The sequence below is a fragment of the Colossoma macropomum genome, unplaced genomic scaffold, assembly GCF_904425465.1.
Source record: "Colossoma macropomum unplaced genomic scaffold, Colossoma_macropomum, whole genome shotgun sequence".
Classification (NCBI taxonomy): Eukaryota; Metazoa; Chordata; class Actinopteri; order Characiformes; family Serrasalmidae; genus Colossoma; species Colossoma macropomum.
The window spans coordinates 14,027,494-14,315,851 of NW_023494801.1; the positions used below are offsets into that span (position 1 = coordinate 14,027,494).

General features: G+C 38.6%; 11 protein-coding genes across 22 annotated transcripts in view; 2 read left to right on the forward strand and 9 right to left on the reverse strand.

Annotated features, from left to right (window-relative positions):
• Positions 1–209, reverse strand: part of cacng4b (calcium channel, voltage-dependent, gamma subunit 4b) — an 11,720-nt gene extending 11,511 nt beyond the window's left edge. Inside the window, exon 1 of the mRNA XM_036589829.1 lies at positions 1–209. This exon is cut by the window's left edge and continues 14 nt beyond it. Coding sequence (XP_036445722.1) covers positions 1–209 — 209 coding nt within the window.
• A 13,456-nt stretch (positions 210–13,665) lies between these two features.
• On the reverse strand, positions 13,666–20,797 carry aimp2 (aminoacyl tRNA synthetase complex interacting multifunctional protein 2). 2 transcript variants are annotated; one of them, XM_036590304.1, is made up of 4 exons: positions 20,666–20,797; positions 18,987–19,193; positions 17,372–17,606; positions 13,666–14,683 (listed from the first exon to the last, which is right to left on the reverse strand). In XM_036590304.1, exons 1-4 carry the CDS (start codon positions 20,678–20,680, stop codon positions 14,295–14,297), a joined length of 846 nt encoding a protein of 281 aa, XP_036446197.1. In that variant the 5' UTR covers positions 20,681–20,797; the 3' UTR covers positions 13,666–14,294. The 2 variants fall into 2 exon arrangements, with proteins under 2 accessions (XP_036446197.1, XP_036446196.1); XM_036590303.1 differs by having other exon boundaries at positions 20,555–20,797.
• Positions 20,798–43,579: 22,782 nt separating this feature from the next.
• Positions 43,580–47,299, reverse strand: pvalb8 (parvalbumin 8). Its single transcript, XM_036589958.1, has 5 exons — positions 47,046–47,299; positions 45,995–46,059; positions 45,546–45,678; positions 44,654–44,763; positions 43,580–43,834 (listed from the first exon to the last, which is right to left on the reverse strand). The coding sequence occupies exons 2-5, from the start codon at positions 46,053–46,055 to the stop codon at positions 43,809–43,811; spliced, it is 330 nt and encodes a 109-aa protein (XP_036445851.1). The 5' UTR covers positions 46,056–46,059; positions 47,046–47,299; the 3' UTR covers positions 43,580–43,808.
• Positions 47,300–52,132: 4,833 nt separating this feature from the next.
• On the reverse strand, positions 52,133–54,567 carry LOC118821588 (parvalbumin beta-like). The gene is made up of 5 exons (XM_036590278.1): positions 54,420–54,567; positions 53,693–53,759; positions 53,376–53,508; positions 52,521–52,630; positions 52,133–52,414 (listed from the first exon to the last, which is right to left on the reverse strand). Exons 2-5 carry the CDS (start codon positions 53,751–53,753, stop codon positions 52,389–52,391), a joined length of 330 nt encoding a protein of 109 aa, XP_036446171.1. The 5' UTR covers positions 53,754–53,759; positions 54,420–54,567; the 3' UTR covers positions 52,133–52,388.
• Positions 54,568–55,891: 1,324 nt separating this feature from the next.
• On the reverse strand, positions 55,892–58,698 carry LOC118821587 (parvalbumin beta 2). The gene is made up of 5 exons (XM_036590277.1): positions 58,567–58,698; positions 57,702–57,782; positions 56,723–56,855; positions 56,490–56,599; positions 55,892–56,195 (listed from the first exon to the last, which is right to left on the reverse strand). Exons 2-5 carry the CDS (start codon positions 57,760–57,762, stop codon positions 56,170–56,172), a joined length of 330 nt encoding a protein of 109 aa, XP_036446170.1. The 5' UTR covers positions 57,763–57,782; positions 58,567–58,698; the 3' UTR covers positions 55,892–56,169.
• Positions 58,699–63,620: 4,922 nt separating this feature from the next.
• LOC118821585 (parvalbumin beta-like) lies at positions 63,621–73,967 on the reverse strand. 8 transcript variants are annotated; one of them, XM_036590274.1, is made up of 7 exons: positions 73,328–73,967; positions 70,019–70,065; positions 69,204–69,283; positions 68,011–68,090; positions 66,175–66,307; positions 64,785–64,894; positions 63,621–63,780 (listed from the first exon to the last, which is right to left on the reverse strand). In XM_036590274.1, the coding sequence occupies exons 4-7, from the start codon at positions 68,069–68,071 to the stop codon at positions 63,758–63,760; spliced, it is 327 nt and encodes a 108-aa protein (XP_036446167.1). In that variant the 5' UTR covers positions 68,072–68,090; positions 69,204–69,283; positions 70,019–70,065; positions 73,328–73,967; the 3' UTR covers positions 63,621–63,757. The 8 variants fall into 8 exon arrangements, with proteins under 8 accessions (XP_036446167.1, XP_036446164.1, XP_036446162.1 ...); XM_036590271.1 differs by having other exon boundaries at positions 69,204–69,326; XM_036590269.1 differs by having other exon boundaries at positions 69,204–69,383.
• On the forward strand, positions 72,256–111,321 carry lmtk2 (lemur tyrosine kinase 2). Its single transcript, XM_036590260.1, has 14 exons — positions 72,256–72,826; positions 85,040–85,173; positions 85,256–85,406; positions 88,133–88,209; positions 89,820–89,938; positions 91,266–91,353; positions 97,867–97,997; positions 102,125–102,209; positions 102,615–102,736; positions 103,156–103,305; positions 103,919–106,865; positions 107,683–107,815; positions 107,965–108,210; positions 109,044–111,321. The coding sequence occupies exons 1-14, from the start codon at positions 72,733–72,735 to the stop codon at positions 109,070–109,072; spliced, it is 4,506 nt and encodes a 1,501-aa protein (XP_036446153.1). The 5' UTR covers positions 72,256–72,732; the 3' UTR covers positions 109,073–111,321.
• tecpr1b (tectonin beta-propeller repeat containing 1b) lies at positions 110,256–140,011 on the reverse strand. Of its 4 annotated transcripts, XM_036590263.1 has the most exons (27): positions 139,993–140,011; positions 138,340–138,446; positions 136,923–137,165; positions 135,234–135,419; positions 134,946–135,089; positions 133,012–133,134; positions 131,225–131,399; positions 129,297–129,394; positions 128,954–129,055; positions 125,021–125,151; positions 123,906–124,108; positions 123,206–123,478; positions 122,678–122,784; positions 121,527–121,682; positions 121,014–121,163; positions 119,530–119,687; positions 119,144–119,271; positions 117,989–118,079; positions 117,805–117,901; positions 116,579–116,658; positions 116,435–116,491; positions 116,098–116,272; positions 115,005–115,140; positions 114,718–114,810; positions 113,774–113,880; positions 112,561–112,680; positions 110,256–112,416 (listed from the first exon to the last, which is right to left on the reverse strand). In XM_036590263.1, the coding sequence occupies exons 3-27, from the start codon at positions 137,145–137,147 to the stop codon at positions 112,297–112,299; spliced, it is 3,435 nt and encodes a 1,144-aa protein (XP_036446156.1). In that variant the 5' UTR covers positions 137,148–137,165; positions 138,340–138,446; positions 139,993–140,011; the 3' UTR covers positions 110,256–112,296. The 4 variants fall into 4 exon arrangements, with proteins under 4 accessions (XP_036446156.1, XP_036446158.1, XP_036446157.1 ...); XM_036590265.1 differs by lacking the exon at positions 139,993–140,011 and having other exon boundaries at positions 134,967–135,089; positions 138,340–138,487; XM_036590264.1 differs by lacking the exon at positions 139,993–140,011 and having other exon boundaries at positions 122,678–122,781; positions 138,340–138,487.
• Positions 140,012–140,101: 90 nt separating this feature from the next.
• bri3 (brain protein I3) lies at positions 140,102–148,324 on the forward strand. Its single transcript, XM_036590276.1, has 3 exons — positions 140,102–140,616; positions 142,280–142,394; positions 146,253–148,324. Exons 1-3 carry the CDS (start codon positions 140,484–140,486, stop codon positions 146,383–146,385), a joined length of 381 nt encoding a protein of 126 aa, XP_036446169.1. The 5' UTR covers positions 140,102–140,483; the 3' UTR covers positions 146,386–148,324.
• A 252-nt stretch (positions 148,325–148,576) lies between these two features.
• Positions 148,577–200,794, reverse strand: baiap2l1b (BAR/IMD domain containing adaptor protein 2 like 1b). The gene is made up of 14 exons (XM_036590266.1): positions 200,467–200,794; positions 195,928–196,003; positions 194,937–195,023; positions 177,405–177,466; positions 171,485–171,556; positions 170,530–170,664; positions 163,327–163,479; positions 162,755–162,910; positions 162,456–162,564; positions 161,958–162,171; positions 158,572–158,631; positions 157,117–157,285; positions 151,437–151,480; positions 148,577–149,939 (listed from the first exon to the last, which is right to left on the reverse strand). The coding sequence occupies exons 1-14, from the start codon at positions 200,515–200,517 to the stop codon at positions 149,867–149,869; spliced, it is 1,461 nt and encodes a 486-aa protein (XP_036446159.1). The 5' UTR covers positions 200,518–200,794; the 3' UTR covers positions 148,577–149,866.
• Positions 200,795–229,446: 28,652 nt separating this feature from the next.
• On the reverse strand, positions 229,447–236,815 carry nptx2a (neuronal pentraxin 2a). Its single transcript, XM_036589887.1, has 5 exons — positions 236,291–236,815; positions 235,430–235,649; positions 234,334–234,578; positions 230,982–231,161; positions 229,447–230,211 (listed from the first exon to the last, which is right to left on the reverse strand). Exons 1-5 carry the CDS (start codon positions 236,744–236,746, stop codon positions 229,984–229,986), a joined length of 1,329 nt encoding a protein of 442 aa, XP_036445780.1. The 5' UTR covers positions 236,747–236,815; the 3' UTR covers positions 229,447–229,983.
• Positions 236,816–288,358: the final 51,543 nt, after the last annotated feature.

Consider the following 288,358-nt stretch of genomic DNA (forward strand, 5'->3'; position numbering starts at 1 on the left):
ATCCTCCAGAGTCCGGAGTGCGTCAGGTCGCCGCGGCTCTTCTTGGCCTGCGTCTGAGTCTCGTCCGTCGTGATGTTGGTCGCGTTGCAGATGTGCGCGCGCGAGTACAGCCAGTAGTCCGTGCCCACGGCGATGCTCATGAGGCTAAACGCCACGAACGCGCCCGCCGTGGCCAGCAGCGTCTGGAGCGCGCGGTCGCACCGGGCCATCGCGCCTCATAACGGTGCGCGTGGCGCGTCTTGGGGGGCACGCGAGAGCGGCGCGCGCATTCCTCTCCCGCTTGTTGCTGCCGCTGGTGCTGCCTCCTCGCGCTCCTCTTTTGTTCCCGTCGCTCTCACGGCTTCAGGTAGCGCGGCGCGCGCGCTCACACGCTCAACCGCTCGCGGCCACGGTGAGGGGGTGGGCGGGGCGCGCGCACTCTCTCAACTCGGCTTCAGACATGGCCGGTGTGGTTTTTGATTTTCTTCTTCTTCGTTAAAGCAGCAGCTGGTCGGGGTTCTCCCAGTTTGGGCCGTTTTGTCGTTGTCCAAACTCAGGCTCGCCAGCTCGTCGCTATCTGCTTCTTGACGGCGCGGACCCAAACCCCACCTTCAGCCCACTGAGCCAATGGGAGGAGAGCAGCTTTGATAAGCCCCTGAAAGCTTTAGTGATGGGGAGAGGTGGGGTGTTAATGGCAAAGCTGAATCGAGGTTGATCTCCCAGAAATGACTTCATCTGCCGTGACTGGCAGCATCGAGTGGCCAAACAATTAACAAGAACACTTCTGTTCATACAACTCAGACAACCACACACAGGAGCTCAACACAGCAGGACGCCGAAACCCACCCTGAGTCATATTTCATAAAGTAGGATTTCTCAGTAAGCTGAATAACATAGGACAGAATTTGAGGATTGTGCAGTAGGAATGATCCTTGGCTCTTCTCCTGCTGCATGGGCTTGGCTTCCATCTGGTTAAGAATAAGACATTTTGAGAAATCTTGCTTTGTTATGTGGTTCACTGAGAGGATGCGCTTTGTGTGGTTAACTGAAAAATCATACTTTGTTATCCGGTTAACTAAGGAATTGTGCTTTGTTATTTGGTTAACTGAGGAATCGTGCTTTGTTATCTGGTTAACTGAGGAATTGTGCTTTGTTATCTGGTTAACTGAGGAATTGTGCTTTGTTATCTAGTTAACTAAGGAATCGTGCTTTGTTATCTGGTTTACTAAGGAATCGTGCTTTGTTATCCGGTTAACTGAGGAATCTTGCTTTATTATCCGGTTAACTGAGGAATTGTGCTTTGTTATCTGGTTAACTGAGAAATCGTGCTTTGTTATCTGGTTAACTGAGGAATCGTGCTTTGTTATCTGGTTGAGTCATATTTCATAAAGTAGGATTTCTCAGTAAGCTGAATAACATAGGACAGAATTTCTGGTTATCTGGTTAACTGAGAAATCGTGCTTTGTTATCTAGTTAACTGAAGAATTGTGCTTTGTTATCTGGTTAACTGAGGAATCATGCTTTGTTATCTGGTTAACTGAGGAATCATGCTTTGTTATCTGGTTAACTGAGGAATCGTGCTTTGTTATCTGTTTAACTGAGGAATTGTGCTTTGTTATCTGGTTGAGTCATATTTTATAAAGTAGGATTTCTCAGTAAGCTGAATAACATAGGATTGTGCAGTAGGAATGATCCTTGGCTCTTCTCCTGCTGCATGGGCTTGGCTTCCATCTGGTTAAGAATAAGACATTTTGAGAAATCTTGCTTTGTTATGTGGTTAACTGAGAGGATGCGCTTTGTGTGGTTAACTGAGGAATCGTGCTTTGTTATTTGGTTAACTAAGGAATCGTGCTTTGTTATTTGGTTAACTGAGCAATCGTGCTTTGTTATCTAGTTAACTGAGGAATTGTGCTTTGTTATCCGGTTAACTAAGGAATCGTGCTTTGTTATCTGGTTTACTAAGGAATTGTGCTTTGTTATCTGGTTAACTGAGGAATCTTGCTTTATTATGCGGTTAACTGAGGAATTGTGCTTTGTTATCTGGTTAACTGAGGAATTGTGCTTTGTTATCTGGTTAACTGAGAAATCGTGCTTTGTTATCTGGTTAATTGAGGAATCGTGCTTTGTTATCTGGTTGAGTCATATTTCATAAAGTAGGATTTCTCAGTAAGCTGAATAACATAGGACAGAATTTCTGGTTATCTGGTTAACTGAGGAATCGTGCTTTGTTATCTAGTTAACTGAAGAATTGTGCTTTGTTATCTGGTTAACTGAGGAATCGTGCTTTGTTGTCTGGTTAACTGAGGAATCGTGCTTTGTTATCTAGTTAACTGAAGAATTGTGCTTTGTTATCTGGTTAACTGAGGAATCGTGCTTTGTTATCTGGTTAACTGAGGAATCGTGCTTTGTTATCTAGTTAACTGAGGAATCGTGCTTTGTTATCTGGTTAACTGAGGAATCGTGCTTTGTTATCTGGTTAACTGAGGAATCGTGCTTTGTTATCTAGTTAACTGAGGAAGTGTGCTTTGTTATCTGGTTAACTGAGGAATCGTGCTTTGTTATCTGGTTAACTGAGGAATCGCGCTTTGTTATCTGGTTAACTGAGGAATCGCGCTTTGTTATCTGGTTGAGTCATATTTCATAAAGTAGGATTTCTCAGTAAGCTGAATGGACAGAAGGACAGAATTTGAGGATTGTGCAGTAGGAATGATCCTTGGCTCTTCTCCTGCTGCATGGGCTTGGCTTCCATCTGGTTAAGAATAAGACATTTTGAGAAATCTTGCTTTGTTATGTGGTTCACTGAGAGGATGCGCTTTGTGTGGTTAACTGAGAAATCATGCTTTGTTATCCGGTTAACTGAGGAATTGTGTTTTGTTATCTGGTTAACTAAGGAATCTTGCTTTATTATCTGGTTAACTGAGAAATCGTGCTTTGTTATCTAGCTAACTGAGGAATTATGTTTTGTTATCTGGTTAACTGAGGAATCGAGCTTTGTTGTCTAGTTAACTGAGGAATCGTGCTTTGTTATCCGATTAACTGAGGAATCGTGCTTTGTTATCTGGTTAACTGAGGAATCGTGCTTGGTTATCTAGTTAACTGAGGAATCGTGCTTTGTTATCTAGTTAACTGAGGAATCGTGCTTTGTTATCTGGTTAACTGAGGAATCGTGCTTTGTTATCTGGTTAACTGAGGAATCGTGCTTTGTTATCTGGTTAACTGAGGAATCGTGCTTGGTTATCTAGTTAACTGAGGAATCGTGCTTTGTTATCTGGTTGACTGAGGAATCGTGCTTTGTTATCTAGTTAACTGAGGAATCGTGCTTTGTTATCTAGTTAACTGAGGAATCGTGCTTTGTTATCTGGTTAACTAAGAAAGCCTGTTTTGTTTTTTGTGTAAAACGCTCACAAGAACAATAATTGTCACATTTGTTATCCAAAAAATTCTGAACATCATTCACTAGAGAGGCATGTCGGGAAAGTCCCGCAAGCCCATAGCCTTACAGACGATACAGTAGGCAATTACTTAGTTAGTTTTGGGTTTAAATGCAGAATCTGTTTGCTTATTGTGTAACAGATAACAACATAATAACCACTAATAACCAAACAGGGAAGGGGCATGTAGCTGATGTACAGTATCTTTGGTTAAAGTATCTCTGACCTTTCATGTGGACATGAATCCACGTATGATATCAATGATGGTTTGTGAAATCTGCATTGAATTAAAACACTGATCTAAAACAAAGACTTAAATGCTGTATTAACTGATTACAGTGATTGTTTGCTTCTTGACTGCTTCTGATTGAATGCATCTCTTCAGATTATTTGATGCCTTGGCACTGATCTCTGGAGAATAATTAAGCAGATCCCTCATTGGGAAGCATTAAAATTCCATTGTTTACTGAATCCACACCTGCATCAAGCTAATGAATCAGCCTATTAATCTGTTCCTGCCAGGCCCATGGAGAGGCTACTCACTCACACTCTCCTGGGAGCAAAACGTTATTCAGAGGTGGATTATTTTACTAATCAGCCTGAATTGGCGGCATCACAGTCCCAACCTGTTGTTTGTTTGCTTCCATTTTCACTGAAACAGAGAAACAGCAAGCAGCGAAGACATCATTTGTTAACCGTAACTCATTATTTCTACCACAACTGCACATAAAGAGTGTGTTAAGGGGAGGAGTGTTCATTAACCAGGCAATGAGGATGATGTATAGGGCTAATGTGAGCAGATATTCCATCGGGAGGATAGTAGGGGTGGGAATCTCTAGGCACTTCATGACTCGATTTGATTCTGATTCAGAGGGCTGCGATGCGATTATAAAACAGTTATTGATGCATCTTGATGCATCTTTTTTCTATACAGGATTTCTTTTTTTCTCATTGTGTGACAACTTGGAACTTTTAAAGTACAGTATTTGTAATGATCCATAATGAATTTACTTCCAAAATCCCTTATTAATAAATGAAATGGAAGTGATGTGGCATGTGAACTGGAAGGCTCTCATTCACTGCTCTTGTTTGGAGACGCAGACTGTCACTCCTCTGTGATAAAATGCACAGTTATGGTGAAATAAGATCCTGGGGCAATGGGAGTCCACGCAGCAGATTACAGCTGTTCTACCCGTTTTCTTCAGTGATTCCATAACTTCAGTTTTGGTCTCGTTGTAGAGTGTGTGTGTGTGTGTGGGGGGGATCGCTGTGTCAAAAAATATCTTCGAGATGGGACGCTGTATCTCGGCTCCAAATTGGGCAACATAGCACAAAAGCCCTGGTTCTCAAAGACTGAGTACGGACGCAAATCCTTGGCAATAAATGTTGCGATAGAGTTTGTAGTTCGCTTCGTCCTTTCCGAGTTGGGTGGAAGCTCCGACATTGCTTGATCTATGGTCCTCTTGTTTGCATCTACAACCGGACGGAAAACGGGTGGAAACGTGTAATATGGTTTTCCCCCTCAACTCCATAGAAGCCAAAGTGCTTCCATTCGCTAGCTCAAGGTTTCGGCAACCTGCAGCTCTTTTACTGGCCTGTTGCGGCTCCACATCAGAATTAGATTTCTAGGTAAAAAATAAAATAATCCTCCTTTGCAGTAAAATAAACCTCTGCTGATCAGTCAAACACAGTTTTAACAATAAATAAAATCTTAAACGCTGGAATTAATGTAGTCTATAACTGCTAGTTCACCAACGAAAAGGCAAGGAGAAAGATTTAAGATAAACATCGATAGTTTGAAAACGACTAGATTTATTTGCATTTATAATCACTCCAGCTGGTTTCCTGATACATGCAATGAGTGACTGTCAAACACTAAAAACACGTGAAACTGAAGTCAGTTTATCGTTCTCCAGCTTCTTGTTTGAATTTTCTCGTTCCACCTTAAATGGTGCAGCAGTTACATTCTGGCACCTCAGGCACCATTTAAGGTGGAACAGAAAAAATCGAACGAGAAGCTGGCGAATGAGAAACTGACTTCAGCATCGTAAAAAGTAGAACATTGAGAGACATTTTACAAGAAACTGTTCTTCTTTTGTGGAAAAGTTTCCAGATGGTGATGCAAGAAAAGCGGTCACAGCTGAGCTAAAGCTTAAAGCAGACTGCGTTTTTGTTTGTATTATATTTTTACCCGACACTCGGACATTAGAACGTACTGAGACACATGTCCAGCCAAGACGATAAAATGGACTCCCAAGGTGGTTGCAGAAAAATGTCAGTAAATGTTTCTCTACTTAGTAAGTTTTAATTTGGTAAGCCTATTATATTTGATTTGGCCACATCCAACACTGTGGTTCTAGTATAAATGTAGTGGATATTAAAATAAAATATCAGTGGCACTTACCATCCACAAAGGGGGCCTTTAGAAACATCTAAAACTGCTGTTCTGTGGCATCGCTGTCTTTACACTAGGCAAATTAGGTATAGTGTATGAGTTATTGTTCAATAACCTATTCTGAAATACATACACATTTTAAAAATAGCTGAAATTATCTGCCAGTATAGTCAACATAATGTCACTAAATACAATTCCTTAAAACAAGTAAAAATGTAGAAATCAGGGTATATGTCATGGAAAAACATTTTTCCCTTTTTGGAAATAAAAGAGATTAATGTAGTTTGTAAACATTGTTAAAATTTGTTAAAACATACTATTTACTCCCTATACAGTCCATATATGGAAACTCAGCTGCGAAAATAGCCTATTTTGAATTCATTCTTTTGATGTCATAAAAAACCAAAGTGTTTACATTGACATATTTCCACCCATTCAGCCTACAACAGTTTAGCTCCACTCACTCACACTGACATTCTAAGCACCTATGAGTGCTTTTTAGCCACTATGCAGCCAATTAGAGCAGGGCTCATGCATGTATATCAGCTCTAAATGTAATAAAAAACAGCCTGCTGAATTCTAAGGGAAAGGGAGAGGTTGGAAAATGATAATGTAAAAATGAATTATAACTTTTTTTTAATTTTTGCTACATGAAAATAAATAAATGTGATAAGCCAACCTCAGAAAAAAAAAAACTATGTGCCCTTTAAGTAAAATTTTTACAACAATCTACAAATGAGAAATGTTACATGTATCGTCTATTCAGATGTAAGATTTCACTTGTCGACGTATCATTTTTGCAGAATCAGTAAATCCACTCCTGAACGAACACCTTTATTTTGACAGGTATAAGACACAGATTTATATGGTAGTAAATGTGGTAGATGCATAAACAGGTAATTATGGAGCTCCTGAAGAAGGGGACAGATCTGCGGGTGAGTGCAGACCTTTCCTTTCACATCAGTGAATAGAGGGTTAATTGTACAGTATCTCAGCAACAGTCAGAAAATGCTTTTCATAAGTCCTTCAAAATATCTGGACTCATATGCATGCTGGCAAGTATCTGGAGAACATACAGTGACCTAACATAGTGGACGGTTTATACATCCAACACGGTTTTTGTAGCTGTGTTTGAACAAATATTAAGTGCTTCATCTAACAAATCTGTCTCTAACGCAGTATAATGGGCATAGTGCTGACCTTTGGCTTGTTCATACAGCTTGTCATGCAATGCAGATTCTTCTCTCTCAGCCGTGTGCAATGCTAATTGGTGTTAACGGTTGTAAGGTTTCAAATGAGACTGTTTTCTACAGCTGCCTCTTCTTCGCCACCACAGCTGGAGTCTTTAACATGATCTTGTGTGCTTTAATTCACGCACCATAAATTAATGTAGTCACAGGGCCATTTGCCTTTTTTTACATGAAGGTATTGATGACGTTGATGATGATGATGATGATGATGGTGGTGGTGTTGGTTGATAATGCTGGCTAAATGATCACTGAACAGTTTATTAAGTACAGTCAGTTATAATATTGCAAACCTCAATTCCAAAAAAGTTGGGACAATATGTGAAATGCTAATAATAAAAAAAAAGTAATTAATAATTCTGTGACCTGTTTTAAATTGAAAACAGTACAAGATGATATTTCATGATTTTCTTTATGAACTTGTTCACATCAGAGATTCATTGAGGAAGTCCAGTCAATTACTAAACATTTCCAAAGCTGTTGGTTGTCTAATTAAAACCTTCATTCAAAGAACAAAAATCATCCATGCAAGATCTCATGAAATATTTTCTTTTCAAACTTCAAACTAGTCTAGTGTGAAATTAGTCTTTAAAAGACAAGCAGAAAGCTCTTGGCACATCTGTGCAAAGCAGCTCAGTAAAAGCAAACGAACAAGTGTTACATAACGTTTAGCAAAGCTGAACTCCACAGTAAAAATCCTAATACTTGGGTATGTCTTAGAAAAAAACATCTCAATGACACTTAAAATAAAGCTGCTTTCTAAAATGGAGAACAGAGGCAGCTGGAAAATGCCTGCTGAACACTTGTTCCTATCTATCAGACAGAGAGAGAGAGCGACAGAGAGAGAGTGTTCTCCTCTAAATGCTCAGTGAGTTGAATGCTTCTCCATGCTCCCAGTCACACATCCTCCATTGATCCACCAAGCTGATCAAGGCAACCTTTCAGATTCCACAAAAAGCAGCAGGTAGAGGCCCAGCTGGGGGTTCGAGCCACCCCCCACTCCAGTGTTACACTCTACTCACTCAGAAGTATGGGTTGTTGGCTGGTGCTGTTCATTCGATGTTCAAACAATACAATTGCATTATATGTCATACTTAGTATGTCCATTCTCTGTGATGTACATTATCACAGTTTTGTACTGCGATATCACTGTGTCACGATGCATTGTTACACCACAACTTAGTTTGTTGATACAGTGGCCTCCACAAATATTGGTACCCCTGGTAATCATTAGCAAAATGAACTGTAAAAAATATTCCTTCCTTATCCTTTTGATCTTTCATTCAAAATATTAGCAAAAACCTAACCTTTATTTAAGGTATGATGATTGAAAGAAAAAACTAAATGATGTCATGAAATATTTTTCTTAAAGCTGTGCGTGCCACAATTGTTGGCACCCCTAGAAAGTCTTAAAAGTGAAATCTAACTGTATATTCCCATTTATATTTCATGTTTTTGAGTTCACATGAGCGATTGGGAACGCATAAATTGTCAGCCATGACTCCCTGATTCACTGTGTAATATGCATGAGATGAAACACAGGCCACATTTCCACTATTAGAGCAATAATTAAGAAGCTTAAAATAATAGTAATATAATAATATAATATAATAATAATAAAAATAAGTGTTTAGATGAGGGCAAACGCTGATCTCTGCAGCACTTTGGTCCGGGAGGTCCCCAGTTTGACATGCCTAATTTAGATCTTCCAGCAGAACAGTGATCCAAAGCATGCCTCAAAATCAACACAAAAATGGTTCACTGACCACAGAATTAAGTTTTTGCCATGGCCATCCCAGTCCCCTGATCTGAAGCCCCATAGAAAACGTGTGGGATAAGCTGAATAGGAGAGTACACAGTGTGGACCTTGGAATCTGATGAATCTGGAGAGATTCTGTGTGTCTCTGATCCTTTGCCCTGTGTTCTCTAGTCTCATTAAGCATTATAGGAGGCCTGTTATCTTTGCAAAGAGAGGCTGCATGAAAAAAGTAAATGAAGGGGTGCCAACAAATGTGGCACACATAGATTTGAGAAAAATATTTATTTCCTGATAAGATCTAGGTTTTTTTAATCATTGTACTTCAAATAAATGTTTGATTTTTCGTTAATATTTTGAATGAAAGATCAAAAGGATAGGTAATTAGGGTGCCAGTATTTGTGGAGGGCACTGTACTTGAAGTCAACTTGAAACCAAATCTAACCCTTTTTTGTTACCTTGTTTACATTGTTAGTTTTTGTCTTGTTAAGCACAGTTTGCAATTATCATAAATCAGATCATCATAAATCAGATCACTGGAGGTAATTGCATCTGTTTTGACAAAAATGTGTCCTAATCATGACAGGGACCCCCTGTTGCCATCCCACTTGCGGTTTTAAGTACTTGTTAGCAAGGGTCTAAAATGCTTGAGTAATTGTACTTAAAGGGGACTTTTTTTCAGAATTCAATTGTTGAGATGTGAAAGTCATGTTTATATGTAAAGTTGTTCATTGTAGAGAAACTTAACAACTGAAATGTCTTTACAGTGATGGTGAAAGGAACCAGGGGTGGCGATGTCTATAGGGCAGATATAGCCATTTTATTTGCTATCCTAAACAACCAAACTGTACATGTCTTCTGATTTATTATGTGTAATGTTGTTGGTGATAAAATAGAGAAGTTTTCTGTGCATGCACAGCTCCACGCTGGGTTTAAAAATACATTTTAGGCTGAGACATTATCTCAAACCTATTGTAAAGCAATGTCTCAGGCGTCAGGCGGCGTATTCTTAACTATTTCATGTAATAGCTTTCTGTGATGTAGCTTTTAGAGACATTCAACTCTTCAACAACATGGTTTCTATCACCACCACTGTGAACAATTCTGATTAAGATTTTCTAGAACTGAGTATTTCACAAGTAACTTTGTTTACATTTTAACAATTTAATTATGCAGACGTTTTGAACAAGTTGTGGAATTCCGCTTTAAGTATTATTATGGAAGATTTGTACTACTGAAATTTAAAACATGCACTTTTACTCAGTTCCATTAACTTTTTACTCCTTGTATTTTCATTTAGACATTCATAGTGCTTCTTACAAACCTCAAAGTCCTGGAGATTTTTCTGTTGTTCTGTTGCCAGTTGTGCTCTAGTTCATTTGAATTTATTGAATGAATTCAAGTGTGTCCCATTTTTCAAACGTGCAGAAGCGCAGAATGTTAACCTCACAACATCAATGACTAGCTGTCCCAGAAAGATACTGCATTGTGTTAAAAAAAATGTAATTGTTTTGGCATGTTTGTTTTGGAATATGTGTTCTCTGGTATTTATTGCACTTGGTTTGTTGTGCAGTGGACTCTTATTATAGAGGGCGGGGCTAGGAACAGCCCCAGGGGTGTGTGTATACGTGTGTGAGCTGAGAAAGAGAGAGAGAGAATGAGAGTGAGAGGTGAGCTGGTTAGAGAGTGAGCTGTGTCTCTTTAAATAGCAGTGAGCGCTACAATATAGTGAATATCCACACACTTACAGTCTAAACGATCTAGCCTACCCCACTTACTGCAGCTAGGTTTGCTAAGTTAAGTAGGCCAAAATTTTCATGTCACTTGAAGCCCAGGTACAGTTTACAAACAGATTTAACCCAGTTACTGCTGCATTTAGCATTTTGGCATGAAAACCAATTTACAAACACAATTTTTCCCCTCATTGTTATGATATCTGGAATAATTGTAATATTCTGTATAAAAATAAGAGTTTTTTTCTTAAATAATTGGTTTAATCCTGCAAAACCTTTTTAGGCTAAACTGAAAGATGTTATTAATATGAATTGTTCTGTTTGCACAACACTAGAAACTGTGCTCTGTCTTTTCTGGCATTGTCATTATAAAAAAAATTGTGGTAAGATGTCATCAAGCGCATTATTGAGAGAATTTATTCTGGCTTTATTTTGGTGTATGAAAATGTGCTGTTCGGTTATTTTCAATATGACCGACGCATGGAAAAGCAGATATATGTGATAAACAATACTTATTCTAGCTAATGTACCTTAATGTAAGTTTTACTATCCACAGAACTATGTCTGTTAGGAGACACATCAGCAGTCAATATGACAAAGGAAACCTCCACTGCCCTACTCACAGCCCTGACCATTGCCAAGAAAACCATCCTCATGAACTGGAAGTCAGAAACGCCCTGACTGTCACGCACTGGAAAAAATCACTAATGGATCATATATCAAACACAAAACACTCAATATGACTTGACCTGGACACTGGTCAGTAACATTTTACAACAGTAATGGTCCCTCTAAATCAACTTTACTGGAGAAGCTGGTTTACTGAGATCAAACACCCAGTTCCAAACTACTCTATACATAAAAACATCTTAATAATCATAAACTCTTTCCCCTTCTTTCTCTCTCTCTCTCTCTCTCTCTCTCTCTCTCTCTCTCACACACACACACACACAGAATTCTGTCTCTGTACAACAATGGTAATTATCATGTCACAGACATTATTAGTGCTGTTAACATTTGCTTTTCAGTAAGTTCTTTGCTTATTTTCTCATTATTACTATTATTTTTCATTATCATTATTATGATCATCTTCTTTCCCTCTGCATAGTTACATCTGCAAAGGATAAATGAGAGAGAGAGAGAGAGAGAGAGAGAGAGAGAGAGAGAGAGAGAGAGAGAGAGAACGAACGAACCTGTTCCTCCTGTTTGTAGGACTGAATTATGTTGCTGGACAGATCCTGATGTCCATTCGATTTTTAATAATCTAAGGTATAGCTCAGTTTACTGGGCTCCGGATATGATCCACAGTGTATTCTCCTGTATTTCCTTCTTCTTAAGATTCCATATTAACTGTTGATATTATATTAACACTGATTTGTGTGAATATTTAAATGAACTCTCATTCTACCAGCGCTTTTCCTCGTTTCTACCGCCCGAACCTACAGCTGATCTGCGCAGATTCGCTTTTTTCAGATAAATGTGAAGTTAATTATTAATAGATCGGAGTCTGAGCTGCGTGTTTTTTCAGCTGGCCAATGTCCGCGATGCCGACATGCGCTTTTATTCTCATGCATTCAACAGAAACAACCGTGTTCATATTATTTAATTCACCATTTAGCCTCGGTCAACAAAGAGCTCATCAGACCAGAACGTTTTCTTGGCTTCATCGTGCCACATCAGCTCCTACCCTGGCGTGTTTGTGATTTTGCTGGATGCAAGGCCACATTAAAGACGAAAAAGCTCGGACACGACTCGTTTTTACGTCAGAAAACAGCACTGCAATTTCAAGCATGATGACGTTTTATATCTGCTGTATAGAGAACTATTTAGATTGAAAAGCCAACGTGAAAAAAGCACAGTTTTTTTTAAGTCGAGCACAAAACGTCGTGAAGTGTACAGGATTTGTTTTAGACCAAAAACAAAGCATTTAACAGAACACAAACCTGTTCAGATTGAAGTCCTTCCTATCTGGAGTTGGTCCAGCCTGCAGGAATCCATACTTGGCCTTAAGTTGCCATGGCAATGTAACCCAGTAAAAAAGTGATTCATCATCAACCAAGTCAACTAAGTGTTTTATATCTGAGACACGTAAAGTCTATGCATAAAGATGCACCCATCAGCCATAATATCTCCACTTACTGTCCATTTTATCAGCTCCACTTACCACATAGGTGCTCTTTGTAGTTCTACAACTACAGTCTGTAGTCCATCTGTTTCTTTGCATACTTTGTCAACCCCCTTTTACCCCATTCTTCAATGGTCAGGACCCCCACAGAGCAGGTATTATTTTAGCACTGCACTGAAACTAACGTGGTGGTGGTGTGTTAGTGAGTGGATCAGACACAGCGGTGCTGCTTGAGTTTTTAAACACCTCAGTGTCACTGCTGGACTGTGATTAGTCCACAAACCAAAAATTTCCAGCCAACTGCATCTATAAGGTGGACCAACAAGGTAGGTGTGTCTAATAGAGTGGACAGTGAGCGGATAGCGTTTAAAAACTCCAGCAGCACTGCTGTGTCTGATCCACTCATACCAGCACAACACACCACCACAATGGTGTCACTGAATGATCCACCACCCATATAATACCTGTTCTGTGGGGGTCCTGGCCACTGAAGAACAGGGTGAAAAGGGGGCTAACAAAACATGCAGAGCAACAGATGGACTACAGTCTGTAATTGAAGAAATGGAGCTGATAAAATGGGCAGTGAGTGTAGAAAGAAGGAGCTGGCTTTAATGTCATAACTGATCTATGTATATTGTTTTGGAGCTTTGCTTTTCAGTAACTGATTACATAATTCTCAGTGAGATTTGAAATACGAACGTGGAACATTATTCTGACAGGAGCTTCAGTCAGCAGAATAAGCAGTCCTGTAGTCTCGGACACATTGCTAAGATCTTAAATCAGTGACTAAAGGGCCACCTACTGTTTAAAAATGTATATTGCAGGGCTAATAAGGAGGGCAGCTCTGACACTGGTGCATTTACATATAGCTGACTAGCATATAGTCAGAAGTACTTCCATATTTCATCAGCAGTCATTTTTCCATCAAGTCCAATGAACCGATTTTAACATGGTATTATTTAACATAATATTAATAAAAAAAACATGAATGCACAGATACGAAGTTTGACCCAACGTGAAAATTTTAATAGTCTTTATGAAAAAGACGCTACAAAGTATCTCTCACACTTCTCATAACAATACCAGTAGGTCCACTGCTTCACATTTGAACTGCTTCACTTAGCAACCCAAGTAATGTTCAGTGTTGACATATTACACACAGCACAGTATCATGTTAGGCACAAGGTGGAGGGGAGACATGTTTGCAGCATCCGTACCCAGCATCAACTATAGTCTAAAGGTCCGCTCTTTGCTCCGAGTGCATTACAAATATCACTGTGGTCTGGGGTCCGGTTCAAAACCTGTCTGCTTTTAAATCCTCATCAATACAACATAATTTAAGCATTATTCTGATCAGAGCATCTGCATATTCATCTGCATATTCAACTAAGGTCTGTCATGACCTTCTGCATTGGCTTTTTTCGTTTGGGTCTAACTGCACTGAAATGACATCCCTGCAGATTTGAACCCCATCACTAGGGCCCTCTGTAGCTCATCTGCAACTCTGTGCACAATTATATCTTAACGCGCTTCCCTGTAATTCATTTAACTTACTGGCATGGATAAATGTCTTCTCATTTTCTGTTACTAAGCCCAAAACCCCTTTTTTTAGCCTCCCGCTGCTCTCCTCACTGCAGCAGAGGGTACACACAGTCGAAGTGGCCCAGGTTACGGCAGGACTGCAGCCAGCGCTGGACGTTGGCCGGGGCGGACGCGGCCTGGCCGGCCCGGAGGAGACAGCACGCGCAGACAATGTCAGCCAGTGTGAGCTCCTGACCCAGCAGCCAGGGCGAGCAGCCCAGGGCGCTGTTAAGCGAGCGCAGTACGGCGGCCCGCTCCTTACTGCCCCCTTCGGCCAGCTGGAACATGGCCGTGTCCACCCAGGAGTCCACCTGTGTGGCAGTGACCGCGTCCTGGGGATCGGCAGCCAGCAGGCGGAACAGGAAGCGGGCCACGTTGGCCTCACCCTCGATGGGGCACATGCTCTGGGTGTTGAACTTCATCTGAAGTTTTGGCACTGCACAAACAGAAACAAGGTGGGGGGAGAGGGAAGGAGAAAAATGTCAAATTTGCAGGTAGGTAGCTACTTTATTAGAAACCACTATGCACAAGGCAGTTTGCATAGCCATCCCATAGTTCTTAAAGGGAGATTTTTCCATTTTTTTAATTCTGAATGGTAAATCATTACGATGAAAAATGAAAAGGAAAAAAATGCTAAGTCAGAACTGTTCACAGTAGTGGGGACAGGAAACAGATGTCTGAAGTGTTTACTGCCTCTAAAAGCTACATCACAGATCATTTTTAAATGAAATGTTGAGGAATATGCTGAGACAATAAATGCGTTTACATGCACTTAATAATGCGAGCATAATCAGATTTCTGCAGTGATTATTTAAATGTTCATGTAAACTGCATACTTAGATTTTGTAGATTAGAGTAAGGTGTACAAATCTAATTAAGAAATCTGATAAAGAGAGCTGGATTTTAGCTCAGTAATCAGATTTCTCAGCACATGTGAACTGTTACTCTGATTTCTTTCGGATTTCTCAGTCTGCACATGTGCATAAACAGGCCGTGGTACCAAAAATAAGCAAGCAGCATCTTCCACAGCACCTGCGAGATGGCAACAACACCTTTTTGGAACAATGCTAAAACCAACTACATGCTTGATGAAATAAAGGATTTAAATATTCTTCATCTTCTAGATGATGTATGTTCATATTTTCAGGTAAAGTGGTGCAATAAAATCTATGGCATGAAGTTTGAGCTTTACATTATGTTTACATCATGTCTTCTTCTGGGAGTTTATTGGCCAGTTGCAAAGCAGAAATCAAATTATTGCCTGACTCATGTACACCCGGAGTTTGATTACATGTAAACACGTTGATCGAATAACTGACAAAATCTGCTTTTCTGCCATTATTGGATTATTAAGTGCATGTGAACACCAACACTGTTTGACAGTGGTCTGACAAAGTTTTGGCCTAAGATGTATGTTTTTTAAATCCATTCCTGGTGGAGAGGTACATGCAACGTATTCTTAGATAAAACAGTCCCCAAAGAAAACTTGTTTAGCATTGAAACTCGTGACAGTTGATACTTGTACTAACGCTTGACCTCTGGTTCCTATCGCCACCGCTGTAAAGAAAATCAAAGTCAGTATGTTTCTCTACAGGGCACCATGTAGGAATAAACCATGCATGACTTTGTTTACATTTTAACGACTGAATTGAAAAATGTTGAAAAATTGGTCGAATTCCCTTTTAATCAGCGGTTTTAATCAGTTTCTGACCGTTCTTGGCTGGATATGTTTGGGTGGCTGAGCACCAGTGTTGCTAGACGGGGCAGTTTCATGCCAAATTGGGCGGATTTTGGTTGGATTGGGCTGAGAAAACTGTTATTTTGTGTGAGGACAAAATTAGGCTGGTTTGACAATTGTCAGGTTTTACAAAATGTATAAAATGAACAAGTGCACTGCTTAATAATGCATCTGAAATTAAAATAAGCCTGACATTTCCCCACAATCCATCCATTATCAAAACTTTAAACAGACATACATTTTATTTTATTCACTTCAGTTGAGAAGAAGCCAGGCATCATTCTCATTCTCAAAGCCAAAACATGGCATGGTTAGTTTATTATTGATGCCATGTTGGTTTAAATGTTGTATTTATTATTTAGCACTATGGTCGAAATGTACTTGTTACTTTTTACTTGTAGTTCATACTTGTACTGACACTAAACAAAAATTACACTTGGTGGTTAAAAAATTACTTTTCAAGCAAGCTGGCTTCATAGTTTGATTAGAAAGCTACTTCAAACATTACACACATTTAATACGACTGACGCCACAAAGAATGATCTAGCTAGCTATTAACTGTAATCACACTGACCATGTCATGAAATTACTGAATGGATTCTCACCGAATGCAAATATTAAATTCATTCACTTTTTGTACTTATGATGTCACAAATGTTAAGAGTTTTTTAATTGATATAATTTTTAAAAATGTAATTTGACTTTCATCAAGTCTCAAGGACCCCTGCAATGCTACTGCTTTAATGAAGTGCTTCAAGGTAGAGATTTAAGGAACATGATTAGATGAAACATCTCACCAGTCACATTGTTTATTAAAAGGCAGCACTAACAAGTGGATATGTGAAGTATGTGGGTTTGATTAGTCAGCTGTTATATGACTATGCAAAACATGGATCTGCAGAATCACTGGTCTTTGAACACTTATGAACAGGCTAAAATAGTCTATATAAAATCTGCAGTGTAGAGCAGAAGGATTTTTCTTGATCCTATTTTGGACCTCTTGGACATTCTTAATATCCTGATAGGAAATTGGGTGTTTTAAATTTAATGCAATAAAAAGCAACTTCAGTATCTGAAACACTGCAAATGATTAATCTTTTGAACCGCAGGTGGTGAGTAAATGATGTCAATGATCTGATCTTGCTTTCAGCACGTAGGAGAACAACCTTTAAATGTCTGTTTATCAAAATATGCCCTTAAATCAGGATATCAGGAGTCATTTTCACAGTATTAATCACAGACTCTGAGGACAAGTAACATGGATCGATTACCACTAAGTGTTGTACTGCTGCCAAGATGAAAACTGAAGACATGATTACCCTCCAGGAATAGAACTATGTTACGTAAAAACCTTAACAACATCCTCACTCTCTGTTTCTCTCGTACCATCTTTCCAAATGAGTGTGAAGCCCAGCTGGAAGCAATGGCGAGTGTAGCTCTCGGTGTGGCGGGGCCCCAGGCATGAGAGCAGTTGCGGGGGCACGCTAGAGACGGACGAGTGCACGTGCACGGAGGAGAGCACGCGGTAGCGCTGGCACAGGAGCCCATGCAGCACTAGCAGCGAGAGTGGCGGACTAGCCGGGTTGGCATTGATCACGATGTCCCTCAGAGCACCCAGATCCTGCAATAACACAACAGCAAAGCTTTCACACTCAGACAGATGGAATTAAGTTAGGAAGGTAAGTGAAGGTGCGGCTGGGAGATATGACAATATGTTATTGTTATAAATTGACTATTGTTATAAATTATGTTACCATATGTTTTCCTGAATATATCATGGGTGTCATCTAGAGATGCACCAAAATGAAAACTGCAGACCGAAACCAAAATTCAGGACACACACAGAAGAAAACCAAAAAATGAAAGTGTGAGTTCTTTTATATATTATTTGCCATTTTATTAATGCTATTAAAGTAACATAATAATTCTAAAAATGCTGAGTGACGCGCTGAGAAACGGAACAGAGTTGCCAAGTGCCGGGATCTGTCGACATGAAATGTTGGCGCCAGTGTGCACACCTTTTATTTTAAACAATGGTTTTGAATTTTTGGATGCTGAGCGATGCATCCAGTGTGCGGTGGCGTTTAGTGAAGCTGAGCAGTGACCTACATGTGGATGTGTCAGTGTTGGAAACCCTTCAAGATGCTACTCACCAACATCAGTATGTGTCTGTGTCAGAGGTGGCAGGCAGACATTTTATGAAATTGTGCCCTAAATACTTTATCATTAACAACAAACCATGGACTGGGTACATGGACACAGCTCAGCCAGGCAGATTCTGAGCTGTAGCAGAGTTCAACTGGGCAGCTACAGATGTTGATGTTGCAGGAATACAAACAGCCAGATCAGACCACTTGTAGGTGATTTTTTTAATCAAACGTAAATTATGATTATGCTGTGCAACTGCGTTATCGATCAATTAAGAGAAACAATTGCACATAAGAAGCCAAAGACTGTTGTGTTGGCCTGCGTTATCTTGTACATCCTAACAGAGTCTTTGGTTCGCCAATTTTCTTGAATTTCACATTCATTTGGTTCGCCAATTTTCTTGAATTTCACATTCATTCTATCGGCCTGCTGTTTAGTAGGGTTGCCACATGATATCCTCCATAAAATTCAGCAAATAAAAACTGCATTAAAATGTGCAGAGGTGTGTTCTCTGTAGAGGATGTGTTCACTTATTTTTACTTACAAAATCAACACAAGATATCATTTGATTTGAACAAATTAGCTTTGTATTCCTGAAAACAGTGACTGCAAAAGAATGGCAGTAATTAAGATGCCACGCTAGCTTAACAGCACAAGATCAACCAGGTTAACCCGTTTTCGTAAAGAGCACCTGTTCAATCTATGCACCTCTTGACTAGGCTTGCAGCCTCTGCTTTCTCTATTATATAAAAAGAATAACAGAGGGCAGATGAATTTTGCTTAATAAATGAATTATTTCTGTCAAATATGTATATAAATATATTAAAGAGGGAACAGACAACTCTTCACTCACCTTGCCGAGAAGGGTGTCCAGATCAGCTGTGCCCGTGAAGGCAGCAGCTGCAGGACTCTGTGACAGGGTGGTGGCGTCCAGGTCAGCATCCGGAGTAGTTACTGTCTTGGCCAGGCCGTCCACTGCTGCTTTCAGCTCATACAGCTTGCGCATTATCTCATCCTGACGAGCTTCCAGCACTTTAAGAGCAGGATCCATCTCCCCATTCTGAGAGAAAGAGAAACAAACAGAGAGAGACACACACCCAGTGAGAAACCATACAGACAGACAAGAAGAAAAGAATGCAGGTGCAGGTCAACTAACACAGAAAGACAAACACAGCCAACAGAGCTTTTAATGCTTAACCAACAGTAAAACAGTTCTAGACCACTTTCTTATTATAAGTCAGACAAATTGATTAATTTGCCACAGAACTGTGCCCATTTAATCCAATTTTCTGTATTGTTGATACAGATGCAAAATTTCCTTCGGGATCAATAAAGTATCTATCTATCTATCTATCTATCAGTAATCTGGACGATCTATAAACAAGTCTGAACCAAGTCCTACAGAACTGTGCATAATCACTGAAATTTCTATGCTGGATCGTAAATAGTTCTACTGACTCAGTTACATGTACTTGACTCAAATTTTTATTGACTCTTTTATTGATCTACTTTTTACTCAGTTACATTTTAGTCATTAAAGGGGAACAAAGTGCTGAAATACACTGGATGTCTCCTTTTAAAAGCCATTCCTTATATTTGGGTAACATTTTCTTCAAAATTTGGGACAACAAGAAAATGGTTAAATCCTGAGCGATATAATACATCATATCTACATAATGGAAAAGCTCTCCTTCTCTCTTAACATACATGAGAAATCTTTAACCAGATTTAGGCAAACTGGACTGAGTATGTTAAACCCCTAAGGTCAGATTTTTTGTAGGACTGCAGAATGTATGAAGCTGTATGGTACATGGTGTAATGTATGTATATGTGAAATCTAAGCTCCCATTGCTCTGTTGTAAATAGTTCAGTTTTAAAGGAAGCTACTTCTAAAATACTGGAAAAGCTTTGTCATAGACTTAGTGTTACGCTCTGAGGATTTCCATTGTATATCACTTTTATATGTCAAGGTAGCACTGATGCATTATGTCAGTGTACTGTTGTGAAACCTGAGAGCCATTTCCAAATAAATATACAAACTAAAATAAAAGAAAGATGCTGGATGGAAGATGTATCATCACTGTTACTTGTTACTTCTATTTGTTACCCTGAGAAGTAACCCCCAGTCTCAGTGCTGACATGCCGTTTGTTTCCATAAAACTAAGCACGCATTCACCACAGCCTGCATTAACGAGCCTGCGTAGACAGCTGCGCAGAGATGAACATCACGAACACAAACTAATCGCCGTCTGCTTCCATCAGTTGCATCAGCCGGTGCTCCGCTGATGCTCACTGCTAAAGCTAAAGCTCGCGTTAGCACGTGGACAGCTGCTCTGCGGACCTGGCTACTCTTACGGTACAGACCCTGAAAGAATAGTCGCTCTAAGGAGAGCAGAGACAGGTCCGTAGCTACGGAGTTACCTGGAGCGCGTGGTCGCCGCAGCCGCCCCCTTGCTGCGCGTGGATATTCGGTATTCTGTACATGCACGTCGGCAAATCGACCGTCATGTCTCCCGCACAGACGGGCTTTACCTGATACATGGACATGGTGTCTGACACGCTCCTGGAAAAACAAATAAGAGTGAATGGACGGGTTTGGGTCGATTTTTCGACAGCCCGTCTATAGCAGCGAGCTAACGAGCTCCAGAGGAAAGAGGCCGTGGCGGTGACGTCACTTTCCGGTGAAAGCAAAAGTCCCCCTTAGTGTCCAAACACGGGAATGAGAGCAAGACAAGGACGATGGCACTTTTACTTTTCAGTCCAGTAACAGCGTTAATATCTCGATACCAGCACAGCGACGCTTTTGGAGGTCTTGTCTCATTTTGCTTAATTTGCTGAGGAAAAATTCTGTGCAGTTTTAAAGGCCACATATAATAGAAAACTGCATTGAGTTTGATGCAGGATGTTAGTCGACCTGCTATTAAAATACACATTTTTTTTACTTTGTTCATGTTCTTGATCACATTGAGCACAATGTATTGCGTCACATTAAGCACAATTCATCTTTCAAAAGATAAAATGCAAAATCTGTTTTTTTCAAAATCTTTGATTGAAGTCTAGTGAACTCTGATGTTTGGTCGAGTCATCATGTTCCAGCAGGCAGGAAAACTTATGCTTAATAATATCTTAACATGTGAGGGTTGTGGAGTGATGGAGTGATGTGCACAGACCCACACTCACATTAGGCAGTCGCATTCCTACACAGGTATGTTTTAACGATATATGATAACGGACTAATCTTTTCCTGAAGTTTTTTACTGTGAAAGTGTAAGAAAAGCAAAGCAACATTGTGTTTCTACGTTTTTTCTTGAGAAAGGTCCTAAAAAAAGTCTACATCAGATTCATGATGTGTTCTTAAACCACAGAACTGTTTGCACCTTTGTGCTCTTGAGTGTGTGTAGATTCTGTTCTTACCTAAGAACAAATCCTGAATAAGAAAACATTGGTGATTGTGGGTAGCACTGTCACCTCATAGCAAGAAAGGCCTGGGTTCAGTTCCCTGGCTGGGTGACCAGGGTCCTTTCTGTGTGGAGTTTGCCTGTTCTCTGTGTGAGTTTCCTCCCACAGTCCAAAGACATGCATTCAGGCCAATTGGACATGCAAAATTGCCCCTGGGTGTGTGTGAGAATACATATATCTGTGTGTCTGCCCTGTGATGGACTGGTGACCTGTCCAGGATGTATCCTGCTTTCTGCCCAATGACTGCTTGGATAGGCTCCAGCTCCCCCTGTGACCCAAAAGGGACTGAGTTCTGCTAAAGCCTGAGTAGACTGATAAATCAATGTGATGATCAGTTATTAATCTCAGTGTTACTGAGCTCTGCTAAAGCCTGAGTAGACTGATAAATCAATGTGATGATCAGTTATTAATCTCAGTGTTACTGAGCTCTGCTAAAGCCTGAGTAGACTGATAATTCAATGTGATGAGGCAACTATTTATCTCAGTGTTACTAAACTGAGGGATGATTAAACTGACCAGTGGACGTAATCACAAGTCATAGGCTTAACATTGCTGTTGTACTGGACTCCTGCTCAGGGGGTTGTTTGAGCAAGAGTTGAATAAAGCAGGCAATGAGAAATAGAAAAACGTTGGGATTTTAGAACTTTTCATCATCATGCAAATAAGAGAATTTTTAATAAAAAATATTAGTAGAAGAATTACATGAAGAAAACTGCCAAACAGTAACAGCAAGTAACAGTGTGAATTAAATAAAAATTACAACAGTTTTTCTCATGTGCCATTTCAATATGTATTCTAAAAGTATTCTAAATGTATTCTGAATATGGCTCTTTTTGTACTGTAATGGAATATGTTACTGAATACATTCAAGGCAGTCTATTTACTATTCATCCGTCACTAATTCAAGCTAGTTCAAGCTATTTCGCCCAGCTCTGAACATTCACTACCGCTTAAGTGGCTGTCTGACCTGTATGTGTGGAGGAAAAGCAGATGGAGATGGCTGAAGGATAAGTATACACATTCAGTTTCATATAAAGATAGAAATTTAGTTAACTGCATAAAGAAATCACTTAGGATCAATAATTTTGCATACAGAATTTTGTTAAATGTAAGGATCAGAGGTGTCAGTACTGCCATGGTGGCTACAGTGTGGTTTTATGATTCCCAAAATTTTTATTTTCTTAGCAATTTTAAGAATGTCACTGTTTCAGCAGAAATTTTATTGAATATTTTATATTCTAAAGCTAATCACTAATTATGACTTGAATTTGATTAACTTTTGTTGTGATACTGTAGCTTATATTTACACATGCAAACCACTCCAAAGAGTACATTATGTATAGTGTTGATATCCAAAGTAAAACAATTATCTCCATTTTCTTCATCATTTGACTTTTGCCTTCCTTTACATGGTGTGAAAATTTCATGAAGAATAGACCAAAATAAAAGCTCCAAAATTGCATGAAATACAATCCTTTTACATTAACTTACATTGAAAGTAAAGAGTGTTTTTACCCTCTCCAGTAAACTTGCCATTTTGGAGATGCTTTTTTTCTTTGGACACCGACAATATCATTAAATCATTTAACACAATGAAACTACAAGGCTTGTTCCCTTTGTGGCCACAACAAGCCATTGCCAACCTGTTAAATTTTCTCCCTTGCACTCTGATTGGCTAGTTAGATTTTCAGTCCTATAATCTAATAGGATAGTTTTTCCACCTGCGCTTTGATTACCTGTGTTTTATTCTGCAGTCTGATTGAATTTTCCGTTAAGAGTTCTGATTGGCTAGTTGGAGTTTCAGTCTTGTGATATAATTGGTTAGTTGTATTGTCCCTTTCTGCAATCTGATTGGCTAATTTTGCCTGCAGTCTGATTGGTTGATAGAGTTTCCCTGTGTGATCTGTTTGGCCAATGGAATTTCCTTTCTGCTACCCAGTTGGCTAGTTGAATTTTACCTCCTGAACTCTATTCAGGGAAAAAAAAAACTTTTTTATAGGCTACTTCTTTCTGTTCTAACTTGGTGTGGGCTTGTCTTCTATTTTTTTGTACTGAAATGTAAATGAATCAATCCAGTGGTCAGCCATGACGATCATATAGGCAATTGTGCATCTGTTTTTCCTAACCTGTCAAAAATACCCAGAAGGAATAACGTAGTTTAAGGAAAGAGCTTTGATAGATATGTGCACTGTGATTAAATTGCCACAGTCTTTTCTCTTGTTTCTGTTTTCAGGAGCTATTGCAGCTGCGGACTGCTCCATTTTATTAATTTTAACACATCATTCATTTCATTGATCTACTCAGCCAATAAATCAGTGGTCACCAACACTCCGTCTAGAGATCAGTCTTCCTGGATGTTTCTCCTCCAACCCATATCTAACATCCCTCTTTCAGCTAACCAAGGAGGCCTCTGAAAGCAGTCATTAGATTGATCACGTGGAGTCTATTAGGGTTGGAGCTGAAGTCTGCAGGAGGGTAGATTTTCAGGAGCAAGCAGGGTTGGTCTTGCTTTAGTCTTATGTCCACTAGAGGGCAGGCAGTAATCATTTAAATCCAAGTGTCAGCTTGAATAGAGATTGAAGAGACATTTTCACCATGAGTCATTGATCATATTCTTGCTGAGAGCCTAATTAACCCCAAATTAATTCTAAGGGCCTGTAATTCCTCATTCCCACAACTACATAACTTACTTAATAGTTTCATCATAGTTACTGAATAAAAAGTCTTAGGTTATATACAGTTGTATGCAAAAGCTTGAGTGCCACGTTTTACGTCTTGTTCATTTTCTAAGTGCAAATAAGTGGCGCGTCCTGCACAGGTAACAGTTGTTTATGTTGTATGTTTTATTTTTAATTTCTAATATGTTAAACAGCAAAGAAACAGTAATTGTGTGTTAAAATGTGCAGACGTGTGTTCTCTGTAGAGGATGAGTTAGCTTGGTTGCACTTGGAAAACTTAGAACTTAGAAAAGTTACTTCTTTTGACTGAGAAAATCAAACAGAACATGTCATTTGACCGGTGGCCCAAACTTCAGCATATGACTGTAAGATTCTAATAATCTTTAATAACATGCCTGCGGTGTAAAGGGGTTAAATTATTCCAGTATAAAAGTTTCATGCAGTTTTTTAGTTGAAATTAGCTGACAAATAAGAGCGCTTAGCTTGGAAGCACTTTTAATAGTCCACTGTTCATGCTTTGTAGATGTTGACCTTATCTAACTATGTATCACTTTAATGCAACACAATGTGAAGTTGACCATAATAGATTGTTGAAATCTAACCCTAAACCTAACCTTAACTTCAACACAAAACCTACATCTATTCCTAAACCCTAACTTGGCTCTAACACTGTTGATAATCAACTAAGCTGCACCAGATAGTTCATTAACAGTTTAAGAAATGTAGATCATTTATGCAAGACTATCAAAAACTGAACATGTGACCCTTGATGTGGCAATGTTCATGCCTATTTTAGCTGTTACAAACTTATTATTAGCAGGTTAGATCACTTTTGGCCTTGACACATTAGTTATAACAGTCATGCCAAATTCAGCTTTCAGGTATGAAATTTATTGTGTTTGATCTGAACCTTATTTGGAAATTGGTATTGATTTCTATAGACATACTCAGGCATATTGAGCCTAGATGCCCATTCGAATGCGTGTGCATGTGGTATCAGCAATCTGTAAGGGACAGTGGCTGTTCTGTCAGCACACCTGTGATCTGTTCTGCAGCCGAAGCCTGATGTCTGCTCTTTTACTGCTGAGCCTTGAGATCTGTGTGTGTGGAAGTGTGTGTTTTGTGATCTAATGAGCTGAAGCTTAGATGAGCATCCGGGGGTGACTGATTGATCGTGGCCTTTTAAAATAGGCCAGTGTTTATAACCTGAGGGATTTGAGAAGCATTGTAATGTGCAGTACTGTGCAAACCACCCTTCCCTCAAAATCCCAGGCTTATTACATATTAAGACTTATTCAGTAACTACAGGGACTTCAAAGCGGACCGGTTGAGCTATTGTTAGGCTATAGAAATGTGTAATAAAACTTTGGGCTAACTGGCAGGCCCTGTCAATTAAGGGGTTAATTTAAAATTTCCAGTCAAATCAGTTATTCATTTTTCAGTGCCATGAAAATAGATATAATTTTTTTACAGTATTTAATACATCCACACTTTGCTGTTTTTACAGCGTCTATTCTTATCAGTCCATGGAATATGTCCAGTTTTGGTGTCCTAGTGCAAATTGTCTTCTTTTTTGTCCTTTTCTTTTTCTCGGTATTTAATGTGGTGTTTCTGTTATTTTTAACATATGCTGTATTTTTGAAACTGTAAATTTGAAACTGAAAAGTGAAAACAGGACAGGAACGTAATCACACAGGCATTGTCCAGGTATATAGTGATAGTACAAAGATTAGGTTATTTCAATCACTTAACACCCATCATTTTTACAGTACTGTAATAAACACCTGTTCTTCACGAGCAGAGTTTTGCAGCTGACTGGACAGATTAGTTGGCTGACTACACAAGACTTTTAAGTCCAATACTGTGCATTCAGAGACCACCATTGATTTATTTCATTTACAGTCAAAACATCCATTAAGTAAACATTTATGAAAACATGTATTTAACAGAGAATTACACTAAAGTCTAAACAACTGAATATGACATATGAATATGACCAAAATGACATCTGTACATCTGGACATCACCAGATGGAGTTCACCAAAACCAAATAGACAACATTCTTTGTATCAAGAGGGCGAACTCCATTTTAATTGCACAGACGTGATCTGGAGCTGAACATGGAATGGATAACGAACTTCTAATGTGCATCCATTACATCTATAACATCCTTCTAATGTCCATAAAACATCCAAAATATGACTTGGAGAACACCTTTCTTCAGAAATCGATTTCAAATGCTTGATGTAATTGACAGAGAACCAGAGGAGCTATGGACATCAAAGGGGTCATCAAAGAAGAGTCAGAGAAAAACCTGGAAAAAATGAAAATGAGAAAGAAATCAAACTGGATGACTAATGATACATTGGACATTGCAAAAGCCAAAATCAAGAAGACAGAGATCTTTAAGAGAACCAAACCATCAATTCCAGAGAGCTGCCAGGAAGGACAAGGACCAATACAACAACCACATCTATAAAGATATCGAAAAGGGGAGCAAAGATGAAAAAAAAAAATGATTATTTTTCAGAAGATCAAAAATAAATTTCAGCCATGAGTCTGTACTCTAAAAGATGTCAATGGGCAAATCATTACAGATGAAACAACAATTAAAGATGGAGGGAATACACAGAAGACCTCTACAAAAAAGATGGCAGTTGCCAAGACACTTTTGATTTTGGGCATATTCTGAGAAGAACCAATTCATTGGAAAAGACCTTTATGCTTGGCACAGTTGAAGGTAAAAGACAAAGAGGACAACCAAGCAAGATGAAAGGATACAATCAGAGGAATCATGAACGAGCCATTCAGAAGACCCAGACAGAAAGCAGGATATTCTGAAGGAGCACTTTTCTCATGACCTTATGGAAATGCCTTGATGGCACTTAATAATAATAATAAATCTCCTCAAAAATATCTGCTGAGATATTTTTGCACAGTCCTGATGCATTTTTGTAGAAATTCCAAAGATTTCCCCTTTATGTGCACACAAAGTATGTGCATCAGCTAATATTTCTTGGTATTGGATTGAAAATAAAATGATTGGTGTTGCCCGTTCCCAGCAGCAGTGAGAAAGACCAATTGAGAGAAAGAAATTTAATTAAAACACACAGTTCAGTTTGGTGTTCCGACAGCTTGTTAGGCTTTAATAATTCACCATTTGGTGAGGGCCTGGAGATGTGACGGCCATGGGCAGCAGAAGCCTGTGAGGTAATGGGCAGATCTGATGGCTGCAGTCAGAGCGTGAGGACGAAACTGAGCTGTGGGTGAAATGTAACAGTGAGCAGTGGGTCTAGTATAGGGAAATGGAGCTGTGCACGGCTGCCACAACCACATGGTCATGTGCCAGCACTTTGGATGAGTTTGACAAGAGCCTGTGCTCTACCAAGAGCACCTCCGCGGCAGAGTTCCTAGAAATGACGAGATGGGGTTAAACCAAGGTTAGAGAAAATTGGACAAGTCAGCCAAACCGTATAGATTCAGAGACAGGACTGTTGCATAAATAGGTCAATATTCTGCATAATGCATTGATAAAGTGGCTGCCTGGTGTCGTACCTCATTCAAAAGGTAGTCCAGGCTGAAACTCAATTCAAAACAGGCTGCCTTTTCACTTTATTAGCTCAGGTGTGTTTCATTGAGCTCAAGCCAACATAAGTGTCAACGTCAGCATCAGAACTTGCCCAGAAATCACTGCGACGTGAGGAATTTCCCTTTTTAAACCTGAAAAATAGCAGACAAAGCTGTTTACGAGCCATTACAATAAAATACTTTTAAATGCATAATATTTCAAAACCATAACATTCAATTTACTATGTTTAGAATGGGCTTTAGGTAGCAAACTACTCCTTGAACACCCTTGGTCAAATTGCACATTTTGTTTTTCTAAGTGAAAATAAGTTAACACATCCCTTACAGAGAACACATTTAAATGCATTGAATGTTTTTTTTTCTGCAAATTTTAGTGCACAGTTTCTGTTTTCTGAGTTTAATATAATGGAAAAAAAGTAAATGTAATACAAAATGTAAAACACACTTTTGCACAGGCCATATTTTTTATGGTTCTTTTTCTACCCCTATATGTTTAATTCAGCAAATACACAGTAATTGCGCATTAAAATGTGCAGACGTGTTCTCAGTAGAGGATGCGTTAACTTAGTTTCACTTAGAAAATCAGCAATCAAGTGTGTTGTTTGACCAGGGGTGCCAAAACTTTTACATACGCCTGTATAAAACAAATGAAGTTTTATACAAAACAAATGAAGTATTAAGTCTATTCATTATTGCATAGAGAAATAATGTGATTGTGGTCATTGGCCCCAAAAGTAGGATTTTGCTTAAGTCTCCTTTAAATGTTCTGAAATAGGCTTTTGATATGACAGCGACAATTTATGACTTGTGTACTTTGTGTTAGACAGTATCTGCCACTGTTTATGTTAAATATCACATTGTCTTCTGGAGGAAATGTATTTCATTCTTCACTCAACACTGTGATCAGAAGGAATGACAGTAAAGTTTGACTTGACTCGATAGCGGTCGAGATTTGTTATTACCTAATGCAAGAGGATCAGTATGTAACCTTACACAGAAATTAAACAATAGCAGCTGGCTAACTGGCTAACTGCATAATACATGAGTTCCTGCCGCGCAGATCTCAGTGTACCACCGTTCCCCTGTAACAGTTAAAACTTTGATGACTTTCGTCCCCTCATAGCAGATCAGGTGGCTCCGAACTGAATCAGATCAGAATAGTCACGCCACGGCCGTAAAGGAACAGTGCTCCTCGTGCGCCTTCGACGCAACGCTCACACTTCAAATCTCAAAAGTGGCCACAATGGATCAGTGGAGGATGGGATGCCCATTAAACTTTCAGGCCGACTTAATAAGAAAGGTGAGCCTGACACTCCTTTCTTGGTATGAGTTTTTGGTGACAATGAAGCGAGGGGGCCATCAATTATTGAGCAGCAGAGAAGCAGACAGGTAAAAGACACTGTGTTGAGTGTTTGTATCTGCAGCTCACTGCCACAGCAGGAATGACACCTGCCCTCGTCAACAGACCTGCTAATTGCCACCTTGGACACAAAAGAAATTTGGCCAACATGGCTTCTCTAGGTCATTCTGCTTTGGGGCCTTGGCTATGGGTGCTTTTCAGCTCGTCTTGAAAGCTGGGTTTCAATTACAGGCCGATAATCCGCAGCAGAGCATTGCTGTGTCCCAGCCTGAGGGTCGGATTCAGCCCCCTGTGCTTCAGCCTTCCTTATGGCTCTTCTGCTTCCTTGCAAGAATCTTAATCGCTGATGCGATCTTGATACTGTTTACAGTCAACAGTATCAAAGTTAAGGCCACTGACACAGGCCTGGAGGAGCACAGCAGGGTTTACAGTCACCATAAATATTTATCGCGAACAGTAAATGAGGTAAAAGGCTCTGTACTCTGACACTCAGACTAGTGTCAGTTGCAAGCAGTGCATTCTGCTACAACCCTTTTGCTATTATCTTGCTTGCAGCTTAACGTTATCTGATATGAATCAAATGTGACATCAAATTGAGTTCATGTGTACCTAACGAACCAAACGACTACACAAAAGCTCTTTCAACAGCAGGAACCTGCACAATTTTCAACAAGCTGACTTTCCTCTGTCTTATCATCTGATCATCAGCAATTCTGACGGATCACAGAGATTTTAAAGACAATGGTTCAGCCAGAAATCAACTTCTGAGACCACAGGGAAAATCTCAAATTTTCCCCTTTAACCCTGGAAATAAACAACAGAACATTTTTGAATTTTGACAGATTTAAAACAAAGAAACATTATGATAAGTAAAATTAGGAAGAGTTATTGAAGATCCTGCACTATTCCTAAGTCACTATTCAAATTTAAGCAAATTTATGTCATTGAGTCAAATTTGCGTTGTCCTTTGTACAAAAGGTTAGATTTTTTAGTGTAATGTTTTCCATTAATGCTCGTGTTCAGATGGTAGACTTGATCTACTCATCTGAGGCTTTTGCATAAACTTGTGCCAGCTCAAATGCATGCTGTCCTTAAAGCAAAAGAGGGACAAAGAAACGCTGAAATTCATGTTCAAATCAGCAAACACAATTGCTGCCGAAAATAAACTGAATTATAAATAAAAAATAATTGAGAGAATTGAGTTGATGTATTTTATTTGTATATGAGGAAATTATGTAAACACTTGAATCACGTATATTAAAGGGGACCTATTATGCTCATTTTTAGTGTTCATAATTGTATTTTTGGGGTCTATTAGAATAGATTTACATGCTTTAATTTTCCAAAAACACATTATTTTTTTCATACTTTACATCTCTATTCACCTTCTGTCTGAAACGCTATTAGAGCTCCTGTGTCTTTAAGCCCCCCACCTGATGAGTTCAATGTGTTCTGATTGGTCAGTTTGAGCCCAGTCAGTCAGGTCAGCATCTTCTCGACATGGCTACAAAACTGAACATACTTTTTCCGGCCTCCGATATTGTATGAGGGCATGCCAAGCTTGCTAGTAAGCAGACAAGAAGCACTGAATTACGAGATTGCGTCATCTTGTAACAAACGTAAAAGGCTGGAATTCCTACGAGGCGTTTCAGGTAGCTGAGAAAAGTGGCTTCTGTGGGAGAGAGTTACTCGCTCTGGCATGTATTTTGAGCTGTTTGTGTGAACGTTTTACATGCACAAAAAGCTGGAAAACTAAAGAAAAGGGAAAAAATGCAAAAGCATAATGGGTCCCCTTTAAATGCATCACTTTTTTTCAGTGTATTAAGGTTAGTATCTCAGATCATAGAAGTTAGGCAGTTCTCACTACAGGTTACTCTAATAATACAACAAACATACAGCAAATTGTAAGGTAACATTATGAGTGAACAGTCTGGCTGGGTGACATGCCCACCTATGTTTAGTACAAATATACTCTATACTGGATTCACCTTAGATAAATTTAGGCCGAACACACGCGTACTCTGCTCCTATAAAACACATATATAAGTGCCCTCTGCAAAGGATCTGAGACCACTCACACAGAATCTCTCCACATCCTTCAGATTCTGAGATCAACACCGTGGACTCCCATAGTTTCTCTATGGGGTTTAGGTCAGGGGACTGGAATGGCAGTGGCAAAAACTTAATTCTGTGCTCAGTGAATCATTTTTGTGTTTTGGGGTGTGCTTTGGATCATTGTTCTGTTGGAAGATCCAAACTATGGCCCAGTTTAGGCACTTGGTGGAGTTTAAGTGCTTGATACAGTCTGTGATACCATGTATCCTAATAAATTGTCCAGAGCCTTTGGAAGAAAACATCAGATCCACCACCATACTTCACAATGGTACTTCACTTTTTTTTACTCTCTTTGTGTCCCTGTCAAACGTACCTTGGGTGTTTGTTGCCAGAAACCTCTATTTTGTTCTTATCCAACTGTAGAACATGGTCTCTCTTAAAGTTCCAATAGCAATTGGTAAACTATAGGAGCTTGTATTTGTTGGTCCTTGACAGCAGAGGCCTCCTTCTGGCAACCCCCCCAAACAACTTGTGGTTATATGGGTGGTATTTAATTGTAGTTTGGGAGATGTTCTGACCCCGAGACCTAACTAATGTCTGCAGTTCCCCATCTGTGATCCTTGGAGATTCTTTGTCCACTTGAACCATCCTCCTCACTGTGTGTGGGGTCAGTATAGACATATGTCCTCTTCCTGGCAGATTCTTGATATCTCCAGTTGTTTTAAGCTTCTTAATTATTGCTCCGAGAGTTGAAATGGGCATTTTTAACTGTTTAACTGTCTTTCTCATACTGATGGATGACTGAGGGAATTTAGCCTGTGTTTCATCTCATATACAGGGAGATTCACTTGAAAGAGGCCCCGAATATTATGTAGTAACTCCCGTTAGGATGAAGCAATCTGAAAAAAAAAAAAAGCTTGACGTATGTGTAATCAATTGCATTACATGCTATGCTGGAAGTGATCTACGTTTTCTGCCAGACACATGAAGGGGTACAGGGGTTTGCACCCAGAAGTTGCAAACGGAGGTTAAATGTTGCGACAGCTGTCCGGCGCCTACCTCATCGCTCCAACGCAGGGGCATCCCGGCTTGTTCAGAGCTCCATATACTGAGGAGCACATTGCACGTTGTTTCGTTCAGATTCCTTCATCCTAGCAAGAGTTACTACAGAATATTCAGGGTCTCTTTCGAGTGAATCTCACTGTATATTCCCCAGTGAATCAGGAAGTCGTGACTGATTATTTAAGTGTTCCTAATCACTCAGGTAAACCTAAAAACATTAAATATAAATGGGAATATACTTCTCGATTTTGCTCTTAAAATTTTCCATGTTCATGGGTACCATGGGTGCCAATTTTTGTGGAGGGCACTGTTTTGCTTCACACTACTTCATGTACTGTAGGTCACAAAGCAGAACTGCTGAAGAGACGCAGTACACAATGGAAATAAGAGGACTGGGCAAGTCATTAATTCTGTGGGGATTAACAAAATAAAGTTATTGTCTGGTTAACCACATTTTTAGATGTATTTATTATAAGCCAAAATTGATTTTGAAGCTGTTTTAATAGGGTTCTGTGAAATACTGCTCATTGATGAACAGCACATATTATATTGGTTGTATTAGTTAGGACAGCTTTTCTCTGGTAACTGCTTTATTATTGATGGCTGACTGTCTCACTTTGTATAACTGGGGTGGCTTCGCACTGTGGAAACACTGACCACCACCTGGCTACGCCCCTGTGAAAAACTAAAGAAGAAAACTTTGGACACTGAACTTGGCTGATCCGCCGCAGTTGTGCTAAGTGGGAAGTTGTGTAAATTTACGTTTTTCACAGAATCCTTTCCGGCGTTGAGACCTTGGCTCTATTTAGAGATTCTCTCACCTTTTGCGACAGTAAAACCGATATCTATTTTTCCCCACATTTTCTTGTGTTCCCCCTCCATCTGTTTCTGCTGCGTGGGGCAGACTGTCTCCACAGTGAGAAATAATATCGCACAGTCACGGCTGTCCTGCTCGCTTGCCCTTGTCACATGACACCCGCTCTACTGTCCGAGGAGTCAGCTCAGACCTGTCGTCTCTCCTTTCTTTCCTGTTTACAAGGCACGGATCCTGACCCCTCAAGGGTCACCGCTCTATTGACTCCTCGCACTAGGGTTACATCAGGAGCTTCCCTGGCCTCACACACCACCACGCCATTATAGCAAGACAAAGGTCAAACGCACCCACTCAAAATCTCCTTATTGGTTTACTTCATTGTTTATGTACAGTCCAGCATTATTACATGTGTTTACATGCTGCCACTTTAACTCCTCCATAACGAGTTACAGTGTCCTCCAAACAACAATGACATTTACACAAGCAACTACCCAAACACACCTAGAGAAAAATGTATTTTTCATGTGCATCTAAAACAGCTAAAGGAGGTATTTCTGAGGAGGTTAGATATTAGATAATCCACTTGCATAAGGAAGAAGAAAGTCACAGGCAAATAAGTGCAAAAACAGAAGTTTCCAAAACTGGAGTTCAAATGATTATTTAAAGATATAGAGAAAATGGCACTCCTAACAATCATGCAAGACCTGGTAGACCACCAAAATTTAGGTAAACAATGCATAAAGCTTTCATCTTTGAGAGATACCCAGATAGCAAGAAGTAGAAACAAAGCTGGTGGCCCACTGGCTTTTTGTTCAGCGTTTTCTGGGTGGGCCATGGTGGTTAAGCAGAGTATTAGACAAAATGCTCCTTTTCATTGCTCATTTTCCACGCAGTCCAATTTGCTTATTTTTCCTTTACTTCTTTCTTTCATTATACTTTGTAAATTACTTTAGTAAATAAATGTAATCCTGCACAATGTCAGCTACAATGTCAACATTTTTAAAAATTATATCAATTTGTATTATAAAAGGCTGTGCATTTAAAATCAGTTTGAGGAGATAAAAAAATTCCTTAGACCTTGTATGCACGACAATAATCTGGGTGGTCTGGTGGTGGACCAGCAGTGGCAAACAGTCAGTGGGGTGCCGTCCTTATTGAGCCGCGGACCGATATATGTTTGCTATCTGGGTAGGAGAAAGTCAAGCTCCATTTTTGGTTCATATCTGAAAAATCTACAGGTGTTTCTGTCCATCCTTCCGCTGTGAGAAGACAACTCAGCGATAAGAGTCTGAAAGGCTGTGTAGCTGTAATAAAGCCCTTACTGGGAAAACAAATAGACAAAAATAAAGAAAGTTTGCAGTAGAACACCAAAATTGGACCTATGAAATGTGGAGTAAGTTTTGGACTGGTGAGTCTAAATCTGTAATTTTCTTCAGAAGAAAAACACTTCTAAGATTGAACTTTGGAATTGTGAAAAAATATCCCTGCAGATTTCTTAGAAACTTAGAAGCTTACTCAAAAACTTTCTTAAAACTGAAGGCAAGTCTCCTGAAAGAATTGAAACTGTAATAAATGCTAATTGTATACCTACTAAATGCTGAGAAAAAAATATGATTGTTGAGGCTTCTGTGTAATTTTTGTTTAAATATTTTTGGCGTGCTCTGTGATGGACTGGCGACCTGTCCAGGGTGTTTCCTGCCATTCGCCGAATGACTGCTGGAATGGGCTCCAGCTCCCCCCGCAATCCACAAGGATGAACGGCTTAGAAAATATATGTGTGTGTATTTATTTAATTTTTTTTTTTTGCTTTTTTGACACTGAAAAATGAATAACTTGTACTTAATGGCCATATATGGATCATTCTACCAAATTATTTCAAAGTAAGTAAGTAAGTGTTGAAAACAATTTGCAGTTTTATTGTTGGATTTTGAACAAAAATACTTTTGCTTTGGGACCTTATGCCTTAATTACGTTTATTTTTTTAAATGATTGAACATTACATTTTGTCACTACAAAAACAGTCATAACACTACAATTTAGCTGATTTTGAGCCTAATCAAATACAGCTTTGAACAGTTGTACACACATAAAATATTTTTTTTATTAAAATACTAAAAAAGTTTACCTAACTGCAGAAAATATGTATTTCAGTAGTGACAGTTCTTAATATGACACTGATTCTTCTTCTTATTTTTTTTTACTGTGGGACGGCAGTTTGAACTAATTCCAAATGATCCAAATATTTGTTCTCCCTGACTGAAGTTTGGAGGCATTTTGAAAACTAAATGGGGACACTTGGTGAAACACACAAAATGTTTTGAAAAAGTAAGAATATGTTAAACGATGGAACATTATTTGACATTCAACCATTTACTGCATATATTGATTAATTTATTATATTTATAACACATTATTTTGTGGACACTTTGGTCCTGTTCTTTTCTGTAGATTCTCTGTAACTGTTGACTTTATGTGCCTGTTATTTCCTCATCCTATATTCCATACATAAAATGAGATTGTTTTTGTTTTATGGTGTTCTATATGCTTTATTGGTAGCAATAAAGTTTTGCACCAAATGGACTTTGTTACAATGCCAGTGATGTAAAATGAGATACAGGTTTGCAAGATCACTTCACTGACATCCAGCATTTACCTCTTACACTTACTCACAGGTTATATTTAGCTGAAGAGCATCACTACCGTTTAGTGGGTATAGGGGCGGAGCATGGGTCTTGTGGCAGGTGTTGCCAGGTATATTTGGTACACCAAAACACACATGCGGTATAATAACCGCACAGCAAATGACAGTACACATTGTAATGACTATTATTACATGATGCTATGACCTGAAAGAGGTGATGACTGTTTGGGTGTGACTCTAAGATCAGGTGCCTTGTAATATGATATGTCTTAGATCCAGTGCCGCTTAACTTTTACATGCTTTAACAATTCCATTCAAGTCATCAGTAGTTATTTCAGTACCATATGGTTCTGTCCTGACAGAAAAGTCTTCCACATGTGTCTGAAATACACATCATCACATGTAAATCCATGTAACATCCTGTGAATTATATGTGATCAGATGAGACGTCATGCCCCGAAATGGCATGAGTGATCACACACTGTTCACATGTGGGAAAAATAACATGTAAAGTGTCTATAAACAAGATGTGATGATTCTCATGTGAAATTCACGTGTCAGGGTTGAATTGAAAAAGCGCTCTTTTTAAAAAAATGTTAATCTCTTTGGTTAGCGAAAGTCTAGCTAGCTAGTTCAAGCCAGATGGCTCTTCAAAGCAACAGTAAAATAAGGAACCTGCTGTATTTTTAATGTTAATGACAATAATAAAATGCACATTAGCTTAGCTGCAAAAAAGAGGGCCATGTGGTGCAACAGCCATGGTAGTGATGGTGATCTGGTAAAATAGGTTTTCCCACAAATGTTAGAAAACATCACTTCTTGAAGCATCACTCTGCACCAGTGACCTAAAATACAACCCCATTTCCAAAAAACTTGGGACGGAGCAACAAAAGACTGGTAAAGTTGTGTAATGCTAAAAAAAAAACCTGAAGGTTGCTTGGCAACAGATGAATAACATCACTGGGTAGAAAAAGAGCATCCCAGAGAGGCTGAGTCTTTCAGAAGTAAAGATGGGGAGGGGTTCACCACTCTGTCAAAGACTGCGTGGGCAAATAGTGCAGGCGGCACTGCATTAAAAACAGCCATGATTCTACAGTGGAAATCACGGACTCAGAAGCACTTCTGTAAACCACTGTCTGTGAACACAGTTCATCACTGCATCCTTAAATGCAAGTTAAAACTCTAACACTCATATACCACATATAAACAGGACCCAGAAACACAACTTTTTCAGGGAAGACAATGTCAAACCACATTCTACAAATAATACAACAGCATGGCTCTATAGTAAAAAAAGTTAGGGTGCTAAACTGGCCTGTCTGTAGTTCAGGCCTGTCACCACTGAAAACATGTGGCCCATTATGAAATGAGAAATACGACAAAAGAGACCCTGAACTGTTGAGCAGCTGGAATCCTATATCAAACAAGAATGGGAAAACATTTCACTTTCAGAACTACAGCAGTGTCTCTTCAGTCTCCAAACACTTACAGAGTGTTGTTAAAAGAAGAGGTGATGCAACACAGTGGTAAAGATGCCCCTGTCCTAACTTTTCTGGAACGTGTTGCTCCCATCAAATTAAAAATGGGCAAATATTTTTCAAAAACAGTAAAATTTCTCAGTTTTAGCATTTGATACATTGTCTTTGTACTATTTTCAATGAAATAGAGGGTTTAAATGATTTGCACATCATTGCAGTTTGTTTTCATTTACATTTTGCACAGCATCCCAACTTTTTTGGAAAAAGGGTTATACATGAATCAACTGGTGTAGCAATTCCATTTACTTACAAGACTAAGCTAGCTAGCTAATCTAGTTTTACATGCTTCTGCTTCTTCATTACAATGAATGAATATGTAATGAGAAAGTTAAGCCTGAGGCAGCGTCAACAGTTGGGAGGTAGTACAGTTGCATTACATGTCCTCCTGACACAGCTGGGAAAACATATTGTCGTTGTCTTAAAAAAAAAACGTAAGATGTACTAGTTTTACTTACTTTTATTTTCATTTTTCTACATTGTTTGAGCACACCAGGTACCCTTTACCCTTTTCACAATGAATGGACCAATAGAAATGATCCAAAGTTGCTTAGAATAAAATCTCTTTATATTTACTTACATTAAGTCTATTTTGGTTTTCATTTGAAAAGTTGCCATTTTGGAGATATTTGTTATTCAAGACCCCCAACCACCTCCCTGCAAATTGCACCTTGAGGCCAAACTTATCAGTTGTTACTGGCAGATTTCTCTGGCTGACTCAAAAATATACAAGAACAATAGACAGAGCAGTATGTTTGACTGAGCATGTTTTTTCTGATGCTCAGTCACAGTGAGCCCAAGACAGACAACTATGACCTACATTCAGCTCAATTTGAACAGCTCTGGAAATTCACTGCAGTTAACAGAGAGAGCTGCTAACATCATATATGATGAAAATGGTTGGTTCCAAAATCTTACAGAAAAAAATCGTCCTCCCAGTGGACCCTGCCTTACTGCCAGTGTATGGCTTATCATGACAATAAGTGTTGTTACAGTAAATGAAAATGGTGGACCTAAATTCCACACCAAGTTTAGCTCAGATTGTTGACATTGTTCAGTGCTTTTTATTCTTTCATTGTGAATAAGGGAATACGAATCCTAGCTGATATGAGAAAGCTTTGATCCACGTTGGCTTCTCCTAATACCTGGGTGTGGTGTCTGCTGTCTTGCTGCGTCCTCTAATTGTAGGCCCAGTTTTGGAGTGAGTGGGGATGAAAACCTACAGTGAAGTGGAAGTTAGGAGATCCTGCATTTATGTCTGTTTGCCTGTTCACTCTCTGGTACTTACTCCTTTCTGCGACCAACTTCCCCTACTCCAAGTTCCCACTATAAGAGGAACAGCAAAGTTGATTTCAGATCAGTATAAAAAGCGTACTTCTACTAGACCTCACAAATGTATAATTGTACTTAATACCCATATATGGAGCATTCTAGTGGTTCAAAGTAAAAGTTGAAAACATTTTGCACTTCTAACTGACTTAAACTTTAGACTAAAATCATTTTGCTTTGAGTGACCTTACGCCTTGATTGAGCATCCTGTTTTGTCACTACCAAAGCAATCATAACACAACCAAACCTTTACCAAATGTTTCAGTAATGACTGTTTTGGTTGTGACAATTTTAGCTAATTTTGAGGAAAACTCAACAATGCTAGCCAGTTCATGACTAAACACTGTTTTACTTTCTATTGGGAAGTGGCTGCCTCAAACCCCAAACCCTGAAATTCAATTATAATAGTAATGCTTATTTTAAGCAATTTATTGTCCAATGTTGTTTTTAAAAGATCTTTTTGATTTCATTTAAAGTGAAGTTGAAAGATTTAGATTAATCATGAGTTTAATTTTTAAAAATACTTAAAAATGCTGTTTCACTTTTTTATGCCACTACCCTACATTTAAGCAGGAAATGTGATTGCATCTCTGTTACTCATGGTCATATGATCAGCAGTTAGATCTCATTGTTTTGATGTAAATTTGTCCCAAAGTCTGAAAAATAAAGTTTGAAAGATTAAAGTCCTGAAACATTTCAGCATTTTGGAGGCAATATTATTGTATTAGTATTGACAAAAGGGAATGTTCAGTCATTTGTTTTTGGGGTCACACTTCATTTGGATGGTCCCCTATAGATGATCTACAGATACTTATATTATTAATAAACTTTCTGGTGACAGTTGATTATTAACAACATTAAGGTTAAGATTAGGTTCAGAGTCAGCGTAGGTTTTGCCTTGAGGTTAGAGTTAGTGTTAGGTTTAGGGTTAGGGACAGATTTAATAGAATTCTTCACACGCAACTTCAAGGTCAGTTGCATTTAACACAGATTTAATTGAAAGTTAGTTAAAAATAGACTGAGCATCTTCAAAGCATCTACAGTGGACGATCCAAATAAAGTGTTACCATTTTTATTTAATATAAGGTCATTCAAAGCAGAAGGATTTTAGTCTGAAGTCTAACTTTGAACCGGTTTGGTAGAATAAAATGCTCCATAAAAAATAAATCCATAAAAGATATAGGACATTTATCACTACATAAATGTAGTATTTAGTAACATGTTTGTAGTTTTTGTTGCATCTTAGAAAATTGTGATGAAGGAGGAAATATGGGCTGCTCTTGTAATCTGAAGCTGTAAACACAGCACTGTACTGTGTGGAGAACATCACTTTATTACACTGATAAGAATCAAAGACGTACAGTAACAGTACGTCTTTGATTCTTATCATCTACAGTAACAGGCTTACAGGCTTACTGTCATCTACAGTAACAGTAGATGATAGTAAGCCTTTTTCAAAATTGGTTGAATATTTGGCTCATGACTGAACTTCCTTCTGGAATGTTTTGCTCGATGGAAATGACACTTAAACCCTGTGAACAGCGGCTGCCTCCATTCTTGCAAATGGCATCCATTCCAGGCCCAGCATACTAATTAACTGTTGAAGCTATCAGCAGTAACTACTACAGAACTAGAGATAATATATAGCAAATTAGGAATGCCAGGAAATACACATTTTCCTATTGATTTGGTGTTTGATAATTGGGCTGTTGCTACTTTAATATGATTTATTGTAGAGTTTCCAGCTGTTGACTGAATATACATAATCTATAGTGGAGTTTCAAAAGCTAGACCACAGCCAAGAAAGGTGGGTTCTTGGTAACACCGTCCCATGAAGGCCCATTGTTTGTATTATGTAGTAGCTGCTTTGTCACATCAGTCGGCACATGAAATTGAAAGAGAAAAATTGTTGATGTGAATGATAATAAGCTGGCATAAAGGATAAATGATGTAATGAGGAAGCAAAACATGTTTGTTTGTAACTGAATCCTGCAATGTAGAAAAATGACTGTAAGCAGAAGCATTTCATATCCTCCGTTCAATTTACATCCTCTTAAGCAGATACACAACTAAAGAAATAACATACTCTATATTTTACTGCACATTTTACTGGCCTTTTTACTGTTGCTTTCAGCATCCATCATTAGTGTCTTCAAAGACTGTCAGAACATAGACCGCATTTGGCCGTATCCTTCTGATTAGTCCAGCCTTTGATGACATAGCGGTCTAGAAATGCAGTCCAGCTAGACCACAGCCTGGCTTTTGGAACGCAGCTTGTATCAGTGGCCACCATCACTGCTCTTAAAGATCTGTCTTCCTGCAGACTTTAGCTCCAGCCCTAATCGACCTCACCTGATCCATCTAATTATTACCTTTATAAGTCCTTGATTAACTGAATGGGGTGTGTCAGATTTGGGTTGGAGGTGAAACTTGCAGGAAAGTAGATCTCCAGTATGAGATTTGGTGACCTCTATGTCTATGTACATGCAAATTGTTCTCTAAAAATGTATTGTTCTTGCACTAATATATATTTTTTTGTAAACGGCAGATGCCCTTTACACTGTTTGGACATTTCATGGGGACCAATATGATGCAAAATTCCTTACTCGAATGTATGGAAAAGTCATTTTGTTCCCTCCTCTGATAAAGTTCAGATAACAGCAACAGTGATATGTAAGCTAATGTTTTCCACTGTCAGTGGTTTCCAGCTCTGCCTGTTATCTAGATCTCTTTATCAATAGAAAATCTCTTTCAATCTCTTATAGTATGATCAGTTGTGCCCTTGTGGACTTCCAACCACAGATGACGGTGGCATTGCTGGCAACTACAATTAGGTACAATCAAATAGGACGCAACTTTCATTAATAAATGGTCATTAAATCATTAATGATCACGCTGCTGTTATTGCTTTCTTGACTGAGCTTATCCACCATCTGGGGTGCTGGAGAATGTCTCTGGCTATGATTCTCTGTACCCAGCTCTTGCACTTGTGCCTGCGTGGTATTTCAGTGTAAGAAAAGGATACCGAAAGGGATGCAGAAGCCGGCGCTCTTCTCCTTGTAGCTTGAAGATATAGTACCTTTATTAAGAAAACAGTAACGCTTTATTTGGATGGTCCACTCTAGATGCTTTGTAGTTACTCTGTTTGTCTTTAACTAACATTCAACTAAATACCACTGAAATGCAACTTGAAGTTGTGTGTGAAAGATTATATTAAATGTATCACCAGAGTCTCACCAGAAAGTTTGTTAATAATTATAGATTATAGATTATAATAATAATCTTTGGATCCTGTATTGGGGACCATCCAAATGAAGTGTGACCCAGAAAACATACATTTACCAGAAAATTACACAGAAGCCTCAACAACTAAAAATAATATAATTTTTGTCTGTATTTAGTGTGCCCACAGCTTCCATTCTTTTTAGGAAACCTTTCATAGAAATCTATGGAAGTTAGAAGTTGGGTGCATTTTCTGTGATGGCTTCTTGACAGCTACACATCCTTTCAGACTCATAGTGCTGAGTTGTCTTCTCACTGTGGAAGGATGGATCCTTATCTGTCCTATCTCTCAAAGATGAAAACTTTTTTTATCTGATGGTTTTGGTGGTTTTGGTGGTCTACCAGGTCTTGGATAGCTGCATAGTCGGTCAAGTTTTGGAAACTTTTTTTTCACTTAGTTTCCTTTGACTTTCTATGTCTTTATACAGTCTCTAATCTCGTCAGAAATAACTCGTACTTAAAGGGAGGCTCTACTAGGGTTTCAGGATTTCTATATAATTGGATGGTTAAGATGTAAACATGTCATTCAGAGTGGTTTGATGTGAAATGCTTTGTTCTAGAGAAACTAGATGAACTTACTGAGTCAGAATTGTTCGCAGTGGTGGTGATAGGAACCAAATGTCTGCAGAGTTGAATGCTTCTAAAAGCTCCCTCATAAAATGGTGCAAGGATACACTCAGGCTCACTAGTGGTTTGGGATAATATATAAAATGGCTATATTTGTGTTCCAGACATCAAGACCCCTGGTTCCTATCACCACTACTGTAAAGAAATCTGTCTGTTACTTTCTTTCCAATGAGCCATTTTACATCAGGCCACTCTGAATGAGTTTGTTTACATCAGTACGATGAAATAATGCAAACATTCTGAAAAATCGGTGGAATGCCCTTTTAATGGTCATCTTAGCTGGAAGATAAATAAATGAAGGTGCTCTCTGACTTGTGCACAGTATTCTGTATTTATTGCTGTAGGCTACTACTGTAGTATTTCTCCAGTAATATATTTCAAATGAAGAATTCTCTAAAGATAGCGGCCCCTTTTATTCTGCAGCAGTACAGTATTGACCTTTCTGTACTTTGATATGGATTACAGGACATTACAAGCAAATACTACAGCTGCCAACTGCCTAGAAATGCAGCTTTACAGCTTTATAATATGGGAATTGATTCAAACACTTCTGCATGACTTGTGTGATATTTTACAAATGGTGCCAAGCTGCAATTCAGCGCCATCCTTACACTGTAAATACCACTTAAACAAGCGCCCGCCAGTACAATTGCAGGTTTCGATTCATCCTGTGGGCAAACGTCACTTGAACTTACTATAACACTTATCCGTCAAGCTGAGTCTCTCAGGTTTCCACACCACTTAGCCTATAATACTGTGTTTCCTGACCACGTCACTTTACACTTTAACATGTCCAATGCTTCAAGTGTTCTTAGTTACTGTTGCGCACACTATCAGATTAAGTCTGTTCAGAATGACCAAGTGAAGATACCATTGCTTTTCCTTACACATGTTTATTGCTCTCTGTTGCTTGACTGTTAGATCCAACTGTATTCATTGAAATTGACAAACTTCAACACAACTTCAGTTTGACATTCTATAGTGTAATGTGTTCATCCAAACACCAAAAGACAACATTTAGAATATTTAACCATTTATTTTATTATTTACTTAAAATCATGTATTTTATGTAAGTGGTACATTTAGGAGATGCTTTTGCAGCCCTCTCTTTACAGGTCCTCAAAAATCAAATATAAATGGTGCTCACTGATTTGTGACAAGGGGCTTCCAGAAAAGAACAATGAGGTCTTGAGCTGTGCTGAAACATCTGAGTGAGAGGGGAGGAGGCAGCAGCAGTCTGATGATTCAGGAGAGAACCATGGCCTGGAATTCTGTTAGAAAGGAAAAACAAATTCAGTTCCATCATATGAATTGATCATGCTCCATCTACAAATGTATTCTTTCGTAAGAACTGATGTGAGGTTGCATATATATATATATATGTCAATTGCCTGTACTAAATATATATATAAATATATATTTATATATATAATATATATAAATGGTTCTTTGTACGGTTAAATGGTTCTTCTCTATGATGGAAAACTTGTATATGGTTCTTTGAAGAACTATTATTTAACTTCTTATTCTATTTAGCATAAAAAATGGTCTGCAAAAGTCAAAGGACCTTATTTTGGTACTACATAAATGCCTTTTTGATCAGAGTGTAGGCAGGTTGGAAATAACGATTTTACTATAAATATTACATCCAATCTATCCTGACAATGTCAATTTTCACAGGCATACAAAAATAAATATCATTTGAAATTAATAACATGCTCTAAATGACCATATCTTGACAAAAACTGGATTAAAGCTTAAGCATATGTAGGTGGAGCATGGACAAGTTCACTTCAGAATACACTGATAAGACATGAGGTTATATTATTATATAATTGCAGTGAAGCCTAATTTAGCTTCGCAAAAATATGTCATGCCTTTATATTGTTATTATCTTTTTCCATTGACTTAACAGGCTTAGCCATTAACCCTTATAAAAAGCACAGAAGTGATTCCGTACTGCAATAAACTGAGTTATTTCCATAAGACTTAAGCTATTGCTCTTGTCTTAGTACACCATGCTTGGTGCACTGGGACACATAAAACAAAGATTTTCCATCATGCTCATAGTGGATGGTAGTTATACTTACCCTCTGCTCCGATTTTGCCATCGTTGTCATCATCGGCAGCTGATAGGAAGGCCTTGGTCTCTTTGTCGGTCAGAACACGGGCTCCAGGTGAAAACCTCTGCAGGAAGAATCTACAAACACAAACAGAATCATGTGAACTCTTGTGGCTCTTGATGACATAACCATGTATATATAAGGAGTCCTTACACAACCATAATGTCTAGATTAAGTGTTATGTGAGCTGTGGTGGTAGATTACCTCACACCAAAACCATGAAAATATGTTCAGATCTCTTAGTGACACACAGACGAAGTAGGTTTAACAAGAGGAAAACTGCAGGGTTTATTATCCTTATCTTTTTCCTACACGAGGGCTGTTGAAGGTTTGGCCCCCGGCCAAAGTAGGCCTGTGAGGACGTTTGATTTGGTCCTATGGGAAGTTACCCTAAGCCCTCACCATTGCTCAATTTTTACCTGGTTTTAACCATAGATCACTTATTTAACTCTCAATTTCCTCCATGAATGACACACCTAAGACAAAAAAGTAAGACCCTGTCTTATACATTTTTAAGGCCTCGGAAAAGGGTGATCAGAGAACATCTCCTGGGTGAACGGTCCAGGTGTCATTGTGTTCGTGGTTCTTTGCCGAAACTCTTTGAAAGGGTTCAATTTGATGCAAAATAGTCAGGTACAAGTTGAAGGACCTCAAAATAGTTTTTTATCTTTTAATAGTGCAAATCTATATAATCTTTATAAAGTGCAGGTGCTCAGTGTTTCTCATAGTGAGTTTGTTCATTAACTCCTAACCCAAAATCTAGTAGGCCTATAAACTATATTCAAGTGCCATTAAACTGTGAAATTAATAGAACTCTGTACACTGTATGGAAATGTATAAATTTGCTAGAGTTTCATACTTGAGCTCTTCCTCCTCAATGTAGCCACTGCCATCGTTGTCGAGAATGCCGAAAACGGTCTTCACCTCTTGGGGACTTTTCTTGGTCAGACCACACAGCTGGAAGAACTTCTTGTGATTAAAGGAATCTGGTGCTTTTTGGGCGAGAAAACAGTGGTAAGTGATATAAAAGTAAAGCAGGCAGAAAAAGATCATCAGCACATCTTTATATGTTATTCTATATGAAGCCCCGCCTGGTGCTAAACATCAGCTTATCTAAAGATGGTGGTGAGATAATCTAAGGTAATCAGCAATGCAGCATATATCACGCTATGATAAGAGCTGAACTGGTACATTTTAGTCAACTGGAGGCCCAAGTTCATGCCTTTACCCACTGTACCCATCACAATTTACTTATCTAGCTAATGAAAGAGCTCTAGCCAGGTGATATCGCCTGTGGTAAATCGATACCTTGGCAGTCCTTGATAGCACTCTCGATGGCATCAGCGGAAAGGACAGATGAGAGCGACATAGTCCTGAGGAACAACCGTTTTGAATTATTAACACATTTTCAACAGGATACCTTTTTGAAGAAGCATCACCATAAAGCCAGGTCTAAATATACAGATCTCAATAAAAATAGTAGTTAAACATGTGCAGAGGTTCCACTGTTAACATTTATTATTAAGGCACTTCTTTAAGCTAACAGTAGCCACACAAGCAGGAGGCACAATGAATGAGACAGATAGAGGGCGCTCTAAGCGACAGGGTGAGCAGCCTGAAGAGAGAATTCAGCTGTCACTGAATATCAGGACAGGACAGGTCCTGAATAATATTATTATATTACAACAGGTAGATAAATGAAAAAAAAGGCAATATCCTACAGTAAATTAATGGGGAAAAATAGTATTACACAGAAACTCTACATAATAAACAGTGCAGCACTTCAGCATCAGAGACAGAATCTGCTACTGTTAACAAAGTGCAGCGGCTAATTTAAAATAAGGCAGCAAGCATCGTTTCTTAAAGTGTGACGTTATCTGATGTTTCGTAATGCCTGATTCCACACTGCATATAAAAGTAGCAAGCATCGTTAAAAAATACAGACAGAAAAACAGAAGCAAAATGTGACGAAATGAAGCAATCAAATAAAAAAAAGAAAGAGAATGGAACTGAAGCAAAAGAGAAGGAAAATGCGATGATATAAAAAAGGAAAAAAGAAAGCAAAAGGCAACGAAACAAAGCAATCAAACAAAGAAAGAAGGGAAATGAAGCAAAGAAAGAGAAAAATAAAAAAAGGAAAAAGTGACGAAACAAAGCAATGAAACAAAAAAAGAGAAAAGAGAAATGAAGCAAAGAAGGAAAGAAAGAAAAAGGAAAACGTGACGAAACAAAGCAATCAAATAAAAAAGAAAGACGAGGAAAGAAAAAAAAAAGAAAGAAAGAGAGGCAGGGTCTGCAGAGTGAGAGAGTAAAGCCCCTCCGGCTGTGTCCGCGTCCTGCCCGGTGAGTCCACACTTACCCTGTGCAGTAGGTGCGAGCAGGTGATCCGGCGGAGAGGGAAGGCTGTGTGGTGAGCGCTGTCCGTCAAACGGGGGATTTATATACGTCTGATTGCGGTGACAATGGGCAATTCTTAAGTTACCTGTCTGTGGATCAAATTCGAACTGCCAGGCCCGGATCAAATTTCCTGCCTAACTAATTAACCTTTACTATTTATATCCAGCCAGGAGCTGAGTGTGGACAGCCTAGTCCCGATACTCTCTTTTAAACGAGAAATTAAATAATAGGAGCTGTGATGTCTATTGTGTTTTTTCGCCTTTTCTATGTCCCGCCCACCTCAGTTCATCATCAGAAAAAAAGCTCACTCCATCCATTCCTACATCGCTACCTCTTTGAACCCAATGGCTCCCACACACACACACCCGGGTTCTCCAGCTCTGTTATTCTACGCGCGGTTGTATTCACTATTATGTAATTAGTCAGTTGGAAAAACAGTGTCTGAACCATGTGTCTGAGATGATAAAGGCATGAATGAAGAAAATCTTTACATTTAGTAATCTTTGTTTTGTTTTTTAAGCCTCTGTGGAGCACTTTGAAAAAACAAACTGATATATACAAATTACAAATAGTGTTTAATACATGTCAGCTTGTATTGTAATTACGAAAAGGTACATGCAGGGCGTTGTGCAGCAAAATAGTGCCCAAAGGATTTTTTTTTGGATTTTTTAGGATTTACCACGATTTTACTATGATCTACTTCACATATCATTGCTGTTTAGGACAAAACCTTGTATATCCATTTTTGCTGTTATTAATTTTTTGTCATAATCTGAAAAGGCCATTTGCCCTTTATGACGTGTCAAAATTTCATGATGAACAGACCAACAGAAATGCTCCAAAATTTCTTGGGAAAAAGTATTTGTCCATTCACTTCCATTAAAAGTTATGACTGTTTTTCCATGTCCTGTAAAGTTACTTTTTTGGAGATGTTTTTGCTCCAACGGCAACGATATGTAGGTTTTGGATAGCATATAAAATGGCTATATTTACATTTTCGACATTGGACCCCTGGTTGCCATCAGCACCACTGTAAAGACATCTGTAAAGAGTCAGTAGGTTTCTTCACAATAAACCATTTCACACCGGCCACTCTGAGAGGCTTTTTTTCATCTCAACCACTGAATTATGATGTTTTGAAAAATCACTGGAGTTGCCCTTTAAAGCCTCATACTGTCTCTATGAATCTCACTCTTTTAAATCCCCCAAAATCTGCCCACCAGATTTATTATTTATTTCTGCTGTTTTTGTCCCTAATCATTCCTAAATTTCTTCTGTTCCATGCTGTCAGACTGCACTCTCTCAACAGATGGAGGTCTGTCTCTCTCTCTCTCTCTCTCTCTCTCTCTGTCTCTCTCTCACTGTCTCTCTCTCTCATGCATACATGTTTCCACACAGTACTGTATTTGTTAATCAAAGAATGTTCTGGTCACAGTAAACACTTGGCTGTTGTTTTTTCCTCACTGCCTTACTGATTCAGGTATGTAAGGTCATGTTTTTGCTGGCACCCAGCGGCACCATATATTTTGGCATACTGTAATCAGTGTCCACTATGCACCTGCCAAGAACATTTATTATGGAAGAGGAGCAGGTCATGTTGCCTGTCAGCTCACCAATGAGAAATGAACTCCTACAGAGTTAAATTAGACTCAGTTTACTTCCAGTTGGATTTGATTCAAATGCTGGTGTTTTTATTGTGTTATTATGCCTTTCAGATTGGCCTTATTTACTCACAGGCCTACAAAATCATCCTTTGTAGTAGTCTGAGGTCATTTAACGTCGTTTAAGGTCATTTAAGGTGTAAGCGGATTCTTTATTCCAGCGGTGTTACCTGTGATACCCCTGATACCTGACCAGTGACACGGTACCTGCATTCTCAGTTGGGTAGTTCTTGTTACACCCATTTACACAAAGTCTTCTTTTTTCTTCTGAGTTGTTCTTTAGGGTTACTTTAGTGTGAATAAGAACCCTGTCAACATACAGTAGTGTGCAGAAGTCAGAGGCTACCATTTTGTTTACTGAATTTCTAGTGAAACAAGGTATAATTTTTTGTGTGTCAGAAAAAAAGCAGGAAACATATATTTAACAGAAAAATGACAAAAAAGCCTCCAACCCTGAGCGAATTATCAAATCTATTAGAATTGAATTTCTCTGCTGTTTACTTTTGAGCACTCTACTGCCACTTTAACACTTTAATCCCTCTTAAAAAGATACTAGAACATTTGCGCCAGCAACCACCTAAACGCACTTCAGATGCCTTACAAAGTTCTTTCTCATGTGTGTCTAAAATAGCTAAAGGAGATATTTCTAAGGAAATAGAGAAAAAATAAGGTAATTTACTCACATATGGAAGGTAAAAGTCACAGAAAAAACAGGAGTTTCCAAAACTGGAGTTAAAAATTAATAAAAGATACAAAGAAAATGGAACAGTGCTCTTAAAAAAGATGGTTCTTTAAGGGTTCTAGAGAAAAGGGAATGGTTCTGTTTAGAACTTTGAGTAATATGTAGAACCATTTCATGCTTAAGTAGTTCTTTGCATGGTGAAATGTTCTTCAGACTGATGGAGAATGTGTTGTACGTGGTTCCATACAGCACCAAAAATGGTTCCTCTATTATTAGAATGTTAAGCTTGTAACAATAGAAGAACATGTTTTGGTGCTATACAGAACCTTTTTTCAAAAGGTTTCTATATAGAACCATATACAACACATTCTCCATCAATCTGAAGAACACACTTCACCATGCAATGAACCATTTAAGTATATATAGAACTTATTTTGTATACAGAATCATTGCCTTTACTAAAGAACTCTTGAAGAACCACCTTTTTTAAGTGTGAGTACAAAACCTTCTAGACTACCTAAAATATCACCACACAAAAACTCTTAAAAAGCATCTACAGCACATTCTCCATCAATCTGAAGAACCCTTTCATGATGCAAAGAACGCTTTAATCATGCAAAGCGTTAACTGAATGTTCATGGTTCTATATACAACCATTTTCTTCCATAAAGAACCCTTGAAGAACTGTCTTTTTAGTAAGTGTAGACTGTTTTTCATAAAATCAAGCTCCACTCTTGCTTCAGATCTGATAAATCCACAGGTGTCCATCGGGCCGATGTGAGAAGAGAACTCAACACTATGTGTCTGAAAGAATGTGTGGCTAAAGAAAAAAGAAACTGGAGAAATGGGATTGCTTATTATCGTGAGGAACAGAAAATGCAACCAACCTCTAAGACTGAACTTTGGAGGTGTTTAAAAATATCCCTGCAGATTTCTTCTAAAGAATAAAAAACAAGTCTGTGGAAAAGAACGGAAGCTGTAATAAAGGCAAAGAGTAGCCTGGATGAATACTGTTTTTTTTAGTTTAGTTGTTGAGGTTTCTGTGCAATTTTCTGATAAAAATCTGTTTTCCTTTTTTCCCTGATACTCAAAAAACTTGTATGTAATGGCTGTTTTGTCTGGAAATTAAATACATTAAAGGGTTGTCTCTGACTTTTGTATCATAGTGTATCAAGAGTCTCAAAACTCTGATGCAGTGAGAACCTTAATTAAAGTTAAGTTACCACAGGGCTGCATCTTCTTCATGATATCGCAGATAAATACGCTAGTAAGCTCTCACTTCTGAGATTTCCCACTGAAATATGGCCTACAGTCGCATTTAACGTTTGTCCAAATTGTAAGGAAACCAGAGCAGAAGAACAGAAGATTTCTTTCATACAATTCTTTCTCCATGTCAGAGACTGGATGTGGAGAATCCTTTAGTGTCAGGTAGAACCATTTATTTTTTGCTTTTTACATTTTGCAAAAGTTCCACTTTGTGCCAGAAAAGTTCTCCTACATTGAAAAAACTGTAGAATTACTAAAGGAGCTTTCATTCGAGACTTTAGGTCTATATATTGGTTGTTTCAATTAATATGTTCATCATCATTAGTCAGTGTATTTGTTACCTGCTTTTTTTCAGCAGGTAAATGAAGCCTATAATTTGTGGTTATGGAAAGAAGGTGTAGGCTCCTCTGTGAAACCACAGAGAAGCTGGTGGAACAGTAATTGCCACGTGTGAAGTTTTGAGGATTTATCTTCACATATTCTATCATTTAGCTATTAATATAGCTTTGTGCTGGATATGTAAGGGTATGTACTACTTGATACCTGGTTTTATTTCATGGTTTACCTTTATACTTTAACTTTGGCAATGCATCTATATCTAATAGTGATCTGTCTCACCTGAAGTTTGTCCTCACATTCTGAGCGTAAGGTGACCTACTACAATGAAGATAGAAACCCAAGAGTTTGGCACGCTCACATGAGGATGAGACTGATGAGGACACCGGATCCAGTTGTACTTCTTATTACCCATAGGCCATGATGTCATGCACTAAGTCAATAACACATGTCCACTGGCTTAGTGTATCTCAGCTAAAGCCCTGGAGGACCCCTGCACTGTGTGATTTTGGTTTTTCACTGATTCAGCTCATGCACACCTGAATGCCTGATGAGTTTGATCAGATGAGTCATTAGGGTTTGGTGTAAAGATCTCCAGGAGCAATGGCCACATAGAAAGGCCTGTTAGGTAATTGGCCATGTCCGCTCATTCACAAGAAAGCACTGCCATCTACTGGACAACTCAAGCACAAGCAGTTTTACAGACTTAATGACATCACTTGACACCTGCCAGAAGGTAGACCACTGCTCCTGCTGTGATGTTGCAGTAGTAGGTTATTAAATAACCATTGTGATATTGATGATGATGGATGAGTACAAGCTTATAATGAGGGTGATGGAGGTGTGTGAATATGAGAATGATGATGGGCCTGATGATATCCCTATAGCCCACACTAATTTGTATGCAATATATCATTTTCATAGCACATTCCTTTGGCTGTTTGGTTTAAGTGTTCCTATCAAGCTCCTCTACTATCTGATAACAGACTTATGATTGGGATGTCATATGCTGTTTCATTCTGCTTGTGTTCTAAATTTTTAGGCCTGTTAAAACCACAAGAAACACATACATCATAAGTTTTGGAATGAATGGAGAGAAAGTCGATATTGCAAAAGAATATTTATTCTTTTCTTATCGTCCGTTCCCGTAAAAGTGCATTAGATTTTACAGTAAGCAAAATTCATATTTAAGACAGGATACACAGCCGTGCTACATTCACAATCATCATTTTGGACAGTGTGCTGCATGGGAGGAAACTTCTCATAAGCATAGGTATAAAAATTATTTATAGTCAGATGAAAATGGGAGGTCTTGGGCAAAGTTGTTCCTTCAGAGCAAGAGGTGTTGGTCAGAAGCAATTTATGCCTTAACCAGGCTAGCGAACTCTGTGAGGAGAAAAGAAAAAAGGGGTCAACAGTGAAGCCAAGCAAGACCCAAGAACCTTTTTTTTTATCATTGTGTGTTTAAGAGAAGAAAAAAATAAACACCCACCATCAGCTCCGATCTTGCCGTCACCGTCGGTGTCTCCAGCCTTCAGGAAAGTCTTGGTCTCGGCGTCAGTCAGTGCCCTTGCACCGGCCTGGAAGTTCTGCAGGAACAGCCTGAGGAGAGAGCATGAGCATGCAGGTTAGCATTAGCACTTAGCCAGTGTGCGAAGTACCCCCCATTATTTGGGGGGGTCCCTTGTTGGCTGACTACTAACAAAGCCCTTATAAGAAAGCCTGTTCACTTGGCAGCCATCTTGGCAACGCTGCTGGGCAGTTATTTCCAGCCATGCAAGACCAGAATCTCTTTAAATGGAAAGAGACCAAAATACTCGAAAGTGAAGGTCAGATTACTGTATAGAACAATATTTGAAACCACTGATAAAATCTGACAAAAACCTAATAGTTTGTCATGTTTGGTTCAGTGACACACAGTAAACCGGGTTGTTCTGGCTACTGTACTTGCGCAGATCTTGACAACAGGAGGGGGCTTTTGCCGCTTGGGGCTTAAGCAGCAAGCTGGTTGGCTCTTTTTATTGAAGGGCGGGAGTTTCTCTGCAGATGCATGACATGTTGAATGTTACGAGCTTTCCCATTCATATTTTAACCGGTTACCATCTCCTCCTTTATAACGTCTCTAGTGTTGACTCAACTTCAATGGCAACACAAATGTTTGGTTTAACAGTTCTTCGTTTGGAAATGCTCTTTTGGTCATGTGACAGACAGCAAATAAGTTTATTTTCAGGGACCCCCCCAAGAAATTTGAATTTTCCCTAGGACCTCCTGTATTTAACACCTTGCAGCCCACACTTTCTTTCTTTATGACTGAATGAATCGGTCAGTGTATGAAGTGATCTCTTACTTAAGCTCGTCCTCCTCAATGAAGCCACTCTTGTCCTGATCAATGATGGCGAAAGCCTTCTTGACATCATCAGCAGATTTGCCAGTCAGACCAACCTTCTGGAAGAAGGCCCTGTGGTCGAATGAGCCGTCGGCTGAGAGACAAATGAAACATATTATAATAATGCTGATACAATAATGTAAGTAATGTCAAATGTAAATCAAAGTGTGTAAAATGTAAATAATACTACTACTGCCACACTTTTCTAATCTGTTTATTGTTATTGAGACACCCTAACAAGTCCTGCCATGTGAACAAACTACTTGAAATCATAATACCTTTGCATGCATCCAGGGCTGCAGCGACATCAGCGGCGTTCAGGATTCCGGCGAATGCCATCTTTAGCTGAATGAGAAAACAAAGACATATATAAATGATATAGCCAACAATAATAAAATATCAATACATACATGATATGTGTGACATGCAGCACTAAGACACCCCCATCTTCAAATCCTCTATCAAATGCTCTCAAAGCTGCCTTTAAACAATGCATATGCAGTTTGGCTTCAGGTCTTACTGAAGTCCACATTACATTTCTTAATTGCTTTTAGAATTTAGTCTCTCTCACGATTTAATATCCAGCCTTTTGCCAGTATGCAATCAGGCTGTCCCAGGAAAACCGCCAAGAAGCGGGCAGCAATCTGATCCACGTCACATTGGCTCATTATAACGACGTTATATCCCAAAGGTCCAACATGTGACGATGTGGTCCTTTAAAAAAAAACCCAAAACAACAATGAAGGAGGAGGTAGGGAAGCTCCCCCTCACATCCAAAGTGAAGTCCAGAACGGATTCAGAGGAGGTGAATTTCTTTACTTTTTTCTTTTCTTTTTTGGACCATCAGTAAATAACGGTTTGGAGGCTTAGTGCAGATGCATTGTTACAGAACTGCAGATCCCATTCAGGGCGACAGTTTGCTTCTTCCTCTAAAAATCTCAGCAGGTGTCCCTGCAGTGGTGGTCCCCGCGGAAGGGCTCCTGTTTGTATGGGCTGGAAACTCACCTCTTGGGTCTTTCCTGTGGGTGGGAAGATTCAGAAGACTCGAGCAAACTGCAGTGAAGCCGGGCCCGCCGATCTCCACCTTATATACTCCCACGCCGCCGAAATATGAGGCATAATGTAACGGACACCCAATGGAAGGGGGCTGCCTGAAACGCGGCCAAGCAGAAGGAGCGTACTATATTTATCTGCATTAAATGAAGATGCTTAAAAGGTGAGTTTGAAAAAAAAAAAGTTCCTGATATCGCGCATTGCTAATAATACACGCTGCTGAGGCGGTTGAAACGGCGGCTGCTGGCGAAAGTGGCTAATGTGGAGAAGTGCATGTATGGATATCACGGTGGGCAGTTGGAGTCCAGCGCTGGCACGACAGAGGACACAGCTCGGCTCGCCCTTACGACGCGCCAGAGTGCCTTTTTACTACAAGATATCAGAGTTTGCTTTTTATCTTGAAGCTAATGTTAAGGAATGTTATGTTAGCTTCGCATTTGCAGCCAAAGAACTTCGCAAGCTTGATTAGATTTTATCAGCCTAGCTTTTTAAGCACGAAATGTACAAGTACAACGTACTGTTAACGTTATTCGGCTAGAGATACAAGGATGAAGTCCATTTAAGCGTATTTACTCACTTTCAAAGCGATAAATGCCTTTTTTTTGCTAAATATGTAGCATGTTGAACGCTATTTTGCTACGTTTGCTAAGTTTGAATAAAAACAAACAGAGCACCTTCAGTCTGGCACATTTTTTCATGTATTTCTCACATTTTCTCATCTGTACTCGATTCTTTCGTATGTTTCGACTTTTATTATTAATTTTTTGAGCGATATTTTTATTTTTAACTTGTATAATTTGTCTCACAGTGCTCTTAGCAAAATACTCTTTTTTAGTTTAATTTTGAGCCCTATTATATTTATTTATCAACCTGACGGCTGCATCCTCTTGTAGACAGAAGGGGGCAGCACTATCCCACCTGACCAATAAGGTAATAAATATTTCCGTCAGCTGGACTGTAAGTTACTGCTGCACGCACTTGTTTGTGTCAGTTTCACTGAATATTAATCTGTTTTTTTTTATTTTTTTTTATTTTCCCTTCATGTCTTCATGACCAAAGATAAAGCATGTTACTGAAATACCTTCAGGCTGTTAACTAATTTGGTGTTATCCAGCTATTAAGCAATTAAAATTATTAAGTTTATTCTTTTTGGAAGACCTGACCAGCCCCTCTGTCTAAGTGCTATTCTGAGCATCCAGGAAGCCACTATGGACTGTAACTGGACATGTGAAAAGTATCCTTTGCAAATCCTTTCCAATGCATCCCAGTAAATCTCTGGGCCTTCCCTCAGCAGCTAGAGTGCCAAAACTGTGCTGTTCCTTTTCAGAGCCCCCCAACCCCCCCACCCTGAGGGTGTTATTCTAATAGGTGCCCCTTGGCAGCAGGTGACAAAAGAAGTGAAAAAACCACCCTAAGCGCAAAGACATTTTACACCAAAACTACATTTATTCCTTGTTTTTCACTCTTCCCCGGAAGTGCATAAGAGACATTTGCACAAGCCAACAGGCTTGAAATAAAACACGTCCAAATAACATTAATAATACACTATAAGGACACTGTGTTCAATGTCAAGTAGATTGTCCAAAGTCAGTTCATAAATACGATATAAAAAATATGATCTTAGGTCAGCTGCGAGAGAGTTGTGAGCAGAAGCTTGAGTTCTGGTTCCATGAACTGAGATGGGTCTTGGTCAGAAGGAAATTTATGCCTTTACAAGAGCAGCGAACTCTGTGAGATAGAATAGAGATGAAACTACAATTAGTAAATTCTGTAAAAAACACCTACTTAGCTATTCCCTAGCTTAGATGATTACTGGCCATTCATATTATTATTGCCGGTCACTGATACTGTTGGCTTATCGCTTAGTCTTAAGCTACCTAGTGTCTTCATATTCAAGAATCATTCATTCAAACATTTACTAAGTAGGGCCTAACTAATGATTTCTATACTACTTAATCTGCATCTGCATTGCTGAAGTTGACTTATGTCATGTGAGCAGTGGGTCAGTGCATATTGAATTACCATCAACTCCGATCTTGCCGTCACCATCACTGTCACCAGCAGCAAGGAAAGCCTTGGTCTCTTTGTCAGTCAGTGCCCTGGCACCGCTCTTGAAGTTCTGCAGGAAAAGCCTGTAAAGACAGCGCAGATGTTTTTAGTTGGCTTCATTCATAGCTCCGCTGGCTCAGACACTTGCCAGTGGTTTGGGTAGAATTACGATGGATGATTGACTGATGCCAAGAATGAGCTCTTACTTCAGCTCCTCCTCCTCAATGAAGCCGCTGTTGTCCTGGTCAATGACGGCGAAAGCCTTCTTGACCTCATCGGCAGACTTGGAAGCCAGGCCAACCTTGGCAAAGAAGCTCTTGTAGTTGAAGGAGTCAGCAGCTGAGGGTTGAGAATATTGTGAAATTACTGACACAATGTACATGATCATCTGTGATGTGCTGAGGAACCTATGTTGTCCATCCATTCGAGTCAGAAATCTCATCTGTATTCCTTTTGGGTTTTTCTCTTAGTAAGAGAAAGATTTGTAGTAATTCTACACATAAAAAGATAGTTCTTCAAGGGTTCTTTAGTAAAGCTGATAGTTCTATTTAGGATCATGAGTTCTGTACAGAACATTTCATGCCTAAATGGTTTTTTGCAGGGTGAAATGGTTTAGATTGATGGAGAACGTGTTGAATATGGTTCTATGTAGAAAAGGGTTATAAGTTTGATATTATAACAAATGAAAAACGCTTTTCGTCCTATACTGAAATATTTTCAAAAAGGTTCTATAAAGGCAGTGGTTCTGTTTTGTCCATATACAACATACTCCATCAACCTAAATAACGATATCACCACCCGAAGAACCCTTTAAACATGTAATGGCTCTATACAGAACCCATGGTTTAAACTTTACTAAAGAAACCTTGAAGGACCATCTTTTTACAGCAACTTCTACAAGAATCTTATAGTAAATTCAGCCAATTGCTATAGTTTACTACGGGATACTACACAAGAACTGCAGATGACTATAAAACAGTACTATGAGGCAAAAGATCTTATAGATTATTATAAAAGTATTGTTTACCACTATAGAAATATCACAGTTTCTTATGACTATAAGATTCTATAGAAACATCATCACTGTATATCTTTGTAAGGATCCCTCTGAATGCTATTTTAAATACAACTGATACTTAAAAATTGAGATTTAATCAGATATGTAGTGAGGAAGGACCACCTTACCCTCACAGGCAGCAATAGCTGCGTTCACATCAGCATCAGCCAGGATTCCAGCGAAGGCCATTTTTTCTAAATCTGATCAAGCTGCAAAAACAACAGGCAGTAAGTTCTTGGTATATTTTGCATAAGAATGATTCAGAATGAAATGAAATGCCAGTTCTAATGTCTTATAGCCTCCTTTATTTGTAGCTACGCTAATTATTTTGTTTTTATCGTATCTGTGGTACAGTTAGCTGAATATGCTAACGCGTAGTAACGAAACAAGAGTCGTTGTGTGCGCATGCGTGATGAGAACGATTGTGCAGAAAAGTAGCAGCGTCACACGTTCTATTCTATTCTATTCAGACTGGTGTCAATACAGATTTATCAATCTCCAGTTCACATAAACCATGACGGCCCGATGTTTCTCTTGTGATGGGACTCCACAGCAAATCTCCAGCACTGAATTCACACCGGAGGTGTTGCGTTAACACCAGCAGCTGGACACTAATGGACCTTGGAGTTCAACGCTGGAGATGTTTGCTGTGTGGAAGAGCTAGAAGGCATGCTAACAGGCCCTGATGTTCTCCCCCCCTTCAGTTTCGATGAATCATCCTCAGTGATCCAATCACAAACGCCTCCGTTTCACCAACTAAGCGCTGAATTCAGCACTGCACATTCAGTAAGTCCAATTTGTTCTGCTTGGCCAGCGCTAATGTAGATGGACTCCTCAATCACTAAGACCATATTCCAAAGACGAGCGTCCGCTGCTTTTCTTTAACACGACTGCTGTGTTCGCAACAGCCTCCTAAACTCTCTGCAGGCCTGAAGACTCTCTGTGTTTTTTTCCTCAGCGAAAGGAAAGCATCGTGCATCATCTCTCACTCACCTTGCGCTCCTCCAAGGCGAGTGAAAAAGCAAAGGAGTAAGTCGAGGTGTGCCCTTGGGACCCTTGCTGGCCTCCTTATATACCCCTCGACTTCTCACCATACAGCAGTTTGGGCCTCAGTAATAGATACGGCACATGGACCTTGCGAATAGTTTCGAGTGAAAAAATGTGTCCAGTAGTCAAGTTGGGCTATTTTTATCCCCTCAAATGATGCTCAAAAACATGTGTGCGACGTATAGACTCGCCCTGCTCCTCCTATATCGGCTGCTATCCATTCTCACCTTATCAGCCACTTACACTGCAGACTAATTCCTTTAGGTTGGTGTCATGTCTCCAGCAAAGCCACTGCTAAACTGTTTGTAGGTATGAGTTAATTAACCAATACTGTTGGCCTACATGCAGGCCTAGTACCTGAAAGTGTTAAACAGACGCAACATATCATTTTACTAAGAAACACATTAAATTACAGTTAAAGCAAGAGGAAATATCAATTTTACTGTAAATTTTATGACTGTATATTAATAACTCTGGAAGCCTGATAGACTACTGTTTGACTTTTAGGCACATTTGTTTGGGCCTAGGCTGTGTCTCCACTGGTGAAGATACCAAAAGAATAAAATAAAAAAAAAAAATTAAATGTGCACCTGCGTTTGAGCACACGTTTATTTAACCACAGTGTTGATTAAATTTAAGTTACACATAAGTGTTTAAAGTTCTGTACATTAGCCTCTCCTAATATACAGTACTGTGCAAAAGTCAGAGATCACCCTTCATGTATTTAAGTTCTAGTCAAAATGGCCATTAAGTACAAGTTACTCATTTTTCAGCATAAGGAAAACTTGAAAAAAAAATTTAACAGAAAATTACACAGAAGACTCAACAATTATTATAATACTTTTAGCATTTTCTCTTTGCTTTTATTACAGCTTTCATTCTTTTTGGCAACAAAAAAAAATGCAGGGATATTTTTTTCAGTGTTACCAAGAAATACATTGAAACATAGATAAAGCAGACCAAACATCAATTATAGTCATTATTATGCAGGGCTCCAGACTGCGACTGAAATGGTCGCAATTGCGACCACAATTATTAATTTGCGAGTAATAAAATGAATTAACTCGCCAGTGGCGACAGGTAGCAACTTTGGATTATTATTATTAATTATATGGGTAACTATTTATCACTATTGTTCTGTATTTATTACTTTTTTGTTTTTATTTTACATTTTCTTTTAGCACCTGTCCAGGGTGTATCCTGCCTTCCGGCCAGTGACAGCTGGGATAGGCTCCAGCACCCCACCGCGACCCAGAAGGATAAGCGGTTTAAATGATGGATGGATTTTCTTTTAGCATTTTTTTTTTATCTTAAAATGTAACCGCCGACTTTAGCGTCACATCAATCACAAAATCTACGTCTCTGTCAGACCTTAAGAGGTGATCTGCTCAACCCCAGTCTGACCCAGGACCAGTGAACCAGTGAAAGACGTACACTAAGATGTACTTTAACAGCCGTCACTTCATGCAGAAGAACAACCACAGGAAGATTTCAGAACTTCTTGGCTACAGGAATTAGCGTGACTCAGATATGGTAACATAAAGCAGACTATACTGCGAATTATGTCCGAAAGAAGCCAAGATACAGCTGGAAAATGGATTTCTTAACAGGAACGAATCATTTCAAAAGAGGCGGTGAAAAAACACGGTCGAACGCATAAAACACACGAGATTTCATTATTGCAAGAGTGCTCCTTAAGGAAACTTCCTTAGCTCGTGCAGTGTCTCGTGCAAGCGAAAAAACAGCCGAGAAAGAGCTCAAAGAGCTGAAAATTGAATTCAACACAGCCTAGGTGACAGAACGTGAAGAACAACCATTGACCAAAGTCACTTCCCAAATCTCATTAACGAAAAGCAGCGGACTGGATGTGTCGAGAATCAGCCACGGTGGAAGGCAGAGATACTTAAAGGGGAATCCATCGATTTTTCAAAATTTCTGTACAATTCAGCAGTTGAGATTTAAACAGTCATTGTTTTAATGTGAAATGGTTTATTAGCAGAGAACTTACAGACTCATGTCTTTACAGTGATGGTGATAGAAACCAGCACCCCTGATGTCTACAATGCAAATGTAGCCATTTTATTTACTATCCAATACCATCAGTGAACTTGAGTTTTTATGTAACGTTGATGATGGTAAAATAGTGGTAAATCTGAAAATTCTTTGGGGACTATTTTGCCTTAGAACACCCTTCATATCCCTCCACCATGAATGGATTAAAATTAATTGATTAAAATATGTTTAAACCAAAACTTTATCACAAAGTTACTGTAAAACAATGTCTCAGACATCAGGTTGTGTATTCATAACCATTAAACAACCACATAATACCTTTCTGTGAGGGAGCATTTAGAGACGTTTAACTCCTCAGACGTCTGGTTCCTATCATCATCATTGTAAACAATTACAGACTCTGTAAGTCTCTCTAGAACAAAGCGTTTCATACCAGACCACTCTGCATGATTTTTTTAAAATGTAAACCATTTAATTATGCAGGAATTTTGAAAAATCAATGAAGTTCCCCTTTAAATCACATAGCTGACCTGAGGTGTGTTGAAAAGCTTTTTTGCGTATTACTATTTGGCACTTAAAAAAACCTATTGACTCCTAATTTTTTAGGAGCCAATGGCTCCTTAAGCTGTTTTTTGTCTGGAACCCTGAATTATAGCAACATTACGGTAAAAATAACACTGTAGTAATACTCTGGAACCTTTATAGATTACTGTTTTGTTTAGACCTAGATTGTGTTTTTATAGGAGAAGATACCAAGAGAAAGAAATTTATGAAGAAAAAATGTATATATTTGAAGGTTTTCTTACAATCTGATTGGCTCAGCCGCGTTCAAAGCCGTTGTAAAATCTGCCATATACACACACCTATGACCACCTATAAACTGAGCTCTGTATCTGTCTAGGATAAAATACTTCACAATGGGTTTCATAGCATTGCTGTCAAAAAACTACAATCATCATACTGAAGGATAAAATATTTATACCTGAACAATCCTAAAATGAAATTGAAATTAAAAAAGTAAGTACATTTGCCAAACAGGCACAACAATAAATTTGCAGTTTTTTTCTGCAGTTTTTCTTTTTTGGTATTCAATATTCTGGCAACTCAAATATTGTGAGGTAGGTGTTGAATTTGCAATGCAAACAGACTTGTTAGCAATAGTGCTGACTAAAACTGCACTGTAGGATTTGGAACACTTCTTGAAATATTAGTGACTTATTAAACTTTAAGTAGCTCTAAAGTAATACACTCCAGAAGTCACATGACTATCTAGAACCTACAGGAATCAACTGCTGCTAATTCAAAGGAATTTAGGTCATAATTCATCCTCAAAAATTTGCATAACAAAGTCTTAACAGAGTGTTTGTTTTGCATTACAACTAATAGTGTATGTGTAATTTGGGCTTTACTGAAAGTCATATGAGCTGTTTAATTCTCTTCATGCTTATTAAGAAGGTTGAGTCTTAAGCTATTTCCAGCTCATAGTCTTCTGATGTCCGTGTGAGAGTAAACCTACCAGTACTTTTTAAAATATCCCTGATGTGGTGTCATATGACTTTGAGTGCAATAAATTTCGGACACCTGCCACAGCTCTCATCTGATTGTGAATTATCTGAAAATGAAGCCGTGTTTATATCAGATGTGATTTTCTGAAAAGGGTAGTGTTGTGGAATGGTCATTGATACTCATGGCCATTAGGTATTAGGTCCTACAGCCAGGGAGGGGCTGACTTTTATAGTTACACTACTGTTGTTATTCTGCCATCATCTCAACTTGGACAATATGTGCATGTGTATAATGTACATATGAACTTCTTAAATCTCATTAAAGACTACTTCAGGTTGTACTGTTTGTAAATATGCATCTGCATCTGAGCAGATATTTGTTAAACCACAGTGTTGATTAAATTGAATTGAAAGTGAATTGAAAGTCTTATAAATACTGTAAATTAGTTTTTCCTAATATACAGTACAGTGCAAAAGTCAGAGATCACCCTTTATGCATGCAGTTTCTTGTCAAAGTGGCCATTAAGTACAAATCACTTATTTTTTAGCATCAGGAAAACATAGGCAGAAAATTACACAGAAGACTCAACAACTATTAGTACTATTAGTACTTGTAGTATTTTATGTGTCTACTCTTTGCTTTATTACAGCTTCTGTTTTTGTCAGGAAACAATTGCATGGATATTTTTTCACACGTCCAAAGTTCAGTCTTAGAAGTTGGTTGCATAATCTGAAGCAGAAATGGAGCTTGATTGTCCCCTCTCTCTCAAAGATAAAAGCTTTAAGTAGTGCTTATCTAAACAGGTTTGGTAGTCAAAACGCACATACATCCATCCACCCACCCATCCATCTATCCAGCTCTGCCTCACTAGTTTGCCAAAGTTGTAGTACTAGACCTTACCTTCAAGGTGATATAAAATATGTAGACATTAGACAATTGATGGAAGTAATAAGTCAAATATTTTTACCAATAATCCTTATCAATTCAGGAAAAATGACTCAAAATATATCTTACTGAGCATATTGCTTCTCTCATATTACAACCTTGTTATTTCCATTTTTTTGGCATCATTTGAAAGCGGCAGCTGTCCTTTACATTTCACGACAAAGGGACCAACAAAAAAGGTCTAAAATGACTTGGAATAAAAATCTCATTACATTACTGTACATTAAAGTTAAGGATGCAGTTCCTCTTCCTATAAAGTTACCATTTTGGGGCTACATGGTTTTGTTACAACAGCGACAATATGCTCAAAAGGAAATCTAGCAAAGATGGTGCACCAATTGGCCAACACCTTCAAATATGATCAATATCTAGCACAATATCAATCAGGTGATCTCCTGCAGTGTAAACAAGCTGGCCCATTTCTGTTCTGGGTGACCGACAAGTAGTGATGACAGCTTATTGTGGATTAAAACACCCAACGCTGGACAGTTTAGACACATCTTAAAACTAGTAGGCCTTTACAACTTTGCCACATAATTAAACTTTATTTCACAAATTCACTGAGTCATTTAATCAGTACAAACATTTTTAGTCAGCTATGAGACTGCTGGAAAAAAGAAAACAGAAAATTCTAGTTTGTCACCGTCAGGCTAGGAGAAGACGCATCAGTACATCAGTTCAGCAGCGTGCAGAATTCTGGGGAAGAGCAAAAACAGAGATCAGAGTATTAATCACAAATACTTAGATAGATAACACAAAAGATTTCTGGTGCTGAATTGCAAAAGTTACTTGTAAAAGTTTAACTAAGCAACACTAAAACGTCTTTTTCTAAGCCACCGTAATCTGAACTGAGACACTACAATATGACACTCAGTCTGCCTTAAAGGGAGAGTCAGGGGAGGGAGTCTATCTCCCTCTAGGCAGTTTGTCAGTAGGTTTTAGTGTTAGTAAATAGTTCTAATCCTCTGGGTGAAAGGAGGAGTAGTGCTGGGAGTAGAGCTTCAAATTTCCAAGGGACTGCAGGCTCAGTCTGTTGCTCATTAGAGGCTTTATCTCTAATGATGTTTTACTATTGTGATAAATAATGTAAATATCTGACCCTGCAGCAGTTTTATTTGAACGAAACGATTCAATGCATCAAATCTCAAATTTCACCAAAGTTTGTTTAGCTTCAGTTATTTTGGTGAGTTTTAGAATTATTGTAAAAAACACAAATTTATTGAATATTACACTCAGATATAAAGGTATGAAACTGTCACTGGGGCAGTACCTCTCTTTTCACTGGGGTGGGACCCTAAAGGGTACATCTCAGTACCTTTAGTCAGGGAACATAATTGTACCATAATCCATTGAAATTATGTTTTCTAAGTTGTATTGGCTCCACACACCCCGTCTCGTCTCCAGGCTTTTTATTTTATTGTTCTGTTTTAAAACATTTGGTTATAAAAAAGATAATTTTCACCTGGAAAAACTTATTTAAGATACACAATTGGACCTTAAAACCACTGTTGTACCTTTGAGGGTACATTTACAATGTTTGTACCTTAATAAATGAAAAATTTAGCTGCACGGTGACTTTATTTTTGAGAGTGTATTATTATCAATTCTAACATTCTAAAATCAATGAAATTGAATTGCCACCTTCAGATCGATACATTACAGTGCACTGATGTATTTCTATTGTGTATTTTATTATTTACCCTGCATGCCAATTTTGCCATCTCCATCACAGTCTCCCACTGCCAGAAACGCTTTGGTCTCGGAGTCTGTCAGCTCTCGGGCACCTGCGATGAAGTTCTGGAGGAAGAGTCTGAAGAGGAAAAAGTGGAAAATGGAAATGTTTTGCTCAGCGTCTGGCGTGACTACAATGCGAGAGTGAACTTGCTAACTCCGAAAGCATTAAAGGAATACTCCTACACTACTTCTAATCTGTAGCACAGAATCAGTTACAATAGAAATCATAGTTTCAACACATTTGCCTGTACTTAGAAAGGAAAAGACAACCTGTTGACTCAAAAAATGTTTATAACAGAAGTCATCATGTGGCTTTTATTATGTGTGTCTTGGATCAATAGGTTCTGTTTTATTTTCCTGCAGTTTTATAGCTTTGATTTCCTCATAACGTGTTACATTTTGTCAATGAGCAGTAAGTGCATTGTGCAAAAGAGAAATCTGGGTTGAAAAACTGCAAAGTGATATCCACACTGCTGCCACAACAAAACCTTGTATCTCTGAAACAGTAACTTTGCCAGAAAAGTCAACAAAACAACATTAAATATTTGTCTGTGAAGTCACTTCATATTGTTCAGTAGCGTTTGTATGAATGTGGAGAATCTTCAGCCTGCTGAATGTGAGCGAATGACTGAGAGAGTGATTAGTGTGAGTGTCTGAGTACGTGGCTGACTAAGTGAGAGAGTAAGTGAGTGAGTGATTAGAGTGAATGGGTGAGTAACTGACTGAATGAGTGATTAGAATGAATGAGTGAGTGATGAGAATGAATGAGTGAGTGATGAGAGTGAACAAATAAATGAGTAATTAGAGTGAATGAGTGAGTAGAGTGAAAGAGCGAGTGAGTGAGTGAATGAACGAGTGGGTGAGTGATTAGAGTGAGTGAGTGAGTGAGTGACTAAGTGACTGAGTGAGTGATTTGAGTGAGTGAATGAAAAGACTAAGTGACTGAGTGATTAGTCAATGAGGGAGTGACTGAGTGAGTGATTAGAGTGAGTGATTTGAGTGAGTGAGTGAAAAGATTGAGCGATTAGAGTCAATGAGTGAGTGAGTAACTGAGTGGGTGATTAGAGTGAATTAGTGAATGATGAGAGTAAATGGATGGTTGATTAGAGTGAATGAGTGAGTGATTAGAGTGAGCGAGCGAGTGACGAGTGAGTGAGTGATTTGAGTGAGTGAGTGAGTGAGTGAGTGAATGAGTGAGTGATGAGAGTAAATTAATGAGTGAGTGATTGAGTGAGTGACTGACTGACAGAGTTATAAGCCAGGTCCATGAGGTGCTTCACAACTAAAAAATAGAGTTACAAGCTTTTCTTATGACAGCGAGTGTATTTAAAAGTGCCAGTCAGAGTTGTGCATTACTTGAGCTCCTCTTCTTCAATAAATCCACTCTTGTCTCGGTCAAGGACTTTGAACACTTCCTGGCCCTCAGTGTTCGACTTGCCAGACAGCCCCACTTGTTTAAAGAAAGCCTCGATTGCAAAAGTGCCCGGAGCTGTGGAGAGACAACAGTGGTGAGAGACAGAGAGTGAGTAAGACAGCAAAGCAAAGAAGAGAAAAGCTGAGTTATGGGGCCATTCTGGCCTACTGACCAACGATTCACCCGCATTTATATAAGACTTTTCAGAATAACAGTCAAGGAATACTCCAGCATTTTTCATCCTACTCTCAGTCTGCTGTATTTGCAGCATACAGCCAGTTACTATAAACAATGATTTTGATACTTGTCTCTATTCATAGTAAAAGTACAGAAACTCACTGACTTATAAAAGAAAGCAGTAGGCATGAGCTGAAGCAGCTTCCCTTTTGCTTCTATTATGAGTGTGTTCTGAGTCAACAGGTTTTATAAGTTTCTGTTTTGTAAGTCTCTTTTGTAAGAAATGTGTCAAAATGACTCTCTGTGGTAAATGACAATGTAAAACAGTGATGGCTGGGGTATTCCTTTAAAGATGATATATAGCTCTATAGATTATTAGGTATTTTAATACATTAAATTTGCACTTAACATAGTGATGCATTGAATTGACCTGATTGTAATGAGTACATGATTTGCACATTAAAGGGGAATTCCTTTGATTTTTCATTGATTGTATTAATTAAATAATGTAAACAAAGTCATTCAGAGTGGTTTCATGTGAAATGCTCCGTTCTAGAGAAACTTACTGAGTCAGAAATGTTTACTGTGGTGGTGATAGGAACAAGACGTCTGAAGAGTTTAATGCTTCTAAAAGCTCCCTCACAGATAGTTATTACAATCATAAAAGAAATGGTTATGAATATGATGCCTGATGTCTCAGACCTTGTTTGTATGATAGTTTTATGATAAAACTTTGATCTAAAATATAGATTTTTAAAAACATTTGCGGTGTTGTAAGACAAAATAATACCTAAACAAAACTTTTTTTTTTAGTTTACCACTGTTTATCATTATCAACATTACATATAAAAGCTTAGATGACACATGCAGGTTCACTGGTTTTAGTTAGGAAATAAATGGGCTATATTTGTTTTATACGCACTGCACCCCTTGGTTCCTATCGCCACCCCTGAAAAGAAGTCAGAGTCTGTAAGTTTCTCTACAATGAACTATTTCAGATCAAACCACTCTGAATGACTTGGTTTACATCTCAATGGTTGAATCATGCAGAAATTTTGAAAAATTGTTGGAATTCTTCTTACATGACCTGTACATTAATAAATGCGGTCTTTCAGTTTCTTTCCTTTTGCCAACAATTATGCTGATGTGATATATTTTATTCATGCGAAAGTGATGTACATTTGAATCAAGTAAATTTAAGTTCAGACAGGACTGGTGATGCTATGGCTCAAGATATCCTCCTACGCTGAAGCCATGACACTGACATTTTCATCTTCTCCAAATGGCGTGCTTTTGTCCGCTTTTTGAAGCAGATAGAATTGTCAGATGAATAATTAAAAGCAGGTGGGATTTGAAGTCTGCATGCTTGGTGGTTCAAATTGTTCTTGAACACTCAGCGCAAACACACTGGTATCTGGGTGGTAACGGCTCCCTAGCCCCCTGGCTGCTTGGTTACCTTGGCCTAGCAATCCCCCATGCATGTGCCCACGGGAGTCTATGTGTGTGAATACATGTATGTAAACAGTGGCTGTACATGTAAATGTGTGGCTGTGGTTAATCTGGGTGTGGTGTTTGCATGTACATAACGTCCTTAAGATGACCTTGGCATGCCTGGACAGCCGCAACAATGTCCTCTTCTTTCAGTATCCCTGCAAACGCCATGCCTGTGTCCACCTGAGCGCTGGTCACATGGAGACAGAAGTGACAGTTTTAGGCATAACTGTATATCTCTGGGCTCTGGGCACATCATATATATTTTTGTATGTATGAAGAGCTTCAATCCAAAATGCTGTACATCCATTTATAATAACTTTTGATATAAAGAATTTGAAAAGAGTGATAACTGACATGTAACAAACTTTGTCCAAGAATGTGTTTTTATTTCTCTAATAAAGGTGGTTACCATCATCATACAGCATGAATGTTTCTTGAAACAAAAACACAGTTCATGAATATAGTGTTTAATGTATTTGTCAAATGACATATTGTTGATTTTCTAAGTGAAAATAAGTTAACACATCCTCTACAGAAAACACACTTCTGCACGTTTTAATGCACAATTACTGTTTATTTGCTGAATTAGCATATTGGGAAAAAATATAAAACTTAAAATGTGGTCTGTGCAAAAATTATGGCATATTTATATTTTATGTTAAACTCAGCAGATAAATATTGTGCACTAAAATGACAGAAACTGTTCTCTGTGGAGGATGTGTTAACTTATTTTCACTTAGAAAATCAACAAAAGATGCAAGTTGACCTGAGGTGTTCAACATTTTGCATTCCACTGTATATAAACAAACAAAAAATTAATGTCGAAACAAAAATTTTATCATCAGAATTCTACCAATATGTGAATGTATTGCTATACTAAGGAAATAAATGTTTTTAATCCATGTTTTAATCCCCACATCCCCCACTAACTGCTGTGTGAATATCTCAGTTGATGTTTTCTGCATTGTGCACTGATGTCTTTGCACTTTTTGTATATGTAAATATGTGCAAAATGTGTAATTTCTATATTGATGTTTGTGTTCTTTTGCTACTGTAGCATCTTGTCTCTATCTATCTATATAAACTCTGAACATATATGGCTTGTATATGTATACATAATTCAGTCTTTGAATTATACATTGTAAAATGAAGAATTAATTGTGCAAATGCAATATAATATTTCTTAGCAAGTTTAAACAATCAAAGCATTATAAAGTATTTTAACACTGGCCTTAACCAACCTCAAAGTTTTATCAGACACAAAAAAACATCAACAGACAACAAAGAATTGAGCACTAACCTTCAGCTGGGTGATGAACCTGTGCAGCTTCCACTGAAGCATCCACCTGAATGCAGCTGAAGAGAGTACAGCGTCCGTGCCTATAAACCCACGGAGACCAACTTACCACAAAACACCTCCCTCCTCATTAGCAAATCAGAGTATATCATTTCTGATGACTGTTGGTTGAAAACTATTCCCCTGGAAAAAAAATACTATGTAATGCACAGACAAACCAAAACATAACCATGCTTCATAGTGTAAACACAGCCATAAATATTAAACTCATACATTTGTATATTGTATATTGTACACCACTGTGCAAAACGCAGAGATCGCCCTTCATTTAGTTCCCAAATTTTCTTCTATTTAGTATATCAATAAGGGCTACTTGACAGCTCCACATCTGTTCAGACTTATAGTGTTGAGATGTCTTCTCACAGTGGAAGGAATGGACAGAAACACCTGTGGATTTTTTCAGAGCTGAATCAAGAGTGGAGCTTGATTTTCTCCTCTCTCTCAAAGATGAAAGCTTTAAGTGCTGTTCCTCTGATGGGGACAGTTTTGGTGGTCTGCCAGGTCTCAAACAGTTGTTAACAGTCCCATTTTCTTTACATCTTTTAATAAATAATCTCCTTAGAAATATCTCCTGAAAATGAAAAAAAACCTTTTCCTGTTTTCACTGGAAATTAAATAAATGAAAAATGATCTCTGACTTTTGCATTGTACTGTATATTGTGTATATCTGTGTACATCATTTCTTTGTACATTCACAGGTATCTCTTGTTTTCATGTAAATCATTTATTATTAACTAGCGCTTATTCATTTTTCCTACCTTCAAAGTTCCCCTCTCAGATTACTTATCAACTGTCCAAGATGAACCTGCAGAACGTAAAAGTTTCTTAATAAAAACTGTATGCAAAGGCCTTTAGAATAGTGAACAGTGTTAAAATGACTATTTATGAACTGTTCTTTATATATTATGCTGTTATTACCACCATTTTTGTAAAATCTGCCCATGTACTAGTGAATTTATATCAACAAATAACAATACATCTTTAGGCTCTAAGCATAATACATTCCTTCCCTTGCATGACTTAAGCTAAAGGCCTACACGGCTGACCCACACATGAGACTCTGCACATGGTGGGTAAAACAGGTTTATCACCAAAAAGTACTGTGATCATAAAAGAATTATGATGTTTTATTGTAAATCTCAGGCTTTTCATTAACACACACTATGTGCAGATCTTGTGATCTACAGCCTGTGAAGTTAACACTGTCAAAAATCTGTGCATTAAAATGAAATACAGTGCATATTATATTTCTCACATAAAAAACAACAAACTCAGTGAAAAAAGCAGTGCCTCCAGGAAAGTTCCTATTTCCTATTCAGCCACAGTAGAGCAAAAAATATACAGAAATCTGATATATGGCCATTTATGGACAGATATCATAAAGAGTCATATATGCATATCATATATTATAATGATCATATATGCATAATATATGAATCATACATATATGTCTGATACATGGTTGAATCCATCCCAGCACAGTTAAAATTTTTACTGTTACTATTGTCTGTTTGCTTTCGAATATCAATTTATTTAAATGAGTCAGGAAACAATATGTTCCATGTACGAAAGAGATGGTTCGGCAAGGGTTCCATGAGCCATAGAACCATGAACACTCAAAGAATAATTTCATACTTAAATGTTTCTTTGCATGGAGAAGTTCTTCCGATTGAGGCAGAATGTGTTGTATATGGTTCTACATAGGACCTTTTTGGAAATGGTTCTGCACAGCACCAGAAAGGTTCTAGAACCATTTTCAAAAAGGTTATATGTAGAACCATATACAACACATTCTCCATCAATCTAAAGAACCATTTCACATGCAAAGAACCATTTAAGCATGCAAATGGTTCTCTGAGTGTTCATGGTTGCCTACAGAAACAATGGGCCTCATCCACCAATATCTTCGCACGTTTGTTCTCAAATGTGTTCTTGAGAAAGATCCTAAGAAAACGTCTACGTCAGATTCATGACGTGTTCTCACAGAACTGTTCACACCATTGTGCTCTCAAGTGTGTGTAGATTCTGTTCTCACTTAAGAACAAATCCCAAATAAGAAAACATTGGTGAATGTCAGAAACTTCATGAAAACTGCTTAAGTGGGTTTTAAGAAGAAATTTGCTCTTAATAACGGTTGGTGAATGAGGCTCATTGTCTTTACTAAATAACCCTTCCAGAACCTTTAAGGGAAATCCATATATGGTAATATATGTCATATATTTGAAATCTATTTATTGATGTATATTAGACTCCTGTGTGGCGATGCTTAGATTGTGTCTATGCTTAAGTCACATCCACTGTGCAGATCCTACAGCTGTGTTAGTAATAAATGGATCATTAAGAGAAAAAGTCTGAAAAATGACTGAATTTGTCTAGAAAAAGGATTAAAACTCAAATGCCTATCCTAATAGCCTAGATGTTGGATGTACTAAGACGTTCCACAGCAGTAACAATACTCAGTACACTCTTAAAAAAGATTATTCTTCAAGGGTTCTTTAGAAAAGGGAATGGTTCTCTTTAGACCCATGAGTTCTACATAGAACAATTTCATGCTTAAATGATCCTTTGCTTGGTGAAACTGTTCTTCAGATTGATGGAGAATGTGTTGTATGTGATTCTACATAGAACCTTTTGGAAATGGTTCTATACATCAGGCTTGTGACAATAGAAGAACCCTTTTTTGGTGCTATATCATTCTCCATCCATCTGAAGAACCATTTCACCATGAAATGGTTCAGTACAGAGCTCATGGTTGTAAATGGAACCAGAACCCTTGAAGAACCGCCTTTTAAGAGTGTAGGTTTCCGACCCGCTACTTTTATACCTTTTTTAGAGCAAATGTCAATATTTACAGTTTTATACCGGAGAAGCTGTGAAATGTCCCTGTGTATAACAGCAGTCTGTCGTTCTCCTGAGGAGAGATTTGAAGAAGTGCGCGGTACCTGCTTTTCCTGAACACTCCCTCTGATTTGTTGTGCCGCGCGACTGCATGTGACGCAGCTGAGGGCGAACATGGCGCTGGAACAGGGAGGTGATGCTGGACCGTGTCAACTAACCTCACCGCTGTAAACGGACCGCTGTAACGTTAAACGTCGGAAAATACCCGCGTATAGATATGATTCTTCAGGAGAGATAATGAACAGTCGCGTCGTTTCAAGCAACAAAAGACGACAGCGAGTAAGAAGCTGCTATCTACCTGCCGGGAGCTTGCAAGTGTTAGCTAGGTTAGCTAGCTAGCTAGCCTGGTCAACACCGCCGGACTGTGGATGGTCACGCTGCTAACGCTCAGCTAGCTGGATGTTTTCGGTTATGATACCACCAGCTGAATGTCGATAGAGTTGATGTGTCAGTTGTATTAGGTAGTTTTATCCACAAATGTCTCTTTTATGCCTTTCCTTTAACGCTAGTGATTAGTAGTAGGATAGAGGTGACTAGCCGGGTTAGCTAGCTAGTCGGGCTGAGAGCTGAGACGATGGACACCGTTCGTGTGTGTGTATGTGTGTTGTCACTGGGAGCGGGGATCCTGCAGCTTTCTGAAGGTGCACCTCTTCTGAATCAACAAACAGGTAAGCTAACGTTATTTGATAACACATTTCACTAAATAATGAGCTGACAGTGCGGTTGAACCCGTATATTCAGTGTTAGTCTTTGGCTAAATAGCTAAGCTGTCCGGCCTGACTGACGACTGGTTTGCTACCAGCTTGTGATATGTGAGCTAGAACAGATAGGTTAGCTGGCTAGGCTAGCATCACAAACGAGCTTGTCGGGCAGCTAACCTAGCTAACGTAATTAGCTGATAGTTGACCTGTGTTTGTTTACAGGGAAGTTCATGTTGACCCCAATTGTATCCGTTCTTTCCTTTGCAACGTTGTTATAGTCTCCCACACCTAGTGAACGTTAGCTACCTCCTTTAGAGAAGGAATGTAGTGGTTCCCTGTTCTTGATGTTTTTAGCCTGATAGTTAGCTACCTCACTGGCTCTGGCTCTATTGGACACCAGTTTATAACAGCAGTTATGCCTAGTTATAAAAGTAAACATTGTCAGCACAGTGCTGTCAAAGAAATTACCTGTAGCCTTCAGCTTTGCACTAAACCTGATGTAGGTGCTCCATTATGTTATTGTAATGATACACATTCCTGTCAAACAAGTTGCTGTTTGGACACAACTAACATTTTAAAGCAGAGAGTTCACACTTAACACATGTCTTGCCAAGATTATACATTAAAGTTTTTAGAGCATTTGCTTGGTGGTTGGCTAAGTTATAACCTCATTCTTGTGACCCACAGTGGTACTTACAGTAATGTGTAACGTAATAATACATTCCACTCTTATCAACAGTGAATGATTGACTAAGTAAGGGATGTCTGTTCCTTAAAAGTCTCTATTAAAGTGCACACATTGTTCATGACTAGCCTGTGTCTGATTTGATTTTGCCCAGAAGCAAAAGGCCATGGTTGTTTGCTGTTTAGTCACAATAGTCTTGTGTTTTGGCTTTGCTGGCCACTTGTCATGCTAATGAAACAAGGTGTAGGCCAAGATGCATATTCCAGATTAGATTTAAATGAAAGGCCTTTCCTGCTTAGCATATAGTCTACCAGAGTTTTATGTTGTGTTTTATGTTGTGTCATTGTTAATTGGGATTCACAAAGATATCAGAATCATATCTGCCAATAAAATACAAATGTTACAATTTGACAGATATCAAGATATTTCAAACGGATTTTGACGGCTTATTACAGAGGAGCAGAACATTTAGCCAAACATTTTCTACAAGAACCAGCAGGACAGTTCCTTTTTTGTAAAAGAAAACAAATTGTCTGCATAATTACACAGATGATTATGGTAATTTAACAAGAGCAACGGTCCACAATGCTCATCACATCATGGTGGTGTGACGCACTCCTAGCTGACTAATAGTTGTGACTCAAACAGAGTCATTTTGCTGTTTATCTTGTCTGGCCTGAGACTTCACTGAGCTGTGAGAATCTTCATGGTCCAGTGACATTAACCTTGGCCCACAGTGTGCTGCTATCACCAGTGATCCTTCTTAATAACAAGCTAGACAAATGTTAGTCATTAATTGTCAGGCCTTCATAATGTCAGTTTCACTTGACTTTTACTGTGTCAGAGTGTTTACATTGGTCAGCTGTTTGTGGTCTTCAGTAGAAGTTCTCACATCTATGCTTTGGCTCCTTAAAGAGTATGTGTTTGAGTTGATAAGTGGGTCCTGGCTGGGCTGCGTATAAAGTTTACTTAATGTGGGTATATTTTGAGTAGAGAAACATTAAGCTGCTCTAAAACCATACTTTTCTCATTATCTGACGTATGACAACACTGACGGTGACTGTCGCAGTAACTGCCCACGAGTCAAACACAGAGACAGAATGCTGTAGGCGTTGCTAACATGACGCGTGACTGTTTAATAAGAAAATACACCTACATTACTGTTTATATGAAGGTCCCAAAAACATCCTTTACATGTAGTGAGAGTAATTGGAATGTCAGTCTCATATTTCAAAGTCAGGTGCAGGATTAAACTCTCTTGTATGAACCCTTTGACTTTGAAGAGTTTGCCAAACTGTTTACCTTGCAATGCAACAAAATAATACAGTAGGTCAAAATAATGCTTTTTTGCAATTCAGTACTTTATTGCAGTAGGTCTTGTAGACGTGAATGTTCTTTTCAGCTTCTCACATGCATAGTATGGACAAAATGTCACACTGTGATTATATTGCTGCATGTTACACTGGCAGTATGCCTTGCAATATATTAAGAACGCATTAATGAATCGTTGCTACATCAGGATTAAAGGTTAGCATGCATTATTTTGACAAATATATTTGTTGTTTCACATAAATGCCTTGATTCAGCAAAATACCCACAGAAACCAGTAAGACTGAACAGAATAATTTGAATACTTGAATATTGAGTTTGAATGCTTGTCTGTTATATTAAAGTTAGTTTTTTTCTGTGTAGTAATCAGGAGCTTTGTCTTTTTTTTCCAAATCACAAAAATTTCAGCTGAGGCTACAACTTCTATCAGCAGCAAAGGCCTTTAAATTGAACAGTTATTGTCAGTGTATGGAAAATTATCATATATTTAAAAAAATAAAAATATATAATTGCTGGTTTAGTTGAATAAGTCATGTGCAAAAATGGTCAGTGCAATGTTTGCGATAAGAAGATGGTGTACCATGGAGGCATGACAAATTTGCTAAATCATCTCCTATATGTCCATGTCTATTATCCAGTAGGCATGTCACACATGTTAATGTTTGTTGGTTAGTGGGGTTGGGAGATGAAACAGGGTTGCTGAAGCACCAGAATGTATGTGCCGCACCATTTAAGGTTCCATGGAAAATTAGAATAAGAAGCAAACTTCAGCTTCTTGTACCTTGGATGGTTGATTAGCCAAGCTGTTTGAAATGGCAAGCGGGGAACTTACAATTTGTACCACTACTTGAAGAGAGCCCTGGATTCCACAGTTGGCTAGAAGTGATTTAGCCACATTACAGAATCCCCTCTCACACTCATTTCAGCCTGAAGGCAAGAATGACATTTTATATAGAAGCACAAGATCTGATTGTAAATTAATTATGCGACATGTAATAGGTGTCTTGCACTTTTTGTTTGATGTCTAATAAGAAAATGACTTGTGCTGTTTATCCCTTCAGGAAGCTCTGTTGTCTTTTTTGGGGCAACAGTAAGAATTACCCAAAAACAAATTGAGAATTTCGAATAGATAACTAAATGCGTAAGCTACAAAAACAACAATATGTATTGTATCATGAAATCTGTGTATCGTTGTACCCCTGTTATCCAAGTACCACTTGGTAGGCTACATGCCTTTCTTATAACATGGCTGATTTAAGTTCTGATTTCACTGACATTATTGTTTTTAAGGCTGATTTTGAGAACGAGTATCCGGGTACTCATTTAGAAATGCCATCGAGTGTTTGAAGCCGGTAAAATGCTTTTCAGATCAGCCCTAGAACCCAGTCTTTGACTGCTTAACATCATCACCTCCACACCGGTTGCACTTATAGACCTTTTTTATTACTGCTGCTGAGCAAAGTTCACTCCAATATGCAGGTATAACAGGAGCTATTTGCAGCTTGTTCGGTTGAGCTGAGAAGCAGCAGAATGATTTGTTAGGATTGCCAAGTCATGATAAAGATGTATTCCAGTCTACACTCATGATTCTGATGGGAAGTTACCACCTCTGCTTATATAAGACAGGCTAATGCAGTGTCAGGATTTTACATGCTTTTCTCTGCTGTTCAAATGGAAATGTCCCATGGCCTTTATTTTCCTCCTTCTCATTACCTCCCCTGATCCAAACTCTTTGGCAGCACTTTGGCCTTTGCCTGCTATTTTGTGATTATGCAAGTCTATAATTGATTTACAATCAAGTACAGGAAATAATTGACATTATGTTGGTCAACCTTGCACTTCTGTTTTACCTGTTAGTTTGGAAATGCTGTTAAATATTCAGTGGGCTAGTTAGTGTTAGTGTTGTCTAAGATTCATGTTCAAGAGTGGTGTTAGTAGTTGAGACTACTTAAATCAAAATGGTTCATCAGTCAACATCTTGTAAATTCTATAATCTGCAAAGATTGTTATGCGATCAACTATTGTTGTTGGTGATATTAAAAATATTATATATTAACCCTAATGAACTGTTGGGTTATTTATACCTGTTTGGATTTGAACTTAGACGCTAATTTGCAGGTCCCTAATTTTAGGAGAGCATTTAGAACCATACAATTTTGATTGAAAACATACAATTATCATTTTGCACAAGCTTGTCTTATCTCACCCCATCTTGCTATATTCTATGCTACAAAAAATACAACAAAATTAATTTTGACTCTTGAAACTCAATCACAATGAGTGTCTTGGACACTTGGAATTTAGCGAAACACTGTCAGGCCACAGGCTGCCTCTGAATCTTTAATTTCTGCTCATTAAATTTTCACAACAGATCCTGCTTCCTTATGGCTTCTGTTTTACCCAGAATGTGTGTAGTACTTGTGAAGCCAGCGCAGACTGTTGTGATTTCAGGCAGATCTTATGGTGTCTTTTCTCATATGTTCAGTTGCACTGTTTAGGGGTACCGTCTTTCTTAACAGACAGCAAGTTGTTGATGAGCTCTGAAAAGTTCAGAACTAAGGCCCAACTGCTTTGAGAATTTTGTGGCTGGTACTAATTTTAGGGGGCTGTAAATTCTGTGATCTTTTTAATAAGTTTGCCAGTGTTATATTATTTTTATATTTACATTTTTACTCCAGTAGTTTATTAAACAGTGCTTTTTTGACATATGTTTGTAATTTTTGTTATGTTTTCTCTCTTTGTTATTCTTATTTTGGTAGATAAGTTTGTATATGTTTTGCAAACTTTGTATTGCTGTTATATAGTTTTTCAAATTGGGTTCCTCAATGAAGGTTTTGCCCTGTCTTAAGGTGATTGAGAATTCACATCCTGGCAGTAAACAAAAAATAGTTTGCAGATATCAGTAAAAAGTGTGCGTCATCACTGCGGACTGTCATTATTGGGCAAACGATATATCGGTTGGGCCTTATTCAGAACAGTAGTGTTGCACTGAAAAAGCTTTGTCACAGTAATAGTCTAGACCTGTGCGGTTCTCTTTGCCCAGTATATCTCATTTATAAAATACAAAAACGGTTGTGTTTGCTAATTTTAGGTCGGCCATGAAGATTATGTGAGTCATTTAAAAACTAAATGTACTGATGTGATTCTGTAATGAGTGTGTGTGTTGTCCATATCTGTTTTGAGTCTATTTTAGTTTATTTCTAATACCTGAAATCTGCTGTTTTTCACAGTGAATGATTCTCAAAGCATCCTCAGTGGAAACGAAACTTGAAAGTGCACTTGAGAACTCTGTGGAACATAATTTCTTAAAGGTTTAAATCAAAGCAGATATCCCAGCAGCAGAGCACATTTAACTGACAGATGGGCATATCCAGCTGCCCGTGCTTTGCATTTGCTCGTTTTGCTTATAGTATACATACATTGTGGTTGTGAATTTTTCTTTTTTTTGTGTGTGGTCTGTTACCAAAAGCAGGCCTGCACGACACAGACAAAATATCTGATTTCAGTGCTACATATTGTGGTTGTGATATACATTGTCATATGTTAAACACACAGTAGTGAAGCCTTGATGTGACACAGTAAAGACTGGCCTGCATTATAACTTGTAGCGTCACTAGCGTTGACGAATATAATGGTTAGTATATTACATATGTTGGTGAATACATGTATAATATTATACAACACAGGCTTTATAGTCTCAAACCTGTTTTAGATGTTGACAAAACTTAATGTTGTTTACAAATTCAAGAAAAATATCCTCAAACCTTCCATCTGTTTGTAATGTGTATTTTGTCCGACACCAGTGTATCTCTCCGTCATCAGTCACTTGACTTGCACTGTAGATATGAGTCTTTATTTTCTTTACGTGTAATCCCTTAGCTGGACCTTTAAAGGGAAATGTGATTGAAAATCTGTCTATGTCTTGGTTTGGTATTAGATAGTTCTTTGACATTTACGCCTCATATTATGCATTTGAAAAGTGATGTTGAAGATGAAATGGGATTTTATTTTAGAAATAAGTTGTTTTAAATCCTTTTAAGCTAAAAATAAGCTTGATTCTTCTACTTTTTTATCAGTACTTCATTGTGGAGATATCATTTATGTGCATGCACCTTTGAACATTAGATGCCGTTTATCATGGTGCTTTAAGATTTATTACTAATTGCCGGTTGATTACTCACCACAGTGTTCTTTACAAAAGAGCAGCTTTGTCCTCATTGACTACACATAGGCTGTTTTATTGGTATGCTTTATTTTATAAATCTGTACTTGGTTTATTTCCTTCTTATCTGTGTAATTTCATATATCAAAAAGGAACTGGGAGTTGGGGTCTGAGCTCTCAAGATCCCCACCTCACGTACTGAATCAGGAAAACAAGCTTTTAGTTATGGTACACCATCTGGTTGGAATTCGTTAGAGAAAGACTTAAAATGTCAGGAACTTGTATCGTTCTGTAGTTTTAAAAACATTCTTCAAACAGTGGAAGTGGTTAAAACTGTTTGTCAGAGTTTTAAATGATTAATTATGGGTTGTTGATTTATTATTTTTTCTGTCATATGTTTGTAATGTGTATTTTGTCCAACACCTGTCACTCGACTTGCACTGTCAGATGAGTCTTTATTTTCTATATGTGTAATCCCTTAGCTGGAACCAAGCCTATGTTGTGGGGTGTGACTTGCTTTTGGCCTGTTAACTAAGCTATATTAGCTTAATGTTAGCTCACACACTACAGCACCAAACACCACAGAATAGGCTTAGTGTTGGCTGTCACTCCCAACGCTGGTCACTTGAAAGTGCTCTTTTAGACATGAGTTTTTATTGTCTGCAGTTGTGTCAGCAGTGTCCCAGTTATTTAGAATCGAACCTGTACTGTGGTGTGTGGCACTGCCTGGATCTGTAGCCTACCATTCTCTCCCTCCAACACTGCTCGCTCAACTTCACTCCTTCAGATTTGAGTCTTTACCTACGCTTGTGTCAGGGGTGCTGCAGTTGACCAGAACTGAGCCTGTTCTGTGGTGAGCAGAACTGTTATCATGCTAGCTGGACCAGTTTGACCACCATGGAGCTTGCAGCTGTCTAGTGCTGTGCAGAAAGCCTCACTTTCATGCCCACTCACCGGTGCCTGATACTGGTGCCTGACAGACTCAAATTAGAACTATTTAATCATAGACGTTGTTTCACCTACCTCAAAGTACACCGAGCTCTTCACATATTCATATTATCGTGATAGGCTTCTAACAGTAGACATTAATGTTTATGGATTTCACTGTCATATTCACTTTGATAAATTCCTAATAGTAGTCCCTAATTTTCATCAGTAACAGTGACTGGTTTGCATAGATCTTTTTTTTTTTGTTATTTCTCTGAAAGGCCTTTAACAGTAGTCCTTGGTTATATTTGGTTAACCTGAGTATTTCTGTCCAATGACAAGTCGGTTTCTGTTTCTCTATGTTCAGTATTGGACATTAATTGTAAAATCCTGTCTTCTTTCGTGTTGCTCTTGTTTTGTTATTATTTTGCTATCTGTTGTCGACCAGAGGAGGAAGGGTTCCCCTTTTGAGTCTTGGTTTCTCTCTAGGTTTTTTGTTCATAGGGAGTTTTTTTTGTCTCTGTCATCCTTGGCTCGCTCATTGGGGCTTGGACCCAGATTTTTTGTAAACCTGTGTTGTGACAGCGCCTGTTGTAAAAAGTGCTATATAAATAAATTGTGATTTGAAAAACTAAGCTTATGCTTACCAGCTCCTCTCTTCTGGTTATCAGTACTGTTTAACGTTTAGCAATTGTTATTAGAAGTTTTGACATTAATTGAATGATTGGAAATTATGCACTGTGTTCACTTCCTTGGTAACTGCAGTGAGCTCAACTTTGAAATAATGCAGGATGAGACGACACAAAAGGAACATAAATGCTTTTACATTGTGGTGCTTTTATGCATTTTAATATTTTGTAAACACATTCTACTTTTTTGTAATAATTGACTTGATTGTAATACTGTGCATTTTAATGTCATCATGTGTGTAGGCAAAAAAGTTGATGTTGAGGTGGGAATTCTTTTGGTGGTGTAACTTAAATAGGATTTCCTCATACGTTCACCCTAAAGGCTGCAGCATGACACATGATCACATCACATTTATGGTACATTTTGTTATCTCCTCCATCCTGCTCATCTGATATCTGCTGTTCATGTGCTGCAGACTTCAATACAGTGATTATTCCAATCCTAATCTAACATGCCTGATCCAGTTAATCTCCGTCTTAAGGAGCATCTGGATATTATAATAAGGTGTGTTGGATTAGGTTGGAGGAAAACTCTGAAGGAGGTCAGTGAGCAGCTCTGCCTTGATGTGTTTTTGCACTAGGACACTTCACAGGCCCAGTTTATAGTACATATCTCTTAGTAATCTGTTTTTTTCATGGCACAAAAGATCCATAGCTGCTTCAGATTTTGATTGCTAATGACACATTAAATGTTGTTCACAAAAATAATTTTTGGGTTTATGCTCTTTTCAAAGTAAAATAGTGCTTTTATTCTCTGTTGTGCAACAGTTTCAACCACACATTCTGATTGGATCCTTTGCTTTACTTTTTATTTGACAATAAGCTCCAACTCACCCACTATTATTGTGTTTGCTCCTGCATCCCGTTCAGTGTTAGGAGTCATCTCCACAGTAGGTGTTGCTATTATAAGTATCTCTGTAAGTACATCTGCTGATGCTTTCAGAAGCATTACTGATTATGTGTCCAGAAGCATTAGCAGATGTGTTTACAGACTACTACTACTACTACTACTAATACTAATAGTAATATCAATAGTAAATTACTAGTAATAGTATTTTTTTTAGATGGCGTCTAGCTCTGAAACTAAAGCTGAAGCAAACACAGTGATTGTGCGTGACTTGAAGCTTAATCTTTGTCAGATAAAAGAGCGTAATAATAGCACAGTATAGTAAAAGGTGTGATTGTAGCTTTTGTATCTTTAATTTGGCGATGAAAATGTAATTAGTGTAGTAATAAAGAGAATTGTCACACAAGGTTTACCGTCTAATGCCATGATCTCTGTAGATGCTTTGCTTAGCCTGCTTGAATGGGAGCTGAGACCTGACAGTTTTTTTCCAGAGACCTAAAGCCATTTTGTTCAGTCTGTGAAAACTGACACTGTGGTTTTTGAATGTGCTAAAGCATACACTGTACCACAGACAGCTTTTAGGCATATCTTCTTGCAGCACTCAATGTGTTTGACCAGCATAGCTCAACAGCTGCATTTCTACAACAATTTCATCTATTGTAGGTACAATGAATGTGTTATCTCACAGAAATGTGGTACGTTCAAGAACAGAAAGATAGGCGCATTAGGAAGATTAAATTTGTTTTGCAGCAGTGGTACTCCTGAAATTTTTCATAGGGGTGGCCAGATAGGGACACTGAAAATCATGGGGTAGCATGGCAAAGCCGAAAGCCATAACTGAATTTCAGGAATATTGTAGAATGTTGTGGTTTATAGACTAGTTGAAAACTATGTTGAGTTGAGGAATTGCATATTGAAATACTTAGTTTCTTATTTTACAGTTAATGTTACTAAGTATCTGATGTGCATTAGGGCTTTCAAAATTGGCCAGAAATGATGTTTGATTGTTTCTTCCAAAAAAACGCATAGGTTTAAACCACTCGAATTATTCATTTTTGTGCATTATGTCCATAAGAGGGCAAACCAATACAACAAGTGTGTTGTATCAGATTCAGTTCCTCTTCACGAATCAAGTTCCCAGGAGTGAGCATTCACTGAGCAGAAATCAGCACCAAACAACACTGCAACTACAGAAAATAAAAAAGTAAAAAAATCTTCACTTTGGCGCTGTTTGGATTAATAATGTGAGACATAAAACTAATAAATTTATAATTTTTTTTACTGATTTCGCTTTCCATTGTTTCAGTGCTGCATGAATGCACATGCCTGCGACCATAATTTATCAGGAGGGGGCATGAATTTGAGGTGGGACTGAATCGGATGCGTTTTGGTGCATATTTTCAAGATGTGCCCTCAGGTTGCTGGTGCTGGAATGGAAGGTTAACTGTAGCTTGCATAGCTTGCATGCAATCTTTTCTTGAGGTTCCACAATTTTGCTGTCTACTAACCTTTAAGTATTGCTCCATATTATTTCCAAATGGGTCTGTTTAGATTGCTTGGAGTGCAAATCACTGTCTCTGTGGCCGAGTTGGCTTGTGAACTCTGTGCCGTAATTACCACACATCGATTTATTTGCTTGTTTCGGCTGCGCCGACGTTTATGTCGTGAAAGCAGAGTTACGTGACTCTCCATTTTGCAGTGCATTCAGTGCAGTGGCCCAGTCCCACAGGGGAACTCGTGGGGCAGACAGCTAATTTTCACAATTATTATTATTATTTTTTTTTTTTACAATTCAATTAAACAGTCGAATTTAGAATATTCATTGACAGCCCTAGTACCTAGAGCAGGGATGCACAACTCCAGTCCTGAAGGGCCAGTGTCCAACAAAGTTTGGAGGTTTCCCTACCTAAACACTCTGTCTAAACCTGACAATTAATAGGCAGATGAAATCAGGTGTGTTTAAGTAGGTAAATCACTAAACTGTGCTGACCGCCGGCTCTCCAGGACCAGAGTTGTGCACCCCTGACGTAGAGTAATATATCAGATAGAAGCATGTTATGCAGCATGTTATTCATAAGCGATTCACCTTGCTGGCCCCATTGACATGAAGCGCATCCAGGACCCTTTGGCTGACATGCACAATAACCAAAGCGTTGTTTTAGCATGATGTATTAGTCGTTATTGTAGTCATTTACATCACGGTATGCATTTCTGAGCATGTTGTGGATATTGTCATTACTAAATGAACACTGAAAAACTGCATGTTTTATTAGAAAGAGAACATAATTAGGCCTGCCTCCTAGCATGATGTGTAGAAGCAGTTCTCGAAAAGTGGCTACAAAAACCGAAAACGTCCTTGTGCAACGGAATTTGCTGACAATAGACATCCCAATCTAAATCAAAATTGCCAGACATTCTATGTCAGTCTCTTTGCGCCTACAGTTTGTGACATTCACTGACATGCTCAGTGTCTTTGTGTTGGGTCTGCAAGCATGCATGGATTCAAGTGTATAAAAAAATGTTAATGAGAGGACACTTCATGATTCACAATGATCCAAAAATCTGCATTTGCATATGAATTGTATATTTTTTACTTTGGAAGTAATTCTTTGCCTAAGATTTTAAGCTTTTCTTTATTTTCTTTCTAGTTCAAGCTTTTATATTATATATTATTTTGTTTGGCATCACATACATTTTGCTGTGACCTCTGTGAGGAAAGTCAGCAGAAGTCTGCATCTCAAGCAAGCTCTTTGGAAGTTCACAGAAAGTCCACATTGAGGACAGTCCACAGTGACACAGTTAGGCAGCCCTACAACCCTGTGGACTTTCTCATTAAGCGCATTTGTTGGCAAGTCTGGAGGAGACGAGAGATTTGGATTAGGTACAAGAATATCTTAGCTATTAAATGCTTCAAAGAAAACTTTTGAATAACTTTGAAAGACATGATGCTTTTAACTTCACAAATGGTTTTTGCAATCCAACAGCTATGTCTTGCTTGAAAAGGCTCATTTTTTAATGTGATGTGCAGAGCAGGTTAACTGCTTGGAAAAGTGTGTGTGCACTGTTGAACTGAGAAAAAATAACAGTGCATACACATGGACCTGCGGTTGCCAATTAGATCGGAACTGATAATGCTGGTAGTTGGCCAGCTGACAGTAGTTGTGGCTGCCGTACAACAGATATCAGGCGAAGCATCTGAGGCTGATATTACCCTTAAGCCAACTTTTGTGGTGATGGAACTACTTTTTTTGAAAGAAACCGAAAGAATGCATATTTAAACAGTGTTGCGGCTTCCTTGCTTTACCTTAGTCTTATTTTGTAATACTATATAGCCATAGAATGCTTGAGGTTGTGTCTTATGGTGAATAACATCACTGCTTTTACAAACTGCAGTGATGTTAATCACCATTCCACTCACTTATGTGTTGTCTCTTAATTGTAATATCTGAAATGGTTTTAATCCTAGAATGGGAGCAGCGCGATGACGATAACTTTCGCAGAGGCTGTCCTGTTCATGCTGTGTTGTTTTGTTGTACTTCAGCAGGGGAATCTGCAGGAGAGGTGCATTTTTCCTTGAACCTCCTGCTGCTGCTGTCTCTGTCTGTGCTGGTGGCCATTGTGGTGTTGCTGCTCAACTGTGTGAACTGCTGCAAAGAACGAGAGATCAACTTTAAGGTGAGCTGCATCATAACTAGCACTGAGCTTGTACAGCCCTAGTCAGTGTCTTATTATCTAATTTGAACCTTTTTCTCATAAGGAGTTTGAGGACAATTTTGAGGATGAGATTGACTTCACCCCTCCAGCGGAGGACACCCCCTCCATGCAGTCTCCTGCTGAAGTGTACACCCTAGCTGTACCACCTGTGCCCCTTCCTGGACCTCCACACCTCCAGCTGTCCCGGATAGCAGGTCAGAACCTCCTCCTAACGCTTCCAGTAGCTTTTCTACACGGACACGGTTCCTCATGGAATGCTTAAAAACAGTTTTTTCGGCATGGCTAGCTTACCATACTTGGGGCCACATCACCGTTCGGTGGGATAATGTAATGACAGAGCTGTTTGCTGATTGGTTCTACGTTTATGTCAGTGTTGTGCCACCACATTCTGCTGCAATATTTAAAACTCAAAAACTCAAATAAGTTCCCTCACACCGACGCCAAATAACTGAAAGAAGTACACAATTTTAAATCCACCATTCAACACACATCAAAGCTTCAATCTAACACCAGATTCCTTTTTTCTTCTTTTTTTTAACCCAATTATCTCCCCAATTTAGTTGTCTCCAATTCCACCCGTTAGTTAGGACTCCCCCAGTCACACAATACTATCAACGCTAGGAGGCCGAAGGTTAACACAGGCTTCCTCCGAGACCTGTGAAACCAACCACCAGCTTCTTTTCGAACTGCCGCTCACGCAACATCATTGGACAGCTGAACTCAGCTCGGAGGAAAGCGCCAACTGCCAGATCTGTTACGTCAGCTAACAGACACCTGTGCTGACTAGCATCGCGTTAAGTGATGGGGGGAGAAGGAGGGGCCATTCTACCCACCCAGAGAGAGCGAGGCCAGTTGTGCTCTCTTGGACTCCCGGCTATGGATGGCTGTAGCATCACAAGGGATCGAACACGTGATCTCCTGATGATAGGGCCAACGCTTAGATGGTTGCACCACTCGGGAGCCCCCGAACACCAGATTCTAATTATTAAACGGTGCTGATAAGCAGAGTAATGTTAGCTGCTTAGCATTAGCTTAGCTAGCATGCTGCCAGCTCTGCTCACCAAACAAACTGTTCGATTCTGACAAACAAAAGCTTTACTGATGCAAATGTAGATGATAGTAACTCTGAGGAAGCAAAGTCGAGTGGCTGGTGTTAAACGGAAAGAAAGCTGAAATTAAACCTCTGTTTTTTTTTTTTTGTTTTTTTTTTGTTTTTTTGGTAACATTAGCTTCCGAGCTAAGCTAGAGCTAGCTGGCTCCTCTTTCCAAGCTAACTTAGCTTAGCTAAAGAAATCCAAATACCGCAGTACAGGTTCGATTCGACTAACTGGTGCTCTGATATCACAAGTGTAGATGATACAACTTACAACAGCAAGAGCAAAGGTGACTGATTGGTGCTGTAGTGACAGAAAAGAGAATTTGAACCTGTTCTGTAGTGTGTTAAGCTGTAGCGTGCTAGGCTAAACTAACACAAGTGTACATTGCCTCCCACTGCAGTACAGACTCGGTTTCAGCTAACCAATGCTTAAAAACGCTCGTTTAGAGGATAAAGGTTCATATCTGAGAGTGCAAATTCGAACGTATGGTGTTGAACTGACAGAAATATAAAACATAAAATTCAACCCACTGCAGTACAGGCTGTTTTAGTAACAGATGCTCAAATACCACCCATTTAGAGGATAAAGAATTCAAGAGCACGTGAAAGACTTTGGAGTGATAGATGGAATAGATGGAAGATTTTGGAGTGATAGATGGAATCATACTTGTTTTGCAGTGGGTTCTGTGTATGTAGTTGTTAGATGTTAGCCACTTGTTTCTGAAGTTTTTTATTCAGTATTTTCTGGTTCTAATTTAGCGGAACAACAGATGGAAAACAGTGACCGGTCTCATGGGTCCACACCAGCATGGAACGGCACAATATGGCCCTGAGAGCCAATTGTCTCGACAGTGGAAAAGAGGCCTATATCAGTTTCATGTTCATATTAACTTTGCATTCAATATGATGTAGATCATTTGAAAGTAATAAATACTCTGATGAAACTTATTTTGTCCACTCAAATAGCTGTAACAAATGCACAGCTTTTTAAATAGAAAAAAAAAAACTTTCTTTAGAGCCCAATTTGAGCAAATAAAATGAATGCAATTAATTGCAATTAAGGGCACAAACTAATGTGTAGGAGCGAGTGGGTACCAGTCACTCAAACCACTGTCGCTTTGCACAGCGTCTTGGCTTCATCTCGTCTTTGTTTACAAATTTATGTGATCTGAACATTTGTAATAGGTTTTACATGTTAACAAATCAGGGCTTGCGGGACATTTTTTTTCTAACAACAAACATAGAGAGGGACTTAAATAGTAAATATGTGTGGTACCCTTCCTTCAGTCATGAAATCCAATCACCGGTGACACATTTGAAACCATTGGATATGCTGGTATAAATGGCTGTAATGTCTCGCAGTTTGCTTGAGATCAGGGTTGAGTTTCCCAAAAATTCCTTAGCACAAAGATGATTCTTAAATGGTAAAGTAAGCATCACAGTCAACAATCTCTCTTTGAGAAAAGATGATCTTTCATACTAAGATGTTTTTGGGAAACTACACCCTTATCATTCAAGATAGATCTTAATATTGAGTAAAATTGGTGCTCTTTGAACAGTGTCCTTTAACAGTACTGAAGTATTTCTGCGAATGGCATTGGTGGGGGGGAGAAAAGGCACAGAACTGGTTTCTTTACATTAGGTTTAAGTAGGTTTAAGTAGCTTTGCATCTTTGCAAAGCCATGCATTTCTGAGGCATGTACAAAGAATGTACAAAGATTTTTTTTCTATAATCCGCAATACACTGCTTATATATAGTATTTTATGGGTTTCTGTGTTAGGTAAATTGTCACCTGTTTTTTTTGTCTTGTGTTTAATTTTCAGAAGTCTCGACAGGCCCACATGTGGCACGCCACACACTCAGTTACATTCAGGAGATTGGGAATGGCTGGTTTGGCAAGGTGAGGGACTCGTTCTGTTTACAGTCTACAGTGTGTGGGTGTGTGCCTAGAGTGTGCTTACCTCTGCATTAACTTAACACAGGCTTTTCCAAGACGTCTCTGGGGCATACCCCCCCCCCCCCCCCCACCACAGTGAAGAACAGTTCCAATGAAGAAATGTCAAGAACAAGGCGCTGACAATTAGTTTATTTTGTGCAACAGAGAATAGATGATTTGCATTACCTCGTTGTGAATAAGTAGTTGGTTTGTTGCAGCTTAACTGAATGAGGCATAAGTGGGTCTACATACTTTTCATTTAGTTGCTCTGAGAAAAGATGCCATAATTACTGTCAATTTGACTTGTATTGCTTGACTGATAAAAAGGATATTGGCAAAAATCCCACTGATAAAACACCACAAGTGACAGTGTAATATACAAACAGATTTATTGTAAACTGAATCATGCCAGTGCAAGGACAGCGCTTTTAGGAGGGGAAATATGACAATGTTCATTATGACTTAATTGGCACAGTATGCTTTTCTAAGCCTATCATTGATAGTGTCAGTACTGAAAGAACACTGATGCATATCATGTCTTGAAGTAGGGGTTGATGACATGGAAAAAATATCGTATCATGATAGCTAAAGACATTGTCTCAATACCCCATACATATTGCAATGTTTTGACTCAGACTCGTAGTGCTGCATGTGAAAACTGCCATCAAAAACTTAGTGATAGTGATTTTTAATTCAACATTTCACATATCTAACTGAACAGATTAATTATGCTCTCTTTGAAATTAAGTGCTCTTCTATGTTTTTCATATGCTGATACATTCATGATATGCTCAGAAAATCTAAGTATCACATTAACAAAATTGATCACGATAACGATTAAATATATCATTATATTGCCCATCTCTAACTTGAAGCAAGAATGCTAAGATTGATGGGAAGCCCAAGTTTAAGAATTTTGATGATGGAGAACTGATGTGATCAGTGATTTGATACTTTACAATTCCCATATATGAGCATATAAAATTGTTTTAGCTGATATTATTGGTTATCTGAATTAGTAACTCCTTAAAATTGGTGAATTTTCATATTAACCAGCCATTTTTTTTTTTATATTTCCAATCCTGAAAGCTAAGATTAAACTGACACTGTCAGCCTGTGTGGCAGAGAGGGCAAGCTCTAACGTTGTTGTTTTGTTGTTGGTGCTGATGCTCTGTTCTTGTCTCTCTGCTGTCAATGTGCCCTGGCCCGTAGGGACCGGAGTGTGACGTGTGGGCGAGCGTGACATTATGCACATGCTGTTCATCTCTAGCGTGTGTGTGTGTATTTACTGACAGCAGAACTAATGGGAAAGCTGTTTTCTCGGTTCCGCAGTTTTTTTTTTTTCCTGTTTGGGTAGACTGAGCCTGGCTGAGCCATAAGAACATCCTCATCCTTGTCAGCTGCCAGGGCCTGCTCTGCTGGATGGGCCTTTTTTTCAGGAAGTGCTCTTTTCCTCTGGGCAGAGCCTATTACAGCTTCTTTTGTTATTTCTTGTTTCTCCCAGTAGTGAAAGCCAGCGACCGTCTATTGAGAAAGTGTGTGTTGATTAAGCCGTTGTGGTTCATCTTGAACAGGTTTTGCTCAGTGAGATCTACTCAGACCCTGGTGCAGCCAGAGTGGTGGTCAAAGAGCTGAAGGCCAACGCCAACTCTAAAGAGCAGAATGACTTCCTTCAGCAGGGTGACCCATACAGGTAAGATACTTCTGGCAGAATCTGTACTAGTATTATTTTCTTTAAAAATTGCAAATTTTTTGAAAAATTTATTTTCTTATGAATAAAATAGCAAAACACAATGTTTTTCACAAATCAGCAGAAGAGTAGGGCTGTTACTATTATTTTGATTAATCATGTGATCTTTTTTTACACCAAACAATGAAATGGGCTTAACTGAACAATAACATACTACATACATAACTTACAGAGCCTTTCCTAAATTCTTTATGGAGAAAGTGGAAAAAAACGATGTGGTAAAAATGACAAGCTAATGGTTCGCTTCCCACACAGGCTTTAGTTCTGTTTAGGCCAGCTCTACTTAAACACAGACATTTGATTAATTTGGAGCTTGTAACATACATTTCCAGTGGCACAGTCTTTTCTTTGTAGGCTGCAGTTTTACAGTGAATCCTGTACAACCTAGCTCAACGATATTGGAGGTGCCTGTTAGCAGTCTGCTGAGCTGTTCTATGTAGACATTTTAACCCATTTACTTATGCAATTTGTAACTACAAGCATGCATGCATTAGTGAGATCCTGCTGCTCTGAGTTTTCTCTTTTTAGTGAAGCACACAAGAGAGATGCAACAGATGCACACAAAAGCCCTGTAGAAGTGTTCTGTACTAGATCATTTAGTTCATCTAGTGATTTATCTTTGTGATTCAGGCATATGTGATTGAATATTCTGTCACTTTAGTACAGAACGACCAATTAAACTGCATAAATTAGTTATTTTTGTTTGAAATATTTTCATATTTTTTTCATATATGCTCTGCATAGATGTTGCTGTTTCGTTTAATGTGAAGAGCAATATCAGCTGCTTGTGTCCAGACATCCTCTGTTTTAAAGACATCCTCTTGTTTAAAAGTATAACAGTTTTTTTTTATTCTGTTTTCCAAACCACACGTCTTATACAAATACATGATTAAGTAAATGTATGCTAAGTTTAGATATGCACATTTTCTTATAGCCACACCTGTCCCTGCTGTCGATTATGAATAGTTTTGAGGTAGTTATTGAGGATGGGATATTTTTTGCACAAAATACACAGAGAGAAAGCAGAGATTAGCAGAGACTAGCAGGTTTACAGTTGTTCATGATAAGGCTTTTGTTTGAGTTGTCTGTGATCCTCTTGGCACTGTAGCTTAATTCTCCTTCTGTGTTAGCACCATCTGTCTTCTTCTAATGACATTGCATTGCTTTGCTGATGATGTGTATCAGTCTATAGTAATAAAAGTAATAAAAGTAAAATAAATAAAAAGGCAAGTAAGTGCATCTCAGTGGACTCTTTTGTGTGATTCTATAGGGTCCTTCAGCACCCAAATATACTGCAGTGTCTTGGTCAGTGCGTTGAAGCCATTCCTTTCCTGCTGGTGTTTGAGTACTGTGAACTGGTAAGTTGTGCTGTCCATTTTTTCCCCGCTTATGGTGCCAGTATACATTTTATGTTTTTTATGCACATTATAAATTCACTGTATTCCTTTAATTGGTCGACATATAAGCTTGTTGTTTTATGCTTTTGGTTAGTATGGCCACTGTATGCCACATTTATTTTCCTCCTTACCCTCAACACTGCTTTATTTCTGAGTCTGAACCAGACAAGCACAAGTTCTAAGGATGCTCCATGTGAATGGAGCGCCTTCCTTCTGGGTGATTTATTTTCTGTTTTTCTTGATCTATTTTGGTCCTGCTGCCTGTGCCCGACAGGGATCTGAAATGCATAACTGCACAAGGCGCTCTCCAGTTTCCTCATAGCCCAATAAAGCAACAGGCTCCGTTTACCGCCACTGTCACTCTGCCTTCTTGCTGTGTTGGTTCATTTTATCGCCTCGCCTGCAAGTTACTGTGAAACGCAGCCTGTAATGCGCGCATGTGTCATTTCTAGGCCAAGATTACAGTTCCTTGTAAAGTAAAGGTCTCATGGGATAGATAGAGCCAAATTGAAATGGATTTGACTTTAGTCATGGCCAGCCGGAGTCTTATCTAGGTCTGCATTTTATGAAAAGCTGCAGTTTTATATTTATTTCTTTGAGGGATCAATGTATGTAAAGGGCTATGAGCCTAGCCTAATTAGTTACTCTCCTATAACTCTCCTATAAATCTGTCGCAGATCTGATCAACCTTAAGTGCTTCTGACTCTTGGCAGTTCTGCTGTCCTAATGCACATAAACCATAAACATTTTTACAGTGATTTTTTTAGTGCAGTAGCATTTTGGTAGTTGATACTGACTGTCTTAATAATGTGTATTGTTAGACAGAAGCATCATGAGTATAAATAATTAAATCTTCTACAAAATACTGAATCTAATATTATGTACGTATACAATCTCCTTAGGTTGTTTTGTGAAAAGTAGTTATATATTCTCCTTTTGCAGTCAGATAAATTGTGATGAATAAATGAATAATAGCCTGATATTCAGTATAGTTTGTAAAAATGCCATGTGGTAAACCATTCTGCACGATATGTTGAATAATATAAATGGGCATCCCCTGCTTTTCTCCATTTGATTTTAACACAAAGTCTCCAAATGCAATCACATGAAAGAAACAATATTCCCTTGGATCAGATTCCCTGTGTGGGTGCTAAAATGATGCCAAAGTGGAGCTTGTTAAGGCTGTGTAAGCACTTAGCTGGCTGCAAAGCCCTCGTGGTTAGCAGCCAGGACGCACTGAAAGCACCTGCCCAGCCCTGAGACGCTGCAGCTTTGGGCCGAAGTCCTCCAGAGCTGGAGCAGGTGGATGGCACTCAGCCATCGCCTCTGTCCCTCAGGGCCAGGATGAGCTCACTGTGGCCCAGAATTGCATAATGCAGTCTGCACCCTTTGCGGAGCTGTTCGTCGCTGAGCTGCCATTGTAACAAAGGTTCTGACCTGCTCTAGCAAACTAGAAGCTACAGAGACAGAGCATTGTGGGAAGTCTGCTGTCTACTGCCTTCATCTGTTGTGATGAACGCCTGGAGGTGCCAGCATTATAGGATGAAGATGCAGTGTTGTTTAACTTGTTTTTCTTTTTGTTTTACTTTTTGTTTTGCTTTTTTGTTTGGGACTCAGTACAGTTATGCCGCGGCTGCACAGGACTTTGAATTCGCTGTTTTCTTTGATGGGCTGGAGCAAAAATATGATAATCCTGATGTGTTGTTGTTTTGTAAGGAATGTAGTACTTCAGTAAACAGCAACGTTAGGTTGACTTTTTTCCCCCAGGAAAAACAAAGCCTGCCTTCTTGTTTTCGATTGGCCAAGGTTTACGTATTTATGATGTTGCATTGTAATTCGATGCAAAGTGAAACAGCTAGTGGAAATACCTTTTTTGCACTTTGGCATTCCGTCCCATTCAAGTGAATTGTTTTGCCAGGCAAATTGTATTCATGTTCAGTCTGACCACTTTGCACTTTTTTGTGCATTATTTTATCTTGTAGTTAACTTGGTACATAACAGTAAAGATCGTCTCAGAAATTGTGTTTGATTTTTTTTTTTGCAGAAGATAATTACCGTTTTAGACATTATGGCTATAGTAGCATGTGTGTACTGTGGACTTTTTTCTTGGTGAAGAAATGTTAAATAAACTTGTTCGTCACTTTGATTCCTTAGCGGTTTTTCCAGCAAATACTTTTAAAAAATTTTAAAGAGTTTTGCTATTTTCTTCAATTTGTTAAAACTCTTTCAGATTCATTAAAACAATTTGTTAGGAAACATGTTTGTACTCAGAATCCCCCTTTGGTCTCCACACAAAACCCAAAAACCCTGCTTGCTTGTATTGTTGAGCAGTGTATTTTCAGTGTCAAAGTAATGTAAAAATGTAAGAGTCAGTGCCTGTTTTTTGACAATGCTATTTATTACGTTTTCATTACATTAATTCGGCAGACATTTTTTTTTAAATGGTTGGTACTGTTATTATGGTAAAATGCTTTATCAGGATAACTAGTGTAACTGTTGAATTGCAGTAAAGGCAGTATTTCTAAGAAATTAAATGACTCATTTTACAGGTTTTTACCATCATTGAGAGAAAACGTTTTCTACAAATGGGTTTGTCTAGAACCCCTGCTGCCAGACTTTTTTACCATTGTTCTTTTATAGATTTATATATATATATATATATATATATATATATATATATATATATATATATATTTATTTATTTATTTATTTATTTTTTAGTGTAGTTTCCAAGGCAGAATTGGTCTAGGTGGTCTGCTCTGTTGACTGATGATTGTTGTCCATGTGTATCACTAGTAACCAGTGGTTACCCTGACTCATTGCATTTTGGACAGAAATATAGCTGCAATTGGAGTAGCCTTGCAGAATGCCAGTTGCTGCTGGGCTGAGTGACAGTCTCTCCTGTAAAGGCTGTCTTCAGGACGCTGCTCTTTGCGTGTGTACTGATGTAGCTCTGAGTGTGGCAGTGTAGAACAGGACATAGTATGGGGCATCGTTTATAGCTTGTACTGTTTTATCACAACTGTTTATTTACAAAGTATTTAATATCCATAATAAGGAAGTACGATGTTACTTTTTTACAAGCTGTCGGCTTAATTTATTTTCCACCCAGTGAATGAAGGGGTCATTTGAGTTTCTGTGCTTCGTGTTGAAAGGTTATGATCCAATCCCTTTTAACATCAAATAGAACTTTTTCAGCAGTCCAAGTTAAGGAATGTTCATGACCATTTTGTTTAGAATATAGATTAAATACTGCCTTGTAGTATATAAAACAGGAATATTTATTTGTGTAGCACTTCAGTTGCAAAATGTCATGATTCTGAAATGCTACAAGATCATGGTTTATATGGAAAAGACAGCACAGTTACAAATTAATGAATATAAACTAAAAGAAACTTAAACAAGTAGGCATATACTAGCGTGAACAAATGTGTTGTAATCTGGATTTAAAAACACCTGTTGTGATTGCGTTTCTAATATTCTCTGGCACTCTACTGCAGAGTTTATCTGGGATTGTATGTGTTGAATTCCTATTCAGAGAGTACTTGAGTTCAGGAGCAAGTTTAATTTGTATCTGGAACACTGGCCCTTAAACATAAAACCCACTGGCAGTAAATGTGGTTGAGGTTGAACCACATCCGAACAATGTTTACTCGTTTCCCTCTCTGTTGTTGACAAGGGCGTGTTATGTGAGATGTTCCAGCCTTGACACCGAAACAGGATTTCACTCAGTAAAGCATGTTGCATTCATTATGCAGTCACTCAAGCTATGGGCCATAGTTGTTTTAACCCACAGCAGGCCATCAGGGACATTCTTAGTGCTTTGGCTGGTTATTTACCAACTGGAGTCTCTTTCATAGTTGACGTATTAATAATCATGCACTCAACATGATGACAAATGTATTTTTAACTTTGGTGTAGCAACAATTTTTTTGGCTGAATTATGATATTTTGGAAGAATGGAGAGGCCTGTTGTGAAGCAGTCTTGGAAGACAGCTGAGCTTGACTGCATGTAAACATAGCTCCCCATCACCCTGGCAGTCACAGGCTTAACACTTTTATCGAAAGCTGCTCATACATTTTATGGGTGTGAGCAGTGTCTCTGTCACTGCATTTCACGGATGGCACTTTGGACTTAGATGTTAGGACATGAGGACTCGCAGATCTCAGCCACTGTTACACTGTGATCTCCTTTAGGAGTGAAACGTTTTTATATCAAAATTGCAGTTTGAACAAGTGCAATTTTCGAATCGCAAGAGCTGCAATTTCGAGAGTAGCCAGTAGCAGAGCCGTATATGTAAATAATTTGAGCATGAGACACTGGTGCTTTAAAATGGTCAAGTGTCGTAATGCAAATGAATGGCACAGAGATCAATACAACATAAATTGGGTACATAAAAAAAGTATAAATTTCAGAAAGTGGAACAAATTGGCCTTTTACATGTGTAAAAACAGAAGCACTGTGTAAAAAGGTTTGTATTTTAATTTTAAAGTAGTGAAAAGTACAGAATTCATTTTCTCCACGTTAATTCAGATTCTCACAAGGGGGCACTATTAGCATTCTTTTTCTACATCTGTAAGCCCAAGGAAATCCACACCAGCAGTAATGCATGTATGTTTGGAATAATGATTGTTGTTATTATTATTATTATTATTATTAATAATAATAATAATAAGAAGAAGAATAATCATATTCATAAAATTGTTGCTGGCTTTACATCTGATATTACAGCCCCACACTAAACAACTTTTGAGCATTTTGTACATCAAGTGGCCCTTTCTCTACAAACACAGGATTTGTTCTCTGTCGTTTGTATTACCCAGTGGACTATAATTACCATAAACACTAGCTAGCAGTAACTTAACCTGTGTCACAGCTTGCGCGACTACCCTTGGACAGATGACTTGGGCAGTGGGGAAATGTTTGATATTGCACATACCACATAGAACAGCTTAGGAATATTTGACTATGAATAATTAAGTACAGTTTCCATCAGCACTTGGACTCGACAGAGTATTATTGAATAAAGATGTACACACGCACACACATGAAAGTCGGTCATACAAGTGCAACTGTGATCTTTTTTTTCTATTTGCACAGATTTGTTTTTCCTAGCAATGCAACAGTAGTATCACATTGTACTGCCCTGTAAATTATCAACACCATTGTCTTAAGTTCTAAGTGGGAAAACTTGACCTACCAACATGGAGCTTGTGAACTGCCTGTAGATGATTTAGACCAGGGTTGGGGATCAGAGTGCCAGCGCAGTTTGGTGATTTTCCAGCTCAATCACCACAATAAATCTGGCATTAACTGGCGAGTTGAATCAGGTGTTTCCTACTTCTGAGTTAGACCAGTCAAAAGCATCCGAACACCCATGTGCAGTGTAGAGGCCAACACAACCGGCACACTGTTCAGCAGTTAAGCCTCAGTGGGTTAAGCCTCAAAAAATGGATATTCTCATTTATATGCTAAGGTCTAGGCCTAGACCTTAATACAATAACAATTTATATCTCAGCAACATTAATGGTCCAAAAATTAAAATGTGATATTTTTCCCAAACTGTTCAGCCTTAGGCTCGTTTAGTTTCTCCTAGTTGTTCTCTTGATGACTAGGTTTGTGTAAGATCTTTACTTGAAAGACTTTTTGAAATATCATATAATGCAAGTGACCATTTATTTGTTTTTGTTTTATTCATTTTTTTTCTGCTGCCCTTATAAGTGTGACATGCCCACTGTCTCATTTGCAAATGAAAGATTCTTTATGTAATGCAACATGATATTAATATTCCGAAATCTAAGCAGAGTATTTTTCAGTATTGCCGTATTGTGGAGTAAAATTTTATTTAAAATTTAATTTTAAATTTTAATTTAAAATGTGCAAATTTAAATTTTTTAAACATTCTGCACAATTGTGAGAGGAGAAGATTTAAATATTGGTTATATGGTGGCTTGCACTTAACAGTAAGAGTTATTTGGGCTAATTAGATGATTTGACCCTGGCCTATTTCCCTCCTGGCACCAGAAGACGTCTCACCCAGGGCTCTTGTCTCCTAAACTGGTCTTTGGCCCACATGCCCAGAAACCAGACCCAGGGGAACAGCCCAGTGCCTCCAAGCCAGTCTGACTGCTGCTCTTTTATTTTTAAATTGCTGTGACACAGCATGTAGTACACTCCATTAAATGGCCTTTCCCTTATTTGGTGCAGTCCCTGGGTGGCAGTAAAAGTAGCTGTGCAGAGAGAGATTGCTGCCCCTCAGTGGTTGATTCTATGAAAAGCATAGCATGAATTTCACAGTGTTATCTTGTACATTATGAGCATATGGACAATGTGGAAGTGTATTGTCCTGTGCCAGTAAATGTTTTTCATTTGTTTAGTTTTTATTAACAGATTCAATGTTATATTGTGTATCTGTTTTAGCAGGTGCAACATTGCTCTTGTGTGTGGTGTCTTATTTGTGCTGTATTGCGCAGGGGGACCTGAGGAGCTATGCAGCTCAGCATGACTGGCTGTATAGGAATGGAGAGCTGCTGCAGCTTCAGAAGATGGCCTGTGAGATCGCTGCTGGGGTTACTCACCTGCACAAGCACAACTTCCTGCACAGGTTCGCTTTTCCTCCTGGCCCAAAAATACTTCCGATAGGCACAGCGCGCAAAGGACACCTGACTCTGTAGTTTTATATTAACATACAGGTTTAGCTCTTTGAACAGGACGTATTAGTTATGAATTCAGTTATTAATCTTAATACTTAACTATTATAAGTTATTTGTGAACTGCTACATTTGTACTGTGCATGTGAGATTTCTCCATTTATTTGTTTAATTTCCAGTGAAAATCACCAGTAAGAACAAGTTATTCATTTTTCAGCAGATATTTCTGAGGAGATGTGTGATTTTTCAGCCGTGCATCTGATAGACCACCTGAATTGTCACCATCAGATAAACAGAGGTTCTTTAAGAGACAGGAGAAAATCAATCTCCACTCCTGCTAATATCCAGAGTTGTTTCTGTCCTTTCTCCCACCGTGAGAAGGCAACTAACACTCTGGGTCTGAAAGGATGTGTAGCTGTCAAGAAGCCTTTGCTTATTAGGAAATTTCAGAAATCAGAGAAGCTTTCAGAACAAAGTACTGGCCACCCCAGAGTCCAGATCTCGAAGCCATTTAATGTGTTTGGGATTACTTAGATCCTCAAAAGCAGAAATTGCAACCAGCCTATACAACTGAACTTTGGAGATGTGGAAAAAATTCCATGCAGATTTCTTTAAAAAAACTCAAAGCGAGTCTCCAAAAAGGAATGGAGGCAGTAATACAGAGTGGACACAGTAAATACTGAAAAAAATGAAATTATATTTAACTGATGAGGCATTTATGTAGTTTATTAAATGTATGTTTTCTGTTTCGTTTAGTTTTTTCCTGATGCTGAAAAATTAAGAACTTAATGGCTGTTTTAATGGCCATTTTGACCGACTCTGACTTTTGTGCGCTATTGAATTTGTTTATTCTGAATTATTTGCTACTGCTTCTAAAATTATCCAGTAACAATTATTAATTTTTTGTAGTGTAAGTACTGAAGTATGAATAACATCCATGGGTACACATGGGTCCTAAGGGGTTAAACTAGTTTAAAATAAAAGTCACAGGTGTGTATTCAGTCACTTCTAGGGTCTTAACGTATTTTGTAAACACCAACATTAACCCCTTTACTTGCTCTGACATTGCTTAACCTTCATGCATTGGACACATGATCAAGGAGGCACCTCAGGCTGCCAAGTCATAAAACCATGCAAACAAGTGACGGTGCTGTTCCTTTGTTTCCATGGCAACCCATATGTGTTTCTGGTCCTGTGGAGCCTCATCTCTTCTGTCTTGATTTTCTCCAAAAAAGGCAGTCTCTTAAAGGCACCGGTTCGTTTTCATTTTAACCCAGCCAGCATGCAGTGTCTGGTGGAAGCAAGGACGGGGCCGTTTAGGGTGTTGTGCAGTGTTCAGCTTGGTGCGCTCTGTTTTGCATGCTCAGAATACACGGAAAGGAGTCCAATTACACAGCTTCCATGGATTGCAGGGTGTCGACTGTCCTTTGGTGCAGAGATATGATGATTCTGCGGTTCGAGTGTAAAAGGATCCTTTTCACATTTGAGGGGGTGTATGCATGTCCGGGGTTGGGGGCAGAGTTGTAATTGTGCTATAACTCAGAAGGAGTCACGGAGGTTCCGTGCTGTGTCGTAACAGTCATCATGAAAATGCTGTGGCTGCTTTGCTTTTGGGTCACAAAGTTGATTTACTACAAGGCACTGCTTGCCACTCCCACAGGGGATGCAGCTTTAGTCTTGTGAAATGGAAGTGGCGTGCAACAAACCCTGCTATAAAGATTGCACCCTGACCCTGTCATTGCAGTGGGCTGTTTAGAAAAGACTGTTCAGGCATTACCAGTTTGTATTAGAGGCTTGAGGAAAACAGTATAGAGCAGTAAATTCATTCATTCATTTATAGAACAGCAGAAGAGCTTTTTTTTAAACATGTCCAAATAGTTTGGACTGTAATGATGCCAACAATTGTTTTGTTTTTTTGTGTGTTTTTTTTAAGTCTTTCTATCTTGGAAAGAATAAGGGCTTAGTTGTATATAGCTGTTTGTCTGCGTCTTTGTTTCCGGTGACGTGAAACCTAGCCGTACCTTTGATGTGCTGCTTATGCTTTGCGCTTCCTGAATTTGCCATGTACGGCCAAAAGCCCTGCTCTGATTCTCAGTGACTGAATGTCAGTACTGTATGAGCTGCGTTTGCCAAGGGCAGGATACAGTGTCTAAAATATCTGTACATTTATCTTGCAGTGGTTTCAGTGAGCCTGACAGTAGCCTAGAGCTGTAAGAGCAAAGACCACTAGTGTCAGCGATGTCCCGGGAGCAGGGGGTAAAAGAGCCGCCTGGAACTTGTGCTTAGAGAAGGTGGCAGGGCCAAGCTGAAATCAGAGCCCCACTGGCCATAAGTACTCAGCCTAAATGAGTCCCCATATGTGCTGCAATGCCTTTTGAGCCCAGTGTTCCTCCCTGGGAACAATATCCTGATGCTGTGTGAGTTAGTCGGGAAAAGCTCCAGCATCAGTGATTTTGTTGCTAGGGGGAGAGCAGAAACAACAGGATGAGTCCCTGTAATTTATCCTTAGAAACTAAGGGTGTGACACCTTTGTCTTTTCTACAATTGAGTATCCAATACTATTTATACATTTTTTGAAATGTAGGCTGTAACAATCACTTTGACAGTGCAACAAAGGGGTTTGTTTTGTATTTTGTAGTTATCTTCAACAGATAAAATCAGAAGCCAGAGCGGCTCTGCGGAAAAAGTGATACACTGAATTGACATAGAATTTACTCATTACATAGATTGCCGTACAGTTCACTAAAGCTTCAGTCTTTTTATTCACCCTTACTTGAAACTGGAGATTAGAGCTGGCATCCAGCTCTCACTTGTTCCCTCACACTCATGCTCTTTGGGCTGTCATGACACATTGAAAACTTGAACACAGTGCTCATGTGAAAGTGATAAAAAATTATCATTTGTATTTTTCTTTTGCAAATGTTGAAACCGTGAATCTTTAAGGCTGTTGTAACTAAAAATTAATGGACGGCTGTGTCACCCAAAACATTTTTTGGCTAACTTAAGCCCTTTCTGGATTGGATTAGTTTATCAGGTGACATCAGTAATAACATTTTTACATGCCTCTTCAGTGATAACACTAAAATTGCATTTGGATGGCAATAAAATAATCGCAGGATGAGCGAGTTTCTAGTGGGTTGTATTTTCTACACACCCGGTTGTTTGCGGCACACATGGACATATGATTATGTTTATTGTTTCTGGGGAACTAAAGGTTGATGATATTGTGCATGTGTAAGTATAAAGTAGTGCTTAATACCTGTAGCTGGCCCCTTTTTTGTTCTCCTGCTAATGCTCTCCCATTGTAGAGAGGATGGCGGAAAATTTTATCACCCAGACCGTTTACTTGGTCAAGATGGTAGAACTTTGTCTCTTCCAGTGCATCCACTGTTTTGCTATTAAATAAGGAATGGGCACAGCAAGAGCCTAAATACAGCTAGTAGTAGTGGTCAAAAACCTTTTTTTCCTAACCTGGTGATTTTAACCTGCATGGAAAATCACAGATATGCATTTCAGAGAGAGACTAAAATTAACAGACCATCAATGTGTTTAGTGGAAAAGTAGGTAATTCTGCCTGTAATTTTTTTAGGGGTAGAGAGAAAAACACAGGCATAGACAATCTGGACAGAAATAAAATCACTGAGTAGAACTTGTAGAAGAGGAATTTATCCCAGGGCCCCTTGAAAATTTAATCCCAAATAGAGCTGTAGACTTCTGTTACATTAGCCTCAAAGCTGCAGTGCAAAACTAAAGAAATACGCTTTGGACACAAAACATGTCTCGGCTGACTGTGTTACTTGTAAGAAGATATTGTGTGAATTTCATCAAAAAGTTGCAGGAGCAGTATAATAAAGCATTTGGGTGTGATGAGAGTTTTGCATAATCTTTAACTATGATAACCCAGTTCACTGCAAGCATTTTAACATTTAGACTGTTAAGGAGTTTAACTGGCCTTTAATTTTACGAGTCATCTGAATGGATACTGTGCTGCTCTCATGTTTACAAATTAAGCTAAATGGTCATTGTACAAATCACTCATTTACATGTGTATTTATATTTTACTTTCCCCTTCCACTTACAGTGATTTGGCATTGAGGAACTGTTATCTTACAACAGACCTGACTGTCAAAATAGGAGACTATGGCATTGGCTCCTCGAGATTTAAAGTGAGTTTACAATTTCTTTCAAAGATGTGAAAATGCTCACTTAAACTTGACACTTTTTTATTGATAATTTTTACTTACAAGTTGATTGTTTTCCACTTTTCAGCTATAGCTTAGAACGCCCCAAGAATGTAATATCTAGTACTGTTCATACTTAACTGTTGAGCTTTAATTTAATTTTTAACTGCACATGTGGTTCTTTTGTGCATTCTTAGACTAATGTTGAGATCTCAGTTTTGTTCACAGGAGAATTTTTTGGCTACATGTCTTTATTAGCACGTTATTACATTCCAGGATGTCCCAGTTAACTACACTTTCTGTATTACATAGTCAGTTGACTGCACTAGTGGTCTAAAAAGCTGAGAATAAGAAATGCTAATGCATGATGTCATTTCTGTTATGTTGCAGGAGGATTACATCACTACGGAGGAGGATCAGTGTGTAGCATTGCGTTGGCTTGCCCCGGAGCTGGTTGGTGAGCTGCATGGAGGTGTGATAACGTCAGAACAAACTAAACCCAGCAATGTTTGGTAGGTGTCTCCAAACATATGCATTTCTCAAGGATGCCGGTATTTGATAATGTAGAAGGGAGTTTATTTATAAACTTGTACAAAGCTGTGCTGCATTCAAAATCATACTTAACAGCTAAATGAAACAAAAGCATTTTGCTTTGAACTTGCTTGTAATAAGTTTCAAGATTATAACCATGGTGGACATATTTACCCTTTTGGCAAATATGTAAATGTATTTGAAATACAGTTGCATGACTTATGTATTTTCTTAGATGAATAGACCATGTCTAATAGTGATTTAAATTACAGTATTATTGACCTGAGAAATAAAGGAACTTAACATTTGTATTAGTTTCATTCTTCAGTAATGTCAGTGTAACATTAGAGTTGAGAGTGGCCAATGGAATTTTAGTAAAGGTTGATCTGTGTGTTTTCAGGGCATTGGGTGTGACCTTGTGGGAACTGTTTGAGAGAGGCAAGCAACCTTACACTCACCTGTCAGATAGAGAGGTCCTGCACCATGTCATCAGAGATCAACAAATCAAACTCCTCAAGCCTCAGCTGGATCTACCTTACTCAGAAAGATGGTGAGTCTATCAGAGTGGTCTGAGAATACATTCCAGTTTCCATTTCCAGTTTATTATTTATTTATTTTTTTAGGGATACACCGAAATTCCTCCCTCGAAAGAGAAATTTTTTTTTACTGAAATTAAATAGGCTTACAGTGGAGTGTCAAGAGAAGTAGCACCCAAGGATTTGTTCATTAGGAAGGACAACATCCAACTCGATATATAGAAATGAGCAAAACGACAGAAGAGTAAAGTCCCTGCTAGTACGCTAGTGCCACCTGTAGCATCAGTTTTTTTTTTTTGATAAATAAAAATTTGTGATAAATGGTGATGCTAATGCGCAAAAAAAGACAATTATTGTCTTGGATGACTAACCGTTCTATGTTGTCAAGGATGTTGGATTTCATGGCACATACTGTAGCCTACATATTTCATGAAGTTTAGTAAGTTATTTTATGTAAACTGTTTCTATTTATTGCCCTGCATGTCCTGAATTTCAGTTTCTGTTTCACCCAAGGATTATCATTTCTGTGCATCAGTCCAGCCCCCCCCACCTCTTTTTTTTTCAATTTGTCCAGCATTTTGTAACATTATTATATCTTAAAAAATCTGCCTAAATTTGTATTTGCAGGTATGAAGTACTGCAGTTTTGCTGGCTCCCGGCAGACAAAAGGGCCACAGCTGAGGAAGTTCACCGCCTGCTTACGTATCTTCGCATGCAGGGCCAAAAAGAAATTGAAGATGACTTTGAGCAGCGTTGGAGCTCTCTCAAACCAAATCCCACCACCCGGCAGGCCACTGTCAGCCATTCCTCTTTTCCTATCTTAGAGCAGTTTGATGATGGACGAGAACCGGATGAGATGCTTACGGTGACTGAGACGAGTCGTGGACTCAGCTTTGAATATGTATGGGAAGCAGCCAAGCATGACCACTATGATGGCCACAATCGTTCTTCCATGGACACCACGCTGAATTACCACAGCATGTTCTTTCCGGTGCCACGGCAGGACATTCAGGCCCACTTCCCTGAGGCTGGGGCTAAAGCGGAGGCTGAAAGAGTCCCAGGGACTTTGCCAGTGTTTGATGCTCGAGAGGCTACCTCTGGAAATGAGTACTACATTCAGTTGGAGGAGCAGGACCAAAGTGATTTAGGCATAGGCAGCCAAGGTGCTGAGGGAGCCACTGCATCAAACAAGGATCAGTATGTTGTTTTGCAGGACATTCGATTAGACGAATCTAGCACAGATGCAGATTTCTTTCATCAGAGCATAGATTCTAAAGACTCTTTCCTTCAGGACAGCCATATATGGTCGTCGAGTGATCATGAGAGTCCTTGCCATGCAAACATTTTCAGTGAGAATGATTCAAAACTGGAAGACTCTCATTCTTTTAGAAGTGGCTTCATGGAGCTTCCAGAAATGAATTTGCAAATGAGTGGTTCTTTCCACAGTGACACAAAGGGTACAGTGGAGAATGAAGGTCTGAGCACTACTTTTTTAGGAATTGAACAAGAAGCTGTTCATCTAGGAGAGTTTGATTCAGATAATACAGACGTAATGAAGTTTCTTAACACAGAGAAACTGGCTGACAATTTCTTGTTCCTCAAAGAAAACAGCCTAATGAAAGAGAGCCCTAGTTTGCCAAAGGCAAGAGACATTCAGGAGACAGATTTATCAGTGAGCCCTTTCGATGATGTAGTTGCCCCAGATAGACTGAACGTCACTGATAACCCCTCAAAATCTATAGTAAGTTCTGCACAGCTAAGGGATGAATTCTTGGACTTGGTGAGTCCTATTTTAGGAGATTTCTTATCGCCTTTAAAAGGAAATGAAACACTGGTGCCTTCGGATATATTCTCAACAGAAGAAACCTGTAGCAACCAGCTGCCAGACAAAAATGGCTCTTCCACTGAGGAAAATGCTCAATTAGATTCCTCAAAAGGTTGGATTTATTCTGCTTCTGAGTCTACCTCTGAGAGCGCTGAGGTCGCTATTGTGAATCCAGCCTACAGTCATGAGCTCATTGTTGAAAGTGCCACAGCAGACATTTTGTGCACAGTTGCCAAAACCCCCAGCCTTGAAGAAAGCCTCAGAGCCCCTGAGGAGAATGGGCAGTACACAGGAATTGCTGAGTCTTCTGAGCAGAAAAGCCAGACTTTTTCCCCTGTAGAAAAATTTACAGTAGATAGTAGCCCAACTGAAGACTTAACAAAAAGTGACTCCTTGAGCGACATGCTTTTTGATGGGAATCAGAATAGGACAGTTGAAGATGCAGAGTTACCAGAAGCTGTGAATCAGAAAGAGTCCTTATTGGGCAACCATGTATCTCAGGATATGTCTTCACTGTTGATCTCAGACTCTTGTTTGGATCAGATCAGTCAGGATAGCCTTCTAGAGGACAGCATCTCATCCCCTTTACCAACTGTTGAGAATTCAGCTGAGACACCTGATTCATTAGATTCTCTAGACATACACAGAGAGGTGGGACAGATAGAGTCACTGGACACTCCTGTGGTTCATAAGCTCCAGCCACCATACAAAACTGCTGATAGTGGTTATGAAACAGAGAACCTTGAGTCACCTGAGTGGAATTCTCAGTTAAGCATGAAAGATGTCTCAGAAGAGAAGGACAGCAGTACTGCAGAGGAACCTGCTGTGACAATGCTGGCTCCCCCAGAAATTGTTGTGTCTGAAGTGGACAGTGTACCTGATGTTCAGGAAAACGGAGACCAAGAAATTGGTAATGCACCTATTGGGGGAAACTACAGAGATTCTGCTTACTTCTCCGACAATGAAGAACCGGAAAAGAAGAATGACGAGATGAATGGTGGAACTGCAGATGTATCTCCTTGGCCTGTGAGCTCTCCCGCAAATGATGAGAATGGATCAATAGCAGGGATTACAAATCTCCCTGATGCTAAAGAGGAATTGGTAGCAGCTAAGGCTGGTGGTCACCAAGAACACTTTGGTCCTGCTGTTGAATCATCTGATGCTGATGTGTCTTACCTGCCTGAGCTAGTCTTCACTACAGAGGAGGACTTGGATAAAGAAAAGCCAGTGTCTGTTGATGAAAGGTTAGAGACATTATCTGATCTCTTAATAGATCAAACTAATTCCAGTTTGATCCCCGAAGCTCCCGAAGAAACATCCCCTACCTCAATAAAGCCTTCAGCAGACAGTGTGGTCCATGCAAAGCTAACAAGGACTTACGCTGGGGAAGGCCCAAAGAAAAAGGAGCCTGACATGGAAGGGAGATATCTTGGCAAGCTTGATGGGGCTGCGGTGGCAGGTGGATCAGAGGATGGCATGGAAGCTGATGAGGAGGATGAGAACAGTGATGACTCGGATGATGACATGCGTGCTTACAGACTGCATAGCTCAGGATCTGAAAGTGAGGATGATGTCGTTCATCCGGTACCTGTTATAGTGTCTGATAACAGTGACGCCTGCAACCTGAAAAGCTTGCTCAAACTTCAGTCGCTCCAGACCACCAGATCCACAACTGCAGGGGACAGTAATGGAGACAACAAGAGAGCAGTGTCCTTCTTTGATGATGTGACTGTTTACCTCTTTGATCAGGTATAACACTCGCCACACTTATAACATGCAGTTTATCTGAAGAAGAAAAGGCGTAGTTTGGCAAAAAAATTACATTTATTTTTCTTATTTCTGTTAAATTGTATGACGTATTGTTATTTAGAAAGATGAAGAAAAGGTGGCTGCTGCTACTGTTTTTTAGTTGTCATGTACTTTTTTAGATTTTTAGATGTGTCTCAAAGCAGAGAAGCAAATAATTACAAAAAATAAAAATAACAAAGGCAGTTACCTTTGTTGTTGCTTTGAGGCGAGTGGGTCATTAGTAGGGTAAAAGCCTCCAAAACTTGTTGGTTACATTAGCTTCATGGTTCCAGCGCAAACCCCAAGAAGCAAACTTCAGACACCAGTCACGTCTGATCAACTGCATTTGAAATAAGGGGAAGCCTATATAAACCTGACAGGATTAATTAATGTTACGTATTATATCTTATAAGGCCTAATAAGTCCTTTTAAGTTGCACTTTTTAAAGAAAAATTGATAGTTAAAAAAATAACATTACTAAGTCAGGAGGGAAAAAAATACTAAAATATGGTTTCCATGTGTGGCTGCAAGTCACCCTGTAAAGCCTGAAATAAGCATTTAAGTCAGAGGTGTCTGGTTAAATTTCACATTTTTTCTGCCTTTCATGCTTGGGTTCAAAAAGAATGCCCAGCTTGAATTTTTTTAGGTCTCAAATGCAAAATCAGCTTTATGCTGATGAAGATATGATGACAATAGTAGATAATTCACATTCTCAAAAGATACCACACAGTACATAGTGAAGCTTTAATAAGTGCTAAATGAACCTCTCTCCATACAGGAAACCCCTACCAAGGAACTTGGAGATCATACATTAGGCCCCAACAGCCAAGCATCTGAGTTTAGCAGCCCGCCGGCCTCTTCCAGCTACTTGAACAGGTTTACCAACTCAGAAAGCTCCACAGATGAAGAAGGTAATGTTAACAATGTACTACTGAAAAATAGAAGTACAGTAACATGAGAATTACAGATGTGCTCATCATGTTCTTTGCACATCAGTGCTTCTGTCAAAATGTACCACTGAAGAAAAGTAAGTGAACTTACTAATTTATTTACTGTACAGGTGGTGCATTTGAGTGGGATGACGACTTCTCCGCGGAGCCGTCTTTCCTCTCCAAAGCAGGCAGTGACAGCTCTGCAAGCAGAGCCACAGCAGCTTCCAAGTACTTCTCCCCACCCCCCGCAAACCGCTCCTCAGAGCAGAGCTGGACCAGCCCCTCCTCCACATACTCCCGCTTCTCCATCTCGCCAGCAAGCATCGCCAGCTTCTCTCTCACCCACCTCACAGACTCTGATATCGAACAAGGAGGTGAGTCTCTCATACATAACATCTAGCTGAGTGCAAGGAACAGTACTCACTCACGATGTATTATAATGCATCAAACAGAGGGTTCAGTTCAACTATATCGATTTTTGAAATCTTCAAGTAAATTTGAATTGATTATAATATTCAATAGAGTATGTGCTTATTTTTGGCCAAATTAAAATTCTTGGGTTAAGCTCCAGACTAACACTGCACAGGTGCCCCAAAGACGATAAAAGTAGTCTATTAGTGGACGATGTTTAATATGTTTTAGGAAAATATGTAAAATGAACAGTCATAAAATCTTGAGTGTGTGATCTGTTTATACCTGCCCTAAATATAGCAATGTGTCATGTAGAAAAAGCTGTTTTTTTTTTTTGTTTTTTTTTAATTCTTTTCATAAGTAGAATTTACTCATCAGATGTTTTGTTAGCATCAGGCTAACTACTGTGTATATTCACATTTTGTAGCATGCACTGGCTTAAACTTGGACAGTGAAAGCTTGAAATGGACATTAAAGTAGCATTTTCTTTAATCGTATTAAACACTAATGTAAACAAATGCAATTAAATATTTGGGACAGTCAGTTTTCACCTTGGGACGCTAACAGTATTGTGGGCTGGTTCTGAAGAATATTATTTTTAAACATAAACATCCGAAAGAAAAGGAAAGAGGGTTTCTAAATTTCATGATGCATTCAATTGTTTCTTAAACTATTGTAATCTTGTCATTGTAAGTTCAAATATTTACTACACTAGCCTACATGTGTAGTCCAAAATCTTGAACATTTTCTTTTTAGTTGTCTGAGTTAATTTTATTTTCTCTGTTGTCTTACTCAGGAAGCAGTGAAGATGGAGAGAAAGACTAAAGACTGAAAGGTCTTAGTATTTTGGGCTTATGGACAAATTTTGTAAATGTTGGAGAGACTTCAAACGCTTGTTTTGAACGCTATGATCGCTTCTCAGGCAGCATTGCTATTTCTTTTTGGAGATGGCAAGGAAGAAGACAGTATCAGTACAGAGTGAACCATTGGTGTCCACATCCTCTCCTTGTGTTCTCTTCCTACACTTTCTTCAGCAAATGAAACACATTTCAGTTTTTCTGACCTCTACGCGATCTCTACGAACCCAACCGTTCAGTGCAGTGTTTTTCATCTGTACAGTTTGAAGGAACCTGTCTTGCTTCACATGCTTTAGGTCTTCAAAGCGCTTCCTAAGTGTCCTGCTTCTCATTTGTCTTTCTACATGCAGAGGAATTTCTGGTCTCTTTCTGTTGACATTTATCCCTGGACGACTCCGCTGAAAGCTGTCTAATTCAGCAGAGGACTTTGCATAGAACACTGATCAGCCAGTAGGCTCATATAGAGTTGTGCAATTCGTATCGTACGGTACTCGCCTTTTACTTTAAAACACTGGATTTTACTTCCTGGGTGTGAAATCTGGTGTGAAATGCTTATTTGTTGTTAGGGACTAGCTTTAAAATAGAGCAACATTCATGTCATTATGCCTCTTTGCAGATGTTTTTGCACACAGTGTTTTGGCAATACACTCATCATAGACTCATAATAGGGAAGAACAGTTTATTGCACCTAAGAAAAACAAGTCCTGTTGCATTAATAGGCTTTCTGTAATAGGTTTATATATAAACCATAGAGAAGCCTTATTCAAAAGGGTAAGGAGGTTAAATGCAGGTCGCTGGGGGATTCTTCTAGGCTTTTCCTGTTGTGAAGCGAATACGTCACAGTGCCTGTAACATCCCATGTCCGTTCATATGTGAAGGCAAGAAGTTTTACCCCATTCCCCTGCAAAGCTCATGATTCGGTTGTCATTTTTATTAGCAGTGAGCAGTGTATCACATCGTTACTCTGAGATGGAATTCACTCCATTGCAGATTTACCAAATTGTGATAAGTGTGAGCTGTGGTTTATGAGGTGGGAAATTTAGTTAAGTAAAAAAGAATCCGTTTGCGTATTTATATTTAATGAAGAAATCAAATTTTTTATTGTTTCCAAATTAACCAAAAGGTTATTGTAAGTCATTGAGCAGCTATGATCTTTTATGTATTTCCTAATACTGTTAAAGTCATGACATCATATCTGGTCTTATCACGTCTGGATGTTCATCCATATCATATCGCCTTCACCTAGAATGTAGCATGAATTGTCATAGTGATCATGAACTGTGATTCATGTGTTCCATGATCAGTTTGAGTGGTTGTTAGCGGGGCTAAATGTTTTCAAGATGTTAAGAACACATTCGTGATGGATGTTAAAAGCCTTTGGTCAGTTACGTAACTTTTTTCGTTAATGCACCCCACTCTAATTCTAAAGAGCAGCTTATGAACAGACACTAATATTTCAGCATAGTTCCTTCATTTTTGATTAGGACATTCATAATCGTTTCATTAAGTCAATCATAACATGATAAGGAATTTCCCTTTGCAAATAATGTATGAAAATTTGTTTAGTATGTACATATTTGAAATGATTTGAGTAAGCTGAAAAATTGACAGGATAAGCTTTTTGAACATTTTCAACCAAGGTTTTTTTGGTGGTTTAGCTTCTTCACAGTCTTAATTGTGAAAACTGAGGTTGGTGTTTACCTCCAGATTGGGGTAAGTAATCAGGTGCATAGGTGATAATTCTTGTAATTCAGTACAGTAAGCTGTGTTTTAGAACAGTTCATTATTTGTATTACCAGCACTCTTTTAGTTGATCTTGACATTTTATTTAAGGAAACTCTTTGGTTTTATTCTACAGTATATACATTTGCTTAATCTTGCACATCTTGGGAAAAAAGTGTAACTTAATGGTGAACTGTACCGATGTATATAAATGTTAAATTTTGTCTGTAAATTGGGAATGATGTAAGTTCTAGGGGTAAGGTATCATTTTGTAATTTAAAGTTAAAGAGCGACATATCACGGTTTAAAAATGATCAAAAATGAAAAAGCCTGAAGTAAAATAACTAAGAAAATGCAGGTCATGTCCTTATAACTTGTAAATTTTAAAAATGGTGATATTTTTACTTCATATTGATGATCATGCTTAGTGTAATTGAATGAATTGTTTATAATTACACTGTTTATTATTGAAATAAAAGAAAAATGACCTCTGTTTCCCTGATCTCATGAATGTTTCACTCATCACTTGATACTATATGCTGCTGTTTAAAAGTTTGGAATCAGTGTTTTCAATAAAATAAAACAAATTTGGTTGCAGACACCTGAATAAAGCAATTCGAATGTTTTCAACTTGACAGGTTTCAAATAATTATCTGTACATTGTTAAGAAATTGACATTCTACATGTGTCCAGAATGATGTACCGTATCACAGTCTGCATCCTAGTCAAAGCTGATACCTGGACAAACACGTAAATGGATAATTACTGTGTTATCATTTCATTCAGTTCTTTACTGAATATTTGAAATATTAAATATCAAAACATACCTTTGGTGAATAGTTTGTGTTACCGGGTATAATATTGGAAGTGATTCCACACTTTTGAATAATGGAGAATTACAGTATGATGTTCTGTTAAATGCTGATGGCTTCAATAAAATCCTGTCCTTGTGTACATGTATTTATTGAGGAACAGAGCATACACATTCAAAGAATATATTTGAAAATTTTATACCCTGTCAGTAAATACTGTTGTACAAAGCATATTATTCTGTTGCATGTATTTTTTTTTTTTTTTAATGATGTCAAAATGGAGTCTGTCATTTTTCACAGAGTATCAGGATGTAAAATGTGATTTGTTAGATTTGTAAGACTGACAGAGGACCTTACTACAGAAAAATAGCATATTAGGAAGTAAAAGTAACAGCAGTAGCTTATGAATACAATTAAATAAAGAAAAGAATAAATTAATTTATTAAAAAAAAAAAGAAGCCATGGTCAGTACATTCAAGAGCAATTCATGCAAATGGTCAAAATGAAGAAAAGCACTCAAGCACGCACACACAAATAAAAGAAAGAAAAGTCACATATGGTTGAAACGAGGCTGGGATGGGGTGTCCGGAGCAGTGGGCTGAGGCATGCAGGGCAGGCAGTTATGACAGTGAGGAGGATAATGGAGGGTGTGTGGTCTCTAACATCCCGCAGCATTCCCATTCACCTGCGCCTGATTCCGGCCGGGCAGAGGGCTGCGAGGAGCCGCACGCTGGGCCTCTGTGGAATTCCCTCTCACTGACAGGTGCTCCCATCCGCCCTGTGTGATACATAGTGCTCCGTGCTAATTAATTTGGGTTAATCAGCCTGTTTCACTTGATAACATACTTTTTGTACTTAATAATTTCTTGATTGTTAATGTCACAACTGAGAAACTGAGGGAACAGCGTGAATGGAGACTCACCCCGATTCCGAAATCCCAGGACAAGCCTTTAGGCTGCATGGGCCGCACGCCGAGCCTGTGGCATACAGTGCCTGAGCTTTCAGAAGGAAAACTCGGGACCTTATCAGCTATAATCCAAACCTGGAGAAAGGTATGAGAGAGCATGAACTCCGGCACCTGTTTCCTGGTTCTAACACATCGAGCTGATGGTAAGTCAAATGTGTCTGGAGTAGGGAAACTGTGCAGTGGACAGTGCAGGGGTTACTCTTTGCTAGATCAACATTTTTTCTTGTGTATTTCTATGGCTTTATTGCCATGAACGATGACATGTTAAATAGCTTATTCAGTTAGAACTCCTAAATTCAGTCTAACGCCCAAGTGTTTTTACTTTTACACATAGATTTGTACACAAACATTTGAACGCCCCCAGTCAAATTACATTTCGTTGATTCTCTTCTAAACAGGTAATGTGACATTTTCTGTATATTTTAGTCCACAGTTTCAATTTATTTGCTAAGTTTAACATGTGGAAAAACTAACAATATTTAATGTGCTATTACTTTTGCACAGGCCACTTTTTGTTTCAGCTTTCCTCCAATATGTTAAACTCAGCAAATAACCACTAAATGAGCATTAAAACATTCAGTACTGTGTTCTCTTTAAAGGATGTGTTAACTTCTTTTCACTTGGGGGCACAAATGTTTGCATATGACTGTACATTACCACTCAAAAGTTTTGAATCACTTAATATATTGATAGTTTGTTTTTCTGTATAATAATTTAGAGGATGTAGATCTGAATCTTATAAACAATAATTTGTAAATAGTTCATTATCTATTTAGTCATTTTTGTCAAGTTATCCACCTCAGGATTTAATAACCACTTTTTTAGGCATTCTGGATGTTGAATTTATAGTTATACATTTCAGTTTCAATGTACTATAAATGAAGTTCTAGTTAAATTTCAATTCAGTTAAATTTAACTTCATTCTTGATCCAGCTCTCTGTCACTTTAGAATCTTCTACAGCTCTGTTCATCATTATGGACGTATTTGATATTTCTACAGCTTCCTAAATTCCCACTAATTATTTAAAAGCTGTGAAATTGTGCAGGACTAGCATACTTTTATACATCAATCTGAAACCCAACTCGTTTTGGTACTAAAAACGCTGATTCCGAACGTTTGAACAGTAGCGTATTCAGCCTAAAGGCTAGTGTGTGTGACAGCTGAGACCTGGTCCAACGGTCCAACAGAAACCCTGCAAACGTTGCTGGAGATGAGCTCCCACGTAGATCCCTGAGGATAACTAGGCGTCAGACCCTGCCTGTACCACAGATTACCTGCAGGAAACCGTACATACATCACTGTATAGACAACCACTACTCCATGTGCTTGATACTTCTTTTTTAAGAACATATTATGAACACAGTGCTGTGGCAAGAGATCTTCCTTCATTTATTTAATTTTCAGTCAAAACAGCATATAAGTCTATAGCATATATAATCTATAGTTATTTATCTTTCAGATTTTTAATTATAAAATATTCTACTTCCATAAGGAAAGAGAACATCAAAGGAAAAGAAGTAAAAAAACAGAAGTTTCTGAAACTGGACATATTAAGAGCTATAAAGAAAATAGGTCTCATAACAACCATACAAGACCTGGTAGAGCACCAAAACTGTCACCATCAGATAAACGGTCCTTAAAGCTTTCATCTTTGAGAGAGAGGAGAAAATCAAGCTCCACTTTTGCTTCAGATCTGAATAAATCCACAGGTGTTTTTGTCCATCCTTCCACTGTGAGAAGACAACTCAGCACCATGAGTCTGAAAGGATGTGTAGCTGTGAAGAAGCTGGTACTGTGTTTAGGATTTCTTGCAACCATCTTTTAAGACTAAACTTGGCAGTTGTGGAAAAATATCCCTGCAGATTTCTTCAGTCTCCCAAATAATTGAAGCTTTAAAATTACATGTAGTTGTTGAGGCTTCTGTGTACTTTACTCTTATGTTTTCTGCTTTCCTCCTGCTGAAAACTTGTGCTTAATGGCTGTTTTGACTGTAAATTAAATAATTGAAGGGTGGTCTCTGACTTTTGCACAGTAGATTGTATTAATACTTCTCTCACAGTATTTAAAGCCTATTAAGTTCTGAGATCGAAAGAACTGGTTTTAACTCTTACTGTTTTCATCCACAGCATAAACAGAGGTTCTGCCCACAGACACCTGTCTGAGTGTCTGCCTGGGGGGAGAGGGAATGTGGTACCAGCACTCGCCTAGAAACAATGCAAAGAAATCCCATTCACATGTGTGTCATATTCACTGTACATGAACTCAGACTTACTTGACACTTCATCATAAAACAGTGGCACAGCTTTATCTGTTTACATTCAGTAAATACATATTATAAATAATTTGATACAGAGAGCTGCACAATTCCTCCCCGTCCTGCCTTTTTTTCTCATCTCACCCGCAGGGTTTTGGGATGAGACTGAGCCTCGGTAGAAGACTGCTCCATCCCGGGCGATGGCCCACACCTGGTGGCCTCCTCCAATGCAGATGGACTTAAAGGGCTGGTCAGTCCCCACATGGAGCCAGGAGCTGCCCTGTGTGGAAGAGCTTTCATTTACACTAAGTCAATCAGTACAGAAAGCTGACCAAGAGGATGTTGTAGACAGATTTTAACTAGGGTTGTGGAGAAACAAGTGGGGCTCAAGTAGGCCGTATTGAAGTTTATTGTAAAAGGCCTTGTGGGCTATATTTCATTTCTATAGCCAAACTGTAATGTTTGTGGTAGATCAAGGGACAAAAAGACAAAACATTTTACAAATAAAAAGGCAGGTTCAATGTTTTAAAAAAAGGATTTTACACTTTTGTTTGGTTACAACAACACTTAAAAAAAGAGAATTTAATAAGTTATGTATAGTATGAAAACATGTTTGTTATTTCATTGGGATAATGGGGTGGGGTTAGGGTAACTAGCAGGCTAAATTAAATGCTAATATGGGCCAACTGTGGCCTGATGGTCACAGTCTCAGTTCAAAAACTGTCTAACCGTTCTCCATCAGGTAGAGTGATATCGCATGTATGGTTATGAATCTATGATCATGTTTTGTCGTAATTTCCACAGAATATCTGCTGCATTTGGTTCATCTTCTTGTCGGGGTACCAAGTGTACAGAGCTGGGAAAAATGAGTGGAGACCACTGAATGGTCAAACTCAGAGTCGTGATTCGAGTCAGACGAGTGTCATTTCTAATTACTAACTAGTCAGAATATCTCTGTGACTTTTTACATAAAACCAAATTCCAAAAAGTTAAATGATATCAGAGCTGCTAGTTTGTTCATTGTTCCTACTGTTACATGGGAAATCATGTGACCTTCACACAAAATCCAGACCCACCTTCTTTCACAGTTCTGCTGTGCTATTGAAATAGACAGCGATACTCGACTACTGTACGCATAGTTCTGGGTTGGGATTCATAATCGTGCTGCACTGACCAGTGGAAAAGTGCCTTATGTTGCATGCAGTGTGTAAGGATTGCAGATAAGGTGTGTCCTCACAGCTGGGTTATGAGCGTTTACTCCCAGACGGCACAGCACGTCCCCCTTCTCACTGATGGCCCACACAGGCACCTGCTCCAGACTGCTCTGAGCCAGACATGGCAGGATGGTGACGTCAATCAGCGGGATAGGCGGGACTTTCTGCCAGTGCCCCATTAATGTAATCTTACACTTCCTGTGGAAAAAAAAAAGAACAAGCCAAGGTAAGCACAAGTTTCAGTGTGTCCAAATGCTAATTTATTTACTAATAAGTTTAAGCTAAGTCTGTATTAAATGCCCACTGTTCCCAAAATCTACAGAAAAAAAGCTACAGAAAAAGAAAATGTATCACTACTACCTGACCCATCGCCTTCGTCTCACAAAGTCCTTCATGGTCTTATAGCCATGAAAAGTCCTGAAATGTACACACAAAATTACAGTTAAAGATAAGTCAGCCATTTACAGCTCACTGTAACTGTGTGCTTACTGTGAGAAGACCTACACTGGGAAGTCTGCAGCATACTGCCAGCCTTCTTTGTCTGTTCCTCCTGGGGTGCTAAAGTCAATGGCCCAGTCTGACACCTGCAGTCAGAATCACAGAGCAGTGAGAATTTGTAGGTATTCACAGAAAATCCTATTACACTCCAAACCTGTTTCTGTTGGTATGTTTTACTACAGTATTAAATCATTTTATAGTAGGTGTGTAAAAGGTGGCAATTCAACCGCATTGATTTTGCATTGTTAGAAATGATTATAATCAACTGTCATCATTATAAGTTTGAGGGTTTTTTGGCTAAAATAAAAATATTAGGCTACTTTCAAATGTACAAATCTCTTTTTATTGTCTATTTCACCACTGGGTAAATAGATCCTCCAGTCACATTTCTATAATCAGTGTAGTTTAGAAAATGAAATCTGAATCATATCAAAATAATCAAATGTAATCAAATTGTGGTGAAATTTGAGATTTCATATAATTGGCTTGTCTAATTAATTTAGTCATAGTCAGTTCCCACCCAATAGCTAAACCTCCATCCCACAATGCTACCATGCTGGGAGGGTGAAAGCTAGCACATACTCCCTCAGAGTCACGCAAAGCACCAGTGCATCTTTTTAAAGTGTTGATGATGCAACAGGTGACATTAGTGTTATCGAGTAACACTTTACTTGAAGGGTGTCTACATAACACATTCATAACATCTTACATAAACACTTCACAACATGTTAATAAAAGTCAAATTTATAAAGTAGACATAAACGATAAAGTAGTTAAATGATATTAATATGAACAATCCTATTTTTTTATTTTGAAAAAGTATATTATTTTCAGTAAAACAGCTCAAACAACCATACCTCTGTATATATATATATATATATATATATATATATATATATATATATATATATATATATATAGTATAATGTTGATTTAAACGTTCATGAACATATTTCAGACATATTTGGAGAAGGAGGGTCATCCTACCCAACCAGAGAGAGTGACGCCAATTATGTTATCTTGGATTTCTGTTCACGGGTGGCTGTTGCATCACCAGGGATCGAATATGCAATCTCTAGACTATTACACCCCAACTTATGCCACAGATTATCAAAGTAAATGTTTAAGCTTCACTGTATGCAAGTAGACACAATCCTACCCAGCACTGTAGTGTACTGCTCTATGATACACCACCACTGTTCTGCTCTGTGTCTAGAGTCTACTACACTTACCCATGTCCACTGAGGTGAGGGTGGTCTGGTGTTCTCTTTGGTGCACTCCTTCAGTCCAACGGCATCGCTCCACATGTACCGGTCTGTGGGGAGACCCCTGTGGGGAGCAGAGAGTGTAGAACAGAGTTCCTTAGGGCTTAAGGCTTGACAAAAACACATCAGGAGATGCTGAGATGAGACGTACTTATCTGTGTATCCTGTCACTGGGTTCCACCGCTGGTTCTCGTAGATGTAGACATTTCTAACATCAGTCAGTGAATGCTGATTAATTTCACCTGATGGAAGGTGACAGTTAAACGTATCATGAGGAACTGCCAAGATCGCTACTACAGGTGGTCTTAACATGCCATTCTCGGATATCAACACACAAAACGCACAGTGTTAGCAAGCATAAGCGAGACATTTGCAAGACATTAAGTTTAATGTTAAGTCTACTTAAGTCTTTACTCCTCAAGGACAGAGGCTCTGATGATTAGTTAAAGCAATAGTCCAACGTTTTTCAACCTAGTTTCTATCTGCAGCATCTGTATCATACTGTCAGTGGACTATAATTTCAGCATGATGCTTTGTACTGAGAAAAAGAACAGAAAACATACTCATAACCAGGAGCCACAGGGCAGCTGCAGAATGCAGTCAATAAAAGTTTGAAATATGTGACTGTATAATACAAATTCAAAACGTAAACTGTTACATTCTAATACAGGTCTTTAGTGTTTTATGAAGCTTTCCTTATGAAGTTAGTTTCAACTTTTCAAACAATGGAGCAACGACTCTTTTACATGGACATCAGGAAGAGCTGTTTATTTGTTTATCTAGGTTTTGTTACTAAGTATCTATAGCTGAAAATCACAGAACCCCTCACCCACCTCCTTCTGGATCTCCTCGGAACATTCCAGCTCTTCCCTTTCATTATCCCCAAACCTGCTTCTTGTTCTGGCATTGGTTTCTGGTTTTGTTTTTGGAGGTTTTCAAGTGGTTCTTAGCTATATTTCAAACTGTACCTCATTGGTTCTTAAGATGCTTGACTTCTGCCTGCCTCTGTTCATTGATGACCGGTTGACAGATACCCTTTGACTGAAGAATTCTACAAAAATACATGTTTTGCATAAACTTTAACTGATGGAATTCAGCAACTGTCCAGTGGCTTATATTATAAGTGTGTTTTAAATCAATTGTTTTTTGGTTCTGTTCTAAGTACAGAGAAATGTAATGATTTTTTTTCCAAGGTAACTGACTGTATGCTATAGATGGGGCAGTTGAAGTTGAAAAAAACTATAGAATATTCCTTTAAGCTAACTCCAACTCTCATTAGAGTAGGCCAGTTCATCTTAGGCTTTACCCTGAGCTTGGTTTCCCCTGCAGCCCCCCGTGTAGACCCAGGCAGTGTGGTCATAGCCGATGCCCCACACCACACCCAGACTGTTAGACTCCACACAAAGCAGGTGACCCGGGACCTGACGCCAGAACCTGAGCTCACACACATACACATACACAGCCACTAGCATGCATGGCAAGCCAAATTCAAGAAAGACAACTATCTAGAACACATGATGGACCAAAGATGTGATCGTGCAAAAATGACAGACGTATTTGGAGTGAGTGAACCAATAGCAGATGATGTAGCTGATGTGAAAAAGCAACAAGACGCAAATACTCAGGACCCTTGCCAGAGAGAAAGACAGGGGACAGCAAGAATAAGAGGAAGAGTCTGGCAAAAGATCTTACATCTGGTCACAGGGTAAGTACTGGGCAGGTGCCTCCAGGCTGGGTGATGGGTCATGCACCATGATGTCCCCTTTAGAGGTGACGGCCCACATGGCTTGTTTGGAGGGGGGATCTCGGAGAGCCCTGGACTCACAACATGACTCACTCAACAGAGACAGCTGCAGGGAACGAACACACACACACACACACAGATACACACTTAATAATGTCATTACACATCCTCTGGGCTCAAAGCCACCTTGCCAAGAATCAGAGTCAGACGATAAAAATTTTATAACTAGCTATTCAATCCTGCCATGACCACAAGTTAAGCCTTGGGTTTCCCATAGGAAAATGAAACATACTGCCCCATCTGATATACTGAAGTATAATTTTAATGTGTTACATTTGAGAAAAACAGAACCATCTGACTCGACAACTTTGCATCAGTCAGCTTCTGATCTGCTTGATCCAGCCTGTTGACTGCCACATGCAGTGGTTTATAACTCCTATAGTTTGTACAAACTGGTAGTGGGTGGTAGAACCTTTCGTAGGTTTACGGTGGCTTAAATTTACATAATGTATAATGTATATAATGATAATACTTTTGAAGAGAACCATATGTAACAACTAATGTGACCAGTACTTCTGGACACCATACCTCTGCGCCTTCTGATGCAACTGACCAAGTGATGTGGTGCTGCAGGCAGTGTGTAAAGAAACAGAAGTCTTGTAAGCACGCTGGGTGAAAAGCTAACTCCAAAAGACTGGCTTTTCTGTGATTTATCTCTCTAATGTCCCCTTGTTTTTTCATTTATTAAATATTCAGACATTTGTCTGAAATATGACGGAGTTTTAATCATGTTTATAATCGAAATTTGACTTTACTTTTACATTAAACATTATGCAGAGGCATCATGTACTGCGCTCAGTTATTGTAAACTGGGTGTCATTTCAACTGTAAATATTAAAAACACCTCAATAACTCTTAAGATATGACTTCATAATCATTAACTAAAGTCAGATAATATAAAGATGAAAAAATATTAACTCCATAATTCATGGAATGAAAAGCCAGAAAACCTGAGCTTTTCAACTGTATTGATGTTTCAGAGATGAAGGCTGTGGCAATGTAAACAACCCAACAGCTGTCCTTTTTTTTAAGCTTTAATTTTCTAGCGCAGGTGAAATTTGTAACACGGCACCATCACATTGTTAGAAAATCTCTCTTCAGCCTCAGGGCATGCTCACAATGTTCTTCTTGAGGTGTAAGACCACATTTCATGTGGTATTATAACTGCCTACTGGGCTGGCATGCTCAAGCAAGGTTTCTGAATCATTCTCGGAGGGGAAAAACTACGTTATCTGATTCTACTGATTTCGGCCTGATATAATACCTGCTACTGGATCGGTGTCTTTACTAGTTGTCATTCCAACCAAGCAGGAACAGGACCTCTTACTGATGGCTTTACCTGTGTGAGCATTTGGTAGTGTGGTATATTTACCCAGTTCTCAAAGTCTTGATGGGACTCTGTAGCCAGCAGAATAGGCCATCTCTGCCTGGTCCTCTCAGCTGTATAAACAGCCAGTGCGTATAGTGACTCCCAAAATACTGGAACAAGGGCTGTCACTTCCCTTATCACAGCATACAGATACTGAGACAGGAGAGTTAGAGAACCAAACAAAAGCCTGAGTTAATTTGGAATTTTATTCTAGACCAAAAGGATCTCAAAAAGAGAAAAATAGCATCTAACAAATTTCAGTTTCTAAGTTAATACATGCTGGAAGTTCTAAGAAGTTCCACAACAGTTCTACTTGAGTATGTTTTTAGCTCTTATAATTGTAACACTTCCTTTAGTGGTACTTTTATTTAAAAATAATAATAGTAATAATACTTTTATTTTAGTGTAGTTGTTGTAGCAAGTGTCGGTTACTTCTATATCTCTGTTGAAATGCATGGTGAAGTTATTGTGTTGGTAGTGGAATGTAATAGTTGGTATTCGGTGCACTAAATTCACCTTTCTTTCCTCATTGTGTGTATAGAAGATGTAAAGGATGTCGTCCCGGGACGCTCCAACACCCCTGACCTGCTCCAGAGTCACGCCCACCTCCTCCCACTGCTGCGGCTGCCAGTCCCTCCACCAGCTCATCACACCTTTTCTCACACTCACAGACTAACACACACACACACACACACACACACAATGAGAACAACATTGGCTTATTAATACTCCTTAAATTTAATATGCATTATGAGAATGCAACAGCAGGCAGTTCCATGAAATCTCTCTTTTCTGTCCAATCCAGCCACATCAGCCATGCTTGAGTGGATAATTACAGCATAACTACTAGAAACCTTGTCTATTATAGCTAGTGCTTTAGTTGATAAAAAGAACCTCCAAAGCAGGCTCAAATTGCGTTTTATGGCTAGTATGAAATTAACTACAAAATTACAGACATGCATGCATTTTTGTTTGTTTCCAGAAATCATTAGATCTTCTCTTAAGGCCTAGAAGGCCCTGAGGGGTCCCCACTCAGGACAGCTAATTAAGGATAAACATTTGAACAATTTAAATATCTACATATTTATTATTTGTATACTGTATTGTATAGCATGAGCTAGCATATTATCGCTTAGGTTGATTGAGTGATTTATGTTTGTGTGTTTGGTGTATGTTTTTTAAATACCATTTAAACTACAGAACAATAACTCACAGTTGCACAATTTGTACAGTTTTGACAGCTTTTTGTTTGAAATATTTCCATATTTATGTATATTACATATGTATATTTCCATATATACAGCTGTTGCCATTTCACTTGAAACAAATTATCAGCTGCTTGTGTCCCCACATTTCTGTGGTTCTGTCACACATATTACAAGATAATACACAATTAATTTGTTCCAAACTACACATGACTCAAATTTCCCATGTAGTCAACTCCTTCAATGTCTAAAGTTTTATTACACACTTCCTTATCTTAGGAATAACGCAACCAGTTTACACTATAGTTCATGTACTTACTAAATAAAAAATATTTAGATTGTAGTAGGCTTTTGGGATTTGAATAATTTTGAACTCTGCATATTTGAATAGTCATGCTCAATTCTAGAACTAATTAAAAAGAGTATGTTTAAACATGATTGTAAGCTGAATCTTGTGTGTACCTTCTCCATAGTTTTCTCTTTTTCTCGTAGCGCTCTCTCTGCCAGAGGACCCTGAGCACCTGCTGCACTAAGAGCAGGAGCGATGGAGGGAGACAGCAGGCCTTCTTCTGGGAGAGAGGAGCCAGAAAGAAAAGAGAGACAAGGACAAAATCAGAGAAGAAAGAGAAACCATTTATATGTAAAGATACAACTAAGATCTGTGGTTATCACTGCTTGTTCTGACTACCCCTGTCCTGTACATGTTGGCATTTTCTATTCTAATACATACACCAACTAAGGGAAACTATAGGACCAAAAAAGATAGGACCAAAAAAATATCTGACCTTTTTGTTCAAAGACATTCAGGGGGTTAATTTCCTCTTCATTTTAATTTTCATAACTTTTTTGTTTTAAATTTTTCTAAATTTGAAAACTTTCTCATTTGCTTTCAAATTTAAATGACAAGAAATCCCAGATTTTCAATGTCTTAGATTTTGGATCCCATTGTATACAACCAGAGTGACTGACTGTGCTACCCAAATGCTGTACCTGTAGTTTCCAGCCAGCTGATACTGGAACTAGAGTCTATCTCACATCCTCCTCCTGTGATCGAGGCCCATGGTGGACCCTCCTCTTGCTCCACAATGGCTTCCAGCTCCATGGGGTATGTGGCCACTGAGCTCTGCGCAGTACTTGCTGGGGTGGCTTTCATCTCCTCCAGATCCACGTTACTCCAAGGGAGTTCACCACCATTTAGCTGGCTGGATGGGAGCACTGGGGCCTGGCTAGGAGCATCGTCCTCCCCCGCAGCCTCCTTTAGTACTGGGTGGAATTGATTTATCACAACATTTTTCAAATATAACGTGATATCAGATGCCATTTAAGCTTGCATTAATAAAGTTATTGATCCCATGTTCCTGAGTACAGTTACTCTGTGGTAAAAGAATATCTGACATAGCTCGTTTTGACTGAACTTCACATAACATTGTAAACATTAACCAGTCAGAAAGCAGGATGGAAACTTACTGATTGTTTTGTTGGTATATATTTTAATCTAATTTAAAGTAAATTACAGTTAGTTAATCAGGTTTTATATATATATATGTATATATATATATATATATATATATATATATATATATATATATATATATATATGTGTGTGTGTGTGTGTGTGTTATATATCAATAGAATTAAAATGATAAATCAGTATTATTGTGTAATTAGACGGCATATCGGCTAACACTACCTTCCTGGTCCACTTCAAGTGAGGTGGGGTTTGGCGTTGTGGTTGACCCCTCTGGAGGAGCGCTGCAGTCAGCCACCAGGGCGGAGATGAAACTATCACTGGTGATCTTAGGGATGTGCTGCCTGGGGACATCCGAGTCATCACAACTGAGCACGGAACCCTGAGAAGGGCCAGTGAGCTGACCACCGAAGAGGCAGCCATCACTGCTCAGCAGACCAGAGTGAGAGGAAAAAGGGGGAGCTGTTCAAAAACACTAGCACTGCACAATACATCATTTGTTAAATTGTTATTACTATATTCATTTTTGCAGCACTGATATCTCAGAGACTCACACCAGTCCCTGAATATTTCATTGTGTGCTGTGAGCATCCTGACCAATCACAGATGTTTCTATTAGAGTTTGGATGAATCAAGGCATTTACATGAACTAACATAAGTAATATTAATAATAAATCAATAGATAATATACTTGCTTAAAGAACAGAAACATCAAAAGAAAAGAGGTAAAAAAATACAGGAGTTTCCAAAACAGGAGTTTAAAAATTTATTAAAAGATATAAAGAAAATGGGACTGACAACCGTGCAAGACCTGGTAGACCAGAGAGAAAAAGAAACAGACAAAAAAAGGAGTAAACTTGCTAATCAAACAAAGAAGTCGCTGGTGTTCTTAGCACAATGGACGGTCCAGACCTCAAAATTATTGAATGTGTTTGGGATTAAAATACAACCAATGTCTAAGACTGAACTTTTGAGGTGAGGAAAAATATCCCTGAAAGCATGTCTCCTGAAAAGAATGGAAGCTGCAATAAAGCCAAAGGATGGATATACTAAAAAAGAATGGACTCACTAAAAACTCAAATAAATGAAAAGAGACATGTCTCAAAACAATGCAAGCCGGCCACATCAAACAGCTCTTATTTATTAAAGATTGCAAGATATATCTTAATCACAATAGGCGACAATGTAATTGCAATACTAGCATTTTCTCCATATTGTGCAGTCCTAAAACAAATATCATCAAATATCATCAAACATATATAAATGGTGACACCTGCTGGAGAAATTCTGTACTGCAAGGTGAAATGGAACAGTATGCTGTGGTCACAGTAACTGACCTGGGCCTGTTTGTGGCATGACCTCTGTCCAGTTGGGCACACACAGGGACCCATGCCTTCCCAGTTACCTCAGTAGGGGTGACTCCATGGCGGAAGTAAACAGTCCTGTCCTCGCTGCCAACCCCCCACACCTGCAGCATATTAAACCAATACTGTTACATGACACAATAACAAACAGAAAACAATGTTAAGACCACAATATATTGATGCCATTGATCAGATTTTCAGATTTCAGTTAGAATGCAGAAGGATTATGAACTTTCCTTCTAATGCATGTTATAATTGATCCAACATCCCTTATTAACCAGCTTTATATAATATTTGTTGTTTCTATGTTTGCTCAAATTTATTCTAAACTTTTTGTCACTCACTTATTGATCCCTTCATGAGTTAAATTAGACATGCTATGGCCAGGACTGTAGCCCTCCTAGAATGGCTTTACGCTTTGAATAGTTTCTCTTAGCAGTGGCAGGGATCCAAGAAACCTTAAACTTTATGGTCATAGACCACCCTGCACTGGCCAGGGCAAGACAAGACATTCAGGTCAGGATAGTGTAAGATCAAATATAGTCCAGACTGGCAGGATCCTCCTGACAGACCTTTCAAAGGCCCTTGGCAGAGCAAAATGACAGTACATGAGCCCACAACAGTCACAGCTGTGGACTACATTTCCATTTTTTATAATGTCTACAACATATTTTTCAATCTAATAAAAATCAGTAATACTGATAAAATGTATCTGCTGTCCCATCATGACTAACACTGCAATAAATAACATCTTGGCACATCACAGGACTGCAGTTAAATTATTATAAGGATATTATAAAATTATTCCATCTACAGTACTGTGAAAAAACACCTTTCAATTATTTAATAACCAGTAAAATGACCATTAAGTACAAGTTATTAATTTATCAGCACAAGAAAAAAATGATATACTTAACAGAAAATTACACAGAAACCTCAACAAATAAGTATTATTTTTCAGTTTTTAGTGTGTCCACTAAATTACAGCTGCCATTACTTTTGGGAGACTTGCTTTCTATCTGCAAATATGTTTTTTCCACATCTCCAAGTTGGTTTCATTTTCCACAAATCATCTCAAACATATTCAGTGATGCTGAGGTCTGGACGCTGGTGTAGACAGTGAACTGTTCTGAGAACTCCAGCACCATCTTTGTTTGACTTATAGCGTTGAGTTGTAAAGGGCAGAGCATGATTTTCTCAATGTGAATCTCTCAAACATGAAAGCTTATGTACTGTTGTAACAGTTTTGGTGGTCTATGAGGTAGATGTTAGGAATCCAATTTTCTCTGTATCTTTTAGTAATTTTTCACTTATTTTCCTTTCACTTTCCCTTTTCTACAATAGTCTTACCAATTCTTATATTTCTCATAATGAGATATTTTAGATATATTACCTGCATTGGTGTAGACTTGGTTATACTGACAGTTAGCTGGTTATAGTCATTATAACAGAGTAGCTATACTATAGTTAATTTATTATGTGTTGAAATATCAAGTCATTATCATCCTCAAGCCTCCTCCAGCAGCACAACAGCATGTGATCGAAAAGTCAGGGCATTGTTAGGAAACATTCGGGAAAGGCAGGACATATCATACCTTCAGCATGTCCTGGGCTGATGCTCTAGCACTTTCTTTTTATGTGCTGACACACTTCTCACAGATGGGATATTGTTTCCGATTAACCCAAATTAAGGGAGGAGAGAAAAATATTTGCGGCGCATCTGAGCCCTGCGCACAGCCGGGGCTGCTGGGAATGAAATGTGAAATATGGGCACACAGTGCAGAGGCCAAACTCAAATTAGATATGCTCCTGTATGGCCGTCCCAGGCCGAGAGTATAGGAAGAGTATATATATGGCTGGGACATGCGGGCAGAAGGAGCAAGTCTGGTGCTTAGGTTACAGAGGGAGAGAGAGAGTGAGAGAGAGAGAGTGAGAGAGAGATGAGGGGGAGGGTGCATCGCTAGCAAGCTCCACACTGACACTCAGCAGCTCTAGCCGCTCCTTCCAAAAGTGACACCCAGGGAAATGTGAGAGGCCAGAGGGTGTGAGCTGAGGACTAGACTGTGTGCGCAGACAGTGCACAATTCTATCGCTCTAGATGAACATACTGGACGTCAGAGGACACAGTGCAATGATGCTTAATCCTCAAAGCTGCATGTGAGAATGATGGTGTCATTACAACTGAAGAGCACCCACACCCTCGCTTCTCCATTGACAGGCCCAGCAGATGGGTTTCCCCAAGTACAGGCTGTTCACTCACAAGCCAGGCTGTCTCACAGTCGAGCAACACCACTAAATATCATCACTGGACAATTATAATGTAACTGCCAAAGTGAAAGACATCACACACAGTACAATAAAACAGTGACAAACTGGTGGTACAATCTGTTTTCTCCAAAAACTGGTGTTTCCTTATAATAAATGAATTTGTCTCTAGTGAAATGTGGGCTAGTGTGTAAAGTGTCTTCGATGTATGAAAAATGAAATTTCAGAGATATTTTGTTAAATTTGATATTCATGCTAACATGGAAGGTGAATTGATCTAAAAAAAAAAAAGATCAAAATGGATTACAGTTCTGTTCATTAAACAGATAGTTCTGATTGGCTGAACCACATTCAAGCCCTTGTAAAATAGTCAATATATACACACAAATTTGGTATTTAGGCACACATCAACTGTTATTAAAAAAACATTGTGCTATTCATAGTCGTTGACTCGTATGTTGCTTGGCAACCATATCCTACTGCTAGCAAACTATATTGCTTGGTGGACGAAATGCAATTATTATCTATAATGCAGTGGGCCCAAAACATATTTGGACATTTGTGCCATATTTAATAATGCATTCAATTCATTGTGTTAGGACACAAAATGTCAAACCAAGTGGCAACAGACCATCCCAAGACTGTAAATATCTTTCTTTGAAAGTATTCTCTCAAAAAGTGGCTGGCGTGTTTTCATTTGAACCGCTTCTTTATGGTCTGCAATCCAAAATGCCTTTGCACTCATCTAAATACATGATCCCAACAATGAACACAAGCTCGTAAGAAAACCAGCCCCAGAGTTTGACTTTTCCACCTTTGTGCTTTACTGTACTCTTAGTTTAGACTGGAAGGAATTCTTCTCCAGGCTTTCTCCACATGAGGAGTCTACCATCAGTTGTATGTCATGCTAAAAGTGTTTCTCTCTGAAACAAAAATAATTTTATGAAGTAACCTAAAGAACTTCATTAAAGTTTACCAGTGCTTAAGTGGTTTAAGTGTCCAAAACCTTTTTGGGGCCATCATATGACTGCACACATCCATCGACATTCTGAGTTACTGTGGAAAGTTTTTAAAAACCATTGTGCTATTCATGAGGTAATCTTTATCCATTGCTTGGCAACCATAGCCTGTTAATGATAGGCTATGATAGGCTGTTAATAATAACTGTTAATGAACTACATTGCTTGTCAGAAGAGTTATAATTCTTTTTTCTGATAAATTATTTATTTAAAATACTGCATCATATTCTATATTGTCACAGCTTCACATGGTAAAATCACTGTAACGTATGGCCTTTCCTGGTTTTATAGAATCATATTTGAAAGCTTCTGAACAAAAACATTTCCAGAAACTGAATGAAGCTGCATATGAATGTATATGTTCATGTAAAGACCCAAAGGTCAATCGTAAAACAAACTAAATAAATTACACTAGACCCTCATAAAGTATATCAGTACAGTACACTTTCTATCTTTACTGTTTTACAATGTGAAAGTCTTACAGTCATATAAGCTGCGGTTTGGTGTCCTTGAACGTATCCTTGTGTGCCTTTAAAGGAGCTGATGTATGGTAAAAGAAATGTAACAGCTGGGCCATAAAATCTTCTCATCTCCTCTATTTGTAGCCTGTGCTGGGCCTCACCTGGTCATTGGGCCCCACGCTGATCATCACCATCTCTCCACCAATACTGATCCAGCCTAAGCCACTGGAGTTATGAGAGTTCACTCCTCTTCTGAACCACACCTGTCATGCACACACGCATACATACATACACATATGTACATGTCCAGTGGGTCACATTCTGTTCTTACATGAAATTTATGAGTGTAAATAGAAACTGCCAGTTGTCCACTGTCCCTGAAGAGTGAGTATTCGACCTTTATCTCATACCAGACTGCCTAGGATCAATACAAACGCCAACCATAATCAAATGTCCTTTTGGATATATAAATCACTCAGAAATAACACTGTAGAAAACACTTACCTTGTTGTCCTTGGTGACCACCCAAACTACATTAACTCCAACTGCTATGTGGATGGCTCCAACCTTGCTTGGAGGATCCACTGTCACCCATGATGCACCTAGAAAGAACAAAGCAACTCTTTCACTAATTACAGTCATATGCAAATATTTTGGCGTCCCTGGTCAACTGACATGTTCTGTTGATTTTCTAAGTGAAAACAGGTTAACACTTCCTCTGCACGGAACACACACTTTAATACACAATTACTGTTTATTTGTTAAATACAATACATCTGAGGACAAAACAACATAAAATGTGGACGGTGCAAATAAATAGAAACTGTGAGGTTAAATTTGCAGAAAAATGGCATATTTAAGCAGTAATTGTGCATTAAAATGTGCAAAACTGTGTTCTCTGCAGAGGATGTGCTAACCTGTTTTAATTTTTTTTGACAGTTAGGTCATTGATGTGAAACAGCCTCAAGCCATATTCATAAATATTTGAGTGTAACACAGATAAACAATATTTATATAATTTAGTAGATCAGTTGGAGCACAAATTTTAAGTTTTTTAATTCTTCTATCTAAAAGTTTATTAGTATTTTTACCTTCTTTATCTTGATCTGTCCATATATCTGTTTAACTCATTACTTATTTTCTTATTACTCATATTTATCATTTTCTTTTAATTGACAAATTAATTTGTGTCACTTTTAACTGGTTTAATGTTAACTCTAATGTTTTTCTTGGAAACGCAAAAAAAGTAGACCAAAACTACAAAATGTCATGTGGCACAAGTACAAAGAAAAACTCTCAACTGGCTGTCAACATTAGAAAACATTAAGTTTCGGTATTTTTTTTCAAGTTAGGTCCCAATGTTTGTGACAACTCAGTTGGAGTGGCTTCAATGAAGTGAACTTGGACTTGAATACAGCCAACCGAGCACTATGTGCTACATGCTGTATATTCAAATATACAGCTCTCTGAACTCATCCTGGAATTTGTTTACTCAATCAGATAAACAAATAAGCATGTGTAATAATCCAATAAAATAAATCACGTATTATCTTGTTATTTTTTGCATAAGTCCATTACTGAGTGGGACGCAAACGGCTGACTTTGCATCTACTGCTATGTGAAATGGTGATCTAAAGCAATAGATGGACATATTTCAAACAAAATGATACATTTGTACAGTGCAAGTTATTGTTCACTAGGCCAGGTGGTAATATGTCAAACACACACACCTATAAATCAAAGACGAATCAATAAATAAAAAAATGCTCAGGTATGGATCACCACTTATACTAGCTACAGGTGATAAACAAGTGATGATATTTCGTTGCTGTGAATTTTTACTCATAACAATACAAAACATTTACATATTCATCAGAACATTCAAATTGTCATATAAATATTCATTTAAAAATGTGGATATCTGAACAGCAACAAATGTTAAAATGCCCATTCCTAGTAAGCAATGAAATGGCAGGGGGAGGTTTTTTAAGCCACTACTCATATCCTCACTTCATAATACAGTCATATGCAAAAGTTTAAACAGCCCTAGTCAAATTGCATGTATTACTGATTTTCTTAGAGAAAATAAGTTAAAATTTCTTCTACAGGGAACAAAAATAAACATGGCCTTTTTTGCAAATTTAAAAGTCCAATTTCTATTTATTTGCTATTGGAAAAAAGAAAACAAACAATAAAATATGCCATAACTTTTGCATTTTCCAATATGATTAATTCAGCAAATAAGTAGTAATTGTGCATTGGAATATGCAGAAGTGTGTTCTCTATAGAGGATGTGTTCACTTATTTTCACTTAGAAAAGTAACAAAGCATGGAATTTGATCAGGAGTGCCTGAACATCTGCATTTGACTGTAAGTCTTCTACAACTTCGATTTGCTTTCTTATTTAAAACTGTATTTTGACAGAGGCAAACCTTTAGGGCAGTCCCTGTTGATGCCGGTCCTGACAAGCAGCTGGCCGTCCCACAGCACAGCCCACAGGAGGTCCCCCGGGCCAGCGCTGATCTGTGACACTTCTCTGGGTACAGGAACGTGCTCCCAGGCTGTCCCCTCTGGGTTCTGCTGCTGGACGCCTGTACGGAACCACACCTGAGAAAAAGAAACAAAAACCACATTCAGTCTGGTCACGTGACCACATCAGTGGTCATCAGTAGACAGCACAATCAGTACTGAGTCGATCATTTTTATATTATTCCAAACATGATGCCTGCAACACCATCCAAAAAAAGTTGGAAAAGGAGGAAGTTTATCACTGTGTTACTTTCATTTTAACAACACTTAATAATCCTTTGGGCACAGAAGATCCAGTTTTGAACTTCTAAACTTTACACTGGTAACACTGGATAGTCCTTTTCGTCTTTGGTCCAGAGAACACAACATCAATTATTTACACAAACAATCTGAAAGGCTGATCAGACCATGATAAATGTATGCATCAGTCTATCTCAATGAACTCAAGCCCAGAAAAGTCAGCATTATTTCTGGACATTGCTGACATTTACCTTTCACTGTACATAATAATCTTAACTTGCATTTGTGGATGCAGTGACAAACGGTGTTTACTGACAGCGGTTTGTCTAAGTATTCCTGAGCCCCTTTGGTTATAGTCGTTACAGACGCATACCGGTTTTTAACGCAGTGTCATCTGAGTGGTCAAAGGTCACGGGCATGCAGCTGCTTTTTTTGGCCTTGTTTGTTTCCCCACAGAAGTTCTTGCTGACTTCCTAAGTCTTTTGATGATGTTATACATGATAGAGGGTGAAACACCTAAAAACCTTAAAAGCACCCATATAGGAACATTGGGCCTCATTCACCAAGCATACAACCCACTTACTCAGTTTTCACTAAGTCTCTGACATTCATCAGTGTTTTCTTATTTGGGATTTGTTCTTAGGCAAGAACAGAATCTACATCACTCAAGAGCACAAAGTTGTGAACAGTCCTGTGGTTTAAGAACACGAATGAATCTGATGCAGACTTTTTCTTAGGACCTTTCTCAAGAACACATTTAAGAAAAAAAACTTACTTAAGTTACTTCCCTGTAGAGGATGTGTTAACTAATTTTCACTTAGAAAATCAACAAACTTTTGCATATGACTGAATATATTTAGTACAGTGACTGAAATGTATGCCATGTAAACAATATACATGAATATGGCTAGTGAACATCACAGAGCCGCACTGACCTCTAGTGGTCAATACTGTGTAATATTCACATTTACAAATGATTTCCATCTTGGTAGAACTTCACACCTAATTCAAAAAAAGATAGGACAGTATGTGAAATGCCAAAAAAACAGAAAGAAGTGATGAGTAAATTCTCTTTAATCAGCAATAAACTGGAAATGGTACAAAAACACAATATTTTATGTTTTATCCCATGAACTGTCTGTATGTCTGTAAATATACGCTCATTCCAAATTTGATCCCTGCAACGTTTACCACTTTGTAACGTTACCTTGCCTTTTAATACATTTTTTGCCATTTTCCCTGAAAAAGACAACTCTTGCCCCAACTTTTTTGGGATCGAGTTTGCAATATAATTGCACACAACAACCACAAACATTAAAAATCGCACATAATTTCAGCTCATTTCAGTTCCCCATCTGCAAAAGCGTGAGTGTAATGGCCCTAGTGCTGCAGAAAATTACTTCAGTTGTACTTACTTCAGACTAATTCGGTCAGAAAGGGGTGGTCTTACCTTCCCTTGTTGAGACACGGCCCATAGACAGATGCGCTTCTCTGGACTGTCGCTGATGTCCCAGCCTCCACAGCTGATATCAGTGAAGGGCTCTGGAGGAGGCCGGCCTCTGTCCAAAGGCACCTGAGCCAGTACAGCACACACAGCTCACTCTCATGGTAGCTCAGGGACCACATTCATTATTTTCATCATAGCAGTCACCCTCACCGTATCAACTAAAGCCATGCCATTATGAATGTACAACACTTACAATGGCATGTGTAAGAACAGTGGAAGGGACTGATGAAAAGGACCATATGGTCACTTGATCTTCTTTTATTTCAGAAATAATTATAATTAGGGATGCACCCATCATGAATGTTTATGGATGATCCCAATTTTGAATTCTTTACAGCCAAACCAGTCAATTTTTTGGCTGATTTTCACTAGCCTTTTTTCAACCCAACACACACTGTGTAGGCTATTCTATTAGTGACAGTTGCAACATAAACAACATTAGTTCTCTTTAATGGGTCAAACTGACATTTTTAAGTAGTAAAATAAAAAATCTTTTGTCTATTAAAATAATGTGTATTTAAACATCCAGGAGGAATGTAGGAGGTTGTATGCTACAACATATTGTTAAAGGTGGAGCAGCAGCACTGAAATACAGCATTACACAATAAAACAAATCTGCCAAAATCAAAATAATAATTTGGAGCAAAAATCTGCCAACTGCAGTCTTTGCCAATTCTGACTCTGCATTTATCATAATAATAATAATAATAATAATAATAATAATAATAAGGGGGTAAAAATGCAATCTGAAGGTCTCAAGTGTATCGATTTTGGAATGTTTGATTATAACTGATTATATCTAATGCAACAAAGCATCTGCACATTATTGACTACAATAAAAATTTTCAGACACAGACCAGAAGGATAAGCAGTTTCAGAAAATGCGTGTGTGTGAATCCTACTAAAGTAATCAAAAAATTTTGAGACTTTCAGTCAAAAGCAAAATTTGACAATTTCCTAATGAACTGGAATTGAATTGAATCCCTGTGACGTCAGATTTACACCTCTATTAAATATGGGATAAAACAAAAGGATCATCCTACCATTGCAGTGGCAAATGGTGTCCCACAACTTTGAAGTCAAAAGCAGAGCTCAGAATGAGAATAAATCACAGAAAGCTGATGTCCATGTAGTGTTTGTTCGATTCCTAAATTAACCAACAAAAAGCTACAACAATTCTTTCTGAATTTTTTGTGTAGTGATTTTTTGTCATATTGTACATGAAAAACAGCTTGTCACTACAGTGACTTCAGTGACACTCAAGCATTATTTAAAGTGAAACAACAATTTTGGTGCCTGTTTTTTGCCTGTGATGAAAATGCATTCAATTGTATATTTGAAACTGAAAGTACAATATAAATTTACGCTTATTTTGATAATAAATCTTGTCCCAATTTTTTTTTTCAGTTACAGAGACATATAATGCCCTTTAAAAAACAAATCAAGAAGGACTTTTTGAATTACTTCTTATGTACATTTCTCAAAAGAAGAACTGCTAACTCTACTACTGACAGCTTCATGCATCCCAAAAAAGGATTGTTAGTGTTACTCATAAAACATAAAACCTAAATAAAATACCATAAATGCAATATTTATCATTTTCTACATCCAACAAGGCTTTGAAACTAAAATGGCTGTGGACTATTTTAGAAAAGCTCAGATTTTAGTCATTTTGTCAGTGGTGTAACGGTCAGTAGTGTTACAACTTTGCTGATGTTCAATATAACAGGCTGTGTTTTACATTTGAATTACGTACTGACACTGGAACCTCGTTTGCCATCGCAACTGTAGAACAATCCAAGAATAAAAACAAATGCACATAATCTTACAAAAGGGGTTTTCTTTGTTCCCCATAATTGAATGTGAAGGCCTATTACCCTTGACCTGAAGTCTGATACCTTGGCCCATGACCCCCGTGCTTTATATCTCCTGTAGCGAAGCCATCGCCTGCGACGGACACAGGAGTTCCATTTCTTCTCTTTGGTGAAGGTGGCAGGGAAGTCTACAGCGTACTCCCAGCCCTGCATTAACAACAAACACTCATCAGTACATCACCAACAGTAAATCAGCAAATAAACACACAAAAAAGATAAGATAAAAAAGAAGAAACAGCTACATTTTGTAGAGTTTTTAAGTTTTGTACTTGTTAGTTGATGATCACTCACCCCTGTTGCAGTGGACTCTCTCCCACAGCTCTCATCGTCCACAAACCAGTCTCCCTCCCACTCCCAGTTATCAGAGGGCAGATGGAAGCTGTGGAGAGGCTGTGGTTTCTGTCCCGACTCATCTGTCCATTGCCAGCGGTCTGTGGGGAGAAGTGTGTCTGTGTATCCTTCAACTGGGTTCCATCTCTGTAAAACATTCACGCCAAAACATGCATATCATTGTGGTCCAAAAAAAATCTGAATTTTTCTACATCACATGAACAAAGCAGCTGTCTTTTACATTGTGTAAAATGTTCAGGAGAATGGACCAATAGGAATGCTCCAAAGTGGCTTAAATAACATTTTCAAATTAACTTGCATTAAACATTCGGAATGTTTTTGCATCCTTCTATAAATTTACTATGTACTATTATTATTAAATTTACTACAAAAATGCAACACAACAAACTTGACGGTTTCCAGGTTGACAGTTGAGACTGCACTGTACACCAGGATTACTAGTTTTGGAGTGCTGCTGTCTGGCAAAGGTTGGTGATTTCTCTAGTCTGATACATCTACTTGGGGTGTAATATAATATACAGCACTGTGCAAAAGTCATAGACCACCACTCATCCGTCTTTGAGAAACAAAATCAGGCTCCACGCCTACTTCGGATCTTAAACAATCCAAAGGTGTTTCTGTCCATCATTCCACTGTGAGAAGACAACTCAACACTATGAGTCTGAAAGGATGTGTAATCGTCAAGAAGTTCTTACTGAGAAAAGAAAATAGACAAAAAGTAGAAAGTTTGCAAACAAAGAAGCTGTTGGTGTTTTCAGAACAATGAACTGACCATCCCAGAGTCCAGACCTCAACATCACTGAATGTGTTTGGGGTAACTTGGATCATGAGAAGCAGAAAATGCAACTAACTTCTTAGACTGAACTTTAGAGGCGTGAAGCTGTAATAAAGGCCAAAAATAAATAATTAAATAAATATGTTATAAAAAAGAGACACACTACATAAATAGTTCTTCCAATCAAATTTGTGTACTCAATACATTTTTAAAAATAATTATGAATTGTTCCAAAATAACCAAAACAAATGAAATCATGAAGAAATCTTAGCTAGGTTTGCTTTCATGATTTCTTTCCATCGATTTAGTTTTCATTTAATTGTTTTCTAAAGAATCCCAATCGAAACGTTGTCAGGTCAGAGTCTCACAACTCCAAACACCACATACACTATATGTCCAAAAGTTTGTAGACAACTGCTCATCCAACGTGTCTTCTGAAATGTAACAGCCTCTACTCTTCCGGGGCACTAGATGTTGGAGTATTGTTGTGAGGATTTAATTGTATTCAGCCACAAGATCGTTAGTGAGGTCAGGTACTGATGTTGGATGATTTGTTCTTGATCAACTCATCCCAAAAGTATTAGATGGAGCTCAGTCACTTTAGAAAATGCAGTTTCACTGCTCCACAGTCCAATGCTGGGGGGCTTTATACCCCTCAAGGCAACACTTGGCATTGTGGGCATTGTGACCTTAGGCTCATGTCCGGCTGCACCAGTGCTTCTCTATAGAGATTATACAAGCTGTATGCCCAACTGAACGCCTGTGTCAGCAATGGATGCACCTTAAAGTAACCGAGTTCATTAATCAGAAACTTGTGTACATTTACTGTATGTATAGCTTGCTGAATACTGTACCTGGTTCTCATACGTCTCCTCTTGGTGGCGGATAGGCACATCACTTGGGAGTACATTAAGATAGACCTGATGGTCACAACCGATGCCCCAGCAGCATTGCTCAGCAGCTGTGACCCGTTTCAGCTCCAGTAAAACATCTTTAGACCGTTTCCAGCGCCCTCCAGTGGTGCACAGGCTGAACACCCTCCCATACACATCCACGGCCCACAGGAGGGATCCTGGCATGTCGGGCCCCCTAGAAAACTAGAGACACAGGGAGGGCACGCTCATATATTTTACAACAGTTCAGTCTTATCCTCTGAGTATGGAAGCCCATTCCCACCACTTAAAATCAAAAGATCTACCACCTAACTTTCATTTTATTCATTAATAAGTGAACTGCTATGACATTATTGTGAGATAACAAGTAATGGCTATGCTATTAATTTGAGATGCTTTCTTATTATTATTTCTCACTATCTAGTCATTTTGATAAACTCTCATTATTTAAATATATAAGTTTCATCTCAAAAGCATAAAGCATGTCAAAATAACGAGAAAGTTTCTCAAAATACTGAGCCACAGCTCGAAATAATGAGATAAGATCTCAAAATAATGACTTATTATCTCAAAATAATGAGACAATATCTAAAAAACTTTTCAAAATAATAGTATTAATAATAATAGTGTTTAAAATAATGAGTTTGTATCTCAAAATAATGAGATAGTATTTCAAAATAATGAGTTTGTATCTCAAAATAATGAGATAGTATTTCAAAATAATGAGATAGTATCTCAAAAGAATGAGATAGTATTTCAAAATACTGACTTGGTATCTCAAAATAATGATTTAGCATCTCAAAAGAAAAAGCAGTAATTGTACATATTTAATATATATTGTATATATATATATATATATATATATATTGTATATATATATATATATATATATATAATGACAAGAATGGGCTTCCAAGACATTACAGTAGACCAGCTCTCACCTTTTGAGCAGATAAAACTGCTAACTTCTCGAGAAGTGTAATTTCTCTGGCATTTACTTTTACAGGTCAGAAAGTTTCCTATTTTACTACAACAAACCCAGCAGAATGTGCACTGTCGCGTTAGCAGAGCTGATAACAGATGTGTTTGTGCCAGCTAAGCTAAGCTACTGAAGAAAACAAACTCTCTAAAGAGTGACACGGTCATCTAATGACACTGGACACCAACACAGCCCACTGACCAAGTAGGTCAAATAAAGCAGGCTTACATAAGTTTTAAACATTAACAGGTTCTTCTAGCTCTACAGTCAACTTGTTTTATCGTTTTAAAGGACACGACGGTTATAAATTCCTCCACTGAACCACCTGATCTCGCGTTACTGCGCCTCAGAGAAGCAAAAGGCAAATCGCCGTTTGAAGAGGTTCACATGCAAACTTACACTTTATATTGTCGAAGCAGTCCGCGGAGATCCAGCGTCCATCCCGTCCCTCATAAATATTATCATCAGTTTATTCTTCTTATTCCAGGGCAATATTATAACGGGCTCTGAAACCCTCAACAGGAAGCAGGGCTGCTTTAATTCGGATTGGTTAGCGAGCAGAAGAGCTCAGAAATCCACGCATGTGATTGGACAGTCGCACTGGTTTCTGTGTGGTGGGAGGGGCTTGTTTTCTACGGTTGTTATACACGCACTTTTGCATTTTCAATTATTCATTCTTTACCGAATCAATAATTAACGGTCATGAGTTAACTTACACCGTCTGTTTCTCACAGACATTTACCTTCATCCAGTCTATGTTCATTTTTATCAGAATAAAACGACAATGTATACCTGTTATAATCTGCTATTATTACTCTCAGGAAAAACACACGCTGCCCTTGACCGGTTTTTAAGCCATTTTTATTTAAGGAGTTACAAATAGTTTTTCACCAGAAAATGAAAGATCAAATTTAAAATGTTTAAGCTAGCCCTTGCTCTGAAGGAAACCCTGCAGTGTGCAAGGCTCTATCTTAAATTGCTCCCTTCTCCCTGTATAGTGCACTACGTAGTTGGTAAAGTATTAGGGCTGAACTCAAACAATGCACTATAATGTGGAAGCCCATTTCCACTGAAATAAAATCACCCACAATTACTCTCTGTGTTCTTCTGTCAGCTGTATGAATTAGAAGAATTAGAATTAGAATTCAGAACCATTAGCCAACTGTGTTTTGCACACAGAGGAATTAGACCTCTGCATTTAACCCATCCATGCAGTGAAACACCCACATACATGCACACTAGAGAACACACACACTGGGGGGTGGTGAGCACACTTGCCCGGAGCGGTTGGCAGCCCTATCCACGGCGCCTAGGGAGCACTTGGGGGTTAGATGCCTTGCTCAACGGCACTTCAATCAAGGGGATCGAACCAGTGACCTTCCAGTCACAAGGCTAGTTACCTAACCTCCAACCCATAACTAACCCATGACTAACCCATGACCACAGCAAATTAACATGTGATTACGTTAGAATTTCATCTTTCTGTTTCAAAATACTGTGTACCTCCTCCGTAGCACCCACACAAGAAACCGTTACCCAACACTTTAATTTAGGGAATTATTCGCATTGAAACTCTGCATTGCACAATCAGCAGAAAAAAACATAAGCATCAGCCATACATCTCTGCTTCATGGTTGACACTCTAGCACATCTACCTAAACCCACTGCCCAGCACAGAATAACCCAAGTAACACTAACACACATTTTAAACTAACAGAAGACAACATAAACAACAATAAACAATCCCTTTTCCAGAGGGTGTGCTCCCCCCATGAGCCTCCTGGCGGTGCTTCGCATGGGCACACCCCCGAGCCTCTACTGCGCGTGAGGATACTACAGTATTATATTAAAATAGTGAATTATATTCTTCACATTTCTTCACTTATAAATCAAAATGAACAGTAATAGATTTGCGAGAGTTATTTTAGGATCTAATATAATAGATCATAATTTTGAGTAAATAAATCACACCTTCAAGATAAATACACATTAAATATCAAATCTTTACAATAATATTGTTAGACGCAGAGAAGACGTGTTTTTTGTACTAACCGTCTGATATATTTTAACGTCCGTTTGGAATCGAGCCCTAGCGCGTGCTCCTCAAATAGGGCACTGTCTCTTTAAGAAGCGCTCCTCCGTGCGGGCGCGCGCGTCCCCCTTCGTCACATGACTGCTGTCTTGTGACACGCCAGACAGCAGAGTAACGATTTTTGAGTTTGTTAAAGGAGTTTTAGTCACTGTTGTCCATTTTCTCTTCAGCCTGAGAGAAATCGACTCAGGGTCGTTATGGCGGTTCTTTAGAGTAAATCCGCACGTTCCCTAACCGTCATTCCTCCCTCGAGTCTGAGAGATTTGAGGGCGCTTTAGGTCTTACAGTCGGGCGACAAAGTTGGCGCATGGAGGACGGTGAAGTTACGGTTTCCTTCGTCGTGTTTTCTTCACGAAAAGCGAAGAAAGAGTCCACGGTCGTCTGTTAAACGCGTTATTAATATTCACGTTAATACCCGCGAACAGGACGCCTCCCGTCGGTCTTTTTGGAAATGGATAATAAACCTCTTCTACAGGACAGACCCCCAGCGTACAACGCCGTTCCCGGGGCTTATGAGTACGGGGCCATCCCGTCGCCCGCTCCCGCGCCTCCGCCCTATCACTACCCACCACCGCCCGGCCAAGGTAAGCCAGGCTATTAATAAATCTGGCTTTGCATACAAAGCAACTCTGGCGGAATTGTAACCTGCCCCCGTGGCACATATCAGACTGTTTAGGCTGTCATGTGTACGGAGCCGTGAGGAGGGCAGGGGGTAAACATAAAAATTATTTTGAGGGAACGGTTTGCGAGTTGTGCGTACATTTTCTTTTATTCGTGGCCACGATTTCTTAATATATTCCTACGATTAAAAGAACAGGCTGTAGGAGATTTTAGTGTGGTTTAAACCATTAAGATCTGTATCTGAATAGTTAGATTTCCTTTGGTCTTCAGGTTCGCTGAGCACAAATCTGACCGAACCGTAGTTTTAAACAGAACAGAAAATGTAAATGTTCTAAAAAAAACAAAAAAAAACAAAACAAAAACTAAATATAAGTGTTCGTGACCAAAAGCCAAGGTGTGAACGTTAGCTACCTGTACTAGCAGTAATGGCTGCTGTTAATGTTCATCGAAGAGCAACGTATGTGGCGGTTTTTCTTATCATACTAAATTTACTAAATTTAGTTGTGTGTACTCATTTTGAATCTTTTTTTTTTCAATACTCGAACATCTTTCTGTGCTTATTTTCTATTATCAGTCGTCCTAAATTACTGTAAGGGTGATTTTCTTAGCTGTTTTTTTTCCCTCTGAGTTGTTTCCTCTCAGTGATTAACTCGGGCGTGTGTGCTTTCACTTTCCATTGCGTGTAAAGAAGGCTGTTCTGTGTTCTGTGACTTGAACACATTTCTTGCTCTTTACAGTCATTTTAAATACAGAAAGATTTGTCATTATTTAGTCTGCAAGAGGCTGTTTTGGCAGTTATTTAATATCCCAATCGCTCTACAAACAGTACCTGGTGTTCTTTGTAGTTTTTGTTGCTCTTACAACAGGAGATGTTAGAGTAGAGTAGCCTAAACCCAGGTTTAAAGATGACCAAAACAAATCAGATCATGTACTGTTACTTTAGTGGAATAAGGACTCAAGTAGAAGTACCAAAAGACAAGTTGAGTAAAAGTGTACAAGCACTGAGTTTCATATAGAACCACTGTGGTGCTTTTTAGTACGTCCAGCATATACCAGTGTAGGAACTTTTATTCGTTTGGCTTTATCCTTTCATTTTTGGGATCTTTTTGGTCTAAAACAAAATGACAAAGCAAGAAAATCAGAGGTGTGAGCAATCACACAAAAACAGCTGCTATCACCAATGTAATATAGTGAAATGAAACACAAAAAAGGAATTAGTGACTGAACGTTCACATGTAACGTTCACGAGTCAACAGTAGATGCCTTTGTTCACAGATACACAAATGTACTTGAGTGGAGTTGCGGTATTGTCTTTTGAAAATACTCTGAAAATGAATCTGTATGAATCTATTAAGCTTTTGCTTGTAACTGAGAACTAGTTACGACCCACCGTCAGTTACAAAAGCTTTCACACAGAAACAGTGATGGTACACACAACTCACGCATGCTTTTGCTCTCATTAGAACAGTGATCAGGCATTATGTATGGACCATAAAATATTCAGAAAAATCTTTAAGAAAGAATAACTTGTTTAGAAAATGCCCTTTTCTCTGATCTCCGTCTGTGTGTCTCAGAAAGGCAGAAAGCTTTAATTATGTACTTCTTCCTACTTATTCTTTTCTTTAGCCTTCCCAGCACCTGCTGCCCCAGCCGCTGCCATCGGCCAGCAACCAAACTGTACCAGCACGTACACTATCGTCCAGCCCTCTGTAGTGGTGGTGGGAGGATGCCCAGCCTGCAGGTGAGGAAATTTACTTCACAACATTGTAACTATACTAAGAACGTATTAACCCGTCATATCTGGTAGGCTGTCAAATGTTTACACACGTTCTCAGTGTTACAGAGTATATCTCTGTGAATAAAGCAGCATGATGTCCGTGAAGAAAGAAGACTTCTGTACATCAGAAATTGATAAGAGAGCGCATATACTACCGGTGATCCTTGTGATCCTGGAGATGTGCCTTTCTGCAGAGTTCAGTTCCAAGCCATAAATTCTGGACAGACATACAGCCTGAGAGTGTAAACAGACCAGATTATGTAGCCAGTGGCAACAAGAGTTTCACTGCATTTGTTTGTTGACAGAATGGACATTGAGATCACATTAGTGTTGTTATTTGTGGATGCTGGGATGTGAATATGCTTAGCTTGTATGCTAGATGCTCCTGGTGCTAGTAGAATGGATGAAGCTGGGCTGTATGGGCTGATTCAGTAAAAATAGACCGATAGACCTGAGTGATTATTTAGTTTCAACCCAAACTTTGCCGAGCTCCTTGTTTGACTTTTTGTATCTGGTGAGCCAGATTAAGTTTGGAAATCTGCAGTTAGGTGGGTCTCCAGATTGACAGTTGTTGACCCCTAGATTGTTTCGTTTTCATCACAACATGAAAATGTAACTTTGCAAAACTTGGTTTCCTTATGATAAGAAATAGAACAGAGAGGCACAAGTTTCAGATGCGAAGTTGCTGACTGCTGCTGTGGATTATGACCATAGTGGTTTCTGTAGGCTCCTCTTCCTGTCAGCCCTGGCAAGCACATGACAGACATTTGAATGAGGCCAGCAGTCAGGCAGCCCACACTGCGTTTCTGGAGCTTTCACACCTATTTACTCCAATAGAGATGCAGACTTTTGAAAGCCTGAATGCGTCTATTCGATTTTCTGTTTTGAAAAGATTTAATGTCCGATATTAATAACTGAAGAGGGTTCAGATGTCTGGTCTGGGCTGTGAAAGAAATATTCAGAAGTTAACAACAGACGAGTAAGTTTAGTTGAAAATAAATACTTTTTTATGGTACCACGTTTAGACAACCTATCATCACATTTCATCTGTTTCCAGCGGGTGACTTTTATAGGTCAATTACAAAATAATAAAAATAATAAACTTTCAAAGGTGAAAGATAATAGTGAGCACATTCTTGAATAGTTGTCATTGTGTTGTCATATTGAGCTGTTCAGTTATGTTTGTCAAACATAAAAACAAGAAGTCTGACTTATGTGTTCATGGGAAACGTTCTTATCTTGGTTTATACAGTCTACAGTGCTTTTTTCCAAAAGATTATTTCTTATCTTTATTAGGCACCTGTTTCTTCTGCATGTTTTAATCACACATCTGATCACACATCATATTATTGGTTAGTGTAAAAATATATTGTTTTGACTGGTTAAAATCATCATATCACACGTTTTCTTTGACGATGATTCTAAGGTAACTTTCGTCCCACTTTGGTGTCTTTAGTGCAGCAGTCCATTTTGATGAGTATAACATTTTGAAACCCTGTTTAAAAAAAATGGATTGATTTGAAACTCTTAATAAAGGCCTGAACTGTCTTCAGCTGTCCTCTGCTTTCTGGGTCTCGGTGTATCAACAGTGTCATTCTTCTGTGTATTTAAGTTCCTCTGTGTTCATGTGATTGAGTGAAAGTCTGGTCACACTCAGAGTCACATTGGGTTTATGCAGAAAAATCAGCCTAGTCATGATGGATAGAACTCATGATGTTTCTGATGTCACTCTCAACTCTAGTCCAACGCAAATAAAAGATTGCTTACAGTTGCTTACAGTCGCACTGATGTTTGGACCTTGATCAGAGTTTATGTAGAGGGCATTTTGCTTTTGAATTGGTTCTTTGTAATAGCTGGTATATTTGTTTTGATTTTAATGTAAACAACTCTCCAAAACTCCATACAAGGAATGCTGAATTCATTAAAGGGCTCATATCCTGAAAAACTGAATTTTCCTTACTTTTTTTAAATTAGTTTGATGTAGAATGTAAATATTATTACTGCTACAAAACACACCAGTCACTCTCTAGTTTATTCCAAGTTGCAAAAACAGTCTGAGTTTGAATTCACTGTGTTTGTGACATCACACAAACCATCACATTTGCATATAATTTAAGAAGAGCATGTTGCCATGTTGGTAGGCGAGCTGTAACTCTGTGCTCTGATTTAGCTTGTCTCATCACCGCTACTGCAGCTACAACCCTGCCGGTGGATAAAAACCAATCAAAATAGACCAGAATGACCACAAAAAAGACAAAAAGATAAGTGGACACGACGCCACAAGCTCAGGCCTGCTTCTCATTTGAATTTTCCGTTCTACCTTAAGTGGTGCTGCAGTTACACTGAGCTGCCTTAAATGTAGAACAAATTTCGCAAGTTGGCAAATACGAGGCCAGCATCAGCTTACCTCCATTAGTGCATCAGTTTACCTCAATAAATGCTACTTAATTAACAAATATCTTAAACTTTCACTTGGAGATGTTTACTAACAGCTAAAGAGCAGCACAGCGGAGGTATAATCAGCCATTGGAGTTGCTGAACTCGTTTCACTGGCCGATCTAATACCGCGTCCCAAACCAAACACTTCTGTATTTCACCTACTACACTAATGAGTGCACTGCTAAGGGTATATCTGCAATTTTACATACTTACAGATATTTAGTGTGCTCGTATGCAGGGAAATGTCAGCCATTTAGATTTTAGCTTTTGTTTGTTGTCACCACACAATGAAATAAAATCAAGTCAGTACCTTCAACTACATTGGTTAATACGCTTAAAAAATGATATTTAAAAAGTGTTTTAAAAAAAATAGTTTTATTGCCTTTGCTGGATCTGTTATGCCTTGTTATCTCTCTTCCACCACCACAGCACTGCTGAACGAACGTAATGTTGCCTACCAAAATGGTGGCAGCACGATTGTGACGCCATCAGAATACTACTAACTGAGCCGACAGCGGATAAGCTATTAACACTGAAGTTATAAAGCGTGTTTCAACCCAGTCTGCTTTTTGAAACAAGGCACAGTACAGAGCAGTCAGTCAGTACTGAGATCATTTATGTATGTATCAGTCTTAAAGTCAGAAGAACAGTCTGCTTAATTCTAAAACATAAAAAGGTTGGAAAAAGGTCATGTACAAATGAATTGAACTGTTTGGTACATATAACCAAACAAAAATGGATCTCAAATAACCAAACAAAAAAGTGGATCTCAAATCGAATACAAGAATAATATAGGATATGGTCCCTTAAAAGCTTGAGATGACTATTTCTAATGCCTCAAAAGGACATTTTTAAAACTTAAAAAAGGAAAAACTGCCGTTTATGGGTGTATGCTTGAACATTCATTCCATGACCTCAGCATTCAGTGTAATTACTGGGACACATGTATCAGAATGCATCAAGCTTGTAGAGGTTGTTGAGGTTGTTTGCCTTTCACCTACTTTCACCTACCTGCAGAAAGTATTGTGTTTGTCACTGGTAGAATATTGAGTCCTTGCCTACATCTGGAGGACTAGTAGTGTCAGGCTGTAAAACCTTAATATTCTAATAATACACCTGTTGATTATAGTCCTGTTCGGCCAGTTTCGGGATATGAATAGCCAGAAAGCCTTCACAAAAATAATCATTTTTGTCACTGATATGTTTTCAGGAAAATGTTTTTTCTTCCTTAGGATTAGACTTTTTAATGCACTTGAATATAGCTGTAAATTAAATATTTCAGTGGTAAGAAACTGGCAACTGCTGTAAATGTTGGCTCTACATTGTGTAGGAGTAGTAATCTTGTAATAGAGTTTTGATGGCACTGTGCTCTTTTGTTTACAGGGTGGGGGTGCTGGAGGATGACTTCACCTGTCTGGGGATCATGTGTGCCATTCTGTTCTTTCCCCTGGGCATCCTCTTCTGCCTGGCCCTGCGGCAGAGGAGGTGTCCCAACTGCGGAGCCACATTTGGCTAGAGGGACCACGCTGCAGCCACCATTCGGGGCCCAATGACCATCGCTTTTTTCTTCTTTTTTAATTCATATTTTATGCATCAATGTTGTTAAAAAAAAGTAATAATTGCACATCTTATGTACTTTGATAGTCCAAATCTTGATAATGAACAGCCGCATGGTTCCTTTTTCTTTTTCTTCTTCAAGACTTAGTGACCGTGAAAAAAAACAATTTAAGTTTTCGCTTTTTTCTCCCACCTCTAAAGACTGTTGATTTTGTTGAGCATTTTCTTTATTTGACCATGCAGGCGAGACCTCTGTCATCCAATCACCGGTGCCTTTAAGATGGCCACTACTTAGAACTGTAGGCTACCGAAGCATGGAGACCATAAAAGAACTTGGCAAGGAAAGAAAAACAGAGATCATGATCACCCTTTGAACTGCTAAGGTGACTCAACCTGAGTGAAATCCTGTTTATAAATGACAGAAAGACTTTGCTGATGCTTCGTTTTAATCACACCACACTTTTCTGGTCTTTTTCCTTGTACCGATGGGGATTTCCTCTCTGTATTTGCAAGAGATGAGAATGTAAGCTGCCTGGTGCTTTTGCTTGTGTACGGAAGGAAATCAGTGCCACGTTTTATCTAATCAGCCTTGTTCACAGTGCTGAGCATGTTCTCCACCCAATTTTAAATCATGTGATCCTGCTTCTAGAAGACCAAACCACCTCCTCTCCCTTCTCCTCAACAGGTTCTTCAGGCCTGTAGAAGTACATTTAACCATTACCTTCATACTGAGCTCATTCTTTCTAGCTCAGTACACACTGTGGAATTTGTAAGTTGGGGATATTTACATCTCAGCTAAGAACATCAGTCTTTTGAGAAACAGCCTGCTGTCTGTTATTTGATAAACCATGTTCTGATTAGCACTGCGCTATTGATCAGTGTTAGGTGGTAATTTTTTATTTTTTTTTTTAAGTTTAACTCTAGTTAATTTAATTGATCTCCTTCATAGGCAAGTAATTGACCTTTCCATGCTCTGCCCACAGAAGTGTTCTTTTGTAGCTGCTGGTTTAGGCACACTTTCCAGAATATGGGCAAAAATTTGATTCACTGTATTTACATTTTTTGTAAGTACCAAACTACCTAAACTTGGAGTGCACTGTTCAAGTTATGTTTATTTTGTATGCTTGTGAAAGGGCACTCTTAGGATAGAGTGGGCGTAGTTTTGTGTAATAAAGCTCAGTTTAGCATAGTAGCAAATTTGGTATCATTTCTGCTTGTTTAGTTTTGACTAGCTATAATTATTCAGTTCAGCCCAGTAGTGGAACATTTTAAACAAGAAAATTTACTGGTGTAGTGTGACTCTTAACAAAGATAGCAAAGAATGATATTTTTGCCAACATGCTTGTTAATCATTGCAATAGGTGCTGCAAACAGACTCACTTGTGGGCAGAACATGGATAGAGGTCAGCTGGGTAGAACTGTCTAGAGCCGCAGTCTTCAAATCCAGACCTTGAATCTAGTTTCTCGTCCTGTATTTTGTAATCATTGCTAGTTAACAGAACTGTTATTGTTACTGATTGTCCAAATATTGTCTTGTCTACCAATGATTATAAACTCCCCAACTGGAAACTGCACTTAAGGTCTGGATCTAAAGACCTCTGATCTAGAATGTAGATCTTTTCGTTTGACCCAGAGAACGGATACTGTGTTGCTGAAGTCTGCTACAATACTATCTTTACTCTCCCAGTGAAAGACAATCAGTCTATAATGAATGTCCCTCTGTGCACCTGTGATTTTTCCAGTTATTGCAGAATGTCATGTCTTTGCCACCATTCTTTCCTGATGTAATTAAACATAGTCGAGGGTATTTGATTTGCTTTAGAACACTACGCACGCTGTAATGATAGGTTCAGACTTTTTATATGAGAGATAATGTAAATAAAATTCTATGAATGCGGCCTTTGAGTCAAAGTTGACTTTGTTCATATCGTTCCCAGTTTGCTGAGTCCTCATATTGAATGTTTTTTTTCCCCTTTGTTTGTTTCGCTGATGGAACAAATCTAATTACAGTCTTTGCCAAGCAGGAGACTAACATCCTACCTTGTGCAAGTCAAAAGCTTTACCTTTAGACTGAGAATAACAAATACTTACCATGTAGTCAGTGATCAAATCACTGATCTGTGTAAGAAGAGGTTTATAAATAGCTCTAGTCAAGAAATAAAACATTTTTATTTTTATACAGCTGTGATCCACAGGGCAATTGAAGGGCTGCAGCAAGAGAAAAGAAGTGCATCGATAAAACAGCAAATGAATGGCTTCCCTGAAGCATCAAGTGCAATTACTGCCTATTGTACATAATTATAAGGTCTGTTTCATCAAAGTGATTCTTGAAGACATACTGTACGCTTCTGAACAGTATTCACTCACTGAGAGATAAATTATTTTCAATGACAGTGATAGGAAAAAAGTGTTAAATTAAGGCAAATGTGTCCTTTCTGACAAAAAACAATATTAAATACTATTTCTGAATGCTTTCGTAATGTATAGCATTTCTACATAAGCAAAGCTTTGTTGTCTATGAATGCTCAGACCAACCATTCAGAATCAAAACAAATCTTTAGTTCTAGTGTACCATTAGCCATGATGTTTGAGACTTTAAATAAGCTGATATTGTCACTGTCATCTTAAAATCTTGTAAATCCATTTTTTTCATCTTTTTAAACTTTTTTTCATCATTTGAAAACGGCATCTGTTGTTTACATGGTGTAAACATTTAAACAACAATGGACCAACAGAAACAGTCCAAAAAGCTTTGAATAAGATCTTTTTACATTAAAGTACATTAAAGCTAAAATGTTTTATCCTTTCCGTTTTGGAGATACAAGTTTGCCTTTACGACAGCAACAATATATCCCTGCACGATTACCACCACAACACTATAATCTGGACTCTTGCTCAAATTCAGTCCCACATACATTCAGCAACTGTCCTATGGCAACAGGAAATTCTCAACAGATATTTCAACAAGCTGGAATCCAGTCAATGTCAACATGCTATTCACGCAACATAAAAGCAAACACCAGCGTCTTGGCTAAGACTTCAGACCCGAGACAATATATTTCGCATAACCGTTTAGATTATAGGAGTAGGTCTGTTTTCTACCTCTGCTCTTGCTCTTTTCAATTGGGCCTGGGACGTTATCCCTTTTAGCAACACAGTCAAACGTCAACAAAAAGTGAACATATATTGGCTCTTATAAGGTACATAAATAAACATGTTGTCCATCTTGTGGTGATTGTGTGCAGTGAGCAAACGCTGGTTAAATCAAAATGCCATCTCTAGTGGAGTTTCTTTGTCCAAATCCACTGAAGCCGGTTTCAAAGCTCTTGTGTGACGCAGTCAGTTTGCAGACAGGAGTGCTGTCTGCACTTTTAATGTGAGTTACTGGTGGTGGTGGTTTTAGATGCTGACGGCTGTGGGCTGGAAGCTGGTGGTCACGATCAGATGATAGGAGCCGATCTGTCGTTGGTAACGGTGGGCCGCAGCTTCACAGTGGCGAAGGGGTTTCCTCCCCTGAGAAGAAATGACAGTCTGATAAGGCCGAGACAGGTGTGTGCATGTTTTTTGAGCTTTGACTGATAATCAGATTGGCATATTATGTAACTGTGGAAATGGCGCTGGCACTGGTTGTCATACAGTATGCTCTCTCTGCATCATGTCTGGGAGGGATGGATATTTTGGCAAACATAAAATCAGAGACACAACTCATTAAAATATCAATTATAAAGTGGTAACAATAGTTGTGGTTCCGAAACCTAAATGGCTTGTTTGAAGCCAGTGTGAACTATATAACATATGCACACTTAGGAGTGCACACATCAGCTCAATTCTGTATTAATTAATGAGATATTAAAATGTGTTTCTTGTATGGACCGTGGAATGTAGTACTAAAAGGTGAGGCCGGGCATAATTGTGTATTTGAAGTAAACTTCCCAAAACCACTTTAACCATAACCTAAATACGAACCTATTTTTGTTTATACAAAGGGACTGACAACTGTAATATGTTCATGATTCTATAAGCAAATACAAAACGTGACTGGAATACACAACTGAAAATTCTATATTCTAAAGTTCACTCATTACAAGCCCAAGATCAAATGAACATACCCAGTTCCAAAAAAGTATGTGAAATGCTAATTAAAACAGAAAGCAGTAATTAGTAAATTCTGTTTAACCCGTGCCCTGTGGACTGGCGACCCATCCAGGGTGTTTCCTGCCTTCCGTCCAGTGACTACTGGGATAGGCTTCAGCACCCCCCGCGACCCAGATGGATAAGTGGCTTAGATAATGTTTGTGGGTGCGTTTTCTGCCCGTATTCAATCAAAAACAGTACAAAAACACAATATTTGATGTTTTATTTTATAAAGTTAATAGTTTTTATGCTAATTCCATGATGTCTGCAACATGTTCCAAAAAGCTTTGGAAAGGAGTATGTTTATCATTACGTTATATTTCCTTATAACAACACTTAATACTACTACTACTACAACTAATAATAATAATAATAATAATAATAATATCACTTGTTTAAATTTTCTGGAACCTATTGTTGCATCAATCTCAGAATGAACTTATTTTTACAAAAACAATGAAGATGAGTTGATAAGATTACTCATTACTTCATGCTGTTGTATTGCTTTTTTTCAAATACAAATAGATTTATAGATCACTGCTTATAAATCACCGTGTTTTGTTTTTTTTGCATTTTAACTACTGCACCGGCTTTTCTGGGAATGGGATAATCGGTTAATCATTTACATTTGTAATCTGTAGCACCACAGACAAGTTTCTCTGTACACTGTATTGTAAATTCTATAAAAAACCATTTATGAGAAACGTAACACTTTCTAAGTTCCTTCAGGGATTTGAATAGTTTTACAGAAAGAAAAAGCTCAAAAAATACTGCAGAATTTAAATCTTGATTTTCTTTGTGATGCAATTACATTTGCTGAAAAGATCTTTTTTCCAGCTGGTAGATTTGGTTGCACTTCATTACTGGCACACTTACCCTAGGAAAGGAGGTGGCTTAGGGATTCCATTCGTCTGAGGAACCTAAAAGAAACAAAACATGTCATCCCAACATGCTTTTTCACAGCCAAGTGAAAAAAAACTGAGCAGTTGTGCTTGTAGGTGTACAGGCCCAGAACCTGTTTTCAGATGCTCTAGTCTAGACAGTCGTGTTGTGCTGATCTGGGATCAGTTCTCACTTTTGAATAAAGAAAACAACAAAACAGATCTCTGATTATGATATAAAAGTGAAGGCGAGTCCGACAGGTTTGATGGCTGGCTCCGTAACACTCATGTGGACTGAACCATCACTTCATCGGCGGCCTGGAATCTAGCCCTGCTGGAAGGGCTGGTCAACTTTTACCTTAAATCTAGTTACAGTAGAGTAGCCTGCTTAGAATTCTTTTCATCCGTTAGAGCTAAAATGAAAGGAAACTCCTAAGGCAACGTTACAGTACATAATCATAAATATTACTGACGTGACTAAAGACGAAGTTGCATTCCCACAAGTGCATACAGAAATGCAGTAATACAGGCACGTATTAGAATTAGACACTGAAGATTAAAAAAAGCTAATATGACGTCATACAACTGTAGTAACTTTAACGAGTAGGGGTGTAAAAATAAATCCATAATTGGATTATGTGGACAGCTAGCAATGCAACACTGAGAGGTGAACTGGCATAATGTCTCCACTAGATGGCATTAGTGGCCTGCTGAGTTAATAAGCTGTTAAAAAACACAGAGTCAGATTTGATCCTCAGAAACAGCCAAGCCAAAACATCTGGAAAGAGCACCTGTCCATTTGCACCATTTAAGCTGCAGTCTAATCAGGGAGGCCATGTCCTGAGCCTGCGTGTCAATGTTTAGAGATAAGGACGGGCAATAATGGTAAAAATATAACATCACGGTACTTGAAAACATTTTACAATACATGATATGTATAACCATATTTAGTTTTTCTGAGTAGAGTAGTGTAGACTAAGGCTATGAAAAACTGTGAATACAACGGACATGAATGGTGAGCATAAATTAATAAAATAAGATGTCATATTGAGTTGGCACCCAATCAGCCACTTGTTACTGTGCAGTTCATGCAGTTACTATGCACTGGCTGTTGTTCACAGGCTCTATAATTAGTATAAATTTGCCCGTTTATGATACATGCAGTTGTTCAGTGGTCTAGAAATAGAATACATCAGACTGCATCCCTGGACTGGTACAATATCACTATGGTCTTTTTGCCATTCTTGTGTGCTTTCATTAATTCCACACTGTCTTCGCTAATTACGCTGTAAAATTTAATTACTTCTTGATCAATCAGGAAAGATTAATTGGTAATTTGCATGATGATAATGCATATTTTAAATTGTCCTACTGCTCTCTTTTACAGTAAAAAATAGACTCCAATGACACGTATAGCCATAGCTCAGATTAAAAAAAAGGAAAAAAAGCTCCTCTATGATGCTAATTTCTGCTAACACCCCTATGGGATTCTAGTGATATGTTATTGCTAAGCTAACAGTGATTCATATGAACACTTTTTTCCATTCTAGATTGCAAAAATACAAAAAGCATGATGATTGTATTAAATAAAAATGAACTAAAAAGTAGTCATGTATTTTTGTTATTTCACAGATTTTCTCAGCAGGCCTTAAAGGCCCTGAGGGGGCCCCAGTGGTGTTTGTATAGTTTTTCAATTAAGTCTTTGCTAAAGCTTCGTGGTTTGAATATATTTTAGAGTCTTTGAAAGGCTGTGCATGCTTTATTAATATCCATTTGTGTGGCCTTTTATGAACATAGATTTCTCTATTAATCTTCAAAATAATCTGTAGGAAATGCAATATAATTTAAATGATAACATAAATGACAGCCGTAGTTTGCTTTTGACTTATTTACCTTCTTCCTCTCTTTTTTTGCTTTCTCTTTCAATCATTTGCCTCTCTCTGTCTCCTCTTTCACCTGAGCGTAAAACCAGGTGGGGAACATTTCTCACACAACCGCTCGGCCCATAATGCATTCCTGTCTCTACCTCCCCCACCTCCCAATCTAATCTGATAAAACGGGTTGTGTGGAGAAAGCTGGCCTTTTGTCAGACACATAACACCGAAATCATCTTCCTGCTTTGCTCCTGCTGATGAAAAAAGCGCTTGTAGTGTGGCATCTCTGCATTTCCTCAGTTCTCCAGGGCTATTCACAACACAGAGCCAAACCCTGCTTGAGTAATTACATGGCACAAGGCCCTCTTTCGCCACACCGATGAGCCAAGCCTCAGCGGGGAGGACAGGTGTTGGACAACAGGCTCTACACCTACATTGCTGACTCGTATTTTGATTGGAAAATGCTTACTGTCTTTACAGAATGTAACACAACACAGAAAATATAAGCAATATAACACATTAGCAATGTAAAAATCAGATCAGATATTGGACTAGATATTGTAGGAAATGTGTGATGAAATTCTGTAACAAATCTAGCCTGACATCTTTCAGAACTGCTTGTAGTGTCTTCTCAGTGAAAGAATAACTATACAAAAATGGAATTTATGTGTCACATTGTTGGCTGTGTATTTCTTCTTGTAGGGCATGGTACTTTAAAAACCAATTAAAATTAGCTCATTATAAAGCCTTGTGGTTTAAAGGAAAAAACAGTATTGGTATCAGCGAGTATTCTATGTTTCTGTATTGGTATCAGGAATAAAAAAGTAGCCATCATGCTATCTACAGTAAAATTGGACATAAAAATCACACTGTGATCCAACAATGATGATAATTCAACTGCACTGATACCTGAATGTTAGACTAGGTTATAATACAATGTGATAACCTGGATTAATACCATATTAACTGTACCTAGCATAGATGTGATTACTCTAGAAACATGGTTGTTGAGCAGTGCTAGGTTAAACATGCTTAGGAGAGGCTTGGGTGTGTGCCCTTACTGTGTGCCTTTACGGTGTGCCTGTACAAAAAGCCTCCTACGTTTGGGTGTACATTTTAGGAAATCCTAAGACTGCAGTGTCATGTCGTGTCTCAGTTTACATCTGAAAAAGCCTCAGGTGAAACAACCTAACGTTAAACGGAAACGTTTATGTGACATTTGGAATTCTGTTCTTTCTTAGTAGATTAATTGCAGTTTTGTGGCCAAATTAAAATACCAGACAAAAGGTCCCGATCCAAGGTCCCGATTTAACTGAATAAGAGAATTCTGTTACCAGCACAGACCTATTGGAAAATTACATACTAATTTTTTTGACCAAAAATTATTTTCAAATGTAAAAAATCAGGAAAAAAAAAAGTTGGCTTAAAGTTTCTCCAGTCACATTTATACATTTAAAAATAATTCTGAACCATACTAGAAAAATCCAATTAAATTGTGGTAAAGTTTGAGATTTCATGATACATCAAATTGTTTCTGAGGAATCATAATCGCATTAAAGTGAGCTCAGAGAATTACACCCCTATTACATATGCAATAAGCAGAGTATTCCACTATTTTAGTTTTCGAACAGCCTTGTGAGTAGTAAACTGCATGAATGGGACGTGCGCTGTCGGCCGACTGACCCAGTCTAGTGTGAAGGCTGGGGCCGGTTTCAGGTTGAGGTCAGTGTGGAATTCCATCGTCCAGGCTGTGACATGGGCCGGATGCGTAGATCACATGATTATAGCGGCTGCCGGAGGCTCCGGGGCTCACCAGAGGATTGGGTGGGCAATGAATATTTCACTGAGCTTTGAGAGGAGTATCCCCTTTCAGAGTCTCGCCATTCAAGCCTAGACCAAGCAAATATCCCAAATCTGCATCTTCATCCTGCTATGCTGCTTCATGCTAACCATGTCTTTCGGCATAAAGCCTTGATGGCGACACATGATGGTGAATAAGACTGCACAGACATGAGGTAGCCCACAGCTCATTAAATTAAAGAGGAGAGCACAGCTTAGATCGTATGTCACGTCACGCTAGCGCAGACACTAAAGAGAATGCCCAGGGAATAATACAGCTGACCTGAACCGGGATGTTCTGTAGCTGGTGTTAAGTTGCAAAGCCTTGAATAAAGTGCTCTAATATGCATAGCAAAAGCCTTGACGTAATAGAACGATTAGTAAATGATCTTGACTATTCGCTACCATGCATTTTTTTTTGCAGTACAGCAAAGGCCTGCGTGAGTGTAAACAACACTATTTACATGTAGCCTCGATGCTACCACAGATAAGCATACGAATCCCCGGTTTTTGTTAATGATTTACATACATGTAAAATGACTCTTGTCTAGGACTCATAGAGAGATAAGCCACCTTAAAGCATTTTACACTGTTATGGCTCGTGGCTAATTTCAGCTTTTTGAAGAGCCTTGTGTGGTACAGCAGGCACGATATGTAAAAAAGAGAGCTATCCAGGTCAGGGGACTATAAAACGGTTTGCCTTTTTTCAGGCAGTGCAGTGGATTCTGCTGCTCTGTCCTAGCACTGAGGATTTAGCATTGTTCCACAGGCAATCCTCTTTCAGGTGTACCTGATCCTATGATCCACTCAGCCACGTGGACTGTAATAATATCTGTGTTACCCCAGTCCATTCGGCACCTCTATACACCTCAATAAACACACACAGCAGATGAGCACTACAGAGTTATCTAAATTAGGTCAAGCTGAGAACTTTGAGGTTTCTCTCATTGAAAATGTGTGTTATTCAGAAAGAACTTCAGAAGTTTTAGCTCTAAGCAATGAGCAAAGCAGAAAGGCAAAGATAATCTACTCTTTATCACTATAGGTTCTACAAATGAATAGTACTAGATATAAAAGTGTTAATGCCAGAAAGGATTTTTATAATCTAATCAAATATAATTTTAATATAACATATAAATGTATTATTCTTAATTACATTCTTAATTAAATTACTTTCACAATTAAATATAACTAACTGTTATTAAATGCTTACAGATGACCTGTAAATAGCTCATGTAAACAGCTTACCTATTAATGAATTTACAAGACCATAACTAAACTAGTACATATTTATTCTTAATAACCACCACCTTACTCTTTTTAAGTACTAATATTCTCAAGTTATAAACTGTTAAAGCCGGACATTATCTCCCACACCTTCAGCAAAATACAATAAAATACTGTAATTTAACTAAATATTATGTTATTGTAAATTGTATTTTAAGTCACTGTAAAATTACAGTGTCTACAATTTATGAAATGTGGTCTCCATAAGTCTTTACTACCATGTCTAGTCACTTTGAATTAAGATACTCCTTGATTGACATGACACATAATGACATTTTAAGTATGCTTTTAACTGAACGATTACAATTAGCTAACATTTAACTCATTAGTTAACAAACAGTTAATAACTAGTTTACGTAAGATCTTATTAACACATCATACAAATACATTTCTAACACATTTCTTGCTTAAGAATGTTGCTTTACATACATGCTTAAGAATGTTCTGTTTCTATTTATTAGAACATTACTAATTGCATTATTAGTTATTAATTGTTAAATTAAACAGATTTCATGATACATTAAATCATTTCAAGAAATTTACATTCCCACTGTATACAATAACAATTACCCACAATCTATACATTTTTTAAAGTAAACTCAGTACACAAACAATTCAATATGAGCTCACTTTACTGCTGGCTGAAGTATGAAGACGAGTAAGTGGGTTACTGACCGTGTTTTGAGAAGAAGGAATGTATGTCTGCGTCAGGGACTTTGTGGAGTTCCTCCTGACGGGTGAGTCGCTGTAGTCGGGTGGAGGCAGCACCATCGCATCCTCATCAGTGTCCTGCTGTGTGAGGTTTGCCACACTTTTACTGCGCACTGGAGGGTTCCCAACAACACTGCAAAACCAGACCAGACCACATACTTATTACCCATCTATTCAACCTACACAGATATGTATTTAATATATTAACACTGAGCTACAGAATGGTTTGGAATTTTAAATTAGAAATAGCCAATTGACCAGGCTGTCATTCAGAGAACGTTATATGTTCTTTCATGCCTTTGATCAGGGGTGTCAGACTCCATTCCTTATGGGCCACATAAGTGCAGAGCACGCTACCTCATTTAACACACCTGTTTAAACTTTTCCTTTAATCAACCTATTATTGCTTCACCCACAAATGCATTTATTCTCAGCAACTTTTGTGAAGTTGAAAAAGTTTTGAACAAGTTTTAAAACAAAACTATGTTGTAACCATGGGTAGAAATGAACCAGAAAGCACTGGAATGCCGTTCTATGAGTAAAATTCAAGACAGAACAGTGTTCTGAACCATATTTTAAGATTTAGGCAACTGTTTATAGGAAAAAACACATAGCTGTTTCACACTGTTTCTAAAGCATGTGAATGAATCAAAGCCCAGCTTACAGCCCATTCGGCCAATGGAAAGTCGCAGTGCAGCAGGTGCACCCACCGTGTCTCCATGGTAACGCATTCTGTATTAGTCTGTCAGTGTGTTTGGTAAAAACAGTTAAGAAACTCCACAATCTATAATGAAAGTGGTCATTTGCTTACTAGTTTCCTCAAACCTTATTGGTATCATCTAAGTAGATCATATCACATATAAGCAAGATAGTTAAGTATTTTTGTCAAAAGAGTGGTTGTTTTGAGAAGCATTTGACATCCTGCTTGAGTCCTTTTACTCTGCCTTGATGAAAGCCTTGTTTGGTAGTTGCGATGAAAGTTCCATTAAATTTTAGGAGATGTTTTTTCTGTACTGCTGTTCATTTAATTAAGTCTGGCTTAATAACATATTTCTTGACTGCTGTTAAACATCTGACCAGATCCAAACTGAGCAATACAGCAGACACTAAAAGAAAAATATTATTTTCTGTTCAACTTCCTTGGGACTGTGAGCTAAGTTACATTGTAATGAATTTCCTCATTCTAATACATCTTTTATTCAGTTGTATTTATCCTTCATTGTCAGAGAGTACTGACCTGTGGGGCTGCACTCTTTGACAATGAAGGGCTAAAGGTCTTCAAATGTAATGGGCCTAAAATAGAGCTTGACCCTAGCTTGGGTTTCCTTGTCTTCAAAGAAGGCCTGATCCATATCAGCAGTAATCAGGAGGACAACAGAGAGGTGTGTGTCGGTGTGTGTGTGAGGGGAGTCTGATTACCTGTTATTTACTGCAAGCTCTGTATATGGACGACAGTAAGAGGATGGAAACCAGCCCCTCCTGTGAAAAGCAAACAAAAAAGTACATACGGTTTTAAGTTACCTATGCTTGACAATGAAATACCACAAAAAAACTGTTAAACAATGCACTTTAAAGCAACAGCTGTAATCCTCTTCCATGTCTTAAACTTTGTGTGTGCAATACACTGGAACTTCTGGACTTCTCAAGGAAATGACTCAAAAAGAAATTCCACAGTTTTTTTATTTCTGCATAGTAAAAATATTAAGATGTAAACAAAGTCATTCTGAGTTTTGATGTGGAATATTCAATTCAGAATTGTCACAGTGGTGGTGATAGGAACCAGACTTTTAAAGCGTTTAATGCTTCAGGAAGTTCCATCACATAAAGTTATTACATGGAATGGTTACAAATACTCTGCCTGATGTCTGACACACTGTTTTACAATGGTTTTAAAATTTTGGCCTCAAAGCCATTTATGGTGGAGGGGTACAGACAGGATGTTGTAAAGCAAAACAGTCCCCCAAAGAAAATGTACTTTCTCAGATATAAAACTAATTTACCATAACAACATTACATATAAAAACTTAGAAGACATTTGTGGGTTCACTGGTCATTTTAGATATCAAATAAAATGTCTTTATTTACAATTGTGTCGACATTGTGACCCCTAGTAAATTTCTCTACAGTGCGCAATTTCACATAAAAATACTCTGAATGCCTTTGTTTACATCTGAACTGTTGAATTATGTGGCAGGAGTCTCGTTTTTTGTGACTGATCATATATGGAAAAGGAGACATATCTGCAAGTAATCGATTCTGGCCCAGTCAGATATATAATAATATCAGCCAATAGCGAGGTCTCACTGATTTATACTCAATGTCCACTAAGCACAGATACTTAACATTTAGCAGTGTTTATTTCTAGACTTTTTTATAAAAACTTCAAAGCTGGCAATCAACCTTTCCTCACTTTACTTCCAGCAATACATGTTGAACTGGTACATCTGAACACAAATCACAATCATGGTGACAATAACAAAAACATGTAAAATGCATCCAAACTTAACCTTTAGCGTTAGGATAATGTGTTATAACACAAAGACACTTTGAGACTGTGAGACTTTGTGTAAGACTATGAGACTTTGTGAAGACTGTGAGACTTGACTGTGAGACTTTGTGAAGACTGTGAAACTATTATTACCAGTTATCAGAATTTTCAGCTCTCTAAAGTTGATATTGGTCACAAATTTGTCAAGTTGGTCGTGTTCTATTTCAGAATGTTTAATTTAAATGCATTTCTGTCTCTTCATATTAAAATTCCAGCTACAATAGTAGTAGTAATATATAACATGCTACTACACTCTTTAGCAGCATCTGGAGAGACAGCTGACCTTCTTGAGTTTCAGCTGCTTGATATCTAACGGACACATCTCACCCAGTTTCACACGTGTTCATCTTAAAATTAGGCAAGATTCACTCTAGTCAGTGACAACTCTCTGGCTTAGAGAAAGGGCTGAATGAATGGAACTGAATCAATTGAACTCTAGGCTTGTAATTCAGTTATTAATCTAAATACTTATTATTGACTAATTAATGTGTACTGGATTCTGACTACTGTAAAACCAAAATGTGACTACAGTTGGTTGAGTAAGGAACTGAAGTGTGGGTCCACATACAAACTCATGCAGTTTAAGGAGGTTAATCCTTGCCCTTTTGTGAACATTAAGTTTTGTGTCGTGAGTAAAGAAATGTTAATGTGTGCACTGAGTTGTTTGCTTTACATCAAAAACCCTGTAGACTTTTCAACTTTTCACCTGGTAGTGAAGTGATTGTGACTGGCCCCCTACAAGTTTTCCCATTTTCAGACTTCCTCCTCACAGTTAAATCAAGTAAGAGCATTCTAACTGACCTTGGAAGATAGAGGAATGTATTATTAATAAGAGCGGTTTATGAAGATCAGATTTTCTTTAAATAGAAGCACACAGTTTAATGAGCTAATCCAGATCGCCTGCATAATGTATGCGTTGTTATGGTTGCTTTTGACTGAAATGCCCTCATGCAGTTTACCTTTTAACATAAAAAAATGCTTGTTTACTGCTTTGATGTAGAAAACATTCCATATAATTACTCTTAATAATATAATTACATCTTTATTAGCTCCACTTGCGGCCACGCTCCAGTATCTTCTCAGCAGGTGTTCTTTTTAAAGCTTGAGTTTCTCTGTAAAGCTTTTCATTAGTAACCTTCCATTATGCTGTTGCAGATCACAGGCACTGATACTGTACTCCAACAATAAAGTGAAAACGCTCTTGGTATTCTTAAGGGACTGAAACTGATTGGTTTAAATGCATCTCATTAAAACACTCCCTGCCTGCTAGTACCATCTGGTAGGACTCATTCAGAGGCTGGCAAAGCAAAAGATATCATAAATATTTGGGCTAGTGGTTGGGGGCAGATGAACTCCCACATAGCTGTGTCATTCTGTCTCCAGCTGTACTCTGATTGCCTCTCCTCTTCTTGATATAAAACTCACACACTTAGCCTCCACATGCACCGCATCTCAAGCAAGCTGTCACCGTCTGGTGGCTCTTTCAGGTCTACAAAAAGCCATTCAACTGACACAGATGAAATGGGCGTTCTTTGTCACAGATGGTTTGCAGAAAGACACGGACAGTTGTGCACACAGACTTTCTCTGGCAAGCCTTCTACACAGACAATAGCTCTAGCGATTGGGCTGGATCTATGAAAAGCCCTCAGCAGGTGCAATGCAGCATGTTGAGGTGCTGGTTCAATTCTTTGTTGCGATGCTGGATATGCAAACAACTGTACTGTATATGGCTCTTGTAAATCTCAACTGGTGCACCATACATTTAATAGCTGATAAAATGTATAAAATGTAAAAAATGTGTGAAATCTGTGAAAAATGTTTCTTATAACCCCTCTGATCAATGCTAACTTAATACAAATTCAGTACAGAAAATAGATCATCACTATATATCAATGCTGTACATCATTTGTAAAACATCACTGTAATACTGGCCTTTGCAATACTGCTTTCATAGAAGGTTTCAATATGCAAATGAGCAATCTAATAAATAGCAATGTATTTTATTCTATACTGTGAGAATCTGATTCTAATATCAATGTGCATCGCTAGAATCAATGTACTTGATGTAATCCAACAAAAGTACATTGTTTTAGCCAATCCTTAACCACGCCACATTATTATTTCATCACTGTGTTTTTACTATAATCCAAGTTGTATCACAGTGTCACAATACGAAGCAAAATAAGGGAAATTCTAATATCTTGTCCGTATCATGTAGCCCTACTATATGTGACAACTTACTAGTATGACAACTTACTGTCTGGTCTTCTCCATTTCTCCATAAAGCCAGCCGTCCCTCTCATCAGGAATAAGCAGTGTGATAATATCTCCCTCTTCAAAGCTCAATAGGGTGTTGTTGCTGTTAGACTTGTGGGGAAAAATGGTCCTGACACGGGGTCTCCGGGCCATGTTGTTCAATCCTGAAGCCATCGACACAGACCTGGCTAACCCACCCTCTTCATTGTTATGTTCTGCAAGCGAAGTGGATAACGAAGACAATCTTGACTGTGGTGACACCTAGTAGGCAATGATTTATTATTTTTGGTAGTATGAAATCGAGGTGTAAAGTGTGGGTATTCAGTTCTGGTCCTGGAGGGCTGTTGTGAGAGCACAGTCAGCAGGGAATCACCAAACTGCGTTTGAACTCTGGCCCTCCAAAACTGGAAATGAATATCTCATGTGTAAAGCCTTCCACAGTTTATTACAGATTTAATCACTTTCTCGGTGTAAGACATCAGTGCAGAATAAACCTTACCAGACACACTCTCTTGCTTGGGAGTGTCTGGAGGGAACATGCTGGCTAGTGGACTGGTTTGAGCCTTCCCAAGTGGTGCAGGAGGAGGAATCACTGCTTCTGAATTATTCTGTGAAAGTATTACAAAACATTTTTAAAAGCTTGGTTTAAACCTTATAGAAGACATGGATGAATGCAGCATCTAAAGTGATTCTATTATTACTATGAGCATTCTGTTATGAGTGCATGTTGAATTAGAGTTAACATTTGAGTTTGCTGCTTCTTGCTGTTAGCATTAGCATGGGTTGAGGTGTTCCTACCCGGCTGTGGCGCTTTGTGGCTGGAGAGGCCTGAGGGGTTATGGATACTGGAGTGCGCAGGCCTTCTATCATTGCCATCACACTCTCTGGAACATTGGTAATGTCAGTGCATTTATCCTGCCAGCTGGGTATCTTCTCTGTTAGCAAGTCCTTTGCCTTTAGTGAACCATAAATGACAGTGGTTAGAGTTAATGTGCATTAGAACGTACAATTTCCACATTCAAAATTCACATGGTAGCAGTATAAAAACAAATGATATAGTCAAAGACTCAGGACTCTGAATTTTCACTCACTTATCACTCATCATGGTTATATTTTTGTACTTGGTACAATCTCAGTGATACACAAGTCTTCTTTTTTTCATTAATTGATTGATGTAGATACATTTTCTATGACCAAATGCATTAGGAATGGCATCTTGATCTCCTTATCTCATGAAAAAAACATTATCTGACTTTGACTTCACCTCCTAAATGTAAATACATGCATACCCATGTAGGCTTAAGTACAGTAAAAGCTTGCTGATCTAAGAGTTTAAAGAGCATACTGGTGATATGCTGAGTATGAATGACCTTGTCATGGAAAGCTGATATCTGATAGGAGAAAGTGCAATGCTTGTCCACGAGAAAGCAGAACCTTCTCTTCTCCTCCAGTAGAGCTTCCTTGCATCCATCTGCTATGAACTTCTGCATGTCCATCTGGCGGTGTGTGAGGGTCTCCAGACACTGTTGAGAAAAAAAAAGACAACAAAATCATACACACTTATCAGCTGTCCCACATGCACACACTGTGCGTCTCCTTGGTTTTCACTGTAAACAAAACATTTGAGGAACCAAAATGGCTGATATGAAGTTTATATCTTGTAAACCATAAAGATACTGTGAGGAAACAAAGAGGCCAAACAGATAGTGTTCTTGAATGTCACCCTTTGTGATGGAAACCAGCAGCCAATCTAGCTTCTTTTATCTGGGAAGTCAGAAAGGGTGGCAGTGAAAAGAGACAAGATTGGGTCACAAAAGTCTTATTATTTGACAGGCACCTCAACCACTGATAATGAAGAACAGTGACAAGTAGTGATTACTGCATTCTTGGAAAACCTCTCAGATCAAACATCTGTCCATTGAGCAAAGTGTCTGGTTTGAGCTATGAGTAGACCTATAAAGCTATTCATGAGCAGCACTGATAGCTAGACAACTACGTCACAGTCTAGGTCTGTCCTCAGAGGTGGGAAGGTTATAATAATTCTTCATATTTTCCCTGTCCCAAAAAACATCTCCATTTTTGTTGAGTTTTATTTTTCTACACCATTCGAACACGACTGTCCTTTACATTGTGTGAAAATTTCATGATAAATGTACCAATAAAAGTACTCCAAATCACTTGGAGTAAAGCCGCTTTACATTTATTTACAATACAAGCTAATGATGTTTTTGCTTTCTCCTGTAAAGTTACTATCTTGGAGATACATGTCTTCCTTTGGACAGAGATAACATGTTGATGAACACAACAATACACAAATCATCATGGACGAGTTCTCAGAGAATAGTTAATAAAAAATTATGTCCTCTTTTTGGAACCCACCAGGATTTCTAAAGAGTCTGAGATTTGGCTTTGCTTTCATGTTGACATTTGCTTTCTACAGTGCCGTTCTTCTGCCCTCAGTATCCTCTTTTTTGAAAACTAAAAAATGGCAACCCTTATAAATGTAAGTTCTAGGGCTGTCACTACTAATTATAATAGCAATTGAGTAATCTACCAATCATTTGGTTATTAATAAAGTAAACACAGTTATAAAAAAGGACAAACAATAAAGACATATTTAACAAAACAAGATCAAACCATGCACAGCCAAAAGATCATCTGTAAAATGGGTAAGAAAGCCTTAAGAAAGATTATCATTGAAAGTCAGGTTTGGTTTGATTAAACTGAAGCCTGGTGCGATTGCTCTATTAGTATGGTTGAGAATGCAGCCATTTCAACCCTGATGTGCAAATAAGTGGGCCATATTAGGTTTTCCATGAGAAGTCTGGTTTCAGTTTGCTTCCAAAAAGACTCAGTTAGATTGAAATATGATGTTAAAGTGGACCAAACAAGTCTAAACAGACCAAACATTTGAGAACATTTGTCTTATCTCTACATACCTTTTTTGGAATGTGCAAAAGACAAATTTCTGATGTGCTTTTAACACATGGTGCAGTTATCATCTCTTCATGATTCTTGCAGGAATTGGTACATATACAGTGGACAGTTTCGGTTTCTGCATGTAACAGTTGTATAATGTATTATTGTGCCAAGTTTTCAATGTAAATAAAACATTAATAAAAGTTGTAAGACACCACAGACCATGTGTTCTCATAGTGATTTTACGGTGCTATATGTTGTGGAAAACCACGATTATGCACAGATGGCTTATTGCTCTAGAATATGACAAGACACATAAAACAACACATACACAAAACCCATGACCTTAGTTTAGCCAGAGTACAGCATGATTTCAAAGTTTGTCTGAAACAATTCCAGTTATTATCATCAAATATACTTTATTTAATCTGTCCAATCACTTGTGACCTTCTGTTAATATGACCTTTGATTACATCTTTTAGTTCAATGCAAAGCGATCAAGAACTAAAATGCAACAACGTATATTTTTCCCCCTTTTTCTGGATCATGGGAACTGAGCTACAAATGTAAATGCACCCTAAGAGAGACCAGTGGGAGAATCTGAAATATGCAACATCTAAGCACTGTTGAGTCATTGAGAAGAAGGTTCTAGAAGACAGAACAAGACACAAACTAAATGGGTGGCCAGTCAAAAGCACTGCATGTAAGTGTATTATTCACACTGACCTACCCTGTGGCTTACGTAATCAAAAGGATGACAAGGAGTGTACAAAGCACTTTGGGCCTGATTATATGTACAGTGAAAGCAGTGATCACACTAATATATAAAAGTCTTTGAATATGAGCCAGATGCACCTATCGTGGTTGGTATAGCGTCATGGGTAACATCTCTGCCTTCCATGCTGTAAGCTGGGGTTCAATCCCTGCCTGGGCAAACACCCTACACTTTACCAATAAGAGTCCTTGGGCAAGACTCCTAACACTACCTTCGCCTACCTGTGTAAAAATGATCAAATTGCAGGTCGCTCTGGATGAGAGCGTCTGCCAAATGCTGTAAAATGTAAATGTAAAACCTATCTTCCTTATTGGTTGTCATGAGGAGATGAAACCAAGTTGGGTACTTTAGGTATTTCCCACATTCAGGTTCTGCTTTTTTCTCCCTTTTTTGTCTATCTCCTTCTCTCTCCTATTTCTCCTATTGTCCCTACAGGCCCTGAGACATGATCATGCAGTATGACTCAACCAAATTTCATGTCTACACAAGTCTGCAGTGAAATACTTTCCAATCTTTGGCTTAAAGGAACACGCCAGCGTTCCCAACCTAATCTCTTTCTGCCACGTTGGTATCATACGGTCGATTACCACGGAAAATAATTTTTGACATGTTTCCCTGTGTTTAGTGAAAGAAGCCCATTGACCCATACACTCATAACAGAAGTCAGTAGGCAGTTGCTTCATTACCATGGTTACTCAAAGGAGGAAGCACATAAAAAAGCAGCTTCAAACTCCAGGAAAAAAGAACAGAAAACTCAAAATTATCACCTTAAAATACACCTATAATACATACACATATCTACACTTCCAAAATCTATTATACTGTACTGCAAAAGTCACCCTTCATTTATTTAATGTCCAGTCAAAACTGATTAAATAGAAGTTATTATTTTTTCAGTGGATAATTTTCAGATCAGATGTAAGATAAGCTACTTGCATAAGGAGAAGGAAAGTTAAAAGAAAAAACAATAAAAAAAAATCTCCAAAACTAGAGTTAAAAAAATTGATTGAAAGATATAGAGAAACTCTGTATGACCTGGCTGACCACCAAAACTGTCACCATCAGATAAACAGTCCTCAAAGCTTTCATGTTTGAGAGAGAGGAGATATTAAAGCTACACCTTTGGTTCAGATCTGAAAATCCACAACTTTCCATCCTTCCACTGTGAGAAGACAACTCAGCACTATGAGTCTGAAAGGATGTGTAGCTGACATGAAGCTGTTACTGGGAAAATAAAATAGACAAAAAGAGCATTTGCAAATCAAACAAATAAGTTGCTGGTATTCTCAGAACAATGAACTGACCTTCCAGACCTCAACATCATTGACTGTGTTTTGGACTACTTGGATTATGAGGAGCAGAAAAGACAACCAACTTCTAAGACTGAACTTAGAAGGTCTGGAAAAATATCCCTACAGACTTCTTTGAAGAACTCAAAGCAAGTTTCCTGAAAAGAGAGGAAGCTGTAATAAAGGCAAAAGGCAAAAAAAAAAACAATATTATATTTAGTTGAGGCTTCTGTGCAATTTTCAGTTCAGTGTAAGTTTTCTGCTTTTTGTCCTGATGGTGAAAAATGACTAACTTAATACTTGATGGCAGTTTTTACTAGAAATTAAATAAACAGAGGATGATCTCTTTTGCACAGTACTGTTTGTGAGTTTCAAGGCAACGGTTCAGATGCAGCAGATAGAGATCAGGTTGAAAAACCCTGTAAATCTCTTTATCAGACAGAAGAATCCAGAGTAAAGGGCAAATACAGGCCACGTTTTTCTATGATCTTTTCTGCCCAAATATGATAACCTCTCCCATGTGTTTCCTATTTTTATTACAACTCCTTATTACTTCTTCGAATGATTTGATTGTTTTTGAGTCGCAGGTTCTGTATATAAAAGGCTTAAGACAATAACCAGGCTTGGTGGTACAGGAAGGACCTGGGCGATGGTCCGGTTGTTGGTAAAAAGCCTGGAGCTCCAAAGCTGCTTCCGTTTTTATCTGCTTCCTGCTTTGAGTGCCAGCACACCGGCCAGGTTGCTTTCAGCAAGCCCCGTCTTATCCCTGTTCAAACAGAGCACCTTCCTCAAATGCACTCGAATGAGCCATGCTGCATTTCTCACACTGGCAGGGGAATTACCTGAGTGTGTGAGCTGAGCAGGGTGCGAGCCTCACTCACACTCCACACACCCGCATGCACACTATCAGAGAGACAACATTCTGGCCAGCTGCGATAACACCTACTCTACACTTCCCACAATACAACAGGAACAGCCACACCAGCCCCATGTCATGGGGTAGCTGTATTTCTACCAGCTTTTCTAGCTTCACTCCCCTAGAGAGCTGTTAAAGGCTGTTATACGGACACGCTATCTATATAAATCACAGACAGGCACAAGCAGGAAAGTCCTGCACAATGAGTTGGTCGTTTATCACCCCAAACCTGTGATCAGCGCTGAAGCCTGTTGCTATGGACACCTAAATTTCACCTGGTAAGAGAGGCATGAGCTCTATCAGACACAGCAGAGACATAAGGGACTTTAACACCATTTTATCCTGAATGATTCATCTTTAAAACCTTGACTGTATGAAAGCACTCTAATGGATGCCTTCTTGGATGCTGACTTTCTGCCTGCATTACATGTAAAACAAGCAAATTATATTGGCAGTCTATGTACAGTATCAATTATGGCTGCATAATGTAGAGGTCATTTATCATTACTGCAATACTGGCCAGGTCAATACTGAGCTCCAAATGAGGGTCTCTGCATGTTAGATGAATCAATGTATTCATGTAATCCAACAAAGGGAAATGACTTACGTCAAAATTCAGGACAGTTTTTAACCATGTAAGATTATTGATTCACTAATGCAATATGCAATATTAGCAATATGACCACAATACTAGTATTTTGTCCATATTGTGCAGTCCTGGTATTAATTAAAAAATCATAAAAAATAAAACAAGTTTACACTAAAAAGAGGTAATCACAGGCAAAATAAATTAAGGAATGTGTCACTTCCTTCAGAGCCTTAATAGCTAGCATTATATGAATGATACAAATGACTAAAACATGATAACATCTATAAAACTTTGTTAACTATCCACCACTTTGTGTTTAGATGTTTCAACCCATGGTGGCATTCAACTAATAATTAAATGAATAGTAAAATAATTCCATTGAATTCAACCATAATGTTGTAAATATATGCAGTTCAACTCTGTGCTAAGACCAGTATTCAAAGTGCAATGGTAATGGACATGTGTCCGAATGCTAAAAACAGATTGTCGAGACTGCAGAAAATATGCAGATATAGGAATCTGACAGTGCATTAGTTTCTGGGTTGAAAAGAAGACGTAGATGTTTTATCGCAGACGTCTGCAAGACCGACAGAGGCGTTCATTATCAGAGACGTCTGCAACAGAGTGATGTTTCAGGAAAAATACAGGGTGTTGCATAATCCTGAACATGTGGAGGCAGACAAACCGAGAAGCATTTCATCTCTGTAGGTGACCCTCATGAATATTCTGTTGGTAGAGCATTATGCATTCAGTGGTTATATATGAGACGTAGGCCAACATTTGCGTAATTGATTGTTTAAAAAAAAAAAGCTGTAGTTCGGAATGGCCAAAAATGAACCCAATGTCTTGTAGCAATACACAAAGAGTACAAACCCAACTTCAAAAAAGTTGTGACACTAGGTGAATGCTTACAAAAACAGAAAGTAGTGATTAGTAAACTCTGTTTGATGTGTACTAAATTGAAAATGGTACAAAACCACAATATTTGATGTTTTACTTTAGAAACTTCATTGTTTTTTGTTGTTATATGTACGCTCATTCCATATTTGATGGCTACAACACATGGAATTTTTCAGCTGTGCAACTGTTCAGGGCTTTGTTGTCAGATTTTGAGTTTAATAAGGCACACATTTTAATGGGAGACAATGCAGGTGGACCAGTCTAGCACCAGCACTCTGACTATGCAGTCTTGCTGTTGTAACATGTCCAAAATGTTTGACAATTGTCATGCTGAAATAAGCATATATGTCCCAGAAAAAGACAGCGTCTAGAAGGAGGCCTGGAGAACACAACATCCATTATTTCCATAAACAATCTAAAAGGCTGACTCGTCACACCACAATATGTTTTCACTGTGCATCAGTCCACTTCAGGTGAGCTTCAGCCCAGAGAAGTCGGTTTTTAGACGTTGACATATGACTTCCACTGTGTGTAATACAGTCCTAATTTGCATCTGTGGATGCAGTGATGAAGTCTTTGTTGACGACGTTTTTTTAAAGTATTCCAATTGGGTTTAAGGGTAAAGTCTGTCTAAATTTCATCCTAGCAGAACTATTACTTTAACAGTGTCTCAATACAGAGCTGCATATAGTGTGCAAAGCAGTTGGAGATGTCTTCTGCCTTGTGATGCATAGATAATTTTCAGTCAGTCTTGACATTTTGTTTTTCTTAAGAAGTGCAGTCAGATCCATTTTTGAATTTCAACCATCTTGCTAATGTGACTCATTGTTAAGTCCTTCTTTGCCTTAGACATATGTGTGCTAAATTATACTTTAAGCCCATGTAACAAAAGTGTTGTACATGCTCTATATAATTCAAAGAGAGGTAAAGGCGCTCTCATTTCTTTCAGTTGTTTTGTTGTTTTTGAAATGCAATTAGGGCAAGGTATGTGTGTGGAAATTGTTTATGTGTGTGTGGGTGTGATCTAGAACAGCAGGGTGTTTTCCTGGAATTCATAAGCATAACACAAAGTCCAACGACTGTTCTTTCTTTATAAACATGTGGGTAGTTAAAACACAACCTCATGGCTGTTGCCAGTATAGAGGCAGAGATGTAAATATGGCGTGAGTGTTTGCGTTTTCTTACCTCGTTCTCTTTGCTCTCGTACTTCAGTGCATTCTTCCCTTGGCTCTTCCTTCGCAGCTTTTTCAGGTCAGCCTGAGATCTCTCCAGCGAGTCTTGTTTTATCTTGTGTTCTGTCTGATACCTCTTAAATGTGGCCTATGGACAAACATGAAACTCGGTCACTGTCTCAAACTCATACAATCAGAGTGTAAAGCATGTAGAGACCTGTATGTTGGAGACTATAAGGACCAACGTCTCTAATTAAAGCTGTAGTTCGGCGAAAAAAATAATTTACACATTTTGTCTCCTTACCCCAAATGTACTTGATCAGCCACAACATGTTTAGTAAAATTTGCTTCTTTAGTTTTTCACTGGAGATATGAGGCTAAAGTAGCTAGAAAGTAATGGAAACGTATAAACCTGCAATTAGCATTTTGCAAAATGCATACCATCACATACTAGCCTCAAGTTGTTAAGTAATCTTGAATGGACTAGCTAATGTATTTTCTATAAAAATGGACAAAAGAGCTCAATATGGCTGCTGCTACTGTTTAGCTAAGCAAGGTACTTTATGCCAATTAGGTCACATAGGAAATTGTTTTCGAAATTACTTTATAATTTAACATGATTAAAGGGAAGTGTTATGATTTAGGCATGATTCTGAATCTACTTGGTGAGGTAGGAACTAAGAGCTAGCTTCCACTACTTGTTAGCTACATTAGCCTCCAGCAAAACTGGAGAAGCAAACTATCAAGTAACATGTCTTGGTTGATCAACTGCATTAGGGGTAAGAGAAACTACGTAAATTAGGGTTGTTGCTGAAAGATTACTTTATTGTTGACCCACTGGGTGTTGTATATCAAGATGTAGCATGAATCAGAGACAGGGTCTCTGTATCAGAGGGTACGATTGTCAATGCCTATATCTGGAGAAAGCAACATTTTTGGGCCTCTTCCCTATTAAATGCAGAGCTCACCGTCATGTATTTTACATCCATGTCCGTCTTCCTCTCAAGCTCAGCAATGATCTCGCGATGGAAGCGTCTAAACTGCAGAGAGAGAGAGTGTGATCAGATGATAGAAGAGGGTACAAATGTGTGCCATGTAAAGAATTATATACAGAGAGGGGGAGTTATGTCGGTGGTGAGCCTACATTAGCATCGCGCACGCACAAATACAAACATATGCACACAAATGCACACAGAGAAAAGTGAAAATAGGTCATTGAGTAGAGCGCCGCTGGCCTTGGCTGCTGTTGTATAAGACCAAGCGCTTGCTGATTAGGGTCTTTATGAAGGAGATGAGTCACAGACACAGACTAGGGATGCCCAAAGACCCTCAAGCCCACCCCAACCCATTTCCACCTCCACACTCCAACCCTCACCAAACCAGTCACACACACATGCTCCTAACCCAACCCACTCTGCCAAAGTGTGGAGCGAGGGCGACTGATTATATCACTGCAGACCTCGCTATGGCGACAAGTGGTAACCACCCACCCCCCAGTCTACTTTTTCATAATTGCTGTTTTTTCCTTTTCCCCTGTGAGAATATGAGAATTCCCACACTCTCTCGCCTCTGCCAAGTCCTCAAAACTCCTCCACACCGAACCATTCTGCTAGAATTCTCTTTTTCATTGCACTTACTTATCCATTCATTCAAAAAGATGGTTCATTCACAAACAAAAAGATGCTGCACTGCCAAATTGTTTCCTTCTTTGACAATTTTGTAAGTCTTTCAATCAAGACTGGGCTCTTTTGAGCAGACATTTCATGTTATCAGATTGCTATTTTTAGCCTTTGGTTACTATGTGGAGGAAAGAAACAGTAACCTGTAGATGAAGAAACCAAGCCTTCAGAAGCCATTAAAACAGGGAGTGGATGATAAACTGTGTGTGTGTGTAGTATCAGAATAGTAGCAAATAGGGAGGTACACTATAAAAAACAGCGTACCTGAATCAGTGGGCGATATGGCAAAAATATATCATGATACTACAACACACAATACATATTCAAGCACAATATTTCAGTTTTCTGGGGTTTGATAAGTTGGAATAAGCACAACAAACCAGTGCCAAATCCAGTGCCAAATTAAAAAAAACGAGATGTATGATGATATTGCACTCACTTTAGTGTTGGCAGATATTTGCTTTAAAAAAGTATATATCAGCTTTGGACAGATGTTTAAATTTGATCAATATTTCGAAATGATATTTGATAGTGCTCAAATGTCTGAATTTTATTTGTTTTGCAGCGTTTGTAACGCTATTTTTTTTACATTTCTCTGTAAGGCTAATCCACACAGAAGTAGTGCCTATGCCTACATTTTATAAATGTGCACATATTGCCATCAGCATCGGCAGGTATGTACATAAAAAACATCGGATATTGGAATTGGCCCACAATGACCCATATGCGTGTACCCCTACAAAAATATCACAATACCAAAAATATGAGTACGGCGATTTTTATTCACTGTCTCACATACTGTGCTGCCATAAATCCAATTAAACAGGACTACTTGTGCTCTCTTTTTAATGAAATATATGGTCAGTGTTCTAATAATGATATCCATGATATGCATAGAGATGCACATTGTGCCATATTGTGCATAAACGATCAAAATACAATAAAACATTCACTTATAACAATAAAATTAAAAGTCAGGTCAACTGGCAATTTTAAGTCATCCTCCTACATCAAAAGTCCTCCTAACTTACATTTTCAGTACTGTATCTAAGTTAGGTCTACAACATATAGTTTAAGTTGACTTTATGCAAATAAACAGGTAAATGTGGTTGCTTCCTTATATCGCTGTTGACAAAACCTTGTATCTTTTGCTTGGAAATAAGTCTGGCTCCACTGACTTACATTAAAAGTAAAGTAGGTTTTTTCTTTCTCCTGTAAAGTTATCATTTTGGGGATACAAGGTTTTCTTCCAATGACAGCAATATTTTTAATTATTTGCTGTTTTTTACTCAGTTTTTCCCCCAATTTGGCCATTGCCAGTTGCCACCTACATGCTATGGTTCCCCCTCATCAAACAGTGTCCCCAGCTTGGGGACGGTAAGGGCTTCCATATCTCAGACTAATTACCACACTGTAAACTTAAATTAGTTGACTTCACTTTAAACAGGCAAACATACTGCCTCAAAAAAACATTACGTAGAGTTACTTAACAGGTTCAAGCTTAAATAACTTTATATATGAGTTATAGATACATCTAAATCCAGTGATCCACACTTATGCAGCGAGTAAGATCAAATTAAACAGCCCAATCATTATAAATGGTTTCCATTGGGCTGGCTCTATTTTTTCAAGTTCTGTTTACTCTTGAATCAGTTAGGTTAACTCATCAAATATTCTTCCTTGTGTAATGTATTGGCAACAACTAAAACAACACAACAAATGGCTTAGATAAAACTGAAAACACCCATTTCTGATAACTCTAATAGCTTAATGCATATTTGCTCTTTTGTTGGCATTCATGGTAAAATGCTGAACTGGTAAACCTCAACACAAAACACCATCATGGTGAGAACAACAAACAGATGTAAAATGCATTCAAATTTCACCTGTTAGTGTGAGAATAACCTATGACACAAAAATAATATTTTGACAAGAGAATTATATGTATAAATTATACAAATAAGAGTTAACTCACAGAAATCAACAAAACTGCTAAGTATGCTGGGAAGCATTTTGAGGAAAAGGCTCTTCAGTCTGTAGGACTTATCCAAATAAACTGATCTTAATTATATTTATCTAAATAACTAAGGATTATATAAGAAATAGTGTTATTAGATGTGTATTAGTAATTCTAACAAATAAATAAAGTAAACCCAAAAAATAAGTTAGTACAATTATTATGTTTTACAGTGCATGGAGGGCCACTGTGCCACCATGATTCACACTCATGATCTCTTGTCTTTTGATCAGCAAGCAGTTAGATAGTCGAGCTGCTCTGACGTTACAGCAAGTCAAACCACTCGGAACTCTTTCACCTTTATATTCTTCCTTGAACATAGAAATTTAACTCTGTGGCTCCCGAGTGGCACAACTGTCTAACTGCCTAATTATCATGAGATCATGAGTTTGAATCTTGGTGACACGTCAGCTCTCAGACGTCTGTGAGTTTTTTAAAAAAAAAAGCTTAAAGAGGACTTACTGACTTTTTTTTTTAATTTTTTTTTTTTACAAATCGTGCCATATTTGAATTTTTGTTTTCATGTGAAGAGGTATATCGTTGAACACAACATATTCTGTTAGGAAACCATGGCACTTTTCCTGAGGGATGCAGGTCAGTTCCAGCATACAGCGTACAGTCTGACTACATAACATTTGCAGCTCAGCTTCAAGATACGTTACTTTTTTACCCAAGAAGCCGAAGCTATCTGGTATGCTACCCTTTGAAACTCATTTAAAACACTAAAGACTGGCCCAAACTGTGCCATTATCATTTCAATTTTGTGGATTAAATAGAAAACAGTGATGGCTTCTAATTTAATAAACACTAACTGATTCTTAGGCTAACCCTTAGATATCTGGAGTTATTATCATGGATTCTGTATTAACAGGTTAGAGCCTGACACTTTTTCTCATGTATGTCAACATAAACTGAAATGACAAATGACAAAAACATAACACAATAACTTTTCATCAAACTCAAATTCAAGTCATAAGAAACTCTTATTTTCTTCCAATTACAAACGCAAATGTGATATTAAGTGAAAGTTTAGAATCCAAACTTTGTACAGATTTTGTACAAGTTTCTTTGAACATTTCAATGAGCTTCAACTGCAAAAAACAAAACAAAAAAAAATGAAAGATGCTTTTGTTGACAATATCTAGTTAAACACTGTCAATTATATCAAAGCTTTAAATCTTACAATATACCTTTAACAAGTACAAGCCTTTGTGTTGTTTGTGGTTTTACATTTGCAGGTCTATCAATTAGCCTGCAGCACTGGGGACAGATGAGCAAGCAGAATTCATCTGGGTTGTATTAACACAAAGCACAGTGTCATCATCAAAGCTGGCCTCAGGTGCAAGACAGGACATGCTGAAACCTGTTTTGCTAAACGATGCTATCTGAGCTGGTGCGCAACTATTCCCCAACCTGATGTTGTTTGGTCTTTATATATCTGTCTGAATGAATGCAGAGATGAATGAAAATAATATTAAATACATGTGGACAATGTCATTGAGGAAATACAATGCACTTATGAATATTGATGTGAAACATTTTTAGGACGACAATGTATAAAAACCAGGAGAAATACAGGACTAAGTTCACAATCTAAAGTGTTTTTACGTTTTATGTTGCATGTTGTTTAAAACTGAAAGGGTAAAAGCAAGTATGTATTTATTCATTTATTTATTGTTACTGAGGTTACAGTTGGGTTTATGGTTTATGGGTTAGATTTATGGTGAGTCTTAGAAATATATTATTACTAGCGGTATCAAAGTTAATACATTAATAACAGGTTAATGTGAAACATTATAAATGCCACTAATTTCTTTAATACTGGTAACACATTTTCCTAGTTCGACCCTTCAAACCATCTGCAGTTTCACCCTGGAGTTCAGCTGATTGCTGTATGTTGTTACGATAGAATCTGCATTACTGTGGTAACAGTTTCATGACAGTAAAAAATTTATTTACCACTGCATTATAAAACAAAAATCATTTCACTTTATAAAGTAAGTAAACTGGCTGTTTTAAAATGTCAAGTTCATTAAATAGTAAGTTAACAGAACAATAATCATATGTGTTACATTATGCTAACTTATTACTAAAAGTACAATAAAATAAAATGACACGGCAGCCAGATTACTTAATTTTTAAGTAAAAACTCAACTTATTTTCCGTGTGGTTATCCGAATAAGAGGATATTGTACAGGCCTAGTTGATAATGGCTTTTTTGATGAAACCAAAGTTATTTTCAGCTACTGCAATGCTGTGAATTTGTTTATTACCAATGTACACTAAGTCTGAAATATTTAGCAGACACTGGACAGTGCTTTGGGGGGGGGCTATGGATAAATCAATGAGCAGCAAACTCACAAAAGCAACAGCAAAGTAGAAAACAAGATATAACACAGCAGTATGAGAGAGTGGCCTACAATCAAAGAGGATTTGGAACATGCAGCCACTGTTGCTCTCACTAGACATTGGTGATTAAAATTGGAAACTGTTCACTCAATCTGTTCTCTAACTGTTCAATCACATGACTTTCATGTTTAGGTTTGTGTGAACTTTGCTACTTTATTGCATTACTGAAAGTAACAAATACTGATGAAGCTTATTTTGCTTATACAACAAAATGCACTGCTTTTTAAATGGAAAAACTCTTTTTTCAAGGTCATATTTGAGCAAATAAGACAAATGTGATTAATCATGATTAATCATACAAAACAACATGACTAATCATGATTTATTGATTTAATCACTTGACAGCCATGCTTTATGTTTTTTCTAATATGTCAAAAAGAGCACAAACAGTAATTATGTATTAAAATGTGCAGAAGTGTGTTCTATGTAAAGGATGTGTTTTCACTTAGAAAATCAACAAAACATGTAATTTAACTAGGGGCACCCAAACTTCTTCATATGACTGTATGTACGACTGTGAAAGTGTATTAAAATGAGTGTTAAACTGTGGGAACTATGTGGCAGAATCTAATGAGGCCAGCATGGCTTCCTTATTTTGTCAATAACTGTGCTGGTGTAATATATGTTATTAATGTGGAAATACATATTTAAATCAAGCAGTGCAATGGGCTCACGTCTGATAGAGCCAAGAGATAAACACCATGAAGCATCCTGAGACAAGCTCAAAATTAAGACATTCAACAAATATTCATACGTATGTGAGGTTTATTAGAAAACACTTACGTTCTCTTCCAGCTCTAGATGAACTTTCCTGTGGACTTCAGAGATTTCCATTAGCACCACACCTGGAGAAGGAAATCATACTGATCAACCTTACATTCACACACAAACACAAGGCTAAACCACTTCCAAGTACATTTATCTACAATAGTCAACACACAATCAAGCACATAATGAACCACCATCCTCCCCTGACAATTAAACCCCAAAGGCCTTGTTTTCCAGCACCGCGCTCCCTTAGAGCAGGCTACTGTAATTAAAATGTGCTCTAGCAGCATGTAGCCCATATTCCTACTAGCATGCTCTTTCTCAGTGCAATCAAATAGGGATTAAAATGCAATCACGCAAGCCTACAGTAAAAAAAAAAAAACAACAAAAAAATAACACTGTATATATAAAAGGATCCGCCCACCACACACTTAGTCAACAGTTATTTGTGAGCTGCCGATCAGCATGCATAATAGATGCATTTCAAGGTTGGGCAGAAACACAAGAGTTCGTGCCTGCTGCTAACACTCCTAGCCAACTCTCTCAGAAATCTGGAGACAAAGTTTATCAACCCCCAGGGGCTCTGTGCCCATACAGAGCAGCGAGGGAGGAGAAAAGGCGAGTTTTCCATGGAAACAACAGATAATAAAGCTCTCTCTAGCTCACTCTCGCTTTCTGTCTCTTAGCACTGCTACTTTAGCTCTTCATCTATCTACATGACTCCTCAAGACTCTGCAGGTTATAGCCTCTCTCTCTCTCTCTCTCTCTCTACTGCTGGTTTAGGTCTCTCATCTACATGACCTCAACACTCCACAGGTCATGGTCTCTCTTTCTCTCTTTCTCTCTCTCTCTACACTGTTGGTTAAGGTCTCTCTTCTATCTACACGACTCCTTAAGACTAGACAGCTCATGGCCTCTCTCTCGCTCGCTCTCTCGCTCTCTCTCTCTCTCTCTCTCTCTCTCTCTCTCTCTACTGCTGATTTAGTTATCTCATCTATCCACATGACTCCTCAAGACTCTACAGGATATCCTCTCTCTCTCTCTCTCTCTCTCTCTCTCTCTCTCTCTCTCTTTGTACTGCTGGTTTAGCTCTATCATCTATCTACATGACTCCTCAAGACTCCACAGGTGATCGCTTCTCTCTCTCTCTCTCTCTCTCTCTCTCTCTAAACAGGAAAACTCTCCATGTTGTCAAGTCACAATGAAAAGGAATTTTTGCGAAGTCATTCAGAGCAGTCTGATATGAAATGCTCCATTCTAGAGAAACTTGCCGAATTGCTCATACTGAAAAAAAAAGCAAAAGTAAATGCAAAAATGCACCCAAGAAACTATATTTTTATCATATATCATGTCATATATTATCAACATTGCATTTAAAACACAAGTTACAAGTGTAGACAAGTGTAGGTTCCCTGGTCATTCTGGATAGTAAATAAAATGGCTACATCAATAACTGTTTAAGTCGGTAATTAATTTTTAAAAACTTTGATTAAAAATGACATGTCAGTCCTCATAGTGATAATACACACTTTTAATTCTCCTACTCCTCTCTTAAGGCAAAAACAGAGCCTGATTACATCCGTTCATATGGGTTTTTTGCCTTACAGTATTTTATACTTTCAAAAGCTAAGCATAGTTCCATTAAGTCTATCAGTTATATTCGGCCTTTTAAAAAAACTGTTAACCAGTTAATCATCAAAATATTTACTACATCACTCGATTTTCAATATAATTAATTAAGTAATAGCTCTAGCCACATTACATTAACTAGTGCTAAACTGGCTACTATATCAAAACTTATAGGACCATTTAATAGAACCTAAGATTATTTTCTGAATGACTACATTTTTACCAAGTCTACTCCCTCCTTATTTTATCTATAACCTTATGACAATTTGTATTATTGATGATGTTGGAAAATGATGCACAGGCAGTGACGACATAGCCAAATCATCAACTTAAGTAAATCCACCTGGATAAGAGCAGGCTTACTGTGTGATGATCTGGAGAAGTGAACCTTGATACTGCTCATGTCTCAACATGAGTCACAAGACTGCCAAGGCCACCTGAGCACAATGGGTGTGTGCATTTCCCACAGCCCAGCTGTTCAACACAATAAAATGACTCCATGCTAAATGAATTCCCATTAACTTTTTGGAAATATATTTAAATATACTGAACTGTGTGTAGGAAAGTCATTAAGTCCCTAAGAGCTCATTTACCTGGTCAGTTTGCCACATAAAACATGACAAAGCAATTTTGTTTTTTGCTGTTTTTTTGCTGTTTGTTTGTCTTTTCCTGACAACAGTAGATCCAGTGGAAGCATGTTAGTTTGTTCATGTGGCTGTTGGATTAGTTGAAGTAGCATATAACCTGTGAGCTTTGGAGTCTTTCGCATGCTTAAGGAAATGAATAACCTGCAATTTGCTCTCATATCTTCTTTTTTTCAGAGTCATGCCTCTAACTCTAATACTGCTGGGTGACATATCATCTGTCTCTAACTGAGTCACTGACTAACTAAATGAGTTACTGACTGATACTTATTGTAGAAATGTGCAGGCATCACCCAAGATAAAGAGTAGGTGGTGTTTTTTAATTAAATGAAACAATTTCAACACCTACATACTAATACAGATATACAAATAAACAAAAAACATACAAATAATGAACTATCTCAGTTGGAAATACTTAACTCAACAGTATGGGTAATGTTATTTAGCAGTAACAGTATGAAGTCATCCAGCAGCAGTACATTACGACTAAGTGTACTTTAGAAGACTAAAGGTGTTTGTTTAATGCCATCATTCTAAATAATCCTTTCTGGCACTCAGACAGCTACACCCGTTTCCATGAATACGCAGGAGAAGATGCACCATTACTGGTTGAGTGCTACTGTAGTGAAGACTGTAAACAGGAATAGTATGTTGATTTGTTTGTCACTATTTTTATCACTTTTTATCACTTCGAAAAGACTTTGCCAATGTACCTTTAGCTAGCCCAGAAGTTATAATGCTAGATATATTCGCCTATATGCTATCAGTTAGAGAACAAGTGTGTTTTGTTTTATATTTCATACTCTCAAGAGAAAATGGTAAATTTGGCTGATATTACACATGATTGGGGGCAACTGTAGTGAACTGTAGACATTTGTGTAACTGTGTGTGTGTATAAGTGACTAGAAATCATTTTAGGCTCTGTTATTATGCTAATAACAGATCTGCAGAGCTCGAGGGCTAACTAAATCAGTCTTCATGGATTTATTCATGACATAGCAGTGGATACAGGAGGAAAGAATTATGAATCAAAACCATAGAGATAAACATTTTATTAGATTGCATTTTTTAATATTTATTATTATTATTGTTATTATTATTATTATTATTATTATTATTAGTAGTAGTAGTAGTTGTAGTAACAGTACCAATATGTCAGGAAAATTTATGCATTTAAAAACCAAAGGTTTCTGGCAAAAAGACTCTGTAGGCAAGTGGAGCAAAATGTTAATTTGTAACCCTGTACATAAAGCAAGGGTTTTTTTTCTGAACTATTCATGCAGTAAACAAATAGAATGCAACCGATGGCTTTCAAGCAAAACAAGCTTGCCTAGTCTTGTAGTTTTAACAACATTGAAAGATAACAAAAACGGCAATATTTGTAATTTCACTAAGTACAGTAAATAGGAAGTTTCCTTTCTGGAAATGGGTTTTGTGTTTAGTTAATGTTTGCAATATTGTAAACTGGTGTCATTTTAAAAGAAGAAAACTCAAGCAAACAAGCTGTGTCAGATTTGTAAGACATTCTTTTAGAACTGTCATTTGATCCCATCATGTTTCTGAACAATTTTGATACTGAATTTTACACTCAGTCATTACACATGTACAAAACATTCATTCATCCGCCACATGAAAATTCCATCATCGGGAGTAATCAGCTCATAAAGCATGCCATAAAAATGATGTCTAAAAATGAGGGTCATAAAAATTCCCTAGCAGGGGTATTTAAATGAGGACGAAAACAGATAATGCACCGAGATAAGCTTTTCTACATGTCCGTGTACTTAGCCAGGCTCTCAAAGAAATATGCAGCTATTCATTTAACAGAAAAGCTCTCCACTTCCCTGACAACCCAGTACTTCTAATAATCAAGTCTGAATTATAGACACTGTGGTTGAGTGTTCAAGTGGGAGGGGGCGTTTATGAGCACATTTTGATCAAAGCAGCACAGGGTGCCACCCAGTCAGAGACAGAAACTTCCACTGCTCGGAACAAAGGCTCTAAAGAGGGAGGGTTATACAATGGTCTAATGGCCACAGAGAGGCATGGCCAGAGCTTTACAGTAGATGGTTACTTTGTGATTACAATAGATCATAGATTGTCCATTGCCTCTGTATGATCACAAGCAACAACAGGCAGGTTCAGGACAATGAGGATTCCAGTACAGAACACACTGGATGTCTGATGAATCAAACCCATGCCGCTCTGTTGGGCATTTTCAGGGCTGCTACAGTTAAATGGGAATCACTATTCAGTAGGTATGTCAGGGGCTCTGGTGTCCAGCAGGACATTATGCTGTGCTGTTTCACATGCTTCTTCTACAGAGAAGGAGATAATACACTGCTCTGATGTTCAGAGCCTTTTAAAGGCTCATGGTTATGTATTCTAAACCAATTTAAGGATTCTTCTTAGAATGCTTACATTATGTGGAGGTTCTTTTTTTTCTTGTTTTACAAAAAAATGGTTCTCTACAGAATCATCCAATGGAAAGGTTAAGGGAACCTTAAGTAGTAGATATATGGCTTCACACAAAGAACCTTTTCTGCACCCTCCAAATATGCTTTTTTAAATTGATCACTCCCTAACTTTTGAAGCTAGCTTTGTTATGAGGGGGAAAAGTAAACTTTCCTAAATGGTTCCTGGCTTAAATGTACAGTACTAGCAACATTTTTTGGTATAGAACTCTAGCATTATGTGGAGGTTCTTTCATTTCTTTAAATTCCCAGGCTTATTACATACTAAGACTTATTATTCAATAATCACAGGGACTTCAGTGCAAACTGGTTGAGCTATTCTTAGGTTTTAGAAGTGTGTAATAGAACTTTGGACCTGCTGGTGGGCCCTGGCCATTTAGGGGTTAAACCTTTAAAAGGTTCTTTACACATATATCTCAAAATTAGTTCACTAAAGAACCATCCATTGAAAGGCACTTTAGAAAACCAAAAGTGTTTATTCTATGGCATCGCTCCAAATAACGCTTTATGGCACCTTTGTTTTTAAGACTGTCTCAGGTTGATACACCTGTTTCCTGAGTGCTACTGCAGTGAACATGAAGAGGCAAATAAATCTGAAATATTAAAAACTTTGGACCATAAGATAAGAAAGGAGAGGTAAATCATTTTATGACATTATTATTAGGATAATCCATTTGTCACTACTAAACGTAATAATGTTCCAGCTTTCTAGCTATGCATTACCAGATAAGAAATGAAATGGGGTGATCATCTAATGCTGGCTGGCATTAACATTAATATTAGCTGTTACTCCAACAGTAAACTACATCCTATATCTGAAGGCATCTAACATCCATGTAAATAATTATTGGTATACTATGGATAATCATATCAACAGTTCAATGCAATCAAACTTTATACTGTGCCCCAACTCCTGAACCCCCGGGGTACAAAAAGTAGAGAGGAACCATACTTAAGTGAAAGTATGAGGACTGTGTTAAAATCTTATTCAATTAAAATCGACAATACAGAGCCAAAAATGCTGATATCGTCACTTAAATAATTAAGTAGAAAATGTGTAATGAGTAAACAGTGTTTTTTTCTTGTGAACACGTAATTGAACAAGAGTATTCAATTTTAATACTACCTGAGTAAAGTACAAATCCTCCAAAATAATAATAATAATGACAATTAAGTAAAGAACCAAAGTATAATCACTTAAGTTTTTTTCCGCCCCTCATTACAAATCATGCTGAGTTTGGTCAAAGGTTTAGGGAAGTTTTCCATTTGCTTTTAACTCGACTTAATTCAGCTGAAAACGGGTGCCTGAAATGTAACCATTCGGTCACTTTAAAAACAGCTGGTCTATCAGATTGGCTCATTCCTGCTGGGTGTGTTTTGACTGCTGTCCAGCGGCCAGCGCTGCTCAGCACCGTTCAAACAACATGACAGACTAAAGGTCACCAGAACAGCCTGGTAAAAAGCTTCCTTTGTGGCATGAGGGAGGCAGAGAGGGAGGGAGCGTGTGTGTTTGTGTGGGGTTGGTGACCACCTCTCTTTTCACTACTATACAAATCAGTGTAGTAGGGTGTGGGCACCAGTGCAGGTCACATTGTGTAAAAGAGAATCAACCAGGAACTAAAACAAAAACCATTCTTTGCTGCAGGCCATTTTCTGGACTAAAAATAAAATTCTCATATAAATATTGTTGTAGACATGAGCATTTCCGGGTGTGACTATATTTGATTAAGTATTGTTCTCAATACTGACTCAACAAAACACTCAAATGCACAGGACAAAAGAGTCAGAGACATTAAATTAAATTTATGTTATGTTATATTTATGTTCTCAACTTGCCGTTTGCATGACGATATTTTACATTTTCCCACTGGTCTCTCCTAAAGAAAGCCTGATGGACATACTCCTTTAATATAGTATGTTTTGCCACATAGTATTTTTATATGTTTTGACTGAATCTTTTTAATGGCTTCACCTTTCCAGTTAAATATTCTGAAAAGCTATTCATACTTTGCTGTTATTCAGTGCTGGTCCATTTTTTAAATGATATTTTTTACTTTCTCTGGGTAAGACTTTACAATAAGATTACTCTTATAAAGCATTAATTACCAGTTTAAAATTATTTATTGATGGCTATTAATTACACCATAACACGCCATAAAAATCATTAATAAGCCATTATAATACATATTATAACAGTGAATATTACCTGAAGCTGACCAGTGGAGAAGACAAAGTAAGATAAGTAACCAGCATGATCTGAGCTTCAACAGTACAGATGAATGTGGGCCACCATTTGACACGCAACAGGTCACTGCTGCTCTCTTTACTTGTGTTGTATCTAAGTATTTATGGCCTAATCTATAACCTGTAATACAATAATTATAAACCATTCATAAAATAAGGGACGTATTGTGAAGCGGTACCAAACTCCGGTTGCTCAATTAAATATCCAATCAAATCAGTAGATTACTCAATTAATAATATCATTGACAGCATTGGTAACTGTATAATTAGATTAACCTAGTATAAAAAAGACAATAATAATTCCTTCTAAGCATTCATAAATATTAAGAATCGTAGTATATAACAAATGCAGTATATTTTGTTCATATCACACAGCTCTTTCATAGACCCTACAGTCCATCCTACTGCTACAGCCTCCAGCCACACCTCATTATCATAAGTCAGACTGTCATATGCTCTACTCTGGCTAACCATAAAACAGTCATTTTAAATTTATGACTAATATCTGAGTAATGAATCACAAGAAAGGATCATAGTATGACCTTGTTCCTCAAACACAGCAGAACAGCTCCTTTCTTGCTGCTTCATTTGTTTACCTTCCTGACACAAACATGTTTCCTGGCAACTAACTGGAGCAAATGAGCTTCACACACCCTGACTGAGTGCTTTATAAACCAGTTATAAATATGATCTAACAAGATAAACCATGAAAGTGCTATGATGATATTTCCCTGTTGCACTCCTAAACATCCGGAATCTGGGCCAGTCTACTACTCCACAGTTGCCAACCCTGGTCCTGGAGTACCCCCTGTTCTGCACATTTTAACATTTTCCTGCCTGAACACACCCACTATAAGCAATGAAGGTCTTGTTAATTGGCTGATTAGTTGGATTAGGTGTGCTGGGAGCAGGGAAAACATTAAGATGAGCAAGGCAGGGGTACTCCAGGACAAAGGTACTACTCTGAGGCAGGGGTACTCTAGAACAAAGGTACTACTCAGAGGCAGGGGTACTCTAGGACAAAGGCACTACTCCATACTATGATTCTATTAATGAATACACACACATACACTGCACACATAAACTAAGTGCCAGGTGTTTGGTGAAGGGAATTAATAAAGAATTTGGTCAATTTGGTTCAGTCAGATGATAAACTGCCAGTGAGATGATAATCTGCTTTATGGATTGTGCAGAGTCCTAATGAGAAAGAGTGAAACATTCGACCACATGCTGAATAAACTCTGAAGGTTGCAACAGGGAAGTACAGTCAAGGTATTATAGCAAGGCTTCTGTAAGTTATGAGAACAGGGTGCAGAGCTAAATGACCACAGGAAAATAACATGCAAATCATGGTTAGTCTGTTTTCAGTGTCACTCACGCACTGTAGTCTGTTGGTCTTGTGAAACTATAAACTATAAAATCTCAAAACAAGTCGCAAATATGCACAGCTTCAATCTTTTCATTTGAACCAAGAGTCAGCTTTTTTTCTCATTCTTTTTAAAGAGTACAAAAGCTGACAAAATAATGCTATCACATCACAGATGTTCATGTTTTCCGTACCTTCTGTCATTATCACATAGATCAAGGTTTCAGTGGTGAAGTACAGTACTGTATAAAAGGCCAAGACCACATTTTACTTATTCATTTTCAGCATTTAATGTGTCAGCTCTTGCCTCTATTACAGCTTCCATTCTTTCTGGTAGACCTGCTGTCAGATTTTTAAGAAACAAGGATATATTTCCACACCTCCAAAGTTCAGTCTTCAAAGTTTGTCGCTTTTTCTGCTTCTTACAGTCCATTTAATCCCTATCTCTAATCTCTTCAGAAATATCTCCTGAAAAATGAATAATTGGTATTTAATGGCCTATTTGTCTGGAAATTAAATTAATGAGGGGTGGTCTTTGACTTTTGCACAGTACTGTGGCTTAACAAGGATCCATTTTTGTGTTTTAAGTAAGTCCACATACTGGTATAGAATAAACATACATCTGTCTCACTTTCTTTGTCTTAATCACAACTCTTGCATTCATTCACTGTCTGCCTCTGACTTTCCTTGAGCATACAAATGAGAAACGTGATTTGGATTAGACCTGTACGGATTATGTAAAATATCACTGGAAGTCATATAAAGGAAGCTGACGTTAGGTGTGTTGTGTGTGTGGGGGTGGGGGGTGCTGGCATTGGCTCAGGAAGTGGCCAGGCAGTAGGATAACACACACGGAGACTGTCCAGCAGTTAGGCCTCTGCTTCTGCATTCACACTTCTAGTTCAGTGCAAGTATCTGCCTAAACCACAAGTACTTTATACAATATACAATATATAAATGTCTAAGGTTTACTAATAAAGAACTTTAGTAGCACTTCTCAGTAGAATCATGTCTAACGTATACACTAAGTTGGTAACACTGCTGTGCTGAGAATGGGTCACCACCCAAAGAATATGTCATTAACGGTGGTCCCATGACAATCCCTTCCCACAAATTGCTTTTTTGTCTATATCTTTTCCTTAGTCATGGCTTCTTGACAGCTACACATCCTTTCAGACTTATAGATTTGCCTTCTCACAGTGAAAGGATGGACAGAAAAACCTGTGGATTCATTCAGATCTGAATCAAGAGTAGAGCCTGTTTTTCTCCTCTCTCTCAAAGATGAAAGCTTTAAGCACTGTTAATCTTGCACAATTGTTAGAAGCCCATTATCTCTAAAACTTGGAACCTCTTGGTTTTTCTTATTTTCCTTTGACTTCTCCATTACTTATATCTATCTCTCTCTCTTCAGAAATAGCTCCTGAAAAATCAAAAACTTGTACTTAATGGCTGTTTTGACTGTTATGTTAGAATGAAATAAATTAAGGTTGATCTCAAGTTTTGCATAGCACTGTATAAAGTAGGTGTTTTTGATAAAATGGCCACTAAGTGTGGGTATAGGATAGGTGTACCTAACAAACTGACAATGATGTATATGGTGTAGGTGAAGAATCAGTTCTGAAGTAAATTCCATTGAATCATTTCTAACCTTCAACACTGCATTGCTAATGTCATAAAAAACAAAAACAAACAAAAAACAATAACAAATAAAACACATAACATCAACAGGTATAATGACTGTGCAGACAGAATATGTATCTCATCCAAATTCTCTCATCCAAACATTTCTCTAAAAAGCTTAAGAATATGAAATATTTCCCCTAATTCACAGTTTCCTCTGAGTAAAACTCAGCTACTACCTTAGCCTAAAAGAGTTCTCTGAATTCTCAAAGAATGCTCTTTTATATGCTCTTCTTTATGCTCTTTTCATGCTAAAATCCTTTGGGAAGATGTTACAGGAAGGTACATAATTTGGGAATACAAGGAACACCTTTCTCAATAATTTGAGAAACTGTGTACTGTACCTTTTCCCAGTAGAATAAACGTCTGGGGCATTCCCATATACAATGGCACAGTATTTCCTTGTCACGTCTGCATTTAATATAAGCACACTATATATGACGGTGTCAGGGATAATGATGTTCAGATGGAATAATCGATAGCTTACTTACCCACCTGTACTGGAAATAGTTAACAAGTTTGTCTCCAATCTTTGTTGGAAATTCTGCATCTAATACTGTTGCTCAAAACAGATATGGCATGTTTAACCAAATATTTCTCTTTCATATGTCTCTTTTTTACTTTCTTACTTTTAGTTTTTATATTTTCTGTTAAAAATGATCTCCATGGATTTCTGAAGATAAGAATTTTTTACTGAACACCGGTAAAAAATATGCGAAGCCTTTATGATGTCAACATGCAGAGGCCTTAAGGCGAGAGAACGGGAGTCTCACACTTACACACACACACTGCCAAACGGTTCCACAGTAAGATCGCATCCGTGAGAATAATTTGAAGAATTCTGATTACATTCCAGCGAAGATTTCAGCCTCATCTGATCAGCGGCAAATCGTGTCAGAGAGATATGGCAAACTGCTAATGATTTCAGTCCAGAAACCAGGGCTCTAATTGCACCAAATGTTCAAAAACAATACAGCAAACATTTGATATGGAAATACACAGAAAAAATGTCTCAGCATGTTTTTTACATTCACCCTATATCTCAGCCTGAAATCACCTAATAAACAGTTGCAAAACAGTTTCTCTTAACTTAAACTTAAACTTTCCTAAACTTTCAAAATTTGGTTCTTGGCTCTTGATTGGTTCTGGGCTTGGCTATCTAGTTCAAGGAAAAAAATAGTACAGAACCTTTATGTTATGTTGATATTCTAGTACTCACTTGCACATTTACAAATTATTCTTTAAAGAACCTCCCATTGTATGGCTCTTTAGGAAAACAAAGGTGGTTCTGCTATGGCATTGCTCTTTACATTTTGCGGAGGCTCTTAAAAATTTAAAAAGACTTTATCACATTCATACATTGCATTTATAAGAATGATTCTTTAAAGAACCATCAACTGAAGGGTTCTTTAGGGAGGCAAAAGTAGTTCTTCTATGGTACTGCCCTTTATATAATGTACAGGTTTTTCACACTTCTAGTAAAGGGCTCCTTAGGTAACTAAAAGTTGTTCTTCTGTGGTATCACTCTTTACATAATCTGACGGTTTTTCAAAAGGTTCTTCACATTCATACATTTCACTGACAAAAAATGATTCTTTTAAGAACCATCCACTGAAGTGTTCTTTAGGAAAGCATAAGTGGTTCTTCTATGACATCACTCCGAAGAACCCCTTTTTGAGAACTTTCCTTTAAGAGTGTATTAGAGCCTCCTAATCATCAAAGCTCATTCTAAGAATGTATGGAGTTTGGTGGAGCAGGTTGAGAATGAAAAGCCTCTCCATCCCTCTGACATCTGACCCAGGAAGAGGAGGTGGGGGGGGGTGCAGGTGTGTCAGTCTGCCCATGACTCTCAAGGCTATCCGATATCAACTCAGCCATGTCAGAGCAGCTCAAGTTTCACTGTGCCAGAAAAACCAAGAGTCAAGTTGTTCCACTTACTGAGGAAAGCTCGGTGACGTGCAGCATAAGGTCAGTTATTCAGGGGTTATCTGGGCCACACTGGGCATGCGGGGGCAGCTCTCTGCTCTTATCGCTGGCTGATAGAGCGTGCATTGTGTTAGCAAACGTTTCCAAATGTTACCACTTGCAGGGGACAAGGTCATGAAGCCTGTGTTGCAGAGCCAGATGTAAAGGAGAGCAAATAACAACAGTCTAAAGTGTGAACACTCAATGCTCAGTCAGTCAGATTACAGATTACATTTTCAATAGTGAAATTACAGTATGGCCTTTTGCTAATCAGTTTTATTTTTTTCCCTCTTGAAACTAATACTATGCCTTCAAAATAGTAGCACAGTGGTAGATTATAAATTTCTTAACAGTGTACTTCTACAAGAAACAATGTAGGATCGTTTATTCAACAAAGACTCTCAGCTATTCACCATTAATCTTACCTTAACTTACATATTTTTATCAATACATTCAGAGTTTTTGCAGATGTTTTCCTTCACTCATTTAAATATGTCCTCAGAGTAGTACGTCCGTAGAGCATGGTGCACGTTGAGCATGGTAAAATGTATCAGCAGGGGGAATTTAATCTTTCTGTGCTACCATGTTTTCTATCATATAAAAGAAGCAACAGACTGCCTTTATTGTTGAATGTGCTACGATAGTTTCTGCAATAGCACACGCACATATTCATAATAGAATTCAGATCGCTAATTTTTAAAATTTATTTTATTGATTCTTTTTTTTTAAATCAAGTTTTTTATTTATTCAAAGTAAATGTGATCAGCATTAAGAAATGACCTTAATAAAGTCAGGCTCCTGAGTGGGGAAAGCATTTAATTGTTAGCCACATTATTGAGAGATTGTGAGCTCAATACCCAGTGATGCCAAAGCCATCCGTGGCTGAGATTCTAAGAATGTTTAAATGGCTTTGCTCTCTGGGCGGGTAAGATGGCACTCTCTTTCCCCCCATGCTAGCCAACTTGGCTGTCTGTTAAATGACACATTTTGTCACAGATTGAGACGCCATTGAAATGCTCATATCAACTTGAAACCTGGTTCCATCTAAGAGTAAACTGCATTGTCATTGAAAGAAAATGGATTTGTCTTACTATTGGGACAAAGCTTGTATAAAATATGGCAGCAATAGCATGCATGAGCATCTCCCTATTTGAGCAGCTTAATTCTCAGGCACAGCACTAAACAATCTGGATGGAGTGTATTTACACTCCAGAGAAATGAGCATCACTGCATCAGCCTGTTTTTCCAGCACCTCACCCGGCTGCACTGATTAAAACCTGCTCATTAATCACCACAGCACGCACACCACGGACACACTGAGGGCACTAGCCTCATACTCACACACACACATACACACACACACACACACACACACACACACACACACACACACACACATCTAAATGTCTAAAAAGCTTTGCACCATCTGCAATTTTGTCTATTTACATATTAAGAGATTTTCAGGAATGCACTCTGGTACACTTGACACATATATTGTATTCTTTCTTTTCCTCTCCATTAACGCATTATAGTAATGTGAATCCTTTTTCCTTCAAGTAGTGCAACAAATTAAAGTTTAAATTATTGTAACTACACTCCATTTAGTGACTCACTAAGAAATACTATACTTAAAGAACTATTTTTGTAAATGAAACGCCTGAGTAGGGGTGTGACAATACACTCAGCTTGCTATTCAATTTGATTTACGATACTGGGATCACAACTTATTAATGACACCAGAGGTAGGAGGCAGGAGGAATGCTCCAGTGAGCTGCTGATTGGTGCTGACTGTTTGCAAACTTTGATGTTCAAACAATACATTTGCATTAGATTTCATAATTTCTGAATGTCTATTCTCCAAAACCCACATTTGGGTTATTTGTCATACTTCACAATGTCATGATGCATCAATACACCACTATGCATGAGTGTGAAGAACCTTTTAAAAGTTTAAAGAAGCACACAAAGTAAAGGTTTGAGAAAGAGCCCTTAACTCCTTTTGGACCAATATTTTATTACACAGTTCTGTAACCTAAGAATGGCTCAGCCAGTTTGCACTGTAGTCCCTATTACTGAATATATTATTACTGAATAATAAGCCATAGTATGTAGTAAGCCTGGGATTTTAGAGATTACATTTATTATAGAAATTTAACATTATGTGAAGGGTATTCACAATCATAAATCTTTTTCAAACATTGTCCTTTAGGGAAGCAAAAGTGTTTCTTCTTTGGCATCACTCAAAGAATGTGTCACCTTTTTAAGAGTGCAAGGCTACAACAACAACAAGACACCAGTTAAGCCACCTATCAAAAAAAGCATATACATAGAAATGCCTTTTAAAAATGCTACCAAATACTACGACTACAAAAATTTCCTTTATTCAGCGTTTCAAATACAGTGAATCACTATATCTATTGGAGCAGGGCCATTAATATTTATCATGACATAATTTATCATGATAAAGATATCATATCATCATATCGCCCACCACTAATGCTCAGTATCCTAGACATGCTCAAGCCTACCAACCCAAATTACAGCAGAGTCAGATTACTTTCAACTTTTCTCAATAAACAACAAAGTATCCTTGTTTGTCTGGTACAGACAGAGACAGACAGGCTGCTTGTTTGCCCTTTTATTCTGTGTCCTTCAGTATGGGGGGAAAGCATTTCTAAAGGCTCAGGGAGCAGTAGGAAATCTTAAGTACACACACACACACACATACACGGCGTTTCCAATCTAGACACTATCCAGGCACAGTCACTTCTGCATGACATAGAGGGATTGCATTATAAATCTGCCATCATGTCAGTATTGGCAGATATGCCTGCACATGCTCAGCCAAGTTAAGACTGTCAGATGCAAGCTGAACAGAAGGTAACGCAAGGCCACTTTCATTTAAAACTACAGCCTACTATGCTGCTATAGCATATACCCCATTTTCTCATGACCTGTTACAGCATTACAGCTGCTATAGTACAAACACAGTGATGCATTATAATGCATCAATCATGAGTTGATCATTTAGCTGCATCAGTTTTATAATGTTGTGCTGGCTTCACACTTTGGTTGTTTGGAACCTACATAAAACTAAATTGTACTTGAGTTGCACAATGGAAAGCAACTCATTTAAAACTCAGTGGAAACTTGGTGGAACAAGTTTCATTAAACAGCTATTCAAAATGCTGATAACGTAACACATGATCATTTTGAACGACAAACTTTCCAAATGTTAACTTCATCGGATCAATGGACACGAAATTAAATCAGAAGATGGTTTACTGGGTAACTGAAACGGAGTCCTCCTCCTGAGAGACTCAAAGTTGGTAGTTTTTGATTTTGTCAGTTTCCTGAGCCATGACAACAAACTTGAGTTTCTAAAATGTAACATTTCTGCAACCTGCTGGGTCAACTAGTCAGCTAACAAATGCAACGGTTTAAATGGCCACCATTTATTCACTTTGTTAGCCTGTTGTTATGGTGATTTACATAGCTGGATTCATTTTCTACTGTTTTGATGCCCCCTGATTCTACAGAAAGCTCAGATTCATTTGGAATCCAAAAGATGAAAATGATTACAGAAGAGGAGACCAAGGGGCAACTCCTCGATGAACTTCTTGTGCTTCTAGGATACGATGACCAAGACATCAAGTAGGCTATAATCATAATGGCTATTTAAATATTGATTTTCAAAGGCTTAACATACACACAACAGATAAAACTCAATGACATATATATATATATATATATATATATATATATATATATATATATATCAGTTAATTTCACAGCAAGAATGATACAGTGTTGTGTGCAACTTTGTTTTTGAATTGCTTCGTGTTACTGTCAAGTTGCACCAAAATTATGTTGCAGTCAACTGACATTATGCAACTAGTTCCATTAAAGTTTCACTGTGTGATGCCACTTAGAATGACTTATAATAACGTTTATTAAAGTATGAGCTTATTTTTGACTAAAATGGAATACTCTGTTTATTTTCAAACATAAAAATTAAAACAAAAATGTTTATATTATGTATATATATGTGTAAACACCTCAAAGCAATAATTATGAAAAATACTGAAAATTTTCATACAAAATACTTAAAGCGAATCATGATGAATAATTGAAACTGATGTACAATTTTTTTCCCTAAAGAATCATACTTGAATTGAATCATTCTGAGGTCAGACATTCATACCCCTATGCTCACATTCTATAGCACTACCAACCTTCTATTAAAATTATGGTTACCTAACTAGACAGCAAAGCAGGGTCATTTGCATTCATCACTGAATGCATTGTGGACTGGTTTGTATGCTCAGAGAAAAGGCAGGAGGAGCTGTTTCCAGTCCACACAACTAGTATCTTGCATTTAATACTGACTGAAAATGGAAATTTTTATATATTTTGCTATTTATTTTCTAAGTCATTTGCCATTTGTAAAACTATCTTTGTTCTTCAATGTATTTCTATGTTAGACACAGGGAGACATACCTGGGTTTTCTAAGTGAGAACCAGGGAGAAACACCTGACAATCACAGCTGTTGAATAGTGTGTTCTACTGGCAGCACAGCAACCAAGTAAACATTCTCTGGAACTTGTGACAAACTTGCGTAATACAGTAGTTCAGTGCTATATGCAGGTTCAGTCCTCATGGTCGTGTGTTGCTCCCTAATCTCAGAATGCAGAAACACTGTACTACCCAATAGCACAACACACATTCAGAGGGCTGAAAACTACTCTTTTCTAATCTTTTCCACCGAGCACTCTACGTTTTAAGGCACTAAACCTGAATTACCGGGTGCATATTCACAACTGAGATGAAAGCACTTATGCCCCACATTGTATTCCCCATTACCTGTTTACCAAGCCCACATCCTACTCTTTAAAATACAGTGGAAAATGGTGGCAATTCAAAATGTCAAGCAGCCCAGTTGCGCCTTCAATCCAGACTTTTGCCAAGACTGAGACTGCATATCATTGCATTCTGCAATGATGTCTGTAAACAAAGTAATCTCAAAGTGGAAAATGGAAAGGAATATGATCGGTCTGTCCAGCTCCACTTCAGGAACTTTGATAAAAGGATTGCAAGATTGGTGCAGCGTATAATTTAACTTCAAACATATAGCATCTTTATTATATAAAGCTATTGACTAGATAAAAAGGATGACTTCTTGCAATTCTTATCTATAATATGAACTCAAAGTATGAGGCTCTGAAAATAAAGTGATTGCAACCAGTACTGACTGAATGATGTTTTCAAATGGAACATAATGCATCTGGTCTTATCCCATGACACCAGTTGGCTAATTCCATTGTTTGGCATGACGCACTTGTTGAATGTTTTTATGGATGGAAATGGAAACAGTCTGCCCAGTAACATTAGCGCATTAGCATATGGTGAGTAGATGGGACATCTTTCCAGCTCAAATAAAGAAACACAGGTACGTATATTTTTTCATATTTACAATGGATAATGAAGGGAAATTGGGAGAATCCATTCAGAGCACTTTCAGATTTCAGCTTGGCTGATACTCACCTAATTCTCTAGATACTGGAGATACAGCAGCATTCTCCCCTATCTTAGATACAGCATCAAAGTACATCTTTCCAGCCAGAGTCATAGCTATAAGAGAGAAAATACATTTATATTCCAATAGTAACCTGGTCAGCCTGAATAACAGATGCTTAATTAAATACAAGCATAAAAGCAGTGCAATGTATTGTTGGTTTTTGTTTAGTATTAATGTAAAGTGTTACCAAAATCAGCGTGAATCCATGATGATGAGGCAAGTATAAACAAGCTGAATTAAAAAAGTATGAAAGTATACTAATGACATGCTATAGTGCATATTAAAAGAATAGTCCAGCATTTCTTCAGCATTGTTAAAGGACAGAAATGACATAACCCCTAAGCATGACCTCCCTCAGGCTTCCACAGAGCATAGAACTGTATCTTGTTTCAAGTTCAAAATGGTCTTGCACAACCACAGGCATAAAAACCAGTTCAATGATCATCATGTCCTTGGGATATTGTGTGCAATATTTTTAGCATAAAATGATTAACTTAGTAGCTTAATCATTCGTTTTCTGGCCATACTAGATTCAAATGCATGTGTACCTGGCAGGGCTGTAATGACACAAATTTTTCAATTCTATACGTGACTTATGCATAGCATAACCCCCTCCTCCCTCCTCACCCATTTACCCTTATAGCATACACTCAGATGATCAGACGATGATAGTTTGGATCTTTGACAGTGCTTTCTGCGTTTGGTTCTTTATCAGGACTTAGCATTAGATGGAGATAATAACACAACAGAAAAGAACATTGCCTTGTTGCATTAGCAGTATATTAGAGTTTCTAAAAGCAGTTTAGTCTCATTTTATGCCCTATGAATGTCATTGTGAGGAATTTTTTGTGGCCATAATTGCCATGCAAACTGGTAAATTATGTTTTTTACGGGAAAGAAACATTGGACTATTACTTTAAACCTACAAATTATCAGCAGCACATACGAAATGCTCACCCATAACAGCTTTTTCATAGCTTTTTCCGAGGTTGATGAGGTTCCGCAGCCCCGGGTTAAACTGTTCCATAACATTCTGGAGAGATTATTGCAAGAAAACAATTATTAGCATATAGAAATTAATAAATCTGTGAAATGCAAGCCTAACGTAAGCAGCAGAGATCAGAAGATGCTGTCTATACTGCATCATATATGTAATACAAATGTATTAGATTGGAACCAATATCCAACCATCAATTTAAAGGAAGAAGAATCAGATTTCATTACGTGGCTGATGAACAGAGCTCTTTTAACAAGCCCACATGTACTTGTTTCATACATTACATGGATGTTCATTGTTTGAACACATTAACATTGATTAAGAATATAGTTTAGTGTATGTTCTATACTTTTACACTTAAAGCCAAACTTAAACCAAAATTTTTGCTGTTCATGTGTATGGACATTTAAAGAACAATTCACCACAACATTTATGAGCTGAGATATTTTTTATATTTTTTATTTTAGAACAAAAAGAATCACCAAAAAGTGAAGAATTATGCCATGAATCAATTATTACTTGATTTCAATCAAATTTACTTGCATGTTAGCTATAGACCAAATATACCATGAATGATATTTTCTCTAATCGGCAGAATTCAGAGATTACTAAAATTATGTAACACAAGGTGACAGATTTCTCCTATGCCCCTTGCGTGGTTTATATGTTTTTCTTTTTTTATAGTTTACTTTGGGAATATACTATTGTATACACCAACCAGCCACTTCAGTAAGTATATCTCCTTGTATTTACAATCACTATCCATTTTATCATGTCCACTTACCATTTATGTACACTTTGTAGTTCCACAATTGTAGGTGTAAAGTCAGAGACAATAGCTCATCTGTTGCTGGATAGTTTTGAAACACCTCAGTGTCAGGGCTGGACTGCAAACAGTCCACCAACCAAACATATCCAGCCAACAGGCTCCTATGGGCAGTGTCCTGTGACCACTGATGAACGACTAGAGGATGACTAACAGAACTGTGCATCAACAGATGAGCTATTGTTTCTGACTTTACATCTACAAGATGGACCAACAAAGTAAGTGTGTCTAATAGGGTGGACAGTGAGTGGACACCACGTCAGTACCAAGAATCTACCACCCAAGTAACACCTGCTCTGTGGTGGTCCTGTGGGGGTCTGGACCATTGAAGAACGGGGCAAAAGGGGGCTAACAAAGTAGAAACAGACTGACTACAGTCTGTAATTGTAGAACTACAAAGTGCACTTATATGGTACGTGGAGCTGATAAAATGGACAAAGAGCACAGATACGAGGCAGTGTGCTTAATATATATATATATATATATATATATATATATATATATATATATATATATATATATAGTCATATGTTGATTTAAATGACCGACTTGATTTGGATTTGTGCAAAAGGTTTTTGGTAAAAGAGCACATTGGAAGCAAAATGTATTGTTTTGTAAAGCGGAACAGAGCCCTGAATGTCACCTTTTAGAATGCAAACACTGTTTCAAGAGTTAAATTTAAGTGACTCAGAAAAGCATAAAAAACTCCATAGGAAAGACTGATTATAAGTTACACTACTACATAGCAAAACATGTTTAAAAAACGTGTTTAATATTTCAGTATATGACCAGTAAACTAAATTACATTATGGAGAATTATTCATGGCTCTCTTCACCAGTGAGCCATGAAGGAACATCATTTCCACTTCAGAGTGTGATCAGAATCAACTGTCATATATACTTTTTCTTATATACCTCATACTCAAGTTGTTGAAGAAGTAAGTTGGACTTACTTCTTGATTCATTATTTCAGTGAAGTAATGATACTTTTACTTATTTCTAGTGAAAACTTTTCTCATATATCTGCTTATAGAACACAAATGATCAATGTCTAGATCTTGACGATCTACACTCTTAGCAAAATGATTCTATAATACAATATCACTATACTTGGAGACATTCTCACAATACACAATCTGTATCATGATATTTAGTTTTTCTGATGTTTGGTAAATTGGAAGAGACAGAAAAGAAAGCACCAGTAGTGGCACATTTACAAAATACTACCAAAAGCTATAGGTTCAATGATTTTTATTCAGTGTTTCACATATTGTGCTGCACTAATTCAAATTAATCAGGATTCATTATGCTCTCTTTAGAATAAAATATGCAGTTGTTCAGTGTTTTCTAAGTACTGACCATATTCACAATATAGTGGATCCCGGTATGATAAACCATTGTCACATTGCTCAGCTCTAATCTACCAAAAAGTTCTTCAACATGAAACAATTATTGGTGCTATACAGAATAATTTTTAGAAGCTTCAGTTAACAACCATAAGCAGCAGGTTATGCATCTTGAAGAAGAACCATTCAAACATGCAAAGAACCACTGAAAAATTTAAACAGTTCTTTGTCACAGTCCTATATATATATCCCCTGCTTTTACTCAAGAACTCTTGAAGAACCCTCTTTTTTAAGAATGCAGAAAGTTGAGAAGTTCAAGTAGGTCCAAACAGATTCTGAAGGAGACTTTTCCTATGTAGTGTGAATCTGTGGAATGAGAAGAACATTCCTGTGCCCACTCCTTCCTTTTCACGACTCCGGATTATCACTAATGCAGGGCACACTCTGGAAACATCTCTCGCATACACCAAGGACAGAAGTTAGAACAGTTGAAGACTAGGCCATAACCCAGCATGTTTACTAGAAAGTATGTGTTTAATGTTTAATGTAAAATGAAATACTTCCTTGTGTTTTTAAGAAATGTTCCATGGCTACACTGGATCTTACAGAGGTAGGTTTATTGTGAAACACCTTTTTTACATACATATTCTGTCTAGTTTTACCTTGGAGGAAGGAAAAATTTACTCAGCATGACACTCACAGCAGTGTGCTCAGTTACTAACGCTTCTTTCATTTACACTCCTCTTCGTCCACGCCCTTCTCTGTGTCAAGCACTTCACAGTTAGATACACTGACAGTAGGGTGGCCGTCTGAAACAGACTGGCGCTGACGTATCCGTGGACAGGGTGTGGGAGCAGGGCCTTAGGAAACTAAGACCTCTCCTTAAGAAAACATTTCTAATGCAGTTACGTTGACATAAACCTCGGTTCAACGTTGGTCAAACAAAGAAGTTGATACCTCTGTCAGGTTTGTCTGTATACCGACAAGACGGCGGCTTAACACCAGAGAAATGCTCTAAACTCACTCTCATAGGTTTTAAGGGGGGATATGGAATGTGGCAGCTGGAGGAAAGACTGGAACATGTCCCTGAAGACATTTACACAACCTTTAACCTTTATGTCTGGCCTCTTCAACCTCTCGTTGCTACATTTAGGTGTGTCTTCTGTAGCCTAGTATTTTGTATCATAGCTATGAGTAAAGAATGAGACATCAGCAGATAACTGAGAAGAGTCAAGAGATGACGAGAGCAGGGATGTACGATGATACTGGAACCTTATTGGTTTTGGCAGTCAATTGCTTTAAAACAATATTGGCATAATATTTGGTTAAGCATTTATTGTATTCTGCAAGAGCAGAACATTTAAGCCATGCTGGCCTACTGTACTAATATACCTGCATTTATTCATTTTACTGCATTTGTAACTCTATATGTGTCCCTGTAATGCTAATCCAAGTGGTCCCACGTTTATGTTTCATATTATTTATGTATCAGTACTAGCATATATATTTGTACATCAGATATCGCCATCGGCCCGCAGTTCCCACATTGGTGCATCCCTAGTTGAGACCCACAGAATTCCTTGCATTTTTTCTTTTATTTTCCTCCTACTACATCACCTTACAATAGCTGTCCAGTGAACGTCTCTAACGCCTGGAACTGCTGACAAAGTTAACAAGTAACTGAACTGGATTGAGGTAAACAAACAAATGTGCTGATGCTTGTGTGATGATATGCTAAATATGTCAGAATAAGAAGATAAGTGTGCTGTTAACTATCTATTATGTTCAACACCATGTTCAGTCAGCATTAGTACGCTATCCTAGAAACAGCCTACAGTCAAAAACAGCTAAACAACCGTTCAACAACCTACTTATATTCGGTCATACACTCTTAAAAACGGTTATTTAAGGGTTCTTTAGTACAGGGAATGACTCTACTCAGAAGCCTAAGTTCCACATAGATGCTTAAATGGTTCTCTGAATGGTGAAATGGTTCTTCAGATGCAGAATGTGTTGTACATGGTTCTATACAGCACCAAAAAGGTTTCTGCTTGTGTTACGATATAAAGTAACAATAAAAGAACCTTTTTTTTTTTTAAAAAAAAAGGATTTTTTACAGACCCGTATACAAAATATTCTCCATCTATCTGAAGAACTATTTCACCATACAAAAACCATTAAAGCATGAAACGGTTCAGAACTCATGAACCATTCCATGTACTAAACCTTGCAGAACCATCTTTTTTCATAGTGTACGAGGTAAAGCTCTTGTTCAAAGCTGAAGAAAGAGTATTAGAGACACATGTGTGAATAATGCCGCTGCTTACCTTGTAGGTACTTTCCGTCAGTTTATTCACTTCTTCAGGGTCTCGAGACATGTTGGAGTCCTTCGCGGGTTTAGCGCGTGAAGTCAGAAATACAGAAGTACTCAGAGAGCCAGCACTCCGAAATAACAAAACGACGACAGAAAGAAACTCCCTTATCGCTTAGTCCTCATAGCCAGTCGGTCCTCCACACATTAGGTTCAAAAGTACGGCAAGAAAAAGCAAAAAATGCTCAGAGAACGTCGAGCAAGGTCACTAAGGGAAACTAGGCTGAGCGCCTTCGGGCTACGATTTCAAAGCTGAGCTGTCAAACTCCTGCGCGTGTGACGAAGCTGGAGGGGGCGGAGTCAGGACCAGGAGTAAGGTAGACCACGTGACGACACACCGGGCTCGGGCTTAATGTGCCTCTTTAGTGGCATTACAGCAGATTAAAGTGATGACAGCTCTCCCTCTGGCGGTGGTTACCAACACTGCAACCTAACCACCTGTAAGCAGACAACGGGGCCAGATGTCAAACTACTACTTGGGTCAGAGGCGAGTACATTAAGTCTTCTATGGATCTAAATTCACCATGGACATGGATCAGCTGTGGTACTGGCTTAGACCTACAGTTAAAGCCCATAGCCTCAAAACTCTGCCTCCAATAAATTTGAAAAGAAAAACGCTACAGAGCCAGACATATTTACTTTGAGAGGTCCATGTCCCACATTTTTTGGGTTTTATTCCCCTCACTTTATTTTCCCCACTTATGACGTGTGGCTTTATGTACAAAAACAATTATAATTCATTTTTACACAACCATTTTATACTTATTCATAGTGTTTACGTGTGAAATAGTTAATTGAGGAGAAGCATACCAAATTAGATTTTCTTTATAGTGGTGGCAATATGTCCACAACATATGTGTACAACATACATAGCCATTTTATTTCCTGTCCAAAACAACCAGTGGACCTACACATTTAGTAGGATAAAACTGTGGTAAACAGTTTTAAGTTTTTTGGGGGGCTGTTTTGCGTTACAAGCCTGTAAGTACCTCTTCACCATGAATGTATTTTAAACAACATATTTTAGGCCAAAACTTTCTCAAAACTATCATAAAACAATGTCTCAGGCACCAGGCAGCATATTCTGGTTTCTGGTTCCTATCACGCACCACTGTGAATAGTTCTGACTCTGTAAGTTTCTCTACAATGGATCATTTCACATCTAACCATTGTGAATGATTTTGTTGACATCTTAACCATTATTAACAATCATACAGAAAATATGAAAAACCAGTAAAAATCCCCTTTTATGCTTTGAAAATCATTATGGACAGTTTGCTATAATATTGCATTTAAGACCTGCTGTTAAAACCTATTTTCTCTTTTTTGTTTAAAGAAAAATTGTTAGATCTGAAAAGCAAAGCACTGGACATATTTGCTTTAAAAGGTTAAAAGGCCCATATCTTACATTTTCATGTATTTTTCCCCCTGAGGTCCAGTTATGATGTTTGTGTGATTCTATGTATAACCTCATTTCCAAAAATGTTGGAATGCTGTGCAAAATGTAAATGAAAACAAAATGCAATGATGTGCAGATCATTTAAACCCTATATTTTTTTGAAAAATATATGCCTGTTTTGAGTTTCATGCCAACAACAAAAAAAGACTGGTAAAGTTGCGTAATGCTAAAAAAACATCTCGTAGCTGATTGGCAACAGGTCAGTAACATGATTGGGTATGAAAAAGGCATCTCAGAGAGGCTGAGTCTTTCAGAAGTAAAGATGGAGAGAGGTTCACCACTCTGTAAAAGACTCTAAAATGCAAAGTAGAAAACAAACATAAACAGGATCCAGAAACGCTGCCACCTTTTCTGAGCCAAAGCTTATTTAAAATGGACTGAGAGTAAGAGTTCTGTCAAGCACAAAAGTGACGGAAGTGGATCAGCAGGATGATCTGGAACACATCAGACACCTGAAAGAATGCTGATAAAAGAAAAGTTACAGTCCTAAAATGGTCTTTTTAAAAATTTAAAAACACATGGCTTGACATTTGGTGTAAAACACAAATACATAAGCCCACTGTATTGTATTCCCTTTTTGTCTTGAACTTTGCCTGTAGTAGATCTGAAAAGCAAAACACAGCAGCACTGCATATTTGCTTTAAAGAACCCATATTCCACATTTTTGCATTCCACTTATGACATCTATGTGCTTTTATGTAACAAAAACAACATCATAATTCATTTTTACATGACCATTATCCAACCTCTCTTTATTCCTTAGTCTGGAGGGTCTAGATGTGATCTTGCAACAAGAACTGGTGACAGCTATGAGAAATTTTGGGCTGAATGTGGATGGGAACATAAACATATTAGTGTATTACTGTAGTGTGGCCTGAGTTACCATGACAGAAAAGTCCCCCAAAAACTCCAATCAAGCTTGTAGATGTGCATCGCATGTGTGGAGAACACATTACATGCAGTAAAAGAAACATTATCCCTTTCAAGGGAAAAACAGTTCCGTTAGCAAACGCTTAAGCAGACCCCAATCATCCTATGGGATTGATGGGCATGTGCTCAGGGGCCCAAGTTACTAGGGGGCCCCTGCAGGCAAGTATAAGAAAATCTGAACAGCTGTCCTGACTTGCATTGTGAACTTTACTAGCAGCACAGCCAAAAATTAATAAATTTGTTACATTACTTCAGTTAAGCTTTCAAGTTTTTAGCATTGATCTGAGAAATGTGATCACAGGTAAGATATAAATGAAAAAACAAAAACGTTTTTCATGCCCGCTGTGGCAGTATGCTTTAGCTGGCATGCTTGGAAGTTCCCTCTTTATGTACATTTCAGCTGCCTGATATTAATTTATGTCATCTTCATAGGGATAATGTGTTGCTTGTGAAGAGTGAACACATGCCTTATAAAGAAGTCTTGCATTGTTTGTTGGGTTTATGTTAACTTGTGCTCTCATTGATGTGTGTAATCATGCTATAGTTTGGCTGCATAGGTCTTGTGTAACCTGCTGTCATATAAAAAAGTCACTGACCATCTAAAAAGTTAGCAACGTAGAGGCCCACCAAATATTTATGTCCAGGGGTTGATAACTTGATGATCCTGTGTTTAAGTAGCTTGTTTTGCTTGTGTTATTTGTTGTACTCATTAAAAGCGTGGATTTTGGATATGGGTTTTAGAGGGGATGTACCTTTGTTTGTGCCACAATATCCACCTACACCAGTTTAACAAGCTTTCTCCAGATGTGTATTCTTGTTATGAGATCACGCCTAGACCAGCGACACTATTTATTCCTTAGAATTTGAAATGCTGTTTATTTCTGTGCCTTTATGTTTGATTATGTAAATGTTCTGATTGAGTGCCATGTATTGTGCCTCATTCAAAAAGTCTTTAAACACCTCAGTGTCATTGCTGGACTAAGAATAGTCCAACAACCAAAAACATACAGCAACAGCGTCCTGTGACCACTGATGAAGGCCTAGAGGATGACCAACATAAACTGTGCAGTAACAGACGAGCTATTGTCTCTGACTTTACATCTAATAGAGTGGACAGTGAGTGGACACTGTTTAAAAACTCCAGCAGCACTGCTGTGTCTGATCCATTCGTATAAGCACAGCACACACTAACACACCACCACCACGTCAGTGTTACTGCAGTGCAGAGAATGATCCATCAAATAATTCCTGCTCTGCGGCGGTTCTGTGGGGGTCCTGACCAGGGTAAAAGTGTGTAACATAGTATGCAGAGAAACAGATGGACTACAGTCTGTAACTGTAGAACTACAAAGGGCATCTATATAGTAAGTGGAGCTGATAAAATGGACAGAGCGTGTGGATACAAGGAGGTGTGCTTAATGACGTAGCCAGTCTGTGTATGTAAACGTTGTTCTTTGGTGACATAATAAAGAAATTGCAGTCTAATTTTTATATATAAACTTTTTGAACTGTGGAGGGAACAGTATGTTTTGAAACTTTGACAGTGCTTACAAACTACATTGAACTATTTAATTCAATGCAAAAAATGTATTAAGCACATCAATTTTGGCCAATAGCCCTCACGTGGGTTATTTTTCCTCTTTGGAACAAGGTATTTGACTATGTGCCATTTCATTAAAACACTGTTCAGAAAGCATGGTGTGGAAAGAATGTTAATAATTAAACATAAATGCTCAAAAGTCCTAGTAATCACAGTAATATGTCTCAGAAGTACACAGGTCTTACCACTGCTTTCCAGCAGATGTCACCCACATACAAGTGTGTTGTACTACTGTATATCTAATACCAGATGGATTTGGAGCCTGCAGGGCATGAGAAATGAGGTGTTCATGCAGTCTGTGCAGATGCCGTATACCGTTGCTCACAAACAGGAATATAGTGATATTTTTACCACTGATCATAAACAGGGATATAGTGAAATTTTAACTCCTTAAACTTCATAAGTGTCTACACCCTAAGGCTTATTATTCAGCAACTGCACAGAAGACAATACAAAATGATTGAGTTATTACTAAGTTGTATGATTGTGGAATGTCTGGACCAGCCAGAGGGTCTGTAAAAGTTAAGGTTAAGCAATGACCCAGGTGTCAAGTGGAGTGAATTTAACCTCATAAATTCAGCATTAGCAAGGTCTATTCTTATTGTGAAGCAGGTCTACAGTGCTATGCATATGAATGCATTGTACATTTAAATTTACTTACATAATCCTAATAGGCACGGAATTGCGTCTTTATGCGTATACACACTGTTATTCAAGGTCATCCCTCAGACAACAAAGAGCATTAAATTCACTTGGAAGCACTTTTGGGAAACCATATAAAAGCCTGACCCTCAGTGGTGAAGTCTCTCAGCAGTGCAAGGCTGCTAACTATTGAAATGACACGTTTATCCTTTTCTCCTGCTGTTGAATACAGACATGACAGTGCAGAGTGGCAAAAGAATAAGCAGTCACTCACAGTCCTTGAAGCTGTGCGGTAAAGAAGCACAGCTTTCAGTAAACCGCAGAGAAGTCGACCAGTCTACACTATTTAGGAGAAATATTTTCCATTATTTTTACTTAATCTGTTTATATGTTCTACTCACTTAGACATTCATCCATTTGTTTATCCATCCATCCATCTATTCATCTATTCATTCATCCATCCATCCATCCATCCCTTCATCCATCCATCCATTCATCCATTCATCCATCCATCCATCTCCCATCCATCCATCCATTCATGGACCCATCCATCCATCCATCCATCGATACATCCGTCTTTCCACCCATTAATTTTTCCACCTATCCATCCATCCATCCATTCATCCATCCATCTATCATCCCTCCATCCATCCATCCATCCTCCCACCTATTCATCCATCCATCCATCCATCCATCCATCTTCCATCCATCCATCCATCCATTCATCCATCCATCCATCTCTCATCCATCCATCCATCCATCCATCCATCCATTCATCCATCCATCCATCGATACATCCATCTTTCCAACCATTAGTTTTTCCACCTATCCATCCATCCATCCATCCATCCATCCATCCATCAATTCATAGATACATCCATCCTCCCACCTATTCATCCATCCACCCATCAATCCATCCATCCATCCATCTACCATCCATCCATTGATTGATACATCCATTCATCCTTCCATCATCCTTCCATCCATCCATCCATCACATCAGAGCAAGCAACAGAGTGAGCACATCAGAGTGAATGACAGAGAGCAGCCCTCCATCCATCCATTCATCCATCCATCCATTCATCCATTCCTCCATCCATCCATCTCCCATCCATCCATCCATTCATGGACCCATCCATCCATCCATCCATCCATCGATACATCCGTGTTTCCACCCATTAGTTTTTCCACCTATCCATCCATCCATCCATTCATCCATCCATCTATCATCCATCCATCCATCCATCCATCCATCCATCCTCCCACCTATTCATCCATTCATCCATCCATCCATCCATCCATCCATCCATCCATCTTCCATCCATCCATCCATCCATTCATCCATCCATTCATCCATCCATCCATCTCTCATCCATCCATCCATCTACCATCCATCCATCCATCCATCCATCCATCCATCCATCGATACATCCATCTTTCCACTCATTAGTTTTTCCACCTATCCACCCATCCATTCATCCATCCATCTCCCATCCATCCATCCATCTATCGATGCATCCATCTTCCCAACCATTCGTTTTTTTTCACCTATCCATCCATCCATCCATCCATCCATCCATCCATCCATCCATCCATCCATCCATCAATTCATAGATACATCCATCCTCCCACCTATTCATCCATCCACCCATCAATCCATCCATCCATCCATCTACCATCCATCCATTGATTGATACATCCATTCATCCTTCCATCATCCTTCCATCCATCCATCCATCCATCCATCCATCACGTCAGAGCAAGCAACAGAGTGAGCACATCAGAGTGAGTGACAGAGAGCAGCCTTGCTTATCATGAGCTAAACTGTTTTATTTTTAATGCTGGTGGTCTTCCACCATGCCTACACTGGCCTGTGGGAACTTGTGCAGTGGTAGGCACTTGGCACGGCACTCTCTGCCTCGAAATATCCCTCTGAGCAATAGATTCTCCACCTTGGAAGAGCTTGAGGATGCCCACTTGCATGGATCCTCTGCTTCCCTCTCACCCCCTGTGCTTTCAATTGTTCTATGCGGAAGGTCACCGGGTTCATGCTGGGTGCCCTTCTCCAGCAGTTGCAAGAAGGCGCCACGCTTTCCACTGTCGCATGCTTTCTTGTTGCGGCCTTCTCACCAGACCCGGCTGCTGGACGCTGACACAGGACATTCTCGCCGGACCCTGATGTTGGACACCGATGCACAGCCTTCTCGCTGGTCTGCGCTACTCGTGCTACAGTTTCTATCTTCGGGTACAACAAAGATTCAGCAATCACCTACTCCTGCCAAGGTAAATGACATTATGCAGCATCTTCCTAGCCTCCTCGCTAAGCATTCAAACGTTCGCAATGTGTTTATTCACATACAGATTTTTACAGATATTGATTAAGTGCTAGACCACTTTAGCAAAACTTTCCTGGCAGTGGTAAACAAGCATGGCCCTTATAAAAACGTTAGAATCCATGATAGATCAAATCCTTGGTTAAACTCTGAAATATCTTCCTTGCTCAAAGCAAGTAATAAAGCAAGGGCCCTCGCATGAAGAAATGGTGACAGAGACCAATGGCTTGCTTTCAGGAGGCTAAGGAATAAATGTACTTCCAAGATCAGAAAAGCTAAAGCAGAATTTTACCTTCAGATATTTACAAATTCAACTTCAAACTCTTTCAAATTCTTTGCTTAAAACAAATCAATTCCTGTTCCAACCCATATTGTAATTAATGAAGGTTCAGAGACAGCTCTGCCAAGCATTTAATTCTTACTTTGCTGCTGCTGGACATTTATTTAAATACTAATACGGAAGCGCCTCTCAATGAAATAGATACACTCCCTGCTGCAAGACATGATCTCTTTACAATTCACCTTTTCTCTCCTTGCTTATAGCTAAAGCCCTTAACACCATCAACACTAAAAAGTACAAGAGAGGATAGTTTGGACCCCTTTTTTCTGAGGCTTGCAACTCCAATTGTTTTAGAACACATTATGTATATTTTTAATTTATTTATTTTATCAAGCAGAATTCGCAGTATATAGAAAAAACTTCACAAGGAAGTGATGCCTCAGATAAACTATATGGACAAAAGTATTGGGACACCTGCATATTACACCTACAGGAGCTTTTATGACATCTCATTCTAAATCCATACGCATTAATCTGGGTTTGGTCCCCCCTTTGCAGCTATAACAGCTTCCACTCTTCTGGGAAGCTTTCTGCAAGATTTTGGAGTGTCTGTGGGAATTCATTCATCCAGAAGAGTATTTGTGAGGTCAGACACTGATGATGTTGGATGAGAGACCCTGGCTCACCATCTCCGTTCTAGTTCATCCCAAAGGTGTTCAGTGGGGCTGAGGTCAGGGCTCTGTGAGGGTTAGTCAAGTTTTTTCACACCAAACTCATCCAGCCATATCTTTATGGACCTTGCTTTGTGCACTGGGGCTCAGTCATGCTGGAACAGAAAAGGGCCTTTCCCAAACTGTTCCACAAAGTTGGAAGCGTACAATTATCCACAATGTCTTGGTCTGCTGAAGCGTTAAGATTTCTCTTGACTGCAGTTAAGGGGTCTAGGCCAACCCCTGAAGAACAACCCCATAGCATTATCCCTCCTCTACCAAACTTTACAGTTGGCACTATGCAGTCAGGCAGGTAACGTTCACCTGGCATTCGCCAAACCCAGACTTGTCCATTAGACCACCAGATAGAGAAGCATGATTCATCACTCCTCAGAATACGTTTCCACTACTCCAGAGTCCAGTGATGGCGTTCTTTAAACCACTCCATTTAATGCTTGGCATTGTGCTTGGTGATGTAAGTCTTGCATGCAGCTGCTCAGCTATGGAAATCCATGCCATGAGACTCCTGGTGCACAGGTTTTATGCTGATAATGCCAGAGGAGATTTGGAACCCTGCAGTTACTGAGTCAGCAGAGCGTTGGTGACTTTTATGCATTATACGACTCAGCACTGTAACTTTATGTGGTCTGACACTTCGTGACTGAGCTGCTGTGGTTCCTAAATGCTTCCACTGTATAAAAAGGTTAGCTGGTCATCTGTGGCTGTTTTGGGAGACACGTTGGCTTCTTTTTATCTATAAAGCGCTTATTGGCCATATGCCATCAAACATCACAGAAATGCTCAGTGTAAATAGGGTGACTGATCACCCTTCAGGTGCTGGGAGATTTACTGAACTGCGAAAATCTGCTTTTATAGCTACAGTGCACCAGTGAGCTGGAATTACAGGGAACTCTAAAGCTTCACTGGTGTCACATGAACATTTTAAACGTTTAGCCTCTGACCACCTCCACACAGCCTGCAACTGTTATTTTGATTTTAGTAAACTTGTAACATGACTGTAGTATGTTTTAGCTATTGTTTCACTTTAATTATTCTTTTTATTTATTTTATTATTGCCAAGTTCTTGTTTTACATCTTGTTTCACCATTCCTTTATTTATTTAATCAATTATATTTGTATGTATTTTATCCTTATTTGATCTGTTATTTATTGAGTTACTACATTGTTGCAATTTTAATAGTTAACTATTTACTATTTATTTACTACTATGAGTATTATTACTTTTTTAGCATTTGATATGTTTTTACTATCCAATTTTTCAATCCCTGTTTTCTGTATTGACTTGGCTACATTGTAAATGAGGGTCTCCCTCAATGTGCTCCAAGTTAAAATAAAGATCGAGTGATTGATTGATTGATTGATTGGTTAGTTGATTGATTAATTAATTCATTTGTTCATCCACCTGTCCATCCATCCATTCTTCCACTCATCTATCTGTTGATCCATCCATGCATCCATCCATCTAGCCAGCCATACTGATGCATCTTTTTTTTAAATCATAGCCTCACTATCTTGATGGCTTGTGAGAAACAGATGACTGTGTCTGTAAATCGTGTGAGGTAGACCTACTTCTTCATTCATAGAAACGGCCACTGGCAGGAGCATTACTTGATGTTGAAATGGATCATCCAAAGAATGCTTCAGTCTGGCACAACTCACTAGAGAGAGAGAGAGAGAGAGAGAGAGAGAGAGAGAGAGAGAGAGAGAGACGGGGGCCGAATGTTCCCTTCATTTGAATAGCAACAGAATGCACGGCAGCCTGTGTTCTCTCCCTATGGAACCCGAGTCTATGATCTGCAAAACAACGACAAGCTCTGAACTGCACAATGGCTTGCACAGCAAATGGAACAATTTAGCACTGATGTTGTGCACACAGACGTTTGGTCTATACAGCGTGTGTCAGGGAGGGCTTCTGTGGCCGAGCTTGCTTTGATCAGTGTTAAAATGGATTTAACCATGTTTCCACAGAGCTTTTCCCAAAAGTTGGATCAGTGTAAATTCTCTTTATTCTGTGGACTGTCTGAGCTATCTATGCTGCCATCATGGATGCCTGAGCTACAAAGAAAAATGATATATTTTTAAAGGTATTCTTTTAAAGGCCTCTTCTGAATGTGCAGTTAAATACTAATAGCTGTGTCAAACAGTAGCTGTTTTTGAAGCTGAAAACTGCTTTTTTTATGGCCAACACATTTGACCACCTTTGTTTCGCCAGTGGCTCTCTGCAGCTTCAATAGTCAGGCCACGTTGCACTTATAGCTTTAATAATCTAGCACAGCAGTGTGCTGCAGTGTAAATTTCATAACTTGAGTTAGCTCGGATGGGCTGTCCACTGAGACCGGCTCTGCTAGATGAATAGCCCCTCAGCTATGAGCACTTCACCAGCAAATACAAACAGAATGGCTATTCTGGCCTAATGGATTCTGCTATCAGCCGGCGTGGCTGTTCCACGTGAGGAAGCTTCCTCCGTATGCTACTGCTCACACCCTCTGCTCGTGTTTTGAACCTCAGAAAACAACAACTGAGGCACATCGGCATGAAAGGTTAGCTGCGATGCTAGCGCTCTGTCAAACCTTCCGCTACCTTTCAGAATGCTCTGCGAACAGATGGTGTAGAATGCAAAGCGAGAAGGAGGAAGATTTATATAAAAAATGCTACTTTGTGGAAGAGTAGGCATCAACTGAAGAAATAAAAAAAGTTCAGATTCGGAGTATGGGTTTGAAAAACAGTTGAAGGCAGCCAGGTTCCCAGACGTGCGGCTTTTGCTAGAGCTGACAGATTTAATATCCCCCAAACTCCTTGGTGCATTTAGTCTTAAGGAGAGGGAAAGCGGAGTGCGATTGATTAAAGGAGAAGGATAATTAGCGAAGGCGTGTGAGGAGCTGCTCTGGAAGGCTCTCACGCAAAAAAATCAACGGAAAAGTGGCTAGCCTCCCAGCTACTTCCAAATAATCTGGGACTTCTGTCAGATTGTCATGTTATGCTTTTTTAAACATGAGTGCAGACTAATTGATTGGATTTAGTACCTCATATTGCCTTCATTACATTACATTACATTACATTTTTTTTTTTATCTCAGAGCCCAGAACAGAGAAAATGTACAGCTGTGATCATGTAGTTTTGATCCACTGTCACTTTTTTCATCCTTTGAATGAGAAGGAGTGAGATCGACATGGAGGAGAGAGAGGGAAGGAGGGGAAAAAGACACTGCTTTTGTCATGGGGATGATGTAGGGTTGTCAGAATCTCAATAGGTCTTTCCCCTTGATGTGGCATGAAATATTCCCCTTGTAGCAAGAAGGTGTCACTCAGCCAGGGATAAAGACAATGCATTACAGGTGCATTGAGTAGAGGGAGTGGGGGAAACAGCAGGAAATCACCACACGCCTCCTAAAAAGACCGCAGAAACCCATTAAATTGGTTTCGTATGCTTTGCATTCTCCTTCTTCCTGCTCTCTGTGTGTAGAGGTCTATGAAAGCATGTTTACAGGGCTTGATAGTCTCTGGAGAGCATGCTGCAAGCAGAGCAGAAACACAAGGCAAAATTATATCACTGGTCTCCACACTCCGGAAGGAAAAGAGCTCTGCTCCCAAAGCCCTTCCTTATTCCACTGCGCTCCTGTTCCTGAGAGCGCACATACAAATACCGAGCTACAAGGGATGCTCAAGTGCATTCAAAAAAAAAAAAATTAGGGGTGTAAATCTCCAACCTCACCATGACTCAATTCAATTACAATCTTTTAAGAAATGATTTTACGTCATCTTAAACTTCATTTCAATTTGAATTGATGGGTTACAATTTAGAGCTGCACTACATGTCCAAATGTTTGTAGCTATTGGGGGCCTGGGAGCCTGGCTTTTTATGTGGAAAGGCCATCCCTGCTACAAATGTTTGGCAGTTAAAGACTCTGTTATCTTTCTAATTAAGTTAATCATGTTCTTGCAGGCAAACAGTAAACATGCACTAAGCAACCCATTTGAATAAAGTTCTAGTAAACAATAAATGACTGATATGTTTCATCAAATTTCTCTCCTCTCGATGTAAGCCAGGCGGTCCTAATCTTGCACTTCCATAAGCATTCCCCTTACCAATCACAAGGCTGGCGTCTCTTGCCCCGCCCACACAAAACAGTTTCAGAGTCAGAGAAACTTAGCAAGCTAACCCAGCATAACCAAAACCTAGCAAGGTAGACCACCTGTCTGTAGCTGTCTGTCCGCTGTTAATTTGTTTATCCATACACACAAATATTGCTTGTTAGCCTGTTCCTTCATTTACGTGTTGCTTTGTTCGTCCATCTGTCCCTCCATCTGTCTGTTTGTCGGTGTCTTTTTTCATCCAGTTACTGTCACATAAAGGCTGGATAATGATTTTAGTTCTGTATGAGTGGCAGAGCAGGCTAGTAGTATTGGACAGACAGCTGTCCGTCAAAAAAGCTTTGCTGGATGTTTAATATAACGCTCAAGTTTAGTATCACGCAAACATTTTTAATATTTTACTCAATGTTCCCTGGGACTTTGAAAAAAGTTCTCGGATACTAATAAAAATATGTAAGGTCATGTGCAAAAGGTGCTGTTTTCCTGTATTCTTATGGCTGAAATAAATAAAAGAGATAACAAAGCTCTCTACAGATCATCACAGTATTTTGATGGATGCCATCACCATGGCAATGTTTACATGGCTGCATGCCACTGGCAGTCTTCAAAATGGCACAGAAAAGGCCCTTTTTTCAAAGCCACGTTAACACGGTAGTAGCCTTCTCCATTGTTTCTTTTAAAAATTTAGTTGAGCTGTGCTAGTTTCTATGGGCTTCTTACCTAATGAGCACTTGATAGTGGTAAAGAAAAGTTCATTGAAATGGAAATGTCTTTAAAAAATGACAACCATTCAACTTAGACAGCTGAGCCTAGTGCTGTAAATGGTGAAGGTCAAGGCTTCTGGTTAATTAGCCTTTACTTACCATGGTATGCTGTCTTTTGTTATAGTAACAAGTGTTAACCAGTTAAACGCAAGGTAAGCAGTTCTGTTTTGTGTTTAACATTAAAGTTAGTTGGTGGTCATCATCCTGACTACAGCTACATGTCTCTTGGCCTTAATGCTTGGTACCTGACCCTCCAACCTTTAGCCAGGCCCCTTCTAAAATGAAATTCTGGCTACACCACTGGTGTTAGACCAATGTTTCTTCCAAAATCAAGGGTATTATTTGGGAGTTTCCCCCACTTTACTGCAGTAAGAGCCTCCACTTATCTATGAGGGTTTACCACTAGATGTTGGAACATCACTGTGAGGATTTGATTGCATTCAGCCACAAGAATATTAGTGAGGTCAGGTTTTGATGACTAGTTCTGGATCACAAATACCAGCCTAACACATACCAAATGTATTCAATGGTACCTAACGTCCATGTCTCCACTGCCCAAAGCTGAAGAGCTTAATACCCCTCTAACCAATGCTTGGCATTGCTCCAGAGCATCCCATTCTTTTGGCAATGCTAATGGAGATTATACAAGCTGTCCTAGCTCTGATGACTGCCTCACTCTTCTTGGTCACATTTTCAGAAAGTTTCTCTGAGTGATCTAAAAGAAACTGCACACACTGCCCACATATTCTTTATCACTGTCCACAGACCGTCCACATTGCCCTACAAAGGCAAAGAGCAGTAACTAAGGCAACAGTGATACTGAGAAAAACAGCTTCAAAGTTTTGTTTCTGTCCAGTCAAATATGTTGCAGATATAAAAATGATCCAGCACATGCATAAGACAAGTATTCAGACCCGTTCGTTTTCGATATTTGATACCTTTTCAATGCATTTACTCACTTCGAATATACACACATCATATATTTTGACTTTGTACTTACATTTGAACAAAAAAAGCAGACGCATTCTCATTCTCTTTTGAAAAACAAAATTAATAGGACAACAAATCATACACTAAATTACAAAATACATATACGTTAAAAATAAAAATAACTGAAGTTCTGTATAATAGTGCTGCAAATATAAAGTAAAAATGTTCTTGTTCATGTTGCACCTGGTGTCATCATAAAAGATGTTGACATTGGTTGGGAAGATTCACCTTCACAACAAATAGCAATCATGGTGAAGGTGAAAGTACTTCCTAAAGTTCTCAAGGACAACGCTGTTAAACAGTTGACTAGAAAAAGCTCCAGAGCTCCAGCAAAAGACCTTAAACATCCCTGTCAGCACAGTTGTTTAAAGGATATGCAATTGTAAATTTAATGGGACCACAACTTATCGTCCTCAGGCAGGTGCACCACACAAAAAGGTAGAGAGAAGCCAGCAGTCATTTGAAAAGAGTTGCAGGACTACCTGAAGAACACCATGGCAAAATGGGAATGTCATGATCTGCAACTGCTTTTCTGCAAACTGTACAGGGGCATCACATGTCATAAAGGGAACATAAAAGGAGTGTTGTATTGGGAGTTATTAGCGAATTAATTCTTATCAGGCAAGAAAGGGGATGAGAAGGACACTTCACCAAGACTCCAAACATACAGCCAAAATAACTCAAGAATAGTTTCTAAAAAACAAGGTGAAGGTGCCCGAATCCTATTGAAAGACTACGGAGGATGTTCGAGTTACGAGCTCAACAAAAAAACCATGGTAACCTAGCGGAACTAGAAATAGTTTGCAAAGAGGAATGGGCCAAAAGGGAACCACAATACTGCAAAAAGCTTATCACCTCTTACTGGGGATATCTTGAAGCAGCAGTTAATTTTATTAACAATTAAATTTAATTTTATTAAATTTAAATGTTTACTGCATATTTGGCTGGTCAGCAACAGAATAAAGCTGTTTCACCTTTGTAAGCCAATATAGTAGTGGATTGTTCTTGTACCTACATTTCCCAATGTAGTCTTGCAAGTTCTCAGTTCTTAGTGTTGGCCATGATATCACATTACTTCCCTCTCTCAATATTCTCCCTTTTGCGAGTCTTGCATTGTTTTGTTAGAATTGTGCAGTTTTTACCCTAACTCATGTAATGTCTCATTGCCAGTGCATGCAAAGCCTTTGACCTTGTCCCTTCTAACTAAAATCTGCTGCCAGAACAGAGGAATTGGAGCTTTCTGTGAGCTATTGTGCTTTCTATCACAGTACGTTGCCTTTACTGTTAGATGTACTGTGATTGTTCCTGAGCGAGCACAAGCATTCACAACAAAGGTCTATTATTGATTAGGAGAACAATACAAGGTAACCGAGGTATAAAGTATGTTCCTGTACATGTCTTTGCTTACTCAAAATGGTAGTTTGTAATATAAGCAACATAAAAATCAACACATTTTGGCTTCAGAATGTCATGTTTTTTACATGCATCAAAATAAATGCATCAGCAGCATTGAGAAATCACGTTAATAAGGATGAGTAAAGGGCAGAAATAGCTGTTTTTTTGGCGTAACATGAAATGGTTAAATTAAAATAAGATAATCTATCTACAAAAAGTCTGCCCAAAACAGTCTCCAAACCTCAGTGGGTGAAAGACTCTATATGGCCAAAAGTATGAGGACAGCCCTCCTAATTAATAAGTTCAGGTGTTTTAGCCACACTCCTTGCAAACAGGTGTATAAAATCAAGCACATAGCCATGCAGCCTTCATAGACAAACACTGGTAGTAGAATGGGTCAGACTGAAGAGCCCAGTGAATTTAAACTTGGTACTGCCAGAAGATGCCATCTTTGTCAGCTCATGAAATTTCTGCCCTGCTGGATCTATCCGAGTCAACTGTCAAATTATTGTGAAATGGAAGTGTCTGGGAGCAACAACAGCTCCGAAACGAAGCAGTAGACCATGCAAACTCACAGCGAGAGGCTGCTGAGTGCTGAAGCGTGTAGCGCACTTATCCTTTGTGGCATCATGCACTATTGAGTTACAAACTGACTCTGGAAGCAATGTCATCACAAGAACTGCTTGAGGGAGCTTCATGAAATGGGTTTCTATGGCCAAGCAGCTGCACACAAGCCTAAGATCACTATGCACAATGCCAAGTGTGCGAGTGGTGTAAAGCATGGTGCCACTGGACTCTGGAGCAGCGGAAATGTGTTCTCTAAAGTGGATGAATTTAGGTTTGATGGCTGCCAGGGGAATGCTACCTAGTGAAATGTGTAGTGCCAACAGTAAAGTTTGGTGGAGGAGGGATAATGGTCTGGGACTGTTTTCAGGGTTTGGGCCCCTTAGTTCCAGTTAAAGGTAATGTTAATGCTACAGCATACAAAGACATTTTAGACAATTATATCTTCCAAGTTTGTGTGGCAACAGTTTGGGGAAGACCCTTTCCTGTTGCTGCATGACTGTACCCCTGTGCACAAAGCGAACTCCATAAAGACACACTTTGATGAGTTTGGTGTGGTGGTCTACACAGATCCCTGAACTCAACACCACTGAACACCTTTGGAATGAACTGGAATGTCGATTGTGAGCCAGACCTTCTCCTTCATCAGTGCTTGACCTTTTAAATACTCTTTTGAATAGAAACAAATTTCCAGAAACACCAGAGCTGCCAACCTTTAAATTTTTGTTAGAGTAAGATTTCAGCAGACTGGCCTAGACTCCATTGGTGGGGGGGTAGGGAGGCGGTGGAAGTGGGGGTGGCCATGATGGTGGGCAGTAAAGGATTGAGGGGATTAAGGGGTCCGTGTTTTTTTCTTTGTTCTTAGTAATTTAATTCTTGTATTCTAGTTGCACATTGATCCTATATACCCACAATCGTGCTACTCTTTATGCTCACTGTTGTAGGTTTTTGATGCAAATTTTGTTATCAGTTATGAATTACATAGAAATGTTTAACACAGAAACATTTTAATTTAATTTATGTGTCTCTTTTCCTGAGAGCTTTGGGCCCACAGCATTTGATTTTTCTGTGAATGCAGACATTTTTAATTTTACAGTCTGAAACCCCATCCTAAGCATTATTAAAAAGTTGTATCAGCATCATATCTTTACCATACTTAACTCTGACCAAATCAACACTATATATCCATTTAAAATAAAACCATTACTTTTATGTGAAATATAATATATACAAATGTAATTTTTCCTTAAATTACTCATAAATAATGTGCTGTCAATGTTTAACATTAAAAAATTGAAAATCTCTCCACTGAACTGTTCAGCCTGCTCTAATACAGTGGCAGAATACAGTCCAATTAGAGAAAGTACAGAAAATAAATTAGTTAAAAAAGGATCTTTTATCAGTTACAACCTGGTTGCAAATGATTGGCATGGATTTGAAAGCTAACAGCCACACAGTAAAAAGAATAACCTGCTTTTAGCTAAAACTGTTTATCTTGTTTGTAAGACATTTTACAGCATACACTGTGCTGCTGTGTGTAGTCCATTCATCATCTAAACCGCTTATCCTTCTGGGTCGCGGTGGGTTGCTGGAGCCTATCCCAGCTGTCATTGGGCGGAAGGCAGGATACATCCTGGACAAGTCGCCAGTCCATCGCAGGGCAGACAGACAGACATACACATTCACACACTCACTCACACCTAGGGGCAATTTAGCACGTCCAATTGGCCTGACTGCATGTCTTTGGACTGTGAGAGGAAACCGGAGTACCCGGAGGAAACCCACGCAGACACGGGGAGGACATGCAAACTCCACACAGAATTGATCATGTTTAATTTACCTGTCAAGTCGGTTATTTACCTTTTCATTGTCCTTCAGGTCTTGCTAGTTGGGGCCATTTTTTTGACACATGAGTGCAGTAGGTTACGTTCACACACCTCAGAAGTGATTTGCCTTCCACAGATGTCTGTCATTGGTTTACTGTTGCTATGGATTCTGCCCCCCCCCACCCCCCAGACTTAAATACGTGAGTCTCACGGCCAGTGCGTGAGACTTGGCAGACTTGGACACACTCCAGAATATTGTGGAAAGCCTTCCCGCAAAGAGGGGGCAGCTCCATATTAATGCCCATGGTTTTGGAATGAGATGTCCAATAAGCTCATGTAAGTGTGATGGTCAGGTGTCCACATACTTTTAGCCACATATTGTACACACATCTGAGCGATTCTTTTTAACTGCTAATGTACAAGCAACAGGTCTGACAGTATATTTCAGAGTGCACAACCTACTCAGACCTGACCTTGAAACCCCAGGGAGAGTTTTGAGTGACTGACTCACAAATCAATCAAAGTGCACCGGAAGGAATGATTAATGAGAGATAGAGAACATTAGTGCCAGTGCCCCCCCACAGACCACCCCACATGTGCAACACATGGCACCATCGACCGACCTTGAGCAGGCTCGATAGTCATTGGCCGCACTCTGGGTTCCTCTTTTACTCTGACCTGGGAGCAGCTTCACCTGCCCAAACTGCATCCTCAACCATGGGAAGGCTAACTGCTACTGATTTTCTACTGGTTGCCTGGAACACAAAGCATTAGCATCGCAGTTGAGCCCAACAGCTGTTATAGTAACAAAACTAATGAAAACACTTCCCTTTTTAGTCGTGAACAGGACAGCAAAAAACTTCAATATCCAACAGAGTCAAAAGAGGCAGCAAGCAGAAGGCGGTATTGTGCAGCTCAAGGCATTCAAGGCTACATAGATGGAGTGTTTATTTGAACTCAAGCCTTCTAAATATGGCAGCGTGCAAAGGAGGTGAAGGATATATTCTGTCCTGGTTTTCCAGTTCATGTTTTATTAATCAGGTATTTATATCTGACTCATGCCAATTAAAGGAAATGTCTAATGCTTCTGAGTGTTCTGAAATCGTGTGAAAGCTTATATAACAGTGTTTTGGTGCAATCAATGGCTTACGAAACAGAAAGTACATTGTAGAAGTGATATTTCCGCCCAACAAACTTTGCTCTTTGCTGAGAATGAAGGCATAACGTAGAGTTGATGAGCGGAGCTATTTTTAATAAGTGTGCGTTTGCACTCCATTACCGCTAATATTGTGTCTTGGGAGAAATTACACCACCCGTCTATATTTTAGAAGTCTGAACATTTGTCTTCTAAGACAGGTGAGAGGTGGATTTGTATGCGCCTGCACTCATAATGTGCAACACTAATCAGTGTTGAATGAAGTCCTGAGAAACAGTAGACATTTTCTTTAAAATGTGCTTCAGTATCAAAAAAGAAAAGTAGTGTGAGTAATTATAATTATATTATTTTGATGAACAAGTCCTATTAAGGAGACCTGTGGATGCAGATATGGAAAACAGTTCAAACCTCCTGTTCATTAATGCTTAAAGTTGCAGCTGCATGGTTACAGCTAGTGTTCTAAGCTTTTATTTGAGAGCAACAGGCTAAAAATCAGCCAGTTAAAAGGTGCACTGTGTTATGATTAGTTTGCTTCATTTGGAAAGTGAATCATTAGACAAGCCTGCGATGAATGTCAACACAACCTGCAGCAGGGGTGCACATTTTGGTCTGACAGGTGGGGAGCAACAGCATCAGGTGGCTCATTTACATATCATATTGATGGCTCATGCTTTGTGTGTCAATATTAAAACACAAAAATAATAAATAAAAGATAATTTTAAGAGTAAATAATAATGACAACAAGTTCATATATATTCAGTACAGAGAAACCTTTTTTGCCTATTACAAAGGCCTTTTCTAGCAATCTGCATGTTGCTTTAAATTTTTAGCAAAATCCCCAATAATGATAAATGTTGTAGTGTCAGTGCAGAAGAAGACTGGGAGTCTGCCATTTCCCCTTTAGGAAAGTGCTCTTTATTGGAACAGCAGGCTGAGAGGGGAACTGGCACACAGGGGAAAATGGGGGGGAAGGCCACGATAAAGCAGAACCATGCTGTAATACATATTGCAGCTAATAAAGGACAACATTTAGCACATTTAGTAATTTAACTAAATATAGGCTGCAGGGAGCATTCTGGGAATCCTCTACGTGCTCCTCTCCACTTTTCCAGTTGGCCCAAACCTTAAGTCCAGCGGCGGCACCACAACATGATGTCAATTAAGAACAAAAAGGAAGGACTATTAATAACTGTTATGATATAGGTTGATAAATGATCAGTAAAGTACAGTATAGTACAGTAAACAGTATTGAAAATGATTCCGTGGCAGGTAAAGGGCTTCTTTCTTTTTGTAACTACTGACTTATTAGAGTACTGTAATTGACAACTATATTATAATTTATACATTACAGCTCTTTTACAACTTTTTTCAACAAACACCTGCAACCCCTAAAATTTTCTTGCATAATTTCTAAAAGTGGAGGGACTCCAGTGTGCTCATTGTCCCCCCCTGAATTTACACCAGTGACCTGCAGAAAGTAGTGGAAAAATAAACACTAGGATATTTTTCTTTAAATTGAAGTGAAAATAAAATATAAAAAAATAAATAAAATAAAAATGAAAAGCCTTCAAAAATGGAAATTCTCTACTAGAGGACAAAATTGCTTAAGTACATGACTGTGTCTTACTGTCCACCACTCACATTAAGAGTATTGGAGTAGTTCTCAAAAGAGGTAATCATTACAAATTGCTACTTATTGAAAAAATGATATTATAATTGGTTACTTTGCTTTTGTTACCCTCTAACTACATACAAATCTGTGCCAGCTGAAAAATACAAGGGAAATCCTAGTAGTCCTTTCCAGCAGTTCATTAAAAAAAAAGAAACAGCCAAGTACAGTAAGCATCATTTCAAAAGCATGTCATTGTCGCTGACTTTAAACAAGACACAGTCATTAATGCTGACTAAAATCAGTAGAATCAATCCAAGAACAGCTGCCTCAGAATAACATATTTATGGAAAAAGTATAAAACTTGTTGCTGGTCTGTTTAGGTAAGGTTGTGACTCCCTCTTCTTCAGCATAGGGACCTTGATTCATCAGTTTCATATCAGCATGATTACATGCTTCAGCGCATTGTACATTTACATTGCTTACCGTGTACTAGCAACAAGGTGTTCGGCACCCAAGACTCAACGATGTACAAGAGTAGTGAAGGCTATCTTGTCTGGTCCGGACTGTCAGAAAGGCTACTTTGGCTACAGAAACTTTTAGCGATGGTTATGGGAGGAATGTGTCACAACATAGGGAGTATCACACCCTCATGTGTATAGGACTGTGTAGCCGCCTACCGGTCAGAGTGCCTATGCTAACCCTGTCCATCTTTAAAAAGCGCCTACAATGGGTACCTTAGAGCAATGGAAGAAGGTCTGGTCTGAGGAATCCCATTTTCTTTTACATCATATGGATGGCTGAGTACCTGTGTGCCATTAACCTGGTGAAGTGATTGCCTCAGGATGCTTTGTGGGAAGTAGACAAGCCGGTTGAGAGAGTGTGATGCTCTGGGAAACCCTGTGTCCATGCATTCATGTGGATGTCAATTTGACACATGTCACCTAACTAAACATCACTGGAGACCAGGTACACCCTTTCATGGCAATGGTGTTCTTTGATGGCAGTGGCGTCTTTCAGCAGGTTAATGCATCCTGACACATTGCGGACACTGTTCAGGAATGGTTTGAGCAACATGATGAAGAGTTCAAGGCATTGCCTTGGCCTCCAGATTCCCCAGATCTCAATCCAATCGAGGATGTGCTGGAACAACAAATCCGATCTGAGGCAGGTCTGACAGAATTTAAAGGATCTGCTGCTAACATCTTGGTGCAAGATACCACAGGGCACCTTCAGAGGTCTTCAATGCCATCAATGACAATTTCCTACCATATAGATATATACCATATAGAGTGAGGCCTTGTTGAGTCCTACACTGCTAACTGCCTCAGGATAAGTGGCAGCAAGTGTTATGTTTTGAAGGATAGCAGCGTGCGGCTACGCTATTGTACTATACCGACCCTTGTCATTCCAGAAGCTGCTTACTACTCTCCTATATACTGCACCATCAACAGGCTGTCCCTCATCAGAGAACTGTGGCTGCAGTGACATTGACAAATTCATTTTTTGAGGCAAAAAAAAAAACATTGCCTTTCACTGAGGTCCTGCCCAGCTGGCATTAAAACTAAGCGCTCTAAATGGCTTTTGGAGCAGATCGCTCTGCGCTCCTGATGAAAGGCAGATGATGTGTAAATGTCAGGGCAGATAGAGCTTAAGCGCTGGGGGGGGGCATGAGCATGCTTAATCTGCGCACTGTTGCTTCCCTACGGATAGAGGGAGGGATGGTGGGACAAAAACATTTCCATGAGTAATCCAGGTAATGCCCTTATCCACTGCCATCCACATCTGATTAGTCCTCGGAAGGCATATCACCCTGTGGTCACTGAACGCATCCGGTGACCAAGATTAATGTCAGCCGCTGAGTTTCAAGATGGACATCACTTTTAGCTTTGAGCTGTTATTAGTGATGGTGGTATTCTGGCTGACATGGTGATTTATGGTTATGGCAGAAAAGTTTCACACCCCCTGCTAGCTGTGGCAGGTATGAAATTCTATTGGCTAACACTTTTTACATTTGCATATGTGTGGCTTTAAAGCTCACCTAGATAAAATCAGTGCAAAGTGATTTGCTTTCTTGTATCCCTGTATCCTATCCCATTCAAGAGAAATGGCTTTTTCGCCATGCAAATTTTACTCGTGTTTGACATGACCATGGCCACTCCTACCTGCTAAGTAACGCAAAGAAACACACAATCTATTTAAATGTGTTAGTCTATGCTATTCTATCTAACTTTATTTCCATACTTGTGGTTATTTTTTTCAGAATTACCAGCTGAATAAATCACAAGAAACATTGGGTTTGGTTTGTTTGTATTTCTGTCAAAAGAATATTTCTTGTCAAAGCAGACATTTCTTAGCTATGCAAACTGAAATCTTTGCTAGACAGTAAAGATATGTTAGCCTACAGACATCACAGTGCTCACACAGAGGTCACACTGGACTTTTGCCAGGATTAAACAAAAATCAGCTGATTGTGAGATAATGCAGTTTTGGAGAGAACATATAGTTTGATTAACAGCTAAACATTTCCGTCTCCCCATTCAAGAAAACTGGCTTTTTCCTGGCCAGGAAATTTTTACTTATGCTAGCCTAGGTGCTAACCTAGTTCATTAGGCTAACGCAGTCAACAGACAACATCATGTACCAGGACAAGCAATATTGCTAGTTTTAATACTAACTCAATTGAGCATTCTGCCCTTGAACCTGATTTTTACTCATTACAATGGATACTGTACTCAAATTTGTGTATGTAATACAAGTAATAAATGCAAGTGATAAAAATTAGGGGGACAAAATGTAAATTTTTGAAAGGTGTGTATGTGGTAGGAGGTCGCGGGGGGGGGGATCATGTCCTCACTATAGACAATAGCTCCTTCGCCCATGACTATGGATAAACTCTTCCAAATAGAAGGTTCCTCAACAGTTTTTGGCCTGGAAACATAGTTTAACAACAACAACAACAACAACAAAGCATTTAAGTAGTGTAGAACCACCACATTGTGCTTCGCTCTTTAAACTTTAAAAAGGTTCTTCACACATGCACATCACATTTATAAAAACACTTCTTGAAAATTTAACATTGAAAGGTTGTGTAGGGGAACCAAAAGTGTTTCTTCTGTGGAACGGCTCTAAAGAATTTTTTTTGGAGGTGTAGATCAGTGCACCAACTTTACTGAGAATAGCCACAGCAAGTACGCAAATTACATTGCATTTATTTATTCTTTAACAATATTTTTGCATGCTGGCCCATTCATTTTATTTGCACTGGCGTCCTAAGATCCTAGTTAGACCACCTGGCCAAAGCTATGCCAACCATTGCTCACCACTTCTTAAGAAACACACCTAGCATGCTTGACCTTCACACTTTATCATTTTCATCTCAAAAACTTGCAGATGCACAGAGGATCTTTTTTAACTTTGTAGACTCTTTGTAAACTTTAAGTTCACAGTTATTTGTCATTCCTCTGTCCCCTTAAAATGGATAGCTTCAGCAGAAGGGCCAAACAAAGCCCCAGTGCGGGCTGCTCATGTCTTCTGAAGGAAAGCACAATATTAAACGTGGACAATAGAGAGCACAGAAGGTGAACTACATACATCAAACCCGTAAATGATGCAACGAGAGGAGATAAAAGAAGATGATGCATGAAGAGAGATTAGAGTATGGAGAGGAAAAAAGGTAGGCAGAGGTTGGGAGGCTCCAGCACTCTTTATTATCATAATTTAATGAACACTGTTTGGCTAAAGGGGGGGTTTGAGCAATTCTTCATGGAATTTGAGAGAAACCTAGAGGACCATGTGAGCATTCCCTATAAGAGATCATCCTTGTGTTGAAGGCTTCTTCGTCTAAACGTAATTATAAAGAAGCGGCCGCTAGTTGGGACTTCTCAGTCACGAAGCCTCTTTCCAGAACCTTCTGTCTGAAGGCAATGTTGAAAATAGTGGCATTTAAATTCTCCCCTTACAGTGTAGCATGGCCTCTCGCTAATGACTAGATACTGAAATGGTGCCTTCTAATTACTGCTTCATACTCGGATACGCTCCGCTTCTCAAAGTTGAATGCAACCCTAGGCAACAGTGAGAAATCATGTTCTTCCTGCAAGTTCAGGTCCCAGTGAGGGAATCCAAATGGAGTAAAATGTGATATTTATGTTTCTTTTTATTTCAGGGTAATTATATGCAAAGCCATGACTCTTGCAGGGTTGAATTGTACCACTGAATTTTATTTAATCAGCACTGTAAGGGCTATAAAAAACTCTACTCAAGCAGAATAACCATTACCTTAAAAAAGTTCATTTAAAGAAGCATAATTAAAAGAATTGTGCTTTTACATGATGGTTTTACACACTGGGCTTTGTGAATATGTGGTTAATTTGTTCATTTTCTAAGTGCTGGGTGATTCAAGTGCACCACAGCTTAGCAAAAAGGGTTCTATATAGTACAAATAGAAGGTTTTATGACTTGTAAAGATAGTGGAACCCTCTTTCGTGCTGGATAAAAGAGTTTTCTTAGGTCAAAGAACACATAACATGCAACAGAACCATTCAACCATGCAAAGAACACTTTCTGCATTCAAATGGTTCTTTGAGCCAATATAGTTCTATATATACCCAATGTCTCTACTAAAGAATCTTTAAAGAAGCCCATTTTTTAAGAGTTTACAGTTTACACTCTTACAAGGTTTCTAAATGTTTTTTTGCCTTGAACATATGGTTTTAATTGATTTATCTTGTGTGGTGGTCCAACCGTTTCTATAAATAACTGACCATTGACAGGCTCTCTAAAGGACCGATGTCAATGAAAAAACTGAATTGTCTTTGCCTTGTTGAATTAAAGTTTCATGTAGTATGAAAACTTTTAAAATGTACCAGTCCATATATGAAAACTAATCTGCAATGCGGCCCAATTTGAATTCATTGTTTTTGTGATGTCGTGAAATTTTTTTTTTTACATATTTCCGCCTATTCAGCCTACAGCAGTTTAGCTTTTAGTTTAGCATTCATGCTGAAGTTATTAGAAGTGCCTCAGCCCCATTTTCATATATCAATCTTGAAGAAAATGGTGTAAAAATTAACTACCAATGTGTGTTTTTTACATAAAATCACACTACTTCTAAGTGGATTTTGGGGGAAAATGTAGGATGTGGGCCATTAAAGGAGCAAAAGTGGTTCTTCTGCAGCATCGCTCCAAAGAACGCTTTCTGACACTTCTATTTTTGAGAGTGTAGCTTTAGTCAAATTGGTGACTGTTGGATATTTCAGTGTAGTTAAGGAGCATATCTGAGAGTTTTAGAGAGTTTCACCCCCCTGCAGGAAAAATCATTTCTCATTTAGGCCGTCTGTACCCCACCGGGTCTCTGCTACATCCAGAATAATTGCTTGTCAAAGCATTTTTTATTGTGGTCTGCTAATTGACATGAGCGGGGCTCAGGTGACAAAGCAATTAACGTGACACAGGAGGGGAAAGCAAGCTAGGAATCCATGATAGAGATGAGCATGACGGTGAAAATTACAAGAGAAAGCTTCGGAAAAGTACAAACCACATACTTAAAAGCACTAAACTGCTCATAATCCACAGATTTTTTTTTCATTTCCACATGGAGCCCTGCCAGACAGAGGATTTTGCACTGTTGGTAACATTTTAATCCACAACAGAGGAGATGAGGAAAAACTGCTATTTATGTCCAGACAAGGCTCCTATAGTGCAATCAACAAAAAGCGATTTGTTTTGCAGTAAAATGCACGAATAAAAAACAACCCAAAAAAAGTTTTCTTGGAAAAAAACCCTGCAATCCTCTCTTATGCAATCTGAGCAGCGATCTATTGGACATCATAGGGAGACCAAAAACAGTCTAATAACATCTGCAGTCTTGACAAGTGATCAAATATCCTCTTTATATATGAGTGTCCGACAGGAAGCGGACCACGTTACTGTTGATTCCTCTGAATGCTGTAAGAGAGGACAGCCATATGTTCAACATAAAGACTTTCACACATTAACTCAGATAAAACGCTGCAGTATGTTTTCACTCTTTTCAGAATCATTTATTGGGTGCAAAAAGATATTCAACCACACCTCCACATTGAACTATACATGGTGATCCATACGAGGAAAGAGAGAACGATTCCAAATCGACAGCATTTTCATTTCATCCATTTTCCTCACTCTATCCATGTTGCACTCTACCCTCAGTAGATTAATTGGTTGTATTTAAAGATGGAGTCTTCAACAAACCAAGAAAGCACAGTTGGTGCTCAGAAAAGGCCATTCAGTTTTTTGAGCAAAAATTCAAACTAGCTGCTATTTTGTCAGAACAGATAAAAATACACACAGCAATTACAATAGAGATTGTTTTCCCCGTAGGTACACAGATAGTGACAGTAGATAATTTGAATTCACAGTTAAATGAACATGAATGCACATTCAGCAATCAGAAATACCAGTCATACCAGGGCCGCTGCTTCATCTCAATACACTCTCACTCATAACCCTCAGAAGTTGCAGTTAAAGCTGACAAAAACTAAAGCATGGTTTAATTCAATATAAATTATTTCTCCTTTGTAGCTTGAGGAAACATGCAGGAAGTGTGAAGTGTTCAATCGATACCACATTTGTATTCATACCTAGAAGAGGAGACATTTAAGTAATAGAACACATGACATCATGGCTGTGATTTGGTCGCAGGCAGTGAGAATTGTAGATCTCCACAGCCGTGATATTATTAATGATAAAACACAAACTTAAGTGTTTTTTTTACAAAAGCTCTGCAAAATAAACAAAAAGTAAAACAATGAAGCCCTAAACATTGCGTGAAATGTGCTTAAATATTGGCAATTCTTTTTGCCAAACAGTAGTGGCCTGTATCAGCAATATCAGGTTCAGATCAGGTTTACAATATTTGCCAGATTAATCTAAATATACCTTTATTACAAACAGTCTGTAAGGCATTTCATAGACCATCTTGTTTGCTAAATTGTATTCCAGTTTGTTTACTTGTTCCGCCATCACAGCTGCCAAGAAGCTAGGCAGGTTCAAAATTTGATGTAGGCCTGCTGCCCTACTCTTCTTCACAATCTGACCAAATGGGCTGCAGGTCAAATATTATCCTGCACGTTATTTAACGTATTCATTTTCTGTTTTTCCATGTGCTAAGGTGGAAACATAGCAGATAGTTGCAGCTTGATTCATTACTTTGCAAGTAACACTCAGGGGAAAGCTACAGTTATTGTGAAAACTATTGTTGTATGCTGTATTGACTTGATGACAATGTATTATGACTAGAATTTGACTCAAACCTGTCAAAAGAGAATGTACACTGAATGTAAATGTAACCCATTAGGTAACATACCATGCAGTGAAATATGTATTTACATGATTATGTTTTAACATGTAATAGTAGCAACTTGACTTCTAAAGGTTAAAGCACAGAAGTAAACTTCATCACGGTATGATTTCATTCTTAAAGGACACATACCAGTAAGTGGCAACAAGGGAAACAACTTACTGCCTAATTAGTGGGTACTGTGTGTTTAAGAATAGTGCGCTCTACAGAAAACCTGTGAGACTGCAATCTTACATTTTCCACTCTAGAGTCTAGAAATGCCTAACAAAACCGTACTTGACCCTACATATTTAACTCAGACACAATGAGACCGACAGGCATAGTGGTGTATTTGGGCATGAAAACGTACAAAACAGCACTGAAAGCTTGGTATACATAAAATCTCACATAATGCAGCTACTGCATGGCTTTACTCAAACATCACTGTACACGTTCCATAAATAATCTAAAATGATCAAGCACTAATGGGTTCTGTACAAAAATAACACAAGTTCCTCTCTCAGATTGCAGGAGGATAATGCATTCAACCTTGCTGTCGTCAAACGTGAAGAGAACGAGCGCAGCGTCAGCGCCGTCATCAGTACCCATCAATATGTCTTTCACATCCTTATTAAAGAAGCTTATTTGTTTTGATTATTTTTGAGTGCTTTGTGCTAGGGTCTCAACAGGTTCTGAAATAGAAACTCTGGTTATGTACATGCATCATTAAACAAGTATTGTAAATGTACAATCCTTCATGATCCTACACACAGTTAATCTAATTAAAGTCAGGGTCATCTCCCTGCCCTTGACAAAACGCATTTACAAAAGTGTATCAAAAATTCAGCAGTGCCTGTCTACTTCCGTAATTCATAAAGCTAGTACTTTACAAGACAAATGAGGATTAAACATTCTTTCAATGGTCTATTAAGCCAAACGAGCTGGATCTCTTCAAGGCTTCCCTCCTCCCAGCTGCTTCCCGCTGACGTGGGCCAATGTGAATTGTAGGCCAGTCCTTGGCAGCTTTGCTGTTTTGCCTTTAACCTCACCAGGCCGTGCGGCAAATCTGCTAGAGATGGCAGCTGCTCAAGGGGAGCAGCATTAGAGTAGATTTGCAAGAATGTGAACGTTCTCCTCTACTAATCTCCTGAACGTCCACACGCAAGCGCGCACACACACACACACACACACACACACACACACACATAGTCACCTTTGAGTGAGCAGAGAGCTGCTTGAATAGACCTGTTCATTCACATGTTATAGACAGCCCAGTCTTTGTGCTCAAGCCCTATTTTAGGTTCAGTCAGTTTAATGAATGTGTTTAAAATGTTTCTTTTAATGAGTATATTGGACTCAAAACTAAATTAAATGTAACCTTCATGCAGTTTGGACTTCACAATCCAGTCCACGCTGTTCTTAAAGTTTTTAGAATGAACCCAGGATTCTGAAGGACATGTGCAACACAAAAGCATACCTAACATCAACAAGAGACCGAAGCTTGGATAAGCTAGAGTATTCAAGTATTCTTAACCTTGAATGTGCAAGCTGAGTTTTTTTTTAAACATCACATATCACGATTACTTCAATCATTGACCTTGCTGACATTAAAACCTTAACAAAAAACAGCAGAAAGAAGCAGAAATCAGCCAGAGAGAATGCTTGTAAGCACAGTGAATACTGTTTCATCACATTACCGTGTCCCTCCATGACAGTCCAGAAGCAGCATGACGAGGTGTTTTACCTCAGAAAAATAATAATGGATCCAAACGAGCAAACTTGATCTTACGAGTCAAAGAGACGGTCCTCACAAATCTCCAGGGCTGCTTTTGTGGCTCCTCCGAACACCTCTACGTTGCCATCTATCCAGGGCACGACGTTGCCAGGCATGTAGGCCGAGCAGTTGGCCATGCCTGAGATGTCTATCGGTCGCAAAACTCGATCCCACATGTTGAAGTGGCTCAGTTCTCCAACAAAAGCTTGCGTTGCATCAAACCTCCCTCCAACAATGTCCTGATAAGAAGGAAACAAGGAAAATAGGTCACCAAACATATAATTAACACTGAGCATCTGCAGCCACTGAAAGTACTCAGATTTAAGGCTGGAGTCTGGCTATTAACTCCACAAATGCATGTTATCATTGTTAGATATACAACATAATATAACCACAAGCTGTAATCCACGGGGTCCATGCAATGTATTATAAACTATGCCTCATTTTTGCAAATAAGGATCCTTCTGATTTTCATATGAACTCTTTAACACTGAACTACAACTGGAGTCCAAATATTTGGGAGACAATAAGAGACAATGCTCCCCTATGCACCATTCTACCAAATAAATCCCAATTTGCAATACTACTGTAGCACTCCCATGGGCTGAATAAAATGTTACCAAGTTCATGTTAATGTTGTCTGTCTGTATTATGACTATGCAAGAAGAGAAAGAAAAATACTAACAAAAAAGGTGTCTAGCATCTTTATTATACATACTATATATTAATTTTCAAATGCCAACCCTGCATCAAATTTATGTCTGCAGTACAATCCAAAAAGCACTTGGATATCGATTCAAAGTTCAATGATCTTTGGCTGTCTACATTTAACATCCCTCAGGAGTAGCAGATCACTCCCTGCTCACTCCAAGTGATGTAACAGGACAAAGACAGAGCGGCAGCTTTGTAAATAAAGATGACGTCTTCTATTCATCGCGTGTGAAGACTTGCTCTATTTTCTATCCGTCAATCCCTTAAGGGAGGTATTATGTCTCCCTTTCACTCTTACCTGTTCTTGACCTAGAATGATCACTCCTCCAGGTTTAATTGGGTGCCATGGGGCCAGGTTCTCCCCAGTGCCTAGCCTCTCTCCATCCTGATAGGCCTCCCAGAAGCCATCTCTGGTTGTCCAGGTGATGCAGATGTGATGCCATCGGCCATCGCTCACAGACAGAGGCAGCTGAGCTACCTGTAGAGATTACATTTTGAGTACACACTGTACACAGCGTTGTACTATAGAGAATTAATATATGTATACAATGTAATTTACATTATAATGTTGCAGGAGTAGTATAAAACTGTAAAAGCAGTGAATAATGACGAAAATGACGAAATACTGTAGCAATTAGCATCATGAACATATGCCACAGAACACCATAAAGAGCTGAGGGTCAATGTACATGTAAAGAATAACTGTGCAGTGCTGTAGAGAGTATCTGGAGAAAAACATAAAATCACTTGAAAAAGACTGTTTACTTGCTGACCTTGGTTTATACTAGGAAATGTTTGTATCTAGGTGACAACTAAACAAAGCCCTACCGTCTCACGTATGTGATTCGTTGAATGACTTCGTAGAACAATGCTTTATTGTTGCTTCTTACATTATGTCTATAATATACAGTGTAACTTCGAGAAATGCTCTGACACTGTGATCCAAAAACATGATCCACAAAACTTAAAATGCTATAAGAAATCAACCCACATGTTGCAAGATGTTACTTCACATTTACCAGATGAGTTAATTTGATATGCATATGTTACACATATCAAACACAGCAGCCACTGCTGCATCTGCAACTATATTGTGCAAAGTAAAAGCAGCGTGATGCATGATGATAGGGATGATGTATTTATTGTTTCCTGGAAGACCAGAATATTTAGGCAATACTGGGCAACTGTACTAAAATGCCTGCATTTTATTCATTTTACTGCATTTGTAATCCTAAAGAAATAAACACTGTATTTCTCAGTGATGCTAATCCAGGTGGAACTACTGCCAATTCTACATTTTATAACTGTTTATGTTTATGGTGTTGGCATCAGCAGTTATGTACATGAGAAATATCAGATATCAACAATGGACCACAATTCCCATATGGGTGCATCCCTAAAAAGCAATTTTTTATCCTTCCGTTGTACAAAAAACAATAGTAGTCATATAAAAAGGCAGTGTATGAAATCCACATCTTTATACTGTCCCCCTACACCCATTTCGTGCCTGATATGCTTTCAGATCAGTTTTAAAGAAATGCCCAGAGATGGATCACAGCAAGATCGAAGCACCCAAGGACATCAATATGAATCTCAATCCATAATCTACAACCAGCATATCAATTGTAGTGATGCTGACTATAAGGTAAACTCATATGCAGGAATGATTGAGGTCATACTTCAATGACTGTCATCATTCTGTTGATTCTTTCCATTCTACTATATTTCGATATGGGAGCTGTTCTGTACTCTGAATCCCCACAAGGACACAAACAGAAAAGCGATTAAACCTCATCTCAATGTAGTCAATGCACTGATGTAAAAATAGTAAGGTGAGGCAGAATGGTGTGTTCAGAGGTATTGCAGCATGCAATGGAGGAAGGAAAGCACTAAAGATGCACTTGACAGGTAATCAGATTCAGCATGGCAGCATCTCTCTCCTATACCCTCTCATTTAACCCCCCCAAAATACACACTCACACACCCACACACATATAGAGACACATACAACCACACACACACACACACACACTCACACACATGTTTAATGCATGCTGTAGCAGGGAGCTGTAGGGCAAGCTGCCTCTCCCAATAAGCCAGATGCCAAAGTGACACAGCTCAGGAGAGGTATCATGGGAATTAGTCAGGCAGCCAAACTCACTTTCTTAGCTCTCACTCTGACTCTCACTACACCCTTAGGTTATGTTCAACAGGAGCCATAGATGCAGATATCTAATGATTTTCACTCTGTGGCAAAACAGCTTTAGAAATCCAACTGTACAGTTATGTTTCTCACAAAAAATGAAAGTTATTTACTGATGTTCAGTCATTTAATCTCTTCTTGCTTCTAAAACAGGTTCTCATAATTCCTGCCCTTGGTTCTGCTTTTGTCAAATTTTTTAAATGCTACAAATGTGGGTTCTATTTAAAGACAAAACACATTTGTAGATGAAAGGCCTCATCCATAGCAAACAGCCAATTCTTTTGCTTATAAACCTATTTAAAACTGAAACCACATCAACAGATTTCTCTTTAATTCCTAATTAATGAGGCTGACGTCATTGCTGAGTGCAACTGACGGAGGTTATGACGCGTAGAAGTTCAAGGTTGTGGTGCACTGCACAAAAATACAAAAACAGACAAGCCAGCTTAGCAGATACGATGCCTCAAAGCACCAGTGGAAGACCCCAATGGAAATACAAGGCAGGAGACCTAATTAACATCTGGAACAACCACATCTTGACATTTAGATCACAATTTCGCCCAAAGAAACGTACATTTAAGGCTCCTAAGATTAGTTGAATTTTAATTATTGACTCGTCATCTACTTTAAAAAGACCTCATATAATGTTAACATGCTTGTTAACTCTGACACGCCTAATTGTGGTTTCTGTTATTTCATTGCATTGTAAGAATGGATGGCAGTGCAAACAGAGATAAACTCAAGAAAGCAAGACTTACGAAAGTCACAGCTCATTACAATGCACAACATGTAAAAGCAGAGATGGCATTTCACAGCAACAAAATAAAACTAAAGCACTTGAGTTTCAGGATGTTTTCTGCTTCTGCTGGCTGTGAGTAAGTGTTTTAACTGCCTAGCCTAAGTGGCTAATGTCAGCACAGTAAAGGTAACATTAAGCAACATGTTGGAAAGCAGAACGTCTTGTGGAAGAGAAGAACCCTCCAGTGATGTTACGTACAGTGTAGTAAAATTAATGTCATACTGAAGTAGCAGTTCAATAATGAAATGGTAAAGCTCCAGACCAATGAGGTCCAGTCGTATCTTCCTCAGGGAAGATAAAAGTGCACAGACTGATACTATATGTGTTTTAGTATGCTTTCAGAATTATGGAGTTTTGCATTTTTCACTGAAACAGAAACATAATCATTAGTCGACTAATAAAAGAAAATAAGTGGGAGACAACCAGCTGTAGAAGTAATTGTTAGTTACAGCTCTACAAGAACAGCAATACCTGCAGTAACTTGGGGTTGCAACCCATCAGGTTGAGCTAATTGCAATACAATGTCAATCATACTCACACTCCCATGTTCATCATCCTCACATCTTCTGTTTCTCCACAGGGACATCACAACAGGGCAAAACCAACAAGTGAAATAACTCTGTATACAAGATTTAATTAATGACTCACCTTGTCATTGACAAGTAGCTCGATGGGGTTATTTCCCCATTCTATCAGTACAATCTCATTGGCCTGTCCAGGGACACCATAGGAGAATGGAGTTCCAATGCCAGGACTAGCGCTAGACTTGAGCCACATGCACACGGTAAAGGCGTACATCTCTGGTAGACTCTTCTTGATGCGGCCGTATAGGTAATTTGTGCGTAGAGGCAGAGATATCTTGAAGTCCTCTGGGGATTTAAACGCACTGTTACCTGTGAGAACAAAAGAGAAAGATGTGGAACAAATTCAATAACGGCTCATAACAACTTAGTTTCAGAGAGCAAACAGACCTGCGCTAATATCTAGATGAAACAATAGTACTGGCTTGTCAGTAAACTGCAATGCAGATGTTACTGGGTCAAATCTGATCACTTGTCATTAGTAAATTGGTCCTGTTTGTGCCATTGACCCTGTCCTCAATGCTGAAAATGGAAATGAGACTGGTTTGTGATGCCAGATGGGTCACGGATAATGTCTTCATTCAACAAGGCCAGAGGCTACGTGTTCCCCAGCTGAAGCAGTGGGGAAAGGTAAACAGCTGCCTGCAAATAAGTTATTTTATATGCATCTAGTACCTCTTAAAACAAAACAAAAACGCTTACATCCACTATAACCCTAGCTTTGATTTGTGCCTGCCTTAAAAATCACTTTAAATTAGCTTTCAGAGATAACACAGAAAGAAAACGAGGATAGTATTCATTAATACAAGTCTTTGTATCAATATCAATCTTTAAAAAGCCAATTTCTAAAGGCTTGAGCACACAAGCCCATTAAACAATGTATTAATATTGCCAATTGTTTAAGAATGTTAAGAAAAGGGACTAACACACCAAATGAACCACTGTGAATAAAAGAGAACCTTCTAGATTTTCCAACAATCACACACAGGCATGGCACACCAGCGTTGCTGTTTATTAGGTTGGTGTGGTCTGGCCATAACCCCACTATGTAATTCAAGAATGCAACAGTCAGAGAGAAACTCCATTCCAACTGCACTTCAGTTAGTAAGTAATAGTAATAAAACCCTGATCTGAATGTGAGCTAACAGCCCAGCGTGGCATACTTCGTTCCAGCTCGGTGATCCTCTCCAGCAGCGAGTTGAGGGTGTTCTCTGTACGCTGGCGGTGGGCCGCCGTCTCATTGTAAAGCTGGCTCTTCTCCTCCTCCAGCTCAGCCACTCTCCTCAGGAGCTGGCTCTCTAGGTCACCAAGCCGCCGCTTCAGCAGGTCGCGCAACTCATTGGGGAAAGCCGCACCTGACATGTTGGCACGCAGCTGCTGCTGCTGCAGGAGGAAAAACTTGAATCAGCTTTTACAGCTCTGCTGACTGTAGCACATACATGTATACATAAATATTTATTGAGTCACTGCATCAAAATGTGTCACAATGCTCTTTTCTCCCCGTTTGCCAGATGCAGAAGTGATGAGTCACATACTATAAATTTTTAGTGTGTGTGTATGAAGGGTTAAGCTTGTGTATGTGTGAATGTGTGGTTTGTTTTGTTGTCTTTCTGGGGACCAGGGGTTCTCTTAGCACAAAGCTACACTGTGGGGTTTCATTTTGCTAGTCTTCATCAGGACAAATTCAGCCCTTTAAAAGTAAAAGAGCTAAAGCTATACAGTTATTGAGATTTTTGGTATGTCTTGGTTTCAGTGCAGGCAAACCAATGCCAGTCAGAAAATAAATAGGGCAATGGGAAACCCCCATAAAGATAGCCATAAAGATAGTAATGTAAGTGTGTGCCTGTAAAGTGGAGGTACATAGAATGAGCATATTTAGTCATTTACATGTTGATGTAAACCAAGAGAAAAGATTATTCATTCAGAGGAGTATTCATCAGTCTTTCTTTATATGGACTGAACATGTGCAACATAAATTCATCAAAACGTAACAAGCAAGTACATTTAAGTGCAAACATCCTCACCTCCAAGTTCTCCAGCCGGTCCTTCAGACTCTGCATGGTCTTCCCCAGCTGCTCGATGGTCTCAGTGGGGTCGCGCGGGAGGTCCCCCATCGTGTTTTTCCCGTAGTCCTTCCTGCGCGCGCCTCCTCGCGCCTTGCTGTCGCGCGCATCCTGAGCGGCGGCCTCGCAGCGGGAGAGTTTGGCGTTGAGCTCCTTGATGGTGCCCTGCTGGCTCACGATGGTCTCTTTCTGCTGCAGGACGGTCTCGCGCAGCTGGATGATCGTGCTCCTGAACTCGTCCTCCTGCGGGCTCGCGCTCTGCACGCGGTTCGTGGTCTCCACCGGGCAGCTGAGGTCCGCGCCAGGGGGCACCGCCGTGCACACGAAGCGGCTGCCCTTCGCCTGAGCGCTGGCGCGCGCCACCCTGCCGCTGCCCAGCGCGTAAACGTAGAGGAGTCCAACAGCCAAAGTGATCATAGCGACACTCAGAAGCGCTTCAGCTCAAACCCGCCGTATTTATCACTCGTCTTTCAGTGCTGCTCGTAAAAAGCCCTTTAAAAAGTGAAAAAAGAAAACCGTGTCAGTTTCCCGCTCCAGCTTGTTCACACAAAGTATAAAGCCGCTTCATTTTCCTGAACAAAACCGCGCGAGGAAGTTGTGTAGAGAGGAAAAAACCCAGCGTCGGTTGGAGAAGCTTCTTTCAGCACAGCGCGCAGCAAGTGCTAAGTGTTCACAGCCGACTTAACCGTCGCTTTTAAACGTCGTTCTTCAAAACTAAAACTGACCATCCAGACACAGATTCATCACCCTTAGCTGGACAATCCCAACTTCTGAGGTAATTAAACAACTGGGAGTGAAGTAAAGTCCCTCAGCTCGCTATGTTGTAGTTCCTCTCAGAGCTTTTTCCCGCTCAGTGGAGGTGAAGCAGCAGCTCGCGCCGTTTGAGCGGATTAATGGAGGCTGCGCGCGGATTGACTCAGGTTTGGCTACGTCATTTACTCCCAGTTGGAGCGAGTCATAAAGCAAGATGTTTGGTTTTGGCCCCGGGCTGGACACGCTACAGTCCCTTCACTTTCTACCAGATGTACACTCGAATGAGGTCACTATTTAAACGCACTAATTGGGGGGGGGGTACCACTTCTGAACGTCAAATGAATCGACAGCAGAGTCCAAGACCTCACTCACACCGTGACGCTCACAGAAATCGAGCCAATAAAATAATTATTGAACTATTTTGTAACAGGCTAATAAACATTTTATTGTTCTCTAAAAGTACCACAGATTCATTATACCTCATTGTAAGAGTCCGCAAAAGTGGTTAGTCTGTCTTCATATGCATAGTTTGTTCTCGCATTTTGAAATTGAACTCATTAATTCAGATAAACAAAATTAGAACTGTGGTAATATTTTTGTGTTAATATTGCAGCTGTTGGGCTTCGAAATGTGTGAACATTAAAGGGCCCATGTGAAAAACATTAAAGGGCCTATGTCATGGACAGAAAGTTTTTTGATAAGGTATGTTTATTTGTATGGTCCGTCCTGTATAGAAAATATATGTAATGCATTTATCAAACACAGTTGAAAATGTATGAAAAGATTTTTGTTTTTTTTTTAAATATACTTTAGTGTTTGGAATATCTTGCAATGAAACGTATAAAATGTAATGAAATGTATTCCACATTAGAGAAACACATGCACGTGTATTTCTTTCCCATGTGGAATATAAGGAAACTAATCTGCAAGAACAGCCTGTTTTGAATTCATTGTTTTTGTGATGTCATTACACACATCCACCTTCTTAGCCTTCAGCACAGTAGCTCCACCCGTTCAAGTTGATATTATGAGGATGCATTTTAGCCTGGACTACTTCTTGAATGAGGCACGATACATGGCAGCCAATCAGAACAGAGGTCATTTACATATATCAGTCTTAAAGGCATAGTAACAGCAGCCTGTTTAATTCTGCAGGATAAAGAGAGGTTGGGAAGTGGTTGTATAAAAATTAATTAATGAATGTTTATGGTGCATAAACACAACACAAACTAAATAAGTGCACTTTATTCAATAATAAAATACAAGTATATGATATAGCCCTTTAAAATGAAGTGTCTCTCTTAAGGCCTATGTGTGTAAATAATGTCTTTACTGTGGATGCCAGTGCTAGAGTGAGAGGCTATTGGTCTCTTGCTGCTTGGCCTGGCACCAGGTACCTCAGGTCACCAGCTTTGTGACAGCTTCTCTGTTAAGCTGACACACACAGTAGGGCACAGGTGGCTCTGCTACTGTACAACCCAAAAGTCCAAAGATCCACAGAGGTAAAGGACAAGTCTCTCCCTGTCTCTCTCTCATGCTTTTTTATGACAAAAGGGCACCCACAGTCACTTTGACATGCCAGAAGCAATTTATTTCCCAAAGTAGATTCACTGCAGAAATGACTTCCACTTCAGCAAATCTGCCCTAGAAAGCAATTGGTTGGTTGTAAATATACATTTATGAAATACATGTTTATTTGCAAGGTTCTGACAATTGAGTGGGACAATACACATACACTTGTTCAGTTAACAAAAAGAAGGTTATATCTTTCATTAAGAGACAATTGACTATTGTGGTGGCAAGACTTGGTGTGGGCAGAAATCTTAGCCAAGTGTTAAAATTAAAGTGAACTAAAGCCTTCTTGATGGCCATTATGAGAAACTATGAGAAACTTTAAAGTATTGATAAAGGTATAATTCATAACATTTAAAACATTAAAAACAATTGATATTGAATGAAAAACTGTTAAATATTTGTACATTTTATTTAACGCTCACAAAACTACTACATGGCCTAGGTGCAGTACTACATCTTTACTCTCTGAAAGACTCCAAAAAGTTATGAATATGCATGAATGTGTAAATTAGAAAAGCTCTTATATCCTCTAGCCTTCCTAACAGCACCCCTTTCCCAACTTGTACTATGCAGTTACCTTTGGCTAGTGGTGTAGAATTAAATATTTGGTGGGTCTGTTTACAGGTTCAGGGGGCTGGCAAAATGTCACTATAGTGAGGTTGACAACCACCAGTTTGGCTTATCACTTCATTGTAGCTACCATAACCAGAGAGAAAACATAGCACTTGATTGCTGACTTTGCATGTCACTGCCTAAATACTCCAACAACTAATTAACCAGAAGCCTACGTTTTACAGGACTAGAATAGATGTCTGGCACGAGTGGTTGAACACTGTGATTTTCTTGTTATTCTTTCCCAGCACTGAACTGAATCTGCAGAAACAGTCAAGCAGGGAATGCTATGTTTACATGTTGGTGTTGAAAAAAAGTCTTGTTCCATGCCTTAGTGCAGAATTGGTTAAAAGTCTTTCAACATCCATACAAATAAATGAAAATTGAACTGGATGCAAAATAACAGATGGCAGCATGCAGCCGTGTAGGTGTTGCCATAATGACAGCAGTGGCCAAAACCTGCCTATGATTAAAAATAGAGCTTTGGTGGTGACTTTTGTGACTTTTATTTCTCAGAAGAACTCAGTGTCTTGGGGTTCCAGGATTACATTTTCTAACATTTCTTTTGAGCTGTCATAAATCTGTGGGAATGCTTCAAGCTACAACCCTTGGTATACTATGATATTGCAAAGTGCCAATGGCAAATATTGAGGAGATACAAGCATGTTTAACCTTAGACTGAAGCAAATTATTGATATATCACAGTAGTAAGTTCAGCTATCATGTGTCTGTTTACTGCTGGTCAGTAGTATACAGCTGCTCTTTTGCATCAGCAAATGGCTAGCTAGCTAGTTAACATTTGTCAGGTAGGCGCTAAATCCTAGACTGAAATCCTAGAGGTAGACACTAGGATTTCAGTGTTTGAGTCTTGATTTGCATTGTTTTAACATTGCACAATACGCCATGTTCACCTCATTGATAGAGTGCCAACTGCACTGTCCAAATGTCAAAACTTTACCTATGTTAGCTCCAAAGATGGGGACTCAAATGTATGTTTACATACTGACGACTCGAGTCAAATTCATCCTGAAATGACTCAGGACTTGACTTGAACTCAAAGCATACGGCTTGTAAAATTTCAGCTGGAGAAAAAAACACTAATTAAGCTTGGATTAGGACTAAATGAATGAATGAAACCCTGTTAACATCTCTGGTTAGCACACACATGTTCTGTAGCTTAAAGTTTCTGGTTACTACATCTTTGTTCTTTAATAAGCATATTTAGCATGACAGGATCAATCTTCTTTTCTGATGTCAAAAAAGGAAAAAAATACTTGGCATCTTTTCACTGATTTTCATATGGAAGTACAAAGAGAGTCAATGTTTTAATGAAAAAAAGTAAAATTAGTGCTTGCTGTAATAACAAATGTAACATAAATACCAGACTATAACGTCATAATAAGCCATCCAACTATTCATAAAACACTTTTTTGAGCGTAGGTGGTCTTTATATTCCATCAACAGTGATGACATTGGTGGAGTCCAGTCACTGCATTTTGAAAACGTGCGTATCGTCACAACCGGTTAGCATCATTCATGACTGACAGCAGTGCTCTGAGTCAGTGCTCTGACACACGCCCACCCAACCACCCACCTCACATGAGTACACAAGCTTTTTCCTTCGGCACACACATACAACACAAGTGACATGCACACTTCATATACCAGCAATTTATTTATACCAGCACTTAAATGGAGCTCGAACAGGTAACAGTCCATGGGATATAGATATAGGATGCATATCCTCTCCTGGGAAATTTCTGCTGACATTTCCTGGCAAACAGCTTTGCTGGTTAGCCATGCAAATGTGTTAGCTAATCCTCAGTGACTTGGAAGGTTTACAAATCAAGTTTAATTTCATTCGCATTCACGGACACTCCATCTGAAGAGGCATATTTGGATGAAGGCTATTCGGTTTGTCTTGTTTGTTCACTGTATGTTTTTGCCTTGGGTTATATTCATGTCTTTAGCTCCTTGGGATGTCTGTGTTGCTATTATATGGGCGTCTTCATTTCTGGAGAGATTTGAATTAAAGACCCATGGAGCTTAACAAAGATATGATGCAATGCTTTTAGGCTTGGTGTGTAAGACTTGTGAAATAGCGGCAGGCTCTTTGTAAGGGTGGGTTCGCGTGAGCTGATGCGTGAATTATTACAGGGCTGCATAGATTTCAGATATATGGTAGCAGGTCAGCTAAAGTGGTTAAAATGTATGAGTTGAGTTCATAACGTCTCAGCTGTTGGTATGTGTCCAAGGACATTTTGGCCTTAGACTGTATCTGTGGCTCTCATCCTTCTATGCCTTCTCCACACTAACTTTTTATAGAGTGGCCTGGACACTTTTCAAGGCCGATAAATCATTGTGTGCTCTGTAAAAAAACAGAAGTAAAGGAACCTACGAGGTACTAAATCACAGGAAGCTATAACATCACACAGCTCACCTCGTTCTCCTAATTATTTGGAAGTATTTCATGTCACTTTTGCATATTATGCAAAACGAAACGCCCGACCATCAATTTCCTGTGCTCAGCACAGATGAAAAACATTTTCAGGATGCATCACCTGCTTACTGTGTTTCATCATTTTCCACATGTGGAGCCATCACATTTCCACTGCACCACTTTTAAAAAAAGGGGATTGAGAAGGGGAGGGGCTGTGTACTTGTGTGAAATCAAACTGATGTTTCAAAAGCATGCAGAGGGCTTTGATGTGGAGGCTCCCATCGAAAAAAAAAAAAGGAAAAAGAAGCACCAATATTTCTATGTCTCAGGATCGAATGGATAAAAAACACACTCACAATCTTTCATGCTACTGTAACAGAAGTAGGCTGAAACTCTGCATATTGCTTTCAAGCCTGAGGGTGAAGTTGAAGAACATAAGTTCTTCACCTGGAGCAAATGAAAGGAAGAGTGCTCTGAGATCGCTTTGATGCAATTTAGAAAATAAAGCAAACCGTTTTGCGCATTACCTTAATGAATGCCTTTGAGTCCAATTTTTGAACTGAACAAAATGTATGCTGTTAAAGATAATTGTTTCTAAATGGTTCTTGGCTTGAACGTTTAATTGGTATAGATTCTTTACAATAGGTGGAGGTTCTTTACCTGGAGCAAATGAAAGGAAGAGTGTACTCCAATATTGCTTTTGGTAAGTTAAGAAAATGAAAGAATGAAGTAATTTACATAGTTTGTATAAATGTTTGGCATAGTTGTTGCCCTACTGTGTAAAAGTCAGATTGTGAGGTTGTACTACCTTCATTTTGAGATGAGGATTAAGTGGCAGCAGAGTAATGCAATGAAGAATATGTGTTGAAAAAATTAAACTGCTCAGGATCAAATACATACTACCTCAGCTGATGATTTCACCTCAAATTGGTGGCATGGGCATTAAGGGTGTAATGATTCTCAAAATTCATAATTCGGTTTAATACGATAGTGTAGTGTCTTGACATATCATTTGATACAGAAAAAATAAGGTGTGCTTGAAAATCTGCCTTATGTTTATATGTTTACATTTCCTTTTTTGGTTTATAAGAGCATTCAAAATGATAAAAATTCACTTTTTTGTAATAATGCACTTGCTGTGAGCTAATATGCACATGTATAAGGAAAGTGCTTTTATATTTCATGCAATATAATCAGTATTAAATAGAGAACTTTATTTGCTCCAGTCTGTTGAATGTTTTGTTTGATACCTGTGTGTTCTGAAATAAAAGGCTCACATTGAACAATACAGTGTATGTGGTATTGTTACACTCCTTTTTGGCATAAATGGCTGCCAGTGGAACTGGTTCATTTGTCTTTGATGATAATGTGACTATTAACAGCAACAGCAGGATGGATTCTGAAGTGTATAGAAACATCTTACCTGACCATAACCAAATGGCTCAAAACTCAGTGGTACAGCAGGACAATGACCCAGAAAATACTGCGAAAGCACCTGTGGAGTACTTTTGGGACAAAAGCTTTTTTTATGGCATTGTCATTACAAGCTAAAACAGTGGCTGACTGCGTAAGCTAATACATACCAAGAGCTCACTAAGCTGTGCCAAAAAAGTCTGTCAGTGTGCAACAGCACTTAGTAAAGCAGCTAGCCTAGCAGCTATCTTCACTAGCTTTAATACGTGTCAACATTACATAATTATTATGTGTCTTAACTACAAAGTTTACTCATATGTAATTATTTTTAACAATATTGCTTGTTTTTGGAATATAAAGCATTGGATCATGTGAACATGATAACTAAGCACTAGTTTTGTTTGCCTTTATGAATGAAATCTGCACTGTTTATATGGTGCTAGTATTGTATGAAGGCTATCTCAGTGTTAGCCCCTCCACTTGTCAGATCAAATTTGCGCTAAAAGGTCCTTGAGTTTTTGTCATGTCACTGTGCGCCAGTGGGTGGGAAAAAATAATATAAACCAGCAATTTCAAAATTCTCCTCCCTCACCCATAGAGAGAAAGCACTAGCTCAGAGACCCTCCTGACACACTCAGAAATATATCACCGTACAGAAAGAAAACGTTGGCTACTACTAAGTACAGAGCCAAAAAACTCATTGCTTAATTGTCTAATTACGTATGGACAGCAGTGAATGTGCTATTATATTATTGCTTTCATAATATATTCAAAATTCAATTCCTCTTGAGTCCATATTTTGAAGATCTGCTTATATTGCTTTTCTCTAATGACATATTCATGCATATTTTATTGTTTTGACAAAGTAATCAGCACCAAGAAAAGATTCGCAGTTCGCCTCCGTTTGTGCATGGGCTCATTGTGCATTGTTTACCAACACCTTCATAGGCAACATTTGCAACTACAGGCAGTTTATGATGACATAAACTTTTGTGAGATTGTGAACAGTATTTAGACTGGTTTGTCATACGCCTTGCTTCTGGTCTGAGAAACAGGGTGTCTGGCTAGCTCTCACTATAATGGCACAGCATTACAATGTTAGTGCTGGTATTCAGTAATATGAGTACTAGCTTCCCACACAACACACGGCTTACCATCAGGTGTTGGCTGCAGTGTGGTCAGGAGCGATGGAGGCGGTAGAAAGTCATCAAAATTGTGCAGTCAGATTATGTGCAGTGATATCATTATTTAGTGGCTCATACTGTGTCTCAGTTGGATACTAGACACGAATACTGTAAGGTATTCTTAACTGTGTAAAATTTTGGCAGATTAATGTGTGTCATATTAATGTACTGCAACATTTAGTGCCAACGAAAGTGATGATGTTGCCCTGCCAACAAACACAATATCAAGCTGTGATCTTGATGGCTATTTTGGAATTACTACTGAATTTATCTAAAAAGATTTCTAGTTGTGTTTTGTCCTATGGATATAGTTTACTAGTGATTGTGCATTTAAAGGCAATGTGCAACAATATTGTTATCTGATTTATATTCTTCCACAAGGGCTTTTTTTCTTAGCCCTTGTTTCTCCCATAAACTCCCATTCCTTTTTTCCCCACACAAAAACCCAATGTTTTGCCTGACCACCACCAAACAAGCTCTAATCCACAGCCATACTGACCCACACTCCTCTATGTGTCGTTTTTTCATCCCTCATTCTTCCCATAGACTACCATTTATTTTAAACAACACTTAGCAACTACTTGGCAACCCCCTAACAATCATTCAGCTCACACCCTTCATAGCATAGCAACTGACTAGAAACACCTTAGCAACTGCTTAGCAGCAAGCTGCGCAATCACTCTACATTTTCTTCAAGAAATGCACTATTCTACTTTAGACTTACAGCTGTATGTGAAAGTTTGGCCACCCTTGATCAAATTACACATTTTGTTGAGTTTCTAAATGAAAAGACTTTCACACACTCTGCAATTATTTTAGTTTAGTTAATTTAATTTTTAGTTATTTATTATTATTTATTTTCTGAATTCAACATATTGGAAAAAAAATTAAACATACATTATAGCATCTGCCTAAGTTTGGACACCAGTTCAGTCAAATTTCAGTCAGTACTGAAAACACAACCTCCAAATGTTATTTGTAGCCAGCTGACAGTCATTCTGTTCTCGATTTTCTCGCATGCATGGCATGTCTGAGATCCAAGCACAGATTTTCAGTAATATTCCAAGTCTGCAAAAGATGAAAGCCTTTTCTAAACCTAAACCTTTTGTAGTTCAAGACTCATTTTGATGTATGCCTTGTATCATTGCCTTGTCTGTAATATCCAACCTCTACTTCAGTTTTTTTCACTGACTGTGGGACATTAGCTTCCAGCATTTGTTGATATTTAGTGGAATCCTTTATTTCCTTCATCTCCACAACATTTCCTGCTCCACTGGCTGCCACATAGCCCCAAAGCATAGGAGAGCCACCACTATGATTAACAGTTGGCAGGATGTTCTTGTCATCAAATGCTGCTCCTTTTTTCTCCAAACATACCTTTGGTGATTGTAGCCAAAGGGCTTTTTGTTTCATCAGACCACAGCACTTGATTTCAAAATGCCTCTGGCTAATCTACAGGGGCTAGGCCAGTTTGAGGGGGAGTTTTAGAGACAGCAGTCCTCTGCTGTTTAGCGCTGGGGAACTGTGCAAACCATGGTTTGACCAATCATATCAGACCTTGTAAGCTGTAAGCCAATCATATCAGTCCTTTGGTTGTTACTTCTTTGAAAACTAACATTGGTTGACAACCACTGAAGATGCGACACGGTTTTGGCTAAAAACTTACTGATATAAACACTAGGCTTTATTTAAAATGCATTAGATACAGAGTGAAATAGTAAGTGGTGACAGAGTGAAAAGGCCTACATTATAGATCCATGACAAATTATAGTTAATATGGCTGGCTATCAAGTTTTTACCAGTTGCTTCTTAACTAAGGTCAGCTAACTTTTGGTTTAAGTTCTATGAGGTGAAATTAACATTAATGTTAGTTAACTATTTTAGTGTAAGTGTGAATTTTAAGAAACTTCACTGATAGTGAGAACTTCACAGAGAGTGTGAACAAACAAGAAATAGTAATAACCTTACTGATAGCTCTTTATATTCTTTGTTTTCAGATAATGTCAGTGAAAAGGTCATACAGTGTTAATCAGAACACAGTTTTATATTCCCAGTTCCTCATCCTGCAGAAGGACATAGAGAATTTCTTTGAGAGGTGACAGTTCTGCTAAAGGCCAGTCAAGTGAGAGATCAAGATTTTTCCAGTTAAAAAAAATTGAACAGATTGATGTCTCACTAAGCTCTTTGAATTCTTATAAATCAGATTTTAATAAAATTAATGCAATATTAAATTGGAAAGGAGAGGAAGAGAAAGAAGCTGAAGGAGCAAGTCTGATCAGGTACTAATCAATAGCCTGTTTGAGTAACATGTTTAGGAACTGCTGTTTTAAGAGAGGACATAGTCCTGCCTGACTTTGCTTGATTTGTGACTGTTGTAAGTGGATGGATAGTATTTAAGTCATATTAGATCCATGCCTAACACACCAAACCGTGAAGAGAAATCTTCACAGTGTGATCAAATAGCCATATTTTTTGATCAACAATTTTTTACCTGTTGCAAGTCTGAAAGTTCATGATGAAACAAAACCAAAAATGTGAAATTAGAAGGAAAAAATATTACTTTGCCATGGGATATCTTGACTTGTCTTGAAAATTGAAATTGACTCTGTGTGTAAAAAAAAACTATTTATGAAAGATTATTTGTGCATCTTGACTTATAAAATGATTCACTGGAATGATATTTGGGATGTGACAAAATACCTGTATCATGACATATTTTGTAAAAATAAATGTTTATGGCATGTGATGCATTATGGCAGTTGTTGATATAAATGCAATGTTCATTATGCATTTTATTATGTTGCACGTGATTGTTGAAAATTCAATCAAGTTCTTTAAATACCCCAAATCATACTGTAGGTCCTTGGCAGTAATGTGGGGATTTTGCTTTGCATACCTGGCCAATCTCTGAGCAGCTTTTTCTGCATTTTTTCCTGTGTTGACTTAAATGGTTCTCCTTAACTTCTATTTTTTTAATGACATTTCAGACAGTGGAAACCATAAGCATAAAGTGTTTAGAGAGTGGTTTAGATAGTGGTTGGTTAAATGTAGTGGGTAACACCTCTGCGCTCCAAACAGACTAGAATTTGATCCCCAGCTTGGGCAAAGACACTGTGTTATATCATTAAGAGTCCTTGGTCAAAACTCCTACCACTTGATCAAGTTGTAAATCACTCTGGATAAGAGCATCTGCAAAATGCCATGAATGTAGATAAATTTATAGTCTTCCCTTGCTTTGTGAGAGTCCCTTATCTTTAGTTTCAGATCCTCAAACAGCTGCTATGGCTGTTGAGTGTAGGTACAACATCATCAGAGGTTGTAAAGGGTCACAGAATTGATTATGCTCTGGAATTGTCAACCTGACCTGGAGCAACTGAAAGGTGTACAAATCTATGCACATGCTTCATATGTTTTTCCCCCCAGATTGTTACATTCAGCAAATAAATAATAAATGAGCATTAAAATTGTAAAATCAATTGTAAACTAAGTTTATTTTTATTTTCATTCTTACATAATTTCAAAGAAAGCTACTTTATTTTACTAACGTTATGTAAGTTTTAGTTTAATCTTGTTTGCTAGTCAGCACTCCACTCAGCGTCCACCATGCTTTCAACATTTTCCTGCTATGAGTAGCTCCTCTCTTTCTGCTTCCCATTGCATTGTGGACCACAGTGTACATATACACATAATTAAAAATTGACTTATTTTAAGTACACTCTTAAAAAAGATGGCTCTTAATAGATTTTTTAGTAAAGAAAATGGTTCTATATAGAATCATGAACACTCAAAGAACCCTTTGTATGATTAAAGTTTTTTTCTGCATCTTGAAAGTGTTCTTGAGCTTGATGGAGAATGTGCTGTAGATAGTTCTATATAGAACCTTTGTGAAAAGACTTCTATATAGCACCAAAAAGGGTTCTTCTATTGCTACAAGCTTGGCATCATAACAATAGAAGAACCCTTTTTTTGCTGCTACAATGTATTGAAAACAGTTTAGTGTACAATTAGGACACCACATCACCATGTATGGTAAGGCAAACACGATAGGCACCAAGAGTAGACAATGTGGTGGTCCTGTTTGAGCGTTTTGATGAAATTACAGGTTAACTCCCACCTATACCATGTGATGTTCACGTCTGGTTGGACAATCTGTCTGACTCTGACCGGGACATGCTGAAATATCAGCCAAAGGTGCTTTGTAATGATCACTTCTAATCTAGATTATGGAAGGAATATTGCACTCACCTGTTCCTTTTAAAGGGATATTTTGGTGTACTGTGTTCCTGTTGACCCACTTACTTGGGTATTTGTTGAGCTTGTGTGCTTGTTTCTGTGTTTTCCTGTGAGCGCCTCATGGAGCCCTCTGCACGTGCAGCTCACACAGTGCGTTGTTGTTCCATGGAGAAAAAAAAAGCCCCATTTAAAAAACACTAAAGGCATTGGGTTTAATGTGAGCTCAAAAATACTGTGAGAATGGTAAAAACCTGTTTTAGATGTAGCATTTTAAGATCTTCTAATGGGCAAAAGCAAAGATTCCCTTAGCATTCTGTCATGCTAATGGGCATCAACGGCCCATGCGAATGCAATTGGTAGCCACCGCTAGTGAGACTTCACAATAATGAGAAACACATAGAAAATGTAAGTTTATGGAAAACATGTTTGTCTGTTAAAAGCCCAATTCAAGCTTCTCTTTAGAGCAGTGGTTTTCAACCTGTGGGCCACAATGGTGCTGCTAGGGGGCCACGGTCGTTTTATTTTTGTATAGACACTGTAGACATTTAACCATATGTTATTTTAAATATGACTAATTGCAAAACTAGAACATCATATTTAGGTTGACCTCATTTATTTGTCTTAGCTATGTTTACATTATTCGTCAAAGTAAAGCATGATTGTTTTCGTTCGTATGGAATTCATCAATTATGGATATGTGGTTACAAATGTGGTCTCAAAAAAAATGATACTGAGTCTGGCCCGCCTACAAATAAACAGCCACCATATCTCAAAGTGAGAAAATCAAGAACACCAAGTATAAATCGAAATGAAGAAAAATACAGCAGTGAGTACCGAGCCATATTGTGCCATGACAAAAACGAACAAATGGATAGTCTTCAGGTGATAAACATCTCCTTTATTCCTCACAAAACAGGCAAACTGACACTGAGTGGGTTTCTTTCCATTCTGGAAAAATAAAAGGAGCATGGAGAGTTTCACATCCTGTCATTGTGGTCATTCCGGAGCTCAAACTTTGAAAACTTTCACATACAGCTCGGACGTTTGTAACTCAGTTTGAGCCTCATTTGAGCTGCTTTTGGAGATGCTAACACCATCTGTGAGAAAGCAGAGGACAAACGAATCCTGTTACCGGTGAAAGTTATATCAAACAGAGAGCGAATATAATAATGTTGCACTTTTGCCATTCGAAATATTGTGTGTGGTGTGTAGGACAAGATGTTATCAGTTATACATGTAATTAAATTAATTACCTGTAGTCTGAAAACACTGCATGAAGAAATCACGTTCACTTTACACGGTGTGTAAAGGCCTTTAGCCTTCACATGTACAAGAACAGACAATGAGTAACTGCCACTCTGTGCTGAACACTCAAAGGCATTTTTTAAATGATGCTTTGAAGCCAAACAAATTACACCGTCTATTTTAGGCTGAATAAATATGCATCTAAACCCACTGAATTGAGCCAGACCTCCTTTCACAACTTTGAATTCTTCAGCATGCGATCCAGCAGCAGTTGGTAGCTGCCAAACATCAGGTTAGAAAATGTTTGGTTATTTTTAGTGCTCATTGTGTTGGGTTATGCTATAAAATCAAGCAAAACTGCCAGGCTGCAGTGATTATTGTATTATATTTGTTTGCACTATAAATTATCTAGTTGTTAAATCTTGTGGGCCTTGGAAGCTTCTGTGGTCAGTTGTGTGGGCCGTGAGTTAGAAAAGGTTGTGAATCTGTGCTTTAGAGTATTGCAGATGTTTGTTTTTACACCCTGTAATACCTTTTCCAAGCTCCTTTGCTGCTTTGTTAGCACATTGCCTAAAGTTATTTGTTGGTCAGCGAAAGACTATAGTGCATTTGGTTTAATGAGGTGACTCCAAAAAGAAGCGAAGGGCTTCACACTGTTCTGATGAGTCATTATCAAGCTTAACTTTCTCTCCTAGGGATCAAACGTAGCTTTGGGTTTGTCTGAGCTGGTATTTTATCATATCTAGCAGATCTGATTTCTTGCCATAATGCGAAAATAACAAGCAACATACAAGCAATGTACTACATTGACTGCATTGATTTTTTCCCCACAAATCAGTCATAGTTATTTCCCTGTATACTACATTTCTTCCATATTTCACAACAGTGTTGCCAGTCTAGAAAGGAAAAAGCTAGGCAACAGCTCCTGCCATGTTTATGAAGTCGTCCAATGTATCTATTCAAACTTCTGGTCATGCCAGAGTTTCACATTAATCACTAAGAGATTCAGATTCCCACCTGACTGGTATAACATGACAGGGAGCAAGGGTCCCCTAAAGCTTAATCCAACTACAATATTTATATATAATTTCATAACCAGAATTCAACATGATTTTCAGCAATGGACCTATGCACTGCTAAGCAGTGCGTTTAGCATGCTGTTACTGAGCATCTGCCCACATCTTTTCAATTAATTTTCAATGAAGACACATGCCCACACAATCCGGAATTATGTTTTATTAAAAAGCAGCATGTAAGAAATGTATGAAGAAATACTTACTTTACAGAAATGGAAGTACATGCAGAAAATGTAGACAATAGATGCCTACGTGTATTATGTAACATGCACACATGGCGAGTGCTCTTGATGTAAGCTGAGGTGACATGTTACATCTGCCTGTTATTTTTAAAGTCCTCATTTGACATTTGAGTTCTTGTCTTTATTTAGTACCAATTTTCACTGAAATAAAGACTTGAAAAGGACAACCAGGAGCTGTGACCCGGAAGGTCAAGCTTGTGGTTGTATTTTTCTTGACCTTGCTGCACAGGGAATGCTCATTTAGAGCTCAAGACCCACACTTAAAAACAAAGGTGCTAGATGTAGAGAGATTTGAATTGTTTTCACAGCAAGAAGTCCACAAGCTTTCTGTTTTAACCCTCATTACTCACTAGCAGCTCAACAAAGTGTTAAAATTTCACCCACAGCAAGCCAACAGTGCCTTAGTCATAACAGAGTTACAGGGAAAGTATTTTATTAATGTTACTTAAAAATATATAGCAAAATGGCCACTAGGTGCTCTGCAAAAAAAAGAGGCTATAGGTTGAAGACTCCACTTAATGTAAAGGTTCCTACGGAGCCCCTGAACTGACGTGGTTTGTTTTTTTGGTAAAAACGATGTGGTGTATTTTAAAAATCTGGTGCGCACCAGATTCTATGCTGTGAGCACCCAATACTATGTGGTGAGCACCTGATACTATGTTGTGAGCATCCAATACTAATTAAGAAAAAATGGTAGGCAGCTGGTAGGTGTCATAATTCAAACAAAGATTTTTAAATTAGCGACTTACCGTAACATATCTTGCTGAGTAGCTAGTTATTTTAACTTTTATTGTAGAGTGTTCAGCCCTGAGCTTATGTTAGCTAGCATTAGCTAGCTAATTATGATGAGAAGTGCATAAAGCAGGAGGCTTCTTTTTGCAGCAAAAAACTTTTGGGCACTAACATGTAGGCTACTTTCACCAAGCCTAGCATGTATTGTGTAGAGAGCAATGCAAGCCTTATAGCTAGCTAAGTTAGCTAGCTGACTGTATCTAGCAAAGGCAGACTACATTCAGCTATATCTCTTGAAAGGGACAAATTGGTAAATTATTAAAGTTTTATGGCTGTCTGAACAAAGTCACTTTATTAGTTCTTGTGCCATCTGACGTGACTCTAAAAAGTCATAAATGTTTTCTTCCATGATGGAATGACGGAGGATTACTTGACAGTTTCGGGTGCTATTAGGTGCTGATAGTGTTGGGATTTTTACCTAACAAGAAAATACACCTCGTCCCTTCAGGGGCTCCATAGGTTCCATACCAATTAAAGGTTTTTCCTAGAATATGTACAATCCAACCATTTAGACACTTTGTTTATTGGAGTGTAGAAAAAACAATGATATTTCTCTCATAAGAAAGGGGGAAAAAGGGAATCAAAAAAGAGTAGGAGTAGAGAAGCACACCGCACTGTTCAGGTCTGAGGAGGGAGAATAGCAAACAGTCTTTGTGATGATGAAAATCACCTCTGTGTCTCCTCCATGCAATTGATCAGAACTCACACAAGACCGCTTCTGTTTCCTCATCTTTCCCGAGCAGTGGGGGAACCTGAGTCATTAGTGGCACTGATGCAGAAAGAATGAGATTATTTCCTGTAGATGAACCAGACTGACCCTCTGGTGTACATGCACATGCTGCTGAAACTTGCCCATCCACCTCGAAGCCCATCAGATCACCAAAAGGAGCAGACTTGCTATAAAATCCTGTCAGCTCTGAATAGTTCAAAGGAAATTCAAAATGTGGTGCAGCTCTCTGCTCTTGTTTCTCAAAGCACCAACTCTGGGACTTTTGACAAAGCCAAGCCAAAAGAAACAGCTGTCACTGGGCCTGAGTGCTGCTGGGTAGCATAGCAGAAGATCTGGGACAAACACCAGCAAGAGGGGGCTTTGGGCAGGAGAGGGGATTTCTTCAGACAGTCAGTTCCAAAGGCAGGACAGTGCAAACAAATGAAATTCAGAAAAGGGTTGCTGCTGAGTGAATGGAAGCCCTAATGTTGATGATGAAAATTCAGTTGACGTCTTGTTTATTCCTCTTTAACCTTATGAAGGGAGAATTACAGAAGACACACTTCTATGCACTGAAACAAAGGATAAGGATGCTAAAGAGTTAATGACAATTGAATGGAAGTGCTAATGTTGATATAGTGTTGATGGTGACAGTGCTAATGTGTTAGCTTCTTAGCCGTAGGCCTACTTATCACCAACCTAACCCAGTTTTCTTAGCTCTAAGTCATTTCACTAGAAAATGCAGGTCTATGTACTGAAACAGAATAGGAAGGTTGCTGAGTGACTGGAAGTAGTAATGTTGTTGAAAAGCTGGGTTAGCCTCTTAGGCATCTAAGTCCATTTCTCTTTAGCTTTGAGCCCTATCTTCTAAGCTTTGGAACGAAAATTCTAGAAGAAACACACTTCCATGTATGGAAATAGGACTAAAGTGCCTGTGCATGGCAAGAAATGGTTCCTACAAGGCATTCAAACTCTCACAATAGATTAGCAGCCCATTCCCTTAACCTCATGGCCACCTTTTTCTGTTGTTGAGGACAGTTTAAAGTGGAGGATTATTGTTGCCTTGCTCAGCTTTACTTGCTTTTCTGCATTGCTTGCTTCTCTTTATTCTTCTGTTTTGCCCTCAGGGGGCCTTTAAATGATCTTCTCGATTAAGATGAGGCTCACATTCACATATGCACAGCCCAAGAGAATCGCAAACCATTGCCTTTATAGGAGCATGTCCCTGGTTTTCCTCTTCACACTCCAGCCTTTTTATTGAACTTCTCAAAAAAGGGATTTTATTAGACAATGCAAGACTAATTGTCTCTAAAAGCAACAATTAATTATTAAGCATGAGTAGTTTATCTAATACTCACTTTGTAAACACAGTGGCTCTTGTTCGGATGTTGAAAAGCACAGCAGGAGATGTAACTGTATGTTGGTACTGTTGACAGGTGATGCAAGATCAAGAGAGACAGCAGGCGATCAATTATTAATGCGCTTTCTGGTCCCCCCGTCTCACTACAGGTAAAACAGAGAACTGTCAAAATATTGCCGAAACCTGGTAGAAAGCACCGAATGTTCATGAAAATAATCAGCTTGGAAAATTACTTTACTATAAAACTCTTAGAGAACTCAGTTGGATAAATGAGTTACATAACAAACCGAAGCAGAGCTTTGACTCACAAATCTCCAAGAACATACTGTGTCAGATGTCCAGTATGAAGTTTATTTGCTTGGAGCATGGTCAGTTTCCTCAGCAGTTTGAGTCATGCACAGTGAGCGGTGAAAAACTCCTTGTCATCTCCGCCTCAGCAGGTGGCCAGATTAGATTCTGTACGGGCCTTGGCGTCCGTTGCAGTCGCTTCTATCCTGTTTGCGGAACTCTAACAAGGGGCAATAGAGTTCCAGCTCTACTGCCACCTGGGAGGAGGGAGTGGACGGAAGGTGAAAAATGCCGAGCCTGAGCACTCAGCGTTCTGGTCCCGTTTAGCAGGGCCCTGCAGATTGCAAGTGACAGATTGGCCGCCCCCAATGTTGCTGCAGCAGAAGATGACTGTAAAGCTCTCTTGCTTGCAGTGTGCCGTGGTGCACTCACAGCTACATGTAAACAGCACCTGGGAAGGCAAAAGCGAGCGCAGTTCTTACGCAACCCGGCCTTTTGCCTTTGACCAAAACAGCAGGGATGGGACAGATCCTGACGCCGATAATCGTGACGGCCAAAGCGAGATAAATCCTGCTTCATCATGCAGCCACACATGGCACGGGCACCTGCGGCTTGTAACATCTGGCTCAGGCAAATCCAGGAGGTTCAGCGCCGGATCATCTCTTATTGCCGATTTATCCCATGGTGTAGGGTTGCGTTCATTCACTCGTTTGCTGCTAATCTTCACTGCATCACTGGCGTCTCTGTCAGCTTTGCAGCAGTGATGCCGAACTTTCTGTTTATGAGTTTAGCGGAAGCCATTAGGGCTGGAGTCAGCCCATGAGGCTTCCTGCTACTGAATAAGCCGGTTACCAAATGAGATCCCACCAACACAGAGCAGAGGTTAGTACTTCTTAGAGGTTAATAGTTAACGGCTTCAGAACAACTCTTCAATAGTTTCTCCAAGAATGTTTTGCACAGCTGTAGTGTTTTTTTTTTTTCAGGTACGGTTGCCTCCTCCTCCACTGTTTTTGACTTTCATCAGGCTGGCCATAGGCACACATTGCCTGCGGCGCACTGCTTTGCTGGGCTCAGGCTCAGGATTCTAGCAGGATATGCCTTTCTCATCCAGCCAGGCCACAGCTCCAAAGGTCCATAGTGCTCAGGGTGTCTGGCAGTACGGCCAATGAGAGCGCCGCAGCTCCTGCTATGACTCCAGGCTACTGAAACCTCACACCATCACTCTCTGAGTCACCGAGTCGGTGAAATAAAAACCTTCATGGCTCCAGCACATTCATTTTGAGTTGCTCTTCATGGATTTGCTAACCTAACAATGTTTCAGAAATTGCCTGTCAATTGCATGAAACAAAGGAATGATTAACTGTATGAGCGCCTATCATTCATATTTATTGAGAGAATTTGTCAGTCAGCTAACTGCCCAGGGAGATAAACCTTCATATACTAAAGAAGATAAATCTCAAATTTTAAATATCGAGACTTGTCCCATCTTATTACAGGTAAAACAAAACAAAAAAAGAATTAGCAGAATATGGTAAAATGAGCCAAGTCTTCATGAAAATAATCTTGAAAAACTTGAAAAATCACTATGAAATAATTTTACACAATCTTACAGAACTCTCCTCATGGATCTGCCATGGCCATTTTGAATTGATCTTGTAGCCCTGCATAAATTCAGTTGGTAGCAATCAGTTTTTGCACTATACATTTTCTTCTGCTCAATAATGTTGATGGAATGTATTTGGATTAATATGAGAATGATTTCGTCTTCCTAGGTCAACAAGCAAGCTGGCATTTTTAAAAGTATTTTTATTTTGCTTAAAAGTTGATTTTATTGTGTACTGAATGGCTTTCATAGCAAGGTTCTCTTACCCACCCTTTTCACCTCTCATTGCTCACTAGCAGCCCAACACAGAGAGCCAACAAGGTTCTAGTTACTCTAGTAACTGAGTTACAGGAAAAATCTATCTTATTTGATTATACTGAATAAAAATATCAGAGTTGCTTTCCATTCTGCCAGCGGAATGACTACTAGGGGGTCTGCAGAAAGAGTATACACTACCTCTGTGCTTGGTTGTAAACACTTGGCTAATGATAGCAATATATGGACACTGGTATCAAAGAATACTAATTAACTAACCATGCCAAAAGTAATCGACAATTGGATGTAAAATGAGCAGAATCACCCATTTCAGGAGACGGCATTGGTTGTGGGTACTTGTGCTAGCCGAATCAGAAGCTATTGAAGGCTATCCACCATCAATCATGAAAAGCTAATTAATTGACACAAAACCACTAAAAATGCTGGGAAGCTCCACCTTCAAACTGCCAACTGGCCATGGAGGCAAAGCTTCAACGACTATAGAACATAAATGTCAGACTCTTTCTTATTGGTGGATGGGAATATTACACGCACAGGTCCAGAAACTATTTCTAGTCCTTTTTTGAAGCCAGATGTCTTCTGCATGACTCCTCCCTCTCCCGGCTACTCCTCCGAGGCCACTGGGTCACTTTCATATTAGATTCATATGGAAATCAGGTTTGATTTGGGAAGGGAAAATTCTCAAAGCACAGATGAGTCTCAGCCTGGAAATGGGGTGAGATTCATAATGCATGGAGTTTGGGATGGCCTTTTCTGCGTGCCAGCCTCTCTGGAGCCTGTCCCCTTTCGCGCCATGCATGACAATGGAGGGAAGGTAGTGGAGGAGCATCGGGCTCTGCGCGAACGTGTGCGCGTGCGGAGGGGGCAGATCTGTGGATGCAGTAAGGCTTCAAAGACCCAGAGGCCCAGTTGCAGTCATATCTCATTCCTTTTGTCCTCGTGCTCTCGCTCACCCGCTCGCTCAGCCACCGCGGATGCTCTTTCCGATCACTCTCAAAGGCAGACAACAAAAGACCACATCACAAGGTCCAAGCTCCACTCTCTACCCCCTACCTTACACACTCCCTACCTCTGCCTCACACATATACGCACGTGCACACGCCCCTCTTTTCTCTTTCCGACGCTGCAGTGGTACCTCGGGCTCTCTGTTTTTCCACTCAGCCTTTTCATGTCTATTTTCGCCTCACCTCAGAGTGCTGCAAAAATGACGGTCTGTCTGTTTTGATGAGAAGAATGGGTGACGTCTTTGTCCATGGTGAAAGAGCAATGACGCAAGCGCATCTCGCCACTATTATCCCGCTGCACTGTATCCGGCTCATTTTGATGGAAGAACACCAGCAAGTAAATTTGGCTAAAGCGCCTTCATGACAAATGCTAAGCCTCGCGCATTACTTCAATTTACTGTACATTGTGCCATTCTTGATGTGCTTCAGCGCAGTATTAGGACCTGACACACCAGAATGGCTCTGTACATCACGGCCCCTTTGAGATCACTTTCACTCCAAATAAAAGAGAACGGGCTGCTTTAAATAGGCCGCCTCGCACTCGTTCCCTTTTGCTCGATACGAAGAGAACGAGTGCGCCGCCGCTGCTTGTTAGGAGAGGAACAAAGAGCTGTTGTCTGACAGCTGTTGGAGTGGCTGAGTGACACATAGAGTGACATGATGAGCATCCGCAGCTTTTCTCTCTCTGAGCTCATGATGGGGGGGTTCTGAGGCTTCCTGCTGCGAGTCTGACCTGTGATATGAAAACGCGAACAAGTCCCTCCGTCACCCCAGTGCCCCCATCATCAAACGCTCCCTTCATTATGCATTACCTCCCCGTTTGTTCCCGAGACTTCCTATGAGAGCGCGCTAGCATTTGAAAGTACGCCTCTCATCACCGCAGACATCTCTGTTTGATTAGCTCAAGCTCTCCCTCGTGGGGAGAAGAGCAAAAAATTAAATATTGCTGCAGCGCTTCAGTTTTTATGCACGCACACATACACAACGAGCTTCTTTTAAGTGCATAAACAAAGCAAATTTACAATTCGGGCTAGCTAATTAGCTGACTTTTTGTGGCTGCGGATAATTAGCTGCCTGGCTGGCTTATGCTAACATAGGAAGAGCGTTCAGGAAAACACAGGAAGACCTGTTTATAGGGTATATATCCTAATTTTTTTTTTTTTCCCTTTGAGGTCCATTTATAACGTTTGTTTAGTGTTATCTACCAACAACATAATCAGAATATTTTTTTTTCCAGCCTCTCTTTATCTCTTTGTTTTTGTTACTGTGTCTTTAAGACTGATATATGTAAATGAGCTCTCCTGTGATTGGCTACCATATACTGTGCCTCATTCGAAGAGCAGTCCAGACTGAAACACTCCTTATAACTTCAGCATGAATGGGATTGTCAAGGTTTTTGTGACCTCGCAAATGAATTCAAAATGGCTATTTTTGCAGCTTAATTTCCATTTATAGATTGTATAGACTAAGTCGCAAATTTTGGAACTTTAAACTCTTTAAAATCTCAGGCTTATTACATAATAAGACTTATTATTCAGTGACTACAGGGACTTCAGTGCAAACTGGCTGAGGCCTTCTTAAGCTATAAAGGTGTGTAATTGAACTTTGGGCCTACCATCAGGCCCTGGCCATTTAATGGGTTAACAATGTGTTCATACTACCTCAGTCTCTTTTCTTAATTTGATATGAGCCCTTTAAGGTAATTTGTCTATTACACAGGAGTAAAGCAACCCCAAAAGCAAGAGCTCTTATATCTGAATATTATTATAGTCAAAGCTAACAGTTTCTTATTTCTGCCTTTCCTTAATTAACATACTCAACCATCCAGCAATTTTCAGCTCTCTTTTGTGCACATGTCTGTATGTCATTTGCTATTCCTACACAATTACACACGGAGCTGGATGTTATTTCACAGAGCAGCCAGATAATTTAAAGGGCCCACAAAATGGAAATGTAATTTTCTACAGTTTTTATTTTATATGTTTGTATATTAAAATGGTTATTTTTTAATTAAATGGCTCTTTGCCTTTATTACAGCTTCCATTCTTTTCAGGAACTTGCTTTTGGTTTTTCAAAGAAATCTGCAGGGATATTTTTCCACACCTCCAAAGTTCAGTCTTAGAAGTTGATTGCATTTTCTGCTTCTCAACCTCATTCAGTGATGCTGAGGTCTGGACTCTGGGGTGGGTCAGTCCATTGTTCTGAGAACACCAGCAGCTACTTTCATTTTTTTTGCAAATTTACCTCTTTTTTGTCTATTTTTTTCCTCAGTAACGGCTTCTTGACAGCTACACATCCTTTCAGACCCATAGCGCTGAGTTGTCTTCTCACAGTGGAAGGATGGACAGAAACACCTGTGGATTTTTTCAGACCTGAATCAAGAGTGGAGCTTGATTTTCTCCTCTCTCTCAAAGATGAAATCTTTAAATGTTGTTTATCTGATAGTGACAGTTTTGGTGCTCTGCCAGGTGTTGGATGGCTGTTAGGCATAGGGCTGTACATAGTATCAGAATTTTAGTGAGTTCCATTAAACCTTTTTCCCCTAAATCATTGCTTCTTTTTACCCATCCACAATTGTTGTGCACCTTTTCCTTAATTTGTTCCCATCCCTTCATTCTTCTATAAAATGCTTTTACTGTTGCAAGAACTGGTTTGGCTCCAGTTACCCTGTTTAATTTTAATTAATTCATAATTTAACTACTTATTTACATGTTTATTTTTATGTTGTTGGAACTTACTAAATGTGTTAGTTTCACATTGATTTTATTTAATTTATTACCCCCTCCCACTCGTCTCTGTTTCTCTCTTGCTTCTCAATCCTCACTGATTACCGAAAAAGCATGCATTAAAAATGCATTATAAAACATTATCTCTACAAAACCCCAGCTAACAGGAAGGTAGGCTACTCATACAATTAACCAGACATAATACATGGCTTATTATGGCTTATTATGGCTTATTACTCAGTAACTACAGGGACTTCAATGCAAATTGGCTGAGCGTTTCTTAGGTTATAGAAGTGTGTAATAAAACTTGCTGGTGGTTTGCATTTTACAAGCATAATTTGTTAATCACCCTCATAAACTCTCACATTTGCAATGTCATTTATTAGCCTATAGTATGTGTGCTGCAAACATGAACTGATTAAGAAGTCAAAGTGACTCTGGGTATTGTTAGCATAGCATCTCATACACATAGTGGGTTAAGTCTATAGCCAAACCATGGCTTAGAACTGGTCACGGGTGGTCAGCGAGATGCTGGGATGTTGGACAGTTGTTCTGCAGGTTGCTGATAGCAATATTATTCTCCGCTTAAAGGCAAAGCAGGACAAACAAAACATAGACTGTGAATATGTGACCAAGGGATGGGGGCTTGGAGAGAGGCTGGACAAGTTTTCTGTTGATCATTGAGAGCGAAACAACTCTCCTCTTAAAGGCGCAAACACCCACCTCACAGCTAGGCGGAAGCCAACAACGTGGCAGCAATCTGGGGAGGCGAGTCAGATTTCAGGGAGGGTACTGGCCAGCTCGGCCACTGCTGCATGCACAGATTGGTGCAGTTTCCACATGAAATCTTGTGAATTTATGCCAGTTTTCTCCATATATTTTAATCAAGTTTTTGAACTCCAGTTTTGGAATCCCAAGTTTTTCACTAATTTTACTGTGACTTTCCTCTTCCTTATTTAATTTTATATCTAATCTCCTCAGAAATACCTCCTGAAAAATGATTTTCCGTAATACTTTATTTGGAGTGCTTTGTACATGATTAATAGACTCTAACAGATTATCAGTAACACAACAACAACATATCAGTCAAGTAGCAGTTGTGCAGCATCTGAATACCTTGAAGTAAATCTTGTAGATGTTTTGTTGATACATTAAGTACATTAGGTAGATGTAACCTAACCTTGGCCCTAATCCTAACCCTAACCTTAACTTCAACCCAAAACCTAATCCTAACCCTCATATGTTTTTGACAGGTTACTGAGAGTCTGTTGAGGGTTTGATTCATCTAAGAAGGGCCACTCAAAATAAAATATCACCTATTAATGGATGTTGGATGGGCTTTGAAACAGTACTGTATGCTTATTAAGCTTACAGCAGTTTAGTCCCACTCTTTCATGCTAAAATTACTAGGAGTGGGGCTGCCCTCAAATAGAAGCAAAATACAGGGTAGAATGGGGGTCATTTACACATATCAGTCTTTAAAGGCATAATATCAAAAACAGTCTGATGTATGATATGGGCCTTTTAAGCCAAAGTCAAAGAGAAGAGGTAGAGAAGTCCTCACCTTTGCCTTGTATGATCCAGCATACTGAGAAATTCTGCTTTGTGAAATATCTCTTGGAGGCTGCAGACGCGATTCAACAGGCAGTGCTGTCGAACCAGCCTATTTGCACTGCCTAGCATAGCAAGTACAGGGCCTCAAAAATCTCACAGCACGACCCAAGCCTTGTGCAGCTTTTGCTCCTCAGTGCACCTGTACCACTTTGAAGATTCTAAGAAAGGTTGTTGTTCTTTCCTCCGGGGGACGTGCTTGTCTGCGCATGTGGATGGTCAGAACCTCTTGTTGGGGAGGTGCGTTCCACATCATTTAGACCAGCCCGGACGTGGGGTAAAGCCCATTAAAACAAACATTTGAGAGGCAGCACGCGGGCTGCCTGCCCTGCCTCACTCGTGCTCACTCGCTGCTTTGTTGCATTATTAATCTCCACGGAGACTCAGAGAGCTGAAAGTTTCTACATCTCCAGTTGTGCTCATTCTAGCAATTTAGCTGTGAAAATTTCTTTAAGATGTTTCCCCTGTCTCTCACTCTCTCTCTCCTTCTCTCTCTCTTCAGGGCCTTCTCGCTTTCCCATAGACACACATGACCCTACCTGCAGCTCTTACGGTGTGCTATATGATGAATAATGTACAGAAGACAAAGTGGGATCTCTTTTATAGTGGCTTAATGGCAGCGACTGCAGTGTTTTATTCAGCTCTGCTAGTTTTAAGGGTGATGGCCATCTAGTCCTTCGTCTACAGCTCCCTCAGCTCATGCATTAATGAACTTACGAGTTAATGAGGTATGATGAACATAAAACATTTGTTCTTTTTCTGTGGCTCCTAATGGGCTATGCAGGACATGCACTAAATAAATGAATGAAATTCCAAATGTATTCGCTGTCCTATTGAAGTTTAAAAGGACAGAGTATGTTCTGTACATTTTATTTTGGTGCTTGAACATGAATGGGCATTCAATTAAGATGGGGATGAAAGTGAGTTGTCAAAGAACAAGTACATTAGTAACAGAATATGCTGTCCATATAAAACCATCCTGTGTAAAGATCTCAGCTGTTACCTCTGGAAGCTCATTTCAGCACTTGAAAAAAAGAGACTATATAGTATCTCATAATAATGAGAAAGTTTCCCATAATTATAATTTAATATTAAGCCATTATTAAGAGATACTAAGTCATAATTATGATATAGTATTTGAGGTATGTCACTAAGTCAGACTAACGAGAAAATCCCATAATTATTAGATAGCATGTCATAATTATGAGATTATAAGTCATAATTATGCCAAAGTATCTCATTATAATGAGATTGGAGGTCTAAGACGCTAACTAGTAGGGGTGGGAATCTCTAGGCACCTCACGATTCGATTCGATTACGATTCAGAGGGCTGCGATGCGATTATAAAACGATTATTGATGCATCTCGATGCATCTTTTTTTTTCTATACAGGATTTCTATACGGGAAAGTTCAGCAAGAAGCTGGCGAGTGAGAAGTGACTTCAGCCTCGTAAAACAGCGGAAAGCTGAGAGACATTTTACAAGAAACTAATCAACTTTTGAGGAAAAATTTTCTGGCGGAGTTGGAAGAAAAGCGGCTGTAGCTAAAGCTTAAAGCAGAGCAGATTAAGTCAGCGTTTTCGTTTATATTGTTTAGCCTAAACTAGCACATTATCACATACTGGACATGAATGTTGTGGCTCCCAAGCTGGTTTGATTTTTGTTGAAAGGTCAAAATGGCTCTTCTTATCATTTGTGCTGTGACTCCTGACCTAACCTGGCTTTAATGCAGAGGGAGCCGGTCGGATTTCTCACTCATCCAGTTGTGTTTTTATGTGCCGCCACAGACTGTCTGGGCGCTGCACTTACCCACTTCCAAGTTCCGCCCTTTGCGTTCCGTCAACATTACGTTATAAATTAAATATTTAGAAAATCGATTTTTGACATTTATGAATCGATTCAAAATCGTCCACGTCTGCATCGCGATGCATCTAAGACTCGATTTTTTCCCGCACCCCTACTAAGTAGTAATTATGAAATAACAAGTAATAATAATGAGATGCTATGTTATAATTATGAGATGCTATGTTATAATTATGAGATGCTATGTTATAATTATGTGATGCTGTATCAATTATTAAATGGCAGGTCTTAATTATGAGGAAGCAAGTCATAATAATGAGATACTAAGTCATAATTATGGGAAATTTTCTCATAAAAATGACTACTTTTTATTTAAATGGTTATACTTTTTCATTGGCAGAAAATGTCTTCCATATTTGCCTTGGCTGAACGATGTTGGGGAAAAAAATCACCTCCTATTGATATAGTGATATTTTAGGTTTTTGCAATATATACAATGCAATTTGAAAAGTAAGAACAAAATTTATAAATTCTCAAATGCATTATCACGGAGAAAAATTAACTTCAGCTAGAAGCCCTGTATTCATGTGCTACATTTTATGTAACAATGTTTATCTGCATTATCCCTGTTAAATAAACACATTAATAAATAAATGAATACATAACGTAATGTATGATTAGAAGTGAAATTAAGTTATAGTTATTGCATTTTATGGTCATCATGAAAAAGACTTAGGATACCTGTTGAGTCTGGCGCACTGTCCAAGAAAACTGATGCTGTAAGGCTTGCCTTTTGAGTTACAGATAGAGCCACAAAACTGGCACAATATCAGGTTCAGCTCAGCATTTTTAGTATTTGCCAGATTAACTAGAATGATGTTTATTACCTGAAAGTCAGTAAATACCCCAAAAAACATCTGTGACAGTTAAGGAATAATGTATTACGCAGCTCTAGCCTCTAGACTCTATACCTGGCTCAGAGGCAAAGGAAGTCACACAATAAGTGTTAAATGTGCAGTACTACTCACAGAAGGGTTTTCCTCACTTTCACTACTCTCTTTGTTCTGGAATTAAATGAAATAACACAATAAGCTATGAAATAACACACATGAAAGTATGCAGAGACCACAAAAGGTGCTAACAAGTCCAAACTATCTTTGATCTTTGCTCTATTTAATGTTTTGAAGTGAAAGTGAGATACTGTCAGTGAAAAAGGTAATTTTTTAAGCAATAGATATCACAATGAATCTTGCCAGTTGATTACTGATATTCTTACCATTTTTTTTACACAAAAATCAACAAAACATTTAGACATACAAAGAAGATGTTATCTTGAATATGCATAATTAAGAGTCTTAATTACCATTACACTTATACAACAAAATGTTTTCTACATATCCCAGCTTAGAAAGCTGGGGTCAGAGCGCAGGGTCAGTCATTGGACGGCACCCCTGGAGCAGAAAGGGTTAAGTGCCTTGCTCAAGGGCCCAACAGTGGTATTTTAGTGAACCTAGCTATTGAACCCGCAACCTTTTGATCAGTCGCCTAGAGCTCTAACCGCTATGCTGCCACTTCCCCCATATTATAAATTTGCATATTAAAAAAAAACAAAACAAACAAAAATCTACCCTTTGAATGATGTTAGAATTAAAGTGTTTATTTCATTGTGAAGACTCCAGAGAAAGTTCACAGAACAGATTATCATTGTTTTATTGTTTAACCCTCAGGGGTCTGAAGACATTTTCTCCGTTTTTGCATATCTTCTTAAACTGGCCTTTAAAGGCACTTGCACATAACATGATACACATATTTTTTCATATTAAAATACTCCATTATCTTCGTTGCTTTTCAAACTGTCGCAGCAACTTCAGCAGCTGTAAACTCTTTGCACACCATTTCACATGTGTCTCCGACATAGACTGAATAAAGAATGAAGAGTTTCTGATGTGATGGGTCAGTCCTTAGTGATTTCCTGAGAGTCCAATAGTTAGTTTCACACAGAAAGTAGACACATGAACCCACCAATTACACAAGGTGACAGGCAGATGACATGCAACTCAACCTGTATTTATAGCCTCATAACTCTGGATGTGAGTCACATACAATCTCTCAATAAGTTGGAATGGAAACGGTGACTCAAAAGATTCAGGAAATGTTTGAACCATATTTTTGTGCTGTATTATTGCAAAGATAGAGACACATATATAGAAACATTGAATTTGATGGGTGGGTGAGTTTGTGGACTCCAGAAGGTTAATCAGAAAAACCCCAATGTTTTTCAGGTCATTCTGAAGTAAAATATGTAGCATAAACCCAGCTATGAGCAGTATATTAGGAAATCCTATACTTAGAATATGTTTAGCAATGAACATGTAAAGTTTCTTGAACACAGCTATTCTAGAAGCTGAGATTTTGTTCTGGATGTAGAGGGAAAAGGGTTGATTTTTGAGAAAAATCTTTTAAAAATGGGCCTCAAAACTGCATTACGCCAATAAAATACATATTCAGTTAGGTGTGTTCAAACTTTTGACTGGTGATTTAGCCTGTGAAATGGTTTTCTTTATTAAAAGACAGAATTAAAGTTTCTTTCTCGTTCGGTGTATACGTGTTTCATTAACTGATTTAGTTTGCCCCATTTCCACAGGGCAAAACCTCAATGTGACCGGCAGTGTTGAGTTTGAGGGGCAAAATCTTGGCACAGAAAATGCATACACTTGAGTAAAAAAAAAAAAATCTTTAAAAACTGCTTGCGTCAGTTTTGCCTCAGGAGAAAAGAAGCATGCATTCAGGTCTCTTCTAAAATTATTTGAAAGAGGCCAGACGTCTTCTCACATTGTTAATTCTCTCAGTTCCTCCGGAATTTGAGTCAGGAATAAGGTAAGGCTGAATAACCTGGGCTACCCCAAAAACAGTCATATAGGGAACAGACAAACCTCATACACACTCCTAATTATTTTAGAATTCCAGGCATGATTCCCATCAGACATTCAGTGGTTGAAGTCCTGAGGTGGCAGAACTGAACTCCAGCTCCAAAGCTCCAGCTCTTCACTGTCAGCTTCTTCAGCTACCTGCTCCAGAGGTCTGCAGTTACACTCTCGGAGATAAGGCGAACTGCACAATCAAAAATGGATGAGCTCTCTTGAGTCAGGCTCTGAGGCACAGCTATCAAAGCGGCTTCTGGAGGCAGCAAAACAGCTTCGTCTTTGTAGAACAAAGAGCATCAATTTAGTCAGGAGGAAAAGACAAGCTAATGCAACCCACAAAAAAGATGTTGTGCTGGATATGAAACCAGAGGATTCTTGTTTTCTTACATTGCATTGTTTCTGTACATTCACGGCAAAATTCCTAGTATTATGTCCAGATGTACTTAAATAAACATTTTTTAGTGTTAATTCAACATTGGAGTTCATAGAGCCCCAAAGAATACACAGAATGCCAGCTATTGCCATTTTCACCAAGGAATGTTTCTGTTTTTCTCAGTGGCGAGCTGTGACTATTATAGCTAGGCCTTCTGTTTGGGCCATAAACGTCAAAACCCAGTCAAGAAAGAAGAAATACTACAATAAAGCTAATTTCTGTTCCTAGGGAGTTTCTAATAATATGTTAGCACTAACTCTATTCCACATGAAGATTGTTTGGCTCTTGTAAAACACATTCCATGTGTTAAAATTGAAGCTTGTAACAGACATTAACATATATATTACCTTGTATGTAGCAGTTTTGCAGTGAGTCTTTCAGTTGAATCCTGAGCTGCCTCTATTTTCCATTTTGCAACAGTTAACTGAAACCTGGTTAGACTATGTGTAACACAACAGAATGAGGCAGACGCTCATGGGTAAAAGTAGAATGAGAGGCTTTACTGATGAAAACACAATCCAAAATCAAAGTCAATAAACAGGCATAGAACAGAACCAAAAAGGGCAAAAAGCACAGAAGCACAAACGTAACCATGCAATCAATCCGAAAAGGGGTCAGGCAAAAGGCAAGTCAAAAACAGGGCGAAATAGTCAGAACCAGAATAACCAAACAGTTATGAACGCTCAGTAGCTGTTGGGATAGAAGCAGTACCTCGCATAGAAACTGTCCTACATGCCCCGGCTTTATACTAAACTAATCAATGAATCACAGGTGAAACAGAGCAGTACTCCGGAAAGTTAGAGCACTGGTTGGTGCGGGAGAGTGAGGCAGGAGTCATGTGATCCCCAGGGGGTTCTGGGAGACGGAGTCCAAGGAGACCTCATAGCCGAAGGGAGTATGGCTCATATTAACTGTCAGTGCTGTATTTATAGCCTCCAAAAACACACAAAATTGGTGCCTTTTATAACAAATCAAACCATGATTTGTTGATTTCACTGCCACTGTTGGTACTTAATCTAACATATAAGGCCTTCAGTACAGCTCCTTAAGTCCTAACCAATGGGAGAGCTTGCTTGGCTTTGTCTGCCTAGATACCACAGAGAGAAAAATCCTGACTGGACAATTAAGGATTTAAACTGTTTTATTTCCAACCAAAACTTAACAGAGTAGTATTACAATAGCAGACTTTAAATATGACAAGCATTTATTAAATAAACATAAACAAAAAATCAACAAATCTTTTTTATACATTTTTTATTCTGATTACTTTTTATCTATCTATCTATATCTATATCTTGACAGAGCTTGGGGGCAATCTGAATTTTAAACGCCGCCTGAGAATGAAGACGATGTTCCTAATGATGACGTTGATGTAATGAGGCGAGTTTAATGCCAGTACAAAGAGTTTTTTTTCTTGCTAAGCCTGTGTCTATCATGTTTCTCCAGACCGACGTTGATGTTTAGCACACTGGGGTTCATTCAAATAATAAAAAACACGTCTGCTGGGTGCAATCTCTCTTTAGTTTAGGGACATGCTCATAATTGCTCATTGTATGCTACATAATCGGCCTGATAACGATTCTCTCGTTTCTCATTAACTGAGGAAATGTACTGAGCTTCCAGAATGTTCTTCTGATATCTGGTGCTTTCCCCAGGGACACGCCTACTCGTCTTCATCGGGAGCAGCTCTTCTCACTCTCATCGTGCGTTATTGAAACTGAAAGATATTGAAGCTCAATATTTCACCCAAGTAACAGAGGGTTCAGTTTTAAGCCAGAGTATATTATAAAAGTTATTTTCTGGTGGAAAAAGAAGACAAATATTGGACTGTGGAACACTGTAGTTGTGGCTAACCACTTCCTCTGTCTTATAGGCTTTACTTTCCGCACTTATTCCAGGAAATGCTTAGTTGTCCAGACTAACACTCATGATAAAGTTTCCTTAGCTTAGATATACAGAACCAGTCAAAAGTGTGGACCTTCTTATTTTCCACTGTGAAGGCATCATAGCTATGGTATAATACATATGGTGTTATGCAGAGATAAAAAAGAGATAAAAAAGCTTTCTAAATTTTCTATTTTAGATTCTTTTATAAATTAGCCCCCTTTGCTTTGATGCAGTTTTACACACTCTTGATTTTTCTCTCAAACAGCTTCATGAGGAGCCACCTGAGAGGATTTTCCAACAGGATTGAAGTAGATACACACATGCTGAGGCCTTGTTGTTGCTGAAAACCGCTTGTTTGAGCATTTAAAAATCTACAGCAATGTGCAAACCTTTAACTCCTTAACCCCTCAAAATACCAGGCTTATTACACACTAAGTCTTATTATTCAGTAACTACATGGTCTATACTGCAAATTTTTCTTAGGTTTTAGAATTTAGAGGTGTGTGGTAAAACTGTGGCACTGCTGGTGTCTCCAGGCTATTTAAGAGGTTAACTATAAGTTATTCAGCATCAGGAAGAAAGCAGAACACATATATTTCACAGAAAACTCAACAGAAGTATTAACCACTAAAAGTATTTTACATTTTTCTGTATTTAGTGCATCCACTTTTTGCCTTTGTTACAGCTTTCTTTCTTTTCAAGAAACTTGCTTCCAGTTTTTAAAGAAATCTGCAGGGATATTTTTCACCCCTCCACATTTCAATCCTAGATGTTGGTTGAACTAAACTTAAAAAAAAAAATTGAGGTTAAACTTATTGAGAAAAGTTAGAAAATGAAAAACTGTAGTTCATAATATTAAAAGGAAAACATCTGAGATTATTATTTATTTCATTTATTAGGATGAAACTGACTGAGACAAGCAAACACAGACAAGAGGTGATAGCGTTATAAGAGTACACATAACAATACCATGCAAGAGAAAAGATGTAATGAATACAATCATAATTTTAATAAGAACAATAGCTGTTACAATAAATATCATCATAGGAATAATGTAATATTCATGCAATCTAAATCAATAATGATAATGAAATAAAAAACTTAAATGACTTAAAAAGAAGTTTAGTTATATAAGTAGTCTGAGAAAATCAGTAACATTAGACCGTACATCAATAGTTTGACCTGTAATTACCTTAACCTTGGCGCATGATTTCTAGTGTATTGCAATATACAAAGTATGAGATATTCAAGTAATAAATAAAATAATTTTAGGTTTAAACCACGCTTGTAGAATAGTGTTTTTGCAGCTGTAAGTGTGGCAAGAAAAACTCTGCTGTAGAAGGGAGATCTGCAATAAAGAGTCATCATTTAAGAGAAGTAGGGTGATGGCCTAATACTGAGATCCAGTGCTTCAGACAAAACTAAGTCTACTGATGGGCCAACAAGTCAGGAGACTGTGTGCAGTGATGTAGTACTTGTAGTACTACACTGAGCTAATGAATAAACTCAGACATAAAAGCATAAGAACACTTAGACTAACTATACATCCAAGTATATATCTGTAGTAATTTGGGGGTAAACGAGTGGCCTCCATTTCAAGTGGGACAGCCTCGATTAGCTTAAATGTAACTCATACAGTGGAGAGACAAAGCTAAAGTTTGCTTCTTATTCTTATTTCCCGTTCCACCTTAAATGATGTGGCACTTACAGTTGCCTATTCGGGCACTAGCTCTGGCGCGCTCTTGAGAGTCACCTGTTTGGGCACTAGCATGTAACTGCTGTAATATTTAACTCTTACATGGCCAGGGTTCACAAATAGGCCCAAAGTTTTATTGCACACTTTTATAACCTAAGAACAGCTCAACCAGTTTGCATTGAAGTCCCTGTAATTCCTGAATAAAAAGCCTTAGTATGTAATAAGCCTGAGATTTTAAGGGATTAAGGTTGAAAGGAAATTCCAGTAGGAAGCTAACATCAGCCTTGAGAGATTTACAAACTAAGCTTGATGATGTGGTGCTGGCTAACACAACAGACAGTGTTCTGCTTAGTTTAGTACTGTTTTCACAGTTTTAATACATGAATTATGTGAAGATGGACAACAGTGTCAGGAACTGCAGAAACCCTAACTATGAAAAAGCTAGTTAAGGGGGATGAGGACGAGCAGGTGGGCAGTGAGAAACGTTAACAGGACGTTAATTTAAGTTACTTAGCTAACGTTTTAATTTTATCACTATCTTACCACCTTGTGTATCTCAGTAAAGCAAATAAATAAGAGATAAGAGTAAGAATACATAGATGAAAATGTACAGATTCTAGAGAAAATTATGTTACACAGAGGCAATGCTGTGTGTATAGCAGGAGAAATACTGTTAGAGTTTAAGATGGGCTGGTTTGCACCATATAACTCCCGGTCATCATGTAAGTCCCACTCCAGCCCTGGCTCCCATGGCCCAGACTGTGTTCAACCAGCGCTCTGTCGTGCCCGTCTGCGACTTCTTCTTCAGTCATCATGCCACCCCCTGCATGCAGACCTCCAGTCTGCCGTGCTCTGTCTTCTGCAAATCCCGGTCTGAAGGAATTTTTAGAATATCTTGTTATATACGTTAGCTGGCACACCTGTATCCTCGACCTTTTGTGACATGGGATCTGGGAATAACAGGGGCTACATCAAAAAAAAGGCTTGAAAACTAGCAGACTATTCTGGGCTTAAAGAATGCACCACATGCAGATGTCAGGGGGCTGTAAGCTTGAAACGTACAGATATGCTAACATTCATGCTACAGCTGGGACAGAGAGAATAAAGAATATACAGCACTACAGATAAAAAATAGAATAAAGGGAAAAAAATAAGCAAACAAACAAAAAATGCACACTACCCTAGAGCTTAGACATTGCAGGGCCGTCCCAAACATGGGCCTTAGATGATTCTTGAATCTTTTTTTCTTGTGAACCGCAGTTAAAATGCTAAGTGTGGTATGATGTTGGAGATCATGAACCTGACAAACCACGCAGTACAGATTTAAATCATTTTAGGACTGTAAGTGATATAATTCATATTGAGAATCATCCGATTTAACTGAACTATTTCATACACAATTGGCTAATTTTCAATGTAACATCAAGAAATGCAAGGGGCACAACATTTTGAGTGTTCTGGTTAGTAATTTGAGGAAAAATCTTCCTGAGTGCTTTAATCACTAATGGATAGTCTTCCAGTAAATGCTGTCATTTTTCCAATCTATCCAATCTACTCTTCCAGTAAATGTACCTTCTCAAGGACATTGAAAACTGTATGGGACAGATGATATAACAGATACTGTATATGTATCAGTATTCATCTGCATAAACGTCAATGAATATTTTGGATATAATATAATTGACTCACAGCAGTCATTTAAGAGGATGTTAACCACATTGACAAACTGGAGTGGCAAAGATATTCGTCTGTCTTCTTTTGCAGTGTAATCAGCTACACACTTACCATTTAGCTCTTCAGACCTCAGTGCTACTTCTTGACAGACTTGCCATCAGGTGAACTCTACAGTCTTGTACATTCCAATTATCCACACTGAATACCATGTTCCTTCATGAATGTCATCAGTTGGGCCTTGTAATCACCTTTACTGCTGGCCTTGGTGTAATTGGTAACATAGTTCTGTGGGATGGAGGTAATACTGCAGGATTTTAATGTTATATCCAACCAAACACTGTGCTGTATTTGCTGAATGATAGTCCTGCCACTCTACCCAGGATATTGGAGATATTTGGTGGAAATATTTGGTGTTCAGCATTTAAGTTCAGTAATTTATCAATGATTATAAAGTCTGGAATTAGATAGATCATAGTTGAGTGCCAGTTTTTAACCCTTAGACACTGGAAGGTTATTGCCATACTATTCAAATGTGATAGCATACTTAATTAGATAGTAAGTTACCTAGTCAATTACATTTACATGTAATTTACAGTTTGCATCAACAGATTTGAGTCTGCACGTCCTATTTTATTTTTTTCCATTTCTTTTAAAGTCACGAAATGAAAAACTGTGTTTTTCTCCCAAAAAATCAAATTCAAGTAATAATAAATCAAATTCTCTTCTACTAACAAACAAAAACGTGAAAAAAAAAAAAAAATTAAGCCCTCACTTCTTTTTGGATTTGTACCCAAATGTTCTCCCTAATTTAGTCATTGCCAATTCACATGACGCTACCAAGCTGGGTAAAGGCTAACATGTGCTTCTTCTCTCTGAGACATGTTTAGTGCAACTGCATCTTTTTGAAATGCCACTAAAGCAATATCATTAGATAGCTCAACATGCTTGGAGGAGAAAACTAACTCCTGATTTTGTTTTGTCCGTTAACCCTCTCAGGTCAACAATGTTCTGCACTTTGTCTTTTTCCAGACTTTATAAAATAATTCCATAATGACAAATTCAACACAATGTTTTCTGTAATTATTTGGCCATTTCTCCATGTTAAAAAAAGTTATCGTTGTTGTTAGCAGGGCTTTTAGCCCAGCACCTTGGGTCGAGTCTGTCGACCAATAAGAAGCGGTGTTCCTGTCAAAATGAAAGTACATCTCTAGCATGCAGCGTTCACTAAATATTTTTGCTTTTATCTATGATGTCCTTTGATGTCGTATATGACATCGTCGACCTGAAAGGGTTAAAAGACATGTTGACTAGCATAGCACTGATAAGGGATAGTGAGGGCTATTCTATCCACCCAGAGAGAGCAAGGTCAGTTGTGCTGTCTTGGACTTCTGGCCATGGATGGTTGTGGCTTACCAGTGATTAACTCACAATCACTTGATAGGGCTTATACTTAGATAGTACTTAGACAGTTGTGCCACCCAGAGGTCAGAACCCTATGAGTGAGAATCAACTGCTAAGGGCTTCTCAAGTGATATATTTAAAGTATCAGGCAAATCATAGTTTTTGCACATTATCACATAAAGGTGTGTCATATTGTATAAATCAAGATCAAGAAGAACTTGTCATCCCAAACATATGAAAGTTTATAGTGGAATAAAACAATAACAAGATAGGGCCAGTGTTTAGGACCACAGCACAAGTGACCAGGACAGACTACATAGTACACAGTGTTTAAACCCCCCAGAAACACTGCTATACCTGATACAATCTTGTACAAAAGTTTGAATATTTTCAGGCAAATTGCATGTTTTGTTGATTTGCTAAATGAAAATAAGTCAACACATCCTTTACAGATAATAAACTTAAATATGACGTTTTTTTTTTTTTCAATATTTAATGTACAATTTCTCTTTCTGTCAAAATATAAAACATAAAATGTGCCATCATGTTTGCACAGGCTACATATTATGTTTCATTATTTTTTCCAGTATGTTAAGTTCAGCAAATAAACAGTAATTGGACATTACATTGTGCAGGAAAGTGTTCTCTGTATAGGATGTGTTGACTCATTTTCAATCAACAAAACATGCAATTTAACCCCTTACCAAGCCATGGGTCTGCCGGTTTTATCACAAGTTTTATCACAAACTTCTATAACCTAAGAAAAACTCCATTAGCTTGCAATGAAGTCCCTGTCGTTAATGAATAATAAGCCTTAGTATGTAATAAGTCTGGAATAGTAAAGGGTTAACCAAAGGTGCCCAAACTTTTGCATATGACTGTATACCCATCACTGTGATGAGAATGGTCCACTACCAGTGGTGGTCTCTTTCCATTAGCAGATGAAGTGGAGGGTGGCTGCATAGCAACATGGTAAATTACAACCTTATATACTCAGTGTGTTTAGTGCAAGCAACAAGCTAGTGTGGTATTTTACTAAACAACTACACAATAGGAGCCAAACTAGGCTCAAAGCCCAACAACAAGAGCCCAACATACAACAGGCCCATGTCAGACCACATAGGTAGTTTAAAGAAATACTACAATGGCTGTAGGGCACGTGGGTTCATTACAACATCCCAGGAATGACACATCACTTCTGAGAAACACAATCCCATTTCATGTTACTCTGATTCAGAGTCATTCTCTGGGTTTGAATGGCACACCTGCTCTTTAAGTTGCAGATGTGGGCAGCCTCTCAGCTGGGTCGCACCACAAGCACGACCCATTTCATCTGGCAGTTCCTGCATCATTAAAGCAGGTTGGGCAGGACTGATGAGCCTACGAGGAGGCGCTCCACGGGGACACATAAAAGTCAACGTGGATTAATCATTCATGCTAAAGGTGCCGTGGAAACCAATGGTGCCAGTACAATGTGCTTTAATGAGCCAGCCTCTGTTCTGTTTGTTTAGCCGGCCAGGATGGGGCCCTGCCACGCCCCACTCTGCACTGAAATATTGATCGTTCCCCCTCTATCTCCCACCCTTCGCCCAGAGCAGTCAGCAATGAGAAGCTCCTTCCAGGGAAGTTGATAAATCAAAATGTTCTATTCTCTGCTTGGGCAGAGAGATGGGTCTGTGCCAGAGAGGAGACTGAGGCGACCCAAGCGGAGTGTAAGCAAGGCTGGAGAGGCGCATGGCGTGGTAACACATAGAGAAAAGGCTCTCTTTCTCTTTCTCTCTCTCTCTCTCTCTCTCATTCTCGAAGCTCTCCGCCAGGCCAACCCAGACACTCGGCAGTTTAAAATTTCATTAGCATGTAGCTACTGACATTGTGTATATTAAAATTCAGTGGACTGTTTAAATGATGATATTCGGCACTGAAAGAAAGTTGGAGGGATGTCATGCATACCAAGACCAAAATCTGATGCAGCTATACATGCAATATGCATGGCGGTGTGTGCATGTTCAGCTCAGAATTCAGCAAATTAAATTCCGTGCTGATGGTGGAGAGAGTATGATTTGAATTCTTTCTGACAGCAAAGATGATTTTGAGTCGCCAGTAACTTATTTCCTTAGCAGTGGTTCTCAACCTTTTTAAGCACAAAAATGTACTCAAAGTACAAGTACAGGGGAACAAGTCTGGACTTCATGTACCTTCTTCACATTTCTCTGGAATCTCTACTGAAACCTTCTTTACATTTCCCCAAACACATTCTACAGCAGTCTTCTCCAAGTTTCTCCTTAAAAATACTCTAGTCAAACCTTATCTACATTTCTCCTGAAACAATGTACTAAAACCTCTGCACATTTATCCTCAAACACTTTACAGATTACTTTTCCACATTCCTCTTGAAATACTTCACTGAAACCTCCTGAAATACTTTACTAAAACCTTTTACAAATTTCTTCTCACTCTACAGAAACTTACTCCACATTCCTCTTCAAACACTCTACTGAAACCTCCACATTTCTCTTTAAACACAACAGAAATCGTCTTCACATTTCTCCCCAAACACTCTCCTGAAAGCTTCTCCACATTTCTCCTCAAACTCTACAGAAATCTTCTCCACGTTTCTTCTCAAACACTCTATGGGAACCTTCTCAAAATTCATTGATTCATTCATTCATTTATCGTCTTTTACCGCTTAATCCAAATAGGGTCACGGTAGCAGTTGGGAGAGCAGAGAATCCCAGACGACCCCAAGCCACTACCAGACCAACTTGGAGATGTAATCCCTTCAGCGGGTCCTAGGACAACCCCAGGGTCTCGTCCCAGTAGGCCGTGTCTGGTAAACCCTTACAGGAGGTGTCCAGGGGGCATCTTGTTTAGAAGCCCGAACCACCTTAACGGGCTTCTCTCAATGTGGAGGAATAGCGGCTCTACTCTGAGCTCCTCCCGTATGACCGGGAGTGTAGCCCGCCACCCTGTGAAGAAAGCTCATTTCCACCGCTTGTATTCACGATCTCATTCTTTCAGTCATTACCCACAGCTCATGATCATAGGTAAGGGTTGGGATGTAGACCAACCAGTAAACAGAGAGCTTTGCCTTATGGCTCAGCTCCCTCTTCACCACTACAGTCTGGTACAATGATCGCATTACTGCTGCTACCTGTCACAGCCTGCCGCCGATTTCCCTCTTCCTATCACTCGTGAACAAGACCCCGGGACACTCAAGCTCCTCCACCTGGGGCAAGTCCTTTCCCTGGGCACGTAATGAACCCACATGCCCTATAGGCATGCCACCTTCTCCATATTTCTCCTGAAATACTCTACAGCCATAATCTTCACATTTCTCCTGAAATACCCCACTAAAACCTTCCCTGCATTTCTGTGCATAATGGACATTGACTGTACGAATGTTTTTGCCCTCGGTTTGAGCCATAAATGTTCAAACTTTGTCAAAAATAATGGAAAACTCTACAATAATGCAAATTTCTGCTAGCGCCCTTATGAGATTCTAGTAGCATGTTAGAACTAAGCTAACTGTGATTCATATGGACATTTTTTTGGCCGTTCTAGATTAAACTCTGACATTTAAAGCTTGTAAAAGACATTCCATCTTTTATTTGGAGCTTGTAACAGACATTAATTTATATTTTACCACTGGTGTGGAAGATTTCATGGTAAAAATCTCAAAAGTGTTATGCAAATATAGGCCTTTGTATTTTTTTCCTCAACAACCATCTTGCAACCCTAAAATTATCTTGTAACTACCTCCCCAAGCCCTCCCACCCCTTCCGGGGGTTATGACTGGTGACTCTGGCGGCACTGACCATTTGTTTTCCCTGCACCTCAGTGGCATCATTAACAAAGGAAGAAGTCTTTTCTGAGCTCAATCATACGTGTTAGAACAGAAAAAACATGCAACTGAACCAGACTTTACTAGAGAACTTGTTTAAGGCCTTATGTCAGTTACCAGCTAAAGGCTGACCTCCCCCTCTTTCAAAAAGTGTTATTATGTGATGTAATATGCGTCTACAATAGTCGTCCAAATGTGTTTAAGTGAGAGCCATTTTGTTCAAACACAGTTGTGGTAAGTACAATGCATGTAAACAAAACAGTGTAATGGTGTAGCAGAAGGCGGTGAGATATTCATGAGTGTTAGGTGAGTGTCAGTGAGTCAGTGAGTGTGACAGCCAGCTTTTTTTAGTATCAGGAGTTTAGCTTGTTAATAATGAGTAGCGCTTAAGGGGAAAACTGTTAGATAATGAATGCTCCTCTACCTCCTACCCAAGAGAGGTAATTGAGGTTGGGTAGCCAATAACAACATTTATTACGATGTGGGCTTGTGTTATGATGTTTAACCCTTTCAAATCTCAGGCTTATTACATACTAAGGCTTATTATTCAGTACCTACAGGGACTCCAATGCAAACTGGCTAAGTTATTCTTAGGTTATAGACGTATGTAATAAAACTTTGGGCCGACCAGTGGACCCTGGCCATGTAAGGGGTTAATCCCTAGAAGTATAAAGTTATTACTGTTGCTTTGCTATACTTTTTAGTATAATAACATAGGTAATTACAGGATGAATAAATATCTACATTTAATTTACATCCTGAACAGACTGTACAGCTTTTTTCTGATTGTTTCAATGTTATGGTCCCCACATACATGTTTAATCCTTAGACATCTACAGTTAATGCCACAGTTTTGCTTTACTATTCAGATGCAATTATGTAATTGCATTCTTAATTACACAGTGAATAAATATCTACATTTGATCTACAACCTGTTTTGGCAGGTTTGAGTCTGTACTTACACTACAACACTCTGTAATAACTCTATTATAGTGTAAGCATGCACTTACACTATGATAACTACCTAATACACTATATTACACTATAATAACACGATTATTACTGTGTCATAAGGCATTCTTTGCTTATGCCATACTAGAACGCTACCGTTGATTATAGAACCAGGTTTGAAAAAGAGATTTGTGAATGTGAATAAGCTTTTAAAGGTTTGAAGAACCTTTACATAAGGTAAAGGTTATTTTCCAATGCCTACGTTTACATTATGTGGAGGTTCAAACTTCTTCACATTTCATTTACAAATATGGTTCTCCCATGAACTGCCCATTGAAGGGTTCTTTAGGTGATCAATGTTATAATCAGGTTGATAATTCCCTACAGCATCTTTCTCACAATCTTTCTCTGAAAGTACATGCTGCCTTTGAAAGTAAGAGCAACATCTACTTGAGCATCATTTCTCAGTCCTCTTACCAGCCCTACCATTCAACACCTTACAAAGAGTGTGGATCCATATCTGCACATAGTGACCACCTGAAATATCTGATCTGCTACTTTGTGGTCAGACTGCTTGCAAATCATAGCAGCCAGACTGAGAGGACGAAAGCTAGTGACCTTGTGACTGTGGCGCTAATGCTATGCTAGGTCACCTGAGTTCTGGCAGTATGGAAGCTGGGGGGGGGCAGTTGTGATGGAGCCCTGGCCTTACGCGGGTCTAAGCTTGGGGTATTCTTCTCCCAGTGAATAATGGAAACTTTTTTTTTCCCATAGACTGGGGAGAGGAGTTACTGAAAAATTCATCGTACCCTCGTTCAACAGGCGTTTCTATGGCAACCCAACATTTTCAAGCAGAGAATGAAGGCCGTAATGCCTTGGTAGACTAGCTCTCATACACTTTGATCTCTCTCTCTCTCTCTCTCTCGCTCGCTCTCTCTCACTGTCTCTCTACATACATACTTGATGCTGTTTTCGCACCAATGTTTGGTTGCCTTATGTCTACATCTTGAAGAAAAAAACAGGCGCAGATCAGTTACGTGCGCTAGCCTGTATCAGCACCCATTTGCTTCAAATTCAGGCGGATAACACAGAGATAAAACACGTTTTTTAACTCCATGCGCCATCTCATTTCTGCATTGCTTGTTTTTTTACATACTGGACTGCAAACGTATAACATGCACAAATACAGCACATTTGTGTGTTTGTTTTTGAATCAGAATCTAGAATCTAATCCCCTTAAGCCACCAACAGACAGAGCCTGAGGCAGGAGAGAGGAGCGGATCCGAATTTTTCCCTCGGCTTTGTAACAGCCTATGGCCTTCCTGCATTGCGTAAACATGTCTATAAACATTAGCTGCCTTTAACCTTTTCTCTTGGCCTGCTTTACCTCTCGCCCTTTTTTCAGTGTTTTGCACCTGTGAACTTCCCTCCCACTCTCTTTCTCTCTCTCTCTCTCTCTCTCTCTCTCTCTCTCTCTCTCTCTTTTTCTCTCGCTACCTCTCTCTGTCTTTCTCTGAACTAGTGGCGGCAGGATTAAGGGATTATGGAAGAGGATGGGGTGGGTGCTTTGTGACATAAGCAGTCAGGTGACCACACTGCTGTGATGTGACCACAGCTGGGTATCGACTGAAGCTTGAATCTGCTTTCTACTGCATTCATAAAAATAAATGTACCATAAAGTGTTCTTTTAGAGGAATGCCACTTTTGGTTCCGTAAAAAGAACCATTGACTTCATTTTTTGTTAAGGAGAACATTTTTAAAGTTAACAGAACTTAATGGTTCCTTACTAATTAAACGTTTTTTCCTAGAACTGTACATTCAACTCAAGACCCAATGAGGAACCTTTATTTTAAAGAGTGTACAACAGCCTACAGGCCTAAATCGACATATGCAAGTTCGATGTACAGTCATATGCAAAAGTTTTGATGCTCCTGGTCTAATTACCTATTGTTGATTTTCCAATGAAAATAAGTTAACACATACAGAGAACTTAAATGTGGCATTTTCTGCTCATTTAAGTGCTCAATTTCTTTTTTTCCTGTCTTTAATATACTTGGAAAAAATAAAGCACTAAATTAAATGTGCCCTAACTTTTGCATCATCCACATTTTATTACACAGCACATAAACAGTATTTGTGTGTTAAAATGTACAGAAGTGTGCTTCTGGTAGAGGATGTGTTAATGTATTTTAACTTAAAACCAACAAAGCATGTCCAGGGACACCAAAACGTTTGCAAACAACTGTACACTGTAAAAAAATAGAAGTGCATGTTTATCTGTAATAAACCATAAAGCTTAGCGCCAATTGACATGTATGCCACATTTACGAAAAGATGTTAAATTGGTGTAAATGTACAGTTAAAAACAATTACACACGTTTATTCCATCATTTTATGGTAAACTTCCTTTAAAAAACAGCATTTTTAAAAATAGCTGTTAAATAGTTGTAAATGGACTGTATTTCTATAAGAATTTGCCATTAAAATTATAACAGAGGAATAGTGGAGTTTGACTGGCTTGGTTGTCAGTATTTATTGAGTATTTCATACATTTGGTACATAAAGTTAAATATCTAGTATATGTAGTATACAAGGCAAATGTTAAAACTGTGCTTTAAAAATTCAAATGAAAGTCCATCTCAGAGCCACTCCAGAAGGAAGTAGGGCAAAATAGCATTAGCCAACAGAATATTCATCAGAATATAACCAAGCTTATTCAAGCCAGAGGCAAGATATTGTGTCAGATAGACTGTCAGTGGGATGGGTTGTCAATGGGGAAATGTAATGGATTTCACCAGTCTGCTGCTGTCAAGTGCTCAAATCTTGAAAGTTTACGGTTTGGTCAAGCGGTTTTCTCTGCAGGTCTGCAACAACTTTATGCATGGATTAGGCCTGTCTGTGAATAAACAGTGCTCCACATTAAAAGAGGGAATGAAAAATGACCAAGGTGCTGAGCTGAGGATTGCAGTTGCAATTCAGTGCGAGTCTTCATAGTCGCCATTAAAATAAATAAACAGACAGGACTTGATAAATAGGCTGCTTGGTGACTGGGATTTAGGAGGCTTCAGCATGGAGAACATAGAGTTAGCTTGCCCCCTAGTGGATATAGTTTGTAGAACAGCTCAAGTGGTTGGAATTGGCACTGATTACTTTAAAGCATATGTGTCAGACGCCAGTCCTTGTGGGCCAAAATACTGCAGACTTTTGCATTCCACCTCATTTAATACACCTGGTTCAATTCATGAGCTAATTAGTAAGGCCTATGAGTTGAATTCACATGGAAAATGCTAATCTCTGCAGAGATGTGGCCCAAAGGATCCTAGTTTGATATCCCTGCTTTAAGGCAAACAATATTGCAAGAAAAGCAAGAATATATTGCTGCAATATATAGGTCTAAAAACAGATCTACACTCTTAAAAATGAAGTAACCAAAGAGAGTTCTTTGGAGCGATGCCATAGAAGAGGCATATTTGGTTCATTAAACATTTTTTTTCCACGAATGGTACTTCAAAGCTATAAGATTTTTTATTACAACTGAATGAAGTAGCATCACTGAGTCAGTAGGAAAAAAAAGAACAGGAAGGAGGCCCAGCTCGATGTTTAGGTCTCGAATGCAAATCAACATTGTACTGATGAAGATATGATGACAATAATAAATTAATCACTCACCTGTTCGTTTTGAATACTCTTTTACGGAGCCCTGCTGGTGGCACACCATATAAATAAAAATAATGCGTGGCCACAACTTAGTAAGGCGTGGGAATGAGATTCTTATGCATGGCCATAACTTAGTAAGGCGTGGGAATGAGATAAATGAGTTGTGGCCATGACTTAGTAAGACGTGGAAATGAGATCATGTCTTACTAAGTCATGACCACGCAGTAGGATCTCGCTCCCACACCTTACTAAGTCGTGGTCTTGCATTACTGGGTTGTGGCCTCGACTTAATTATCTTGTTCCCATGCCTTACTACATTATGGCCATGCATTAGGATCTTGTTTCCACGCCTTACTAAGTTGTGGCCATGCATTAGGATCTCGTTCCCATGCCTTACTAGGTCATACCCTAAACTTAATTATCTTGTTCCCATGCCTTACTAAGTCGTGGCCACGCATTATTTTTATTTATACAGGATGTCACCAGTGGGGCTCCGTATTCTTTTAATGAGTCAGATTCACCTGCTCGGGGAAGGGGTCCGAAGCACAACCGGCTTTACTAATTGTTCTTCCATACATTGTATGCTTTGCAATGCACCATCTCTAATTAACTGTAATACACAGTATGTACAAATGCAGAGTTAGTATGTATCCTGCAGCATTCTATGCTTATTCTCAACTGCAGAACAAGTGTACAGTTCACAGTGTTTGGAAAAAAATATCCCTGTTTCTACAGAGACCTAATCTATTCTAATCTAATCTATGAATGATAAGATGCTCCAACACAGCACATCCCTCATAGAAGAGCACAGGCCATTTGAGAGCATCTTTTATGACACACTACATTAAAAAGAAAACACACAGACACAACACAGCAAAGCCTGGAATATTATATAATCAAAACAAAAATATTTCCCCCTCATTGCAGTCATGCATTATTTTTATTTATACAGGATGTCACCAGCAGGGCTCCGTATTCTTGCAATGAGTCAGATTCACCTGCTCGGGGAAGGGGTCCGAAGCACAACCGGCTTTACAAATTGTTCTTCTGTATGTCGCATGCAATTACACATTTCCGCCAGAGAGGTCTCCAAATCCTCAAATCTTGCATGGTGTAGCTTTAAGAAGCAATTACTGTAAAATAAATATGCCAATATGTAAAGTTTAAAGAATATTTACATGACATAAAGCATAAAGTATACATTCAAGCCAAGGATTATTTGGGAATATTTAAAGAATGTAGAAAGACGTTTCTAATGTTTGCATTAATTGTTTCATTACAAAAGTATATGTAACAGAAATGAAATGTTACATGAGACAAAAGTGACATATTGCTTGCTTACTGTAGAGAATAAGTAAACAGTAAAACATTAAAGTGACACAACAAGCAATAGATATACAGAAAACAATTGTGATAATGGATACTGCATACTAAGAAAAACAGTAAACAGTGCACAAACTGGGGGTAATACTGAGGGAACATGAAACATTAAACAGTGCAAACAGATATTAAACATTTAAATGCAACAGACAGTGCAAATAGCGTGATGAGGGCCACTAAATAAATGAAGACAGCTCAAAACATCTTAAAGATGCCAGAGTAGGAACATAAAGTATTAATTATGAGCGGAAGTGTGAGACAAATTGAGAAGCCTGATGTCTTGGAGGTATTAACAGTCCTTGGGAACAACGCAAAGGGGTCTTAGCTGGAGGGTATGACATTCCTGGGGATACTGTGCACATTCCTCTTACAGTGTTTCTGAAAACTGTTGGGTAGTGGTAACCCCATGATGTTCTACACTCTTAAAAAATGATTCTCCATTATCTCCATTATCTCCATTATCCATTGTCTATATAGACAATGGTTCTATATAGAACCATGAATCAAAAAAACATTTGCATGGTGAAATGGTTCTTCATATTGATGGAGAATGAGTTGTAAATGCCTCAGTATAGAATCTTTTTGAAAATGGTTCTATATAGCACCAAAAAGAGTTCTGCTTTTGTGGCAATGTCAAGCTTGTAACAATAGAAGAATCCTTTTTGGTGCAACATAGAACCCTTTTCAAAAAGGTTCTGTATAGAACCATATATGATACATTCTCTATCAATCTGAAGAACCATCTCACCATGCAAAAATCATTGTCATCACTGAAGAACCCTGGAAGAGCCATCTTTATTAAGAGTGTAGGCCTATTTCCTCACCTCATGAAAGGCAAAAACAATGGGACAGGTTAGCAGACACAAATCTGGCAGCAGAAGAAGAAGAAGCAGAAGAAGAAGAAGAAGAAGAAGAATATGCATAAACAAATATACAATATACAAACAATAGTGATGCTCTGCACCATTACTAATTAACCATAATACATAGTACAACAATAAAACACTCGTAAACTGTTCTATAATTTCTCAAATTACATGCAGAGTTAGTATGTATCCTGCAGCATTCTATACTTATTCTCAACTGCAGAACAAGTGTACAGTTCACAGTGTTCTTGAAAAAATCCCCGTTTCTGCAGAGACCTAATCTATTCTAATCTAATCTATGAATGATAAACTGCTCTAACACAGCACATCCCTCACAGAAGAGCACAGGCCATTTGGGAGCATCTTTTATGACACACTACATTAAAAAGAAAACCCACAGACACAACACAGCAAAGCCTGGAATATTACATAATCAAAACAAATATATTTCCCCCTCATTGCAGTGACCTTGGCTTTTATCGTCTGATGATAATTACTGAGTAGAGATGCTGATGACTATAAAGATGTAGAGTGCTTTTGTCTGTGACTACAAATGCTACTCAGATGCGCATGTCTGTTGCTTTGTCTATCTGTCTCAGTCACACCATATCTACACCTTACACACACCTTGTGACTGGTTTTCTATATGTCCATAAGTATTCAGACACTACTTTGAATTCAGCTCCACAGAAAAGCGCTGCCAATAGAATGGGATGCTCTGGAGCAGCCACACATGAGCCTATGGTATTGACCAATGCAAAGTATTGACTGGAAGTGTATAAAGGCCCCCAGCATCAGGCTGTGGAGCAGTGGAACTTTCTTCCCTACAGTGATGAAGCACCATTCAATATTGTTGGGATGAGATGGAGTGGCGTTTGTAATCCAAGCTATCTAAACTAATCATTCCACATCAGTATCTCACCTCACTAATACTCTTGTGCCTGAATGCAATCAAATTCTCACAGCAATGTTCCAACAACTAGTGTAAGGCCTTTCATGGGCTCCATTGTAGCGAAGGAGGCGATTGCATGACCTGATTCCAGCTGGATATGACCTTGCATCCTGATTTCTTCTGCCAGTTCTGACACAATTGTAGCATAAGAGGTTCTCAGAAGAAACTCTGGAGAGTCAAGGTTCTGGTCCATAACTCAGTTTTACTTAGAACTCAGCATGACAAACAGAATATGAAGGGAAAAAATGTTGCTCTGTCTCAGCCTAGCTCACGACTACTCCTACTGTGAGTTCTATGAAGCTTGCTACAGAAATACACTGCTGATTCTAGCCCTGCCTTTCACAATAAGAGTACCTGCAAAAGCAAACAAGTACACTAGTGCACTTCCTATCTAACTGAATAACCAAAGCTTAACCTGAACAAGCATTTCAATTACAGGCTACACATATTTTTTAACTAAGCAGAACACAGGCATGCTCTGATGCCGCAATCACAACATTGTAATGAAGAACTTATGTGGTAATATTCTAGTTATGATTGCCATATTCTGTATGAGTTTAATGAACAATGCTCTCATAAAATGACAATTTTATACTTATTTTCTTATAAGTTTTCCTGAATTGCTTTAGCTTAAGACAGGGTCGGAGTGGTAATTGTTTTCAGATTGGGACTTACATGATCCAGACCAGCCCACCCCTTACTCTGCACACACATACACACATATGTTCTGAATTTCTTACTCTTCTTAGTGTATTGATTGTTTATATGCCACATTGAGATAAAAAGGTGGCTCACTAATGATCAAAGGAAAGCTTCTCCCTTAAATGTGACATGACTATGACAATCAATATGCTACAAACTAATGCTAGCTAAGTAAGTTAAGTATATAGCATTTCTCACTGCCCACCTGCTGTCTTCTCAGTGTCACCTTTTTGCAGTTCTTGCTGCTGCTATCCATCGTCACATGATTCATGTTTGAAATTTGCTCCATTGGTTATGGTAGAAACTCTGTAAAGGGCTGCCTGTACCAGATTCACACAGTCATGCTGAATTTGATACGCTAATCGCTCGACGCTGATGTTAGTTTCATATTAGAATTTCTGTTCCTACTACATGTAAGAGAATAAGGAGCTCAATTCAGCTTCGTGTAATTTTTATCCACTGTAGGAGACTCATTTACAGCCAGTAAACCGGGGCTGCACCATGTGAAGTGGGGGCTGCTGGTTTAACCCCTAAATTATCACTTGGATGTAACATTTAAAGTTTATCTGAGTGTTCTTGTGCGTAAATGCGCAGGTTTACACATTAGCTCACAGTGACGGGCCCAAAACGCTACTGGCCCACCAGGAATTCTCCCCTGATTACCCACTACATCTTTGGCTTAAGGACATCATTTAAAGACCTCATACAGAATATGGCAGTCTTTACTAGGACTTTGCCACATAAGTTATTCATAGCAGTCTTACAAATGGAACAAATGTCCATGGTTGTAGTTTAAGGGTTCATATTAATGCAATGTTTACTTCAGAAACATGACGTGTTCTTGTGAATACTAGTTAATTATGGCTTTTTAAATTAGTCATTTGGTGCTTATGCATGTGTTACAAAGTCCCTATCTAGGTAGTTTTCAAAAAAAGCATTACAAAAAACACAACTTTAGGTTAATTTTATTTTTCTTGTTTTTACTACAAAATTAGGACTTCTTTTTTAAATCATGTACAAAAACACCCACATGTGCACACACTAATACGCACACACACGTTCTCTCTCTCCTCCTCCCCCTGCAGCTGACCGGCAGCATCCCCTTCTCATCAGCGCCTAATGAGGGAGGACGTTTTTCACTTCACGCTGTAATTGGCCCTGTGGAGAATTTTAATGGAATCACTCAGGGAAATGGGCTCTTAACTATAACATGCTGAGTGCCCAGTTCCTCTCTTCTTTCTCCTCCCCCTCTTCTCTCTCTCTTTCTCTCGATCAGCAAGGTTCAAGGTGCGCTGTCTTTTTGCAAGTACGTGCCGCTTAGAGGCCTTGCAATTAATGGCTGTCATGTTTGCTTCTGTGTGGACTATGCTGTAAGTAACAGTGACAATTTGTATTACAGAACTCATTCCATGCATGGCTAGCCTGTCTGATGACTCCATGCTAATAGACCTGAGGGCTGTGAGGGGAAGAGGACCCGACAGAGAGCAGGGCAAGCACTCCTGTACCTGCAAAGACTGGGCAAGTCAGGGGCTGCATGCTGCCTTTAGTCCACAACATAATCCAACTCATCATAAATGAAGCTGTGTGAAGCTTGCATGAAGAATGGCATAAATGTAGTACTGGAAAAATCAGAAACATGGCAACAGACAATCTGAAAACACAAAAGCAAATCTAAAACACACACAAAAGGAAATGAAAAAACAGCAAATCAGAGAGCAGAACAGCAGGTTCGGCATTGCAACAGCAAAACTGAAAATGTAACAGTAACAAAAATACAATACAAATCTGAAAAAGCTATGGGGAACTAAAAAAACAACAAACCTGAAAACATAACAGCAAATCCCAAACTAAAATGGCACACCCACACAAACACCCACACAAACATGGAAAATCTGAAAATGCAACAGGAAATCCAAAACCACAACAGGTAATTCAAAACCACTTCACATTCAAAACACCTGAAAACACAACAGCAAATCCAAAACCTCAACACCCAAAACACAACAGCGAATCCAAAACACAACAGCAAATCCAAAACCTCAACACCTGAAACACAACAGCAAATCCAAAACCTCAACAGGTAATCCAAAACTTTAACAATGGAAAACACAAAAGTTAATCCTATACCACAACAGCAAACTGCAATAAACACAACAATATTCCTAAACTAAAATCGTAAACTACAACACCAGAAAACACAATGGCAAAACCATAATACTTGACCGGAAAACAGAACGGCAAATCCAAATCCACAACACCTGAAAACACAACAGCAAAAGCTCAACAACACATTGAAAAGCACAAAGAACACAGCAGATCTGAAATCAACACTAACAGCACTCAAACATTAGTGTGTCTTGGACCTCACCTGCTTACTGATTACGGCATGCGTCATTCTGAGTGGCCTCAAAATAAGGTGAATATTAATGGAGGAACTTTAGAAGAAAAAATATTCACATAAATGATTAAAGCATCTGTTCTGATAAATGTGTCATTATTTTTTCACATTTCACTCATGTTTTTGTCAGAATGTTTGCCATATTGTTCAGTGCTTGGATTTGATACAATCATATTTCTTACACCAGAGAAGTAATTCTTTTATTAACAACGTCTGCCTTCATTTAAGAGGATTTAGTTTAACATTCACATATTGATATTAATGCCATGCAGACGTCTGAGCTCTTTGCAGAAGCCGCTGCACTGAAAAAAAACAATGATTG

Bases quoted from the DNA above. Each gene is read 5' to 3' on its own strand.
- aimp2 (XM_036590303.1), bottom strand. From the start codon at position 20,680: ATGTCCATGTATCAGGTAAAGCCCGTCTGTGCGGGAGACATGACGGTC. The intron at 17,607-18,986 runs GTGAGTGAAGAG...GTGTTATTGCAG, and splicing joins TGGACACCCTTCTCGGCAAG to GATCTGGGTGCTCTGAGGGA. The intron at 14,684-17,371 runs GTACGAGAGAAA...CTGTTTGTGCAG, and splicing joins CACACTCATTTGGAAAGATG to TGCCAAAACTTCAGATGAAG.
- pvalb8 (XM_036589958.1), bottom strand. From the start codon at position 46,055: ATGTCGCTCTCATCTGTCCTTTCCGCTGATGCCATCGAGAGTGCTATC. The intron at 45,679-45,994 runs GTATCGATTTAC...TCGCCCAAAAAG, and splicing joins TGCTATCAAGGACTGCCAAG to CACCAGATTCCTTTAATCAC. The intron at 43,835-44,653 runs GTAAGTATAACT...CCTTTCTAACAG, and splicing joins TGGCAAAATCGGAGCAGAGG to AATTCCAGGCCATGGTTCTC.
- LOC118821588 (XM_036590278.1), bottom strand. From the start codon at position 53,753: ATGGCATTCGCCGGAATCCTGAACGCCGCTGATGTCGCTGCAGCCCTG. The intron at 52,631-53,375 runs GTAAGAGATCAC...CTCTCTCCTCAG, and splicing joins ATTGAGGAGGACGAGCTTAA to GCTGTTCCTGCAGAACTTCC. The intron at 52,415-52,520 runs GTGGGTGTTTAT...TTCTCCTCACAG, and splicing joins CGGCAAGATCGGAGCTGATG to AGTTCGCTAGCCTGGTTAAG.
- LOC118821587 (XM_036590277.1), bottom strand. From the start codon at position 57,762: ATGGCCTTCGCTGGAATCCTGGCTGATGCTGATGTGAACGCAGCTATT. The intron at 56,856-57,701 runs GTAAGGTGGTCC...CTCAACCCTCAG, and splicing joins AGCTATTGCTGCCTGTGAGG to CTGCTGACTCCTTCAACTAC. The intron at 56,196-56,489 runs GTAATTCAATAT...TCTATCTCACAG, and splicing joins CGGCAAGATCGGAGTTGATG to AGTTCGCTGCTCTTGTAAAG.
- LOC118821585 (XM_036590267.1), bottom strand. From the start codon at position 66,503: ATGCTGCAAATACAGCAGACTGAGAGTAGGATGAAAAATGCTGGAGTA. The intron at 64,895-66,174 runs GTAATGCACAAC...TTTCCTCTTCAG, and splicing joins ATTGAAGAAGAGGAGCTCAA to ACTCTTCCTCCAGAACTTCA. The intron at 63,781-64,784 runs GTAAATAATAAA...GCTCTTCCCCAG, and splicing joins TGGCAAAATTGGCATGCAGG to AATTCTGCACGCTGCTGAAC.
- lmtk2 (XM_036590260.1), top strand. From the start codon at position 72,733: ATGGACACCGTTCGTGTGTGTGTATGTGTGTTGTCACTGGGAGCGGGG. The intron at 85,174-85,255 runs GTGAGCTGCATC...TTTTCTCATAAG, and splicing joins AACGAGAGATCAACTTTAAG to GAGTTTGAGGACAATTTTGA. The intron at 102,737-103,155 runs GTAGGTGTCTCC...GTGTGTTTTCAG, and splicing joins ACTAAACCCAGCAATGTTTG to GGCATTGGGTGTGACCTTGT.
- tecpr1b (XM_036590263.1), bottom strand. From the start codon at position 137,147: ATGCCAGGATCCCTCCTGTGGGCCGTGGATGTGTATGGGAGGGTGTTC. The intron at 135,090-135,233 runs GTGAGTGATCAT...TTGTTAATGCAG, and splicing joins GAGAGTCCACTGCAACAGGG to GGCTGGGAGTACGCTGTAGA. The intron at 123,479-123,905 runs GTAGTGTTAGCC...AATTCCACCCAG, and splicing joins ACTTGAAGTGGACCAGGAAG to TACTAAAGGAGGCTGCGGGG.
- bri3 (XM_036590276.1), top strand. From the start codon at position 140,484: ATGGATAATAAACCTCTTCTACAGGACAGACCCCCAGCGTACAACGCC. The intron at 140,617-142,279 runs GTAAGCCAGGCT...TCTTTTCTTTAG, and splicing joins CCCACCACCGCCCGGCCAAG to CCTTCCCAGCACCTGCTGCC. The intron at 142,395-146,252 runs GTGAGGAAATTT...TTTTGTTTACAG, and splicing joins GGAGGATGCCCAGCCTGCAG to GGTGGGGGTGCTGGAGGATG.
- baiap2l1b (XM_036590266.1), bottom strand. From the start codon at position 200,517: ATGTCTCGAGACCCTGAAGAAGTGAATAAACTGACGGAAAGTACCTAC. The intron at 170,665-171,484 runs GTGAGCTCTGCA...GTTTGTCCATAG, and splicing joins TGGATGTAAAATACATGACG to GCCACATTTAAGAGGTATCA. The intron at 151,481-157,116 runs GTCAGTAACCCA...TGTTTCTTTTAG, and splicing joins TTCCTTCTTCTCAAAACACG to GTTCCTCAGACGAATGGAAT.
- nptx2a (XM_036589887.1), bottom strand. From the start codon at position 236,746: ATGATCACTTTGGCTGTTGGACTCCTCTACGTTTACGCGCTGGGCAGC. The intron at 235,650-236,290 runs GTGAGGATGTTT...TTCCTCCTGCAG, and splicing joins ACCGGCTGGAGAACTTGGAG to CAGCAGCAGCTGCGTGCCAA. The intron at 231,162-234,333 runs GTGAGTCATTAA...TAATCTCTACAG, and splicing joins AGCTACTTGTCAATGACAAG to GTAGCTCAGCTGCCTCTGTC.